Source organism: Barbus barbus (assembly GCF_936440315.1).
Source record: "Barbus barbus genome assembly, chromosome: 7".
NCBI lineage: Eukaryota > Metazoa > Chordata > Actinopteri > Cypriniformes > Cyprinidae > Barbus > Barbus barbus.
In genome coordinates, this window is record NC_136735.1 from 20,561,791 (window position 1) to 20,799,609 (window position 237,819).

General features: G+C 38.3%; 5 protein-coding genes across 7 annotated transcripts in view; 2 read left to right on the plus strand and 3 right to left on the minus strand.

The window, feature by feature from the left end:
* LOC306872830 (vang-like protein 1) overlaps positions 1-41,522 on the minus strand; it is an 88,954-nt gene extending 47,432 nt beyond the window's left edge. For both annotated transcript variants that reach the window (XM_079421696.1, XM_079421695.1), the window contains exons 1-2: positions 41,350-41,522; positions 7,172-7,425 (exon numbers count right to left, since the gene is read on the minus strand). In XM_079421696.1, the coding sequence (XP_079277822.1) occupies positions 7,172-7,242 (71 nt within the window). In that variant the 5' untranslated portion in view covers positions 7,243-7,425; positions 41,350-41,522. The remainder of the gene's footprint in view (positions 1-7,171; positions 7,426-41,349) is intronic.
* Positions 41,523-48,201: 6,679 nt separating this feature from the next.
* On the minus strand, positions 48,202-48,570 carry LOC306872855 (helix-loop-helix protein 2-like; the record flags this gene model as incomplete). The annotated part of the gene is made up of 1 exon (XM_079421732.1): positions 48,202-48,570. The coding sequence occupies one exon, from the start codon at positions 48,568-48,570 to the stop codon at positions 48,202-48,204; it is 369 nt and encodes a 122-aa protein (XP_079277858.1).
* Positions 48,571-94,579: 46,009 nt separating this feature from the next.
* On the plus strand, positions 94,580-102,277 carry hpxb (hemopexin b). Its single transcript, XM_079421701.1, has 10 exons — positions 94,580-94,705; positions 95,504-95,526; positions 95,762-95,887; positions 96,080-96,237; positions 96,468-96,621; positions 96,816-97,028; positions 97,131-97,223; positions 97,315-97,445; positions 97,829-97,976; positions 101,235-102,277. The coding sequence occupies exons 1-10, from the start codon at positions 94,641-94,643 to the stop codon at positions 101,459-101,461; spliced, it is 1,338 nt and encodes a 445-aa protein (XP_079277827.1). The 5' UTR covers positions 94,580-94,640; the 3' UTR covers positions 101,462-102,277.
* Positions 102,278-108,754: 6,477 nt separating this feature from the next.
* LOC306872827 (radixin-like) lies at positions 108,755-205,128 on the plus strand. 2 transcript variants are annotated; one of them, XM_079421688.1, is made up of 15 exons: positions 108,755-108,927; positions 119,788-119,875; positions 161,273-161,356; positions 163,343-163,438; positions 164,299-164,421; positions 180,485-180,636; positions 184,892-184,975; positions 185,127-185,273; positions 188,029-188,125; positions 191,161-191,324; positions 192,824-192,954; positions 194,640-194,800; positions 198,754-198,846; positions 201,487-201,708; positions 202,464-205,128. In XM_079421688.1, the coding sequence occupies exons 2-15, from the start codon at positions 119,864-119,866 to the stop codon at positions 202,626-202,628; spliced, it is 1,731 nt and encodes a 576-aa protein (XP_079277814.1). In that variant the 5' UTR covers positions 108,755-108,927; positions 119,788-119,863; the 3' UTR covers positions 202,629-205,128. The 2 variants fall into 2 exon arrangements, with proteins under 2 accessions (XP_079277814.1, XP_079277815.1); XM_079421689.1 differs by lacking the exon at positions 108,755-108,927 and adding an exon at positions 113,650-113,737.
* A 4,517-nt stretch (positions 205,129-209,645) lies between these two features.
* On the minus strand, positions 209,646-217,059 carry LOC306872823 (putative ribonuclease ZC3H12C; the record flags this gene model as incomplete). Its single annotated transcript, XM_079421683.1, has 5 exons — positions 209,646-211,003; positions 211,387-211,493; positions 211,640-211,874; positions 212,145-212,284; positions 216,353-217,059. 5 exons carry the CDS (start codon positions 217,057-217,059, stop codon positions 209,646-209,648), a joined length of 2,547 nt encoding a protein of 848 aa, XP_079277809.1.
* Positions 217,060-237,819: the final 20,760 nt, after the last annotated feature.

A 237,819-nucleotide genomic window follows, 5' to 3' on the forward strand; every position in this document is an offset into this window, starting at 1 on the left:
TGGATTCACCTCAGAATAAGTGCAAGAGTTCATACAGAAGATCGATCTGAGTAAGTAATGCTTCTTTTTTGCATTAGTTAGCGTGTTATTGTGACAAACTTGAACGCGTTTAGTTGGGTTTTTCCCAACCGACAACATGATGAATGCTACGCATCTAAGAATGTTTAGAAGAATATTTAATGTTCACAAATAGATTTAATAGCGTGCTAAACAATAACAATTAGTTTCTCAGATATAAAATATCCTTTTTTATGGTACAAAGTACATCCTTTTGTGGTTCACAGCATACGTGAGTCTATGGCTGCAGAATCATAACAGCTAACGTTACTATAAAACCATACATACTAGGCTGTATGACTACACAATCATAGTTGTTTTTTCCCAAACTGTAATTCCAGACTACAGTGTTTGAATATGATGGACAATTTATTGTATTTAAATTTCTTACGGCACGAGTATGTTTTCATGCTCTATATAAAACAATAAAAGTAATATGAGAGTACATTGTAACATGATGAATGCTACGAGTCTAAGTATGTTTACAACATGTTTATTATTAATAGTCTTCTCTGTTCAAAAATATATTATAATAGCGTGCTAAACAATAATAGTTTCTCCGATATAAAATATAATTTTTTATAGTACAAAGTACATCCTTTTGTAGTCCACAGCATACTTGAGTCTAGTGCTGCAGAATCATAACAGCTGCTATAAAATCATGCATACTAGGCTATATGACTACACAATTATAGTAGTTTTTTCCCCAAACTGTTGTTTTCATGCTCTGTATAAAACAATACAAGTAATATGAGAGTACATTGTAACATGATGAATACTACGAGTCTGTTTAGAACATGTTTATTATTAATAGCCTACTCTGTTCAAAAATAGATTTTAATAACGTACTAAACAATAATAATTAGTTTCTCAGATATAAAATTAATTTTTTTGTGTATGATAGTACAAAGCATGCATGAGTCTATGCTCACAAATGTTTTTTTTTTGGTTGTTTGTATTTTTTTGGACCAGGTACCTGAACCACAGATGAATCCTGATGACTTTCTTCAAGATGTTTTCCTCTGAGGGCGCTGTACCAACATCAGATGGTCAACTACACTGATATTCTATGGTAAAACAAGATCCTTGGCTACTGATTGTTTTTTTTTCTTCTTGAATCCATGGAAATAAGTAAATATCAGGTATTTGTTTCACTTGTTGAACAGAATCTGTTGCTGGAATAACTAAGTCTGTTCACATCTCTGTGGTTAGATCAGTGTGCACAATAATGTGTCTTTGACCTTCATTATGTATGTTTTGATTATACTGTGTTGTAAATAAAATACAAATCATTTAAAAAACCCATTTTTTCAGTCTCCTCACACTCTCTGTCTTACCTGCCTCAGTCACAGTCACACTGATGGCCCATTAGCAGCTTTAGGGGAGGGCCCTTTGTCTCTCAGGTGAGAATCACTTAATATTCAAGACCATTACCACTCCCTCGCATATTGGCTTTAGATCACAAAACATGTCTTTAAAAATTTAAATCAATATATTGTTTTCTGTGAATGACTAAGCTGAATGATTTTCACATAATTGTGAAGTAAATATTCTAGCTTAGAAGACTGATTACTCAAAAGTCTTATTCAGGACGATTTAGTGTGGCTTTTATGGCCTTATTTCAGCTACATTATTTTCCCCAAAACTTACTAACCACGCATAATATTTTTTTTCTAAGAAATGCAGACATGTACATCCATCTTGGTCACATATTATTGTAGCACAGTTTGTGCTGAATACAAAAAAAATTACATGTTGGTCAATAGTATGATTTAAGAAGCTGAAATAAGCACAAATATCAGGGCATGTCAACACATCTCAAGGGCCCCAAAATGACCTCAGACCCCAGAGGGTTAAGGGAGTTTGGAAAAGTCCCAGAAAGAAGTGAGGCGTTCACCACTTCTAAGAGATCAGCTTCTAAACAGTTAAGCACATTTTTGAAAAAGGATGTGGGAAGTGTGTCAAGATAGCAGGTTGAAGATTTAAGGTGCTGTACTATTTCTTCCAAAATTTTGTTGTCAATTTCTTTAAAAACACACATAGTCACTTCTTTTATAAATTGCGGTCGAATCTGTGTGACCTCTGCATAACTTGAGGATGTGCCAATCTCCTTTCTGATATTATTGATCTTCTCAGAAAAGAAGGAAGCAAACTCATTGCATTTGCTGTCGGAGAGCATTTCACTGGGAATCTGACTTGGGGGGTTTGTCAGTCTCTCAACAGTCGCAAAAAGAGTGCGAGTGTTGTTTAAGTTACTGTTTATAAGGTTTGAAAAGAAAGTCTGTCTAGCTGTGGCTAGTTCCACATTGAAAGCATGAAGGCTGTCTTTATAGATGCTATAGTGGATTTCGAGTTTCGTCTTCCGCCACATCCGCTCAGCTTTTCTGCATTGTCTTTTCATGCTCTGAACTGCTGTTGATTTTCTCCAAATTGATTTCTGTTTCCCCGTCTTCTTGCTGACCTTTATCGGGGCAATATCATCAATAACATTCTTAACTTTTGAGTTAAATGACTCAAGGAGAAGATCAACAGAGTCTGCAGAAATGCTTGGTGTTAATGATATTGCCTCCATAAATAGCGCACCAGTGTTCTCGGTAATGCATCTCTTTCTGATAGAGACAGATCTAGATTCAGTGGTGACTGAGATCAATATATCAAAGAAAATACAGAAGTGATCAGATAGTGCTACATCCTTGATTACAATGGATGAGATGTTTAGACCTCTGCTGATGAGTAAATCTAAGGTGTGTCCACGATTGTGTGTGGGTCCGTGCACATGCTGACTCAGGTCAAAAGTGTTTAAAACAGTTATAATTTCTTTTGTAGTTTTGATTTCTGCATTATCTATGTGAATATTAAAATCCCCTGCAATAGCAAAACAGTCAAACTCTGAGGAAATCATTGATAACAGTTCAGTGAAATCATCAACAAAGGCTGGAGAATATTTTGGAGGCCTGTAAATAATGATAAACAGGGTGCGTGGAGCACCTTTCAGCACAATACCTAGGTATTCAAAAGATGAATACTGACCAAATGACATTTGCTTGCACTGATAAACATCTTTAAACAGAGCAGCTACACCTCCACCTCTCCTAACAGTCCTGCAGACACTTATAAAATTAAAGTTAGGAGGGGCTGTTTCAGTGAGGACTGTTGAACTGCAGCTGTCTTCTAACCATGTTTCATTTAGAAACATAAAATCCAGGTGGTTTGTGGTTATTAAATCGTTGATCAGAAATGATTTATTTTTAAGTGAGCGAATGTTTAAAAATGCTAACTTGATGGATTTACATTTTGTCTCTACAGCAATCTTAGATTGATGCATTATAGGCCGCAGGTTAGATGGGTCAGCCGTACGGCTTGAGAAGGCCTTAGACTTTCTATCGCGTGATGAAACAGAAATAGGAGGCTACAGGCACACTGGGTTCCCGCTTGTTCTGTAAACATTTGTGAATGTTGTGGCTAATATAGCGGGGACCCGACACATATCACTGAGAGCTGTTATCAGTTGTTTTTGGTTCACCTACACCAGATGGAGAGGGGTTTGGGCCCTGGCGTTGTGGCAGCGGCCGGAGAGCTCTCGCAGGAGGAGGAGGGTGAGCTGGGCCTGCAGTCTTTGGTGGTTGTGGGGCCCGCCGTTTTTTAGTTGATATCTGGGGGCTTGCAGCGAAAGAGTGGGAGAGTTTGGTCCCAGCATACACCAGTTCCTCCATTTTCTGTGAGAAGCTTAGAAGTGGAGATTCTGGAGAGAGGGAAAGTGTGTCTGGTGAGCAGGGCTCTGGCTCTGGTGTTTCCGGTGGCTGTGAGATGCTGTTTTCCAGAAAGTCGTCCTTGGGTGCTGAGTCTTGGAGCTGTTGGAGCTGTTGTAGTACGTCACAGTCTGCATGTGATGAGCTCTGTGGGCAGGGCTCAGCCGGGATGTCCATGAGCAGTGCTTGTTGTGGCTGCGTGGTGTTATCAGTATCCTTGTGGGATGTGTCAACCACATGTTGACTCAGAAGCTGACATGAATTCCTGTGGTCACTCATATTCTGTCCAGGTGTGTGTGTGCCATTCAGGCCGAGTAGATTGGCACACACCGCTGAAGGATGACAGAGGGAGAAATAGATATTGTCCTTAAGCACTCTTGCACAGAGTCTGTTTAGGTGGAGGCCATCCGGTTTAAACAGTTGTCTGTGGCCCCAGAAAAGATTGAAGTTGTCGATGAAGTTGACTCCTTTTATACTGCAGGTCCTTTGTAGCCATGTATTCAGCCCAAGCAACCGTGAGAACATGTTAGTTCCCCTTGCTGGGAGTGGTCCACTGATGAACGACTGAACTTCAAGACTTTGAAGCGTTTCAAAGAGTTCACTGAAATCCTTCTTAAGGAGTTCTGACTGCTCCTTCCGAATATCATTCTTCCCCACATGGATGATGACTCGATTTGCAGTCTTGTGCTTCATCAGAATGTTCCGAAGTTCTTTGTTCACATCAGAGACATTTGCTTGAGGAAGGCAGTATGTAGTTGTAGTCCTGCTACTGATGTTTCTGATAATAGCATCACCCACTATCAGAGTCCTGGGCTCGGCTGTGCTCTGAGCTGAAAGCCGCTGTCTGCTCGACGTTGAGCGCCTGTTAGTAGCGGTGTTAGCTGCTGGCTGATTCGATCCGTGTTTAGTCACATTTGCGGATTTCTCTCCCACATTCATTAATGCTTCAAATCTGTTCTCAAGATGTATAGGGGGTGGTAGAATGCCAGTGTTTACAAGTCTTGTCATAGCCGTATCTGGGGTAGACGATGCTACAGCAGCAATACGAGATACTCGTGATAATCTGATGTCTCGATTGCCTTTAGGTCTCGCTCCCTGTTTGTGCCATCGATTTGTCTGTCGATCTGTTTCGGCTTTTTCCTCTACACTTTGTATAAACTTTTGAGATTCAGAGGACCCACCAGCTGTATGCTGAGGGGGTCCGTGATGACCGTCTGCTGTGTGTTCCGCCTGTTTTGGAAGTCCAGCAAGTAACTTTGTTTCAAGAACCGCAATCCTTTGTAGAAGTTTGTGGCAGTTCATGCAGCAGGTAGATTCCACGAGAGGCATTTTCTCTCGTCTGTTTGAATGTAGACAGCTGTGTTTTTCGGTCTCTGGAATGTAAACTGCTGGGAGAAAGTCTTAATTTTCCCCCCAAAAAATGTGTTGTCTGAGCACTTTGCTGATCTGCTGAAGTTAAAATCTTGGAGAGATATGAGAAAAATGCAAAAATAGGGAGCAAAGCGCAGAGCAATAAGCAAGAGCGTCCGAACAGTAGCAAAGCCGGAAGTGCCATTTTACCAGCCATTTTTCCTTAACAAAATATCTTAAATCTTTTAATAGAAAAAACTATTTCTTAGTTTCTGCATGTTCTAATGAGTGATATTGTTTCAAGTCATGAAACCGGTTTGTGTTGCCTGATTTTGACGTGTCTTCAGCAGTTTGCAGTGCCTACTGCAATATTAATAATATTACATTTTTGTCACTTAGAAAGGCACATTTGAGAGTAGCATGAGTTGACAGTAGTAGTAGCTTGAGTCTAAATATATTTGTCTAAATACATTTAGTATAAATGGCAATGCACAAACACTATAGCTGAATCACAAAAAAAAAGTAAATATATAACATTACTCTTTTAATACATTTCTATATTAATAATACAATACAATTCAATTCAAAATGAAAATTTTAATAAAATGTAGCCATTGCCAATAATACAAATACAGCAACATAAAGAGTTTTTCAGTATCTAATAATTGAGAACATATTTATATTATCCAACCAAGAGCAGTGAGTGTTTTATGTTTTTGATTGTTAATATTGTTTGATTATCATTACTAAATGACATAACAGACAATGGCAGGATTATTAGGCGACATTTACATGGCAAGGCCTGAAGCACAGGTACAGACCTGACTTGTCAAAAATTTTACTTGCATTTTTGTCCCATCTGTTTACATTCACCTAAGACATAACCAACTTTATTTTCATTAGGCTAATACATGGCAAGATGGGCATTTTGACCAAGTAGTTGATCTGTCAGACATATGCATTCATACACAGCCATATACTGCAAAATGCAGGTGTTCTTCATAGCATATCACCATTTGAAAGCAGTCGTCTGTCAGTTAAACAGTTCACAGGTACCACATTGAGTCATTACTTGGCAAAACTAGTACTGCAGAAAAGCTGTTATCATTAGAGCTTTCTCATTTTAGCATGGATTGACATTGTGTAAGTACTTCACTACTTTTATAAGTAAATCACTAGTGACTGGTCATTACTGACCAGGACTTTGGTTCCCTTTAACTTTGCAAATTACGCCTTTAAGATCATCTCGATTATTGTTGTATTGCTGTTTCCCAAACCAACATAAAGACCGCTGTCAGATTTAAAGGTGCTGAACTAAGGTTGAATCTTTCACCCAGTGTGAAAATGCTGCCAAACATGTAAATGCATGGTGTAAATATAAAAACTTGCTGGACATCTTATGTTAGAAACATTTCAACTTCATTTGTGTCAATATTTGTGGTCAACTAAACTTCAAAATGCACGCTTGCTGAACTTAGATCTACAGTATCTGTAAATCCATTATTATTTTTGCGTTAAATGCATTGTATTATTGTAACACAAACCAACTGTAAGGAAAAAAATGGCAGGATAGAATTGAATTTGATTAAACTCAAAGGATTCCTTCATTTTCTCCACGTTTATCTTTCAATGCGGTGACACCAATGAAAAATGAGAGTGAGACAGAAACAGAGACATGAGGGAGTGCAGCTGCTGGGACACATTGGGGTACATGTCATGTCTAAAAATTAAGTGTTTGGTATAGAAGACCCTGGGTGAACCTTTGAATAAGTAACCAGATGTTGGGCTGATAAACCATTTGATAAATAAGAAATTTAACCGAGAAAGGGAAAATGAAAGGGAGAGCAAAAAGAAAAGTGACAATGATCTCATAATAAATGACAGGCAGACAGAGGGGAGACAGTCTCCAGTGACCTGCTGCATATCACACTGCATTGTCTTTAAAACTTGCCACTCAACAACTGACAGGCAAAAAGGAAGGAGAAAGAGAAATAGACCCTCATGGAAACTCTTACCCGTGTCTGTGAGATCCCCTCGACCGGCCGGAGTAGTAGGAGTAGCCAGAGTAGGTGGACTCTGTATCCATGGCGACGCTGTTTTGCCCCAGCAAATGGCTGAGGGCTTTTTTGATGCTGACAGGATGAAGGGCAGGCAGAAGTTTTTAGAGAGTCTTATCTGAAGGAGCTTACTCAGCAGATGAACAATGAGAGTAATCTGTCAGCTCTCAATCCTAGATGTGTGCCTGGGGGCTCTACACCAGCAGTTCATTCTGAAAAGACAAAGTTTGATTTTTAGTTGTGGGACTAATAGCAGCAGAATACCGTTGACACTCCTGTTTCCTGTATTCCAGTCAAAAGATCTCTTTTTTTTCCCCCCAGATTCCTATCCGTTTCCCTGTCTCTGGTGTCTAAATGTATGTCTCTGTTCTGTAGGGCTGTAACGTCCCAGTCGATTAGTCGATTAATTGGTCGATACGGTCTGGTTCGACCAAAAATCTGATTGGTCGATTTTTTGCCGCGCTCATTTCATCAGTTTGGCCGCGCTCATTTCATCAGGTGGAAAGCACTAATTGCTAATGGGGGTATTTTCAGAGCACCCCTGTTTCACAGGTAACAGTCTGTTTTCAGAACACCCCCATTGTTTTCACTTTTTTTGGATTAGCCCAACCCACTGGAGAAGAGAGACAGATAAGTAGGCTTTAGAAGGTTTGATGCTGAATATTATTTATTTAATAATAAGCTAGTGTCAATAAAACAAGAAGCTGTCTCCTTCCAAAGAACCAGTGCTAATTTCGTTAACGAAGAGGACGATGAAAAATATTCGTTAACGAACCTTTTTTCTGTGACTAAGATGAGAAGTTGACGAGATAAAATTAATATCTGATGATAAAAACTATGACGAAATGTATGCGCGTCTTCGTTAACGAGACGAGACGGGACTAAAATGTTATTTGAGGACTACCGGACATTCAAAATACATAGGCTAAGTTGACTGTCTTGTCTTTTAAAATGTGCGTCCCTGTCACTGGATCGCAATCAGACGAGGGGCGTTTGTATATCTAGTCACAGTATGGCAGCCGCAGTGGGCGGATACGCTACCAAAACGCAAACTAGCGATCTGAAACAATGGCCTCAGCAACTGAATGGTTATAGGGATAGGGTGACCAGACATCCCGTTTTTCCCAGGAGTCACAATTCGTTGTTGATTAACTTAAAGTTAGTGAAGGCGCGATAGGCGGAATCACTCTGATAGAAGTGCTCCACTTTCTCAGTTCTCATACAGCGCGCGATCAGTTCTCAGTTCTCACAATATTGCGCAATTGCGCTGTGCCCACTGTTTGTGTTAGTTTTGAGCCTAAGATGCTTTATTTTTCAGTTATGCACTTTATTTGGTTTCTGCTCTTGTTTGTTTAATAAATATTATTTTTTTATTAAAGTGGACGCGCCTTTTGTGTTTATTAAGAGTAAAAGCTTTAAGTCTATTCGTGTCTCAGCCGCGAAGCTGAGCTCTTATGTTCAGCCTCGCTCTGTGCGAGCTGCGCAGAGCGGCTGAAATGATAGTGTCTGACAGTTATACTTATAACATATGACAAAAATAATTTTCTAAATTATGTTGCACATTCCTCAAAAGTTTTTGTGATATCACTAGTTGACAACATAGTACTGTTTTCAGAAATCACAGGCTATGATATTGCGCAGGTGCACGTGATGCACCGCTGTCAGAGACGACAGACTCGTGTGTCAGACTCATTTCAGTGCAAAATAATTAGGTCAAAAACGATTTAATATACTCCAAATAGCCTATTAGTTTTTTATGTTTATTTATAATTAATTTAGGCAGACAACAAGGCTACCAAGTACTGAGCACAGTGTGTATCTAATTAATGTAACGTACGTTTTTTTTTCTCCACAACGTCATTTTTAGTCGATTTTTAGTCGAAAGTTTCAGGACTTCAGTCGACCAAGATTTTCTTTGGTTGATTACAGCCCTACTGTTCTGTGTATCTCTGCTCACAATTGGAGCATCTTAAATAGAAGTGTAAACGGGCTCCAAATGGGCGTTTTGTGATCTGATATATCAAACCAAACTACACACAGCTACTCAGGCAGTATTTACAATTGGCAATAACATGTGCCCAGGTTTCGAACTCAGGACGCCCGTAGTACTAAGATGCTGTATGTTGGCACACTGCCCACAAGGCTATCGCCGTCGATCCACTCCTTTCTTTATACTCCTTAAAACTCATAAATAGTGCCTAAAAAGGAGTCATTTGCATTTTCACTACATTGTGACATTGAAACAGGCACTGGCCACAACTGGAGACAGACTCTGCCCTATCAGCATAATATCCTCCCCTGAGTGAGCTGAGGAAGATCCAGCTACACACCCAGAAGACATAAGCATCGCACTTTATATTTTGTCAATGTTTTCAAATCACCTACCTACATTTTTGTTAGCAAGTTTCACAGCTAATGCAGCTAAAGAAACCATTGTCTCTTTTTTATTTTTAACCTGAAAATGCTTACTGCTGGTATAATTCATAACCGCAATTTATTATGTACAGTTTGATTATTGTCTTTTTTCAAATGGTGTATGTTTTCCAAAAATATTAGAGACTTGTACCCCCCAAAATCTCATGTCTCGATATATTGCAGTATTTTTGTGTGTGCGAATGTTGTTCATCCATCATTGCAAAATGGCTGAAAAATTCATCCTGGTTCATCATCACAGTTGTTACTTCTGCCAGAGTTTCTCTGACTCTGTTTCATAGATATATGGCTTAAATATGGTATTTACTGCATCAAGTCATATCAGTTCTTCTGCAGTATCCAAAGCACAAGCTGTAAAGGCATGGCCCTCTTCTGGAAAAGGGGCTCAGAGCAGCAGCTTATTTGTACACACAAAACTGCATGCTTTTGTTTCCACACAAGAAAGCCATTTACAGTTATAGCCATTGACACATTCTGGGGACACCTGAGATTTATATTCATTCTTGCATAAAGGGGCATAATAGGCCCCCTTTAACAATCAATATAGCTACAGTGCACAACATTTACCTTGTTTGCATCCTGGACAACAACAGCCTGCCTACTCACCTCTCAATCAACTACTTTAGACTGCTTCAGAGGTTTTAAATAGACATGTAAGATACATCAGGAGCCAGTACATCATTGCAGATGAATGGAAAAGTTATTAGCAAAAGTGACATTAAAGGCCTGATAATTTGCTAAGAAAGATACAGTGTATATAATATTATTTTGCTGTTGCTTGTTAGGAAATAAAAACAAACTTAAGACCCAATAGGCAATTTTACCAATACAGTTATGTGGCCTAAAGTGACAAATATATATTTCCATAATCTATGCATGGCGTGTTCTCATTATGGCCATTAGTCTATTTTTCAAAGAAGATCTCTGAGGTGAAACGGAGAAGGAGAGGAACTCCATACATACTTATTTTGGAATCACATCATTGTGAGACTCTTCTTCAGACAGACGTTTTTTTTTCAATCTCTAAAGCTGGGTGGATGAAAAACTAAAGTGCACAATGACATGTTTTGGACTGAAAGTAACAAGCTGAGCCTTGTCTAAACACCTAGGTGTGTGAGCGAATTTGTGGGTTTGTTGGGTGTAGCTACATGAACTAAAAGAGAAGCGTTTGCTCCCTTGCAGTACTAAGAACCAGCATCTGGTTGTTTTATGTTATTTGCATGAAGTAGAGCTTTGTTTAACTATGTTGAATTGTCAATGATGCCTGTTGATCCTATTGTCCTGGATGAGCACCGGGGACATATCCCCAGTGAAGACCTCGACTTAAATACAATAAAAAGAAAAGAAAATAACTAAAAATAAAATATCTAACTACATAATACTATTATTGTTAGAAATTGCAACAATATAAAATAGAAATATAATTTCTACATTTAAAATTTTTATTAGAACAATAAATAAACAATAATATCCTGGCCAGAGGAGAACTGGCCCCCCGACTGAGCCTAGTTTCTCCCAAGGTTTTTTTTCTCCATTCTGTCACAGAGGGAGTTTTGGTTCCTTGCTGCTGTCGCCTCTGACTTGCTCAGTTGGGGACACTTAATTTCTAGTGATTATCGTCAATTTGATTTTACAGATACTATTTAAACTAAACTGAGCTAGACAATGACATCTCTGAATTCAATAACGAAATGCCTTTAGCTGAAAATTGAGTGTTTAATATTATTATAATTATTAATATAATATATTATTATACATTACTGACACTCTATCCTCCAATTTGATATGGTTAAGTGCTTTGACACAATCTGTATTGTTAAAAGCGCTATATGAATAAAGGTGATTTGACTATTGTAGGAAATCAGTAAGTCTTAATTAAAATTAATGTTATGAGGTCACTTCGTTTGTTGCTGTCTGGGTGAATGTCATCCCAACACTCGCCTTCTTGTAGCTCAAACAGTGTCATGGCACAAGCAATGCCAAGGTCATGGGTTTGATTCCCAGGGAAATCAAAAATAAGAAAAATGTGTACCTTGAATGCAATGTAGGTCACTTTGGATAAAAGTGTCTGCCAATTGCGTAAATGTAAATTGTCAGAACCATGCAGCAGCATGCAAACATGCTCTTTGAGAAGTTGCATATCAATTAATTATCAATTGTTATATTTCTCTTTTCGTAACACATTCAATTTTCACATTTTGTGTTTGTTAGGCAAGACAATATAAGGCAGGCTCCTCTGAGAACATACATGTTTTCATCAGGAGCAGAACACTGGGAAATGGTGCACATCCCAAATGCCTTGGTTGGGAAAATTTTACAATGCTTTCTTTAAAGCAGTGTTGCACTTGCAGGAAGCCTTGAAATCATGGATTCTGGTCAAAGAACTAATGGTACAGTAAGCATAACCTGTCATGCTAGCACTGAGAGTGGGGGATGGTTTGAATTGGAAGCAAAAAAATAGATCTGGGCTTCAAAATGAACAATCCCCAAATCCCCAAAACACTTACTAATGCCATACACAGACCTTCAGATCTACAGCTGACAGAATTAACTGAGCTTTTTCTCTGTATCTGATATAATCCATACCATGTGCTTACATGATCTCCTCCCATGCCTTACTACTCATACATTACAGTACATCTGTCACTGTTGTCACGTTCCCTCATTAGACCATCTCACAATGGCAGAATTTCACGTGGTTGTTTGTACTGTGTATAACCATATGGTGGTAAACATACTCAAACAAAAGTCTTGAGGGAAGACATTTACATTTGAAGAGCCAATTAATTGTTATTCAGAATAACAATTAAGATGCAACGTAATGCCATTTGTGGATTGAAGAAATGTTTTGTGAATTATTATTTACAGTCTCGTAGGAAAGACAAAATTATTAGTTTGATTTGTTCACTTATGTGGATTGATTTACAAAATAACGCAGTGAAAGACGCTTTCTACAACCTACTCAGAGGAATTTGCTAGCGTCCCTTGTCATGATGACCTACTGATCGGTGACTATAACTCCCAGCTCAATGGCAATCGCAACAAAATGACAATGCCGATCTGCTATGTTTGTTCTGTACTGCGAATAGTGTGCGTGTTGGAAATACGCACTTTCAACTTAAACAGTGACACAAGATGATTGCCTGGTGAACTTTATGAGAATGAAACTGACAATAGCCGTATCAGTAAATGCTGACTGTTATCCTTTCTCGATGTTAGAAGGTGAAGCAGTGCTGATGTGGGATCAGATCATCATTTGCTTTGTCGCTAAATTCCAGCTCTGCCTCTTGCTAAATTTAAGGATCGTCCACCGCTTTTTTAAAAATCTACCTCAAACTTCGGGACCAAATCAAAATGTTGGCAGGAACGGAAGATCATGAGACAATAGTTGAGGAAGTGTGGTTGCAGTAAGTACTGATCAGAGATAAAGAAGGTCATTCACTGCTGATGGCCAAATCATAACAGAGACGTTGGGTGGAACACTCAACCAGCCTGCAAAGGTGTCAGAGTTTGCGATGAGTTATTCTTGCCCGCAGTTGATCTACCTGTGGAAGACAGACCAATCTCAAACGTGGAGATGGAAGCAACAGTTATGGCCCTCCGAAGTGGCGACCCGACATTGATGAGATATCAGCAGAAATGCTCAAGTACGATGACCAAGCCCTTATTAACAAGATGACTGCCTTGATGAACCGATACTGGAATAAGTTAAATAAGTCAAAATTACACCAGACTTATTAGCTGACTAGCACATTCCCACTACAAAGTTTTACATCAAATCCATCATGATGCTTATGTTGAGCTATGCTAGTCAGACTTACACACTCATGCTTTCTCTGTATGCACTCCGTTCATGTCCCTCTCTTCATTCCATCACTTTAGGAAATTATGCAAATTCTGTTCCATTCATTAAAGGGGTCATCGGATGCCCATTTGATATAAGTTGATATGATTCTTTAGGGTCTAAATGAAAAGTCTATAACATACTTTATGGTTAAGCTGCAATTGATACAAAATGCAGCAGCCAGAGTATTAATGAAATTGAAGAAACGAGAACATATTACACCGGTTTTAATGGAATTACATTGGTTACCTGTGCATCAAAGGATTGACTATAAGATTCTTACATTAGCGTATAAAGCATTGCATAACTTGACACCTTCTTATATTTCTGATTGTTTGTCAAGATATATTCCTAATCGAACGTTACGATCCTCTAGTGCTGGACTTTTAGCATATTATACAGTAAATCTCAAGCGATCTGGCGGTACTTCTTTTAGTCACTATGCTCCAAAAATTTGGAACTGTCTTCCAAATGAAGTGAGAGAGTGCTTATGATCATAATAGTGTGTGAAGTGTGTGTATTATATTTGTATTATATTTACTTATACTTGTTTATATTTTGCTTTTGATGACGTTGTTTTTTTTATATTTGTTTTATGCTTGTGAAGCACTTCGAGTTGCATTTTATGTATGAAAAGTGCTATACAAATAAAATTACTTACTTAAGTTAAAATTTCTCAATGGTAGTGTAAAATACACCTTTTTTACCAATTCAAAATCAGCTCTGTTCTTTGCAAGCCATTCTAATCTGTTGCTTTAAATGCTAATGAGCTCTGCTGGCCCCGCCCCTCTCCTCTGTGGGGTGACAAGCACTACGGTTTACTTTAGCCAGGAAACTGGCTAACTAGCACGTTATTAGGAAAGGCGATTTGCAAAGATTCATTAAAAAAACCCTTATACTTACTTCTTTTGTAGATGAAGCTGGATCACGAATGATTTGCTCGAACATAGACGCATTTAGGCAGATCGGGATCGGCGCATTCCCTTCAAAATGAAAGTAACGCTAATCCTCTGCATCTTCAACGGCTCAGATGTCGGGAGTTAATGATGACTGCTATGTTCATTACTACATCCAACAACAAAAGACCTCAATCACTTAATCGGAGACATTCTTGTCTTCCCCTGCACCAGAGGTGACACAGTGGAGGACTGATGACAGCTCACTCCCTGGCGGGTCTAAGGTAAGACGGCCTTGTCAATCAACTATCGTGGGAGCAGCCTGTACAGAACTACATCATTCTGACAGGAATCTCAGAACAGCCTGATTTGAGAAAGGGGATTTTAAAATAGAGATTTAAAAAAATAAAAATAAATAACAGAGTGGATTTTTATCATAATAGGATGGATGTGTACACACACTTCCAACACACATTTATGTTCAAACACCTTGTCAAGTGAATTTTTCATTCGATGACATGAAGCTGACTTTAACACGAAGCTGGCCCAGAGAGATTAAAAAGTGCCTTCTATCATGAATCATCAAAATTCAATCCCAAAATTTAAACTCAGAGCCTCTGACTCAATCATGTTGTGATTTTTATGGGCATGGTAAAGGGATGTAGTAATGAGAGAGCAATCTCTGCCTGGCATCACAAATTTAGCACAGCTTTCTCTCTCATTGCAGCTATAATAATTACAGAAACCAGAGTCTCCTATCAGTTAACACTTGCGAGGGCTTTATGAATGAGAAGCAAGGCTGAGGACAGTGAAAACAACCTAAAAATGTCTCGGTTATGTATGTGACCCTCATTCCCTGAAGGAGGGAACGGAGACTAAGCTTTTGCTCCACTGCTTGCACACTAAATTGAAGAGGTGTGAGATAAACTGGGCTCCTCTATCAGAAACCAGATAGACCTGTGCACCCCATCAAGTGAAAATTTCATCTACTAGAATATGAGCTATTTGTGGTGACTTGGCAACTCGTAGAGTGTTGGCGCAGCTGACACAGAACAGCATACGCTATTTGCGTCCAGTGGATACTCTCCAAAATGGCGCTACGGTGATGTGGAGGAGACGAATTGTTGAATAAAGTTGTTATTTTTGTTTTCTTTGCATACAAAAAGTACACAAGCCTCTCGGTTTTCACTCAAAATATCTTAAATTGTGTTCCGAAGACGAACAAAGCTTTTACAGGTTTGGAATGACATGGAGTGTGATTATTGACAAAATTTTCATTTTGGGGTGGAGTAACCTTTTAAAATAAAGAATTCTCATGTTTTGGGCATCTTGGATCACGTAACTCTCCCGCAGAATCTTATTCCGTTTCCTCCACTATTCTTAGATGCATTTTGTCTATAGAAATGCGTTATTCAGCATTCATAGACATTCTGAACTCTATTGGGGTTAGACAACACGTTTCCGGACCTACTCATTGTCGAAATCATACTCTAGATTTAATACTGTCACATGGAATTGATGTTAGTGGTGTTGAAATTCTGCAGCAAAGCAATGATATCTCAGATCATTATCTAGTCTTTTGTAAACTCCATATAGCTAAAACTGTAAATTCTACTCCTTGTTACAAGTATGATAGAACCATCACCTCTACCACAAAAGACTGCTTTGTAAGTAATCTTCCTGATTTATCTCAATTCCTCAGCATATCCAACAGCGCAGAAAAACTTGATGATGTAACAGAAACTATGGACTCTCGCTTTTCTAGCACTTTAGATACAGTTGCTCCTTTACGCTTAAGGAAGATCAAAGAAAACAGTCCGACTCCGTGGTATAATGAGCACACTTGCACCTTAAAGAGAGCAGCCCGGAAAATGGAGCGCAGATGGAGGAAAACAAAACTAGAGGTATTTCGTATAGCTTGGCGGGAAAGTACCCTATCCTACAGAAAAGCATTAAAAACTGCTAGATCTGATTACTTTTCATCTCTTCTAGAAGAAAACAAACATAACCCCCGGTATTTATTCAATACAGTCACTAAATTAATGAAAAATAAAGCATCAACAGGTGTTGGCATTTCCCAAGAGCACAGCAGCAATGACTTTATGAACTACTTTACTTCCAAGATCGATTCTATCAGAGATAAAATTGTAACCATGCAGCCGTCAGCTACAGTATCGCATCAGATAGTGCACTATAGATCCCCTGAGGAACAATTCCACTCATTCTCTACTATAGGAGAGGAAGAATTGTATAAATTTGTTAAATCATCTAAACTAACAACATGTATGTTAGACCCTATTCCATCTAAACTACTAAAAGAGCTGCTTCCAGAAGTCATAGATCCTCTTTTGGCTATTATTAATTCATCACTGTGATTAGGATATGTCCCCAAAACCTTCAAATTGGCTGATATTAAGCCTCTCATTAAAAAAAAAAAAAAAAACACAACTTGACCCCAAAGATCTAGTTAATTACAGATCTCAAATCTCCCTTTTCTGTCAAAGATACTAGAAAAGGTAGTATCCTCGCAATTATATTCCTTCTTAGAAAAATAGTATTTGTGAGGAATTCCAGTCAGGATTTAGACCTGCTCTCATTAGAGTTACAAATGACCTGCTTCTATCACCTGATCGACACTATCGACCACAACATTCTTTTAAATAGACTAGAACACTTTGTTGGCATTAATGGAAGTGCATTAGCATGGTTCAAATCGTACTTATCTGAACGCCATCAGTTCGTAGCAGTGAATGAAGAGGTATCATATCGATCACAAGTGCAGTATGGAGTACCTCAAGGCTCAGTACTAGGGCCGTTACTTTTCATGCTTTAGATGTTACCCTTGGGAGATATTATCAGGAGACATGGTGTTAGCTTTCACTGTTATGCTGATGATACTCAGCTCTATATTTCTTCGCGGCCCAGTGAAACACACCAAATTGAGAAACTAACAGAATGCATAGTCGATATAAAAAACTGCATGACGAGTAACTTCTTACTGCTAAATTGAACAGAGGTGTTAATTATCAGACCTAAAAACCCCACATGTAATAACCTAGAACACTATCTAACACTTGACAGCTGCTCTGTAAATTCTTCTTCATCAGTTAGGAACCTAGGTGTGTTTTTTGATAGCAATTTTTCATTTGAAAGCCATGTTTCTAGCATCTATAAAACTGCATTTTTCCATCTCAAAAACATATCTAAATTGCTACCTATGCTCTCAACGTCAAATGCAGAAATACTAATTCATGCGTTTATGACCTCAAGGTTAGACTATTGTAATGCTTTATTGGGTGGTTGTTCGGCACGCTTGATCAACAAATTATAGTTGGTCCTAAATGCAGCAGCTAGAATCCTTACTAGAACCAGGAAGTACGACCATATTAGCCCGGTTCTGTCAACATTGCATTGGCTCCCTATCAAACATCATATAGATTTTAAAATCTTGTTAATTACTTATAAAGCCCTGAATGGCTTAGCTCCTCAGTACTTGAGCGAGCTCTTATCACATTATAGTCCTCCACGTCTGCTGCGTTCTCAAAACTCTGGCCATTTGATAATACCTAGAATATCAAAATCGACTGCGGGCGGCAGACCCTTTTCCTATTTAGCACCCAAACTCTGGAACAATCTACCTAATACTGTTCGGGAGGCAGACACACTCTGTCAGTTTAAATCTAGATTAAAGACACATTTCTTTAATCTGGTTTACACATAACACACTAATACACTTCTATTATTCAAATCTGTTAAAGGATTGTTAGGCTGCATTAATTAGATCAACCGGAACCGGGGACACTCGGGGACACACTTATGATGTAACGAGTACACATAACACATGATGTACTCGTTACATCATAAGAAGAATGGCATCTACGCTAATATTTGTCAGTTTCTATTCTGTTTCTCAGTCTGTGTCTGGATCAGATGGTGGATCGGCACCGGGAGGTGATATATGTGGCCCTGATCGTCGGCGGGGGCCGGACACCTGGATGAGCCCCGGGGACATATCCCCAGTGAAGACCTCGACTTACAATACAATAAAACTTAAAATAAAACAAATAACTAAAAAATAATAATAAAATACCGAACTACACAATACTATTATTGTTAGAAATTGCAACAATATAAAAATAGAAATATAATACATTTATAATTTTAATTAAAACAATTAGTAAACAATAAATAAATAATAATATCCTGGCCAGAGCCTGGTTTCTCCCAAGGTTTTTTTTTTTCTCCATTCTGTCACAGAGGGAGTTTTGGTTCCTTGCCGCTGTCGCCTCTGGCTTGCTCAGTTGAGGACACTTGATTTCTAGCGATTATCGTCAATTTGATTTCACAGATACTATTTAAACTAAACTGAGCTAGACAATGACATCTCTGAATTCAATAATGAAATGCCTTTAACTGAAAATTGAATGTTTAATCTTATTATACATTACTGACACTATATCCTCAAATTTGATACTGTTAAATGCTTTGACACAATCTGTATTGTTAAAAGCGCTATATAAATAAAGGTGACTTGACTTGACTTCAAGGTAATTCACCTCAAAATGTACCTAAATATATTTATCACTCCAAACTGCTTTGTGAATGTCATGTCGTTATAGTGCTTTGCATTTTAACCGTGTTTGTGCGCGTGTGTTATCAAAGTATTTTAATTGATCAGCGCCGTGCTTGTGAGATTGGTTTGCACCGCGCTGTTCATTCGGTAGCAAGCTCTGTAACATTGTTTCGTCCCACTCTCAGTGCATTTGGCTTCCCATATGTACGACTGAATACCAATTCTCTTGCTCTATCATGTTGCTTCTACCAGCTGTTTATTGCAGCAGATATGCAATGCAGAGAGATGTATACGCAACACCCTCGACAAGACGGGGCGGGAATATGCAGCTCATTTGCATTTAAAGTGATGCACTCCAAAACAGGTCTTTTCTAGACACACCCCAAAAATGTCATTTTCTAGTTGTTATATTAAATGATCCACAGGGTATTTTGAGCTGAAACTTCACAGACACATTCTGGGGACACCCAAGACCAATATTACATCTTGTAAAAAGGGGCATAAAGGTGCCCTTTAAGTCATCCTTGATTGATGATTTTCTGAAAATTGTGGGCCAAAACAATGATACCACATTGCCATATTAGCAGAGACCCACCGAGTGAGCCGCACATAATCTGCCATGTTTATCTTCACGCTAGACCATTTAAAAGCAGCATTCAAATAAAGACATGTCTTATTAAACAGGGCTTGACAATAAAGAGTGCTCCATGGCCCAGGCCAGCATGAAAGACACTCTTGATGGATTTGTCACTTGCCCGATCGGGCCACTGCTGCGTTGTCATGAAAGTTTATCATTTGCATGCGTTTTTAAGGCTTGTTAATCGAAAAATTCAAGCAATTAAAAAGCATTCGGGCGTGAAAGACAACTCTATTCAGTACTCGCACGCGATGTTCTTTTCTGTGTGTACAGCCGCATGTCTGACATTAGTCTGTAAAAATTAGTCTCATAATTAGTCTGTAAATGGCCATTGACAGAAACCAGAGACACTGAAGATGGACGCAAAGAGGAGAAAATACTGTAGCAGGCAGAACAAGATCACTGTTCACAATGTGTGAAATATAGGAAGAAAATACTAAATATGAAATGTATATGAATGTGTTTCTGAGGGGAACTGACTGTTTTCAGAAAAGTTCACATGGCTTTGTCTTTTAATCTTGCCTCTGTATAATCAATTTAAATTTAACACTGCTGTGTTTACAGTGGTTAACAAGGAAATGCTATATTATTGTTGTTCCATAAGTGCCACCTGATTAACTGCTCATGATTAACCGCTCGCATGTAAAGCACTCATATTGCTAGGCACCATTCACACAGAATGCACATTTGTGTTGACAAAGATGCGACACGGGCCGTGGAAAAGGAAAAACATGCAAGAAGATGGGAGTGAACTTCTTTTAACTTGAGCCCATTATAATGCCATTTCATGCACAAGATGCTGCAAGAGACGCGAGTGCAACAGTCAAACATGTCTATGTTTATACAGAAAAAACAAAGGACAAGCAGCGCAATCGGATAAAAAACCTGTAACTCCTACTGTATGTCTGATATTTCATGTTTTCATCATGGTGACAGGCTGAAATCTGCTGTTGTTTTTACAGAACATTTATAGTTCAGGGGGCGTATTACAGAAAGTTTCTTATCTTAGGTCTTAACTTAAGATATGATATGTTGAATTAGGATTTTTCGCAAATTCATATTACATAAGAAAATCTTAACTTGATTTGGGATTCTTATCCTATCTTACAAAATAGTATCTTATCTCTAGTTAGGAAATCTTAAATGGCATAATCAAGCTCGACAATCCACTCTCAGGTCTGTTACCAAGCAACCAACACTGCTAATGTGGTAAACAAAATAATAGGAGCTACTTCACTTTGAAAATCGCCTTTTGCAAAAAAACGTAAGGCATTAGTCACTTGCACTACAACCAGTAATGCTCCATGACACTTTTGTTGGTCTCTATAATGCTGGTTGCAGTTTCTGTGCTAACTGTAATATGTTGTGCGGCAGTCTGTAATTACTTATAAGTGTTTTGTCATCAAAATATAACACATCTTCAGGGTCCTCCAAGAGACTTTCTACCAATAAACATCTTCGTTCTTCATTTTCAACTATTAATAAATGTAATACCATTGTCGGACAGCACAGTTGTAAGCGTTTTTTTCTGTTAGCTTTCAAATAATTTTGAAGTTAGGACAGCTGAGGGGTTGTCCTAAAGTTAAGACAGTTTTTAGTTGTTTTTTTTTGTCAAGTTAGGAGGTTTCTGTAATACCCCTTTCCTATCTGTAGTTAAGATAAGATAACGCACTTAGGAAATGCTATTCTGTAATAGCTTTTGTCCTAAATGTGGTCCTAACTGAAATTACCATGGTTACCAAACATACGCCCCCAGGGCTCGCAAAATTTCAAAATCCCTGGTAGCCCTTCGGGCAGGTACTCTTCAGATTTTGGTAGGCCAAAAATTAATTTAACTAGCCCAAATAAAATAAGAAGACCATAAAATGTCAATCAAAAACATTTTCAATACACAAATATCAACGAATATCAAGGAAAGAGTTTTATTTTACTATTTACAAGGTATCTGCCGAATTCTTAAAAATCTATTTAAGGCAATTTTAAAAATTATTTCTTATACCATTTAACGTATTTAAAACTGGCTAAGGCCTTAAAAACTCTTCAATTTAGTTTTCTTGCGGAGCAAAACTTGTCTCTATTGGGCAGACATTTTGGTCACCTAAGCAAAAGTATTCTTTATACCAGACCTGTGCAGCGCGCACACAAAAAAAGTGTGTAACTTTTAACTTTAATGTGCTATTTATATTTGATTTGACCCTTGATGTAACTAAATGACGTACATTTTAGGTTACATGAGAAAACATTTTTACTGTACAATACACTGAAGTTCAAAAGTTTGGATCAATAGTTTTTTAAAGAAGTTTCTTATGCTCATCAAGGCTGTATCTATTTGATAAAAATACTGAATATTATTTCACAAAATAATATTGCGAAATATTATTGCAATTTAAAATAAATGTTTACTATTTTACTATACTTTAAAATGTAATTAATTCCTGTGAAGCAGTATTTTCAGTGTCACATGATCCTTTAGAAATCATTCTAATATGCTGATTTTGAATCAATGTTGGAAACAGTTGTACTGCTTTTTTTTTTCTTTTTTTTATTATATACTGTATTTTTTGGGACCTGCGATATTTTTTAAATATAAAAAAGTTCAAAAGAACAGTGTTTAGTCAAAATAGAGATTTTGTGTTACAATATAAACTATTCAAAATTTGGGGGTCAGAAATGTTTTTTATTTATTTTTTAAAGATACTTTAAAAAAGTTTAAAGAAAGTTAAATAAACTTTATTCAGCAAGGATGTGTTAAATGGATAAAATTGATAGTAAAGACTTCTATTGTTAGAAAATATTTCTATTTTGAATAAATGCTGTTCTTTTAAACTTTTTATTAATCAAAGAATCAAAGAAAAAAGGTTCCAAATAAATATGAAGCAGCACAACAGTTTCAACGCTGATAATAAATCAGCATATTAGAATGATTTCTGAAGGATCATGGGTAGAGATTGACCGATATATCGATTTACCGATATTTTCCCGATATTTAAGCATTTTTCCATAATCGGATATCGGTTTTGTAATATCGGATTCACCGATAAACACCGCCATCTTGTGGGTGTTTTGAGAATTGCTCGCAGGATCGCAATTGCACCGCATCTGAGGGGAGACGAGGCAGCAATGGCGTGCAGGTACTTGATTTGCTGTAGTTAGTAAACTATTTAATATTACAGGCATTAATGCACAAATTAGATGTATTACATAAATGCCTGATATGTAGTTTATGCAACTTGGCTCTAAGAAATATTATAAATAAGATACTCTGTCAAGCCCTGTACCTATAAAGATATAACTTTGCCTGAAATAACACAGCCATGAATCAGCGCATGTTGGAAATAAAAGCGCTGAATTTAATTCTCTCTGTTGTCTATATGCTCATCATTAGTCTTGTGAAGACGATTGCAGTTCACTCAGCGGTTGATGCTCAAGAAATGCTCAGCTCGGTCACCGCATGTAACTTTTAACAAGATTCACTTTTTTGAAGCACCCTAAATTGTATTAACACTTAATATATAACCATTATTTCATTTATAAACATCTAAATTAATACAACTCTATGGAAATTAATTATTTATGATCTCTGCAATCGATCGCAGTTTGAGTAGCCAATAGTTCTGTGTAAATGCATAGATAAACCGCGCTGTCAGCAGCATAATTTAGAGCATGCCAGTTGAGAAATGCAATAAAATACAATGCTTGTTATATTCCAATATTCCAGAGAATATTATTCAGTGAATTAACATTATGCAGTGAATTATTCTTCACTCTTTAGCCTATTAAACAGGCTTATAAACCTACTAAAACTGTAGTTAAGTTGATATGACACCTGTCCTTTATTTTCTCCATTTGAAAACATTAGACATTCTACGTTTATTTTGCTTACTGCTAATATTAGTGTTGCTGCTAAAGCTTTTTATAAATAAAATGTTTTTTATTGTTGTAATACGAAGATTAAATTTAACATGACAGGGCTCTAGACTGTGACCAAAATGGTAATTTTTTTGCGAGTTAAAATTTGACGTGGTCGCATTTGTACGAGTGCCTGGTCTGCGCTGCTCCAAAGCGTCTGCTTCATACAGCGCGCGCTGCCAGCCGCAGCACATTATAGCAGGAGTCAGATTTCACTGAGATCACGTGAAGAGAGGTGCTTTCAGCCGAGCGCTTAGTGGGTAGAGCCTGGTTTATACTCGCCGCGTCAGCACGAGCGCGAAGGTGCGTGTAGCGGACGGAGCGCAACGGAGGATTTTGTTTTCAAACTAAAGTAAAAGACCGCTTCTTAAACCAGAGAAGGTGAACATGCTGGTGTTCTTGTAGAAAAAACATGCAAGTCCTGTCAGCTACAGCCAGTTTAGTTATACTTTTCTTTTTGTTTTCGTTTTGAGAAGCTTGTTATCTTTGCTGTTTACCTCACGTTACGCTATGGAGGCTTTCTTTAATTTAAAAAAATATATATTAATATTTATTTGCTTCCTCAGAGTTTGCTAAACATTCTGTAATATACTCGGTATATAGTACAGCATGTGATGTGTCCTATGCCATGCCTCGTCTTATTCCTTTTTGTTGATAAATGTTATGTAAGAGTTTGTCATTGTCAACGTACTGTTTTATTGTTGTTGTGCTTTTTAATTAAGAATAACAACGAATCCATCTTTTGTTTTAGTCTTAAAAAATGAAAGGTTTATAGATAAGCAAAACAGACAATTATCTTTTCTTGTAAAATGTGACACCAAGATCGCAAATTTGAAAGTGAAAGCGCACGAAAAAAGGAATTCCTGTTCACAAAATTTAAATGCCAAATAATACCGATGAAAAAGAACGAGTTGAATGTTGAACACTTTCGTTACCATATAAACCAACTCATTTTTGTGTGCGCGAGGAACATTATTCCTTCTGCGCGGTCGCGCGCGCTCAGCTTAGTGGGAACATTGCGTGGGAGCCCTGTATTTAAGGTAGCCCGTCGGGCAGGGCAGTGATACATTTTGGTAGCCCGACTGGAAGACGCAATAGCCCCGGGACGTCGGGCTAGCAATTTTGCGAGCCCTGTAGTTATAATCTACTGGTGTCATACTTTCAGTCATTTTGAATTTGAAGTCCTACCTTGATTTTTGAGATTTTTTTTAAAAGCATTTTCCTCATATTATTTCTGAACATAATATGTATGAGACAAGATGTAGTTGTAGTTCATGCATCTTTTTTGCAAAGATATTTAACAAGTGATTGGTTTAACATTTACATCATGTTGACAACTTCATTTGTGGTGCACTTGGAGTAGAATTTTCTTTAACTACAGGGTTAATAAACAAAACGTTACTTGAATCAAGTTGACTAGTTAAAAATCATTAAAAAAAAATTGAGAATCAGTCACATTTTCTGAAAAAAGTGAGATTTTCATTTTTTGCCATATCACCCAGCCCTAGTTTAAGTGCAAAAAGATTTTTGCAACTTTGTTTAGAACTCACATGCCATGTGACAACCTGCTTACAGTGTGCATGCTTCAGACGTGTGCGCTCAGAAAACCGTTATCGTCTATAAGAAGTTTAAACTGATAGGCTTTAAAATGCATGATTCCTTTAACTTTAATGGAAAATGTACAGTATCTGTTTTTCTACAGAATTTTCTTTGAGCGTTTACTCTTCTTATAATCCTTTCATTATCATCAGGCACACCAACTGAAAAAAAAAAGTAAAAAAAAAAAAATCAGAAATAGAATATAGGCCTATTACAATATCCTATAATCACTAGTTTCACATTAAAGTAAACACCAGATCACACCCTTAACCTTAGAGACTGCTATTTATTCACTCTTACAGACATTTTGAGTGTCAACGCAGCCACTCAACAGGGCTCCAAACTGCGACTAAAAATATTAATTTGCGAGTGAAGTTTTTGCTGAGGTCGCCACTGGCGACTATATATATGAAGGCATGAAAGGACATTTTTGCGCTCACATCTTTTGTTATGTTCATGTATTAAACATAAGACGATGCGCATCAAAGTTTTACTGGAAAAGAGTTTCAAACAGTCCTCGTCTCTGCCGCACACAGTCTGCTGAACGCAGTGAGAGAGACCTGAAAGGGCCTGTTTACACCTGGTCACTTCATGCATTTTCTCTGATCGGATATCTATATGATTTGTTAAAACGTTTCCCCATTTACACTTGGCCACATAAATGTGTCTTCGCAAAACGGATATAAATCCGTTCTTCAATTCCCGCTTCATATGCAAATATAACGGAGTTCACGTCAATGATAGCAATGGATAATTTTATTAATTATCAGCTAATTTCAATATCAGAGACCGCGATAAGAGAGCGCGCGGCATCAGCACTGGAAAGATAGGCTAGTCTCGCTACTTTTAATGAAGAAGATTGTGTGTTGAGCGTCTGCGACTTACTTTCAGGTTCATTCAGTTTGCGCGTCGCTTGCTGAAGAAATACTCCGCTACTCATCCGCGGTGATGCTTGTTGCATTGCGCTGTCATATCTGACTATAACATGCCATATAGCCTATAAAACGCTCTCACACGTCTATTATTTTAATATTATGGGAGGAGTAAAATTACCATATGTGGTTTCAACAACCAGATGCATTTACACTTGTCTGGTCGATCTTCTTATCGAGATCTTAGTCTATATGCTGTGTTCTGTTAATGCATGGACTTCCTGTTATTTGAAGCGCACTTGCTATCCAGTAATCGCAAAAAGCTTTGTGCTGTCTTACTTTTTAATAAACAAAGTACCAGCTTTAAAATGCTACGAAATTCAAATGATGCGGTTTGGGTGCTCTTTAATGCGGACCACAAGCGCACACTGTCGGTAATATAAACACCAGTACCCCGCGTCCACACGGTCCGTGTATGCGTCCGGATCGCGCGAGCGGAGAGTATCGCACTTAATGCTCAGGCGCGATCTCTTTAGCACCTCAGTTAGCTCCAAGTGAACCCATTATATATTTCGATTTACTACTATAGTATGAAATGAACATGATCAAAAGGTAGGCAATAAGAAAGCCTATAGTACAACTTACTGACATGTTTTATGTAAAAGCTCATTCAGTGTTTCAAACTGAGGAAATGTATAAAGCTTGTAAACATTGCATTGTAATACATTTACCTCAGAATAACCACTCGGTGTCCATAAACTCATCAGTCAGCTAGAAAAAGAACTATAAAGAGGAGCGTTTTGCTATATTTATGCGCTGTTGCATATTAATATTTTTACTTATTCTGTTGTACATGATTCAACTTCTATAAAATTGCATTTTACTAATGAAGAAAAACAGACTGAATGTGTGAAAGACGTGACAACATTTATAGCATGCACTGCACTCAGTTGCCAAGTGATGCTTATGGTCCATGATATTGGTACAGATTCTGTGTAACGAACAATTCTTTGTGACTGTATATTTCAAGTTGTAAAAGACATTTAATTCACACTTTAAGTGAACCTTAGTCCCCCGGTCGACCTGATCATCTACAAGATGGATTAAAATGCTGATAAAGCCTAGAAAAGATAAGACATAAACGCATGACAAAATGATTGAAATGTTAAGATAGGGGGGAAAAATAAAATGATAATAATAAAATAAACCACTTTTATTCTGTGGCACCTAAAAAAATAATTTGGCGCCTAAGTTTTTCTTTTATAGGAGCCAATGGCTCCTTACTCGATTTTTTTGTCTGGAGCCCTGACTCAAGTTATTAGCTCTGAGATTTCAAAAATATGAACATGAGAGAAACAGGATTGAACAAGGGAAAACAAACAAACCTGCCCACAGTGGAAAAGCTAAAAATCATCAGAGCCACAATCATTAGCAATACCTCTTGAACTGCATATAGCTAAATCAGTGAAATTCGTCCAGAAAAACAACCATTCATCGTCCAATTCAGAGCAGAACTTCAACAACAGGATGACAAACAAAAACAAGCAAACAACACATGCTATAACTGACTTTTTCCACTATTAGTTAGTTGTGGTATCCATAATCTCGATTGTTCATTCATTCATCTGAGCTCTAAAAGAATACCATAGGCTAGGCTATAAGATTATTCTCTGTGGCTATCTATGAACAGTAACAGAAAAGCTTTTTTATTAACAGCGCTATAAGGTATGGTTCACAGGAAGAGACATTTTCAGTGATCAGGGCGTTGTGGTGCTGGATCGGTGGATGTGAGAAGTCAAGAGTGCAGAAAGAGAGAGAATAAAGCAGAGAGAAAACAACAGAGACAAATTATTAGCACACAAAAAAAAGCTGGCTCCCTACCAAACAGCATCCGCGACAGTAGCGGATGCTCCTGTATGCATGTTTCATATGGATTACATAATCTGAGAATATTGTTTTACATTTGAATTGGTTAATTTGAAAGTAGACATTTCACTCTCTATAGATATCTGTAAAGTAAGCATACACAGAGTTTCGGAGTTTCACGCCCAAGTTCAGAGAGACCGAGATAATAATGAACGCAAACAGGATGCGCTTTCTGCTTTCATTATTTCACAAAAGCACAATGTTTTGTTGTTAATATGAGTGCACACAAATAAACATAGAATTTACAGATTTAAAAGCTATATTACTCTTATCTGTATGACCAAAAATGATGGAATATTTAAAGAGCAAGTGAGCGCACCGGCGCCTATATCTGTCCTGCAGTGAGCACGCTACTGTTCAGTTTCCACACTCCACACAGACACTTCAATAGCGCACATTTCTCTGGGTTAATATTAGATTGAGTGGCCATGTAAAGTTGCTGCTAACATATTTCAGATGATAAGTGTACTGTTCTCTTTATACGTTTTGCTTTCCTAGCGTGTAATATAAATAAACAGCAAGCCAAACTCTGTTCAAGAGCCAGGATATGAGCACCTTGCTCCTTTATTAGTCCAATGTGTGATTTACACAATCAAACTCTGCGGCCATTGAACCGAGTAAAACTGTAAATGAAATGAAAGAAATAAAGTAAATTAATTATCAAAAGTGTAACAAACTTATCAGTTTAACAAGTAAAATGTATACAGATACATCGCTAACTCAGAAGCAAGTTATGAGCATTCTCAATGCAGGGCAATAGTGCAATTTGTAATCGGCAATCACAAACATCTTTGATTATATCACATCACCTTTAAACTGAACATACTCTTCTGCAATATAAACTGGACAGATTAATGATTTAAATGAACTTACAGCCAATGCTTTCGGCAGGGTTTAGAAGGAGGAGGATTAATTTAAATGTGTCACAAACATGTCAAGGCTTGCTGCGTCAGGAGTTTGCTGCTTTCTGTTAGCTAATGTGCGTGACTCGCGGAAACCCGTCAAAATAAGAGTCCTCACAAGAACTTACAAAATAACGGCAGGCAAAAATAAACTTATACAGAACATTAAAGTATCACGAAAATATAATATTGGTAAATGCAAATGTCTATCATAAATTGTACACAGCCTCTAACAGAGGCAGAACACTCCCCGCCTGGCATTATTAATGCCACTATAACAGTCTGTGTTCAGTCTTATTTATTCCTCTTTGGCTAGCAGTAAGACAACATCAGAAATGGGTCTTAAGAAGGTTTTCACGTTACCGCCTGAGGTTGTTCTAACCTCTACTTTGCGGACCTTTCCGTCATTGCTCGGGAAGACGGATGTGATTAAGCCCAAAGGCCAGTCGTTCCTTGGGGTCTGAACTTGCTTTAACAGCACAACATCTCCAGGGTGCAGATTTCGGTGAGTCTCATGCCACTTGCGTCGAGGTTGGAGTGTACTGATGTATTCTTTTCTCCATCGGCTCCAGAACTCATTAGCCAATGCCTGCACTCGCTTCCACTGACATTTCAAGAGGTCTTTTTCAGTGTAGTTCTCGAATGGAACAGGTAATCTGGGCTTTTGGGTTAAGAGCATCGCTGGAGTGAGTATGCATGGAGAATAGGGATCTGCTGAGACAGGAACCAGAGGTCTAGCATTTATGATTGCTGACACCTCTGCCATCAGAGTGCAAAGTACCTCATGGGTCAAGTGAGCATGTTTCTTCTGCAATAGCATACCGTCTAGAATCCTGCGGGTTACGCCGATCATGCGTTCCCATGCTCCACCCATGTGGGATGCATGTGGCGGATTGAATTCCCACGTACAGCCATTCTCATGGAGATATTTCAGAAGACTAGTCTGGTTTTCTTTTGCTGGTTGCATGCCTAGTTCTTGACTTGCTCCGATGAAGTTGGTTCCTCTGTCTGATCTGAGCTGTTTTGCTGGTCCTCTCACAGCAAAAAACCTTCGCAGAGCATTGATGCAACTGGCAGTGTTCATAGACTCTATGACTTCTATGTGTACTGCTCGCGTACTCATACATGTGAAGAGTATAGCCCACCTTTTGTTTTCAGCTACACCACCTCTGGTGCGTCGAGTGACCACTGTCCATGGACCAAAAACGTCTAACCCCACGTATGTAAATGGAGGAGATGTACTGAGGCGCTCAGGAGGAAGATCTGCCATCTTTTGAACTTCTTGCTTTCCTCTGAGTCTGCGGCATGTCACACAACAATGAAGGATAGAGCTTATCAGTCTTTTCCCCCCTACAATCCACCAGCCAGCCAGTCGGATTGCTCCTTCTGTGAACTGTCTCCCTTGATGATGCACTTTGGAATGGTAGTAACTAACCAACAATTTAGCAACATGACTTTGCTTTGGGAGGATGATTGGATTCTTTACCTCTGACTCGAATGAAGCATGTTTCAAACGTCCTCCAACCCTTAAGAGACCGTCGTCGATGTAGGGGTCGAGATTCCACAGTGCACTTGAATGTGAAACTTGTTCGTTTCTCTGCAAAGCAGCATACTCCTCTGGATATAGTTCTTTCTGGGCGTGTAGAAGTATTAGTCTCTTTGCTGCTGTCTGCTCTTCAGGTGTGTGTATTTTGCTGCACTGATGCCATCCTTTGCATGTATGGGATGTACTGATGGAACTTGACCCGTGAGAACGTGCTTGATGAATCAGAAAAGAAATCGCTCTTAGCAAACATTCCCAGGTAGAAAAGCGTTGAAACCGTTCAGAAAAGAGGCTTCTTTCAACTCGAGTATCGAAGCTGGTTACACAAGGTCTGACTTCTGCGTCTGTCTCAGGATTAACTAATTCGAAGGACTCACACTGTTGCTCTTGGGGCGGTTGGTAGAGGAAGCTGGGTCCTGTGAACCATATGGTGTCGTTCAGCTGTGACGTAACCACGGATCTTGTTGCCAGGTCAGCTGGATTCTGAACCGTGGGCACATAACTCCACTGGTCTGGAGAAGTCGACTGACGAATCCGCTGAACGCGGTTGTGCACATAAACAAAGAAGCGTCTGGACTGATTGTATATATATCCTAGGACCACTTTGCTGTCACAATAGAATTTCACTGCATTTGGCTTGTGGTCTAGCTCATCGAGAATGTGTTCAGCCATCTCTACAGCCAGCACTGCACCGCACAGCTCCAGACGAGGGATAGAAGGCTCAGGACGAGGTGACAGCTTTGCTTTGCCCAGCACAAATCCCACTTTGACTTCGCCTTCATCAGTCAGAGCTCTGAGGTAAGCCACAGCCCCTATGGCCCAGCTCGAGGCATCAGAAAAAACACACAACTCAGTGTATGAAGTGTTAGAAAGTGAATGGTGTAGGTATGTGCGTGTGATGTAAAGGTTACTTAGCTTTTTAAGTGAGGTTTTCCATTCCTCCCACGTGTTTTTCTTCTCTTCAGGAAGGACCGTGTCCCAATCATGTACCTCTTTGGTCAGCTCACGTACTAACGCTCTGCCCCGGATTGTCACTGGTGCCACAAAGCCCAAAGGGTCGAAGAGGCTATTCACGACAGAGAGCACTCCGCGGTGAGTGTAGGGCTGGTCGTTTGCTGCAACTTTGAAGGTGAAAGTATCTATTTTTATGTCCCAGTACAAACCCAGACTTCTTTGTGTAGGCCAACTCTCATTTCCAAAATTCAGATCTTGGAGACCAGAAGCAAGATCTTCCGGTGGGAAAGCTTGTATGACTTTGACACTGTTTGAGGCTATCTTGTGGAGCTTAATATTCGACTTGGAAAGCGATTCTTGAGTGCGCTTGAGCAGGTCGATCGCTTCAGCTTCTGTGGGAAAGGACATGAGGCCGTCGTCCACATAGAAGTGCCTGTTAACAAAGTGTGAAGTGTCAGTTCCGTACTCTTGTTCACCTCGCTGTGCAGCTAACCTTAGACCGTATATAGCCACTGACGGGGAAGGGCTGTTTCCAAAAACATGTACCCTCATACGGTAGTCTACCACCTCCTTGTTCAAGTTGCTGTCGCTGTACCAGAGGAATCTCAAATAGTTTCTGTGGTCCTCTTTCACCAGGAAACCATAGAACATCTGTTGGATGTCTGCCATAATTGCAATGCGATCTTTCCTGAACCGTAGGAGCACACCTAACAGCGAGTTGTTTATGTCAGGGCCTGAGAGGAGCACGTTGTTTAAAGAAATACCTTGGTGTTGCGCGCTGGAATCAAATACCACCCGTATTTGTCCCGGTTTTTGCGGATGATACACTCCGAAGATGGGTAAGTACCAACATTCTTCATCCTCGTGGATAGGTGGTGCTCTTTCTGCATGGTGGTTCTGAAAGAGTTTCTCCATGAAGGCAGAAAACTGTTCCTTCATCTCAGGGTTTCTACTCAGCGTGCGACGCAAAGAATTAAGGCGAGACAAAGCTTGTTCCCGATTATTTGGGAGTAATGGTCTGGGTGACCTGAATGGCAAAGGAGCGACCCAGTTTTTCTGTTCGTCTTGGTGGAACTCTGCTTGCATGATCTTCAAGAAGGTCTCATCCTCGAAGGACATGGCAGGTTTGTTATCATTTTTGGTTCTGTCAAATACCTTGAGCCCAAGTTCGTCTTCTGCTTGCACACCATGAGTAGCATGATTGAATGCATGGGGAAAAATGACAGACTTATGCTCCCCACCATGGCACAATTTCTCTTTCACTTTGATGTGGCTCTGGCATGGAGTGAGAAGTGATGGGCGGCCATTGTCCATGATGTTAGTTTTAAAGACACTCACCATCGGCTTATGGGCTCTGTCAATACAGACATCACCCACAATCACCCAGCCTAAATCTAACCTTTGCGCAAAAGGTGCATTGTGAGGCCCATTGATTTGTTGTCTCGCTTTGTGTACACGGATCATGTCTCTTCCCAGCAATATTAAGATCTGAGCATCAGGATCTAGCTTTGGGATAAACTGTGCCACAGATCTCAAGTGTGGATGAGCAAGAGCGACTTCTGGAGTGGGTATTTCAGATCTGTTGCTCATTATCTCGTTACACTCAATCAGTGGTGGGAGATCAAGACATGTCTTACCATCCAAGGTTTCTATTTGGAAACCAACCGCTTTCCTTCCTGACGTTTCCATGGAACCAGCACATGTTCTCAACAAATACGGAGAGGGGTTACTTTGGATCTCGAAGTGTCGAAAGAATTCTCCTTTGGCCAGTGAGCGGTTGCTTTGATCATCAATTATAGCATACATCCTGATAGCTCGTTCCCGTTGTTCTCGAGGAAAGACACGCACCAAGCACATTTTTGCACAGGATCGCATTGGAACACTTTCTCCACAAACTTCTGTACACTTTGAGGTTACCTCAGGGGTAATGACATCCTGTTGGCCTATGTCTGGTTCTTGCATCGGAGGTGTGGAGAGAGGTGGAGCTATGTCTGGATGCATGACTGTGCAATGTCTATCAGAATCACACTCAGCACATTTGAGGATTGCAAGACATTCTCTGGCTACATGATTCGGAGAGCAACACCTGAAACACCTCTTATGTTCTTTCAGGAGGTTCTTGCGTTCCACCAATGACTTTTTCCTGAAGGCTCTACATTTGAACAGGGGATGTGACTTGTCGTGAATAGGGCAATGCTTCGTCAAGTCTCTCTTAACGGTCTCTTTCAAGCTCACTGAATCAGACTCATAATTTTTTGAAACATCTGTCTTATGCACCAACACAGGAACTCTGCTAGTGCTATTTTTATAGAAGGTTCTTTCATTTCGGACGACTGTGTGGCTACTGTTTGAAAGCCTGAAACTAGGATCATTCCTTGCTTTAGCTTCACTGCAAACGAAATGAGTGAAGAACGAGAATGGAGGAAAACTGACCTTGTTTTCTTCCTTGAAGCGTGAGCCAGCGAACAGCCATTTCTCCTGCAGACTTACTGGTAACTTCTCCACTATAGGATTAATACCACGAGGGGTATCAAGGTAAGATAATCCAGGTAAGTATGCATCTCCTTTTGCTGCAAGTATCTCCATGAGCATGTCTGCAAGCTCTCTGAGTTTCACATTGTCCTTCGGAGCCAGACGTGGAAAGTTATCCAGGCGGTTAAATAAGGCACTTTCAATCACTTCCGGGGTGGCATAGCATTCCTGAAGTCTCGTCCTCGACATCTGGAGAGCAGCTTGCGGATTAGTAACATACACTGCTCGAATCCTCCTCACATGATCTGACGATTCCTTCCCCAACCATTTAACTAACAAATCTAGCTCTTCACTAGCTGAGAGCTGTAAATCTTGTGTGGCGTTAATAAATGAAGACTCCCAGGCTCTGAAGTTTTCTGGATTATCGTCAAATTTGGTAAGACCTGTAGTGACTAGCTCTCTACGTGCTATGAATTTAGCAAAGTCTAGCATAGGCGTGGCTTGACTTTGAGAGTAATGCTGTGTATTTGATTGGATAGTATACCTTTTTGAAGCAGGATCTTGATGTGGAGATGCTTTAAATGCAGTATTTGGGATGGAATGAGGCAGATTGTATGGGGAATCTGGAAATCTTGTGCTCTGTAGACGTTCACTATCGCATAATCTGCTCCGCTCCTGAACTATTTTTGTGTCGCCATCATATGCAGCATTCATGCTCTGAGACTTATCGATCAAACGCGGAGTCGATTCTTGTGCACAGGTTGATGAAGAGATATTCAGAGGTAGTGTAGAAAAGTCAGTGCTCACCTGAGTCTGCTGTTTTACATATTCCTCCGTTCTCATTGAAATCACGTGTGATGAAAGTGTGCTTATTTCACTGCGATTGTCATCACGTTCCATTGCTGCAGCCTCTAACACTTCCGCTTCTGCCAGAGCAGCTGCAGCTTCCTTTTCTAATTCCAATGCTTCCAGATTTGCTTCTACCGTAGCTCTTTCCTGTTCCAGCCTTGCTTTCTCCTTTTTCATTTCAAGCTGTCTTTTTGCAAACGCCATCTTGGCACGTGCAGCTTCTGCTGAGGCTCTAGCTTTTGCAGCAGCACTAGCAACTGAGGACTTGGAGGAAGATAACGAGCGTTTAGAACTGACCTCTGAAGGTGCCTTTTCTTTCCCTCTGCTCCCTTCAGTTTGCATGTTTGCTTCTGAGCTTTCCTCATGCACTTGCTGATCCATGGCTTTTTACTGTACTGTTCTCTTTATACGTTTTGCTTTCCTAGCGTGTAATATAAATAAACAGCAAGCCAAACTCTGTTCAAGAGCCAGGATATGAGCACCTTGCTCCTTTATTAGTCCAATGTGTGATTTACACAATCAAACTCTGCGGCCATTGAACCGAGTAAAACTGTAAATGAAATGAAAGAAATAAAGTAAATTAATTATCAAAAGTGTAACAAACTTATCAGTTTAACAAGTAAAATGTATACAGATACATCGCTAACTCAGAAGCAAGTTATGAGCATTCTCAATGCAGGGCAATAGTGCAATTTGTAATCGGCAATCACAAACATCTTTGATTATATCACATCACCTTTAAACTGAACATACTCTTCTGCAATATAAACTGGACAGATTAATGATTTAAATGAACTTACAGCCAATGCTTTCGGCAGGGTTTAGAAGGAGGAGGATTAATTTAAATGTGTCACAAACATGTCAAGGCTTGCTGCGTCAGGAGTTTGCTGCTTTCTGTTAGCTAATGTGCGTGACTCGCGGAAACCCGTCAAAATAAGAGTCCTCACAAGAACTTACAAAATAACGGCAGGCAAAAATAAACTTATACAGAACATTAAAGTATCACGAAAATATAATATTGGTAAATGCAAATGTCTATCATAAATTGTACACAGCCTCTAACAGAGGCAGAACAATAAGTCTTATTTCAGGTTGATGAATGATCAGTGTGTTCAGTGAAGCATTGTGGTTAACAATCTGTTCGTAACTGACTGTGTGACTTTTTGTGGATTTTTTTTCTGCGACTAAACAGCTAATAAAATTTTGGTAGACCAAGCCTCTTCTGGTCGACTAATGTTTAGTCGACTATTAGGGGGCAGCCCTAGAAATAATAAGAAAAAAAAAAGTTTTCACTTTAAATGAGCTAAATATATACTGATTCTTATTAAAACTACTAATGTTATTCAGTCAAAAGCTGAGAGTGATTTTTATTTACTTATGATTGATTTATATTAATGACAAAGACAGCAGCAAGTATTACTGTAGATTGCTGTCACTTTTAAGTCACTTTAAATAACTCGAAGCAAACAACACAAGAAGCCTCACAAATTTAAGTTAAAAATGATCAAATATGCATACATCCTTACTATATAGCAGGTGAAAAAACAGTATGTGTTAAAGAATTTTAGAATTATTCAAAAATGACCAAAATTCTGAAGTGTGCAACTGTCGAACACTTCACTATCCCATATGGCCAAGGGAGAAGATGTGAATGACAGTGAAGAGACGCAACTGATGCTGATCGGTCACATGACAATGACAACATTCTTACTGTGTGCTTCCCCATCAGTTGAAACACAACAACAAACATATCAGACTTGTCAACCACATCCCCACTTTGCTCTTCTGCAAACTACTGTGAATATTAGAGATTTTCTATTAATGCATTTATGCCTCAAGAATCAAACCCATGACCTTGGCGTTGCTAGCGCCATGCTGTACTGTTTGAGCTAACGGAAGGCTGAATTTTGGCAATACTGATAATTATGGTGAGTAGACAGAATTATTGAACAGTCTGGAAGACTTTAAAATGGGGAAAAAACTATAAATAGTCTGTTTCTGTATATGTTCACTTAGTACGCTAATGCTTTGTTTTCTCCTGTTAGAGGCCATTCACACAGAATACCTTTTTGCATTTAAAGATGAGAGAGGCGCTGCAGTGGAGTGAGAAAAATACAAGTAAAAAAATAGTGGAGTGAGAAAAATACAAGGTCTAGTAAAAAAATATTTTTAATGTCGAACTTAGAAAAACAGCTGAAAAGCAATGAAGTAAAATTGTGCATTATGTGTCAACAGTCCCCAGGCCTTTCCACACGGAGCGCGAAACGATTGTTCACCTTCTGCTAATTCACACCTGCACACTAGGTGACGCCGACCAACAATGCATTTTTCCTCAGGTATGTAGCCCCTGTGTGGATTTAACATCTAAATTAAGATAAAGTTCGGTTCTACACCAGAAACACAAACTATCTATAATGCTTACAAGAATAGACTACATCCTAAAATATAATTAGAAGTACAGTTAGCATCAAGCTACACTTGAAAATTTATTTAATTATTAATGTATTTGCTTACCCACTTTAAACCATCAGAGTGCTTGTAATAACTTCCGATTGTGATTTATAGTTGATTTTGATTCTATAATAAGCTGACACATGCACTCTTTGTATGTTTAATAAAGCTACACTGCCATTATGTCATAAACATCCTTTATTGCTATACAAAAAAAAGATACCATGAGCTTGCACACAAAACATATACAGAAAACATATCGTCATAATCATGAAAGCCTATTTGCTTTCATATTTCATGTGTAGAAAAATGTTTCACTCAAATTTTTTTAAAAAGGAAGAGAGAGTGAACGTGGTAAAGGCTAGAAGTGATGCGTATGGCGCTCCTGGGCATGCGCACATCGATACAGCATATTGTTTCCTCACACTGTACAACAATTACTATTTTTTCATTACTGTAAGGGGTAGGTTTAGGGTTGGGGTAGGTGTAGACGTTAATAAAACACACGCTCTGACTCGTAACACTCGTGCACGTGGAAAAAAACGGGCTCTACAGATCACATGATTCAGTGGAGAATTATTAAAAATGTTATTCTGTATGAAGAACATGTAAGAATAAATCAGTTCTCAAATACCAACGATAACAAGAACTCAGCATCCACTCTCTTATCTGGGATAATCTCTTCTTTGTTGTTTGTTAACACTTGTTTTCGAAACCGCGCCACCATTCTCACTATTTTGTGCAACAGCAGCTGCTCCGGTCACATGATCCTAGCTCAAATCTTATTGGACGGCCTGAGTTTTCGCTTTGCGTAGATGTATCCTTTGCTGCCTTTGATATCCCACAATCCTGTGCGTTCCATTCCATGACGGTTGAGCTAAAAAATAAAGATGGCATCTGAAAGTTGCGTTTGGTGGTTAGTTTGTGTGTAAATGTATATTTCTGATTAACTTTTTGCACTTTTGATGTTATTTCTAACGAGAAATTAGTATTATAGTAATTAAATATTTTAGTTATCACCAAAACTCATTCTATTTTGTTGTAGATCATTAAAGCATTACGCTGCCTCAGAAGCCTGTCCGAAATCAGTTTCGTGAGGTGCCTACCGTGCCTTCGTGCAAAAACGCTGCCTGCAAAGTCATTGCCTCATAAGGCAGGAATCTGCTGCCTAAGTTTTCAGATGCAGCCATTGTTTTATTCCAGCGTCCGAAATTTGTTTCGCTTTTCACGCTCAGTGTGGAAATGCCTTTATACTGTAACACACTCTAGCGCTGGCCACAGAGGAAAAGAAATTGTTGAAAGAAATATTGACATCTCTCAGCCTTGATATTTTTAGATAACCGACAATTTAAAAAAATACATTTATTGGTGTTGATTAAATGTTGGTTACAGTTTCTCAGTTGCTTTGGTGCATTTCTCAGAACAGAAATTAAATTGTCAAAACTTCTTGTTCAACCTCCACATCATCTAGCCACTTGTGCACATCATAAAAGCAGTTTCTCATTCTTTTGAATAAGTTGTGATTGCTTTGGTACATTCATGCAACTGATTATGTACATTTGTCTGCTGTTTCCTACATTATCAGTTGCCATTGTCATGTTGCTCAAAATGTATTATATAGTTCCCTCAAAACATCTAGTCATTAGTTCATCGTATAAGTCATTAAATGCAAAATGGTTGATCTAGTTGTCATAAATTGTCAAGCATAATTTATACACATCTCTATTAGACTTTTTGTAAATTTGCCATGAATTGTGCAAGTGAATCTGGACTTTCACTAATGAAGAGAATATAGATCAACCAATTATAAACCAATTCTCTGAAATAGCTCAAATGTGCATTTCATGACCCTTCAATTGGAAAGCATATTTAGACAGAGGACAACACAAAAGTTACAAATTCTGACGATGGATGAACATCCAACGATCAGGGTCAACAGCCGAGAGGAAGAAGAGGCGTAAGGATGCATGGAAATGTACAGAGGCAAAACAGAGGAAGAGGAAGAAGAGGCCAAGAACAGAGGTGTATATCAGATGAAATAATGTTGTCAATCGTGGCCTTACAATGGCTGAAGGGTGCAGCTAAAAACTGGGAGATCGACCATATCCTCAATAATTCAAACATTTTGAAACAGTCTCTTTCAATCAATATCCCACATACAGTAATGTGTAAATTTGTACTTTTGAAATGAAATATGGCATACATAAGAAGTGCAGCCTTCTGCATTTCAGTACAGTAACTGTCATCCAAACTGTTGCCATAGTTTACATGAGGTAATACTAACAGAGTGCACTGTTACACGTCACACTACTTTACATGTAATACATTCATACAAAAATAAATGTACTGTACAAATACAAATGTTCATATACTTTTTTCTATGTACTATTGACTCTTCTCAACAAATATATATTTTTTTATTTTTATAAAACCTTAATTTCCATGGTTGACTGTCACGGTGAAAAACCAACTAAACATTTTGACCAGTGTGGCTCACACGATGAGAAAAATACTTTACTTTTGGCCTTGGCCAAATTACTGACACGATAACTAAGTTTTGAAGCATGAATGAAATGTTTTGGGTGAGTAACTACATTTTGCAGGCATGCAATAAAGTTCTGAAGTTCCAGCAAACAGTTGTGACATTTGCACTCACAGTTTAGAGAATGTTAAGACTGTTTCGAAAAATGCGCCAAAGCAATTGAGAACAACTGTAAACAGTAAAACCATCATGTTGTTTTTTTGTTGTTTTTTTTTATTGAGGCTGAATAACATTGCACTGTGTGGCATTAACCACAACTTATATTCAACAACTATGAGAGAGAGGCCTTCCGTTTAAAGAGACATTTCATTGCTGTCTTTCAAAAAAGGGTGTAGCAATTATTAAATGGCTTTGAAATTGTAGCTGCATGACAGGTATATAGCAGGCACTTTCACGGTCCTGTGTAATCCTGTGTAAACTGCACAGATAACAATCATGAAATTTCCAGACATCAGAGGTTCAAACACAGATATAATCTATATAACTGACAATTTTGAATAATTCGTCGGATGGTGGGAATCTCCAAGTTGCTAAATGGTTTTCAGCATTTGTGCATGTTTTAAAACAAAAAAAGACATCACACCGCATATTTCTGTATGACAAGCAACAAAGAATTGAGCTTCAGGAAATGACTGCTGGAATGTTTTGTATAGTCAAAGCTGAGAAAGATGACAGATTATTCTGCAGATAAACAATATAAGTTTCAAGTCCATGGTGTTCAATGAAGCATAAATAACTGTTTTAAAAAAATTACAAAATACATATTAAAAATTGTAGTAGTTTGCTCAAATTAAAATTGCTTTAGATGGATTCCTATCATGAGAAAGCGTTATGATGTTGTTTATATCGAGGATTCACAACCATAAATTCACCACCTTTTCCCCCGAAACTGTCTGCTCAGTTTCAACATTGGCTTTTTACTGAAGTACTGTTTACACTGGTCAAGTGAAGCCTTTGTTTTATTCAACGGCGAAAACCCCATAACTGTTTGTTTGCCAACTCCCAATTGTGTTACCTGTAGCCTCCCGCAACTCAAATAAATGGCGGACGCTGTAGGAAAAACCCCGGTCTGTTCAAGGCCTGAAGGGTCTTGCCTTAATCCATCAACCATAAATTACATTAGTTACTGTTAGCCTATAGCTCACGACTAACCGACCCAGACAGGGGAAAGACCGATGCAAAACAATAAAACTCTCCCCGAGCAGGAGATAATTAAGTTTGGAAGAGAACAAGCGATAGTCAGCTTGTCACGTAAGAAGCGTGTCAGCGACACCTATGCCCCCTTCCATCCCCTTATTAATGTAACAACGCAGTTTTTTTCCCAATGTGCCCATGTATCCAGCCCGACATGTGTTTCCACACTGGTCCTAAACACTGAGCATGCTTCTCCAAAGCGGTTTCAAACACACTTTCCAAGGCGTTTTCCACTGTTACAGTGGGAACTCATTTCCAGTCTAGTAAAAATCACTGTACCTAATGTTACATGTATGGGCATCTAGTCGTGTTCTGCTGTCTAGAGCTGGTGGCCAACAGAATGAGACAATTGTCAAAATGAATTCCGTGTATACCCACAGGGTGAGATTAAATAAATAAAACGGTAGCCTACGGACGATATTTGATAGTCAGTCGAAGAGAAGAAATAACAATGCAAGGTTTTGAATTCACAAGTGTTACAGCAGGTCTATAGCAAGCGAAGCTCACAGCGGCAGAATGTTTCATCGCAAACAAACTCACCTTTACCGTTGAATTCTGATGGAAAGCACGGAAAAACGGATTTATGTTATATATAATCCATGGGTATGTCCGAGACTTAAAGTGACCGAATTTCCTGTGGTACAATCAGCTCGATAAATTGGGATTTGCTGAGGGGCAGTGCTTGTTTTAGAAGTGCAGTACGAACATGACGCACTAGGGGAACAACAGTCAGTGGCCGACCAGCCCATATTAATAACGCCTACCGTAGGTAGGCTAGGAATTCTTGAATAGAATAGAATAGAATAGAATAGAATAGAATAGAATAGAATAGAATAGAATTCATTATTGAACGAGCAAAAACAATGTACAATATACAACAGCACGATTCTATTCAAATAAACGTTTGTAAAAGTAAGGATATGTAAAATAAATTAAAGGCACGCAGTAGACGAAACTAATAAAAGCAAAATAAATGGGCCTAAATAAAAAATAAAGTTATTTTTGTAATATAGCTTATCGATATGACAGATTAAAACTACTGGATGGGAACTTGAACTGAATTAAACTGGATGATGCCACTCTTGTTTTTTGTAGAGCTTCTTTCTAGCTGAATCACACCTCGCAACATCAACACTAATATTGAACTGCATTAAATCAACACTGAATTCTGACTCGAACTGAACAACAGCATTGCTGCTCATTGTTGAACTGCCGATAGCTGATAGATTTACACTGTTACTGATGTAACATAAGATAATGACACTATTGTCTTTTAGAGTTGTTTACAGCAGAACTGTCTCCGTGGTATAGGCTAGAAGAGCTTTTATAATTGCTTCTGCGATTTCCTGTTTATTTCTGTGAAGCTGCTTTGACACAATCAGTATGGTACAAAGCAGGGTGACTTGACTTCATTTCACCGTGGGCATAAATCAACATATGATGACAAATGCAACAAATAATGGCTTTAATGACAACACTTAAAGCTTGTGGTCATATTTCTATCATAATGTTAGTCAGTGACGCTAGCATTCAGATGTCATTTTTTACTCATTTCATGCATAACACTAAAGATTGTGGATGTCCTAGGGTCATCTGAGTTCAATCTCTAACTTAGACCTTTTTCCGGCTACCGAGGGCTACACAAACATGGCGAGACTAGTTGCATTACAGCTATTACATTATTCATGCCAAGTCTCTGGCAATCTTCTTGAGGCTGCAGACATAATATAAATATAAATGGTAACTGAATTGAAGCAGAGTTACAGCAGTTTGAGCCATTCAGGTTCATTTGCAATTTTGTGATTCAGTTTTGTGTAAGGTAGAGTGGGGGGAAACGCCCCCTAGTGTTTTCCCCAAAATAACCACAAGATAAAGTCAAGATCAATTTTTGTTGTAACTATGGACTATGTTGACAAGAGTGATATAGAAGTTTTCACCATGAAGCTTACACTGGTGATGTACCGGAGAGAAAACAGATTTCACAGGAAATGATCTAATTTTCAGCTGTAAGAAAACGTGTTTTAAATATTGTTGTTTTGTAGAACATCACAGTTATATATGATATGAGAACAGTAGGGCCTGCAGATAGAAAGTACGTGTTATTGAATAAAATTTTTACTATATTTTCAGATTGACATAATTTTTTCTCAAACATAGTGTGTGGGGTAAAACGCCCCCAGAGGGCAATGGGCAATTACTGTAGTTATTCTGTTCTGAACTTCAAATCCTTTGTTTTTCAATCAAATGAATTCTAACTGGTTGGTTGAATAAAAGTATATTTATATTTATATTATATTTATAATTTAAAAATTACCTCAAGTTAACATCAGGTAGCTAGTTAGCTTGCCAGTTATCATCAGCTAACTTTTCTTTTTCAAATAGACTATAATAATTTTGTAATTCATAATTATATTCTTTTTTAAATTTCAAGCTAAAACTGCCCGTACTCTGATTTTGCTGTAAATGTTTAAAGCAAATTGCTTTGTTAGATTGGGAAGCATTTTACCCCACCCATGGGGGTGTTTTCCCCCATAAGTGGCACAAATTTAATTTTTGTTAAAAATCTAATAACATGAAAACTCTGGAAATATTTCATACTTGGTTTATAATTTATGTCATTGCCACTAAAACTATGATAACTTTTCTGAACACATTTAATTTTTGTTTCACTGAAAAAAATGGCACAATCCTTAAGGGGGGTGTTTTCCCCCACTCTACCCCATTCTTTTTTTGTGTTAGCATCAATGTATCTGTTAGTAAACATATAAGAAATATTGAAAATACACACGTATCACATATGTGAAGAAACGTCTCTCACTTTCATAAGCAAAGATCACTCTCTTGTGGACAAATGCATTTAGTGCACATCTATTTTCAGAGCATAGCGCTTGAATAAGCAACAACTAAAAGTGACCGAAAGAGGGCGATGCAATTTCAGAAAGATCTATTTTTTAATAATTTGTTCTTAGATCCTTGAAGTGACAAATATGGCAATATAGAGTAAGAACAACGTTTGAATAACCTTTCAATGTAAACAACACCTTTTTGGTTTTCTGAAAGGATTTGCAGGGGGTCTAAAACATATGTGCTTTAAGAAGTCATTGTGCAGATAGAGCCACTATTCAGCATGCTTGAGATCATTCAGTTTGGAGTCTGAGAGACGGATGGCCTGTGTTTACAAGTTTTTACACTGTTTAGCAAAAAATGTGTTAGAGGACTTAGAATCTCTTCATTCAATATTATGCTCTTGTTGAAAAATAAACTACATTAAACCTCTACAAAAAAAAAAAAAAAAAAAAAACAGTACTAACAGACATACACAGTAAGCATACTTTTAAAATTGTCACTTAATTTAGTGATATAGCACTAAAGGTACTTAAATATATGAAGTTGACTGCTGTGCATGTGTAAATGCATGTGTGTTGTGTGTACAGATGGCCTGAGCATGAGCTTGAATAAGACAGAGCCTATTCAACACTGACGTATTGTGAGCGTGTCGCTCTCAATATGTGAGGTAATGAGAACAGACTGACTTCTTTTTTCTGTATCCCCTTTCTTCTTTTCTCTTCTTCTACTCTCTCTACTCTAGTGTATTTCCATCTGTTTGGAGACAAAGGGCCATGAGCCAGCTCCAGCCTGGGTCCCTGCTGGTGAAGTGGGCAAGCATAATGTGGCCCATCCCAGGGGCCACATTTCAACACATGGATCTGCCTTTGTACCTCACTGCTAGTGCAACACTCACTCTACAACACACACCTTTGATGGATATCAAGGGAATGAGTGAAAGGGGTAGGTTGAAGGTGCAAAGGGAGATGGGCTCTAGGCATTGAAGATGAGCATAATTGTAATGGAAGGAGAGGAAAGATGCAAACACTCCCTTCTGGCTTTTAAATGCTGTGTAAGACCTGTCGACATATGGCTGCTTTTTCTTGTGTTTCTCTAGTTGGAAAAACAAGAAGCTCTATTTGGAACAAATGGGAATGTGTGCCTGCCTATATTGGCCCATTTTTGATTCTAGAAAAGTGTACCTGAATAATGATGGTGGGAGAACCCACAAACAGGACTATAGTGAATAGGATTCTGGGCCACCTGTATACACTTCCTGACATATGGTCACTTATAGGTCTTTGCCATTGCATAATCCATGGTGAACAGAGAGGCAATATGGCTTTTTCTCATACACAAACACACATGTGCTGGCTGCATTCACATTCTGTTACCCACTCAGAACAGGACTACATCTGACAGCTTTAAATTAGGGTTTGTTTTGGAGCTGCAGCAAGGACAAAAATAAAGTGAATGGATATATACCACCCTGTAGCATAAATACTCCTCAATACCATAAAAACTATTATCAGTTGGTGATGCATTTGTCCATGTGATCTATTTGGTTTAAATTTAGAGTGTTTGAATTTCATTCATTTTAATTTAATTTAAAACACAAGAACCCCACTGAATAATAATAAATGAATTAACAACAATTTTGACATAAATTGAATCATTATAGTGCCTGGTCTTTCTGCCATTGGAAAGTATGATGATTTTAATTGTTACTTCTGAAATCAACATAAGGGTACATGACAAATTAACAGGTAGGCTAATAAACAATGCCAGTGAAGTAAACTGTCAGAGGATAACAATTTTTAAACACATGAAATTCAATAACTAATCTAACAAATTATAGAAATTCCTGGTAAAGAGAAAACCATGCAGTAGAAAATATTATAATTCTTGTTTAAATTATTCATTTTTGAACTAAAATTCATACTCACATATTTGTTTTGGTGCTTCATGGCTATAAGGTCACTGCCTCCCTCCAGAGTCAAGAAACATGCTGCTCTTTACATGATTTTGAAGCTGAAAGTAGTGTTTTGTTGGCTATAGGACAGTATTTATGTTATAATGCACTTCGACTTGTACTGTCAAATCCTTTTAGGGACATCATCCTATAATAGACACAGTTAATTATCGTCTGGAAAACGCATGTTAAGTCATGGATTAAAAGAGAAGCTCTTTCAAATCCTTTCTGGTGGTCTCAGGACATTACAAAGTCGCATTATCTATTATCATTCAATCACTGAGCCAGTGTTTGAATTTGAGTGCTGTTGTGTAAGTGTAAAATGTTCTTTATAGCCAGCAAGTGAAGAGAAATTCAGATTAAGTAGATATTAAATAAAAACATTTGTTCAAGAAAAGTGGTTGTTCTAAAAACACCGACTGTGAACTTACAAGGGTAAAAACCCTGGTCTGAGACAACTGAAGTTTTGCACGAGACATAATCACCAGTGCATGCTTGAGAAGCTGCTTGGATGTGGGAATTTAGTTAGATTTATACATACAGTGGCAAGAAGAAGTTTGTGAACTCTTTGATCTTCATAGAACTCAGTATCAGTCTGGCTAAACTAATAACACACAAACAATTGTGCTTTTCAAAATTTGATTAAAGACGCTGAGTGATCATCGACGAGGGCAGACTGAACAAAGGAAGTTAACCCTTGCATGTTTTTACTTATAATATATATGGTATATTGAAGCGTCACGTATATGTAGCCTAAATTTATAATATTATTATATATGTATAAATGGTATGTAAGAATAAATCTCTCTCTTTCTCTCTCTGTTTCTCACTCACTCTCTCTCTCTCTGTGTGTTTCCCACGGGAGGTGCCAGACGGCCTGTAATTTGGTTGTCTTGGCTCGTCTGGAGTAACACCTGCCCCCTCTCTAGGGAAACGGCCTTTCAGCCAAGAGGGAGAACGAGGAGCAAACACACGGAGAGCAAAACCTACACGACAACGCTTACCGCGACTGACCACTCTCCATCATTTTCTCTGCGCTTCTGACTTAATTCACATCTCTTGGTAGACTAAGACAATTAATCGGAATATCCTAAAGCAAATTACGTCACAAACAATTACAAAAATATGTCACTGCTAATAAAGGATAAAATTTACATGACGTAAACTATCATTCAGAAACGCAAATGTAATCTGTAAAGCGACCTATTTAATCTTTACATAAGACAAAATTTTATTATTCGGCATCTGTGATTAAAGAGTCAAACATTTTTGATTGTTATTTTATTTAAAAAAAAGAAAAAACGAATCAACATCATAATATGATAAACAAAATACTTTGATTTTAAAAAGCTGTCACAGCAACTTTACTACAAAATATGTGCATAAAGCAATAAAGGGCACGACCCTGAAAAATACAAGATAGATCTTTGGATAGCAGATATGTTTTTCACTAAAAAATGAACTCACTATAACTTAATATAACTCATTGTATCACATGTTGTAGTGGGGTTATGAACATAAGCATCTCAGATGTCGGCACGTGAACACTCAGAAAAAGAAAATGTCAAATTTACGATGTCATTTTTGGTCATACAATAAATTGCCAGTCTATTGTCTCATAAATCATAGGTCTATAATTCAAATGACATTAATAGAACATTGATTTAAATATCTGTTATTTAAAAAGATTTCTTTGTAATGAATGTGTTGTTCTAATGCATGACAAACTGATGAGCAAAAACAGCCAATTTATCTAAGTAATTGCATCACAAAATATATAGATATATTAAATCAATTAACACTAAAGGTGCAAGTTGATGCTTAATATTTTCATCTCATCATTACTGAATGACAAGGTCTAACACACAAGGTAACTTTTCTTTAAGCTACATACAACCAACGTACATGAATCTAAACAACAATCTTTCAACAAATAAAAAATGACACGAATCATATCAAAATATATTCAACAAGTATATAATAAATAACAAATATTTAAATGCGAGTGGTTATGGTCACGATGTCATAATTCGAGTGGCACTTATACGTCATTTCCTCCTGATTAAACAACTACTAACTAGATCTACCGAGCAGCTATTAGAGGAGGAGAGGGTCTGGTTTATTCTTCACTGTTCTACAGAGTGATGCAACGGGTTTTCTCTGTACCTTGACCTGCTATAAAAACGCTACACTGGTGTGTCCATATCTACACAAATAACAACATAGGTTATTCGATTTGTTTTAAGTCCCTCTCGACCTTATTGCATCATTTATTCTGTGTATAGCTTAAAGCAGGGACCACAGTCTTTTAAATGGTTCACGACGAGCAATCACCATTTTTTGGTTGAAGAGGGTATTCTCTTCGCTCTAAGCTATAGCCTAATATCTCATTAAAATGTATTAATACCTGTCTAAAGTCTAATGAACACTTGGGTGGTAGCCATCTTTTGTGGTTTCAATCTCTTCCAATTGCACTTCCAATGTAGGTAGAGCAAAGAGCTGAAAACTGCAAAATTAGGATACCGTATTGTTTGCTGCAGACAGGCCCCCATGTGTCCTTGGAGTGCGTTACTCATTATAAAGAGGGACCTGTGCTAAACATCCAACACATGATTTAGATATGAAATGTAACAAATAGCTAGTCTCAGAATTTCAATCTTGGACAGTTTTTTGTCAGGGGGCAGCGTAGGCAACAGCTTCCTCAGTTCGGCAAAGGCAACGTTGAAGGCTTCGACCCGGATTCTCTCGCGGGTGGCGTGGGCTGAACGGTATTTCGCTGTGGCGCGCCTGCGCCTCCTCTTTTCCTCCCTGCTGAGGGTTTGCGGGGCCAGAGACTTCGTCTTGCCCTCTCCCTCCATGGGCTCGTCCGTGATGCAGCCAACCTTGATATCGTTCAGCATTGTTTCAGCGTCTGACTGGCTCCACGGTAGATCTGAATCAGTTTGTTCTGGACTCAGCATCATTTTCAGTTTCGACTTAGAAATGTCACAAGTCCTGAAACACAAATATTTCATAATTGGCTAGTTGACAAATAAAAATTGGACTGTGTCCAATGGTGTGACATAGCAAAAATGTAGAAAAAAATACTTATACAAATATCACGAGAAACGTTTATCTTCAATGTTAAGAGTTTTTTTTTGTCTGTTTGTTTGTTTTTAACATTTTTCCGTCACACCATAGGACACATTTACTAAAGAAAACAAACGAATTTTAGTTTTGTAGTGTTTTAAAGATTCTTTATCTGTTGTTTTTTATTTGTTTCCATGTTTATGCTCCCCAAAATATAAACATATTTGTATACTCTGCACACTATACGAAGATATTTGTATACCAATACTATATACTATATTTGTTACAATACAATACTAAATTCATTGACATTTGCAAAATATGCAGAGCAAACATCGTGGTAGGCTACATTTTTAAAGCATTTTATAGGCTATTCTATAGCTATTGGGGGAAATGTATATTTCTATTTTAAGCATCTGAAATTCGATTAAAAAAAGAGACGAAAATGTAATTGTTAAAAACAGTTTTAGCATTGCTACTAATAGCACACACACACAAAATCAGTTTAAAATGGACAAATAGAAAATGCACACCTTTTGTTGCCCTTCCTATAAACAATATTAAGTACAAATATGATAATTCTGGAGTCACGTTCTGCAATTAAAGCCATCCATCTGTCACACTATAACGCTTGGCGCGTGCTGCGTAACAGGACAAAACGGAACCAGAATAATAAATGGTTCAAAAGGTTAACATCTGTTGTGGGAACTCTGCTTTTAGATCAGCATAATTTCTCTCTCACAACTGGTAATGGACAGACACAATTATTATATACAACATGTATCCTAAATATTTGCAACATCTACATGTCTCATTTATTTAAATAGGCCTACATTATGTTAGATTTTTGTTAGTTTTGAAAAAATGACTTGAATGACTGGTAAATAGAAGAAAAGTGTAAAGCAACAGTTGAACAAAGCATTTGCGCGAACACTTTTCAAAATAATTGTAGCCTAAAACAAACTAAGTGTCTATCTAAGGATTTAATATACCAACAAGAATATTGAAACCTGATTAACATCTTTACAAACTATAATACATGTTACAGTGCTACCTTTGAAAACATGCACGCAGATACAAACACGTATAAAGCAGTTAAATATATTTTACACGAATAATTCAACAAACCGTGTTATGCAGTTGACAGCTCCAGAAAGAAGATTCTTGTCCTTTAAAGCTGCCCAACTCTTTACTCTATCCGCGTGTCTTTCTGTAATTTCTTTCATGGAGCATCTCACCGTGTTAAATATTTCTTCATTTAGTACTTTGAAATCCCCCGAAAACAAATTGAGTAAAATCTGTTTCTGTCAAAATTGTTATGCTGAGCAATTCTGCCTTTCGCTGTTATTCGTCTGTAAAAAATAATGGATGATGCCTTTTATCTTGAGATAAAAAATTTTGAGGTGATGCCTCGTGACCCCAGACTCTAGACAATAGAGATGGCAATGTCGATAAGATTGTAGAAAAAGTACTAAAATGTTATCAGTCCTCTTGGGCGAGACTGCGATTATTTGGAATGAACTGGAGATACAAAAACAGCCCTCGACTCGAAAAACATCTCCGGTAAATCCTGTCTTCTCTTTTATTTCGCTGGAGCTCCGTCGCCCGATCGGGCTATAACAGATCAGGTTATGAGAGAATAGTTCTTAGTAGAAGCTCTTCAGAATGACAGAGGGTTGGGATATATTTGTGAGATGGTATTGTCTAACACCGCCCCTTCGCATCATACCTTCCTCTTGCCCCTCTCCACACATCATCTAGGTCCAGGAGCAGAGATGTCAGACCGCTGGAAAACACACACACACACACACACACACACACACACACACACACACACACACACACACACACACACACACACACACATATAGTATATATACACACACTGTATATTGACTGAAGGAATAACATCGCACAGGGCTGAAAATACGTGATACCTTCATAATCTTAACACAGATATAATATGACACGTATACATTATTTATGTGTCATTATCTTGTTGATTGTGGAATATAAGGGACGACTCAAATTCACATTAAACATTTTTTAAACATATCAATTTGATTAATGTTAAAAGTTACATTTAAATCTTCAAACCAACATGAATTAAACCAGTCCAAACAATTGTGCACAAGAGGTTATCTGTGGACCTGAACTTTTCTTTCAAATTTCAGAATGGCCAATGGAGAGTCCACATAAGCTGTTAGACTGTTGGAATTGAAGCAAAATGTCAATCATAGCGTGAGTTGGGGACAAAGTGGGCAGTAGGGACTGGGGACCAGTCAGTGGGTCCAGATGATGCTGAGGAGACCCTGCTGGATTTGTTGCTATGGGGGAATCAAACAGGCAAGTTCAGATGGTATGTATGATTTGCACAATTCCCAAATGTACAATGAAGAATTCCCACAACAGCCAACTTTTGTTAAAACCCCATCTTGTCAAAGTAAATTGCAATTTTCCTAAAGCTTTTCAGCATCAATATTTTCCTCGCAATAGTGAGATTATGTGCACACTATTCCCAGATCACAAAGAAGGATCAAAGAAGTATTTGTGTTTGTTTCTCAGACATCTGTGTTGTGGTGACCGACCATGCCTAACAAGCTGATTAAAATGATGAGGGAGGCTCCACTGACTTGCTGTGGCCCTGAGCCACAGAAGGGAGGGTGGGGAGACAAGGGCTAGTTGCAACTTGCTTCATATTGCCATGATGTATGGAGACAAAGAGCTGGTTCTGGCAACAGAAGAATGGCGTGGGGGGTGGGTGGGGGTACTGTGATAGACAAGTGGCCTTAAGTTTTGTGTCCAAGTTGATACGACTTTTGTGTCTGTGTCTTTGTGCATGTGTGTATCAGAAGCATGTCGTATGACAACGGAATGGCTATACTGACAGGAAGCACACAAGGAGTCAGTCTAATTGCAGTGGGTCAGAGGGGCAGACAGAGACCTCTTATCCTGCAACTACAACTCACAGAGATCTGTGTCAGACAAGAGCAATTACAGAACACAAACAGCTTAAGAACAACTGAATCACTCTCAGTCAGCACTAGAGTCACCACTGGAGCACTGGCATTTGATCTAAGATCGTAAGTTCACTTGTTCTCGCTATGGTACCCCTTTTCATCTTCACCAATGTGTGTTTTCTTTTGGACATATTTTTCCATACGGAATTGTAATACATATATTGCCCTATATCAAGCGTGAAATTGACACATATGTTACCAATGAGGTGATATATAATTTTCATGCACTGGGTTTATATATCCAGAGTTAATTTAAATCTCACATAAACTAAACCAAGACAGTCCAAACAACTGTGCACAAAAAGTTATCTGAGGACCTTTGTAAACTTTTCTTTGAAATTACAGAGTGGCCAGTGGAGAGCCATTAACCTTGAAAATCACTTTGAAACATCACACATAACTTTTGTATCAAATGGATGAAGATGGAGTGCTACGAAAAGACAGAGTTACAGAGTTCAGAAATCAAGCTACAATGCAAATTTTATTGAACAGTGTCAATCTTTTATATTGTAAAATATCAACGAGTATTGATGGGTTTTTGGGATGGATATACATAAACATACATAATTGTATGGTCTAGATATATATGTTCATATATTAAATTGTTGCTAATAGGTTTAATATATGTTTTTACTTTTATGATAACGTGAAAATGCAGTATATTTACATGTATTGCATTTGCAAATGGGTTTACATTGAAGACATACTGTTCATCAAAAATTGTGCCATCATTTACTCACCCTCAAGTTCTTTCTTTCTTTTGCTGAACACAAATAAAGATATTTTGAAGAATGTGGATAACCAAACAGTTGCTGGTAGCCACTGACTTCCATTATCTGGAAAAAAATATTATGGAAGTCAATTTCCTGTTTGGTTTCCCACATTCATTAAAATGTTTGCCTTTACGTTCAGAAGAATGAAGAACTACTTGAGGGTGTATTGAGAAAATTATAACAGAATTTTCATTTTTGGTTGAACTATACCTTTAAGTTAACCATCTACAGATACATCATAGGATAAGGTATTTCAACTATAAATGGTTTCCACATTCATGTGCTTGAGTGTCACATGAGGTCAATGAGGTACAGTATATCCCAAATCCGATTCGGAAAAGTTTTGAATTCACTGTACTAAGAATGTGTTATCCTATTCAAATGATTAGTACACTGTAATGAATTTCAACCCACTAAACTTGAAAATGTAAGTTTAATAGCTGGTTTAAATTAAGTGAAACCAATCTATGCATAAAATCAGAAGCTGTTAGTGGCCCTATTTACAGTTTTTTTCAATTGTTTACACGCAATTTTGAAGACCGGGTTCATTTTTTCAAAATATAATCACAATTATCCAAACACCACACTCAATTTGCATAATTCCTAGATTGTTTGCAAAATGACACTTCAGTGAAAACATATACACATATTTGTGAAAATGCTATTAGTTTTAATTTAACCAACACAGTCCTCAATGATCAGACACTATTGCAGCCAGTTTCACACTGCTGTGATAAATAAAAAACACATTTGTAAAAAAAACTAATTTTAGGAAATAGCATGTGCTAGATTTTTGGCCAGACATTGTTATGTAAGGGATAATTTAGATGACAAAATAGTGACAAACCCACAACATTCTTCCTGATTAGTTTGAGATATAAGGAGAATGTACACAAATAGGCCTACTATAAACTTACCAAGCACTGCACAACACTGATGCTGCAGACTGAATATTTCAAGTATTTATTTCAATACTTACAGTATTTCTTACCATAATCAGTTACAGTAATCAACCAACAATGAAATCAATGAAACAAATAAAATCTGTAGACAAATAAAAATTACTGCATGAAGTACATACACTTTAACTCTGAAGAAAAACTACTGTAAAAGCAACAAGAATACTGTAACTATTCATCATATCTCCGTCTGGCTGGATCAGGCCATAAGATTTCATCCACATCACAGGCTATGTCTTCATTGGCAAGGCACCGTTGGAATCGCCTCGTGTGACGAATCCACCCATGCACAGAAGCTGCTTCGATATGATCACAGGCCTGCTCCATGGCCTGAATGAGGGGCAAACGGTTATAGGGCCGCAGGTCGTATACCTTCCACCGCCATGCTGAAAAAAACTCTTCCATTTGATTCAGGAAGGGGGAGTATGGGGGAAGGTATAAGACTTCAAATTCAGGGTGCTCATGGAACCAATTCTGGACCAGAGCAGCCCGATGGAATGAGACATTGTCCCAAACGACAATGTACCGCATCTGGTCCACTTGGTTTAATGCTGTGACAATCTCATGCAACCTGTCAAGAAATGCAAGTATTAGATTTGCATTATAGGGTCCCAGATTTGCATGGTGGTGGAGGACCCCATTTTGTGTAATAGCAGCGCAAAGGGTGATGTTACCCCCTCGCTGCCCTGGCACATTGGTGATTGCCCTGTGTCCAATTACATTTCTCCCTCTTTTTCTTGTTTTCGCAAGGTTAAATCCAGCCTCATCCACATATATAAATTCATGTTGAATTTCTGCAGCATCCATTTGCAAGACTCTCTGAAACACAGTAAAAGACAATAAGATGCTATTCAATATCTATTGCACAGTATTGTTTTGTGCCAGAACATTATGAGCAGTGCACCATACCACACCATAGTAAGATGAACAATACATACCTCCACATACTCATTGCGCAGATGTTTCACTCTCTCTGAATTTCTGTCAAATGGTACCCGATACAGTTGCTTCATGTATATTTGATTTTTCTTGAGGATTCGACCTAATGTTGACAGAGAGACTCGTTGGATGTTATTGAAAATATGGTCATCATTGATGATATTGGCTTGGATTTCTCGCAGCCTGATACAATTATTGGTCAAAACCATGTTCACAATGGCCTCTTGTGCAAGAGTGAACATAGGGCCCCTTCCACCTTGGTGTCCTCGACCCTCAATCCTATGTAAAAAAAATATATATATATAAAAAAATACACATGAAGCCTACTGTCAAATGTCACAGTAAACAATATTGATGATAAGTACAGAAAGCTTCAGTTTCAATGTACTGTATGGTTAGCTTACCTGTTTTCTCGATGAAATGTCAGAATTTCTGACGCAACAGTATTTCTGCTGAGATTTGGTTGAACTCTTTCTCCAGCTTCCATCAGTGCCAGTCCATGGTTGATAACATGGTCAATAAGTGTTGCACGGATTTCTTGAGTCAAATTTGGTCCTCGTCTTCTTTGTTCAGGTTCTATCAACTCTTCAAGTCCTTCTCTACCTCTTCCTCTACCTAGGCCTCTTCCTCTATCTCTTTCTCCTCTTCCTCTACCACCTTCTCTTCCTCTACCTCCTTCATCTCCTCTTTGAGCTCGCCCTCTCATTCTCACTCTTCTTCTTCTTCTTCTAGCTCCTTCCATTCTTGTTGAAGGTGTGGACAGGTGAACTCACCTGCTGCCTTTTATAGCACACCTGAGCACGTGTGCTTCCACACCTGGTGGATGTGATTATCCAATTCGTTCATTAGTGTGGTCATTGGCAATCCGGGGCTTTGTAATGGCAAGGAAGTAACCTCACAATCCTTATCTGTGTCTAAGGTGTGAAAATGTGTGTAGAGTTTTACAAATCACTGTGTGTAATGTTTTGCAAAAAGGGTGAAGCAGACATTGTGTGTAATATTGTGCAAATCTGTGGAGGTGTTTTGCTCATTGGAGTAGAATTTAGCAAATTGTGTGGAAATTTTTATTTTAGTGTGTAAACAATCGTAAAAAACTGTAAAACTGAGGTTTCTAATGCACTTCCACACTGCATCTGAACGGAAGCTCTTATATGGCAACTGTAGTTGCAATTCAAGCCACATAACCATGTGTTGTGCATGTGTGTTATAATAGATTGGCACATCCTTTGCTGTATTCACCGCTTCTGGCTTGGCGTTTACAGGGGCAGCAGGCTGTGGTAATGACAGCGGAGCTGGCCAGTAGCGAACAGGAGGTGTAGGTGTGAGAACAGGGGGCCTGTGGTCCCATGTGAGAATGTGACCATCACCGTGGCCCTAGCCAGCCCCTTCTACCATCTGTAGTCTCAGCAGGGACCCCCCCCCCCCCCCCCCCCCCACACACACACACACACACAAATGCACTCAAAGTGCAATGCACAAAGAGAGAGGCACTGTGAGGTATATTAACAGCCACAAGGGTCTCTAGCGCCTGTGTGCCACATCATCCTCATTTACTTAGTTGACAGCTTTTTACAAGACAAATGCTTATTTCTGGTTGCCAAACATTTGGATTAATTGTGACGTTTGAGTCAAGAGTATGACCAATTTACACATACAATAAAGCCAACAGAATCAGTGAGGAGAAATCTCAGATACAAAGCATGGGATATGTGTTGCAGTCTGGAGGCCCCATTAGTCAGCTAGTGATTCAGGTGGGTGCAGATGTCTAAGCATCTGGATGCTACAATCCATGATTTCTCATTTCTCCCTTCCTTCTACATTCTCTGGTATTTTAAACAGCCCCTCTTTAGTGTTACCCTTTAGTTTAGCTCACATTTCTCTAATTTATATCTTTGTATGCCCTGTTTTACCAAGTCTGTCTCCTTCCTATTCTTGACTCATTTCACTACATGTAGCTTCTCAAAGGATTAATTTTCCTTTTGTCATGCCCTTGCTCTCACTCTCCTGCCCTTGGCTTTCCTCCCCTCTTATCGTTCTGGCCCTTTGGCTTGAGATGCATGTAGCAGAATGGGCCACCCCTTTCTCTCTCTCTTCACTCCTCTTTAACCGACTCTTGTCCTTTTGCTCCAGCTGGCTGATGGGTTCATTAAACTCATCACCATGCCAAACCTCCGTGATGGTTCGGTTAAATCAAAGGGGCACGTGAGCAAGAGTGTATGTGTAGTTTCGGGAGGAGTGGCTTGCTGCTATTTTTCTATTGGGACAAGGGGGCAAGATGACCACATGGTAGTGTGCAAAGTGGGAAGGACATTTTGGATGGGTTTTTATTTGGGTCTCTTGCTCTAATGAACTTGTTTGTGAATTGGCTCTTTCATCAGCTCCTGATTTAGAATGATCTATCCAGACTCTTGGCACTGATTATAGGTTACTGAGTGTGAAGTTGGCTTTGTGGTTAATAAGTAAAGTAATTTATAATACCATGACATTTACTCTACCAAAATGGAACTACCTTACAAATGGTCACATAAAGTTTTAAAGAGTTTCCCTGTGTGTTGTGTTCTGTGTTTGTGCTTTGAAAATGAGTTCACTTGAAAGCATCTTTGCACATGAGGAAGCCAAAGGTGTTTTTCACACTGTTGGAATGCCAGGGAATCCAGCAAACTAATTTGACAGAATAGAGGTCTTTCACTCTGTCTGTGTAATAAGACCAGACTGCTTCTAATTATGCCTGCTGCTGTAATTACAGTGTTGTAATAGTGCTGCTTAAGTGTAGCCTAAAATAAACAGATCATCTTCTGATGACAAATGACAGCAACAATAATGTGGTTTAACTGAAATAAATTCCTATTGTGCAGCATTATGGAACATGTCTTCAGTTTCTTATGCTGTGAATGCACACAAATAAAGACAAATAAACATCTCCACATGAGCCCATCTGAAAGTAAGACTGAAATGTGTGTCCATTATGTTAGTGTGAACATGTGACTCAGGTACAGGAGGTCCATAATCAGCCAAGCAACACTAATGAACTTGCACAGCGAATATGATCATAAACATAACGACACTAATCAACATAATACTAAAACTAGCAACCAGAACCATACTGATGGTGACTGCAATTATAAATGTCTCCCTCTCCCATGAATACACTTGCTGTTTTCATTTTTCAAACCCACACACCTTGTCCATGTGATCTCCCTCTTACGCACACACACACAGACACACACAGACACACACACGCACACACACACACACACACACTTTTCCATGTCGGTCAGGGTCATGGCCCTCTGCAGTGGTCCTCAGGTGCAGCTCCAGCTGAGTGGAAAGAAAGGGAAGGAGAGAAAGAGAGTTATCTTATAACTAGCACTGCTTCAGGACCCAGAGTTTACAATGGACATCAAGTGGCAAAATGACTTACAATTGTGCTGATTTTCAGACAAAAAGCATGATTACGCATGTGATATTGCATTGCAACACTTTACAGTTTTTTACGATTGCTCACACACTAAAATGAAAAATAACACACAGTTAGTGAAACCTTGCACTCAAGGAACACTATCTCAGGCCAAATATGCACAACAATAAGCACATTCTCAGCCTAACACTTTTTACAAAACGTTACACACATTGTATTGCAAAACACTAAACACACTTCTCTACATTAGACACAGAAATCTAGCATAATGTCACTTCTTTGCCATTTCAAGGCACTGCTTTCAAAACAACCCGGTCTCATCCCAACTCGTCACATATTGACGCTTGGTTTTGGCGTCGCTTTTTGACGCTCAAGGTACCCCTTTAGCGTCACTTTTCGACGTGAAGGGAAGGTACCCCTTTAGCATCACTTTTCGGCATCGATATGCTAACGCGATATTGGGAATTTTATCGTCATAATAAGGTTGCCATTATTGCATATATGTAGGGGTGTGATTTTTCAATGTAAAGAGTCAAAATAGTTTTATTTATATGACTTACCCAACCCCTGCCCCTAAACCTACCATCTGTGAACAAAACGCAAGATATAGGAGACAGATGCAACTACTGTCATAATTTATTTAAAAATTATTAATATACGCTAAGTGTTTCCTATTTAAAAAATGGAGGACCCTTCACGTCGAAAAGTGACGCTAAAGGGGTACCTTGAGCGTCAAAAAGCGACGCCAAAACCAAGCGTCAATATGTGACGAGTTGGGATGAGACTATGTTATTCAAAAACACCACCCCTATAAACCATTTGATCAAACACGGCCATCAGGTGCTTAACTGTAAACTCAACAATCAGGTGTAAGCACTATAAAAAGGCAAGAGGTGAATTTTCAACAAATATGAAATGCAGTGTTGCAGTAAGAGGAAGAGGAATACTGTAAGAAGAAATATCTTTGGCCACAGAGCTGTTTTGAATGTCCCGAGTCAACATGGTGGTAACATCACATTATGTGCTGCAATCACGCAGAATGGGGTCCTCGTGCCAAAATAGCTCCTTACAATCCCGACCACATCACGTTTTTAGACAGACTAAGTATTGGACAAACTACTGTAGGTATCTGTTTCCATTATTCCAGTACCTCCCACAACACTCTCCCTTCCTTTCCTTTTTGCCCTTCTGCATGATAGTGGAAGGTTTATGACCTCTGACCCTATTGAAGCTATGGAGGAGGCCTGTGACCTACTGTAATAGATGCAGAGTCTGTGTAAGGATGGAGTCACCAATCAAGAAGATTCTTTGTCTGGACATTGCCTGTAATGTGGATGAAGTGACCATATCCAGCTATACGAAGAGATGATGAGAAGGTGTTTTTGTCTTGACAAAAGTTTATGTACTATATTGTAATTATTGATTTTCAGCCTAATTCCAATGATGTACTGAAGGATTTTACAATGTGGTGAGAAATAAATACTTTCATCAGTGTGCAACATTTGTCTCGTGTATTGTGTTTGGTCAATTCGTGTTCTTTAACAATATCTAAAAAAAAAATAAAAAATCAAACCCAGACTGTATCATTAGAAAGGTAGAAATGTTACAAGTGTTTAAGATTGAGCAACAGCAGTGTGTAAGTGGTTCAAACAGAATCCGACTGTATGAACCATGTGTGTATCATACGGTACTGAAACTGGGTTTTGTTAAATTATTGTAAAGTGTTTCATTTTGTAAAAGATCTGAGATGTTCTAGATGTGTGAACTGTGTGTAGTGCTTTGACAAAATGAGCCTTGTTTTTAAAATCGTGCCAAAGCAATCGTAAAAATACTGTAATAAACAAAAAGTTAATTTTTAATAACTTATACTTTTATTGCCAGTAATATTGTCTCTTCTGCTCAACAAAAACAGTTATAAACGAAGCCAAAGCAGAATTAACTTTGGCATATTTCTGAGCAACAATTAATCTGGGTTTTTGAACAAATCGGCTGACTGAATAATTCAATGACTCACTCATACCTACAGCATAATCCCACCTTACAGTATACGCACTGCACTTTAATCCCATACAGTTCAAACTGGACTACCAGTACACTACTGCACAAATACAACAATCTTTTTGCCAGCACCGGATACCATCCAATGCACATCCATGACATTTGCACATCCGGTTTATATATAATCTGCTGCATCTTCGCATATTACTGTGTGTATATAACGTAGAATGTGTACTACATACTGTGTATAATGTGTATCGGTAACTGTATGTCTGTCTAATAGTACACTGTGTGTACTGAGTATATGTATGTGTATATTACACATTGTCATCTGTATAAGTCTGTACATATGTATGGTAATGTCTATATGTAAATTGTTTTTGCAGTGTCTGGAGCACGCTCTCAAGAATTTCACTCACGAAGGCACACGTGCTGTGGTGATGTGACAATAAAAGTGATTTGATTTGATTTGATTTGATAAAAACATTCAAACTTCTGCATCTTTTTATTAATCCAAACTTCAGAAACAATTACTGAAAACAGACTGACAGTCTGTCTTTGAATGAGTGATAGAACATGTCAGAAATAACCATAAACTGCAAAGGCCAAACAATATAATTAAATGTTCCATTTTATGTTGCATTCATAAGTATAGAATGCACAGTTATACAGTTAGTTAAATATTTTTTTCTCTGCTAACCGTGACCCTATCAGAACCCTTGGTACCACTGATTCAGAAAGCTCAAAAACTCAGTATTCAAAAAGATTCAAGATGAGAAGGGTTTTAGAGGTCTGCCTGATGCCTTGAACCAGATACAGGACTAAAGCAAGCTCTATGAGAGCAAGAGAGAAGAACAGCATTGGACAGGGGCAATACTGCTTTTTGCCCCTCCCCTTCCCATCCTGTGAGTGTGTCTATGTGTGTGCGTGTTACCTCTGGGACTGCCCTGGCCTGGCTCGGCCTACACGCCATCTGCTGCATAATGTAACGGGATGGAACCCTAAATCCTTCATTTCCACTCACTGCCTGTCATCTGAGAGTGCTCTGTGTGTGCGATGTGTATACCTTGGTAGGACAGTAAGCATTCATTGGTGTTATCTTTCAACCTTTTTATGACATCATCATTCATGTAGTGTGAGCTCACTTTCTGGAATGTCTTTGTCTTAGACTAAGACATAATATATCCCCACATACACGTACACATGCACACACTTAATAAAAACCTCCCTGGCACTCATAACTGTAGGTGCAGTGAATTGTCCCCTGTATTCCCCAGGGCATGCTGAATTTGGCCATCTGTTTATTCTCTAATAACATTTTCTCCCCTTTTCCCTCTCATTCTAATTTTCCTTTCACTTCATTTAATTTTATTCACACCATTTTGTGTAATCACACCTCTTTAGCACTCCAGCGTGTTTGTGACGGCAATTCTTATATGTCTATTGTTTGTTTGTTTATTTATTTTCTATTCTGATGCTGTTGGCCTCCCTTATTTGTCTTGTCAAAGTACCCTATGACTTCTAATGTGCTTTACACAAAACCTTACAGTGTCCTCTACTTTATGTCTATAAAACTATAAAACGTGGTAACCTGAAATTGGTACTGCATACTTGATCATTTATTGTCATAACTCTTAGTATTGACATAAACATAGAGAAAAGAAAATTCAGTTTTTTTCCAGCATATTGCATGTGCTACTTGTTTTATTGTATACATATGGATGCCCTTAACAGTTCACTGAGGAAACAAAACATACAAAAAGAAAAAAAAATCCATGGTAATATGCTTTGTTGAAAACAGTTATTAGCATATTTGGTATTGTACTTAAAAAATGGTAACATCCAAATGAACTGGTTTTATTTAAGGCAAAATATGATTTAATATCGTTCAATCGACCTAATTGCCAAAGTTACTTTATAAGGGGAAATCATGTAGAAATATTTCCTTAAAGTAACAACTGCAGGTTATGTTTTTTTTTTTTTTTTTTTTTTTTTGAGTGCGGATTGGTCAGCACTTCTGGTCATGTCTTCTTAAATACCTAGAAATCAGACATTCTGCATATAAAATCTGTATCTCTTAATACACAGTGCTTATAAAAGTAGCAACCGTTTTTGTTCTATAAATACATGCTCAGATGTGTTGCTCTGCACAGGCTTGTTGACTAAGACAGCTGGGAACATCTCTGACTGGCTCTCAGTCTGTGTTCAAATAAATTTGATGAAGAAACAACATGTGACATGTCCCTCTCATCAGAGACTACAGTCCTGCAGGCAAACAGCCACTGAGCCTCTGTGACCTGGCCCACATCCACCATCCTTAACCAATCAGCCAACCAACCTGACTCAGTGGCTGCCGAAGAGGGTTTTTAGTTCACCCTTTGACATTTTTAAAGTCATATTAAGATTTCTTTGATCTGGTTTTGTGTAGACTCACACACAAGCACACCTACAGTAGGCTAGTAGTGCATTTGTCGTCATAAAGCAATACAACTTCTACATCTTTTTCTGCTGTACAAGAGTGCTGTCCATGGTGCTGAAATTCGGAGAAAAAAAAAAAGTTACAGTTTTTCTCGATTGCTTACACACAAATTCTGGTACTTGAGACACAATGACCACAACATGTAACTCATTCACCAACCCCCTGAACCAATTCTGCTAAACTACAAGCACAGTTCCTGCTTTACACTCAAATTGCAGTTCTAAAACACACTTTTTTCAAAACACTACACACAATTCTCTGCTTTTGGCACAATTTTCATGCAGAAAATATATTGTTTTCACAAGGAACACACTGCCATTCAAATATGCACACTGACTCATCACAAGGGCAAACACCCGTCACACAGTTTTACAATGAGCAATCAGAGCTTTAGCATAAAAGGGCAACAGGTGAGCTCTTCTGTTTTGGAGCAATGGATGCCAACATTGGAAACAGAGACAGAGCCAGAGGAGTGAGAGTAAGAGGAGGAGGACGGGGACGAGGACGAGGACGAGGACGAGGACGAGGACGAGGACCAGGAAGGCCAAGGACCGTAATCTCTGATGAGATCCGAGCCAATTTGGTTGATCATGTGGTCACCCATGGTCTAACAATGAGGGAGGCTGGGCAAAGAGTACAGCCAAATTTGAGCAGGTACACTGTAGCATCCATCATCCGGACCTTCCGAAATGAGAATAGGTAAGAAATCTACTCTCACTAGAAAATTGCAGTACTGCATATCAATACAGCACTCAATGAGTACAGTAGTACAGTATTGCCTGTGGACTGTTCTGTAGGACTATAAAAATACTGTAAAGTATGTTTCAAGTATTTAGGAAATGTATACCTACTTTGTATTTACAGTACTTTACTATTTGTTTGCCAGAACTGAAAGATTACCAACACAAGGTGGTCGGGAACACGTTCTGTCTCCTGAACAGGAAACTGAAATCATGAACATGGTCCTAGAAAACAACGCCATAACATTACGGCAAATACAAAGAAAAATAATAGAAAACAATGACATGTTTCAAAATATTGATAGGGTAAGCTTATCAACACTGGACCGTGTCTTGCACAGAAATCATCTCAGGATGAAGCAGGTCTACAGGGTGCCATTTGAACGCAATTCAGAAAGAGTCAAAGAATTGCGATATAACTATGTGCAAGTGAGTCCCACAATTGATGCATACTCTCAACACTGTATACAGTAAATTATACATATTTCAATATTGTAATCATAATGATTGTGCTTCACAATAGTGACCACTCCATGTCTATTTCTGATATTGTCATGTGTGTTTCAGAGAGTCCTTGAGCTAGAGGTGGCTGCAGTGGAGCACCAGTTCATCTTCATTGATGAGGTTGGGTTCAACCTCACAAAAAGACGAAAGATGGGAAGGAATATCATCGGCCAGCGTGCCATTGTTGAAGTCCCTGGCCTGCGCGGAGGGAACATCACAATGTGTGCAGCGATTACCCACCACGGCGTCATCCATCACCATGCTACCCTTGGCCCCTACAACACCGCCCATCTGATCACATTCCTGGACACCCTACACAACACACTCATTACACCAGATCAGGTAGATGGCCCAGAGCAGCTCAGGTACGTTGTCATTTGGGACAACGTAAGTTTCCACAGGGCTGCTCTGGTTCATAACTGGTTCACTGCCCACCCACGCTTTTTAGTTGTTTATCTCCCTCCATATTCTCCATTCCTCAATCCTATTGAGGAATGTTTTTCTGCCTGGAGATGGAAAGTGTATGACCGAAATCCACAAACGCGTATACCTCTTCTCCAAGCTATGGAGGACGCATGTGGAGATATAGCAGCTGATGCTTTTCATGGCTGGAATCGCCATGCTAGACGATATTTCCCCCGCTGCTTGGCCAGGGAAAACATTGCTTGTGATGTGGATGAGGTGCTGTGGCCAGACCGCAACAGAAGAGAGGATGCAGCATAGTTTTTTTTTTTTGTTTTTTTTTTACTGTAACTGTATACAGTAAATTCTTCTGTTGTTTTGTATGTAGTGTATGTGCAACTTTGTGTTGGTTGGGAATGGGATGTACACTGTGTACATTGTTTTTGCGGGAAAAAGAAAATAAAATTGTACAGTGTATTTGTGTGTTCTGAGTATAAAAACAATATTCTCAAATATTTTACAACACACTTATGTATGTACTGTCTGTAGTAAGTGTAACACTGAACCAAAAAAAGGCCTAAGTCATTATGATGAATGGAGAAGAAGTGTTTTCCATTCATCATAGTGTTTTCCATTGAGCACGTCAGTGTTCAGCTGGTTCTTATAAATGTCTATTCATATGATGGTTTGTGTGTGTCATTTGAAAACAAAATACCATTTTGAGAAGAAATAACATTGTTTTGAATGTAAAGTTTCATTTTGCAGGAGAATTGAGGGGTTTTGCCCATTGTGTGTGTTTTTTTGGATTTGTGTGTAGAGTTCTGAGAATATGCTTTCAGAAAATGTGTGTAAACAATCGAGAAAAACTGTAAACTCATTTAGGGAAAACATATAATCTAGATTTTTTTTAAAGGTATATTTTTAAGTCTCGTATCTGGTATATTTGACACGGACTTTTATAAAGCATTGTTCTCTTTTATTGTCTTACCAAATATGAAATACCAGGACAGTTAAACAAAGCAAAACAAAAAAACTGCAACTTGGTGTAATGAGACATCGCGCGAATTATGTCATCATATCCAAATCAGATATTGAGGCTGGAAGAAACTATTACATCATGATTATGGTTGCTACAGATGGGGACAAGGCTGTTTGCATCTCATTCCGCTAAGATGAAGTGGATCGATATATCCAACGAGCATATCAGATGCGTTTAAACTAGCCTGCATATGTCAGCGCGCGCCCGTCTCACCTTAGCGCGAGCATTCAAACGGCAAACCGGGCAGACAGACATCATTTGACATGAGCAAATTGCCTACTTTGTATATGTCCCGTCGGACTCGGTGGTGGAAATAACAGGGTGATGTTTCACTTATTTTAAACACCCATTCGTTTCTTTTTTTTTCTGCTCAGTATAACTGCTTCAGGAAACGTTACTTCTCTTTACAAGCTTCGCACCTCTGAGCTTCTCATTCTGTTTTATCAGCGGGTTTCAAAATATAGGCCTACTCGTTGGATATATCCCATTTAGATCTGCCAGACTGAATGCATTTTCTCCTTCTTTTGATTTTTCAGTCGATGAAAAGGATCCTGTTTGCTTGTAGACAAAATTAGTCTGATGAATGTTGCCTTTATTTCTCCAAGCATTCCTCCCTTTCATATTCCACCAACAGTAGGTTATGGGTGACAGTGTAATGTTCTTGCCTCACAGACAGATATTAATATTGATTTTCATGGAAATTACTTTTTGTCATTGTGCTGTCCAATTTACAGAAAATCCAGTGTGTGGCTGAAATATTCTCTTTTCTGAGTCATTGAATTTTCCATCAAATAAATTGACACCAAGAGGGGCTTCATAGTGGATACATTTCTAAACAAACTATGTGAAACATATTTCAAAACTAGAATCATAAGCAAGACATAGACCATGTAGGCACACGCAACTGCATCACTGGTTCATCCCTGCATGTTGAGAAGAGCCGAGTTACATCAGGTTCATTTAATGTCTCATTCCCCTTGTTAATTCAACTCTGCATTTCCATCTTCAACTGTCTTGAAATTAGGGGCTGTCACACAGCTCACACTAGACAGTAGAGAAAGATTTATACTTCATCCATGGTGTTTGAACACATACACAACTCATGCATGGACTCGGCCCCTAAAGGAAGCCCTCACTGCCAGCTGCCACCCATAATTAGCCAACCTCGTGTGGCTGAGCTGTGATTGTGTTTGACCTGACCAATAAAGTGTGTGTGAGTTGTTTTTGTGTAGCACAAGCCACACTGGTGTTTACTTGATTAAACTGTACAAGTCACTACACAAACACATACCAATTTGACCCTAATGGAAAGATAACACACACACACACACACACATATAAGTACTCTATATATTACATATAATTTTCAATTTCGTTGATCTTTTTGATCTTTCATTCAAAAAAATTCCCAAGAATTCTAACCTTTTATTGAAGTAAAAATTGAAAGTGGGGAGAAAATCTCATGATGAAATATATGTTTTTCTCCAATGCATGTTGGCCACAATTATTGGCACCCCTAGAAATTCCTATGAGTAAAATATCTCTGAAGTATATTCCCATTCATATTAAAAAATTTTTTAGCTGATCAAGGTGACTAGGAGCATGAAATTCTCCAGCCATGACTTCCTGTTACAATGGATTACAAATATGAGGAACACAAAGGCCAAATTCCCTTAATCATCCATCACAAGGAGGAAAACCTAAGAACATAGTTCTGATGTGCAGAACAAGAGTGTTGAGTGTAGACATTTGCTGTAAGAAAAGAGCCATAAAGCATTGAAAATCCCCTTTTCTACCATCAGGGCAATAATTAAGAGGTTCAAATCAACTAAAGATGTTACAAATCTGCCTGAAAGAGGACATGTGTCTATATCGTCCTAATGTACGGTGAGGAGGAGAGTTTGAGTGGTCAAACACTCTTCATGGATCACAGCTGGAGAATTGCAGAGATTAGTTGAGTCTTAGGGTCAGAAAGACTCCAAGAAAAAAAGTTTGACAAAAATAAAAAACAATTCAATAGCATGTGCAAACTTTTTCAATCGTCCTGTGAAGTTAAAAGATGGCATTAAACTTGACTAACAACCAGCCATGCTGAAATAACGCTCTTTTCAAACGGGGTGAATTCCAACTGCGTTACTGGTCTCGTGAATGGCACTTCGGAAGAGGAGTTCGTCGTTCCAAACGAAAATGACTGAAAACTAAATAAATTCTTTCACAAGGCCATTATCAAAGCCTCACAATCAGCCAGGTAGGTAAAGAATCAATATGCTGTGCACATGAGTACGTGCACTGGGAAAGACCCAGTAAACCTTGGATTTGGGACAATTGATCAATCAATTTGTAAAATACCATTGTTATTTATCAACAAGGCAGGACCGTTATATTTTTATATTATTTTTATGCTGTTTAATGTAGACCTGTGTTCTGTTCAATCCTTGCAACAAATGAACACACTCAACATCAAAAATAGTTACTAAATAATAATTAGTTGAAACAGCTTGAAATTTTTTACAGTGCAGCAAAGGATAGACATAACTGATTAAAACCATTTTTTAGCTGGTGAAAATACTAGTGCTCTAATAATTTTGGCCACCACTGTATACATATAATGGAAACCTCTTTGATCTGCAGAGAATTAGATGGAAAATGGAAAAACTAATTGTATAGAGAAGCAGTTTTTAGTTTTTCAATCACAAGCCCCTTAGTTGTTTCAGTTTGTATCAGTTTGTTTAGGACACACTGAGGAATCTATGTAAACTGAAAACTGTTTATGTAAACTGAAGTAATTACATGCTTTTCACATAACTGAATACACAGTTTAATTCATAGTGAGTAAATAAATATGTGGCAGTGCCAAAGTACATTTAATTGCCTCTGTGAACACAGCATCCAGTGTGATGGACAGCACGTATGATTGGCAGTGACCTCCACCTCTCTATCTCTCTCTCTATCCACAGGAGGGAGTGAGATGAATTCACTGCAGTAGGAAAACTGGTGTTTTGCCTGAGGAGCCTTGGACACAGACCCTGTCATTGTTCCACAGCTGCCACCCCTTCCTCTTGCTATCCTTCATTCCCTCCCACTGTACCTGCGAGCTACACTTCTCTCCTCCCTCTAATAAAGAGTGACAGTCACCCGGCAGACAGTGAAGCTTTGAATGGAGTCCCAATATTCTTCCTCTGCTTTTCTTATTCTGTTTCCTTATTCATTTTCTTGCTATTCCTTTCCATATTTTAATGTCTTTCTTTACATCCAAGAGAAAGAATGAAATGCACCAATTGCCATGTCTCTACTTTAAATGGCTCAAGGTAGTTCCAGATACATGAATTATGAGCCTTATTGATTGTTTTACTGAGTGAGATAGCTATGACAAAAGATATGAGCCTGTGCTGTAGTGTAAGGCTTTTAACCACTGTAGCCTTGTACCGACCATAGCACATACATAGTGCCTTGTAAAAGTATTCATACCTCTTCATTTTTTTACATCTTGTTTTGTGGCAGCCTTATATTAAACTGCTTTAAAAAAGCTTTCCCACTTCAATTTCCACTTCATACACTATAATGACAAATAAAAAAAATTATCTATGATAACTTATTAAAAAGGAGAAACTGAAATAAGTACAGGTATTTATGCCCTTAACACAGTACTTATTTGAAGCACCTTTAGCAGTGAATACAGGCTTTTTGGGTATGATGCGACAAACTTTACATATATGCATTTAAGGATTTTCTACAATTTTTCCCTGCAGATCCTCTCAAGTTCATTTTCAGGTTTCTCCAGAAAAGATTGATTGGGTCCGAGCTCTGGCTGGGCCACTCAAGGGCATTTACAGAGTTGTTTATAAGCCACTCTCACATTCTCTTAACCGTTTGCTTACGGTCATTGTTCTGTTGGAAGGTGAATCTTCTGCCTAGTTTGAGGTTCTGAGCACTCTGAGCAGAGGCTGGCTAATCTGCCATAAAGCCTAGATTGGTTGAATGTTGCAGTGATTTTTGTCCTTCTGTAAGTGCCTCCCATCTGATGGTCATGGAGCTCCCATCATCATGGAGCTCAACCATCAGAGTGACCATCAGCTTCTAGATCACCACTTTAACCAAGGCTTCTCCTCCAATTGCTCAATTTGGCCAGGAAGCCAGCTCTTATAAGAGGTGGTTCCAAACTTCTTCCATTAAGGATTATGAAGGCGGCATGCTCCTGTAAACCTTTAATGCCACATACATTTTTGTAGTCTTCCCCTGATCTGTTTCTCAACATAATTCTGCCTCTCAGCTCTGCAGGCCATTTCTTTGACCTCATGGCTTGGTTTTTGCTCAGATATGCATTTTCAGCTGTTAGGCCTTGTATAACAGGTGTGTGCCATTCCATAATGTTCAATCAATTGAATTTGCCACAGGTGAACTCCAATCAAAGTGCAGAAACATCTCAAAGATGATCCACCGAAACTGGAATGCTCCTGGGCTAAATATCATAGAAAAGGCTATGAATACTTATGCAATGTAATTATTTCAGGTTTTTCTTTTTTCTTTATTTTTTTAATTTTAAATAAATTAGCAAAATTATCACAAAGCAGTTTTTTTTCTTTGTCATTATGGTGTAGATCAATATCAGCACAGCTGTGATTATACATATGGCTGATGAGTGCATGGTTACAAGTATGATATTGCTTACGTTGAATGTTAGATAATAGATCTCAAATAAGAATTTACCAATTCTTCACTTTTTTGTCCCTATATTTTATATGGATGTAATCAATATATGGATGATTTAGCATTTTAGCCCAGAGCCCTGGTTAATTTCTGACACTGATGTGTACACATCACTGGAAATACTTTAGGAAATCAGTTGATATAAAATATATTCAAGAGAAAAAGGCTATGCCAAGTTCAAATAGCTTTGTACCCTGAAAAAAAAACCCTAAGAATGGTAACATCTGAATAAACTGGTTCAAAGTCCAAATTTGTATTAATTGATAAAATATGGGCTTAATTTATACCATCAAAATTATTTTTATGTTTTAAACCATTTTTATGTGTCATATCAGGCAGAAATAAACAATTGCAGGTTGTTTTTTACAGTGTACATAAATCTGCAGCCAATTTTCAAACCCTATCGAGTTTGTCTAATATTTTAAGACATGGCACTTTCTGTGCACAATGATGTCAAAGCAGTTTGTCATTATGAATCTCTCTCCAGCTCATCTGACACACTGTCCCTTATTCCCCATGTAATTCAGCCAATGAAAAATAATTAAAACTCAAGTGGAAAAAAAGCCTAACGACTTAGGTAAGCATGAATAGGAAAACAAATGTAAAGCAATGAGTTCTGATACCCATTAAGTGCCATGCCCCTAAAAGCCATCAGACCTATTTGTCAGCTGTTATCGCTGCATACTTTATTAAAAACCCCATCCGCTTCAATTAACTGCGACTACCAAACACTTCAACTTCCTTAATCTCGTTAAGATATTTAAACAAACAGACCTCGACGATCAGGACTTTTAACCGACTAGTTGATATTATCCATGCTGTATTGGCTTTCGAGATGTTTACAGATTTTATTCTTTGGAACTTAAGATCTAGAGATCACATCTGAGTGTGTGTGTGTGTGTGTGTGTGTGCATGTTTGTGTGTGCGCGCTGTTGTTTGTGACATATTGTAGACCGCTTTGTCTCAGTTGGTTCGTGGGGACTTGGCAGTTGACATGGTGCTGTCGCCAAAGGGAACGCATTGGCACTGACAGGAGAGGCAAAGGTGCAAATTGGGTGAGGCTGGACGCAACACCGTGAGTGTTAGTTCAGTGAATTTTCTACATCAGCAAGTTGTCGAACACACAAGGGAGAAACAACGTGCGCATGTGTTTGTGAGAGAATCTTGAGGGAGCTCAAGACGCTTGCGGTCTTGTTCATTACCCCCCCAAAAAAATAAAAATAAATAAAAACTTTATAAACACTTTTGACAAATGTATTACACTTAAATGCCATGAAATGCTATGAAAACTCCAATCTTATCAGTAGCCTAAAAAAGCTGTTCTGTTTCAGGTAGCCTATACACTGTAAGAAAAAAAAAAATCTTTGTAGAAACATGCATATGGACACTGGTAAATTTCTGCCATCCGTCAGGTTTAGGAACATTCTCTTTAATCCTAAAACATGCAGTGCATAACTCAAAACAACAACAGAAACAAACATGACCGGATACTACCTGAGGCATGAAGAAACTGTCTCTACCCTCTAAAAGAAAAAAATAGGCTGCAACTTACTGTGTGTGTGTGTGTGTGTGTGTGTGTGTGTGTATATATATATATATATATATTAACTTTATTGCAGGTTTTTTTTACCTTAATTTTAAGTTCAATCTATTAAAATGAATATGTTGTATTTATTAAGGTGCAACCGACCCTTCACAAGTTGATATGAGAACAGCCAGGAAAGTGAGGAGAAAGGAAACAAGGGGTATGTTTGCTGACTTTAGACAACTCCGACCATAAATAAATAAGGTGTCCCATCCATAATTTGGTATTAATTAATTTGCGGGGTGAAATATGCAAGCTTCACCAACAGAAGTGTGATTTAACGGAGAGCAGGTGTGCATTGCCCTTCATCATCACAGTTCCCCATCCCCTAATTATGCTCGCTATAAAGCGCTGCCATCAGGAGGCCAGTTGCAGTTGATGTATTTTTAATCAGAGCTGTTAGCATCAGTGATGGATGCCCATTGACTAAAACTGGCCGTGGAGAGAAGGGGGGTTCTGTTATCATGGTTGCCAAAACACTTTATACAGATGTTCCTGTGTTTGACCGAACACATGATACACAGGTAACATTGTAGACCCTCACCTGTGGGCTCTGCATCCTGCCTTGTGGGGTGTAAAGAAGAACATTGTCTTTGACAATGTGAGTGCCAAAAAAAGTCATGAAAAAGTAATCTAGTCTGAATCAGGTGAGAAATATGCACAGATCAAGCACCATCTAAACTGAAATTGATGTGAGAGGACAACTGCACTTTTTCAGTGGAGGAAGCATTATGGATTATGGACTATTTTGGTCAGAAGCTGCAGTTTAAAGTTAAGAACATCTTGATGGATTTGTTTTTTTTATAAACATGCAGCTTTTTGTTCACAAGATGTTAATTGATGGACTGGAGTCATATGAATTATTGTGATGTTTTTATCAGCTGTTTGGACCCTGATTCTGACGGCACCCATTCACTGCAGAGGATCCATGTGAATGTAATGGACAAGTGATGTAATGAAACAAACTCATCTAAAACTTGGATGAAATTCCCTTTTCTTGTTCAGGTTAAAGTTGTTCTTTTTTCTTGTTCAGGAGTTCAGGTTGTTCTTTCTCTTCTTAATACGTTTTGAAGGAATAAGTTATAGATGAAATTCTTGTGGAAGCATTGTTTGTCATGTGACTTTTGTGGTCCTGTGTAAGGTTTAACAGTCAGGCCCCAGGGCACAACACAATACCCATTTTCTCTGCTTCATAAGCCTTTATCTGTTATTACTGTTGGCTCCTCAACTCTTATGAGAGTCTCTTTGTGTGTATAGTATATATATAAAAAATGTTTGTCAAAATGTAATAGTAAAATAGACATAGTTCTTTCTGTGTCGCAGGTGCTCGTAGAAATACTTGTCACAGTCATTTTAAGATTCTGACTTTCTGATCTATCCTTTATCTAAACATACACATACAAGAAGAAAATAAGTAGTAAGAAGTCAAAGTGCAGGTCATCAATTCTTTATTCCCCTGGGGTAGGTGAGACTTCTGTTTTTTCCCCATAGACACAGAAGCGAAGAACCAAACTTTAGACTTACATGTTGCCAGCAGTGAGCATCAAACTGGCCTCTATGTAGACAGAATTCACTTTCATTGCCATATTGCTGTCCATTAGCCCCTGAAGAGCCTGCTGTTATCTTCGCCTCCCACTGCTGATGCTTAGTATTCATATACTGTAACTTCACTTCCAACTCGCTATGATGAGAAATACACAATACAATTCTTATGAGACTGTATTATGTTGTCAATAATGTAGCGGAAATGTAGGTCTAGCTGCATGTTAAAGCTTTCATAGTGTGTTTAAGCATAAAAAGGAGTGTTTTTTTTCAACTGTGTGTGGCCTCACCTCAACCGTGAGCTAAACTCACACAGCTGTGTGGCTCCCCTGAGGGACAGAGAATAAGCAACAGAGGCACTGACTGAGTGCAAAGCTGTTGAAATAAGATGGTTTGATGTGTGGTTAAATACCAACGATAAACAAGAGATGTAAAATATTATTAGGCATCGATAAATAAGAGAATCCATCCTAAAGTATTGAGACTTCCTAAACTATTTATTTATTTGCTTTTGTTTGTTTGTACAGGGACATATAACATATAAAATGTAACCGTCTTAGCTTAAAGTAAAATTTCATCTGTAGTCCTGGGTGGCAATTACAACAGTGGCAAATAGAGCAGTGTTCATTCAGATTTATATATACAAACTATTATACAAATAAATAAATAACAATGATAGTTCTCACATGACTGATTTTCCTTTAGCTAACTTTTTTTATGTACCACTAATTTAAAGAGTGTATAAAATCTCTAATTGCTTTAGAAATATTAGCCTTAATGTGAACAATTTTGAATATCATTAAGATTCAGTTATTTTTGGTTTCTAAAGGGAATGGCTAAATTAAACAGCTGCTTTTCATAATATGATGGTAATCGCATTAGTCACTCCGAATTGAAAATACTGTCATCAGCTCACCCTCATGTCCAAACCTGTATGACTTTTTTTTTTTTTTATGTCCTGTTTTCATGACAAAGGAACTCCACTGGGTTCACAGTTGTTTTATTTAGAATATTCACAGAAGACTGAAAGTCTTCCAGGTTTGGAACAACATGAGGGAGATTAAATGATGACATAATGTTCATTTATGTGATGACGTAATGTTCATTTTGGATGGTCTCAACCATCCATTTAAATCTTGACATCTGTGCATCTTTGTTTAATATGTCTTATTTATTTGGATTGAAAGGAGGATAGACATTTGTGAAAGGTCAGACTTTTTAAAATATGAATGTTTAATTTCTTCAATATGTCATTAAAGCTTCTAGAGGGATGACGTAGGCCTACACATGACGTCTCAATGTCCTATGTTGTCAATATAAGGGTTATTGTTGCATTTGGTGGGAAAAGAGTAGAGAAACTGATGAGCATTTTGCAATTTTCATCTGTATTTTAATGCTAGTGAGGAACAGCAAAAGATGAGGCATATCTCACAAGCGTGCTTGCTGTGTTAATACAATTGTGAAGGAGTGATGCAGGCATACTCAGAACTGCCCTGTCAATCAAAGAACTGTTTCCTCTGAGTGCGTTTTCCATCTGTCAAGGGTCAGAGAGTGAAGATGCCCCCGTCTCTCCATCTCCTCATAGGTGAATCACTACCTTGTGCTTTTTATCTGGGCATGACCTGTTGCTAGGTAACCCTGGGTCACAGCTGTACGAGGAAAGTGGAGCTTCTTTTTTTATTTATTAGCGAGTTATAGAGGAGGCAGGATGTAATTTATTAGTTTGATATTGCCAGGCAGCTCAAGTTTGAGATTATAAAGGGGTAGTGGTTGGAACAAAGCATATTCAGGATGTGGGTTGTATTTTAGGAGCACTTATGATGTTCAGATGTGATATACAATCGAAAGAGACTGATAAAAATGAAATCTTGGGCTTTGTTTGATGCATCATATGGCATAGAGCTAAGGGATCAGAGCTCAGTATGTTGATTCTGGTCAATTTTGAAGAAAGAAATACTCACTGGTGCATTATTGCTTATAGTTTATTAACAGATATCTTAATATATGATACTGGATCATTTATTTTGTATATGTATGCATGTGTGATTTTTTATTAGATTTTTTGCTTTCACAATTTTCAAAAAATAAAATAAATGTTACAGGCCTTTATTATCAATTCTTGTTTCTACTGTGCTTTTTAATATACTTTAAAGTACAATTTGTTTTGTTGTTGCACATTACTCCGAGTAGATTTAAAGGATGAGTTCTTCAAACGTGAAATTGCAACGGCACAAGAGAAAATGTGCCATGGTTTTTTACCCAATTGATGTGCTCCTGATTTATCTCTGCACGATGATGCGGCTTTAATTTGTGCCGCATCTGTTGCAGTTTCACACGCCTGTCATGAGCGAGTGTTCCCATGTTTACCTCGTTGGCCCCTAATGAAAATGCCCTGCCTTATCACGGTCTTGCCGAGACGAAGCAATCGTGCTTTGTTAAATTCTGCACTAATGTGTGTGATGCATTTTTTTCAGATCGCTCCTTTAGGCCATCTCCGATCAAAACAAATGCACCTGCACTTTTTGCATCTGCCACTCCCTCGAGACCTGTAAAAATTGACTCCCTGGCTTCCTCTACGAGGCAATTATGGGCCATCTGTTCCCATCTTTGTAGCTCCAGCTCGTTTTGTTTCTACGATTGTTCCTATAATATTATGCATGCCGAATGAAAGAATTAGTGAGTATGTAAAATTTTACATGAAGATGATGCGTTTAATCTGGATATTACAACTTTTCTGTTGGTGTGGAGATGAAGAAAAGACAGTAAGAGAAAAGACTAACAAACTTGCAGATTTAGGTTGTTAGTAAAGTAGTGAATATTTTTGGAAACATCCTTTGATCAGTACTATATTTCACGACAATTCATCCCATGTAAACCCCCTTGGCCTTTTTTGCAATATTAGTTCTCCCTCTCACCTCATTGTTCATTGTCAAACAGACACAGGGCAATAAAACATGTTTATTAAATTGTTTGCAGTGCATGTGCTTGGAAAAGATTATTTGAAACAGGACAGATTATAGCAACAGGACAGCACTATAGAAAACAATACTTGAAATTACAATACTTGAAATTGGCATGCAAATAATAACAACAATTACTCATGTGAAAGAATTAACAGGTAACATCTACTAATAGCGCTAAGGTAGAACTTCTGTTACAACTGTGTTCGTATTTCAGCAGAAAATGAACAAGCTCATTTTGAGAAAAGCCCCTGATGTCCCATAGACAGAATGGATGAGCAGAGAGGAGAAGATGGAAGGAGGGAGAAGCATGATGGACAGATTTAGAGGAGGAGAGGGTAGGGGCTGAGGACTACAAAAAGGGGTAAGTGTCTGCTCTGATAGGTTGGCTGGATATATAGCGTGGTTTTATGCAGAGTGAATTGACTGTCAGGTCTGTTCATCTTATATAGCCCTGTTTGAGGCAGAGGTTTTTTATCACACTGCATCTACACAAGGAGACTGAATTTTTCAATTTCGAATCACTATTAATGTAATTTAGTGCAGGACATGGCTTTTTCTGTGTCCGAAAATCCACTTTTCAGCTTCATAAACCTGACGTCTCCTGCAGAATCTGGATAATGACATTCAATATTAATAAAATAATTATTTCCTTTGAAATGAGGTTAGTCACTATCAGTGAAGGTTTTCCAGTGTCATATGCTACTTATAATTTTAAATGTAAAACTAAGTAATAACGTTTAAATTGATAATTACTGATATTAATATAAACCATGCAGGTAATATAAATGTAACTAGTGTTTGTTTGAAGTATTGGTTACTTCTAAAATGCAGTGTTCTGATTTAAATGACAGGCTGTGACAGCCACTAACAGCAGAGATGACACAGTTTCTCTGAAAACGCTGCTTCCCGTAGGATGATATTGAAACATATTTCTGAATAGGTAATTTAAGTTGAAGAGTGTCGTATTTACTTTAAATGGTTCCATAAGAGCAGGAAGCGGTTGATTTGATTTGAAAATTAAAATGAGAACATTTACTGTTTTCGACTGTGTGCTAATGTGTCAATATATGTCGGCTACATACAGTCATCTAAAATATATGTATTTATATGGTCAAATAAAATCTCTGCACCAGGATCCTGTTTTTAAATTTTTTTTCCCCCTATTTTTTTATTTGGTTAGTGTTTTTTACCATGAATGGCAATGTTGGTACTGGAGATTTATTAATTTAATTTAGTTTACTTTACTTCTATTTGATTTCATTTTACTGTCTTTTGTAAAAACAGCACCTGAAACTAACAGTGTCATGTAGCCTAACCTCATAGGCCTATAAATAAAATAAAAATAAAATATATGCTCAATGTGTTAGCAGAATTTATTTGTTATGTCAAAAAAGGTAATGTCCTGTTGAAATTATTTCAATTAGCTACGTAGCTAAATGGGTCATTCTACAGAAACGTCCACTTTTGGTATGGAAAGATGTCTTAAAATGTATTTATTTTTCTAACATTTAAACTTAGACCACATTATTAGATTTCCTTTTGAATTTATGAATACATAAATGACAGCTTATTTTTTATTTATTTATTTTTTGCGCAATTATTTCAAGACCACATGTAACCTTCTTTAGCAATATTAAAAGTTTTTATGAAATATTATTTCTCTATTTTTTTCAGCACATGTAGTCAGAGTTACAGAAAAATATTAAGGAGATTATGTTTTATTTATTTAATGTGACAGAATAAAACAGTACAGTAGCATAGTAACACAGCACAGTAACATTAGTGACACAAAGAATCACCTGTGACATAAGACCTGATATACTGATCTTCACTGTTGTTATCCATAAAGAAGGTAACACCAGTGACAGTAACACCAGTGACCATTTTCACAAAAAATGTATTTTACAAAATGTCTGCTGCAAGGTATCAAACCACATGTTGTCAGTCATGGTATACTCACTAAATTAAGTAGTTTAATCCATTTATATTATAGGTTTTTGTTTTTTTACAATTCCCTAAATTCCTTTAGGGGAAGTCGTGGCCTAATGGTTAGAGAGTCGGACTTGTAATCCAAAGGTTGCGGGTTCGAGTCTCGGGCCGGCAGGAATTGTAGGTGGGGGGAGTGAATGTCCAGCGCTCTCTCCACCCTCAATACCACGACTGAGGTGCCCTTGAGCAAGGCACCGAACCCCCAACTGCTCCCCGGGCGCCACAGCATAAATGGCTGCCCACTGCTCCGGGTGTGTGTTCACGGCGTGTGTGTGTTCACTGCTGTGTGTGTGCACGTTGGATGGGTTAAATGCAGAGCACAAATTCCGAGTATGGGTCACCATACTTGGCTGAATGTCACTTCATACTAACATTAAACAGGTCATACCAGTGACGTCAACTAAAAGCTTCAAATGAAATCATGAGATAAATGAAAAAAAATTCTCATGACTGAAAAGAAACAGTGGACATAACATGGGGCTTTCTTCATAGATGTTTAGAAAATAGGAAGTCAAGTGATGTCATCAGTGTGATTTTTATTTCAAAATAACAGATTTTTGTTAAGCGGTAACACCAGTGACACAACTCCATGGGACCACTGTTTTCATTATAGATTTTATAATGTTTATTCAGCATTTTGTTTTATTATGGCTTTTATATCATATATTTGATAGTTATGAATACATTATTGTATTTTAAATGGTAGAAAAACCTGTTTTTGCCCTCATAATAAAGCACTTTCCTGCTGTACATGGCTGTGGGGACAAGCAGTTTTGTGGTGCTTGGAATTCTTTATAATTAATTAAAAAACAAATATCGCCACATCTATGGCTCAATGTAATTGATGTACTCAATGTACTCTATGGTAATTGTTCAAATAACATATTGTTTCATTTAAAAATATAAAGAAATTGTAACCCTGTAAAGTGTTTTTCAAGTGTAATATTTCTGTAAAGGCTAGGGACAGAAAAATTGACATTTCCATAGAATGACCCAAATAATGTATTCGAAATTGTCTTAATATCAAAACATCACTTAGACTCTGTATTTATTAAACCGTAAAAGATCATATCTGAATAAAAATTAAAAAAGAAAGAAAGAAAGAAAGAAAGAGCGAACATAAAGCTGGTTTCTTATAAAGCATCTTGTCATGTGCACATAATCCGCAATAAGCATTGACGCTGAAAAAAAGAACAAAACCATAATCAGTTTTCACTCATTGATAGCCTAAATTCACACACAATTACAAAGAAACACACTGTAACACAATTACACGGGACATTTTGTAGTAGCCAATTGTCTCTTCTTGTAATCCACTAATCTTTGTTTCAACTTTGAAAAATAATTTTTGCTGGATGGATGTGACAGAGAGCAGCAGTTTTTTTCATGATCAGACGTTAATCCATTTAGCCAAGAGTAATCAAATGTTTTTGTTTTTTTTATTCGAACTGATTAAACGTATTGTATAGAGCTACTTTTCAGAATGCAGACACGTGTTTAAAAGTTTCATCTCCTTTCCCTACAATTACAGAATTACTCATTCTCGGAAATGTTCTTGAATAATAGTATAGATTAGCTGAACAAATTATAATATGGTTTGTCCTTTGATGACATCTAGTGGCGAATATTTAAAATCGCAAATATATATTTGCCATCCACTGCAGAAGTGTTTCAGTGGCGTACAGTTTCGAAATTTGTTGGTGTTCTATTTTTTTTATTTATTGTTTTTTATTTAAACTCATGTTCCCGTTACACGTTACCTTAACATATTTTTCAGGTTAAATAAATCAACTTTCGAGTACAATGGGGGAAGATGTCCCCAGTAAACAATGTAGATTTACTTTTAAATTGTAAAATATTTAGATGTAAGACCAGCCAATGTGTTAGTTACTATAGAAAAACGAATAACAGACAAAATAGAATCATCTGAAAGGTAAAAATATATACATGTTTAATTACTCATATTTTAATTGAAGATTAAAATATGGACTGACTAAAATGTCACAAATATTGACGATGAAATGTCAAAGTTAAAAATCAGGTAAGCATTCATCAAAAGTGCTTGAGATGAGATTTTGTGGATAAGAGAAAAAATGAAGGTGGGGGAGGGTGGATCATCCTGACATGGGGCATCTTACTCTTCTAACAATATCAAGAAACATAACAACAACCAATATCCAAACTGAAATGTTCCACTTCCAACCCCAGTCTGTTCCAGTCAGTCACATCACGGTAACATATTGACCACACACCATGATACATCGAGAGGATATATATATATTTATTTCATGATATATGAAATTATTCATATATCATTGAGTTTTTGGGATGGGGGTTAAATGAGCGAGATATGTGGTGATGTCACAATCGTGTTTCATTGTTGTATATGGAGCTGGGAGATTATGAGTGTGTGTCTAAACGCGGAATGGAGCGCTTTGGGATTTGGTCTGATTTGTGAAGGCCACATCATTGTGACTAACTACAGTGAGAGATTTGAGAACAGCCGGCTGGCTGATTCTGCGTAGCTTTTCCAGAGCAGCTGCATGATCTGTTTCATGATTGGCAGAATTTACTGCTGACAACAAGCGTGTGTTTTGCCTTTAAATGTAACAAATGAATTTTGACCTCTAGATTTACCCACATACTGTATTAATTGATTTTTTAGTAAATTATTGCTTTATCTACTGTGCTATAGTAAATTAATTAGTGTTACAATGTAAATTAAGACTTTTCTATCTGAGAAAGAACATTGAGAAAAACAACTAAAAAGGACAAAACAAATCATGACATAAGACTGACATCACACACAACATACTAATGTATTATCCCTCATGAACAAATAGGCCTATAACATCTGATGTTTGCATATGTGCACATGTAAACATGACATCTGATATGCAAATATCGTCTCAAATACAGCAATTTCATTGGCTGCTGTGCATGTTGTCACATTAACATGGATGAACAATGTCTGTCTGCCTTCCATATTCGTGTTTACTCACAAAAACAAACAAATAATTTCATGTAATCTTAATATTATATTGTCATATCAAAATAAAACTATATATACAGTATATACTGTATAGACCACACTTTCTTGGTATTTTAATAGTACTGGCCTATGTTAAACTTTGTACTTTGTTCTTTAATATACAGGGTCTGTATTAAGAAGTAAATTACTGAACAGAAAGTGTTTCTGTTGCTGTATACAGAAATGTACAGACTGATACACAAACCATTGATTCAACTATTAATTCAAAAACATTACAAGTCTGCTTTGCTTTTTTATTATCAATGCTCCAGTACTCCAATGCTTTATTGTCAATACTCCAAACTGGTGCAGTAGTCCTTCCTGAAGAGAATAAATGAAATTTGCTTTGGATCCTAACACTGTAAAAAAAGAAAAGTTGACCTAACTCAAAAAAATAAGGCAACCTATCGCGGTCAACTTGTTAAGTTAACTCAACTGACAACTTAAAAACTTTAGTTCATTTAATGAATAAACATCAGTCTGCTGAGTGATAAAATCTTTATAACAAGATTTTCCTTTAGATTTTTGTTTATTTTTAAAGCCTTCTATATAATATGAGTAGTATTTGCCTCTTAAAACTGCATTTGTTCCTGATAAATGCATTTAACAAGATGTATTGAGATGCACATATACAGTACCTCAGCACACATTCTTAACCATGGTGAGGATCAACAAATCTTAAATCAGTACAAATATGAACTCTGATCCACATGAGAGCTAACTGACAGTGACAACAGCAGCAGCAGCATAAATTAAGCCAGTAAAATTTAAAACAATGATAATATTTGAATAATAATTAACATAAAATGTTTTCAAGCTGCAATGCATGCTGGGAACTTGTGCAATTTTGTTCAATGTAAAATTATTTGTTCAGATGACTCAATTTGAAAAGTTGGGAGAACATTTGCATATGATGTGAACAAATCCTTGAGTATCTAAGTAAGGTAAACAAAAATAATATAATTATATTATGATATTATTAATGATAATAATATCCACCCAAAATCTTACAAATATTGCATCTAATCCACTTTATCTGATATCTAAGTAAGCAAGCACGGCACACACTATGGGACCGTTGTATAACTCCTCCTTCAACTGCAACTGGCAAACCTCACTGATCAGTTAAATCTAGCTGAAGTTGAACACATTATGGCCTTTCATTTGACTTTCCCCTATTCATTCTCAATTACCCTGCAAAACCCACCCCACAGTTTAGGGGGTCTGTCTTAAAACTCAATGGTTTCGGGGCGGCAAGAGTTACTCTGGTGTTGCTGTTGGACAGTGTCAAATGTAGAAAATTATTTATACACTTGTCAAATTTCATAATATGTGTGTTATTTTTGTACAGTGTATTATTTATTTATTTATTTTAAGAAGGCATTGCCTCCCTTGCCCCCTCTGAGGAAACAGCCTGCTTCAGGGGTAAGCTACATACAGAGAAGTCTTCACAGGAATGTAGGAGGAGAGTGCATGAGCCAATGGAAAAAGGGAGATTGGAAAAAATGAAGGAGGGGCTCTCTGTGTAAACACAGAACATGAGACACCTGTACTCAGGTAGGATGTTGATCTTTCCTTCTTACTGCATTTAAAAAAAAAAAAAAAAAAAAAAAAAAACACGATACTTTTCTAGTATCAAAACAACATACTTTTGATAAAAACAATTGTATATATTGTTATATTATTGCCTGTTTATGAATGAATTGATGTATTGAAAAATTAATCTATTTATCTTTTTGGATTAAGAATTTTAAAGCATACATGGTGTATATGTACAATGATGTAAAGCCTTTTTCAATACAACTTAAAAAAAAATAATTGTATAATGCACAGCAGTTAGCATCTTTGTTTTCTCCAAACATTTATTCATTTTATATCCAGTATACTCTTTTCAAAATCAGATTTGTATTTTTTTTTTATTATACAAATAAATGTTTATTTCACATTTCTGGTCACTAATGCTATGCAACAGCTTTAATAGGTTAGCAACCTGAGCCCTCATTCATCTTTAATGTGAATGAACATGATAGGGCCCAAGTGACCACACACACACACACAAAGGATTTGGATTTTTAGGTCTCTTTTGTCCTTTATTGCACTGGTCAATAATCAAGCAATTTTGTTGCTATGTGTTTTTGTTGTTGTTGTTAATTGTTGTGACTTGAGTGTCACCTTGATCGTTTCATTTGTTTATGTTATGCATCTAATCTGTTCTAGATTACACATACATAAAACATAAAATAATATTTAGTTCAGTGTATGAACTGGGGGATAGTCCTTCATTCAGTTACTGGGGTCAGAAATTTCCAAGAAGAGTTTTTTTTTTTTTTGGTAAAATGCCAAAGTAAATTCGATACTTTTCACTTTTCAATGCTGAAATACTCCTGTTTTTGCCAGACAGGGTAAATGCACCAGGCTGATAATGTGTGAGATTCCATGACCATTAACATAAATTATATCTGGAAGTCCTGCATTCAAATTTCATAGACACTGTAGAGACCATAAACACACAAAATGTTACCATGTCAGTCAATGCCTGTGGTATCAGTTGTCAAACTCAGGAGGCTAAAGTCTTTTGTGAGACTGTCCTAGTTCTCAGTTGCCCACAGTGGTTATCAGTAAAATGTGACTCAACAGAAGACTAGTGTTCTGCTTAAAAAGACACTACGAAGGATTGTATTACAAAGTGATGACCTCTCCAGCAAGGAACGAAGCAACAAAGGCATACAATAACTTATCTGTATCGCTATGAGAGGATTACAAAAGTGCAAAATGTGCCTATAGAAACATTTCACTGCAGTTTCCAGTTGAAATAAACACTAGCGGCAGTAAAACACCAAGTACCTTTATTTCTGTTTCCACAAATTGTGATTATAGGGCACATTATCAAAAAATAAAGTCATATTTTGCACGGTTTCTGGCACAGTACTATGTTACGGCTCAAAACACTCTTTACCATATAGTGCATGGTTTGTAAGCACATTTTGATTTCTGCATCACATAACACATTCCATATGCATAGCTTTTCTGATGTAGTAAATTTGCACCTGAAACATTACAAGCAATGCAGAATCATTTTGCAACCATTTTGTACTAACATAACACTTAATGATGCTGTGCTGCATAATAAACCCACATCTGCAAAGGAGAATAAATGATATACCTTTGTGGTCAAAATTTTACATACACTTTGCAGCATTTGCTAAATGTTAATTATTTGACCAAAATAAGAGAGATCCTACAAAATGCATGTTATTGTTTTATTTAGTACTGACCTGAATAAGATATTTCACATAAAATATATTTACAAATAGTCCACAAGAGAAAATAACAGTTGAATTTTTAAAAATGTTAACCTTAATTTAACCTTGTTAAAAAGTTTATATACACTTCATTTTTAATACTGTGTTGTTACCTGGATCATCCACAGCTGTTTTTGTTGTTGTTGTTGTTGTTTTGTGATAGTTGTTCATGAATCCTTTGTTTGTCCTGAACAGTTAAACTTTCCTTTATTATTCAGAAAAATACTTCCACAAAAATAGGTCCCACGGATTCTTTGGTTTTCCAGCATCTTTTGCGTATTTGAAGCCTTTTCAACAATGACTGTATGATTTTGAGATCCCTCTTTTCAGGACAACTGAAAGACTCATACGCAACTATTACAAAATGTTCAAATGGTCACTGATGCGCGCTGCTACTCCAAAATGGCGGCGCGCACAATCGCAGCGGCTTCTCTCTCTCCCGACAGAACGGTGTTTTCGTGTTTTTTGTCTTGTAAGTCGCAATGTTTTTGCACATCTTCGTCTCGTCTACCTGTCTGTAAGAGCGCATACAGTCGTGAGTTTCTGCTCGATGTCGGCAGAATCACATTTTTTGAGTTAAACTCAGCACACGCCGAAGAGCTGCGGGACCTCGGTCTGTTCCGAAAGCCTGCTCCATCACCGACCCCCACTACTGCATCTCGCCCACAGCGGAGGCGCTACAAGCGGCGTGAGAGGAAGCAGAAGAGGGGTAAGCGCGGAGGTATCCGAGCTAGGCTAGCGGCCAACCCACACAAGCCAGCTAACCCCACCATTGTACTGGCGAACGTACGCTCTTTGGACAATAAACTGGACTACATCCGACTACTCCGCTCCACTCAGAGGACTGTAAGAGACTGTTGTGTTTTTGTGTTTACGGAAACATGGCTTAACAACAGCGTACCGGACTGCGCCATACAGCTCGACCAGCTAACATGCTATCGAGCTGACAGAGCTCTCGTCGAGGGAGGTAAGATCCGCGGCGGCGGGCTTTGTGCTTACATCAATGATGCATGGTGTCGCGACGCTGTTGTGGTCTGCAAACACTGCTCACCCCTAGTGGAGTTTATGATTATTAAGTGCCGGCCGTTCTATCTACCGAGGGAATATTCAGCCATACTGCTAGTTGCTGTATACATCCCTCCCAGCTCCAACAACAACATCAGGAGTGAGGCACTAAATGAACTGTACCAGCACACCAGTGAGCAGCAGACAGCCCACCCAGATGCTTTTCTCATCTTGGCCGGGGATTTCAACCACGCAGACTTAAAGAGTGTGTTCCCAAAAATACATCAACACATAGACTTTCCAACAAGGGGGAAAAATACCCTGGACTTTGTTTACACCACCCAGAGAGGAGCTTACAAGGCCCTCCCCCTCCCCCACCTCGGAGCCTCAGACCACATCACTGTCATGCTAATGCCTGCATACAGACCGCTCGTCAAAGTCATCAAACCAATACACAAACATATTCAAGTGTGGCCGGAAGGGTCGTCAGAGGCATTTCAGGACTGTTTTGACACCACTGACTGGAACATGTTTAAACAGGCTGCCACATACAACAACACTACAGACCTCCAAGAGTACTCGGAGACTGTCACTGCCTACATCTCCAAGTGCATTGATGATGTAACAGTCACAAAGTCCATCACTGTCCGGGCCAACCAGAAGCCGTGGATGACAGGGGAAGTCTACAGACTGCTGAAGGCTCGGAACGCTGCCTTTAGAGCTGGAGATGAGGAGGGCCTGAAGACAGCTAGGGCCAACCTATCCCGCGGCATCAGAGAGGCCAAGAGACAGTACTCCAGGAGGATAGCCCATCGTTTCAGTGACAGCAGAGACACGCGGAGCCTGTGGCAGGGGATACAGACCATTACGGATTACAAGCCCCCACCACAGACCTGTGACAGCACCATCCCCCTGCTGAACGAGCTGAATGCCTTCTTTGCTCGCTTTGAGGCACAAAACAGCACCACTGCACAGAAGACTCCACCTCCTCCCGGCGATCAGGTGATGACGCTGTCCCCGGACAGTGTGAGGAGGTCCCTCAGCAGGATCAATGCACGCAAAGCTCCGGGTCCTGACAACATTCCTGGGCGTGTACTGAGAGACTGTGCAGTGGAACTCACTGATGTCTTCACAGACATCTTCAACATCTCGCTAAATCAGGCCGTTGTCCCCACATGCTTCAAAGCTACCACCATCATTCCAGTCCCGAAGAAGTCATCTCCATCCTGTTTCAATGACTACCGTCCAATAGCACTCACTCCTATTCTCATGAAGTGCTTTGAACGGCTAGTCATGCACCACATCAAGTCTGTCCTCCCCCCCTCACTTGACCCCTTCCAGTTTGCATATAGGTCCAACCGCTCGACCGATGATGCCATCGCACTGGCCAAGAAAGCACAGCAGCGTCTCTACTTCCTCCGCAAACTCAGAAGAGCCAGAGCCCCGACCCCCATCATGTGCACCTTCTACAGAGGCACCATCGAGAGCATCCTAACCAGCTGCATCACTGTGTGGTATGGCGCTTGCAACGCATCCTGCCGCAAGTCACTTCAGCGAATAGTGAGAGCAGCTGAGAAGATCATTGGTGTCTCTCTCCCCTCCCTCCAGGACATCTACAGCACCCGTCTCACCCGCAAAGCCCTCCGCATTGCAGGTGATCCCACCCACCCGACACACAGCTTCTTCAGTCTGCTGCCATCAGGGAGGAGACTGCGGAGTCTCCAGGCGAGGACCAGCAGACTGAAGGACAGCTTCATACATCAGGCTGTTGTATTTGTTGGAAGCTGAACTCCCTCCCGTCCCTGCCCCCCCCCCCTCTTTTTACCCCATACAACACTGAACTCTGACACTATGAGATACCCCCCCCCCCCCCCCCCACGGCTCCCCACACCTCCAGGACCAGCCACCCCCACCTACTTACAAACTGTGACCAGCACCTCTCACTTGTGCAGCATTGGACTGATCACTACCTCATCCAGCATTGACTGCAAACTACCTCCTCGGATAGTCTCATAAAAAGACTGTTCTCCTGTCAATTTAACAGACTGACAAGCTCTTTTTGCACTACACACATATCTGCACAGTTTTTGTTTTATTTAACTGGTTTGCACTCAATCTATTCTGCCATGTGCCTTATGTCACTTTATCTATCTTTTTTATTTTTCTACAATGTCCTCAGACTGACAAGCTCTTTTTGCACTACACATATATCTGCACAGTTTTGGTTTATTTAACTGGTTTGCACTCCATCTATTCTGCCATGCGCCTTATGCCACTTTATCTATTTCTTTATTTTTTTTTCTACAATGTCCTTACTTGTATAGCCATAGAGTTGTATGTACATATGTTTAAACCGTATTATCTGTATTTGAACGTGTTTAATGTTAACTGTTTACACCAAGGGTCTGAGGGTAACGCAATTTCAATTATCTGTATGTATGTGCTGTACATGTGGAAGAATTGACAATAAAGCAGACTTGACTTGACTTGAAGTTTTTTTTTTTTATTATTATTTAGAAGTGCCCTTCAGATGCTACAGAAGATAGTTACATGTTTCCCAGGAGACAAAATAAGTTCAATTTACCCTGATCTTCAAATTCAAAAAGAATTACCTGGAAATTCAAAAAGGAAATTCCACCTTCAGGCTCTTAACGCATCGTGTTTCCTTCTGGAGCATCAGTGAACTTTTTGTAATAGTTGCATGTAAGTCCCACGGTTGTCCTCAGTGTGAAAAGATGGATCTCAAAACTATACAGTCATTGCTGGAAAGTGTTCAAACACAGGTTCAAAAGATGCTGGAATACCAAAGAATGTGTTGGACCTGAAGGATTTTTCTGAAGAACAGTGGCCAGTTTAACGGTTCAGTACAAACAAGGGACTCATGAACAGCTATCACAAAACAAAGCCAAAAAACAAATATCATCCAGGTAACAACACAGTAGTAACAACAAACTTTTGGTAAAATAATTAACATTTTGCAGAAATGCTTTTTGACCACGACTGTAGCTTATAGTGCCTCTTGTGGACATATCATGAAAAGTGCAGTGAAATGTACCCAGAACAACATAATTCAGGTTTTGCAGACATACAGTGGTGTGAAAAAGTTTTTGCCCCTTCCTGTTTTTTTTGATTGTTTGTTTTTTGCATATTTGTCACACTTGAATGATTCAGATCATCAAACAAATTTTAATATTACACAAAGATTACCAGAGTAAATACACCACACAGTTTTGAAATAATGATTTCATTTATTAAGGGAAAAAAACTTGCCTGGCCCTACATAAAAAGAGTAATTGCCCCCTAAATCTAATAACTGGTAGTGCCACCCTTTGCAGCAACAACTGCAATCAAGCGTTTGTGATAACTGGCAATGAGTCTTTCACATCGCCCACTCTTCTTTGCAGAATTGTTTTAATTCAGCCACATTGGAGGGTTTTCAAGCATGAAAGGACTGTTTAAGGTCATGCCCATTGATTGTGAAAAAATGGACATCACCAGTAGCTTTTTGAAGAGCATTTTTGAAGCTCAAAATGCGCTGAGCCGGCCGTCACCATCTTGGAAGCACATCACTGACGGATAATCGAAAATGGGCAAAAAGGCAGGATGTGGGTGGAGCTGGTTGCTGAAACCACACCCGCTCAATGAGATGGTGTTGAAAGCAGCAGAAATCCACCTGTCACTCAAGTGGCCACGCCCTTAATTATGCAGAACTTTAAGGCTTAATATAATTTAGACGGATGAGTTGTAAAAAAAAAAAAACTGCCCCCTCACAATTGTCATGAAGGGCAAAATTAGCTATATAGACCAAAATAATTTTTTGAACCAGGCTGTAAACATGTTTTTTTCTGCTGTAAAGTTGTCATTTTAACATTGGGAGTCTATAGGAATATATGTCTATATAACATTGGATCGACTCCCTTTTGCAGCCAGCCTCTAGCGGCCAGTTGACAAATTACAGTTTAGGTCACTTCTGTGTTGGCATCTCAATCGGATTTAAGTCCAACTTTGACTTGGCCACTCCAAAACCTTATTTTTGTTTTTCTTGAGCCATTCAGAGGTGGATTTGGTGGTGTGTTTGGGATCATTGTCCTGCTGCATAACCCAAGTGCGCTTGAGATTGAGGCCACAAAATGATGGCCGGACATTCTCCTTCAGGATTTTCTGATAGAGTGCAGAATTCATGGTTCCATCAATTATGGCAAGTCATCCAGGTCCTGAAGCTGCAAAGCAGCCCCAGACCATCACACTACCACCACCACGTTTTTACTGTTGGTATTATGTTCTTTTTATGAAATTCTGTGTTGGTTTTACACTAGATGTAACGGGACACGCAACTTCCAAAAAGTTCAACTTTTGTCTCATCAGTCCACAGAATATTTGCCCAAACGTCTTAGGAAAATCAAGATATTTTTTGGCATATGTGAGATGAGCTTTTGTGTTCTTTTTGGTCAGCAGTGACATTTGCCTTGGAACTCTCCCATGGATGCCGTTTTTGCCCAGTCTCTTTCTTGTTGTTGAATCATGAGCACTGACCTTCATTGAGGCAAGTGAGGCCTGCAGTTCTTTAGACGTTGTTCTGGGTTCTTTTATGACCTCCTGGATGAGTCGTCATTGAGCTCTTGGAGTAATTTTGGTAGGTCAGCCACTACTGGGAAGGTTCACCACTGTTCCAAGTTGTCTCCATTTGTGGATAATCGCTCTGACCATGGTTCGCTGGAGTCCCAAAGCCTTAGAAATGGCTTTATAAACCTTTCCAAACTGATACATGTCAACTGTTTTGTTTCTTATCTGTTCTTCAATTTCTTTAGATCACGGCATGATGTGTTGCTCTTTAAGCATGCTTTACTTTGTCAGACAGGTTCTATTTAAGTGATTTCTTGATTCAACTGGCAGTAATCAGGCTTGGGTTTGGCTTGTGAAATTTAACTCAGCTTTCTTAAATAATGTGGTTAATCATAATTCTAGGGCCAGGTAGGTTTGGGCAGCTTTTTTCCCTTAATAAATTAAATAATCATTTAAAATCTGCATTTTGTATTTAGTTGCATTATATTTGTGTAATATTAAAATGTGTTTGATGATCTGAATCTTTTACGTGTGACAAATATGCAAAAACTCAATAAATCTTGTTTGTTTGTATGTATTAATTGTACACATGTGTGTGGTATTTTGTAACAAGAATTGTACAATTTTCCCATCAGGTATCATCAGTGAAACTGAAGTTCAGAAAGCTCCTTGATTTAGAATGATGCTGTTTGGGTCACACTTCAACAGGAGACCCTTTCCGGCAACTGTATCTCAACCAGTGTCCAGCACCCCTGTGCGTCTTTCCAGTTCAGTCTTCGAGAAACATGAGGTCTCCTCTCAGTCTCTCAGCTCCTTTCCTACCTGGATAACACAAGCACTATGTGACCTATCACAGAGTGAGCAGGAACTCCAGAAGCTAAGGGAATGGCAAACTGCAGAAGTGGACAAAGTACACCAGGGTTTGGATTCTGCTATTCTTGGAGCTCAGAAAGAGGAATGCTACCTGCTGGAGAGAGTGGAACAAATACATAGGGATACCCAGCAACAGATGCAACAGATAAAAAGAGAGAATGCAGCTGCAGTTCGGGTAGGACAGTCTCTGGTAGACAGGCAGCTGAGAAAGGTGGGTCAACTGAGAGAACAGATCCACATGTGGGGTAGATATCCCAGTGGGCCCAATAAAAGTCAATTACTGAGAAGTGTTCGGGAGCTGATACAACCGTGGGAAATCTCTCTTTCTCTAAAAAACGTATATTTCCAGCCTTGCCAACAGCCAAGTCTCATACCTTTTGGGGAGGTTGTTGTGCAAGAGAACAACCTGAGTTTTCCAGTTGGTGTGTGCGGACCACAGGGCCACAAGTGTGCTATCCATTCTGGAGATTTGCCACATGAGAACCATGAGGCTGTATCTGAACAACTGCATACTCCATGTAAGGGAGCTGTAGGTGGAATGGACAAAGAATCATCCAGGACAAATACCGGAACCTCTCGTGTCGTCAGGAAGATTCGTATATCAACAACTGACGAAAATGCATTGGGAGAGGATGCAAAACTGCCAAGCCCAAAACCACAAAAATTTTTTGATTGCAAACGGGACAATTCTGAATCATCCCAGGATGAAGAGCTGGAATCGCCCAGTTCTGACATCCGTGGAGATGACCTGTTTTTGGCTATCCATCCAGTGTCAAGCCAAGGAGAGTCAGAAGAGTGGCCAGTAACTGGACAAAATGGAGTCAGAAAACAGTCCAAAGACTACGGAAATCAAAGGAACCTGCTCCCAGTCTCTAGCAAAGAACCTTCCTGTCCCCCTGAGGATAATGGGGTCAAACACTTTAAAGGAAGACAAGGATTCACAGGAGGAATGTTACATTATGTTAATGATATTATGCCACCTACTAAGTCTGATTACAGGGGTGCTAAATCAAGCTATCACAGCTATTTAGATCTTTCATCTAAGGAAGAAACACAGTTAAGTCAGTGCTCTGGTGAACTGAGACGACCATCCTCTCCAGAAGATAGCATTGATTCAAACTACACATTCATTGTCAGGTCAGGAAACAGTTGTAGTGAGTCTATGAAAGGAGAAAAAAAACTGTCTATCTCTACAGCCGACCTCTCTGCCAGGGGCCATCCTTTGATTAACAGAAAAGAAGAGAATGTAAAGAGAAAGATTAACCGCTGCCTGTCAGAGAGTCCTCCCTGTACTAATTCTAAACAAGGCCCTAAATTTTCTGAAAACTGGGAATCAAAATATCATTCAACAGCAGGCTCCTCTGAGGTTTCCAGTAGAATTTGCAGATCTTTGTCTTTGTCTGCTATAGAGGGAAAAGCTATGCAGCAAACCAGATGTGAGCAGAAGAAAGATAAAAGTGGAGAGAGACCAAACATGGAGCTATTTATGGTTGAGGAGGAGAAGAGTACTTTAAAAGTTGGACATCTCATCAAAAAAATTGGCAAGCAAGGATCAGGACGCACTGATTTCACCTTACCCAGTGGAGTTCATGCCACTCCTCAAGGGCAGCTGTTTGTGGTGGACTGTGGAAATGTCCGTGTGCAGATAACTGATCTACAAAGAAATGTTGTGCAACAAATTTCTCCTCCAGCATGTGATGGCACTTCCAGACATTGCCGTAACTTCTTTGATGTCGCTGGTAATAGTAAGGGCTTAATAGCCCTTACTTGTGCTGCTGAACGTGTACTCCTGGTGTTTAGCCGCCATGGCCGCCTTCTGCAGACCTTTGGAGGATCAGGGTCAGCAGGTGCTCAGCAAGATCTGGAAGCTCCAAGAGGAGTCACTGTGACACGGCAAGATGAGTTTTTGGTGGCAGATATCCGTCGTGGAACTTTAACAGCCTTGAAGCTGGATCCTAAGACAGGGGCTAAGATGGAGCGCACAGTTGTTACAGGCTTCCATAGGCCTTACCTGGTGGCAACTTGCTTGACATCTGGTTTGATAGCTGTCTCTGAGAGAGGCAATGAAACTGGACGGGCACCTTGTATAAAGGTGCTAGAACCTGGTTGGAACACCATTCGTATCTTGGGTATCTGCTCTGGCATGGGTCCTGTCCTTTTGAATCCTTGGGGCATTTGTATTGATGCAGATGGAGATGTGCTGGTTGCAGACTGGGGAAAGCAGCACTGTATTGTGCTTTATCCTTCTGTAGGTGTTGGTCGGTCTATTGTGAGTCAAGGTCTAAGCAGCCCTAGAGGCCTTGCTGTGCTGCCTGATGGCCACCTTGTAGTATCAGACAGCATGAACCACTGCATTAAGATTTATCGTTACAAGTGATGCTTATATGCTGTCAGTAACCTTCAAATATAATATTTTTACAAAAATGGGTGGATTGGGTTTGCTTGACCTCTTCTTGATTAATCTATTCTATTAAATACCTTATATGACCTAAGTAGTAGTATTAAGAATGTTAAATCCTAGCTAGAAATTCAATCATTCATGCGGAGATGTCAAAATAATATATTATAATATATCATTTATTTTGGAAAAAGGTATGCCTTTCTAGATTTCTAGATCTATTTGTTTGACTTTTAGATTTAGAAAAAGCATATTTTATATATTTTTAAAAACTATATGTTTGATCATTTTAAAGATGTAATGACATAAAGTGTACAATAAATGAATGTGCTATCTATGGGATAACTACAGATAAAAAGTCCCATTTTGCGTAGTTATGAACTATTCTATGCCGGGGGTTAAGTATAAATAGTGTGATTAGTGTGTTCATTATTCCGAAGGTTGTGCATTACCTTTAAGATCTCTATTTAGTCATGTGTTTGAAGATTTTGTTTTTGTCTTTATCTTGATTTGTCTGTGCTTAGCAGTAAAAATCTTTTAGCTTAAAATAAACTAAACACCATGTTCAAAACCATTGTCTTCATATTATGTAAGACACTGAGTCAAGCCTCTTCCTCATGCAGAACAACAAACTGAACAACAATATAGTGTTTCTCAATCCTTATCTTTAGTAGTTGAAAGTGACATGATAGCGGAATGAAGGATGAAAGATTCGATTCCAAACTGTTGCAATCAAAATTGTTCAACCCCCTTGACATTTTGCTGACAAGAACACAATTTTATAAAAAGAATTCAGCAACATCAGTAAACTATCATAAAACGTTTACATGCTCAAGTGCTTCTGAGAACATGAAGTTGATGAAAAACAATTTGGTTCTAAACATCAATGTATTTAACACCCAAAAGTCCAATTTTGTGCAGAATCTTTAGAACCTCCAAATGTATGTATGTGTAAGAGCTCAAGTTAATTCAGTTTTGTTATAGAGTTCCCAAAGGCTTAATTATGTTCTAACAAATAAATGACTTAATAACAGCTGTGTTGAATAGGGGTTGATTGACAGCTATATTAAACATTATATATTGACATTATCACTTTTAATTTGCCACTAAACTGTTGTAGATGCAATTAAAAACGCCTCTGGATCTTACAAAAAAGCTTGCATTTGTAAATTAATTTTTGAGTAATTTCGATTGTAATTGTAAGTGTGTGAGAGAGAGTTCTAAAGAAATACCATTAGTGACAGAAGCATTCAAAGGATTTTTATTGGCAGACAAGGGGTCAAGTTTCTTATTCAGAAGCTTTATTTATTTTAGGATTACATTGCATAAGAATTTGGGCTGCTAGTGCAAAGAGTAAAGGTTTAGTTTTAGGGTTGTAGCAATGGTTGAATCAAACAAAAACAGAAAGTTCCTTGGAAAATATTACTATTAATGGAATAAGATTCTTGCTACTGGGTCGCATGGATGTTTGTATTTATTTATTTATTTTATTACTTAATACGGTTAATGATTAATTATCTAAAGTGAGGATTTTGTAATAATGGAATCTTCTCCCCTTTTCTGGACAGCTCTGTCAGCAAATTGTGTCATGTTTACCGAAAGATTGCTGCACAAACTCAAATATTCATTGCAAATATTCCACCCACCTAGAGCACCAGTATAAAGGGCCACTGCAGTCCCTGCTTCAGTGCCTTTGGCTTAGTTCAGCTAACCTGGATCAAGTGAACAGCTCATTATGACTGCGGTGTTACTTTCCCTGTATGCATGCTTAGCTCTAGCTCTGAGCAATGCGGCTCCAGTGTGAGTATTTGATACAATGTCACTTTCCATCTAGAAAGAACTGCAAAGAGTTCCAAAACAGCTTTTCTTCATAGCTTTTTCAAGATCCTTAAATGCAATGATGCAAATATAGCAAGCAGTATTTTAATCACAACTCTATTGTACTTTAGACTAAGGGGTTTATGTTTTTATGCATGATTTACTTGTAGCATTTGCATATACTTTGCTTTCTGTGGAATAAATGAGACTATGAAAAATACTTAAATTCATATTTGACCAGTGTGTTTGCATAATCCTCTGTTGACGTGTATGTTTAAATTTGGTCTATCATTGTTTGTGATTTTGCAGAACACTACAGAGAAAAATCAATAACATAGATACTGACTGGTTAAAGTCCACATCAGCATTTTTTTTATTCATGTTGGTGCCTTCAGTTCACAGGCCTTGCACAATAACTTCATGTTTGATCAGTAGCCAGCTAAAGCTAAAGCATTTGCCAAAGCATGTAATTAAGCTACATGTTGTTTGGGTTTGTTTTTGCAGTCATTTAACCCCAAAAAATTCTCAAAGTTTAAAGCAGGGGTCACCAGACTCTGTCCTGGAGGTCCGGTGTCCTGCAGAATTTAGCTCCAAGTGTAATCAAACACATCTTAACAAGCTAATCAAGGTCTTACTAGGTATACTTGAAACTTCCAGGCAGGTGTGTTGAGGCAAGTCGTAGCTAAATTCTGCAGGACACTAGCCCTCAAGGACCAAGTTTGGTGACCCCAGGTCACCAAAGCATTGAAATTTACATTGAAATTATTTTCTTTATTTCAGTCACCATGATGTCATGATAAAAGGTAGGTTTGAAAAATCTATTGCTGCAAATTTTCAGAGATTCTAAAATTCGTGGTGTGTTAAAAAAATAGCCAAATTCTTCTTGCCACAATTCTAAAGGCTTTTACTAATACCATGTTGTTATGTTGATGGTATTTTAAGGGTTAAATTTGTTACGTTTGACTATTAACTGGATGTTAAGTGGCACTATATTCACTATATTCAGAATGACAAATTCATGTAATGATATCATCACAGATGCCCCTGATGGCCATTCACAACCTAAAGGAGAGGACCACCATGATGCCAAACCTGATCGGTGTAAAGGCATCGAGTTTGATGCTATCACTCCAGATGAAAAAGGAAACACTTTCTTTTTCAAAGGTCTACTATAATAATTCTTTCTTTTATTATTTCTCACACACACACACACACACACACACACACATATATATATATATATATATATATATATTATTTTTTTTTTTTTTTTTTATGGCAATGCAAGGTCAAGTGGAGATTCAACGTTAAGCTATAGCCATTTCTGCATTCTTTCTTTCTTTTATTTTTTTTCAGGTGACCATTTATGGAAAGGTTTCTCTGGACCAGCTGAGCTCTCAAAAAGCATATTCAAAGAACTGGGTGACCATCATCAGCTGGGCCATGTTGATGCAGCCTTCCGCATGCACCATCAAGATGATCTCAAAGTTCATGACCACATCTACTTTTTTCTGGTGCTTTTTTACAAATTACATCTAGTCTGCTTCTATACAGAGAGTATCAAAATAATTTAAATCTACTTTTTTTTTTAAATCAACAAATCAACAATTTTTCATTGCAAAAGAACCAAGAGCCTATCAAATATTTGTTTACATTGTGCAAACCCAAGCCTACAGTCTATAATATTACAACCACAGACATGCAACTCAGTGCTGATGAGTATTTTTGATTTTTTTTTATTAAGGATGATAAAGTCTTTAGCTATTACAATTACACCCTTGAGCAAGGCTACCCTGTGGAAATCCAGAAGGAGTTTCCTGGCGTCCCCAGCCATCTAGACGCTGCTATTGAGTGTCCCAAAGGAGAATGCATCACTGATTCAGTGCTGTTCTTCAAAGGTTATTGAATCATATTTACTCTACATTCACATCACCAATGACAATTAAAATCTTTAGAGATTGGGTGTCTTTATACAGCTATTATACACCTATCATGGGTATTCCTTGGCATTGTGTGCTCGGAATTTTTTACTTTGCCTGTATAGTTTGTAGTGTGATTTGCATATTAATATATCACAATAAACCTTTTTTAGGAAATGAAATTTATAGCTTTGACATCAAGACAAAGTTGATTAAGAAGAAGGTGTGGGCACACTTGTCAAACTGCACATCTGCCTTTCGCTGGCAAGAGCATTATTACTGTTTCCATGGCTACAACTTCACTAGATTCCATCCTGTTTCTGGGGATGTGACAGGAACATACCCAAAAGATGCTCGAAACTACTTTATGAGGTGTGAAGGATTTGGTGAGTCATTTAACGTTACTCACAAAGTATACCTCTATTATATCTCCTGCTTTTCAAAAATTACATTTTATCTTGAATTTATTTTTTACCTAATGTCCTAAGGTCATGGAGGTGGTGCAAGAAGACAACGCTGCAGTGAGGTCAAGCTGAATGCTATCACCACAGATGATAAAGGGAGATCATATGCATTCCAGGGTAATATAACGTTTATTAATTAATTGTTATTAGTATGCAAAACTTAACTGACAAAACTTGCATTACAACTTCGATTTTACTATACTTACAGGTGCAATGTACATACGTTTGGACTCTCACCGTGATGGCAGCCACCATTTCAATATTTCGAGGTTATGGAAGGAAATTTCTGGTCCGGTGGATGCTGTTTATAGTTATGAAGATAATATGTACATTATCCAGGTAAAATCAATCAATCGATAGATAGATAGATAGATAGATAGATAGATAGATAGATAGATAGATAGATAGATAGATAGATAGATAGATAGATAGATAGATAGATAGATAGATAGATAGATAGATAGATAGATAGATAGATAGATAGATAGATACAGGGTTGAGATAGATAGATAGATAGATAGATAGATAGATAGATAGATAGATAGATAGATAGATAGATAGATAGATAGATAGATAGATAGATAGATAGATAGATAGATAGATAGATAGATAGATAGATAGATAGATAGATACAGGGTTGAGGTCTGTAATTTCTAAAGAATCTCTTCTCTCATTTCTAAAATTTTTTGTATTTATTTGTTTATCTATTTTTGCATGAGTAGGGTGATCAAGTCTATATCTACAAGTCAGCAGTACATTATACGCTCATAAAGGGCTACCCTAAACCTCTGAAGGAAGAGCTTGGCATCGATGGTCCTGTGGATGCAGCATTTTTGTGTCCAAATCAGCACATAGTAAACGTTATTCAAGGTAGGAACAATATGTGATTTTTATCATATATGTGTGTGTGTGTGTTTCTTTGATGACATTCCAGGGCATTCCAAATGAGCGATTATTGTCAGCGAAGTCCACTTCAACAGTTATCCCGTGCTTAGGGAGTAGGGAGCAGCGAACACTGCGTAAGGACCCTGTCAGTTAGAACGCACCTTAAGTAAAAGGAAACATCAAATCAAAGAAACAAAAATTGTCAAAAGAAAAAGCATGTGGCATGCATAATATTTTATCACATGTAGGGTACAACGGGGCTAAAGAAATAATGTGCTATTCACTGCGCCTAAAATGTATATTTGCAGAAAAAAATATATACGTTGTATTGAACATAAATGGAGCAACAGATTTTGTGTGAAAATAAATCATTCAAGTTTTTTATTTTGTTTAAAAATCTTACAAATGTATGAGGTGGCAACGGGGGCCTTTTACCCCACACACGGTATTGATACAAATTCTTCAACTAAAATAATGTTTTTTTTAAATAATGTCTAAGTTAATACTTGTTCAATACAATCACTTTAGCAAAGTTTGTACTATTTTCTGCTTATTTTGAAAAATAAAATAATTTTTATTATTTTTATTTTTCGTTATTTAAAAACTGTTGCTTTAATTATCTTAAACAAAACTGAAAATCATAAAGATTTTTGTCTCAAAATATATGCATTAATTTTATTGATTCTCGTGTGATACTTAAATCTACAACATTTTAAAAACATAAAATATTAGATCAAGTAAGCACAGAATCAATGTGACGCGATTGCGTCAAAGATCAGATAAATATACAGGTGCATCTTGAAAAGTGAATGTTTTGGAAAGTGCTACGCCATGTTTTTGTGCCATCTAGTGGTTTAGATGAAAATAATATCAAAGGCACCTTTTACCCCCGGGAGCCTTTAGCTGGGGGTCCTTCAGGAATGTGGTTGAGAACCACTGCTCTAGAGCAGTGCTTCCCAAATCTGTCCTGGAGGCCCCCCTGCCCTGCATCTTTTGTATGTCTTCCTTATCTAACACACCTGATTCACCTCATCAACTCGTTAGTAGAGACTGCAAGAACTAAATTGGGTGTGTCTGATTAGGGAGACATACAAAATGTGCAGGCCAGGGGGTCCTCCTGGACAGCACTGCTTTAGAGCATAGGTCTTCAACCCTGTTCCTGGGGACCCACTGTCCTGCAGAGTTTAGCTACAACCCTAATAAAACACACCTGAAGCACCTAATCAAGCTCCTCAAGATTGCTTGAAAATACAAAGGCAGGTGTGCTGAAACAGGTTGGAAATAAACTTTGCAGAACAGTGGGTCTCCAGGATCATGGTTGAAGACCTCTGCTCTAGAGGTAGAAAGGCGTAACAGTTGGCCAACAGTTTTTATTTTTCTTCTTCTCACCAACATCGAGGAATTAAAATGGAATAAAATGCCAATAATAAAAAATCACTAGCTGAGTTAGCTGATTCCCTTAAAAAAAGTACAAGGATATTGCCATCAGTTCGTATTGCTGTTAATACTTTCTCTGACAAGCGGATGCATTTAAACCTATTTCTGTCATGACCACTATCGTCAAAGATGATTGACAATTAGTATACAGTTTGGATTGGCGGTATGGTTCTGTTCTGGGCAAGAACTCCCTGCACATCCATGCAGCCTAGCATGGATGAGAGCAGGGAGAGCAGCGATAACTCCCCAGGATAAACAGAACAGAACCAACAAAAGTATTGCAGACATTGTTAAAGTACTGTAATTGTATGTAGGCCTACACATTTTAGAATTAGTCTGATTCAAAAGGCAATCAGAAGGCTGGATACTGACTGATAGAGGAGGAGTTGGGGATGGAGGAGGGTAATTAGCTATTGAGCAAAGTGAAAACTGCTGATAGTACTGAAGGACCTTGGCCGTTTCCCAAACTGAAGGCTGCATCCTTCGGAGGTCGCATTTGTAGGCTGCATATGTCATAAAGAAGCTCTTATTTTAAAATATTAACAGTTATAAATTTGACCAGTATTCTTAGTTAAGCATAAATTGTTGTAATATGCTTATGACTCGCGAATATAATGCTCAGTTAACTGAAATAAACTAGGATTGATGACGTATGCAGCCTGCAAATGCAACCTCCGGAGGATGCAGCCTTCCGTTTGAGAAATGGCCCTTATATATGGATGCTTAGATAGGTGTCGTATTCCTATAGGTAGATGGGGATCAGCTGAGAGTCAGCTGATGCAAGCTTGACTAATATGAGCTGCCAGAACTAACGCTACGCTTAATTTTGTGGTTTTCTCATATTCTGACAAATATATGTGTGACATGCTAAATTTGTCAAGCATGGGTAAAACAAATGGAACAATAAAAACCCTCATGTATTTTCACTTAGTTTGCTCAAACCATGTTGCCAAATAATGTGTATGTAAGAAAAAATGTAAGTTTTTTTTTTAAAGTAGGCTTTTAAAATGTTCTCTTTGAGAGAACACAAATATACAGTTGCGATTTTTTTTCCATTTGATTTAATCAAGTTAGATTTGCGTTAAATACAACATCACATTTATTTGTCCTAGTGCATGAAGTCATCCACATGCCAACAAACCAACAATAATGACAAGTCATAGCAATAGAGCACAGGCACCAAAGTTGCTGTGAATCCGCTCTCCCAAATCCCTCCATAGGCACAGATGTGCAGAAAATTACAATTACAGGCAATTTGTAGTAATGTTAATATTTGATCGGCCCACAAACTCATTCTCTCAAATGTCTTGGGTGTGCAGAGTATTTGCAGCTTATATGGACTGAATGCCGCTGCTGTGAGTAAATATACAGCCCTTGTGTTTCCCATCTTACTGGTCAAGTCTTGTCCGTTTGTCTTGTCTTTTTTGTGAGCTCAGTTCTGTCTACCCTGTTTACTTGCACCTGGCATTTTTGTAATTAAAAAATGAAAAGTTTACTTGCAAAAACAGATAACTCCATTTTTTTAAATTTTCAAAAATCATGTTTTTTTTTTGTTTTTTTTTGTTATGTTATCATATTTTTATTGTGTTTTATTGTGTTAGCTGTATTTTTTGTTAACCTAATCAAAATAACCCAACTGCAGTTTGATTGAGATTAATTAAAATGCACAATGAAAAAACATGATTTTTGAAAATTGTTAAAAATGTAGTTATCTGTTTTTTCAAATGAACTTTTCATATATTAAAATTGCTGCTCTCCTGTATCTCTCAGTTCCTGACATGACGATTGCCTCATTCTCCTCCTCAGGTCAAAAGATGTACGACATTGATCTTAAGGCCACCCCTCGAGCTGTTAAAATGGAGAGACCTATTCCCTTCCACAAAATTGATGCTGGCTTCTGTGATGCTGATGGTATAAAGGTGTTTATTGGTCCAGAATACTATTCATATCAAAGCCCAATGATTCTAGCTATGGGCAAGATCAAACCTGCACCTCAAAAGATCTGTCCAGAAAAATTTGGCTGTGAAGAATAAAAGCAAGGCAAGGAAAGAGCTTCAATTCAGTTCAGTTCAGTTCAATTAAATCAAATTCAATTCAATTAAATTAAATTCAATTCAATTCGATTCAATTCAATTCAATTCAAGTCAAGTCAAGTCAAGTCAAGTCAAGTCAACTGTTTATTTATCCCTTAGGGGAAATTCACAGGGTCACATGGAGTAACATAAGCAACATATATGAAAATAAATAAATAAATATTTGTATTTTGTATGTTGTATACAACAATGTGCAAATAAAGTTAAGGGTCTTGTATGATCCTGCCAGCTAACCTCAGCATTTGCTGTTCACTCAGTAGAAAGAGTCCTGACAGGAAGAGTAAACTTTAACTGTACGATCCAAACAATTTCTGTTTTGAAAACTGATAGAATGGAACCAGCAGACATGGAGAATGTAGTGACACTTTCCAAGATTAGTAGAACATAGTGAGAGTCTTCTTACCGACACCAAAAGAGTTGAGCTTCCACAAAAGGTACTGTCGTTGCTGGCATTTCCTCAATATCTCCTCAATTTCAACAGATTGTCAAAAATTGTACTGGGGTACTTGTACTTCTCAACAATCTCAATAGGCTTTGGCTGCCAAAACCTTCTGCCTCTGCTTATTAGAAAAGGTTACTGCCATCTCTTTAGACTTGCTTTAAACTTAATTAAATGGCAATTGGGTTGAGTGGACCTACAATCATCGGTATGCAAAATAGAAAGCAGAGGGGTTTCTGATTATCAGTCATTGTCACAAGCTGCTTAATGATTTTGATGCATTCCTTGTACTAATAAAATTACACTTTTCTGGCATATATTTATTGTCCTAGGTATTTGTACAGTAACAACATTTATGGGCATTATGGCATACTATATTGTTTTTGCATGATTGTTTTCAAAGATAACAAATTTTTCATTTCAGTTTTTTTTATTTTTTTTATTTAACCTTTATTTAACCAGGGTAGCCTCTCTGGGATTAAAAATCTCTTTCACAGGAGTGGCTTGGCCAAAATGGACAGCAATACAATCAGTTTCATCACAGATTTACAGAACAAAAACAGACTAAAAACATTTAAAACAATTACACACTATTGAATCATCTTCCAATTGCCAAATAATAGTTTACAAATATTCCAAAGACTCCAAATTTTGTAATATCAATTTAAATTGAAGAATCAAGAAATAAGACAACAAAGACCATTAAATGCCTACTCAGTACAGTAACTCTGTTTGTCAGATTACATCCATGTATGTTCCATATTTACACCACATCTCTATCCAAAATATATTACATGAAAGAAGTGAATAATATCGGCTGTCATGGGTCTCATTTACCAGAAGACCATTAACTACAAAGGCAGTTGACCCCTCAAAGCCTGAAGATCTTTTATCTGAAGAAGCAGCTCCTTAACCATACAGCTCATCATAGTTGAAATAGATAGGATAAATATTTGAATCATACTTAAAGCAACTCTCTGAACTGAGAAAGTTCAGAGAGGAAAGTGTTTGTGGAAATGAAAAAAATATATATAATAAAAACATCCAACATCTATAATACATCTGCTTCAGTATGTCCTTTCTTTTGATTTTTCTGAGTAGCTGCACACGAACTAACAAGAAGACACTAATATTAGTAATCGTTGATTCACAAACCAGGCAATGAAACAATCACAAATTTATTTATCTGTAGACCACTAAAGAAAAGTTTTAAAAGTATGTAAACTTTATAACTTTAATACAATTAATAACCGCATGCTTTCCCACAAGTAACATATATTAGCTATGTTTACTTAAGAGTCTGTCAGTGCTGTTTTGGTTTAGTACAGCCTGTTGAGATAATGTATAATGTCTGCCTCTATCACAGTTTAAACAATATTGTCTAAACTAGATAAAGCTGAAAAGCTGAAAATGGCATATATTGTCTGATTATTATAATACTGTCTAATTGTTTTGTGTGATATTAGTGAGAGCACGTGCAATCCATATAGTATTACATTACATTACTTTTAAATAGGCAAGGAATTTTTTATTTTTATTTTACCACAGGTTTATATTAGAATTTTGAACCAAACTTTGTTTAATTAAAAACAGGACATTTGCAGGGTCAAGCAGATGCCAGATGTTACATTATCAAACATACAGTAAAGAAGATCTTAGTAAGAGACACATCTAAAAGAAATGGATTTAGAGCAAATAAATAACAATAAAACTAATAAATAAACAAACAAATAAATACACACACACACACACAAAAAAAACAGCATATGCACCAACAAAATAATCTTTAACCCAGAGCTGAAGTGAAGAACCCAATTTATTTGTAATATAAACAACCTAGTCTCATGGCATTTACGTACTTAGTGCACTTTTTAGCGAGACACGAAATACGTACCAATAAAATACATATTACTGCAGTTTCAGTTTCCTAAAGAAACAAACACTAGAGGCAGTAAAACTCCGACACCTTTTACTCCTTTTCACACAAATTTACAGTTTTGATTAATAAAGCGTATTTTTGCACAATTAGGCTACTTTAAGAATATCATGTTACGACTTCAAAACAATATTAATATGCTGGGGGATTTGAAAACTGATGCTTTTGAATGTTAGCATCGCACATATCCAGCCTCGTATCTATGGGTTTTCATAAACAGAAGGCTTGTTCGGTAGCTCACGGAGTACGGAGACGTACTTAGGAGGCAAGCAGCTCCAGTTTGAATCCCATGTGATTAACTATTTTAGCGCCACTCTGTGGGCATTTCTCTTTGAAACTGCGGCGAAACCTGCAGTAAGGTACTGTGACGAGTTGGCTGCCTCCCCCTTATTATCATCACCACCCCGTCCCTTATTCGCCGCCCTTCACCAGGCTCCCGACAGGAGTGGGTGTGTGAGAGGAGGGGCGCTGAAAACAGCCAGGGCTGGCGGCGTGTAATGAGGCGCACCTGATCCGAATAGAGCCTCATCACTGCCGCTGTTTAAATGCCGAGCACGCCTCTCCTCGAGAGACCGGTCTCTTCTTCGTGCATGCACGCTGGTGTCCTCGGGGGTCCAGGAAGGGAGCGTTGAGGGATGGAGTACCGCAGCCGCAAAACGGCTGACGGGCAAGGATGCCGGGCAAGTATAACCCCCGGAAGCGCCGCGGGCCAAAGGAGGACGAAGCCGCTAAATGAAGCCGTCGCCCCTCACGCCCCGGACCCGAGAGGGGAGCGCGTGCAGCCTCCGGACTCTGCCCCTTACCTGGACCCTTCCTTTCAGAACACTGCCCTCCTTCACAAACTTATTGTTTAATAAAAGCCTCTCTGAGGCCTGACACCACACCCACTGTGTCGTTTGCTCTTCCCGCCACAGTGCGTAAAATGGTGTCGCAAAGAAAGTGCACAGACTCAGAGGTACGTATTTTTATGAGACCAGGTTGAATATACAATGTAAACATGATGACTTGACTAATTTAACTTGGACTTGACTAGAAAATAAACAAACATGAACACAGAAGATTCATCAACAGTGGTGCAGGAACACAATACACAACAAGGAACCATTGCAAACATGAGGGCTTAAATACACAGAGAATAAATGCTGGAGAATCACAAGACGAACCAGGAACTAAGACTGTGAACATCATAGGTGGAAAGTAACAATTACATTTACTCGCGTTACTGTAATTGAGTAGCTTTTTTGTGTACTTCTACTTTTTACAGTAATTAAAAAAATCTGTAATTTTACTTTTAAGTACATTTTGTTTGAAGTATTGTACTTCGCTACATTTTAAAACACATTAATTACTGAATAAATAAATCAAAAATCGCTCCCTGGAAACTACAGTAAATAATGGGCAGGAGAACAAACTGGCGCTAAAATCACAAGAAAGATGCAGACTGACAAGACCGGCCTTAACGATGCAGACCCAGCTGAAACCAAACCCCGTCACATTCGGCTGAAGTTGAACTCGAAGGAAAGGAAGTGAACCCCTGGCTATATTTATGCTCTATTATTCAGTCTAAACTGTGTTTGCCTAGGGAGACCAAACTAGCAGCTTATAAAATCTCGATATCACCCTTTGGCAAGCATGTAGAGGTAAGCTAAATACTTGCATCATTGCATTGGTGGTTAAAATGAAGCTTTGACAGTTTAGCAAAAGGTTTTACACAAATTAGCCAAAAAGACAGTGGTGCAGGGTGTGCGATTATATATCGTCTTAGATAATATCGTAATTGTTTTAACGATGTGCGATTTGCCATTATCAGTATTTAGCCAAACACCAAACAAAACACTCCTACCGTGTGTGAAGTCTAGTAGATTAGACTAGTGAGCTCGTGCATTTAGAGTGTGTTCTTTCACTGCGTGATTCAGTCTGTTAAAATGCATTTAAAATTATCACAAAATTGAAGATATAGGGGCAGAAAATCTATATTTATATAATTTCATATAGTAAATCAATATCACACGAAGAGTACAGTTTTTCTCCATAAAACGGCATTCTTACATATAGATTTTTTTTATTTAGTCAATAGTTAATTAAGAGACTTGTCTTGTAGACACCAATTTGCCTGTTTGTGCTCTACTTCGACAACAAAAATAATCCCAAACACAGCCACTGCACTGTTTTGAGTCTCTGAGCAACATCATGGTATTTCATTCCTGAATGAATCAACTGTTTAAATGATTCGGTTCAGTCGCAATGACTCACTTATTAACAGTGACTTGGTGACACCTACTGGCGTTTTAATTTCACATTTAAAGTATATTTAGATTTTTTTAAATATAATTTTAAATGAGTTTTCAACGTTTTATGTCTTATATACAGTGTTGGGAAGGTTACTTTGGAAATGTAATTGGTTACAGATTACAAGTTACCCTATTTAAAATGTAATAAGTAGCTTTTCAATTACTTTATCAAAGTAATGTAACTGATTACATTTGATTACTTTTTTATTACTTTTCTAAATTTCTAATGTTTTCAACTGTTACTAATTTTCAACACGTTAACCAGGCAGTAGTACTCAACACTGATTTCAGATGTCAGACTTTCTCAATCCTGCACTTGAATTAGGATTATATTTAAATTTTAAAGTAGACATTGGATGCAAAAATCACTTTTACATGGTGTTTGCATATAATGTATCTCAGCAGTGTGTGGACACAACCACCCTACAATGACAAAAATCCATTCACTCCTTTTTTTTTTATCCCTCAAAATCCCAAATAGTCTCAATTATCAATCCGTTTTGATTTTCAGAGCAGTATGATGCCATATTGTTCAGGCCCCGCCCACAACCGCTGAAGTACTGTCCAATATTAGCATATTTTCTCCCTCAGCCAGTTGTACGAAGTCCATCATTTTCTCCAAGCTCCAGCAGTTGTAGCGACAATGTCTTGTAAGCAATGCAGGTGTTTTGTTGTTTTGTGATGTAGAAGAACATAAGAATCTTAATTTTTTTCCCGACATCAGAGCCACTGAGGACGCAGTGCATTAGTTTTGTTTTTAATGGTAATGTTCCACCGAATTCGTTTATGTCTGCACAAATAATTTTACTCCAGACTGCTTTCTGAACGAGGGACAATTCAAGGTAGGTTTTGTTAAAAAGTTAAAACTCAAGCATAGATTAGTACCCATTGTTTGTGATCCAGCTTGCACCTCTAGAAGAAAATCTGTAGTAAATCTGACACTTTATATTTTTTATGATTATTTTCAAATCACCTTTGCTCTTCCACAGAAGAAAGGGGTGGGTGAGTGACGATTCACTTAACTTATTTTTTAAAAGTATTATTTACTTGATAATTTTAAGGCAAGGGGTTTCATAATTTTTTTTTAAGTTAAGTCAACTTATCACTTTTTGAAGTGTTCCTGCTTTACTGTTGTATATTCATAGATCTTGTGAATAGATAATCAGTTGAGAATTGTCCAATTGCCTTTGAAATGGGCAAAAAACGTAAAGGTGTTCAGCAATAAAAGCTTCCTCAATTTGGAACGAGTGAATATAACATTTCTTTGTGTTACAGAAGATAAACAATGAAGATTTCTCTCAGCTGTCCATCCTTAAAATTCTATATAATACATACACAAGTGTAGAATGGGCCGTCAGTGGTTTGGTGGCATTGCAGAAGTTAAATCCGGCCCACAACAAACTGACAAATATTTTTAGGAGGAATCTTTCATCTTTAAGAACCTGGTAAACCTCATTGAGGTGCAATGTCTAAATAAAAATTGCCCCAGAGGTTTTTCACAGATCTCCTTAAACTTTTAACTCATCTTATTCCAGTCTAAGAATACATTATATGGGAAACAGAAAAGGGAAAGCTCTGATTAAGAATGTCTGTCTATGAAAATTCATGGCTTGTAGTGGAACAATATTACATCCATACTAAAAAACAGGATGCAGTTCTGCACATTTCAATTGTTCAAGTTCAAGTGAGCTTTATTGTCATTCCACTATGTAGCCTTACAAAGGAACAAATTGGCATGCCATACAGGACAACGGTGCAACATATTAAAACATATATAAACAAACATATGAAACATAAAACTATAAACATATAGACATAAAACCTACACATATAGCTAACCTATTGAAAGAATAGACTGAATAAAATTTGCTTCAATGTACATTTTTAGTGATAGGTATGTGCATACTTAAGGATAGCATTCCAGTTGAGGGACATCATACTTCATTCAGTAAAAATGAATAAAGATGCATAAAAAAATTTAATTTACCAAGAGCAAATAACAGGGAATAAACGACCCCTCAGCTGACTACTTAGTGCACAATAATTATTTTTCACTAGATGGCACCACATAGGAACTTTTGTAATAGTGATGTTAATTGAAAAAAAAAAAAAAAATTTTAATTATTTATCCTTGTCAGCAAGAGTCCATGGGAGCTACAGCGCCCCAAAACAAACCAACAAAACTCAGAAAAATACGTAAAATATATTAAGCATGCTTCTTGTGAACTGTGACTTGCACATGGGCTTAGAGTGTTGTTTCCTAGGCACTCAAACTGGAGCTTGACATTTACAGCAATCAACTCTGCGTGCATTTACCCCTATACGTTGAAAATTTTAAAACGATAAGTAATTTTTTGTAATGCGTAAATTTGACTAGGACCTTAGGAGTTGGGGGGTAATGTGTGTAAATGAGTTATACAGAGCGTTATATGTGTCGCAAATGTTGGTGGGTTTCTGCTGGTGACCCCTCTAAATTCAAAATAACACTAACCAAACATGGAGGGGCGCACGTCTCCCCTTCTCCTCTATCAGCGAGCCACGCCTCACGCTGCCTTGTAAAGCCGGCCATATTGACTATTCTAGCTAATCTCCTTGCGGTAGGTTGTAGAGCTTCTCTAATCATCACCGTTATAACAGCGTGCCATTGGATATACGGAAATAACAGTTCGCAGTTATCTGGAGTGTGACTACTTCTTGGGGGGCGTTTTCATTATTTTAGAAAACGCAGTGCATTCCTGAGGTGAGTCTTTTTGGGTGTCTTGTTTTGAGCACGTTCTGCGTACGCTTTCTTTTAAGGTGTCTCCTGCCTTTAAGCCGCCTCATTGTCACCATCTCCGCAGAAAGCAAAACAGCGTTTGCTGGTTTGAATGGACGGTCCACTAAACCATTTAAAAAAAAAAAGCACAGCGTGTGTGCACAAGTCCAATAGATAGCCTACCAATATAACATTTCAAAGCATAATGTAATTCAAGCTTTTAATACGAATGGACTAATCTGCGCTTGACAGGTTTGGAGTGGAAAGAAAACCAGTTATTATGAAATTGTCGGTGACCTCTATTCAAATTTGATTGCGGCAGGTGTCGTGGACACATTGTCGCAACGTAATTGTAATGTATTAAAAACATTATTGGACACAGGTAACGTTAGGCCGCCTAGAAGATAACTGGCCACTGTAAAGGCAGATTGTTGGGTATCAGGCTACTTGTCTCAACTGAATTTCCCCCCTCACAGCCGTGTCTCTGATAAAGGTTACATCTCAAGCTGAATAGATGCTTTTTATGTGCTATTTTAGAGGCTTCAGAACGTTAAGAACAGCGCTGGCATTCGATCGAAGAAAGCGAAATACTACCAGCTAATTTACATAGAGCCTAATCTCGTAATAGTGTTACTAGATTGCCTGTGGAAATGTTAATAATTAAGGTTAAGTAAAAGGGCTGAGACAATACTTCTGACTTGTTTTACTTGACTTACAATGCCTTAATTCTAATAGGGACACAGGATAGCCCACAATTTATGAGACCTTCTAAAACGCCTTATTGAAACCTGTCGTTGTTTCTTATGGTATATATTTAGCAAGGAAGAGCGTTTATGTATCAGACGTCGTCGCTACGCAAATTCCTCAGCGTATGTAGTTAAAGAAAGCGTGGGGTTAGTGACATTGCGTAAATTTGTTCATGCATGCAGATTTCAGACAGAGGACTGCAGACTTACCCTAGTTCATCCAACAAAGTGAGAAGGGGAGTGTGTGCAGCATTGGGCAGGGGTGGTTAATACCGATGGTTAAATTCTGGTAGATCTTAAAACCTCCTCTACTTAATCTCATGTCTATGTGAACTAATCATTCTAGGCTAGAGTTTATGCTAGATTATCCTTGTTTCAAAGGCTGAATAATATTTGTTAATATGCATTCATTCAAAATGGGTTTAACAATTGAATGCATTTCACAGGGACTGTAAAGTTTTGAAAAGATCAGAAGATGTAGTATTTAGAAGATTTCAAGTGTGATTCCACTGTAGGTCACAACATATGTGATTGAAGTGTTACTGTACAAATACATGCTATTTGTTTGAGACTAGCTGACTTTACATTGTCATTCTCTTATAATTTTTAGGAAATTAATGCTTTTGTACTCCTGCCATACCCTAACCCTAAATTAAATGCCGTTTTTTTTTTTTTTTTTTTAAGAAAAATGCGTAATAACTAAAATAGGCCAACATTCTCAGTCTGTGCTTTAATGTAAAGAAGGCCTACATCTGTCAGATGGAATCTGTGGGTCATTCTAATATTCCATTTACATGTTTTTGTTTTACACTTTGATGAGCATTTGATACTATAATATTAGTTCCGGGATATGTGAGAGACCACTGAACTCATATTCAGTTGCCTGCAGTATAGCTGTAGCCCTGCTGCTGAAGACAACGGTGTCAAATGACTACTTGCCACCATTTGTTAATGACACAATTAAACACCCATGCTCAATGTGACGATAGCCCTGGGGTTGCCCAGTCAAACTTTTTTCTCTTCAGGTTTATTCGTCTAAAAGTATTTTAATCATGGGTCGGAAAAAGATTCAGAGTCAACATAATAGAAACTATATTCACTCTCCAGGCAATATTTTACACATTTACAGTATTCTTGTTTTCATTATATCCACCCTATTTAGCAACATGGAAGTAAGCTATTTTCTGTGAATGTGTGAGACTTCCTATTCATCAGCCACTATAGGTAAAAAAAACTAGGAATAAAAAAGTGCAGTAAATGGTAAAACTATTGCAATATCAAGCAGCATAACACTGTTTTTGTACAGATAAAATAACTGGAGGCGAACAACACTGAAAGTCTTGCACATTCTGTGCTGCTCTTAAAATGTTCTTTATAGTCTATTTTATATGTTATACTTGAAAATATAGTCTTCACTATGTAAATTACAGCTAAATATAATTTAATTCTTATTAATGATAAGAAAGTGATCCATTCAAGAGCAGTGACAGATTTTATCTTTTTCTTTTGTTGTTTTATCAATATTGACAGACAGCAGCAGGTAAATTAGGCTGCTGTCAGTTTAAAGGTGCTGTAATTTTTCGACTCTTCTAAAGCCAAAAAGCAGCATATGTTTGTAGATATTAAGGAAACATGTTACGTTTACATAGCTGTGTGTCTGAAAAATAATGCTATAGCCAGTAATTCTACTCTGAAATGTGCGTTCCGGGGCGGAATGCCTGGGTTTTTGCAGTACAAGTATTACATACTGCACAATGCTCTATGAGCAGAGGAACATTAAAACGCAGTAAATCAACTCGTCAGCTTACAGTGCAAGGTTTGTAGTGTGTCCTTTGGCAAAACCCACGTGAGTGTTGAGTCTGAGTAGGAGTGGGAGAAATGGCTCTCTTCAATATTTTGAAATTGGAATGCTGTACCCATTTCAACTAGGAGTGCACCGCTCCAATACCACCATTTTCTGCCGGATTGGGGTGTCAGTCAGATGAGACCGATCCACATCCGATATTGTGCGTATACTATTGTGTTATTGTTTAGCCCCACAAATGCCACAAACGCATTATAAAACACCAAAGTTTCCGTGCACTATATTTTAAGTGTTCTGAAGCTGTTCCGCGGTTTAATGTGATTTACAGATGAATATTTAAGTCAAGTTCACAAACTCTTCTCTCCGCTGCAGCTGTCTGTTATCCTCCATTCAGCATTCATACTGCGTGTCGCGTTCGGTTACGAATCAAGACAGTGAAACTCTCTGCAAGGTTATTAAATGTTCTTAATTATACTTGATCTGTAAATTAAAGATAAATGGTTTTGCATAAAAGGACTTCATCTGGCAGGACTTTATCTTTGTGCTCTTTTCAATCGTGCCTATTAGATCACAAACACTGGACTAGAGAACACTATGTTCTTAACGGGCCCTGCAACTGAAATTTAAAACTGTTAAAAGAAAAGGCTCAATAAACTATCACACAGATTTAATACACTACGCATTAATATCTCTTCACTTTGTTCTTTGAACCTTTCTATGCGGACTTGCGGAGCGCTGTGACTCTGACTCCGTGTTGCTTCAAACGCATCATTCTGCGCACGGGATACGCATACGCGCTTTGTGGTGCTCTGTATTTGAAGCCTTTCGTATTATAATACTTTTGCACAATAGCCTTTCTTGTTCTGCCTCATTACTGTGCTATACATTTAAAAGAAATGTCTCGGTGATAATTTTACAGTATAAAATATATAATATATTATTTGTTTTTCATGAATGTATTTTACAACAATACGAAGAGCAAAGTATATCATTTTACATTATCGTTTTAGATTTAGTCCTACGCTTATTCACTTTTATTTGTTCCCCACTAAATGTTTTTTTTCCCACTAATTTTAGATTTTATAAAACTGTACAATCATGATTTTGAGTAACTTTTGCTACTGAATTATCCACTAACCTAGTTTATAATAGTATTTTTCTGATAGATTACATTTATATATGCATTCATTTGTTGTTTTTCTTTACAATAAAGTTGTCTATTTAGTAGATTGTGTGTGTAGCACAAAAAAAAGTCATGATCAGGTCAATTGACATTGAGGTATAAAAATTCAACACTTATTAAAAAAAAAACTGACCAGGTATCAGGTCGATATCAGTATCGGCAGATACTCAGAATTTTTGGTGTCAGACCGGGATCGATTCTGAAAAAGTGTTATTGAGCCACCCCTAATTTTAACCGCTAGCTGTCAATATTACATACTGCACCTTTAAAGTAATGGGTAATGAAAGGTTCATATTTTGGTTTTGGGAGTCCCCAACAACAGGTTGACATGCATGCAAGGTCTAAAAACACTTTCATTTTCTTATAATATGCATTTATTTTTACCTTACTTTAGGGGTGTCCCCGATTTAAGGATTTACATAGTCGAATCTGATTTTTTTCGAATCTTGCCGATAGTCAACTGATAGTCGAATCATATGTTTGGGGGCAGGGGCAAAATACATTACCAAGAGTCTAGTCAGACATTCCAAATCTGTAGCCTCTCTACAACTCTGAGACATTCGACAGTCATAATTACTAACGTTAACACGCAGGGAAAATGTGTAACGGACGCCTCGCAGATATAAAAATTATGTTTTGTTTTGATTAAGAGATGGTTAATATTAAACGTCAGCGAAACGCATAAAAAAAACATGGATGTATTGTAAGTGACATCACTCGTACGTTTCTGAAGAGCTTTTTTGAATCCTAAAGTGGGCGCAGCCGACCGCCGCCACCTTGGCAGTGCGTCACTCCCGGATAATCAAAAATGGGCAAAAAGGCGGGACGTGGGTGAAGCTGAGCTGAAACCACACCCGTCTATAGTGACAGAAGTGCTGCCCTGCAAAGACAAAACACCATAACTTCGTTTTTGGTCAAAAATGAGTTATTGATAATTTTGGGACATTAATGACCTCCTTTATCATTTGTTTAAGTGTCATGGAGAAAAGCCCCGGAGAACCCAAGGCAGAACACCGTTTAACATCAGTTACAGCTCTTTGACTTTGTTTTGGAACGCTCAAAGTAAGTTACGGTCCTTTGCATTTGTTTGCATTCATTCGTCAGCCTGGAGTTATATGGTATTCTGCTTTTGTATTACTGTCCATTAAAGTCTACCGTATTTAAATTATGGTGTGACTTGTGTACTTTTATACATCTGTCAGCACTTCATTAGACAAGCAAATTAGATTGCAATCTATCAAACTGCTTCATATAATAAAGCACTGTAAGCAAGCAACGACTAGATAACTTGGCAACAATAATTAATCGTAAATAACCTTAAAAGTTTTTATTTCTTCTTTTTATAATACAGATTATTCACTCAGTGCCAGCTGTCAGTCTGGGGCTACACACTTCTGTACGTGAGGACTCAAATGCCGTGACTGTGTATCACACACACAACCAATAACTATTCGCAATTAAATCCTTTTCCTTCCTTTTCTTGTAAGTCAATAAAATAAATTGCAATGAACGCCATCGAAGATCTTTAATTCACAATCATTCGGAGCATTATCCCTGCTGGCATTCACATCAATCTACAAGTCGTTCTTAAAGGTTAAGCTATTTTAATTCCGTTCGATGTAAAAATCAATAGGCAACGTATGTCTTGCATCTTTTAATGTTAGCGAACATTGCAAATAAATTTAGTTGCAAAACTGTATCCAGTCGCGTTTAACTTTTTGTCTGGTTGTTACGGTCAGAAAAAAAATATTGAATCACATTACTAGATGTTATAGCCTAGCCAATGATAACTAGATTTTATACAGATGTTACTATAATGATTCTGTAAATGGTGATCAGCACCCTATATAATGTGGAAGTTACTGCCTTTTGCCTTGGCGTGACATCTCACTTTTTGCAGACAGTGCAAAAGCAGAGTACAATATCAATATAGCGGTAAAAATCAAGTTTGAGATCAATTTTATTAAAACATCTAATTCCCTGATTTCCAGTGTCCTACCTATAATTTTTTTTCTGTACAAATAAAAATCTTTAAAGCCAGTTTTCTGAGTTTCTCACACTGGAGCAGAGCGGCAATCCACCTGTCACTCAAGTGGCCACGCCCTTAATTATGCTGAATTTTAAGGCTTAATGTAATTTAAATGGATGAGTTATAAAACAAGTTCGCCCCCCTCTCAGTTGTCATGAAGGGCAAAATTATTTGTATAGACCAAAACCACTTTTTGTACCAGGCTGCAAACATATTTTTTTTTCTGCTGTAAAGTCGGCCATTTTTACATGGGAGGTCTATGGGACTGACTCCCTTTTGGAGCCAGCCTCTAGCGGCCAGTCAATGAATTGCAGTTTTAGTCACTTCCGTGTTGGATTCAAGAGAGGGAGCGTGAGGTTGCCGCTTGGCGTAACCCTAAGAATTCACAACATTTTTTACAATAGTGCTCTCATTATAACTTTGTGACAGAAATGAAGAACATTATTAACTACTGTTTTGACCTGTGCGCGCTGAAGATGACCAGTAGAGTGAAGCATTTGATAGCAGGTTTTTTTATTCAATGGGATTTAACTCATCATTTAGGCTATCTCGTAACGTTAATATTATGACTTATAGGCACAAAATGTCCCGAATGCACACGAATGAACTCCTTTTGTGGACGCATTCTTCACGCAACAGCGTGCAGAGACACGGCAACTAAACTCAAAGAATTGACTGTTTTATTATGATATGTATATGGCAGCCCCAGTCATAGTTATTAATATTCTGCATTGTTGTTTGTCCTGCTCGTGCTGTGCGCTGACAGGATAATCAGTGAAATACTACAATGAAGCACTTTACTGCAGCGCAACTCAACCAAATGCATCTTATACAAGATAAATAATATATACACGATATATATAAACCGGCTGAAATATTTTGAAATCACTTGTACCCTACCTGATTGAAAAAAATCCAGTCTTTCACTCTGTCTTGTTAAAGATGCTCCTCTGTCAGTCACGGATTATGGAAAGTGAAACTTAAATCTATAGGGGTGATTGGACTTATTCACGCACGTTAAAAATATTTAATAAAAGCTTCTTTTCAGATTCATATTTACAACATTATCTTAATATTTTAATCATTAACTATATTAATATATAGTGAGGAAATATATAAGTATATTAATTTATTGAGAGAAAGCCGATAGTTCTATGTGAAATCAGACATTTTAGCAACCCCATATAGCCGAAATGGCATGATCATAACATCTCAGCAAATATTCGACTGTGAGATCGGGAGTCGAATCAGGCTCCTCCTATCAAAGCGTCGAACCTAGACTATTTGGGGTCACCCCTACCTTACTTGCTCAACAACTCCCAAATGATTCGCACAATGATTAATTTTTCCAAAGCCCTCCTTTGCGTGACGCTAATCTGCGGTGATTGGTCCCATTTCCATTTCATCATGCCTGCAATGCCTGATAAAGCAGCGTTTGTGAGCGCAGTGCTGCTTTGTGTATGGCATTACCGGGGAATCAGCTATTCTTACTGCTCTAAAAGTGGCAGCTACTGGCAAAGAATGAATTTGCATTTTCATTCAGACCAACCTACAAGTGGGCGGCTAATGTTTCATGTTGACATCAACATGAAATTGCTTGGGATTCATTTTAAAAATGACTCGTTTCAATGATTCGGAGTCGACTCTTTCTTTTCAGAGACAGTAACTTTATACACGGTGCACTTTCAGCTTTATAACTTTGCAAGATGTTTTCATTCACTTAGAGCTGTTACACACTGCATGAAAGGTAATTTCATTATAAGTATCGCTTTTTATTTTTATTTTATTTTTTTCCCTTTTTATGTTTACTATTGAAATGTTGTTGTATGCATTTGTCAATTTTATTTAATTTCTGTATTTTCTTAAATGGGTGTGTATAGAGTATTTACAGAGTGTTAACTTTTAGTTTTAGCTACTTTTTCTTATTTGTAAGTTGCTTTGGATAAAAGCGTCTGCTAAATGACTAAAGTTAAGTAAGTAAAAGTAATTTTCAAAAATCCATAATAGGGGCACTGTAAGGCTGAATGCAGGGATTTACTGGCACAATTTTAGTGTCACCCAACTGTTATCATTCACTTAAGACATAACCGGTTCTGTTTATGTGAATACTTCACACAACAGGCATTTTGACACACATTTGTGTGCATCTGACCATTCATGCAAAACGAGACATGAAAGATAATTTGTGACCACATGCTGTCCGATGCCCATTCTCATTCATTTGCAGCTTGCATGTAGTCTGTTTTTTTTTCTTTGCCCATGTTAGCAGATTAAGCACTGCACACAGATCCATGTAGACCTGACTGCAGCCTGCAGAATGGGGCAGGGCTGCACATACAGCGTCCCATATTTACTCTGAGGTGTGCTTACCAAAAGCGTTGTTACATAACTGTATTGGTAAGTTACATTGAACTCTACTGGTAACGACGGAACTTGTGACCATAGTTTCTTTGGGAAACACACCCCTGATTGGCTCGATTGTCTTTCATAGGGATACATGCTAGCAAATGTGTTCATATGGACAGAGTAGTGTAGGACAGAGTATATGTTGTTCAAATCTGTGTGAACTGAAAAAAGCTGTGCATTTTTACAAAGCCTTTATTATAATGGATGGAAGAAAAAAAAATGTCCCTGAATTTTATTTATTTTTTGCTAAATTAAGATGGTCTTTAGGCTGACGCACAAACAACCCTACAACATTTAGACTAAACAAAAATGTGTGTGTTGATCATACCACAGCAGGAGGGTCAGCAGGTAGAGGAATTGTGAATTAAATTATTCATGCTTTATCATCATAGTATGAAAAAAGGAAATGAATAATATCTGTATCATTTTAACTTAAATAGCATGGCAAGGCACACTTAGGTCTATAGTAACAGAAGTTATTATTGGTTACTGGTACAGACGTTGTTTAAGCCATGTCGGGGGCAGTTGTAGTATAACTAAATTACACAGCAATAGGCTGTGTCTGCTGTGTTGATTTAGGTTTTATGAAACTTTTTTTTCACTACATTGCAAAGTATAATATCTTTTTGCCTCAGCTTCATTATGGGAAAACATGCTGTTTTCTCGTTATTTTAAAGGAAATCAAGGTCTTCTCTGAGAATCGATAGTGGTATCCTTGAACGAACCTTTTAACCGATAAGGGATGGAACGATTACCGGTTTGATAAATCATGATAAAATTCCCTAGTTATTACGGTTTCATATTTTAATTAAAACTGTATCCAATTGCTGCAATTTAAACAACTCCCAATAAATACATACTGTCCAGCATAAAGTAAAGTTTTAAATAACAGTCTCATTTGCGCACAGCATGGAGAGTAGTCTTGTGAACATGGTGGAAAGCTGGGAGGATTTAAAAGAGTATTATACAAAGGAATTAAAAAGTATTGTACAGAAGTATTATACAAGGGGATTATACAAATGAATTATATGAATGTACCTTTTGAAGATTTGATGGTGTTTTGTTTTCATCGTCACTCCATGTAATTCCTAATAAAGTAATGCTGCTTTGTCCACGGAGGTTACGGGGAACAGCTGTAAATCTGCTGTTTGAAAAGTGGCACTCAGTGTCATAGAGTGGATTTACAGACTTGCTTTTACATTCAGCCTGTGTGCAGTTTTTGTTTGGCCAAAAAACAGACCGAATTTGCATGCCCTGTTGTATATTTTGACCTGTTGATGAAAAACAATTTATGTGAATTCTACACATTCAAACAATTTGTATAACGCATAACAATGAATGGTTCAATTTTGAATTTGGCTTCTACAAAACGTTAAACTTGCTGCAGTTAAGAAGCGAGTCAAGTGAACAGTGAACACCCGAATTGTTCTTGACCCGCACAAATTAGCCAAGATTCAGGAGTAATATGATATTCTCCAATCAAGTGTGCTCCTAATTTTTCATAAAAATGTCAGACTGAGCTCTAAACTATTTGTCACATTAGAAACGTATCTTTTATTGGAGTAATATTTATTCACGTTTCTTTACCACCACAAACATTTAATAATATATCTTGCCATTGCAGGATGTAGGCTAATGTTGTATTTTCTGTTCATTACAGTGAAGACAACTCCAAACACATTTCGTATCATGTTTGCTTGTAAAAGACGACCGAGCCAATCAGAGTAAGGGCAGGGCTACGTTTCACTTTGCCTCATTCTTCAGGCTGCAGCCATGAGTCCATCTCATTTTTGCTGTGCTGTATGCTTTGAATTAAATTGACAGCACATTTTTTACAGTAAAAATTAACTTGGATTGCCACGAAAATGTAGTAATTTCACATTAAATCAATACAATTAAAGTCTACTGTGGTTTCCTTCCTAACTTTTTCCACTTGCAATCACACAAATTGTGCGTTTACATTCCATCTCCATTATCACGAAACCCACGACACCACTAAAACAGCTCTGATCACCGCGTCCTCCATTCACTAGTTGTTGACGTTTGTTAATGCCACACAAAAAGACATTGCTGTCGGCTGCTTCAGAGTTCCTGTTGCTGGTGTGAACGCAATCAAGAAAGCGGCCTGAGGGAGAAATTGGTTCTCTAGGAACTACCCTACTGGCTATGTAATGACAAAAGTAAAGTAAGTAAGTAGAACTATGCGGTGCGAAAGCCCCTAATGCTGAAAAAAGCATTTTCAGTAACTGTTGTGTTTGTTGTACATTGCTGTAAACATGAAAGCACAATGAGCCTGTCCTGCTGCACCACATACAAACCACTCACAGATTGCATACACACCGCAAGCGGATTATGTTGTCAGTCAGTGCAAGCACAACACTGAGTCCTTTTTTTGACTGCATATTGTGCTTGTTGTGCACGCATGGCATGTCCTACTCTTTATTTTCTCATTCATGCATGTTTCTTTATCAGTCTAAAGTTTCATTAACATAGTACTGTGTTATGCAGATATATTTACATGAATACTGCTCTCTACTGAGACAAATATCTGTTCATATATTTTGATACTTGTCCTCCTAGTTGTGAATGAAGCTTAATCAAGATGTCAACTTTTGTCTGGTGGAAATATAGAAGAATGTAGGAATGTTCTTATTCAGTTTATCCCCTCCTTTTTTAGGGGCCTACAATCCTGTGATAGAGGACAAGATTTTCTTCTTTTCTTGATTACGTGGGAAGGGAGGCGAGGAGACAAGATGCCGAAACCAGTAAGTATATACAATTTATTTATTAAATACATAATAGTCTGTTAGCTTACATTCATAGGTGCCAATTTTTGTTTCTGCTGGTGGGTGCCCACCCACCAAAACAAGTGTCAAGTCGGACATTTGACAGTCAGAAATATTGACATTAACACAGAGAAAAAATATGTAATGGATGCAAAAAGGTAAATAAGGTGGTTTTCCTATATGCAGCGATTGTTCACTTTATTATCATTATTTATTACTTGTTTTATGTGTGCAGTCTTTTTATTTAATGTTGAAAATGTCACAGGAGCATGAAATGAATGAAGGTCAGTATAATAAATAATGACAAGTCTAGGGAGATTAAGAAAATAGTCACTATCTCTTGACTTCAACAGCATTGTTGTGACGCATAAAGGAATTTTGGCAGAGCTCTTCAGTAAGCATTTAAAAAAAAAAACAAGCCTTATATTTGACAATCAGTTTTTACCAATTCATCCACGACATAAAAGGGTGTTTTACACTGACAGCAATTTGCAGCAGCCGTACAACCAGAAGTCAGTCTTTTCCAGTAAGAGTCGCCAATTTCAGCGATTATGAGGGACAGCAACTCTTGATAATGCAACAAAATTGAGCTTCAGCTTTTCACTGTGCAGTGAGCAGTGATGCAATGCTATAGCTAAGAGTGGGAGTGCAGATAGTAATTTGCTGCCTTACATCACTGGATAGGATGGCCCAGTGGGAATGCTTTGACCAACAGCTCAGAGACTCCAGAAACTCCACAGTCCTATGAAAGAAACTGTTCTATAATTAAAGATTTTAGCTAGAGGTCGACCGATATGGGTTTTTCTCTGGCCGATGCTGAATTGGTTTTTTTTTTTTTTTTTAAATCAGGGAAGCCCCCCCCCACCATTTCCCCCTTCATCTAATAAAAGAGTAAATGCTTATCGCAGGGTACAAATAGTAATAGTAGTAGCCTAATTCATAGTAATAATACATGGCTCAGAACTTAAGCACCTTCTCAAAACACTTCTGAAACTATTTGTTTGTTGACACACCGCAGTGCAGTGTTAATTTCGTTGACTAAGACGACGACGAAAAATATTCGTCGACGAACCTTTTTTCTGTGACTAAGACGAGACGTTGACGAGCTAAAACTAATATCTGATGATAAAAACTATGACGAAATGTATGCGCGTCTTCGTTAACAAGACGAGACGGGACTAAAATGTTATTTGAGGACTACCGGACATTCAAAATACATCCTATAGGCTAAGTTAACTGTCTCGTCTTTCAAAATGTGCGTCTCTGTCATTGGATAAGGGGCGTTTGCATATCTAGTCTCTCAGTATGGCAGCCGCGGTGGACGGATAGGCTACCAAAACGCGAACTAGCAATCTGAAACACTGGCCTCAGCACCCGAAGGGTTAGGGAGTGGGTGACCAGACGTCCCGTTTTTCCTGGGAGTCACAATTCATTGTCGATTACCTTAAAGTCAGTGAAGGTGCGATAGGCGGAAACGCGCTGATAGAAGTGCTCTCTCTCGCGCGCGCTCCACTTCTTCAGTTCTCATACAGCGCGCGATCAGTTCTCAGTGCTCAAATACACACACAGCAGTCCACATGTCTCTCATGTAGAGCATCTCACGGAAATACAGTCCGTTATGGTTTAAGTGAGCTTAAACTGGTGGGTGAAAACTGAATGTATGTCAGTAGGCTATTACATACTGTGGCGGGAGGAGCCAACGACAGACACAGTGGGCGTGGCGTCAAGCCTCGGAGAGGTTTTTATTAAACAATATATCAAAATAAAGTGTCCAAAGGGGGAAAAGTGTCCAAAATAAACGGGGATCTGGTGTCCTCGTCGTGCTGCGGGGCTGTGCAGGAGGGCAGTGTTCAGGAGGGAAGGGTCCAGGGAAGGGGCGGAGTCCGGTGGCCGCACGCGCTCCCCTCTCGGGGCCGGGAGCGAGTGGCGGCGGCGTCTCTTGCGCGGCTTCGTCCATCTTCGGGCATCCCGGCGCTTCTGGGGGATTCGGCGGCCCGGCATCCTGGCCCATCAGCCGCCTAACGGGTGCGGCAGTCCTCCTCGACGCTCCCTTCCTGGACCCACGAGGACACCAGCGTGCATGCACGGGAAGAGACCGGTCTCACGAGGAGAGGCGCGTTCGGCATTTAACGGCGGCGGTGATGAGGCTCTATTCACGTCAGGTGCGCCTCATCACACGCCGCCAGCTCTGGCTGTTTCAGCGCCCCTCCTCTCTCACACACCCACTCCTGTCGGGAGCCTGGTGAAGGGCGGCGAATATGGGACGGGGTGGTGATGATGGACAGGGGGGAGGCAGCCGACTTGTCACATTCCCCCCCCCAAGCGACATCCCCGTCCTAGGGTCGCCGCCCACGCAGGAGTGCTACCTTCCTCAACCAGGCTCCAGCGGTCGGAGTGGGCGGGGCAGGGATTCCTCTCCGGGCAACGCTCCCTCTCGCATCGCGCCGGAACCGGGACAGAGAAACCGGGTATTAGTTGTCAGCCTCAACCAGCCACAGGGTAAATGACCAATAGAAAGAACGTCACTTACCCCTTTGGTGGCTGGGAGGCTGTCCCCGTCGTTCCTCTGTCCCCGTGCGGGTTCCACGGCTTTTTGCGAGCGAGAGGGGATGACGTCATCAGATGTTGCCCAACTGCGCTGTCTAGGCTCCGCCTGCCCGCATTCTCCACCACTGTGGCGGGAGGAGCCAACGACAGACACAGTGGGCGTGGCGTCAAGCCTCGGAGAGGTTTTTATTAAACAATATATCAAAATAAAGTGTCCAAAGGGGGAAAAGTGTCCAAAATAAACGGGGATCTGGTGTCCTCGTCGTGCTGCGGGGCTGTGCAGGAGGGCAGTGTTCAGGAGGGAAGGGTCCAGGGAAGGGGCGGAGTCCGGTGGCCGCACGCGCTCCCCTCTCGGGGCCGGGAGCGAGTGGCGGCGGCGTCTCTTGCGCGGCTTCGTCCATCTTCGGGCATCCCGGCGCTTCTGGGGGATTCGGCGGCCCGGCATCCTGGCCCGTCAGCCGCCTAACGGGTGCGGCAGTCCTCCTCGACGCTCCCTTCCTGGACCCACGAGGACACCAGCGTGCATGCACGGGAAGAGACCGGTCTCACGAGGAGAGGCGCGTTCAGCATTTAACGGCGGCGGTGATGAGGCTCTATTCACGTCAGGTGCGCCTCATCACACGCCGCCAGCCCTGGCTGTTTCAGCGCCCCTCCTCTCTCACACACCCACTCCTGTCGGGAGCCTGGTGAAGGGCGGCGAATATGGGACGGGGTGGTGATGATGGACAGGGGGGAGGCAGCCGACTCGTCACAATACATACCTTCCGTCTTAAATGGACAGCATTCCTAATTATCTGTCATAAATGTTAACCAACAAAAGATGTTAAATGTATACTTGTTAAGTAAACCTACTGTCTCTGAAAAATGAGTTTAATTTATATCTCTACCAAAAAATGAAAATTTATTCCAGTTTTTCCAAATTCAATCCTTGATTCAGATTTCTCATAAGCTTAATTGATTTGGTCTAAAGAGAGAAGAATTAATGACTGTTTTTGTTTAAATACTACATATAAAATAGCTACCAAAATAAATGTTGGTAACTGCAGTTTGACTAAAAGACTTTTCGTCGACTAAAACTATGAAAGACTCAAATGACTAAAACTAGACTAAAACTATGAAAGACTCAAATGACTAAAATGTGACTAAGACTATTAAGCATTTTCGTCTCAAGATAAAGACTAAGACTAAATCAAAAATGCCTGCCAAAATTAACACTGCCGCAGTGCTTCCCACAGACTTGCAAATGCAAATTCATTCGCTGCCAGCAGGAGGCGCTTTGGGACCGGGATACAGCAGTTTCCCCGGTAACGGCTGTAATCAAAAGCTATCGGGCATTACAGGAAAGATGAACTGAAAACGACATTGAAAAGAACTGACTGTATTCAGAAAAGCTTCAAATATGCATTCATTTTGATTTTGAAACGTCCAGTGCTTGGTTTATTCAACAAAGTAGCCTATAAGCCTTTTGCAAAATATTTTGTTGCGGTAAGTTTTGATATTGTGATGGGCACAAATAACTCAATGTATGGGAAACACTGGACACTGCTGTAAGTCTAATGGACATAATCTAAGTGATAACAAAAATAAGAGTTCATTTTACACAGCCTGCTGCTCATAAAAGCTTTAGGCTCTGGTCACGAGCAATGACATAGTGGAGGCTGTCGGACACACAGACACATTTAAAAGTTAACGTGCACGTTATAGTCAGGCCCATAAGTTTCATCTGAATTACACGTAGGTGCGCCTGTCTATAAATCGATTAATGCGATTAATTAAAAAATGACGAAAATCGTCCCGATTAATCAGCCGGCCGGTCAATCGGTCGATTTTTATCCACTTTTTCCACGTTTCTTCCTGCAAAGGGAAAGCGAGCTTCGTAAACTTGAATCCAGGTGAATCGTGTTCCTGACCCATTATTGACTTGAATGTTTCTAAACCTATTGTTGCAACCCCCAAAATTGAATGTTAAAATGTTGTTTTTTTCAGCTGAAATACCCATAGCCTAGAAAAGAGCTGTTGTTTTTCATGTTCAAAAATGGATTTAAAGCGGACCTTAAATTCCTTGAGTTGCCATGTTTTTCTAGAGAAATTTCTTGACAATCAATTAGGAATACACTGAGAATTCAGCTGCTGACTTTATAAAATAACGTGAAATTATCTGTTTTAATCAAATTTAAAGTCACCGTTTGCTTGGATTGTTGTTAAAGGACAAATGGAGTGAAAAAACTTGGGTAGTTGGCAAATAGGCAGTGTAAAATGCTTTTTTTTTTTTTTTAGTAAAAACTTTTTTGAAAACAATACATTTATGTAGTGTGAAGTCTGATCTTTGAGAAAATATAAAGGGGCACTAGCTTCGTTGAATCTTTCACTGCTTTTTTTTTTTAATTTATTTTATTTTTTTTTATTAATTTTTACTGAACTATACCATAAATTTGTCCTATGGTGTGACAGCAAAAATCAAGAAAAAAAAAACCTCTTAAAGGGAGAGTTCACCCAAAAATGAAAATTGTCATTTACTTACCCTCAAGTAGTTACAAACCTGTATGAATGTCTTTATTCTGCTGAACACAAAGGCAGATATTCTGAAGAATGTGGGAAACAGAACAGTTCTGGGGCACCATTGACTTCCATAGTATTTTCTTTTTCTTACTATGGAAGTCAGTGGTGCCCCAAAACAGCCTGGTTACAAACTTTCTTCAAAACATCTTCCTTTGTGTTCGGCAGAACAAAGAAATTCACACAGGTTTGGAACTACTTGAGGGCGAGTAAATGATGACAGAATTTTCATTTTTGGGTGAACTATCCCTTTAATAATACATAAATAGCAAGAAAGAGATTTATCTTCATTGTTAGACACTTTTTTTCATATGGTGCTATTTATTTAATATGAAATTATAATTAACATCATTTTTTCCCCATGACTTGTTGGACAATTTCAAGACAAACTTTACTGTCCTTCGTTCAGATCTGCTGAATAATATACCATTTTAAGTTGAGTGATATTTGTATCTCCCCTATTGCAATACTTTTTTTATTTTTTTATTATTTTTTTAAAGATGTTTTGAGATAAAAACAAATCTGTGGTTTTTGTGTCACACCATAGGAAATTACGTCACACTAAAGGACAGAAATGGTAGTTATTAAATGATTTCTATTTAATTTTGAACATGTCAAAAGAGAGAGTTTCATTTTGATACAAACAATATCAACAAATATTTTTTCCAAAACAAAAAATAACTTCTCAACAAAATTCAGTCTCTTAGTCAATCAGTGTGTTACTGAAACTCTTCTAGCCCCCCACAGCTAAATATGATTGGTATTCAAACTACATTCATTAAGATGTGAATTAATTTTTTTAAACTATATGGCTACTCTTTTTAAGGCATCATTTTATTGTGTTTACTTTCTGCATTGTTCTCTTAGGATCTCCTCCCTTCTGCGTGGATCCCTGTTAAGTACAGGCAGGGGCGTCATGCACCTATTTTTTTTTTTTTGAGGGGGCACAGTGTGCACAACAAACAGAAACGTGTTCACAAATACAGACGTTAAAAGCAATATTCTATTTATTATATATTTATGCATCAAACTAATTGAAGCTCCTTTCCTTTGATTAAATGTTTTGGATAAATTTCTAGTTCTGTCTGAATGGGACCTCTCTTAATGTAATTCTCCCTGGCCAGTCGATCTTTTAGGATAATGAAGTCTGAATCTTCTTCTAAAGAGGCAAAGCAAGTAATGCAACATGTATTAGTCAAACAACAATAAACTTGCTCATCTGCAACCTCCTGCCCTCCTCCTATCTGCCTGCTGACATCTACAGTAATGTGGTAAGAAGATGAGAGCATTATTTAAAAAAAAAACATCATGGTAATACTTTACAAAAGTACTTTAACAAATAAATGCTTTAAAAATGGTAAACTAATGACATATTTTAGTTGGCTACAGCATTTATAGTTACAGCATCTACTACTCTTGCTTAAAGTTAATTAAGTAAATTTATGATTGTTTATTGCTAGTTTATAATGCCGTAATTGTCAACACATACTGTTTTAATGTTAAAATGTAACAATTACTTAAATGATCATCAATCAGGATTCATAAATAAATACAATCATATTGCACAGTGTTACAGACATTACAGTGCTCATATTTCCAGGAAAACCACAATGACCTGTCAATATGTACTATGTGTATATTTTATGGGCTGATATATGTGCATGCATACTACCTTCAATACTACTGTAGGTCCCAGTGCTTGATCCTGCCTGTGCCTGATCACTATACCTATCTCTGCTTGTAGTTGGGGATAATTCATCTGAATAAATAAATAAGAATACAGGAAGGCAGGCAGATAGAGGCAATAGATGCAAAATATTACTGCAACACAGATTATGGCTTAACATACACTTTTTCTGTTCGGAACCTCTTGAACTCTCTAACTGTGGTTGTTGTTGGCTTCCAGTTTTCTTGAAGAATGAGTTTATTTTTCTTTGTACCATGATTCTAGAAATATACGTTGAGAGACTAATTGATTTTGAAGTTTTGTGATATCAGAAGGATCCCAGAGTAAGAAACAAGTGGATTGTTTATTTTTAATGGCACACCGGATCATATCTGAGGACTGATCGGAGCATTTTGCTTTGTAAACGAGGCAGTGTCATGGAGAGTTCACAAAGAAACATTTGTTGAACGACGAAGAGGTACTAGATCTGACTGCAGCTGCATCACATTGTAAATAAATTATTTCATAATGTTTTGTCTGGAAATGACCGTTTTATTTGGATTATGTTGTCAAAACATGCAATAGCGAGGGGGCGTTGATGCTGTTTCCGATGCAATGACGTTAGCCATTCTTAACAGTGGCTGATCCTGAGAGAAGCCTTAAAGGACCCGTCCCTTAAAAACAGCCTGTTTCTGAGATAAGTTCATAATGAGGGTTGAAAATCTTTTTTTCCACATTTGTTTTTGTTTTTTTTAATGCAAAAAACTTTAACAAAAGTAAACCTCAAAGAACATATAAAAAAAAAATCCATGTCATGACCCCTTTAATAATTGTTAATTATGAAAATGGAGTGGTGTCACATCGGAGTATGTGTGCCCATTCTTAGATGCATATGGCTGGATGCAGTTTGTTTACTTTAGGAATAGACAATATTTGCCTATGCTTAAAGTTCAAAATAATAAAACACTAAAGATTTGAAATGTAAACTTTCTTTTTATTAATTTAGACCCAAAAGACACAAGTAATTTGTAATTGTGCCTACATCTGTTTACTGAAGCTTATATAACGCTATCATTAATTGGATACTCTGTTACAACATTAACTGGTCTGTGTCGACAGCTTGATGCAAACTCCTTTTTTTTTTTTTGGGGCTTTACTCAGAAGCTCACAGGAAACAGCAGGGGAAATTCATTCATTATAATTTTTTGTAAATGCTATTACACCAAATACCTTTTTTTTTTTTTTTTTTTTTTTTTAACCTTTTTTTGTTTGTTTGTTTTTGCAAATACCATTTACACTTCCGTCCACTGAGGCACCAGAACTGGCCAGAACAAGCACAAAGATTCTTTTCTTCGGGCCATCTACTTAATGAACAGTTAAATGTCCCCATTGTGCAATAATCATGTGCAATAGACAACAGTATTTATACTTATTTATTTGTATATATATATATATATATATATAGTCTGAATAATTTTTTGTAAATGCTATTACACCAAATACCTTTTTTTTTTTTTTTTTTTTTTTTTTTTTTAACCTTTTTTTGTTTGTTTGTTTTTGCAAATACCATTTACACTTCCGTCCACTGAGGCACCAGAACTGGCCAGAACAAGCACAAAGATTCTTTTCTTCGGGCCATCTACTTAATGAACAGTTAAATGTCCCCATTGTGCAATAATCATGTGCAATAGACAACAGTATTTATACTTATTTATTTGTGTATATATATATATAGTCTGAAATGATCCACACTGACTGAATCAATCATGTCTTTTTGAACCGTGCCTTATACACAGAGACACAGTCAACACTGCAAAAACAGAGCGCAAACACAAATACACATTTGATTCTGACCTGAGGCGGCTGCTGGTTACTTTCATTTTGTTGTTTATGTTGTGTAGTTGCTGCTTTCCTCAGTTTTGAACTGGTTACATAATCATCCTGGCGACCAATTTTTTAAGTCTCGTTCACGACCCAGGGTTTGAAAACCACTGCTTTAAGGCATAATGCATGGATCCAATATGATACCCACCTGATTTCTTGTTCACTGTAGACATAACAGACTGTTTTTGAGGATTCTCGTCAAGATGGTATTTTGACATAATTTTGTATGCATTTGTTTGTTCAAGCGCAAGAATACGCAATTCTGGGCTTGCATGCTATCTGAGAAGCGGCTTTGTGTTCTCACTGCATGCACAGAAAATGGTGCACAAGTACTGAATTGAATTCTTTCTCGTCGTCTTGCACTGGAATGGTTTAAAATCACTTTAAATGTTCAAACTGGCATATAGCTTAAAAACACATGCAGATGAAAACTTTGACAATGCAGCAGTGGCCTGATCAGGGATGAGTTTCCCAAAAGCAACCATGTTCGCAAATTCTGTTGTTACCAATAGAGTTCAATGGAACTAACTACCATAGTTAGCTAACAATGTTTTTGGGAAACGTACCCCTGTCCGGTGACGAATCCATGAACTTTCCAAGGATCTTTCATGGTTACACTGGCTCATTGGGCAGTCCTTATTGTCAAACCCTTATGTTTCAGAATCGGAATATCATATTTCACTATATAGTTAAGAAATTAGTTATATAAATATGAGTGTGTGTGTGTAATAGGGCTGTGACGGTCGCCATACTGCCACCAGCAATAGTGCACATGATGTCACGCACTCTATAACAAGCATAATACAAAGTTTTGTATACAGGTGTAATAAATACCAACAAGGGAAGTCGTGGCCTAATGGTTAGAGATTCGGACTCGTAATCGAAAGGTTGCGAGTTCGAGTCCCCGGCCGGCAGGAATTGTAGGTGGGGGAAGTGAATGTCCAGCGCTCTCTCCACCCTCAATACCACGACTGAGGTGCCCTTGAGCAAGGCACCGAACCCCCAACTGCTCCCCGGGCGCCGCAACATGGCTGCCCACTGCTCCGGGTGTGTGTTCACGGTGTGTGTGTGTGTGTGTGTGTGTGCATTTGTTCACTACTCACTGCTGTGTGTGTGCACTTGGATGGGTTAAACGCAGAGCACCAATTTCGAGTATGGGTCACCATACTTGACAATACGTCACGACTTTACTTTAACAGTAACATAAAACAAAAAAAAAGTCTAAATAAAACAATTTGCAACTAATTCTGTGGTAATTCACAAATGACCTCAAACGCCATACAAAGCGTTTCCTTTAGATTTGGCAGGTTTGAGCGCAGGAAAATACCGTTTATTCTGCATTCAGCAAATAAATTGTGTTTGCCGATGGAAACCAAATACTACATTGCCGATCTTCGAGCCATCTCCATTCATGTCACCCATCCACATTTGTAAAAGTGTCTTCAAGTTCTCGTGATTGAAAACACTTGGCTGGTCAGGTTTGGGGAGGCTTTCTCCAAACTGGCCAAATACAAACGAGACAGCGATAAATGGAAGATGTTAACAAGAAATGTCGCAACGATTCCTATTTGAAAGTGAGCGCGTGCAGATGAGGAGTTAATGTGCCCGCTTGCTTGGCGGTGGAATAGTGAACCATATCTACACCGACACCACAATGTCCCAACAGGTTGAGTCTGTCTACATAGGACATTTGAACTTTGTGTCCTACCTCATGACGAGGCAGTTTACTGTCGGGGATTTGTCATGTCACACCGCATCCAGTGTAGAATATATATTTATAAAATTAGGCCTATATATAACAACACTGCGCCACCGGCAGTAGTTGGTCCATTACCACCGCGGTGGTAAAAATCTTCCACCATCACAGCCCTTGTGTGTAAAGACAATCATTTTCAACCCTCATTCTGATCCTCTGTCTGAAATGATCCATTTTTTAATGGTGGGTCCTTTAAGGCTTGTCAGTAAATGGCCATTGTTATGACTGGCTACAGTGCATAGGAAACCGTATCAACACTCCCTCACCACTGCGCACGTGTACGTGTTTTGAAAACATTATTTACAGACAAAGCATTATGAAATCATTTAATTGAGGTGTGTGCTGCAGCTGCTGTCAGATCCAATACACCTGGCTTTTTTTCGTGGTGAACTCTCCATTACTCTGCACCTTATTTACACAGCCAAATGCTCACAACAAACATAAAATCACGAAATAAACCATCTACTTGTTCCTTCTTCTGAAGTCTATACAGAGATGCAAAAGAGCAGTTTAAACTGGATGCATCAAAGCAAATGTTTTTTACTCTTCCATTTGTCTTTTGTCCAAGAAAATATGAATAATAAATTTGCGGGTGCTCTGAATGATAATATGGATCGCTATCGGCTAATAATCTCTTTGGGAAGTTTGATCAGCATTCTCTATAAAGCAGGGCTCCAAACTGCGACTAAAATGGTCGCATTTGCGACCAAAAATATTAATTTGCGAGTGAAGTTTTTGCTGAGGTCGCCACTGGCGACTACAGTTGTGGTCAGAATTATTGGAACCCTTGGTAAATATGATCAAAGAAGACTGTGAAAATTAACCTGCTTTGTTAATCCTTTTGATCTTTTATTTAAAAAATTCACAAAAAGCTAACCTTTCATTGGATAATAAGAATTTAAAATGGGGGGAAATATCATTATGAAATAAATGTTTTTCTCAAACACACGTTGGACACAATTATTGGCACCCCTAGAAATTCTTAAGAGTAAAATATCTCTGAAGTATACTCCCATTCATATTCACAATTTTGAGCACTCTAGGGTGATTATGAACATGAAATTATCCAGCCATGGCTTCCTGTTTCACAGAAATATAAATAGGAGGGAAAACAAAGCCCAAATTCCCTTAATCATCCATCACAATGAGAAAAAACAAAGAATATATTTCTGATGTGCAGCAAAAGATAATTGAGCTTCACAAATTAGTGAAGTGGCTTTAAGAAAAGAGCTAGAGCAGTGAAAATCCCCATTTCCACCATCAGGGCAATAATTAAGAATTTCCAATCAACAGAAAATGTAATGAAACTGCCTGGAAGAGGACGTGTGTCTATATCGTCCTAATGCACGGTGAGAAGTAGAGTTTGAGTGGCCAAAGACTATCCAAGGACCACAGCTGGAAAATTGCAGAAAATAGTTGAGTCTCGGGGTCAGAAAACCTTAAAAAAAAATTGTCAAACAGCCCCTACATCACCACATGTTGTTTGGGAGGATTTCAAGAAAAATTCTCCTAGCTCATCCAAAAACAAACTCCAGCATATTCAGTTATCAGACAGGACTGGCACTTCAAATGGGACTGGCTTCTATGGTCAGATGAAACTAAAAAATGAGCTTTTTAGCAGCAAACACTCAAGATGGGTTTGGTGAACACAGGGATAAAAAGTACCCCATGTGTACAATGAAATATACTGCTGTATTTGTGATGTTGTGGGCCTATATTTCTGCTGGAGGTCCTGGACATCTTGTTCAGACACATGGCATCATGGATTCTGTCAAATACCAACAGATAAAAAATCAATAAGTGACTGATTCTATTAGAAATCTTATAATGGGCCATGTTTGGATCTTCCAACCGTACAATAATCCAAACACAAACCTCAAAAACAACACAAAAATAGGTCACTGAGCACAAAACCAAGCTTCTGCTGGCCATTCCAGTCCTCTGACCTGAACCCTGTAGAAAATGAGTGAGGTGAACTGAAGAGAAGAAGCACCGTCATGGAGCTGTGAATCTAAAGGATCTGGAGTGATTCTGGATGAAGGAATGGTCTCTGATCTCTTGTCAGGTGTTCTCATCAGGCATTATAGGAGAAGATTTAGAGCTGTTAAACTGACAAATGGAGGTTTCAAAAAGTATTGAATAAAAAGGTGCCAATAATTGTGTCCAACGTGTTTGAGAAAAACATTTATTTCATAATGATATTTCCCCCCATTTTAAATTCTTATTATCCAATGAAAGGTTAGCTTTTTGTGTTTTTTTTTTTTTTTTTTTTTTTTTTTTTTTTTTTTTTTTTTAAATAAAAGATCAAAAGGATTAACAAAGCAGGTTAATTTTCACAGTCTTCTTTGATCATATTTACCAAGGGTTCCAATAATTCTGACCACAACTGTATATATAATTTGCATGAAAGGACTTTTTTCCCGATTGTTTTGCGCTCACATCTTTTATGTTCACGTATTAAACTTGCATAAGACGATGCGCATCAAAGTTTTACTGGAAAATATTTTCAAACAGTCCTCGTCTCTGCCGCACACAGTCTGCTGAACGCAGTGAGAGAGACCTGAAAGGGCCTGTTTACACCTGGTCACTTCATGCATTTTCTCTGATCGGATATCTATATGATTTGTTAAAACGTTTCCCCATTTACACTTGGCCACATAAATGTGTCTTCGCAAAACGGATATAAATCCGTTCTTCAATTCCCGCTTCATATGCAAATATAATGGAGTTCACGTCAATGAAAGCAATGGATAATTTTATTAATTATCAGCTAATTTCAATATCAGAGACCGCAACAAGAGAGCGCGCGGCATCAGCACTGGAAAGATAGGCTAGTCTCGCTACTTTTAATGAAGAAGATTGTGTGTTGAGCGTCTGCGACTTACTTTCAGGTTCATTCAGTTTGCGCGTCGCTTGCTGAAGAAATACTCCGCTACTCATCCGCGGTGATGCGTGTTGCATTGCGCTGTCATATCTGACTATAACATGCCATATAGCCTATAAAACGCTCTCACACGTCTATTATTTTAATATTATGGGAGGAGTAAAATTACCATATGTGGTTTCAACAACCAGATGCATTTACACCTCCTGAAGTGGTTCGAGCGATTGGATTTATATCCGTCTCGAATGCGTTTCGGACGGCATTTACACCTGGTCTTTTCAGGATCAGATAGCTATCCGATCAGGAAAAAATGCATGAAGTGACCAGGTGTAAACAGCCCCAAAGTGCAAGTGCAGAAAAGCCGTGTCTATTTCGTGCACAACTTGAACAAACTTCAACAGGTAAAGCTGTCAGCTCTGTGGATACTGGCAATATCGTCAACAATTCTCATTTATAATCATTACTAATATGGCTTCTTCTTATCGAGATCTTAGTCTATATGCTGTGTTCTGTTAATGCATGGACTTCCTGTTATTTGAAGCGCACTTGCCATCCAGTAATCGCAAAAAGCTTTGTGCTGTCTTACTTTTTAATAAACAAAGTATCAGCTTTAAAATGCTACGAAATTCAAATGAAGCTGTTTGGGTGCTCTTTAATGCGGACCACAAGCGCACACTTTCGGTAATATAAACACCAGTACCCCGCGTCCACACGGTCCGTGTATGCGTCCGGATCGCGCGAGCGGAGAGTATCGCACTTAATGCTCAGGCGCGATCTCTTTAGCACCTCAGTTAAAGCAGCAAGTGAACCCATTATATATTTCGATTTACTACTATAGTATGAAATGAACATGATCAAAAGGTAGGCAATAAGAAAGCCTATAGTACAACTTACTGAAATGTTTTATGGAAAATCTCATTCATTGTTTCAAACTGAGGAAATGTATAAAGCTTGTAAACATTGCATTGTAATACATTTACCTCAGAATAACCACTCGGTGTCCATAAACTCATCAGTCAGCTAGAAAAATAACTATAAAGAGGAGCGTTTTGCTATATTTATGCGCTGTTGCATATTAATATTTTTACTTATTCTCAGATGACGGCTCTTATCAGTATTTTTGTGCAGATTAACATCTTGGAAGGGAGAGCTGGTTATTTAGTCTTAATGGGTCACATTTCAATCATTATTTCATATTCATTCTGTTGTCTGACAACAGAAACAGTAAAATATACCAATGAAAACAGTTTTATTGAGAATTTAGCTGAATCAAATTTAGAATTTAGCACAGAGAGGCAAACAAATCTAATAATAAATAATAAATGTACATTTTGCATTTTCAGAGAAGTGAGCTTCCCGTCATGCAAAAATGTAAACAGGTTTGTAAGTAAATTGCTCAGTGCAAAGAAAGAGAAGTAATGGGAACCTGGTATTTCTTTTTCATGTCTAATAGACATCAAGTTCTTTGAAAAACATCTATGGCCTATGAAACGTGTCTAGTCTTCATGCTATGTTGATTATGGTTTCAATAATAATAAACATACATTTGCATAGAGCACAAGAGTCCTCTAAGAGGAGAATTCCTCCCATTTTCAAAAATTAAATTCAGGCCCTGGATGAAAGTGTAAAAATCCTGATTGGAGTATCACTATAAATAATTTTACATATTAAAAGGCTTCAAAAAGATCTGTATCAGTGATCTTATCAGCAGATACTAGTTCCTGTGATCGACAATCTGTGATCGGCTCCAAAAATCCTGATCGGAGCACCCTTAATACATTCTAAAACAACAGTTTCCTTAAACTCACAATGGGGACTCAGATAAAATATTGTGAACTTGCGTGTGAAAGGATTAAAAGGTGTGTTTGAGTACACTGGTCTTTCTTGAGGACCAGATGGTAAAGCTTTATGATTCCTTGATCTGTTTTTGTCCTTAAGAGCGCAGACTTGCCCATAGACACTTAATCTCCCATGCTTGTCACAGGTTAAAAACTACATTGCCTTTACTGTCTCAGTTGTAAAGCCAGTCACTAAATGCAGCTTTGACATAATCAAAGCCTTGACATAATCGTGCAGCTCTTCTTCAGGGCTCAAGGCGTCAGGACTTTTTTTTCCCACAGTGCTGTTTTCTGTCTATAGTTTTGTTTGTCTTGTTCTGGCATCATTTTCATAGGTCCTGAGAATTTCTTTGTTCTTTTATAAATGTGTGTTAGGGCTATTTTTAGGAGTACTGTGTATACTGCGATTTTAATGTTAAGTTTAGCTTATTGAAGAAGACAATATGCTGGAGTTTTCATTCAATGAACTTTACTGACTGTTCTACATGCTTGTATATTTTATTATAACTGTGTACTTTTTGTATTCTATCTGTTCTATTTATTTGTTTTCTTTTTATTTATTATACAATTAACAAAGTAAAAAAAGGTCTCTAACACTAGCTTGCTCTATCTGTTTCCTTTGTATTATATAATTAAAAGATAAAACCTTGCCATGTGTACTGCGTTAGGCTAACTGAGATCTATCATAGCACTTGCATATCATTGCTCTTTTGTTGATTCTGATTGCTTCCATTGTCCTCATTTGGAAGTTGCTTTGGATAAAAGTGTCTGCTAAATGACTAAATGTAAATCTAACCATCAGTATGTAACGTGATGTAAATAAGATATTTAATATGCAGTGTAGACAACTTAAAGGCAGTGTTCACACTTATTAAAATGAACCGCATTAGCAGAGCAGTTGCTTTCCCTTTCTGCTTGCAGACTGTGTTTGTGAATTGAATTGAAACATTGTCCTGCCCTGCTCTTAGCTCACAGTGACATTGTTGCCTTCAGGTGCAGCAGGGGGATTTGGAGTTCAGAACAGGGGGAGGGAGTATGTCGGCAGTTGAAGCTTCCTTCAGCAAAGCCTCTATAAACTGCTTACTATCCAACAGCTGCACATTCAATTAAGAGGGAACATTTTAGAAAGGGGATAAACGCACATACTCTCTTAGTTTGGACTATGTGGAGATACACACACCTGTTTAAACTTGTGAATGTGTCTTTCCTACTGTCTACAACTGCTGCTTTCCACCATAATTGTAAATGAATATCATTAATTCCCTATTAACTGTATACTACAGATGTAAAACAAATGCATACTTACTAGGTAATTCCAGGAAATAGATGGGAATTTACCAAAATGATTATAAGGAACGAACGTATAAGATTTTCAATTTTGAACAAGTGGATAACTTGTTTTACAAAAATTGGCATGTATTGACATCAATTAAAAAAATGCCATGATGTCTCCGAATAAGCGATTGATGGATGTAGTAATGAATAAAGCGGTCGTCATTTATTCCCAACATCTGAGCTGCTGAAGACGCAGAGGATTAACGTTACTTGTGCTTTGAAATGAATGCGCTGATCCCCAATCTGCCTAAATGCGTCTGTTCACCCGAATCATTCGTGATCCAGCTTCATCTACAGAAGAAGAGAGTGTAACGTCATTGGATGCCCATTTTCCAAAGATCGTAAACTATAAATGATTAGACAAATATTGAAGTAAATGTAAAATGAATTAGGGATGCACGATATTATTGGACCAACATTGTAATTGGACGATAATGGCTTTAAATGTAAATATCGGCATCAGCCCAATATTAAAAATGATGCCGATATATCTTGCCGATAAGAGGAATACATTAACTCACATGTGCCCAGGGTGTGCTAGCGATTAGATCATGTCAGCATTGTGGCTCATTCTTGAAGCAAAGTTTTGCCTGAATGGTAATTGGATTCACTGTTTTGGATCTCTGCATTTAAACTGAGAATGCACGTACAGAATGACGGTTCAGTGTATGATAAGGTAAACTGTAATAGCACATGCAGCGGCAGCCTCCCCCAGGTCCTAATGCCCGCTCAGTATGGAGTATTAATTCCGTAGGGGGCGCTGCCTTATTTTACTTCTAATAAAATGAAAGCAAAATACACAATATTTAGACACTTTCTGATTAGATAAAGCAGTAATTGATGCCATACAATCATGAGTATCTTTTGATTTAAGGGTCAGAAGCTATAGCTTAAATGCAAAAGAATAAAAAACATGACACTTAAATTTAAAAAAAATTATATATACTGATATATTCATTGTGTAATGTTATATTTTTAAACAAATTATGAGCTCTAAAAGATTTTTCAGAATTCAACTCTTGCTTTAGACCATTTACGAAATGTTAAATCATAAAATAAAATGTTAATATTACCACTGCATTTTTCTGGAAAAAAATAAACAAAATGCAATGATTACTGTATTGACCCAAATATAATACGATGTGTTTTTTTCTTGGAACTACATCTGAAAAAACGCATTCGTCTTATATTCAGGGTCTAGACTCTGACATGTCAATAATAATTTCCGAGTGAAAAGAAAAAGAAAAGCTTACAGTGGCATGAGTCGTGACTGTCATTGTTAGCCTGATGGGAACATCATTAAGTAATTTTTAAATGTAAGACAGTAGCCTACCCAGATTTGACTGCTACAATAAGATTTCACTTCTGCTGATAAGGAAATTTTGCTAGGCTACTATGAGATGGATAGCCTAATTGTTATATAATTCAGATGGGCTCCACCTGTTATTTTTATGGTATATCAAAAAGTGTATATTTTAAATTTGATTGTTGGTACTTTTTACCAGTATTTTATCCAACTGGAATCGCACATTCACAGCAGCTGTTTGACGTTTTTAAATGGTGTGCTTTCTGGCGAGATCAGCGGCGATGTCTGGATAGATCCTCAAAGCTGAGCCCCTTGTATTTTGCCTCATTTTGTCTGGCCCATCTTAGCGCTTCTTCCTTCTCCTGGAATCTGTGAAAACATATAACCAGTGGTCTGGCAGGTCGACCTTCCTGTGGTTTGGGACCCAGCGATCGGTGTGCTCATTCTAGCTCAGTAGGCTTTTCAAAAACTTCCTGACCCATGACGAACTTGACAGTTGACTGGCCTTTCTCGCTATTCTCTGGAACGTTCGTTCAAAATCCTGAGATTTGCTCTCCGTAACCAGTTTTTCAAGTCAACAACTCCATAAGCGTTGCGTTTTGCTCTTTCAGAGTTTTTTTCGGCTGCAGACAACAGCAAGAAATTATTGCTCGCAAGTGTCTCTGTGGCGCACAGGTGGGACTGAAATCTTGCCAACGTCTCTGTTAAAGCATTCACCGATGTCTGATTCTGACACCATAGATTCTTGAATCAGAGCAGAGATGTCTTTTATTGTGCCCCTCTCACCAACAATAAATCTAAATACGCTGATTTATTATCAGTGTTGAAACGGTTTTGCTGCTTAATATTTTTTGGGACCTGAAAAATTATCACAGGTCCCAAAAAATATTAAGCAGCAAAACCAAAATACAAAGTTAAAAAGAACAGCATTTATTCAAAATAAAAAACTTTTCTAGTAGTGCATATTGAAACACACAATTTAAATTTTGAATAAACACTGTTCTTTTTAACTTTGTATTCATCAAAGAATCAAAGAAAAGAGTATCACAGGTTCCTAAAACAATTAAACAGCACAACAGTTTTAACACTGATAATAAATCAGCATATTAGAAAGGTTTCTGAAATATCATGCGACACTGAAGACTGGAGTAATGATGCCGACAATTCAGCTTTGATCACAGAAATAAATTATATTTTAAAGTATATTAAAACAGGAAACCAATATTAGAAATTGCAGTAATATGTAACAATAGTACTGTTCTTTTTTTCTGTATTTTGATCGAATGAATACAGCCTTGATTAGCATAAGAGAGTCCATTTAAAAAAAACAAGGTCAATTATTTATTAGGTTTATTATCGATGACGTCAAATGGTTGCACTCGGTGAGCTACTGGCGCGTATTTCTATGGTCTTTTGGCTTTTTACCACAACACAACTCAGAATACATGTGTGGCTTTTGGTTGTCATTTTCAGTCAAAGAGGAGTTCCTCAGCGCTGATTTCCCTCAATATCCGGGGTGTTTAGACTCCTTGTGGGGAAAAATCGATGGTACAGCATTTGGTTTAAACCTATACTTATATCCATCGCCACCTGCAAGCTCTTTCAGTAGCTGTGGTCATCATATCAGTATTTTATTTTCCGAGTTGTGTTGTGGTAAAAAAATGGCATCAGTTAGCGCTAGTAGCTTACCGAGTGCAACCATTTTACGTCATCAGAATAATGGCACCCCCCATAGTTCAAAATATGTAGAAAACGATGTGATTTTTTTTTTTTTTTTTTTTTTTTTTTTTTTTTTTTAAATAACATAAATCTTTGAGTTGCCTGCTACATATTTCAGTAAGAGACATAATTTACGTTATATTAAGCCATACAAGTCTTAATACCCAGGGATCCCTTTAAGCAAAACTGAAAATCATAGACCTTTCTCTCAAAATATATGCATTAATTTTAGCGATTTTTCATATGCTACTTAAATCTACAACATTTTAAAAAACATAAAATATTAGATCAAGTAAGCACAGATACAACTTTGCACTGCTGCACGCAATCACGTCAAAGATCAGACAAATAAACATGTGCATGTTGAAAAGCGAATGTTTTGCAAAGTGCTATGCCATGTTTTTGTGTCATCTAGTGGTTTAGATGAAAGTAATATCAAAGGCTCCTTTAGCCCAGTTGTATCCTACTGCTCATCACCCCATGGAAGAGAGGGTCAACATAGCTCATTAGCATTTAAAGCAACATGGACTAAAAAACGGCTTGCTGAAAACAGAGCTGATTGTGACAGGGTAAAAAAAGGTGTTTTTTACACTACCATTGAGATTTTAACCAAAGCATGTTATAGACTAAAGAATCATATCAACTTGTGCAAAATGGGCATCCGATGACCCCTTTAATAACCAATCACATTACAGCCTTGATGTCAATGAATTTCAGTTGTGCGACACTCACTAGCCGTTTACGGATATCATAGGAATGAATGGGAAATGCCAGAAGCTGAATCTCACCTGTCGCAAAAAAATCTGTGACCTCTCTTATAAAGCAGCATTTTTTTTCTTGGTAAACTCTAAAAATAGCTCAATCCAAAGGTATTGTTTAGTGTGAAACATGTTGAAGATTAGCAGAGACAGGCTGTCCATTCATTAAATAAGCCGTTTACTCTAAAAAGCTGTTTATTCAGCATAGTGAAGCTTCTCCTCCATTGACCTCCATTAAAAAACAAAAAAAAAAGTCTGGTCTCCTTTCCCATGTATTGCCAGACCGGAAGCGTTAGCATTAGCCGTTGCGCTTTTTCGGCTAACAGTTGCAGGCTTGCCTTCTAGTGGCTTTGTGTGTGCCCGCTCTCTGGAGAGTGTAGACGAAAGTTCCTGATGGTCGATGCTGAATTAGTAATTTGGTAGGATTTTTTTTTTTTTGTATTTCTCTCAGTAATGGTTTGCTCTGTCTTCTAAAAGTGCTAACAACTTGTACAAAATATTCACGTTCTTAGAATTAGAAAGTGTAATCAAATTATTGTACCCGATCATATCTAATATAAATAACACCAACTTTGCTGCTGTTGGCACATATTGTAGACAAAAAAAGAAACAATGCCAGAAAAGACAGGGAGAGAAAGAGCGAAGGGAGACTGCTAAAGGCAGTTCAACATTGAAAACATGGATTCAAAGCTCCAGCAGGTAAATCATCATATAGAACTGGGGTTCTTAAAGTTCACATTCAAAGGTCCAAATCTGAATTTTCATCAGTGTCAAAGGTCCGGACCGGAACAATTGGTTATTACAAAACTTTTTAATAGACATATAAATGCATAACAAATAAACTTTAAAAACTTTTTTTTTTTTTTAATAAAGTGCCCTTTCCATTCAAAATACATTAAGAAGTGCAAAAGTGGCAAAACAATTAATTTAAGTGTCGGCAATAGAGGTCGACCGATAAGGGGTTTAATCTGGCCGTTGCCGATATGTAGAAATCAGGGCAGCCGATATCACGTTCAAATTCATGAGTTCGCCTACCAATGGTATGAGAGGAACACCGCTTTCGATCTCAACCAAACTAACATTACTAGCCATCAGAAGTTTTTGCTCTTATAAACACATTATAGCAGAAGAATGGAAAAGAAGCAGCTGCGTCTCGAGCGTGCAACACATTTGAAAAGCTGCGAGGCGTAATGGTCAAAGATGTCTATCTAGTGCCATATTTACATAGAAAAGCTATTTAAAAAAGCCGCAAAGCTTTGTAAACAGCTCAAAATAATCACATCATCTCCATAAGAACTATATGATTGCCAGAACAAATTTACCGGTAGTTTTGAAAAGGATATTAATTTACCAGTAAAGACTGAGTGAAAGGGACTAAACTCTTCCTCTGCATATACTTTTTTACTTTACTTACTTTTGTCATTTAGCAGACGCTTTTGTCCAAAGCGACTTACAAATAAGAAAAAGTAACTAAAACGAAGTTACAACTCTATTAATACTATATACCCACATATGTAAGAAAATAAAGAGATTAAATAAAACTGACACATGCATATAACAACATTTCAATAATAAACATATAAATGAAAACTAAAATAAAAAGCGATACTTCTATCCCTTGTATCTGGTGGAGTCGCACGGTAGAGTCGATGGTCTTTACACTCTTCGGTCTTCACACTAAGAGGGCTTCACACGACGACTGCCGCGACCGCTGCCGCGGTATAATAACCTTTTTTATACCAATCCAACAAATGACCATTTCAATTCAGCTGGACCCACTTTCCTGTTTATCAACTAAAAATGGCCAAGCAAGTGCACACACTGACAAGATACGCGATACAGTATGAGACCAAACGTGATTTCAGCAACTCTCAACACAGATGAGGTGAGATTACGGTACGAGATAATCTGGGAAAACTGTGCATTATCTCACTAGATTTGTAACGTAAAACGTTAATAAACCTGTGCCAGAAATCATTTATAAACCTTAAATATTTCTACTTATGCCATTGATTGTACATCACAATTTCAAAATAAAAGTTTCTGACTTTGCATGTGACCAAACATTAAAATTAAATCAATTTAAACGTCGTTGAATCACATGAAACATCACCAGGCCGTTGGTGCCCTCTGCAGGTATTTTTTATAATATAGGCATATTACATGTATTTTAACAGTGAAACCATGTAATTAACAATAAAACTATGTAATTACTTGGTTTTGATACTTTATTTGAGCCAATTATTATTGCCTCAAGTTAGTTTATATATAAATAGTTTATATTAAAGCCTGTTTTTCAGCTCATAATTTTCCAAGTGTATAATACAGCTTGCTTTCTTCAGGTCAATTATATATTCATGAAAAAAAAAATCAATTTGAATAAGGAAAGCAGTAACTTTGCCATAGTATCCTTTCAAATGTTAAAGTTGCCACAGTCATTGCGTTCGTGGCGTGTGCAGCACTTTATTTGTACCATTTTGTTTTATTAGTTTATTTATCAAGTAGTTTCAAGGAAAATCATTTTCAAATGTTTTTATTTTTGTTGTTGTTGCTTGTTCACCAAATAACCCTGTGTATGTGTCCTCCCCCGCAACCCCCCAACCCTCGGAAACATATTTCCTTTAAAATGAAATTTATCCACAGTGTCCTCGGCTCAGATGGGGGGAGATAATGGCAACTCCTTTGTTCATTAGTGCATCCCAAAACACAACACTTGTAAAGCCTCATTGGTTCTGACATTGTATATATCTTCAGTAATTGCGGACCGCAGCTTCTCACTCAGGGATGTGTTTATGTTAATAGGGCAGAGAGCATCACAAATGGGCAGGACTTCTTCCCCTCGGTGACGTGAACAGAGGGAGAATCTGAAACAGCTTGTTTGGAGAGACTGTTCATGATTTATTGGTTTTATAAAAATATGAGTTAGTAGATTTTTAACATTATAGGCTAGTTTTCACACACTTATAAAAGTGATTTTTGCACAATAGGTCCCCTTTAAAATGACATCAAAGCTTTTCTGAAGACGGTCGGTTATTTTCAAAGATACATTCATACAAAAACACCCGCGTTGCATTTTAATTTTGAAACATGCAGTGCTCAGTTTATTCAACGAAGTAACCTATAAGCCTTTTGGAAAATCTATTTGTGATGGTCAGTTTTGATATTGTGACGGGCCGCCACAAATTACTCAATGTATGGGAAACACTAGACACTGCTATAAGTCAAATGGCCATAATCTAAGTTATAACAAAAAAAAATATTCATTAGCAGTAGGGATGCAACGATACCATTTTTTTCAGAACCGATCCGATCCTGAAAATTCTGAGTATCTGCCGATACCGATCCAATCCGATACCAGCGCAGTTTTTTTTTAAATCAATGTAGAATTTCTATACTTCTGTGAGTCTGTGTGTGTTACTCTTTTGTGTTAAACACAATCTACTACATATAGATAACTTAATTTTAATGAAAAATAACAAATAAAAAAATATAGAATCATAATCTATGACAAAAATACTATTATAAACTTGGTTTATAATACAGCAAAAGATACTCTAGAAAAATCATGGGTGCACAATTTTATAAAACCTAGTGAAACATTTTTATTTACAAATAAAAGTGAATGTGTAGGACTAAATCTGGTGAAAATATACACATTGCTCTTTGAATTGTTGTAAAATACATTCATGAAAAAACAAGCAAACACATTTATATATAAATATATAGGCTACTATAAAATTAAAAGACATTTCTTTTAAATCTATAGCACAGTAATGAAGGCAGCAACATATGATAGATAGGACAGAACAAGAAAGACTGTTAATAATCTTTCATTGCGCAAAAGTATTATAATAAGTAAGGCTCCAATATAGAGCAGCAGACAGCGCTTATGCGCATCCCGTGCGCAGAATGATGCGCTTGAAGCGACATAGAAATGTTCAAAGTACAAACCCGATCCGCAGAAAATGACCGTATCGGAGTCGATACCGATCCTGAGTATCGGATCGATGCATCCCTAATTAGCAGTGAAGTGTCGCCCGATTATGTCAAACGTCATACGCTCCCTGGATGTCATGACGACAAATATCATGAAGGAAAAGTTTTAATATCTTGCCTTCGCTTTCATTCCGGACCATCAAAAAGGCATAAAAAAAACTAAACAAATTATTTACAAGTTTAACCTGCGTTTATATTAGTAGGAAATATAATTATAATTGAAGTACTGACTTTCAGAAGCACCGATATAGAATATTTAGCAGTTTGTCACACTTTAATTCATGTAATTAAGTATATTTCCCATTGCAATTACTTGTCTTAGTTGATACTAGTAAACTATAACACATCATAGACTATTTATAATATTTTATTAAAACTATATTAATAGTAAAAAAAAGTAATGTAAATATTCTAAATGAGTTATTTTTTTAGTATATATTATATACCATGGGTAGACAACGTCGGTCCTGGAGTGCTGCTGTCCTGTAGAGCTTAGCTCCAACCCTGAAAAAAACCTCACCTGCCTGAAGCCCTAGTAATTCTGAAGACCTTTATTAGCTTGTTCAGGTGTGTTTGATTAGGGTTGGAGCTAAACTCTACAGGACCGCGGCACTCCAGGACCAACGTTGCCTACCCCTGATATATAATATAGATTTATGGTGTATAATATTAAATTAAATTTCTAATAGTTATACTCCCATTGAAGATGAGGCAGAAGCAGGCTCAGAGAGTGAGGGAGAGCCACTCTATCAAAACATCTACAATACAGTCTGAAATTATTACAGTGTGTGGTGTTTTCTCTTTTAATTGTATATTTGTAACAACTGGATAATTTGTATTAACAAGCTCCTACCCCCTTAGTGCCCCTCTTTTTGGTTTGGGCCACTGCCCCTCAAAATGTCTGCGCACGGCCCTGCTAAATATAAATGTGTAACAAGACCCCAGACACCATCTATCACGTTCTTCTCTTGCCCAAAAATACCATGTCCGCTTATTGCTATTTCTGTCACTCCAAGCCTCGCTGCCTGTTTGTAAAAGGTTATTGCTTTTTTTGTTCTTTTGTGGTTAAAAAATTCCTCAATCACACAGCTGTATAATTAAAGATGCCGGAAAAATGATGTGCAATCTTCATAGGTTTGTTTAAAAAAATCTTTAAAACTTGGGAACCATTTATAAATCATATGTGACCCGTGCTGGCAAAATTAGTCAGAATGTGCACGGTCTAATTTTGAGCTACAGGCAAAAGAAGTGAAAAATGTAAATTTTGGTTGAATTGAGGTTTTTACAAAAATGGCTTTTATTAAACCGCCTTCTAGTGATTCCAATTCTCCAAATAGTAATCAAACATCTAAAATGATCTTTATTTGTACATTTTCTGAGAGAAGTACCTTTTTCTCTAATCACTGCTGGACCACTGCTGCTACTTTTCACCACAAGTTGTAGGTCTATTGTTGCAAAGCGCAACATTTTAGCTTAGTAAATATTCATATCGAATTCTCGTTGACATGAGTCCAAACCAGTGAAATATGATTTTCATAGCCATGCTGATGAAAATAAAACCATTCCATTGACCGACATTTGTGCACGTGCATAAGACGTGCCCCTCTCTAGATTTCCATAGGAGTTTAGAGAAATTTGTTTCATAGACATACTTTGCAAAATTAATCCTGTCCGAATCTGCCAAGTTTGTTTTCTCACACTGCTTCTGTAAACATTCCAGAGCAAATCAGCTTTTCTTTCAGCAAAATCAGTGGTCCCGCATGCCACACCTTTTTAATATTGATTGCGTCCAGAAAAATGTTATATAATAAAATAAACAAGTTGCAGAAACTACTTAGACCATTTCAAAATCAGTGTCAGATAAAACATGTCTACATTTACATTTAGTCATTTGGCAGACGCTTTTATCCAAAGCGACTTACAATTGGGGAATACAAAGAGCGATTAATCTTGAAGAGGCAATCAGACAGAGGAAGTGCTCGTAACACCAAGTCTCAGTCATTGTTCAAATAAGTACAAGCTAGTAAGCGGAGAGAAGATAGAGGGAAAGGTTTTTTTTTTTTGAGTTTAGGATGAAGTCAAGTACTGCCGAAAGAGATGAGTTTTCAGTTGTTGCTTGAAGATTGCCAGGGATCCGGCATTCCGGATAGGGGTGGGAAGATTATTCCACCAGCCAGGAATGGTGAACGAGAATGTTCTGGAGAGTGATTTTGAGCCTCTGTGATGGTACCACAAGGCGTCGCTCACTAGCAGATCTCAGACTTCTGGAGGGGATGTAGGTTCGTAATAGTGAGTAGAAGTAGGAGGGTGCTGAGCCTGTGGTAGTCCTGTACACAAGCATCAGTGTCTTGAACCTGATGCGAGCTGCCAATGGTAGCCAGTGCAAGGAGATGAAGAGAGGTGTAACGTGCTCTTTTGGGCTCGTTGAAGATCAGTCGTGCCGCCGCATTCTGAATCATTTGTAGAGGTTTGATTGTGTTTGATGGCAGACCAGCCAGAAGAGCATTGCAGTAGTCCAGTCTAGAAACAACAAGGGCATGGACAAGAAGTTGCGCAGCATGCTCTGCCAGAAAGGCCCTGATCTTTCTGATGTTGTGTAGTGCAAACCTGCAGGATCAAGCAGTCTTTGCAATTTGCTCTTTGACGGTCAGCTGTTTATCAAAGATTACACCAAGATTTCTGACTGAAGTTGATGGGGTAATCATTGATGAGCCTAACTGAATCATGAAGTCATGCTGTAGAGTCGGAGTGGCAGGGAAGACCAGAAGTTCCGTCTTTGCCAGGTTGAGCTGTAGGTGATGTTCTTTCATCCATGCCGAGATGTCCCCCAGGCAGCCTGAGATCCGTGCAGCTACCATTGGGTCATCTGGTTGAAAAGAGAGATAGAGCTGCGTGTCATCGGCGTAGCAGTGATAGGAGAAGCCATGTGCATGTATGATGGGACCCAGCGATGTAGTGTATGTGGAGAAGAGGAGGGGTCCAAGAACCGATCCCTGAGGAACTCCAGTGACCAGTTGACGTGGTTTGGATGCCTCCCCTCCCCAGGCCACCCTGAAGGATCTACCGGTGAGATAGGATTCAAACCAGCGAAGTGGAATCCCAGTGATGCCCAGTGATGAGAGGGTAGACAGGAGAATCTGATAATTGACCATGTCAAAAGTAGCAGAAAGATCCAGCAGAATGAGGACTGACGATTTGGAATCAGCCTTTGCAGTTCGCAGGGCTTCAGTGACTGAGAGTAGCGCAGTCTCTGTTGAATGGCCACTCCTGAAACCTGACTGTTTAGCATCCAGTTTGTTGTACTGTGAAAGAAACCGTGAGAGCTGGTTGAGATGCCTGTGAGGAGAGATGTGTTGATAATGTGTGTGTGCCGGTAAGAGTGTGGGAGAGATTGTTTGGAGAAGGTGTGAGGGGATTGGGTCGTCTAGATTTCTCTGCTCAGTTATGTGAGTTTATTACAAGCATCCACATTTATAAACTTAAGTTTAAATTAGATTTTTATAATAAAAATTCTATAAAAAATAATCAATAAAAGGACATGTTGATAATGATTGTAACACAAGCATTGTTCAGCGAACTAGTCCTGTCCAGATAAGGCTATACATTTCTAACACACATCTCTGATATCTCAGAATTGTGCTGAACTGAGAGACTACAAATGTTCTCTGTAGTTAATATTAATTCATAAATATATTTTTCAGCTTGGAGCGCTACAAATTTCCGACTGTGGCTTTCTATCAGTGGCCACAGGACAACCATTTTAAATGATTATAATCTGGCAGTCTCAGTCATGGCATTGCATGTGTGGTGTAAAACACACTATATGAGAAACATGCCTACAGCTGCTGTCACAATTCTTGTTTTATACTTATATAAGGCATTTGGTCAGGAGGAATGGAGAAAGCGATTGACAATCATGCAAATTGCTTTTTACGTGAGTTTAGATGGGTACTATGGGTCATTCCTTGAGTCAGCGTTTCTCAGCTCCACAGTATTGCACATTTTGTAATTTGTGTCTCTCTTAGTTCACACATTCTCTCAGCAGAGAGAGCTGTATGAACGCAACATGCTCTGTCAGATATAGGGGACCACTGTCCGCGTTAACCGGAAATTGCTGCTGAGTTTATTTCAGTGTGGTGACATATTTCCAGCTGAAACGGAATATTGAATAGAGGGCGGGGTTGTATTTTTGTGCTCCTCTTCTTATCTCTCACTCACAGCTAACTAACTGTTGGAGGGGTGTGTTTATGGATGTTCAGCCCAAGCTGTCAAACTGACGTCATCAGAGAAGGAATGCCATTCCAAGAGCGAAAGCGATAGAGAAGATTTTGAATAAAGATTTCCCAGGGTTTCTGCGGGGCCTTAAGTCTTAATGTCTTAAAGTCTAAGTCTTAAATTGTACAAGAAAGTCTTAATTATGATCAAGAGGTCTTAAATTTGGAGACGGATAGTCCAGCATTGCGATAAGGCTGAATGTGATGATTAAACTCCAAAAGGCTATGACTTCATTAAATAAACATGAGCGCTGCACATTCAAAGTCCGGTGCTGCGCTGCTTTGTGTTCTGTCGGAAAACCATTATATTTCAGCCAAACGCAACACTTGCTGGCAGAGAATGAATCTGACATAGAATGATCACATAATTTAAGATATGGGGGCAGAAAATGTATAGCCTATATTTATATCATTTCATATAGTTAATATCACACGAAGAGTGCCATTCTTTTATCCAAAAGTCAGCATGATTAAAAATGTGATTTTGATTTTATGCAACAGTTCAATAAACAAGAAGTTAATAATTAAGAGACTTACGGTTGAGACACTATATTTCCTGCTTTTGCTCTATTTCTCCAACAAAAATCATTCCAAACATAGCCACAGCACTGTTTTGTGTCTCTGAGCAACTTGACAGTGATTCGTTCCTGAATGAATCAACCTTTTAAATGATTCGGTTCAATCGCAATGACTCACTTATTAACAGTGACTCGCTGCCACCTGCTGGCGGTTTTAATTTCACATTTAAAGTATCTTCATTTTTTTTTTTTTATAATTTCAAACATCAGTTTTCAATGTTTTAGGTTTCAGATATCAAAACATTATTTATGCATTTGTAACTACAGGTTAGCATTCTATGTCCCTCTGAGCTGCATTAAATTGTGTGTAAATACGTCTAAATGCCACTTCAGATGCATTGCAAAGATTAATTTTGTTGATACTGATTTCATTTGTTTAGTAATAGCCCAAATGCAAGAATTTGACTCAAAAGATGATGCACACTTTTAGAAAAAAATGGCTTAAAGGTAAAAATGCCCATAAAATGTATTGGAAAAGATTAAGTTCTATCACTGATGTGAACTGACCACATAGAATATGAAGAATATCAAAAAACATTCAGGAGTCAGCTGTCCATGTTAATCTTTTAAGATACCAGCACAAAAGCACACTCAGCAAAATATCGTCTAATTATCGATTAAAATCCCAGAAAATTTCAAGATATCATTCTAAAAGTTCAGTGTTGCTGCAGATGAAATATAATGTGGATAACATTTAAATAAATATTTTTTCATCAGGTTCGACATCGATTATTTATCACTCAAATCCCTTTCTCTGCCTGTCCGTCGGTCACGCATATATGCCATGTTTGTTGTTTATTATGCTTTTGATGCGTGTTTGTAGTTTGTAGTAATCGAATCCTCATCCACAGCGCAATGTGTTGTGGACAATATTAGCCGTTAGAGATCTGCACTTCGAATTCTAACTGGAAGTAGTAGACCATCCGGGAATCTTTGGCATTCTTTTTTAAACATACTATGATTTGGGACATACTAATTCTGTTTTCGAATACTATTTTGGACGGATAGTATGCGAATTGGGATGCAGCACTCGACTTCATTTTGCTCACATCGACTAATGGCAAAATACCAGAAGTGGCACATTTCACGGACGAGAATCCATAAAACACATTAGACCGTTTTCCAAGGCTGCATGATATATTAAACCCATTTAAAAATCATAATTAAGCATAATTATGAATTCACAAACGCTGCGATTTTAATTATTTACATGGTTAAGTATGTGTTAAGTATGTGTGTCTCTCAGCGGCTCCGTTCACAGTAGTTCCAAAAGAACTGTTATCATTTACATGTGTGGAGCGTCTCAAACTCCATCTCTGCATGTTGTTGTGAGTTTGGGTTTATTATAACGTTCATCTGGGAACACATGCACCATTTCATTTGTTAGGTAAATCATTTATAAATCTATGGAAACGCATGAGAATACATCTGTTTCAAAATAAAAGCTCAAACCCTCACTCGGAGTTTACACGTTTTGATGTCTACCGGGTGTGTCTCACTCATACTGGAAAGTGAAGCTGCGGGCTCTTTGATCGCCCCCTGGTGGCTGGCTGCAGTACAGGTCATAAACCCCGCCCTCTCCATGTAAACGAATGGGACTTGAGTCATAACAAAAAAATTAATTACACTTCCAGTACAATTTTCCAAAATATGATTTTGGTCATTTAAGGTAGTTATCACGCTGATATATCACGCTGATGATAATTGTTCGTTTTTTGTGGTAAGTTTGATTTTAGCTAGTAATTTAATGTTATAAAAACGGGGCGTGTCGTTATGGTCGATTGGGTCCGCAGGAGTTTGATTCCGCTGCTCCACCTCACGACTCGGGTTCCAAATTACGTCATGTACTCACGATGGCAACGGCCATACTGAGATGTTTTGGCTTCACTTTTCAATAGTGGAAGAAAGCGGAGATGCGTCGTCCATCTGTTTTTACAGTCTATGATGTTCACATATTCATTTAACTACCGTGGCTGTAGCATTTCTGTAGTAAAGAAATGGCCAAATATTAAAGATTAAGTGGATATTTGAATTAAATGAGAGAAACAATTGAATGAAAATGGATGTGTAACAGTAGGCTATATTGGTTCACAGGAGTTAAATTTTCCTGGTTTCTGTCATGAATGTTAATCAAATAACAAAACTGTTATTTTAGGTTAGCCAAATGGTTATTTTGAATAGTCTATCTTGTAAGACAGTACATTTTCCATTTTTAAACCTGAGTATCTCATATATAGACTCCCTATTCGACCACTCCAGGCACGTAGATTTGGCCATCTTGGAACGGTATTTTTGACGTCATTCACCATACTGTAGGTTCGTTGAGCCGTTCTGTGCATGATTGTGGCATCTTTCGAATATTCAGTGATTACTATGGTGAATGACGTCAAGTTCACTGCTGCAATATGGCAGATGGCTTACGTATAGCGGCCCATAGAAACAGTCGCTAATGAAGCATCTAGTATATCTATGCTGCAGCTGCCGTTAGAAATTCTGGTTGCTATAGAAACAGTCAGCGTTCTGAGACGTTCTTAGGCCGCGTGTCCACCAAAGCATTTTTTCCCCGAGGCTGGCGTATTTTTTCAATTGTTCTAAATGGGAGCGCCGCGTTTTTTAAAACACCAGGAGCGTGCAGAGCGCTGAGCATCTTTTTCGCGCCGAATGTTTTTTATTTATTTATTTTTTATTTATTTTTTTTCTCGGCGCCGAGAGTTGAAGAATGTTCAACTTTGGATAAAACACTGCGCTCATCACTGTCACTTTCTAGTCAGCCAACCAATCAGAGTGGTGGAGGGGCGCCTATCGACTGTACTACGGCCAAAGTTAATATTGCTTGTCTCAAAGTATTTATTTTCTTTACTAGATTGAATTGCCGGACTACCATAATATTATGAAAAATAATGCTTGGAGAAACATTTAATTCGCTACGTGTCTGCCAGGTTTCAAATCATAGCAACCACGGCATCTCAACAGGAAAAAAAACCCGCTGTGCTCACAGAGCGTTTTCAGCTGGCAAAAATACACTTTGGTGGACACGAGGCCTTAGGACAGCATATGCGCACTGACTGATCTAGCCTGAGAAATAAGCTTTTTTTTTACGTTATTTGAGCAAAATATACAATTATGACAGTTGATGTCAGATTTCCTTGGTGATTTTCAAATATGAAATTTAATCGTAAGCTTAGTGAACAGTTTTAGGAGTTGCACTTCAAAGATGGCCGCTGAGTGACATGACTTGCCTTAAAGGGACTTTGGTGTTACTTGACTTAAAATCTGAATTCAACAGCCTCTGAAGCATCAGATACAAGTAATTCTTATGGTCTGTAATAGGACATGATGTGTGGAAAACAGGACCACTGTTTATTTTACTTTAGCGGTTACGTGACTGTCAACCAGAGAGTGAAATAGATGGTGTAAATAGTGTGAGTGGGAGATCAGCTCTTGTTCCTGCTGTGAATTATTCAGCTCCATTCAGCTAAACATGCAATTCACCTCCTAAACTCTCACAGCCTGCTAAATGCTTCCATGTGCTCAGGCCAGTGTGAGACTGCTTTTGTAACTCCATTTTGATTTGATTTTTTATTTAAGGAGATTTAAAAGATAATTTCTGCAGTTTACATGCTTATATAAATTTAAATATACATATTTGCTTTTTGTGATAGTTGAACCTTTGACATGCAACCTTTCAATAGATGTATAGAAACAATGTATAGTGTAATAATGTTACATGAAGAATGCAATGAAGTTTTCAACGAGTTCTGGTAACTAGTTAATGTAGGGGTGCTTCTCTTTGGGGAAGAGAATGTTTGGGGTGGTGGTTTTCCTTTTCCTTGTTAGGGTGGCGCTTGATGTGGACGAAACAGAGGGTGATGACTGTGGAGCTTCAAATATGAGATTTTTGTCTGTCGTCTTTCATGATTAACATAGCAGAGGATTGCTGTTGGAAACTACAAGGTTCCACCTCAGTTTAATTCAAATTTGGATGTGTATTACTGAACTGGAAATAAAGAAACAAGCTTTCACCACTGCTGTCACTTTATCGCTAACAGGAGAGCAAAAGATGATGCTCTAGAAATATCCACAAGTAATTTGAACAAGGATGACGGTGTGAAAACAATTCTGGACAAGTTCAATACCTGTGTTTTTAAAAGAAGAAAAAGATCACCAATACGATACACGAGTTTGGAGGAAAGTTTGGAGGAAAGATGGCACCGTTGAGTTCTGACAACCCAAGTGAACTCTGATAATATTCGTTCAATTATCCTCTTTAGTGGATTTTTCAAAAGGGCTGATTTTCTTTTTTGAAAATGAGTCAAGAAAATTATTTTGCAAAACCAATATGTTCCAGGAAAATGAGGGAAAAAAAGGACCAGTTGAGGCTGAACAATCTTCCGTGGATGCCTGCACCATCACCGACCATCTGCCCTCGTGCACATATCAGATTTTCTTACTTATTGTATTTTAAACCCTGACATGGATTGATTTCCCCCCAAAATATCCCAGACCTCCCCACAAGCAAATCCTTTATATGCAATTTGCAAAGACCTGGGTTTTGTGGCTGTCTAGAGGTGTTTATTTTTTTTTTTACCCCCTGAGCATGGAGTTTACTTTCTTTTCAGCGCACTATAGGTATTACTTCAGAAATGAAGTCCTGCAACACTAAACAAAGCATCTGACAAGTCTTTGAACTCTTCAATCATTGAAATAATATTTGATGATTATTAAACTTGTGACTAAAAATACTACAGTGATATTAAAATGACACGTACATCTACATGTTTCAATAGTGTTAATGTCTAGTCTATAAAGATTTAATTCTGAATTATTCATATGCTACTTTTTTTATTTTTAGTAATCAGCCTCCTAGGTAGGGAGACAGAGAATTTCTTTTTTTTTTTTTTTTTTTTTTTTTTCAGTGTCTGACTCTTTGAATATTTTTACACTAAAAAGTGATTGCCCCTTATCCAATAACTGGCTACAACACCATTATTAGAAATAACTGCAACTGCGCTCCCTGTACTTATTTATATATGTTTCACATTAATGTGGAAGAAAGCACTGCCTAAGCTCTGGCGTTTGTAGGCTTCAGATCATTGTCTCTCTGCTGACCCAGCTGTGCTTCAGTGCATGGATAGATGGCTTCTTCTGATTTTTTTTTTGTCATCATAGTCCCTTTGCTTCAATAATGGCATGGCGTCCAAGTCCATGATGCCGCAATACATCCTTAAATTGTCACACTACCATTATTTCTTATTAAACATAGCATTGGCTTTGGATTCATCTGTCCATAGGAGGATCATACACTATGTTCTTGACTCAGCTTGGTAATCCCATTGTCTCTGGCAGGCACGGTTAAATAAAGATACGTATGCCAATGTTATTTTGTTTCAAACTATGTGTAATGGTGCCTATTGTAAGAAAGCTGTAGAGATTCAGGCATTTTCTTTATGGTATAGCTGGCAGTAGGCATGACGTACTAAATAAATCCTAACCCATATGTGATTAAAGCCAGTTTTGTGCATGAAATGCATAGCAAGGCAGTTAAGGAACGATGTCTGTATTCATGTTATAGCATGTGATGCATCCTAGAGCTTTCATTAGAAATTAATGACAGTGGGTATGAGAGGGCAGAAAGGAAGGCCAACCTGTGGTATATGGCAGACAGAGCCACTGAAAACTCTGCTGTAACTCAATCCCAGTAGGACTGCTCATTGGATCACCTTTCTCTTATGTGCATGTTTGTATGAGGTGGAGAGGATGATAGATACTAACATTTATTGTCAGCACAATCAGAAAAAAATACATTTTAAAAAAAAAAATACTGTTGCTACTATATAGGGGTGTCGAAATTAATCGTAGCATCGATGCATCGCAATGCAGAAGTGGGCGATTCTGCATCAATGCAGTAATAGACCATAATCGATTATAGCCTAAGGTCATTCACATACGCTCTTGTCACACGAGTATTAAAAATGCACTCTCTATTTTTAAATTTGAGATCTGGGCACTTGGAAAAACCAAGCTTAGTGCGGAAAAAAACGATTTTGAGCTGGGCTTTTTCCCCGCTATGGCACGTGTGTGCGCTAGAGACAATCGCGGCGGGCTTCATTGCACAGAATATGCGCTGTGAGATGCCTGCGCATTGCTTGACTCTGTGTGCTTCCACCCGCCGTTATTTCAGTGTTTTACTTTAGATACGCTTTCATTTATGCCGTTTGGAATAGTTTGTGTTTGTCCTGAAGCTCGCGCTTGCGGTTAAATGCACTTCCATTTCTGAATAATTTTATGATACAAAATTTATGTAAACGCAGTCAGTTAGCCTATGTTTTCAGAACAGGACAAAACATCTGATATGTCGAAATAGATGTGTTCATTAGTGTGAATGCAGCCTGTTAAAGCTGTCACTGTCTATGATCTCATCAGTAATCAAACGGCAATAATGCTGAGGAAAAAAGAAAAACCCATAACTATGATCGTCTGTAAAGTTTGGGATACTTAAAGCACTCTCAGATACTGAAAGTACGTTTTGTTTATCACTTGTAATTGTCTTTTCCCCTCTTTATTAGGCCTACTTTGTTTTCTTGTATGTTTTGAAGCTATATTTATTTTGTTTAATTCTTAACAATTGTTTGCTTTATTATTAATTTGTCATTTATTTTAAAAAGTAGTCTGCTTATATATTTTAATAAAAATGCACAAAATAAATTTGATTTTAATCTTGATACATTGTGATATCGAATTGAATCATAAACATTATAATCGTAATCGAATAAATATTTATTCCATGGTCTGTCTGAATACTGGATTCTGATTGGCTGGCAGGTGTTGATTAAATTCGTTTAACTGCACAGGTAGTTCCAGGTCAGTTTAATCACCTTTCCATATTAATGCGCTGCTTTAATTGATGCACACTAACCAACACACATCACTGGCATGCACACACAGAGAGAGAGAGAGAGAGAGAGAGAAAGTAAATTTTATTTAAATAGCACATTCAAACATAGCAAAGCTATCCAAAGTGCTTAACAATGTAACATAAATTTAAATGAGAAAAGAAAACAGAAAAGAAGCAAACAAGAGAACCAATAAAACATCAATAAAATTGAAATTAAAATGCTAAGGAAAAAATGTTTTCAATCTTGATTTAAAACTGGTAATGGAAGGTGCAAGGCGGCAATTGGTTCCATAGACGAGGGGCATTGACTGAAAAGGCTCTGTCACCCTTGGTTTTCAAACGGGAGCGAGGGACCGATAAAAGAGCCCTGTCAGTGGATCTTAAATGTCTAGTAGTTGACAAAGGGATAAGAAGAGCTCTAAGTTAAGACAGAGCTTGATTGTTAAGAGCTTTGAAGACAAACAGCAGAATCTTAAAATGGACGGGAAGCCAGTGTAGTGAGGCTAAAATTGGAGTGACGTGATCATATTTCTTTGCCCCAGTAAGCAGCCTTGCAGCTGCATTTTGTACCAACTGGAGACGTGAAAGCGATGACTGAGGAAGACCTGAGAACAGAGAATAAACGTGAGGTAATAAAAGCATGAAGAACTTTCTCCAAATCTTGAAAAGACAAAGTTTTAAGTTTGGAAATGACCAGCAATTGATAAAAACTGTTCCTAACAACTAGGAACCTATCCAATGTTGGATAAACATAATTCTGAGTCTATAATAACACCCAGGTTTCTAACCTGTGAGGAAATGGAGGGGAAATGGTTGCCCAAATTTGACTCACTTTATCAACAAAAAATTTCAAATTTCTCACAGAGCCCTGCTGACAGCTCCCTAGAATACTGGGAATTCGGATTAATAACTGCATTTATTGTGGAGAATAAAATCTTAGGTCTATGACAGTTTGCAGAAATCAGATCTGAAAAATATTTTGATCTGGCTGACTTAGCAGCGCTCTGAAACTTAACCAGACACTCTTTAAAAATCTCAAGAGACGCAGTCAGCCGATCATGCTTCCATCTCCTCTCTGTTTTACGGCACACCTGTCTAAGAGAGCGAGCATTGTCATCCAACCAGTAATACGATTTTATCTTAGGTTGTTTCAATTTAAAAGGAGCAATCGAATCTAAAATATTAGTATAATCTGTGTAAAAGAGAGAAATCAAATCGTTAGGCCCATAGGATGTCTTTGCAGAATGCAAGATAGATTCTTCAACAGCATTAGCTAGATAATGTTCACTGAACTGAGAAACAGTCAGTGAGTTTATAAAACGAGAATAAGAACCAACAGGCTTATTCACAGTAGCAGAGCTCACAACAGGAACCTTAAAAACAATGGGTTTATGATCGGAGAAGGAAGCATCATCAATGAAAACATCAACTACAGAGGAACCATATGACATAATAAGGTCAAGAGTGTGACCAAGGACATGAGTTGCTTGATTTATATGTTGAGAAAAACCAAACAAGTTCAATATATTATTAAACTCAGCAACCAAAGGACGCCCCGGGCAGCAAAGATGTATGTTAAAATCACCCAGTAGCAACATACGATCAATTGGGCATCGTTTAAATGCCACGGCCTACCTGAGCATTGTTTCTGACCATGTCCATCTCTTTATGACCACCATGTACCCATCCTCTGATGGCTACTTCCAGCAGGATAATGCACCATGTCACAAAGCTTGAATCATTTCAAATTGGTTTCTTGAACATGACAATGAGTTCACTGTACTAAAATGGCCCCCACGGTCACCAGATCTCAACCCAATAGAGCATCTTTGGGATGTGGTGGAACGGGAGCTTCGTGCCCTGGATGTGCATCCCACAAATCTCCATCAACTGCAAGATGCTATCCTATCAATATGGGCCAACATTTCTAAAGAATGCTTTCAGCACCTTGTTGAATCAATGCCACGTAGAATTAAAGCAGTTCTGAAGGCGAAAGGGGGTCAAACACAGTATTAGTATGATGTTCCTAATAATCCTTTAGGTGAGTGTATATGTATATGTGTATATATTGTGGTGGGAGGAGCAAACGACAGACACAGTGGGTGTGGCGTCAAGCCTCGGAGAGGTTTTTATTAAACAAATAAAGGGGAAAAATAAAGTGTCCAGGGAAAATAAAGTGTCCAAAGGAATAGGGAACCTGGTGTCCTCGCTGTGCCACGGGGCTAGTGAAGGAGGTTAGTGTTCGTCAGGGAAGGGTCCAGGGAAGGGGCGGAGTCCGGTGGCCGCACCCGCTCCCCTCTCGGGGCCGGGAGCGAGTGGCGGCGGCGTCTCTTGCGCGGCTTCGTCCATCTCCTGGGTTACCGGCGCTTCTGGGGGACTCGACGGCCCGGCATCCTGGCCCGTCAGCCGCCTAACGGGTGCGGCAGTCCTTCTCGACGCACCCTTCCTGGACCCACGAGGACACCAGCGTGCATGCACTGGGAAGAGACCGGTCTCCCGAGGAGAGGCGCGCTCGGCGTTTAAACAGCGGCGGTGATGAGGCTCTATTCACATCAGGTGCGCCTCATCACACGCCGCCAGCCCTAGGTGTTCAGCGCCCCTCCTCTCTCACACACCCACTCCCGTCGGGAGCCTGGTGAAGGGCGGCGAATACGGGACGGGGTGGTGATGATGGACAGGGGGGAGGCAGCCGACTCGTCACAATATATATATGTATATATGTGTGTGTGTGTGTGTATGTATGTGTGTGTATGTATGTGTATACCGCCGGGTCCCGCGTGACCCAACGCAAATCTCACGGGAGCGGGCGGTTTGAACTTTTCTGCGGGCGGGAATGAGCGGCTAAAAAAAAACACTGCGGGATCCGGAGGTAGCCTAGCGACATGGTCATTGTCAACAAAATCAAAGTACTTGAAGTCTAAAGAAACGCGCGGTAGCCTAAGCGTTTTAGATGTCCCCGATAGCCCAGGCTATATTCATCTTCCCTACCAGTGCGTCAGAATACATGCAGGTCAGGGAAAGAACCAAACATGAATCTCTTTAATAATAGCAATACAATACATTTTTTTTTTTCCTGCGGGACGGGAGAAGACACAAAATCAATGCATCTCTATTATCGTGCGGGAATAAATTCTCAGAGTTTTCACATACACAATTATACAGAGTATAACCAGCAGTGAAATGTAGGTCAGGTCCGCTCCAAGGACAGTGCAATTATATAGAATACAAATATTAAGAAAAAGAATAAAATAAAATAAAAGATAAAAAAAAAAAATATATATATATATATATATATATATATATATATATATATATATATATATATATATATATATATATATATATATATATAAATGTGCAGGTCAGTATGTTGTTGACTTAAATAGTAATAAAGAGGAATGTGCAAAAAAATGTGTAAAAAAGTTGTACAGGGTATTTAAATGGCAGCAATATGAGGTAGAGAAAAATTATTAATAGCTTATTGATATGGTGATATTTACATTGAGTCAAGTGATGTTATGACACAGAGTTAGAGTTTCGGAGCCTGATGGCCTGGGGGAAGAAGCTCCTCCTAAGTCTCTCAGTTTTTGCCATCAGGCTACGGAAGCGCTTACCAGATTGAAGCAAAGTGAATAGACGGTTACCAGGGTGATTTGAGTCCTTGATGATTTTGACAGCTCTATTTTTGCAGCGTTTGAGGTAGATGTATTGCAGAGAGGGGAGAGCAGACCCTGAGATGCGCTCAGCTAAGAGCACAACTCTCTGTAGCTTTGCAGTCCTGATTGGAGCGGTTTCCATACCCCACTGAGATGCACAATGAGTCAATACACTTTCTATGGTCCCTGAATAGAAAGTTTTCAGGATTGCTGGTGAGACCCTGAATTTCCTCAGCTGTCGCAGATGGTACAGTCTTTGCCTGGCTTTCTTAACCTGTTTGGATGTGTGTAGTCCAAGTCAGGTTCTCGGAGATGTTTACACCGAGGTACTTGAAGCTACTCACCCTCTCCACAGGGGTCCCACTCATCATAAGAGGAGTGTAGGGCTGCTGCTGTCTCTTCCTAAAGTCCATGATCAGCTCTTTAGTTTCGCTCACATTCAGAGAGAGACAGTTGTCCTGGCACCATGATGTGAGTCTCTCTACCTCATCCAAGTATGCGGTCTCATCATTGTTGGAGATGAGGCCCAGAACCACAGTATCATCAGCGAATTTGATGATAGATGTGGAGCTGTGAGAGGACACGCAGTCATGCGTGTAGAGAGAGTTGAGCAGGGGACTCAGGACACAGCCCTGTGGGGCTCCTACGTTCAGAGTGATGGAGTTTGAGGTGAACTGGCCAACTTTCACCACTTGAGATCTGCCGGTAATTTTATTTTCTCTATAACGCCAGATCACAACAGAAGTCATTTAAAGTTACCTTTCCTATAGAACAGGTCAATACCTTGTTCTTTTATTAAACTAAATAGCCTTATGTTGTTTATCCTATTTACATGACGGCATGTAATTTCAGTCTCTACATTACATGAATGAATGATGCATTTATATAGCGGTTTGTGTATTGCTGTACACCCAAAGCGCTTTACAATCATGTGGGGGGGGTCTCTTCTCAACCACCACCAGTGTGCTGCATCCACATAGTCGCGCGCTCTGTATCGCGCACTGATGCACACACACAAACATACAAACGTACGCATGTATGTATGTATATGTATATGTGTGTGTGTGTGAGAGAGAGATATATATTTTTATGGGATAAACATTCAATGTTTTTTATTGTAGTATTAAATCCCCATTATTTTCCCCCCTAAATTTTTTTTTAATTTTCATTAATTAAAAGATAAATTAAATGAATGTTTTATGCCTTAAAAATTGCAATACACAACACAGAATTTCTGAGGGGAAAAAAACATAGGGCTATTGTAAGAATAAATTAAACTTGTTTTATGCTTTCAGATAATTAGACATGCAAAACACAGAATTTTGTAACAATAAACAAAGTTTGGAAAAAAATTTCATAGGGCCCTAAACATGTAATTTTTGTTAAACTTTTAATAAATTGATTATAATTGTTCAAGTTTCATGATTTTAATTAGCTAGACATACTTTTTGATTAATAAAATGTAATTTAACCATTAAAAAGGAATCCAGAAAAATTAAAACGGAAAAAAACGGAATTCACCCCCACCCCCCAAAGCCGAAAACCTAGGGGTAACCTAGATATATATATATATCCTGGAATCTGATTGGCCTAGAGTCTTCCAGGAGTGCGATATTTCACGTATACTGTATAAGTATACTAATCAGTCTTAATTGGTCAGTAATCAGTGTAAAATAAAAATGAACAATCAGGATAATTTATAATATATATTTTTATTCTTGTCTACAGATTAATGTGCGTGTGACTACTATGGATGCGGAGCTGGAATTTGCCATCCAACCCAACACCACTGGCAAACAGCTCTTTGATCAGGTAAGTGTCTACATTTAAATTCCACTGTTTTGAGTTTAAGTACTTCAAATAAGTATTTGACCCCTTCGCAAAACATTACTTAGTACTTGGTGGCAAAACCCTTGTTGGCAATCACAGAGGTCGGATGTTTCTTGTAGTTGGCCAACAGGTTTGCTCACATCTCAGGAGGGATTTTGTCCCACTCCTCTTTGCAGATCCTCTCCAAGTCATTAAGGTTTCGAGGCTGATGTTTGGCAACTCGAACCTTAAGCTCCCTCCACAGATTTTTTTTATGAGAATTAAGGTCTGGAGACTCCAGGACCTTAATGTGCTGCTTGAACCACTCCTTTTTTTTCTTTGCCTTGGCCGTGTGTTTTGGGTATTTGTCATGCTGGAATACCTATCCACGACCCATTTTCAATGCCCTGGCCCTGACGGTACATGGCCCCGCCCATCGTGCCTTTGATATGGTGCAGTTGTCCTGTCCCCTTAGCAGAAAAACACCCGCCAAAGTATAATGTTTCCACCTCCATGTTTGACGTTGGGAATGGTGTTCTTGGGGTCATAGGCAGCATTCCTCCTCCAAACACGGCGAGTTGATGCCAAAGAGCTCGATTTTGGTCTCATCTGACCACAACACTTTCACCCAGTTCTCCTCTGAATCATTGGTGAAGCAATCAGAGGAGCAACTGAATCGTGAAGCAGCCGTGGCAATTTCTTGGCCACCATTGTTTCATGATGCCAATCTTTTGTCTGGGACAGCCGAAAACATGCAGTGTGTTTAAGGCTTAAGAGAGTGCTCCTAATCTCAGCTCGTTACCTGTATAAAAGACACCTGGGAGCCAAAAATCTAGCTGAATGATAGGGGATCAAATATTTATTTGACTCATTAAAATGCAAATCAAATTATAACTTTTTTTAAATGTTTTTTCTGGATTTTTTTGCTGTTGTTCTGTCTCTCACTGTTCAAATAAACCTACCATTAAAATTATAGACTGATAATTTCTTTGTCAGTGGGCAAACGTACAAAATCAGCAGGGGATCAAATTATTTGTTTTCCCCGACTGTGTGTATATGTATGTATGTGTATATATGTGTATGTATGTGTGTGTGTGTGTGTGTGTATATATATATATATATATATATAATGTGTGTGAGAGAGAGAAATAAATAAAATAAATAAATAAATAATATCCTTAAAGGGATAGTTCACCCAGAAAAACCTGTATGACCTCCGTTCATCTTCAGAACACAAATTAAGATATTTTTGATGCATTCTGAGAGTTCTCTGACCCTCCTATAGACAGCAATGTCATTAACACGATCAAGGTCCAGAAACGTAGCTAGGAGATCGGTAAAATATTCCATGTGACATCAGGGGTTCAACCGTAATTTTACGATGCTACAAGATTACTTTTTGTACGCAAAGAAAACATAAGTAACGACTTTATTCAACCATTCGTCTCCTCCGTGTCACCCTAGCACCATTTTGGAGAGTATCCACTGAAAGTAAACGGCTGCGCCACGCGGATACGTTGTTTTCATTCAAATCAAAGTGTAAACGACCGTTTACGTTCAGTGGATACTCTCCAAAAAGGCGCTAGGGTGACGCAGAGGAGATGAATTGTTGGCTGAAGTCATTATTTCTGTTTTTGTCGCCTACAAAAAGTAATCTTGTAGCTTTGTAAAATTACGGTTGAACCCCTGATGTCACATGGATTATTTTACTGATCTCCTTGCTACGTTTCTGGACCTTGATCGTGGTAATTACATTGCTGTCTATAGGAGGGTCAGAGAACTCTCAGAATGCATCAAAAATATCTTAATTTGTGTTCTGAAGATGAACAAAGGTCTTACGGGTTTGGAACGACATGAGGTTGGATGAACTATTCCTTTAATATTGTGTAGTTGAATTCATTAAGAAATGGGAACTTCGATGTTAAAAAAAAAAAGTCTATTTCATGTTGATTTTTGAATAAAATTAATTTGTTCATGGTCATCCTGCAGGTGGTGAAGACTGTAGGTCTGCGAGAGGTCTGGTTTTTCGGTCTGCAGTATGTGGACAGTAAAGGCTACACAACGTGGCTGAAGTTGAATAAAAAGGTAAGGCTTTCCCTCCCACTTTTCTATGTCTCTTGCTAGTACTGCTGTTCTTATTAAACCACAATTCCACTACACCTCAGATGTGCAGTTTTAACTGGCTTCCTGTTCAACTGAAGCAAAAAAAAAAACAGTGGGGGGAAAATTAGCCTGTGGTTACAGATGTCCTGCTGTAAAAGCCTGAACTTTTCTATAAACAGCTCTATGGAAACTTGCAAAACCAGCCTTAAAGGGTTAGTTCACCCAAAAATGAAAATTCTATTAATTATTACCCTTGTCATCCCAAACCTATTTGACCTTCATTCATCGTCGGAACACAAATTAAAAAAAATTGTGATGAAATCCATGACCTTTCTGACCTTCCATAGACAGCAGTGCAAATACCATATTCAAGACGCAGAGAGGTAGTAAGGACATTGTTAAAATAGTCCATGTGACATCATTGGTTCAACCTTGATTTTATGAAGCTACAGGAATACTTTGTGTGTGCAAAGAAAACAAAAATAACGACTTTATTCAACAATTTCTTCTCTTCCGTGTCAGTCTTTGACGCGCATTCACCAACGCCGGCTCCTGGGTCAGCAGCACTACACGCATGCGTTGTGGTACTCTCGTGAACACGCGTCGAAGTGGTAGCTTGGATACTTGATTTAGGTTTTATATGGCATTCCAGTAGCTCAAACAGAATGTGGTGCTAGCAGTGCCAAGGACATGGGTTCAAATCTCATTTCTCAGCAAATGCACAACCTGAAATGTATACCTTGCATGCATTGTACGTCGTTTTGGATAAAAGTATTTGCCAAATTTCTTAACTTTATTTGCCCTGTTGATTTATTTAATGTGTTTCTGTGAAAACTCGGCAGGTGACTCAACAGGATGTTAGAAAGGAAAACCCTCTGCAGTTCAAGTTCCGGGCAAAGTTTTTTCCAGAAGATGTTTCTGAAGAGCTGATCCAAGAGATAACACAACGTCTCTTCTTCTTACAGGTATTGGGAAACCTAGTCTCCATACACTTGCCATCAAATTGTGTGCATTTAGTTTAGAAAATGACTGTAATATATTGTGTTAGGATGGATATGGAGTAATTTCAGTGGTGCTGAACCAAAAACAATGTGTCGTGATCATGGGTGTATCCACCATATACTATACATTGGCTCAGTATTATAGCTAGGTAGCTAGCATGATACCCTGAAAATAGGCTGAATAATGGACTGCTGGAATCACAGACCAAGGAGTTCCAGCACTTCGCACTCCATTGATAAGCCTCTATTCATTCGTTGATGGCCTGGCCTGTTTGTTTTTACGATCTGATCCGTGACTGAACGGATATAAGTTGACACATTGATTTGAATGGAAACCTATCTGATCCGGTGCCGTGGATTCAAAAACTTAATTCTGGTAGGGGAAAAACTTTTAAAAGGGGTCCATTTACTCTGTCATCAGTGTGTGTAGTTCTTTTTTCCGTCTCCCCCCGTGTGTTGTGTGTGTGTGTGTGAGAGAGAGAGATATTGACTGATGTTTTTAAAATTCACTTGGCACTTAACAGGCTTGGTAAAGTCAAAGCAAATAACACTCGCACCAATAAAAACAGAATTTTCAATGCATCAAATTTAAATGATCATTAGGGTCAGTCATTGTTTTTCAAGAACAACTATAGCTGCGAGCAGCGATGACGGGCCCAAGCCGGCAGCATACGCCACCCCGGTGGCATCGATAAAACGGTGCCCAGCGAGCACACACATTACAGTAACCCTCTGGCAGTTTGGTTTTAAGCAAATCGAGTAAAAATAAGATGCTGAATTCAAAGCATTTTGAAAACGACACACTTCCTGCAGCCAGTTGGTGGCGCTATAACTTTCAGTCATTATAGTCACATCTATCTGATCGGCATCATACAATGAACAAATCACTGAAGTTTGATCAACATCATACAATGTATATGGACGTTATTAGGCATTTCCTGGGTCTCATTTTTCGCCATAACTTCATCGCCTCGCCACGGGCAAACCGTTCGACATATCAAAAATATCTTCGCAATTTAGCGTCCCCAATGTCTTGATCATGTTCACCGGGTTTGGTGGCAATCGTATGGAAATCCTCAGAGGAGTATATCAAATTCCAGAGCATGCGCTTTTTAAACAGCCCTGAATAGCCGACTTCCTGTTGGGCGGAGCCTAAGACATGCAGCGTGAAAGTTGTTCAGCTCAATGAGTTCTATATGTGTACCGAGTTTCATATGAATACGTGCAATTATGTGTGAGCTATACATCAAGCATTCTGACAATTTTCCAGGGGGCGCCGTAGAGCCCCTGTGCCACGCCCGGGTCCCAGCCTCAGCGGCGTCCTAATGGCCGCAGGTTCCAATGTGCGTGCCAATTTTCAAGAGTTTTCGGGCACGTTAAGGCCCCCAAAAGTGCCCGGATAGTCGAAAAAAAAAAAAATTAAAAAAAATAAATAAATATAGCTGCAAGCAGCGATGACGGGCCCAAGCCGTCAGCATACGCCGCCCCGGTGGCATCGATAAAACGGTGCCCAGCGAGCACGCACATCACAGTAACCCTCTGGCAGTTTGGTTTTAAGGGATACGGCAATTAAAGGGTTAATCCAAACCATCAACTCTGTGAAACACACACAGAACAACATATAAATCTTTAAATTCTGTGAAAATATATCTTTCATTGGTAGTTCATGTTAGTTAATGCATTTACTAATGCTAACAAATGAGAAATTATTATAGTTACCAAAGCTTTTAATGATTTATAAGCATTTATTTTTCCATTAACTAACATGAATAATTTACTAACACAAATGAATAAAGTAAAAAATATATTGTTAATATTTAATGTTATTTGTGAATTAACCAATGTTAAAAAACAACATTATTTAACTGTTGTTAGTTAACATCAAGAATAATTATATACCATTTAATGTTGATCAATATTAATTCCAAAATGTGTTAATATATTATTAAATTTGACAGTTTTATCTTTTGAGCATGACTATTTTTCTAATATTAAAAATATTTTGTTCATTGTTAGCTCATTGTAAGTTCATACTATCAATGAAGAATTAACATGCTGTAAAAAATATTAATGCATTCCCTACTGTTAACAAATGAGACTTAATTATAAAGTGTTATCAAAACCTTTAATGCTTTATAAGCATTTTTTAAGGATTTTATTGAGAAGTTTAAACAGACCCTCTCTCTCTTTCTCTCTCTCTCCCCCATCCCCTCCCCCTCCACACTCACTGAACTCACAGTCAGTCACCCACCCAGTCACCCACCGCACACATTAGAAGCACAGTGACAGGAGATCTCTGATCGTTTTAAAATTTTCCTCTCGCCATAGTGTGTTGTAAATTCATGAATTAATCACATATCCTCAGACTGTCTTGTTCTGTGTATGTAATTTTTTATAAAAGTGTTTGGAAGCTGCTCTTAAAAGATAAAAAAAAAAAAAAAGTGTTTTTTTTACTGTAACTTTAATAAATTGCCATTAAATCACCGTTCAAGATATCCTAAATCGGTCCGCAATGTAGCATCTTCAGTATTTTGGAATCATGTGAAAAAATGTTTGGTGTGAATTTTTGGTTTCTGCTTGGAGGAGTATGAATTTCTTTACAGCCCTTTTAAAAAAAAAAACACAAAAAAAAAAATAGCCGATTTCCTGTTGGTCGTAGCTAATGACTGTAAATTAGAAAGTTGTCCGGATTAATAAGAACAATTTATGTACCGAGTTTGGTGTCTGTAGCTATTGTGACGAGTCGGCTGCCTCCCCCCTGTCTATCATCACCACCCCGTCCCGTATTCGCCGCCCTTCACCAGGCTCCCGACAGGAGTGGGTGTGTGAGAGAGGAGGGGCGCTGAAACAGCCAGGGCTGGCGGCGTGTGATGAGGCGCACCTGACGTGAATAGAGCCTCATCACCGCCGCCGTTAAATGCCGAACGCGCCTCTCCTCGGGAGACCGGTCTCTCCCCCGTGCATGCACGCTGGTGTCCTCGTGGGTCCAGGAAGGGAGCGTCGAGGAGGACTGCCGCACCCGTTAGGCGGCTGACGGGCCAGGATGCCGGGCCGCCGAATCCCCCAGAAGCGCCGGGATGCCCGAAGATGGACGAAGCCGCGCAAGAGACGCCGCCGCCACTCGCTCCCGGCCCCGAGAGGGGAGCGCGTGCGGCCACCGGACTCCGCCCCTTCCCTGGACCCTTCCCTCCTGAACACTGCCCTCCTACACAGCCCCGCAGCACGACGAGGACACCAGATCCCCGTTTATTTTGGACACTTTTCCCCCTTTGGACACTTTATTTTAATATATTGTTTAATAAAAACCTCTCCGAGGCTTGACGCCACGCCCACTGTGTCTGTCGTTGGCTCCTCCCGCCACACTATCATTATATATATAATCATTAATAATTATATACCATTTAATGTTGATCAATATTAATTCCAAAATGTGTTAATATATTATTAAATTTTAAAGTTTATCTTTTGAACATGATTATTTTTCTAACATTAAAAAGTTTAATAAATGCTTTAAAAAAATTGTTCTTTGTTAGTTCATACTATCATGGAAGAATTAACATGCTGTAAAAATATATTTTTCATTGTTAGTTCACGTTAATTAATGCATTTCCTAATGTTAAGAATTGAGACCTTATTATAAAGTGTTATCAAAATCTTTAATGATTTATAAGCATTTTTTAAAGATTTAAAAAAACAGACCCTCTCTCTCTCTTTCTCTCTCTCACCCAGCTCCTCAATCCACACAGTCACTCACACCCCACCCCACCCCCACCCCTCACTCAGATGCAGGCTGACAGGGATCTCACTCAGAAGCAGTATAACAACTGTCTGATAGTTTTTAAATTTTCTCCTAAGCATAGTGTATTGTAAATTCATGAAATTAATCACATATCCTCAGACTGTATTGTTCTGTGTATGTAATTTTTTATGAAGTGTTTGGACGCTGCTCTTAAAAGGTTAAAAAAAAAAAAAAATTCTCTTTTTTACTGTAACTTTAATAAATTGCCATTAAATCATCGTTCAAGATATCCTAAATCCGTCCGCAATTTAGCATCTTCAGTATTTTGGCATCATGATAAAAAATGTTTGGTGTGATTTCCGTGTTTCTGCTTGGAGGAGTATTAATTTGTTTACAGCCCGTTTTTAAAAAAAACCCACATTAAAATAAATATAGCCGACTTCCTGTTGGTCGTAGCTAATGACTGTAAATTAGAAAATTGTCCGGATTAATAAGAACAATTTATGTACCGAGTCTGGTGTCTGTAGCTAAAACTAACCCCCCCATTTTTGACAAAAGGTGGCGCTATAGAGTGCCTCTTCCACGCCCGTTTATGAGCTTTTTCCAGTGTCTAACTATCATTAAAATGGATATGTGTGTTGAGTTTCATGACATTCTAAACATGTTATCTGCCTCAAAATCCCCAGAAACGAATTTTCAACTTTGACACGTTGCCATGGCAACATAATTTTAGATATCAATATTCCCTTCACAGTTTTACATCGGCCATGTTTTGACATTATTCTGGTGAAGTTTGAAGCAAATAGAGTAAAAAGAAGATGCTGAATTCAAAGCATTTTGAAAACGACACACTTCCTGCAGCCAGTTGGTGGCGCTATAACTTTCAGTCATAATAGTCACATCTATCCGATCGGTATCCTACAACGAACAAATCACTGAAGTTTGATCTACATCATACAATGTATGTGGACGTTATTAGGCATTTCCTGGGTCTCATTTTTCGCCATAACTTCATCGCCTCGCCACGGGCAAACCGTTCGACATATCAAAAATATCTTCGCAATTTAGCGTCCCCAATGTCTTGAGATCATGTTCATCGAGTTTGGTGGCAATTGTATGGAAATCCTCAGAGGAGTATATCAAATTCCAGAGCATGTGCTTTTTAAACAGCCCTGAATAGCCGACTTCCTGTTGGGCGGAGCCTATGAAATGCTGCGCGGAAGTTGTTCGGCTCAATGAGTTCTATATGTGTACCGAGTTTCATATGAATACGTGCAAGTATGTGTGAGCTATACATCAAGCATTCTGACAATTTTCCAGGGGGCGCCGTAGAGCCCCTGTGCCCCGCCCGGGTCCCAGCCTCAGCGGCGTCCTAATGGCCGCAGGTTCCAACGTGCGTGCCACTTTTCAAGAGTTTTCGGCCACGTTAAGGCCCCCAAAAGTACCCGGATAGTCGAAATAAAAAATAATAAAAAAAAAATATAGCTGCGAGCAGCGATGACGGGCCCAAGCCGTCAGCATACGCCACCCCGGTGGCATCGATAAAACGGTGCCCAGCGAGCACAAGCATCACAGTAACCCTCTGGCAGTTTGGTTTTAAGGGATACGGCAATTAAAGGGTTAATCCAAACCATCAACTCTGTGAAACACACACAGAACAACATATAAATCTTTAAATTCTGTGAAAATATATTTTTCATTGGTAGTTCATGTTAGTTAATGCATTTACTAATGCTAGCAAATGAGAAATTATTATAGTTACCAAAGGTTTTAATGATTTATAAGCATTTTTTAATGATTTATTTTTCCATTAACTAACATGAATAATTTTTTCTAACACAAATGAATAAAGTAAAAAATATATTGTTAATATTTAATGTTATTTGTGAATTAACCAATGTTAAAAACAACATTATTTAACTGTTGTTAATTTACATCATTAATAATTATATACCATTTAATGTTTATCAAAATCAATTCCAAAATGTGTTAATATATTATTAAATTTTAAAGTTTTATCTTTTGAGCATGACTATTTTTCTAATATTAAAAATATTTTGTTCATTGTTAGTTCATTGTAAGTTCATACTATCAATGAAGAATTAACATGCTGTAAAAAATATATTTTTCATTGTTAGTACATGTTAATTAATGCATTCCCTACTGTTAACAATTGAGACTTAATTATAAAGTGTTATCAAAACCTTTAATGCTTTATAAGCATTTTTTAAGGATTTTATTGAGAAGTTTAAACAGACCCTCTCTCTCTCTCTCTCCCCCTCCACACTCACTGAACTCACACAGTCAGTCACCCACCCAGTCACCTACCGCACACGTTAGAAGCACAGTGACAGGAGATCTCTAAGTTTTAAATTTTTCTCCTCTCCATAGTGTATTGTAAATTCATGAAATTAATCACATATTCTCAAACTGTATTGTTCTGTGTATGTAATTTTTTATGAAGTGTTTGGAAGCTGCTCTTAAAAGATAAAAAAAAAAAAGTTTTCTCTTTTTTCTGTAACTTTAATAAATTGCCATTAAAACACCGTTAAAGATATCCTAAATCCGTCCGCAATGAAGCATCTTCAGTATGTTGGCGTCATGACAAAAAATGTTTGGTGTGATTTCCGTGTTTCTGTTTGAAGGAGTATTAATTTGTTTACAGCCCGTTTAAAAAAACAAAAAACCCACATTAAAATAAATATAGCAGACTTCCTGTTGGTCGTAGCTAATGACTGTAAATTAGAAAGTTGTCCGGATTAATAAGAACAATTTATTGTTTAGGGTTTATCCATTTAGAGTTTGGTGTCTGTAGCTATCATTATATATATATATAATCATTAATAATTATATACCATTTAATGTTGATCAATATTAATTCCAAAATGTGTTTATATATTATTACATTTTAAAGTTTATCTTTTGAACATGACTATTTTTCTAACATTAAAAAGATTAATAAATGCTTTAAAAAAAATGTTCTTTGTTAGTTCATACTATCATGGAAGAATTAACATGCTGTAAAAATATATTTTTCATTGTTAGTTCACGTTAATTAATGCATTTCCTAATGTTAAGAAATGAGACCTTATTATAAAGTGTTATCAAAATCTTTAATGATTTATAAGCATTTTTTAAAGATTTTTAAAAAAACAGACCCTCTCTCTCTCTTTCTCTCTCTCACCCAGCTCCTCAACTCACACAGTCACTGACAGCCCACCCCACCCCCACCCCTCACTCAGTAGCAGTGACAGGGAGATCTCACTCAGAGGCAGTCTAACAGCTCTCTGATAGTTTTTAAATTTTCTTCTCACCATAGTCTATTGTAAATTCATGAAATTAATCACATATCCTCAGACTGTATTGTTCTGTGTATGTAATTTTTTATGAAGTGTTTGGAAGCTGCTCTTAAAAGATAAAAAAAAAAAAAGTTTTCTCTTTTTTACTGTAACTTTAATAAATTGCCATTAAATCATCGTTCAAGATATCCTAAATCCGTCCGCAATTTAGCATCTTCAGTATTTTGGCGTCATGAGAAAAAATGTTTGGTGTGATTTACGTGTTTCTGTTTGGAGGAGTATGAATTTGTTTACAGCCCGTTTTTTTTAAAAACCCACATTAAAATAAATATAGCCGACGTCCTGTTGGTCGTAGCTAATGATTGTAAATTAGAAAGTTGTCCGGATTAATAAGAACAATTTATGTACCGAGTTTGGTATCTGTAGCTAAAACTAACCCCCCCATTTTTGACAAAAGGTGGCGCTATAGAGTGCCTCTTCCACGCCCGTTTATGAGCTTTTTCCAGTGTCTAACTATCATTAATACTCATATGTGTGTTGAGTTTCATGACATTCTAAACATGTTATCTGCCTCAAAATCACCAGAAACGAATTTTCAACTTTGACACGTTGCCATGGTAACATAATTTTAGATATCAATATTCCCTTCACAGTTTTACATCGGCCGTGTTTTGACATTATTCTGGTGAAGTTTGAAGCAAATCGAGTAAAAAGAAGATGCTGAATTCAAAGCATTTTGAAAACGACACACTTCCTGCAGCCAGTTGGTGGCGCTATAACTTTCAGTCATAATAGTCACATCTATCCGATCGGCATCATACAACGAACAAATCACTGAAGTTTGATCTGCATCATACAATGTATGTGGACGTTATTACGCATTTCCTGGGTCTCATTTTTCGCCATAACTTCATCGCCTCGCCACGGGCAAACCGTTCGACATATCAAAAATATCTTCGCAATTTAGCGTCCCCAATGTCTTGAGATCATGTTCACCGAGTTTGGTGGCAATCGTATGGAAATCCTCAGAGGAGTATATCAAATTCCAGAGCATGCGCTTTTTAAACAGCCCTGAATAGCCGACTTCCTGTTGGGCGGAGCCTAAAACATGCAGCGTGAAAGTTGTTCAGCTCAATGAGTTCTATATGTGTACCGAGTTTCATATGAATACGTGCAAGTATGTGTGAGCTATACATCAAGCTTTCTGACAATTTTGCAGGGGGCGCCGTAGAGCCCCTGTGCCACGCCCGGGTCCCAGCCTCAGCGGCGTCCTAATGGCCGCAGGTTCCAATGTGTGTGCCAATTTTCAAGAGTTTTCGGGCACGTTAAGGCCCCCCAAAAGTACCCGGATAGTCGAAAAAAAAAAAAAAAAAAAAAAATAATAATCCTTAGGGGAACAATAGGGCCCTGCGCCTTACTGGCTTGGGCCCTAATAAAATAATAATCCTTAGAAGAACAATAGGCCCCTGCGCCTTAGTGGCTTGGGCCCTAATAAAAAAATAATAATCCTTAGAAGAACAAGAGGCCCCTGCGCCTTAGTGGCTTGGGCCCTAATAATAATCCTTAGGAAAACAATAGGGCCCTGCGCCTTACTGGCTTGGGCCCTAATAATGTTACATTGATGTTAACTATTGATACAAGGATACAAGGATGTTTATTTGTCACATACATAGAGCTACTTGTGTAAACATGTAGGTAGAGGTGCAGATTGGAAGATGCGAGGGGGGGGGGGGGGGTGTTGGCTGTGGCTTAGTCCTGTGTATGTGTGTGGGGGGGTAGGCATAGTGTAGTTGTAAGTTTGATTTCATGATTGATATGATTTAATTCACATGAAACGCACAATATTCAAAATGCTTTAGGTATGTAAGTTTTCCTCACTGGAAGCCATCCTATTTGCTGCTATGTCAGAGAATTTGCAAACTGTTCTTTCAATGCGAATTCAAATGGTCAATGTATTCCTCAAAACTATGTTCTAGATGAGCAAATCTTTATCAATATATGAAAATTGTGAATTGTGGGAAATGCACTTATGCTAAATGCAAAAAATATCTGGGGAAGGGCTCACATTTGGACCCCCCCAATATCTATACTATGGTTACGCCCTTGGTCGTGATTGTAATTTTGCCAAATGATTGTTATTACCACAATTTCAGTGATCATGTATATATGGAAGTAAAATAATGATATATGCAATGTTCCCGCTAAGCTGCACGCACGCAGAAGAAATAATGTGCCGCTATAGAGCCGGTGTCGCTATAGAGTTAGAACCAGTGAATGTGGTTTACAGGTTTCATAGAAAAAGAATGATGTGCCGTGCACCAAATGAGTTGCTGTAGGAAGAAGAAAATTTGCACACACCTTGGAATAATCAGCCATTAGGGCCAGGCTGAAGCTAATACATGGGCGTGGTTCTACAGTGCCTCCTAGAATGTGGTGGTACATATATCATACAAACTTGTAGGGCTGCCCTCTTAATAGTTATCTAACCATTAGTCAGTGAGAAGAGGACGATCAAAGTTTTATAAGTTGTTTAAGGCCTTTCAGCATCCATTCACTGTGACCAGTCAGCATGATCAAAAACTCCTGTTTGCATTTTTCCTTCAAATAACAAGTCAAGACAACTCGCACAACTCATGGTTCGGACCGTATTACAGATTTTGAGTAACAGATTCTTTTTTTTTTTTTTTTTTGGGAGGACCTTTATTATTTAAAGAACACTTTAAATACTACTTCGATACCACAGCAAAAAAACTAGTAGCATAACTAATAAAGGTTTAACATTTTTAAAGACGTGAACTGTCAATAATAAAATAAGAACAAATAAACACATTTCTAGCATAGACAAAAACTGACAAATAAAATAAGGTCTAACATTAAAAAAACGAATCACTCCAAGGCACTTGAAATTATAGTGAAAAAATGTAAAAGCCTTTATTCACATGGCTTTACATTAAAAACATCACAAGTGCAGTTGTGTTAATCTGTTTGTAACATTTGTTTATACTTTTTTTTGTATTGCTTTATTGTATTTAAGTGTTCAGTTCTTTGTGTTATAAGAAAAGAGTTATTAAACCTGCTACATTGTATTATTACAACACTTTTTTTTTTACCATGATAAAAGCTTTAGCAATTATCGCAATATGAAAATTTGATACCATCACATGCCTACATGCAAATATTCAACATCAAGGATCAAGAAAAGGGGCACAAATATAGTCAAAGTCTGTGGGTTTTTGCAGAATACAGTATTTTCTCGGGTACTATAAATTACAAGCTCATTAGTCTAATGTGTTCGCTCTGGGGCGTTCTCAGATTTCCAGTTAAGTATGAAATTTTTTTTTTTTTTTTTTTTTTTTTTTAGCTGCACTATTATGCAAGCAAAATAAAGTAACCTTCATAAGTCATGTGAAGTGAACTGATATCACCTATTATCTACATTTTAGGATCAGTATGATTCTTACATTTACACTGCTGTATAATACTCTGTATAATTGTGTGTGAGACAAATAAAATCTTGAATCTTCTTTGATATTTCAGAAATTGTTGCAATAAATATACATTGCATATAAATATACATGAGCTTTCAGAATGTCTCCAAGGCTGGACAACTCCAGAGCATATCAAGAAGAGTCCCAGTAGATGTTTTACATCTTTGACACATGGCAGAGATCTCACCACTATGTTTGTTTAGTCCATAGGGGGTGCAAATATATGTTCAGTGTAAGATGTTAAATTATATTTTTATAATATAATATTAAATTATATTTTTTGTAATATAAATTATAGTTTTGGTGGGTACCAATACACTTTGTGACTTTTGACTTCTCATCTGGCTATAGAAGCACCCCCATCTTCTAGTTTTCACTTAAAGGGGTCCTGTTATGCTTTTTCACTTTTTGAATTTTAGTCTGTGTGTAGTGTGTATGTTTGGGCTTAAAAAGATCTACAAAGTTACAAATCTCAAAGTCCACTCCAAAGGGAGATATTTCGTTTTTAAAAAATCCCTTTTCAAGAACTATAACGAATGTCTCGTCTGGACTACAGTGTTGTTTTCCGGGTGTTGTGACATCACAAAGCGGCCCATTAGAATATCATTAAAATAAATCCTGCCTACGGAAATTCAAATGGTGAGGGGCGAGGTCGAGTGCATCAGACAAGACGACGACGATGACGAAGTATTGCTGCTGTAGCTTCAAGTTTAGTGCAAGTTATTACACATACATATTTACATAATTATTCAGGTGCATGTTACAATTATGAAAACGTTTTTATAAATTGCTGACAGTACAATTCTGGACAATGATGTAATCTGCAGAATTTACACTTCAACTATGAGACTACAGTGTTTCCCATACATTTGTGGCGCCCGCCACAATATCAAAACTGTCCGCCGAAAATAGATTTTCCAAAAGGCTTTGATTTGATGTTGAATAAACATGAGCACTGCACATTTCAAAATCGAAACCCGGTGCGGATGTTTTTATCTCACTGTATTTTTGAAGGAAATTTTCATTTCATCTTGCATGTAATGTCTGATAAAGCAGCGTTTGTGAGCTGAGAGCAGCTTTGTGTACACCGTTACCGGGGAAACCTCAATCTCTACCACTCCAACAGTGTAATGAATTTGCATACATATGCCGCCACAAAGAGAGTGTCTCTGGGAAACACTGGACTATGGTATAAATAAATCCAACTGAATAACAGTTTCACTGCAATTCATGATATAATGTTAGAATTAAAGAACAATAAACATAATGCATATTACCTGTGTAATATTATAGTAATAGTACCATATTACCTAGTACTTATCTGTACATAGTAAATGCAGTAATTTTTAAGGGGTTCTTGACGTCCTATCTAAATTGTGATTTATCAAAAAAAAAATGTCAGTAATGTATAATAAGGTTAAACACTCAATTTTCAGTTAAAGACATTTCATTATTGAATTCAGAGATGTCATTGTCTAGCTGTTACGGGAGTGACGAGACGTGAGACGTGCGGATCCATTTGCGAAGCTTTATTAAAAGACGTGGTCATACAGGCAGGGTCGAGAGACGGCAAACAGGTATGGCAGAGGCAAGACAGAGCAATCCGTGGAGCAAGCGTGGGTCGACGATCGGCGTACCAAATCCAGACAGGGCAAGGCAGAGAGAATAATCCAAAAACACGGGCAGGGTCAGACACGGCAAGATAAACAAGACAAGACTACTAAGGAAACGCTTTGTAAAGCAGACTGGCTAACAATACTCGGCAGCGAGCAAGAGCAAGTCCCAGGCTTAAATAGTGTGTGTTTGGGTGATGGTGATTGCGAGATGGTTCTCAGGTGTGGGCGTGATCAGTGTGAACAGCTGTGAGTGATTAGTGAGTGCAATGGATGGTGGGAAATGGAGTCCAATGTGCTGTGTAGTGTGAAAGTCCATGTGGTGCGCGGGTGACCTCTGGTGGTGAGTAAACTGAAGTGCATGGCCAGGATTCGTAACACTAGCTCAGTTTAGTTTAAATAGTATCTGTGAAATCAAATTGACGATAATCGCTAGAAATTAAGTATCCCCAACTGAGCGAGCCAGCAGTGGCAAGGAACCAAAACTCCCACTGTGACAGAAAGGAGAAAAAAACCTTGGGAGAAACCAGGCTCAGTCTGGGGGCCAGTTCTTCTCTGGCCAGGATATTATTGTTTACTTATTGTTTTAATTAAAATTTTAAATGTATAAATGTATTATATTTCTATTTTTATATTGTTAAATTTTCTCTAGCTGACTCTAGCTGCTGCATTTTGGACCAACTGTAATTTGTTAATCAAGCGTGCAGAACAACCACCCAATAAAGCATTAACAATAGTCTAACCTTGAGGTCATAAACGCATGAATTAGTATTTCTGCATTTGACGTTGAGAGTAATGGGCCGCAATTTAGATACTGTATGTTTTTGAGATGGAAAAACGCAGTTTTACAGATGCTAGAAACATGGCTTTCAAATGAAAAATTGCTATCAAACAACACACCTAGGTTCCTAACTGATGAAAAATAATTGACAGAGCAGCCATCAAGCATTAGATAGTGTTCTAGGTTATTACATGTGGGGTTTTTAGGTCTGATAATTAACACCTCTGTTTTTTCAGAATTTAGCAGTAAAAAGTTACTCGTCATCCAGTTTTTTTATATCGACTATGCATTCCGTTAGTTTCTCAATTTGGTGTGTTTCACTGGGCCGCGAAGAAATATAGAGCTGAGTATCATCAGCATAACAGTGAAAGCTAACACCATGTCTCCTGATAATATCTCCCAAGGGTAACATGTAAAGCGTGAAAAGTATCGGCCCTAGTACTGAGCCTTGAGGTACTCTATACTCCATACTTGTGATCGATATGATACCTCTTCATTCACTACTATGAACTGATGGCTGTCAGATAAGTACGATTTGAACCATGCTAATGCACTTCCACTAATGCCAACAAAGTGTTCTAGTCTATTTAAAAGAATGTTGTGGTCGATAGTGTCGAACGCAGCGCTAAGATCCAGTAGAACTAATAAAGAGATACAACCACGATCAGATGATAGAAGCGGGTCATTTGTAACTCTAATGAGAGCAGTCGCAGTACTATGATACGGTCTAAATCCTGACTGGAATTCCTCACAAATACTATTTTTCTCTAAGAAGGAATATAATTGCGAGGATGCTACCTTTTCTAGTATCTTTGACAGAAAAGGGAGATTTGAGATCGGTCTGTAATTAACTAGATCTTTGGGGTCAAGTTGTGGCTTTTTAATGAGAGGCTTAATAACAGCCAATTTGAAGGTTTTGGGGACATATCCTAATGACAGTGATGAATTAATAATAGCTAAACTATACATGTGACATGAAGTGCAAACAACAATAGCAGGAGAAGCCATTACTCACTGTGATTGATGAATGATACCAACTTAACTTACCACTTACCACTCTTGTTTGATGAACTCGTGAAAAACGGAGCGAGAGAGAAATGAAAACGGAGCGAGAGAGAAATGAAAACGGAGCGAGAAAAAAGAAAACCATAATAGCCGCTTATAGAAATGCGAATGGCTGTGAAATTGTGAAAAATAATGCGTTTTTCGAACCACCAAGCATGTGAGGATGTTCTACTACACCCCCAAAACAAAATCAAGACTTTGTAAAAGAGCATAATAGAACCCCTTTAAAAGGGTTACTCCACCCCAAAAGGAAAATTTTGTCAATCACTTACCCCCATGTCGTTCCAAACCCGTAAAAGCTTTGTTCGATTTCGGATCACAATTTGATATATTTTGGATGAAAACCGGGTGGCTTGTTCCATTGACTGCTAAGTAAATAACACTGTCAAGGCCCAGAAAAGTATGACAGACATCATCAAAATAGTCCATCTACCATCAGTGGTTCAATCTGAACTTTATGAAGCTATGAGAATACTTTTTGTACGCAAAGAAAACACTGATGGCAGATGGACTATTTTGACGGATGGTCTTTCATATGTATGAGCGTATATATCCTTCCAAGCCTACTTGCCTATCAGTCATTCTTGAGAAGTGGGAAAAAACAAGGTGCAAAATTGAAAAAATAAAACCTTGTACTGAGACAAATGAAACTACATTTATGTATCTTATATGTACTAAGCTACTGAGCTATGCTTTGATACAACCTCCCAACTTTTCTCTGTTTTAACAAAATGTGCTTTTTTACCTTGGACTGTGTAATATAATTTAAACTTTATCTTTAACAACATTCAAGATGTTTTTAACATTTCTCATTCTCATGTTAGCAGACAGATTACACTTTCACACGTGACCAACAATTCCACAACAAATATAAAATATCAGAATGAAATATTATCAAAATATTCCTCTGACGGAGGTGACAGAACTGACGGAGTTGATGCATCTAATGGTGGTGACGAAAACCTGAATTTGTAGTCATTTTAACTATCAAATACATTGAATCATTCAATTAGTGTCTTAAAGCAAGCACAACAATGTTATTGCTTATAAAGCTTTCATTCAAGAGTCACATTTAAGTATTTTGATATGAAACCTGCTTCAGGAGAATAAAATTATCTAAATATTTCAAATAATTTCCTCAGAAATTGGAAGATGGTGTTGTCACCAGGAAATATTAACATTAGGATTTAAAATATTCTAAAACTATAAAACTGGCCAGTACTGATGTACTCTGCAGAGGAGGATTGTGGCAAGGAGGTTGTTTAGAGTCACAGACTGTTATTCCCTGATTTTATTACATATTAATGAATGTCTGATGGTGTTGACAAAAAGTGGGGACACAACTTTGAAACCTTATGAAACATGCATGTCACCTGAAAACAACCTTAAGTTAAGTGTTACTTTTCATAAAACAACTTTTCATCATTAAAAAAACTTTTTAATCCATTTTATAGCATATGAATGATTGAACCCTTCTCTGTGGACACTGTTTTAGATGTAATGAGACGACAACAAGTGTCATAGATTTCACATATTGATAAAATTAAATTGAAGGGGGTAGTTGTTAACTACATTCTATTATTAATCCCCATAACATTTACAATTGAAAATATTTATATTTTTTAAACCTGATAGATGTTACATTTGCTGGACATATTTTGTCCCATGTCTCAAGAATGACTGCTATATTTATATCATGTAATTTAATATAGATTAAAGTGATTATGCTGAAAATCCTTTACAGTTGAATTGAAAGAGTGAGCACAATTCTTAACATGGCATACAAGCAGTAAGTATGGAGCAATGGCAGGACTCAGACTTTTGTTTACAGCCCCACTGCTGATCTAATCCTGTTTACTTTAAATACTCCTGAGTAGGTTTGAGGTTATTGAACTGTTGCTATGACAACAATTCCAAGATGAGTTTTGAGGAATGGAACAATCCAGGATCGTGTTGAATTATCATTTCTAGATAACAAATTCTCAAAAGAGGAAACCGGCCCAGATCAAACATGGCATAATGAAACCGTTTGTGCTGTCTAGGTGAAGGAAGCCATTTTGAATGATGAGATTTACTGCCCTCCGGAGACAGCAGTCCTACTGGCATCTTACTCTGTTCAGGCCAAGTATGCCGACTACAACAGAGACATTCACAAGCCCGGTTACCTCACCAATGACAGGCTGCTACCACAGAGGTAAGCCTGTCTTCTCAACACAGAAATACACAAGTTGGATGTCCCCCCTGTCAGTAGCTCGATGATTGTTGCAAATGTAATGTGGTGATATAATGATATTCTCTCTCTTTTTCTGCTATAATTTATTACAGATTTGTAGTTCAAAATGGTACACAAATATAAGCTACTTTCAGATTCAGAAAATGAGGATTTCAGGGTGGATTTGTATACTTTTTTATTTTTTTGTACTTCTGATACTCTCACGCTTCAGTACACAGGTTAAAACAGAACCCAATGCGTCATTGCAGGCTATAATTAAATGTTCCTGTGCCTTGGCAAGCCCTTAATGGCCTCTTGTTGAATCACCTTGCAAAGCACCGTGACATATAGACAGTTGAAACGTGAAATATGATAAGGATGTGGATATGATAGGATTGGTCAAGATACTTGGCTAGTTCGTTATTGAGGTTGACTAGTTTCTGCAGCTTTTTTCTAATTTGTTTTTAGAAAAATTGCTTATAAAGAGGCTTTTCGGAGATCCTTTGCATGCTCTTAGGCCATGTGCCAACCAAAGCGTTTTAGCCAGCTGAAAATGCAACAAAAATTCAGGCAATATCAATCATTACAATATTAAAGGCTCTAATACAGAAGTCACTGTATTAGAAGTCACAAGTCACTCGTACACATCCCGTGCGCAGAATGATGCATTTAAAGCAACATTGAGTCACAGCATGCAGTTCTTCACAGTGAAAGGTTCAAAGCATAAATGAAAGCGATATTGATGCATTGTGTATTATATGTACGCTACAGTTTATTGAGCCTTTTAACAGTTTTAAATTTCAGTTAGTCTGCATGTGAAGAACAATTCATAGACAATTCACGAAAACTTTATGGTGCTTTATATTGTTTTAAGCATTTTGTGGGGCTTGGGCTTAACAATAACACAGAGTAGCATGCACAATATGGATCAAATTTGGATCAGGGATTAAGGGATGCACTGATCGTATACTCAGTATCGGCCTTTATTGGCGCCAGAACAGATACTGAGTATAGGATCGGCGCACCCCTAATGATAGGCGCAGTAGCGGACCTAGTTGAAATTCTTAATATCCACTGTAAGTGTGAGAGTACAGAGATAGAAGTGGTGAGGCATGGCGCTCAGGGCTCCAGACTGCGACTAAAATGGCAGCATTTGCGACCAAAAATATTAATTTGCAAGTGAGGTTTTTGCTGAGGTCGCCACTAGCGACTATCTATATTTACATGTTATGACTTAGTGTTCCTAATTGTTTTACAATCACATATTTTATGTTCACGTATTAAACTGAGATGATGCGCATCAAAGTTTTAATGAAAAAAAAAAAAAAGTTTCAAACAGTCCTCTGGAAATCAGCTGTGTGGATATTGGCAATATCGTTAACAATTCTTGTTTATAATTATTACTAACATATGGCTTCTTATCAAGATCAGTCTATATGCTGTGTTCTGTTAATGCGTGAACTTTATTAGCCTGTTTGCAGCACACTTGCCATCCAGTAATCACAATAAGCTATGTGCTTTGTTACTTTTTAATAAACAAAGTATCGGCCTTAACATTCTGCCAAATTCATAACAAAATTCATAAACTAAACTGTTTTGGCGCTCTTTAATGCGGCAGCTGCAGGCGCAATCGCTTTAGCGCCTCATTTCAAGCGGCAAGTGAACCCATTATCTTTCTCTACTATAGTACGAAATGAACGTGAATTAACATCAAAAGGTTGGCTATTTTATAAGAGAGCCTATAGTAAATAAGTTAACTTATTGAAATGTCATGTAATCACTCATTCTGTGTCAAACTGCGGAAAACGTGTAAAGCTTGTAAACAATGCCACGTAACAATACATTTACTGTAAGCTATCTCAGAATACATTTACATTTAGTCATTTGGCAGACGCTTTTATCCAAAGCGACTTACAATTGGGGAATACAAAAAGCGATTCATCTTGAAGAGGCAATCAGACAGAGGAAGTGCTCGTAACACCAAGTCTCAGTCATTGTTCAAATACGTACAAGGGATGAAGTCAAGTACTGCCGAAAGAGATGAGTTTTCAGTTGTTGCTTGAAGATTGACAGGGATCCAGCATTTCGGATAGGGGTGGGAAGATTATTCCACCAGCCAGGAATGGTGAACGAGAATGTTCTGGAGAGTGATTTTGAGCCTCACTAGCAGATCTCAGACTTCTGGAGGGGATGTAGGTTCGTAATAGTGAGTGGAAGTAGGAGGGTGCTGAGCCTGTGGTCGTTCTGTATGCAAGCATCAGTGTCTTGAACTTGATGCGAGCTGCCACTGGTAGCCAGTGCAAGGAGATGAAGAGAGGTGTAACATGCACTCTCTTGGGCTCGTTGAAGATCAGTTGTGCCGCTGCATTCTGAATCATTTGTAGAGAATAACCATTGGGCATCCATAAACTAGAAAAAATAACTATAAAGAGGAGCATTTTGCTATATTTTTTTGCTATTGTAGGGCTGGGTATCGAGTTTGATTACTTTTTAGGCACCGACCGAATTGCCTCACCATCGAGTATCGAAAAATGTCTTGTTGTTCGGTACTAAACTTCGATAGCTAAGGGGTTAATTTCGTCAGTGTCAGTGAGTCAATAAGCCTGCAGAAGGGCACCGCGCAGATTGAGAGCGATTTTGAAAGCATGCGGAGCAGTCTGCTCTCTATATCTAGCGCAGCGCATCCATCCGTATGACACGACCGAAAGTGCGCGTTATGTGACCATTCATGCACATTATATGTAGCATCTTGCTACATAAGACAATAAATAATATTTATATTCTGCTTTTACTCAAAACAGCGATTGCGGAAGAGAGAAGGCATATAATGTTATGCATACCGGCAGACAGCGCTGGAAGGTTCTATTGCTTCAGTAAATTAGTGGAAAAAACAGAAGTGATGATTCTGTCTAAGCTATGCATTTTAAAACGAACATGCACTAGTGTAAACACAGCCTAACAGATGTGTAAACTGAAAACTATTTGAGCTTTATTAAAATGATTTGCACTGATTTATTGTGTTGGATATGTTTTGTTCCTTTGTGCAGTGGCTCAGGAGTCCTTGAGTCTGTATAAATGTCAAGAAGCTGAAATTATAAAAAAAAAATTCTGAGATAATGTAGTCTTTTTTAAATTGATTTAATGAAATTGGGATCGAAAAAAGTATCGTTCAGGAACCGGCATCGAAGTCAAGGTATCGATATCAGTATTGATTATCGAAAATTTTGGAACGATATCCAGCCCTACGCTATTGCATGTTAATATTTTTACTTAACCTGTTGTCTACATGATAAAAAATGCAAGAATGCAAGCTAAAGATAGAATTCAACACGTCCTAAAAAATTACATGTTACTAATGAAGAAAAACCAACTGGATGTGTGAGAGATTTGACATTTCTATAGGATGCATTGAGGAGGAGCCCAAACTAACACTGTAAAAAGCGATCAGTTGACTTTTCTTAAAAAAAAAAAAAAAACTGAGGAAACCCGTTGCCTTAAAATTAAGTAAATAAACTTAACGCATAATTAAAGAAATACATTAAGTGAACTTGACAGTTTGAAAATGTATTGTTCACTTTTTATTTTAAGTTGGACTAACTTAAATTTATTAAATTGCAATTACTTAAGTGTACACTCAATGGCCAAGTTCCCAGGTCATCTACAATATGGATTAAAATGCCGATAAATTCAAGAAAAGATTAGACACAAACACATGACAGTATGATTGAAATGTCAAAATGTAAAAAAAAATAAAATGCGTTTATTCTGTGGCACCTAAAAAAATAATTTGGCGCCTATGTGTTTTTCTTACAGGAGCCAATAGCTCCTTACTCAATTTTTTTTTGTCTGGAGCCCTGCCACCTGACACACACACATACATCCAAATTAAATACAAAGATGCATTGTTCAGTATTGCAAGGTTTTTATGTGCATTATCCACTCGCAATGTTTCATTTTTGTAAATCTCTTGATATTAATTTGTGGATCGGAATCCATTTATCTGGAAGTATGAACCAAATCTAACCCCATACAATGAAACCAATGCAAACAGCACTTTTGTAAGACTTCCCCTGCCTTCAGGAATTTCAGGTCATAATTTGTAGGTCTCCAGTTTTTGTTCCATGTTCCAGGAGAGTTTGTGTAATATATTTTTATACAACAATGATTATTTAGTCAATTTTCTGACCCCCTACAGTGATACCAGACTGATTCATCATGTGTTGTGAATATTATGTAGAGTTTTGGAGCAACATAAACTGACTAAAGAACAGTGGGAGGACAGAATACAGACATGGCATGAGGAACACAGGGGTATGCTGAGGTAAGGCTTGACACACATGCACAGAGTACACAGATTATAATACACGAGCACACTTGGGGCAATGGTGTTGTCAGTCCCCAACTACACACACTGTGAACTTCACAATGCTTAATAGCAGTATTTAATTCCCAGCATGACTGTATGTTTACAGAGAGGATTCTATGATGGAGTATCTGAAGATCGCTCAGGATCTGGAGATGTATGGAGTGAATTACTTTGAGATCAAAAATAAGAAGGGAACAGAGCTCTGGCTGGGAGTGGATGCTCTTGGTCTCAACATTTATGAACATGAAGACAAGTAAGTCTTACACTGAAATGTGTCTCACTTGCTTTATGTATAAACTGAATATAGTTTAAAATGTGATTTTATTGCTGTGATGCAAAGCTGAATTTTCAGCTGATTTGCTGACAGATGTGTAAAACAGATGTGTAAACCGTGGTGCATTTTGTTCAGGGTTGCTTTGATTAATTTAAAAGAATAGCATTTAATTGTAGTAGAATTTTTTAAAAATGGTTTAATAGATGAAACATGAGTTTTATTTATTGTTTGTTTGTTTGCTTGTTTGTTTTGAACTGTAGTTTAAATAATAATTTCTATTGCCATTTTATGGTTTAGGATGTTAGCATAGACATTGGAGTTTCAGAAACATATGCAGTGTTTCCCCTACCATTATTTTAGGGGGGCGACCCGCCCCCCAACGGCACCCCCTGCTCCCCTTGAAGGTCAAGTTAATTTTATTTTCTCTGTAGTGCCAGATCACAACAGAAGTCATTTAAAGTTACCTTTCCTATAGAACAGGTCAATACCTTGTTCTTTTATTAAACAAACTAAATAGCCTTATGCTGTTTATCTTATTTACACGACGGCATGTCATTTCGGTCTCTACATTACATAGTCGCGCTCTCTGTATCGCGCACTGATGCACACACACAAACATACGCGCACACACACAAGTGAGCACACTCCCACTCGTATTTGTAAATATTAAGCCGCAAAAAGACTATTTAAATATGAATTGTGTGTGTCTCTGTGTTATGAATGGCACAGACACGCGTTTTTGTTTACTACTCGCACTGAAGTTATTGACCCATCAAAATTGTGATCATTTATAGTGATTTATGGATATGGTATGGTAGTGTAATTTTGTTTCGATATTCATAGTTGTTTTTTTCTGCTGCTGCTCATATTTTCTTCTTGTTCTTAATTTGGTGTTTTAATATTTTTTGTTTATTTTCTTCCTGTCCTTAACATCAACCTGCCAAAAGGGACTAAGGATGAAAATAAGCCAGTGTTGGCTAAATCTGGTGCATTTTACATTATTGTATGTATTATTAATGTGCATTGTCCCTGATTAAAGAAATGAAATGAAAATGAAGCGCGCGACACTTGCGGTGATATTAACATCTGCCATCTCACTAATGAGGAAATAAATACATGAACATCTCCAGAACTGCTCTGAGAGTCACTTCATGAGCATTTGACCGTTTCATTTGAGTAAAACGATCCTCATCATATCATATACACACAGAAATATAAAGGTATTCATGGCAACCCGTCAAAATAAAAGTTCGGTTTCCCTTGAATTCATGGCAGAAATAGCCAACATTGTTATCGTTCAGTAGAATGTTTGTTATAGGCTACTACTTAAATTATTAAAACCTTATTTTTATGGGATAAACACAATATTTCTTCAATGTTTTTAATTGTAGTATTAAACCCCATTATTTTCCAAAAAATAAAATTTGTTTAATTTTCATTAATTAAAATATCAATTAAATGAATGTTTTATGCCTTAAAAATGGCAATACACAACACAGAATTTCTGAGGGGGAAAAAACATAGGGCTATTTTAAGAATAAATTAAACTTGTTTTATGCTTTCAAATAATTAGACATGCAAAACACAGAATTTGGTATATATAAAAAAAGTTGGAAAAATAAAACCTTTCATAGGGCCCCAATCATGTAATTTTTGTTAAACTTTTAATGAAATGATTATAATAGCTAGACATGCTTTTTGATTAATAAAATGTAATTTAACCATTAAAAAGGAATCCAGAAAAATTTAAACGGAATTGTAAAAAATTTAAAAAGCCGAAAACCTTGGGGAAACACTGATATGATATGACTGCTAATTCCAGTACATTCTTTGGAAGACTTTATTAAAGGGGTAGTTCATTTAAAAATTTAAATCGTCATAATTTTCTCACCCTCATTTGGTTTCAAAACCATAAGATACTAATTAATAGATTTTTAATGAAACATGAGAGGTTTCTCCCTTCACTGAATGTTCAGGCAACCAAAACTTAAAAGAACAAAGGCTTGTAAATTTAGGCCTTTATTTACATCTAAGCATTAATTGACACACTTACTTTACTTACTTACTTTTGTCATTTAGCAGCAGACGCTTTTGTCCAAAGCGACTTACAAATAAGAAAAAGTAACTAAAACTAAAAGTTACAACTCTATAAATACTATATACCCACATATTTAAGAAAATAAAGAAATTAAATAAAATTGACACATGCATATAACAACATTTCAATAATAAATATATAAATGAATAAACTAAAATAAAAAGCGATACTTCTATCCCTGTTCAGTGTCCCACACACAACGCATGATGGTAAATACGTTATCTTGTGAGTATTATTTGTATTATTAGAGTTAACCTCTACCTCCTGCTTCAGCACCCATCCATTCCCTGCCTTATAGGGCAGACATTATAGAGTCACAGCATGTGTTGTTTTGGCCTTTTGCCCCTGGGTGAAGGGAAATATAGCCTTGATTCCTGTTTACAGTGTGGGACCATTTCATAATCGGGATATTATGTATCCGTGTGATCATAGTGTCCATGCCCAGGTCAATGCATGTCAGTCAACTCCACAAAAGTTACATTCATATTAAATTCTAAGAGGTCAGCTGATTTGATTCTCTCTGCGTTTTCCTCTGCTGCCCACTGCTGGCTGTTTTTGACATGATTTTCTGAATAATGTTAATAAAATGTACATGCATCTTCAAACTTGTTCACCTCTCTCTTGTTTTTCTTTAAGGCTCTCACCAAAGATTGGGTTCCCATGGAGTGAGATCCGAAACATTTCTTTCAGCGATAAGAAGTTTGTCATCAAGCCCATTGATAAAAAAGCACCGGTAAGTATTTTGATGATTATTTATGATTATTCTGTCAGTTTGAACTACAAACGTAAAGCACAATTTGGACCGTCTTTACATTCACTTCATTTTGTGGAAAGGTCCATATTCTGGTTAAGCCTTATTTGCACAAAGATGTTTATGCGATGTTTGCGGACTAAAATCTGTAATGTTGTAACCATACAGTTGTAAATGAATCATTTTTGTTGGATGTCCTGACATAAGTGACTAGTGACTAAGAATGTCAAATCTGTATAACAAACTTTTATAATTATTGACATTCGTTCATTATGTGAAAACGAGTACAAAGTTTTGTGTAGGGGTCATTCCATGAAATCGGTGCTTTTGCGTCCCTATGAAATAATCAAACATAGATTTAATATAACAAATAAATTTGCAATTTAAAGACATAACAATACTACGTATTCTTTCATCAATATAAAGTCAATTAAATATTATTTTAAATAATTTAAATGGCATTTATGCTGGTTTCTGGCCTGTCCCTCACTATGATTTTACTTTTTCAGCAGGACTTTTAATTTGCAAAATTATATAAAAAATAATCTTATTGTTAACCAGTTTTTTTGGCATAAGCATGAAATTATTCAATAAAATATCAATCATTTTATTGGTGTCCTCTGATTTCATGTCAGCCCTGTTATTCTCATCAAAAAACCCTTGTAAAATATTGTACATTCAAGTGACATCACTTCTAGGAGGTTACATCATCTCTCAACCAGGAGTCCTACACTTCTCTCGCTCCTCTTTAATGTTCTGCAATGTCAATACTGTTACCATTTTTAAAATGTAAATTTAAACAATTACTACATTTAATATAATCAGCATCTACAAGTAAAATCCTTTCAAAGTGTACAACGTGCTTTTGTGAACTTGACTATTATCTAGCAATTAGCAAATTAGTTTGAAATCGTCAAACCTGTTACTGTCATTCCTATTACTTTTAAGGGTAGCAGGTTTTTAAAGATTGCCTGTGTACAATTCAAACATTTTAAAGGTCACCCTCAGTATATTATTGAGATAATGCCTATATCACTCAGTAGAATATTAGCATCGGTTAAATTTTTAGTTAGTATTGTTGGTATTGTTACTATTACTATTGTTGTTAATGACCGGGATAGGATGATCAGTCCCAATAAAACCTTTTTTTCTCTTTTTCTTTCCATAACTCATTGTCAATAATGCATCCATGTAAATTCAGTTACAAACAAGAGCAGCAAGGTGACTACAGACTCTCACCCTAGACTTGCAGTGTTCAAAAAAGTGAAACCAAATTTCAGCATCTTGGTCTAGTTTCAGATGATCACAGAAGGACCGAGATCTGATCATCTTCCTTGCCTAATAATTGAACGAGATCAGTATATTTTAAGTTCTGTGAAGGGACACAGACTGTTCTGTGAGGTGACACAGACAAACAGGTGGAACGCATCTAATAACAGTACTCCTAAAGGGGTCATATTATGCTTTTTCACTTTTTGAATTTTAGTCCGTGTGTAGTGTGTATGTTTGGGCATATAAAGAGCTACAAAGTTACAAATATCAAAGTCCACTCCGAAGGGAGATATTTAATTTTTTTAAAATCCCTTTTCCAGAACTGCAACAAATGGCTCGTTTGGACTGCAGTGTTGTTTTCCTGTGTTTGTGATATCACAAATATATATATGTGTGTGTGTATATATATATACACCTTCATATCTCCAAAAAGTCTTTAATTTGATCATGTTTATAAAAGTAAGATACAGCTTTACGATTCTTTCTGAAAACAGCTGAGCTCCTGGAGGCACGCTGTGGGCGGAGCTAAAGAGTGACGTGCACTTGAGCGCTGATTGCCAAAAAAACACAGACTTTTGATGCCATTTCACTTACCTTCTGCTGTTCTGAATCATGACTGGGATCTTCGTCAACAGACACGCTTGCAAAACTCCGTTGCTGCCCCGGTAAAACAAAATGCATCCACTGTTTACGTAACGCTGAGTTCTTCGGGAAGCTGAGCCAGGGTTATCTTTCCCTTACAGTCAAAAACACACTTCTTTAGAGGCATTCTTCCCGAGCGAGTCCCGTGCAGTGCTGCCTAACGAAGCGTGTTGATGGGTGCGCTCTTGCTCTCACGCTGGTCTGTGTGCACGGGTGCGCGCTTCTGGGAGAAATACCCATATAAGGATTTCCACCCTTCATTACATCATGAAGAACCATAATCGAAAAAAACTTTCCGAAACTTGTAAGAAACCCGGAAGCTGTATTTGGCACAGAAATACTCTGTTACGTCCAAATAGTTTTTTGAAACTTTGGCCATGTTTAGCATGAGAATCCAAGTCTTTAACAGTGTAAATAACTCAACATGCTTGAAACAGCATTGGACCCCCCCCCCCCCCCCCCCCCCTTTAAACTATAGTATCTAGTAACACTTGTCAGTAACAGGGTTGACACAAATACTAAAACACGAGGCAGAAAAATAGTCATAAAATAATAAATTACATAGCCTGAGATGGCACACTACAATTTCTTGTCATTTGAAGGTGTCTTCGTTTCATGAATATTTAAAAAAATGTTGATTTAACTTATTTTAATTTTTCCAAGTGGAAAAGGCACCAGTTTCGTGAAATGACGTGAAGTTGGGTGGCACTATAATAAGCAACTTCGCTAATAACTCCACAACTCCACAATGATTGTATCAAACTTCTTGTTTTTACTGAACACTTTAAATGCTTTAAGCCCTAACACATGTACAGTATATTTCATTATTTGTTATCTGCCATTCTAATATTCAGGAAAAAAGGGGGAAAAAAGTTATCAAAATAATTTCTATTAAATTTAGCAGATACAATCTGACAAATTTATTGGAGTTGCCCATTTTGACTAAAATGCCTATATCATTTGTGGACACAAAGTGCAAACTTCTCAACACTTTATCATTTGGAGAACAAGTATCAGTCATATCAGTGAGATCAGTCATCAATCATAGCATGCAGAGATCAAATATGAACATGTTCATTTAATCTTTTCAATTGTGATGGCAGGACTTTGTGTTCTATGCACCACGACTGCGAATCAACAAGCGCATCCTGGCTTTGTGTATGGGCAACCATGAGCTGTACATGAGGAGGAGGAAGCCTGACACCATTGAGGTGCAGCAGATGAAGGCTCAGGCCAGAGAAGAAAAACACCAGAAACAGATAGAGAGGTGACAATGAACACTTTACATGACATCATTTACATAAACCTTTTCTTTACATTTTTATCTTTTATGTTATTTATGCTTAGTTTACTTAGTGTAATTAATTATTCTCAAAATTCAATCATTTCTAAAGCTGTTGTCACCAAAAAGAAGCTTCTAGGTCTCCTTGTGGTTTTCTGCCCAAAAAAGCTGTATGGTTTTGAGACAGTCATGAATATTAGTATTGTATTTTTACTGTTTAAAAGTATAATTATTAAATTGTTACTATTATTAAATATGCTTAAAACGTTACTCCACCCCAAAATGAAAGTTTTGTCATTAAGTACTTACCCCCATGCCGTTCCAAACCCGTAAAAGCTTTGTACGTCTTCAGAACACAATTTAAGATATTTTGGATGAAAACTGGGAGGTTTGCGACAGTCCCATTGACTTCCAAGTAATTACCACTGTCAATGCCTAGAAAAGTATGAAAAGCATCGTCAGGATAGTCCATCTGCCATCAGTGCCATTCAATCTGAATTTTATGAAGCGACGAGAATACTTTTTGTGCGCAAAGAAAATAAAAATCACAAAAATGGCGCTACGGTGACGCAGAGAGACACGGAGGAGACGAATCGTTGAAAAAAAGTTGTTGTTTTTATTTTCTTTGCATACAAAAAGTATTCTCGTTGCATCATAAAATTCAGATTGAACCACTGATGGCAGATGGACTATTTTGACAATGCTCTTATACTTTTCTGGGACTCGATAGTGTTATTTACTTGGCAGTCAATGGGATGGGCACAAACCTCCCAGTTTTCATTTATAATATCTTAAATTGTGTTCCGAATACCAACAAAGCTTTTACGGGTTTGGAACGACATGGGGGTAAGTGATTTAATGACAACATTTTCATTTTGGGGTGGAGTAACCCTTTAATTGTTTAATCACTGTTTATATAAGTTATAGACTATGAATTTTTACCTACTGGAGCTTGCTGATTTAACTAAATCAAATGTTTCAAATGTCATCCTTGATGACAGATGAAGATGCACTTAAAATCATTATTACAAAAAGTTGGATGAACTTAAATTTCTGAAAGTTGCAATGGTTACTATGCCTCTGTATATTGATATTAAAGGGATAGTTCACCTAAAAATTTCAATTGCCATCATTTACTCAGTCTCATGTTGTTCCAGAAAGACTTTGGTTTAACTTAGGAAAACAAATAAACTAATTTTCAGTATTCTCTCAACCTTTTTTTTCTAGCCATTGAAAGTCCATGCAGCCAAAGTTTTCAAGCTTCAAGAAGTTCATAAGGACATCGTAAAAATAATCTATATGAATTGAGCTTTATAATCTTAATCTACTTGAGTTTTTTGAAGTTTGATCATTTTAGTTGTGGACTTTCAGTTGCTTTTTTTTTTTATTTCTGTTTTCTCGAAACTCATGACACTAGGCTTTAGACAAAGTCATTTTGAAGTTTTGCTGCATAAATCAAATTTACTGTATCCTCCTGTCTCCAGAGCTCAGCTTGAGAACGAGAAGAAGAAACGAGAGCATGCAGAAAAGGAGAAGGAGAGAATAGAGCGAGAAAAGGATGAGTTAATCGAAAGACTGAGACAGATTGAGGAACAGACGATAAAAGCACAGAAAGGTACAAACATATTTGGACTTCACTGTGCGAGTTGATCTCTCCCTCTAATGCCAGGAAGTTCTCAAATGGTTTTGCTTCAGGACTAAAATTTTGCCCAATACCAAAATTGTTATTGCACAATAATAAACCACGTCTTTCTTAAAAGAACACTCCACTATTTTTGGAAATAGGCTAATTTTACAACTCCCCTAGAGATAAACAGTTGAGTTTTGCTGTTTTTTTTTTTAATCCATTCAGCCAATCTCCAGGTCTGGCGGTAGCACTTTTAGCTTAGCTTAGCATAGATCATTGAATCTGATTAGACCATTAGCATTTGGTCATCAAAAATGACTAAAGAGTTTCAATAATTTTCCTATTTAAAACTTGACTCTTCTGTAGTTACATCGTGCAGTGAGACCGATGGAAAATGAAAAGAAAAACGAAAAGGCAGCAAATGTCCTTGATTATTACGTCGGAATGAGAGTATAGTTCCGAGCCATATCAGCCTAGAAAATCGCAACTTTTCATTTTCCATCTGTCTTAGAGCACGATGTAACTACAGAAGAGTCAAGTTTTAAATAGGAAAATTATTGAAACTCTTTAGTCATTTTTGATGACCAAATGCTAATGGTCTAATCAGATTCAATGATCTATGCTAAGCTAAGCTAAAAGTGCTACCCCCAGACCCAGAGATCAGCTGAATGGATTAAAAAACAATAAAACTCAACTGTTTATCTCTAGGGGAGTTGTAAAATTAGCCTATTTCCCAAAGAAGTGGAGTGTTCCTTTAATAACATTAAACTGCATGGACTTGACAAAATGAGAAAATTAAAAAAATTAAAAAAACAGAGAACATTTATAAATACATATTGAGCATTTACAGGAAAAATGTGATTTGCAAGCCTAAAAAGTAGGACAAACACATTTTACTAGCCATATTGCCAAGTTGAATTTGTACCAAAATAGTTAATTTGACAACCTTGAAGTCAATCATAATTTTATTTTTTTTTCCTTTTTTTCAATTTTAAAAGTTTTTATCCTATTTATTTTCCTATCCATTATTTTGTTATGTTGTTGGTTGGTAGTTATTATTTGTGTCTTGTAGAGGTTCAGAAATTAGGATTTTGGTAGAAACGTATTATATTCCAAGCTGAGAGCAGCTATAAAAAAATAAGTGATGTCAGAGGCTAAATGACTTTCTCCACATTAGTGGAGCGTCATACTAACTAAACCTAAATCTCTCGCCTCTCGTAGGGCTGTCTTCTGAGGAAGGTAATTTTCTTAAATCAGAAAAAAACACTTTGAAGTCCCTTAAAAAAAAAATAAAAAAATCATTTGTTTCCTTTCACATCCTCCTCCTGAGTTCCCATGTTTCCCATTAGCTAGATTTGTTGCGGTTTTTGGGTTGGTTGCTGATTTGTCTGTGTTTGGCATAGGAAAGATCTGAGGGATCTAAAAAAAAATCTCCAGCCACAGGCATTTTGTAGTATCATGCCAGTGTTTATGATGTCTCATGTTGCCTGTTGAAGTTGTCCTCATAGAATTTGCCTTCCTGATCAGTGTAATGATGTAGATGTTAGAGAATTAATAGCACCTCCCTTAATTCTCCAACATCTACATCAGGAAGTTAAATAATGCTACTTTCTATTACATTCCGATTAATATAACCCATACGTGTTATACTCTGTGTGTCTGTGTTTGTATAGAGCTGGAGGAGCAAACACGCAAAGCTCTAGAGCTTGAACAAGAACGAAAAAGAGCAAAGGAGGAGGCAGAGAGGCTGGAGAAAGAGAAACAGGCAGCCGAGGAGGCCAAGGCAGCACTGGCCAAACAAGCAGCTGACCAGATGAAGAACCAGGAACAGTTGGTAAATCTCCTTGGCCTTTTTTGTATGAACAATCAAGAACTAACTGAACTAATCAGTAAAATGGCTAATAAAAAGTTGACAATTATATGGAAATAAATGTATAAATAAAGAGATTAAAAACTGGCAATACCCCTGGAACAGATGGATACATTGCGGAGTTGTAGAAAACCTTTTGAGAACGTCCCTGTTAGGTATGTAACCTTGGTTGAATAAGGAAGGAATATGGTGCGTTAGTAGCTGATGCTATTGAAACGATTGTCTGAAGCCAATATAGAAACACGACAATTTATTGACTACTGCTGCACTAGAACTAGTGAGGTTTGATCTACACATAACGTCTTGCAGCTTCCATGTTTGATTCACTCGTTGTTTCTGCTTTTATATCTGAATAAATTTGTCTACAAAATGGTTAGGGTTAGGGCACACGGCAGCCACAGTGCTTCGCTCTCCAGTTGTTTGTGTTTTTGTTAGTTTTTTCTGTTTTTTGTTTTTCAAACACGATCAGTTTCACCAAGGGTGAACTGCTGAACATTCGGCAGAACACATCACAAAATCTCCTACCGGTTTTCGTTTATTCAGACGTTTTGCTGAACATAGTTGTCGGAGCAGCAGCAGCAAAGGCTTCAGGACGCGCAGACGGGGGAAGCGAGCCGGCGTGCTCGTGGAGCTCAGACAGCACGGATTTCGAACGCCATTGCCTCGAATCCGTCAACAAAACGGACAAACTACTTCTGCTCTCCCGGACAAATAAGGATTTCTCACACTCTGCTGCTCTGTGTTTCATGGAAACCTGGCTGAATGACGCCATACCGGACAGCGCATTAAATCTGCCGAGTTTCCAGCTGTTCAGAGCGGACTGAGACGCAGAATCAACAGGGAAATCATGCGCCGGCGGGACATGCTTTTACATGAATGAAATGTGGTGTACAGATGTAACAGTGTTAAAGAAGTTGTGCTGTCCCGATCTAGAAGCACTCTTCATTAACTGTAAGCTGTTCTGTTCGCCATGGGATATTCATTCGTTCATTCTCGCGAGTGTTTACATTCCTCCGCAAGCGCACGTGAGCTCAGCTTTACAGAAACTCGCTGATCAGATCACCAGACTGTTTTAATAATTTTTGGGGACTTTTATAAAAACCAATCCCTCTGGGGAACTGCCAAAATACAAACAGAATGTAACGTCCCACCAGAGACAGCAATATAATGGATCACTGTTACACAGCAATAAAGGATGCATACCACTCTGTCCCACAGGCAGCTTTGGGGCTCTCTGACCACTGCCTGGTTCATCTTATACCAACCTATAGTCAAAAACTTAAATCTGCTAAAGCTGTAGTAAAGGCTGTAAAGACATGGACCAACGAAACAGAGTGGGTTTTACAAGCCTGTTTCGACTGCACTGATTGGAGTGTTTTTGAAGCTGATACCTATGGTGGCTGAGAGAGCTCAACGCACTGCAAATAGAAAAAACACCTGCAAATTAAGAAATCATCTTCCTCAATTTGACAACACACACGCTGCAAATGCTCACAACACAACCAAAGAAAGAAACGCACTGCAAATAAAATTTATCTGGACAAATCATGGACTTGTGTGAGGATCCTGTTTGTTGACTTCTAGTTTGGCCTTCAACACCATCATTCCAACACTCCTCCAGACCAAACTAACCCAGCTCTCTGTCCCTAGCTCTATCTGTCAGTGGATCACCAGCTTTCTGACAGATAGGCATCAGCTAGTGGTTCGGACTGCTGAAAGGATAATTGGTGCTCCCCTGCCCACCCTCCAAGAACTGTATACATCCAGAGTGAGGAAAAGGGCTCAGAAAATCACTTTGGATCCCTCACATTCAAGTTATCCCCTTTTTGAACTTTTGCCATCTGGCCGGCGCTACAGAGCCCCAAATACCAGGACAGCCAGGCACAACAGTTTCTTCCCCCAGGCAGTCCACCTTATGAACAGTTAAATGTCCCCCACATTATGCAATAAAAATGTGCAATAACCTTATTTATTTGATACACCTCCATCCTAGCACATCCCTGCATCTCATTCTATTCTATTCCATTCTATCATCTATAGCATGACTGTACATACAATTTATTTATTTTTCAATTTATTTTTCATTTCTGTCTATTTATATTTGCGCATGTGTTTTTTTTTTTTTCTCATCATATTTTTTATTGTGTGTTGTTGTGTCTGTGTACTGGAAACGTATGTCACTAAAGCAAATTCCTTCTTCGGGCGAGGCCATGTTGCGCTGCTTTAAGCTGTCCACACACTAGAGGATTTTAAGCCCGATTTGCACCCCCGAACGATTGGGGGGTGTGGCCCGATTCGCAGCCTATCAAACATGTTTGATTTTTACGACTCCTGATCGGGATGCCTCTGACGTGATACCCACGATAGCCAATGAGAGCAAGCAAGCGTCACATTTGTTTTCTTCTCTAGTCACGTTTGATCTCACGAGTGTCCATGAGATCTCATCACTGTGAAATCGTCCCTACAGTCGACAAGTGTGTGGTCACGCAGTCTGGTCTAATCGTCTAGTGTGTGCGTTCAGAGGATTATAAGGCTAATATTGGTTGAAACTGTCTTCATGTCTGTGGTCTCCCATGGTTTTAAAATCGTTCCATTTTCCATCAGTTAACTGTGTTCCAATTATACACTTTATGTGAATAGACAGATATTTTTCTAAAGCTACAAGAAACTTTAAACATGGACGTGCATACGGTTGCCGTGGTAGCGAGCAATAGTTGCTGTTAAACACTACTTACTGTTACAAAATGTACAATTACTTTAAAAATATTCTACAGCATAATCATGTATTCTGCTGTATTAAAGCTTTAATCAGGATAAAACCGTATATTAAAAGCTAACATAAGCAGTAGCATTTAGAAATAACAGCGTACCTAATAGTATGGGACAACAAACAAAAAAAATACCAAGCCTCTTCTCTAATATTCTCTGGGTCTCAATCGGGCTCAAACTTATAAGCAATATTGACGGAGCCATTGTTTATAATATAACCGGAGCACATTCTCAGGTGAAGGGCGTGACGTTTCTGGACTTGCACTTGGCAGTTTAGCGAATCACAACACACTGGGCCAGCTAACCAATCTGAGCCCATTGCGTATTTGTGAGGGAGGGGCTTCATAAAACCAGAAAATCATCAGAGCATTCTTAAGAGAAGGGACAGAGAATAAAGAATAAAGGTAAACTATGTGAAGAAAAAAAAAAATTCTTTCTTTAAACGAAGCATTATCACATGTTAGACTGCATCCCATAAACACAATCAAGCCTAGAAAAAACAAGTCAACCACCCCTTTAAATTAAAACTAATCGTCATATTAAGCAGATTGTATCTCTTTCCAAGACGTGGCCTAAACCATTCGAATTCATCACCCTAACTCCTTTATAGTGTTTTTAGAAACCTAAATCTAACCTTTTTTTTTTAAATAAAATTTGAAAATAAATTTGATATGTACTTCATAGTTATTCTTCTGAGAATGTAAACAAAAAATGGGTACAGCCTGAAACGCCACAAATTAGTAGCTGTTTTGGACTAACTTATGAACTTCTATGAACTGGAGAAACTAATGCTTAATCTTTTTTATATTAACTAAAAATAAAAATGACTATGCTTTACGGAGTAATAACTGCACAACTGCAATATATTAAATCACAAAAAAAATATTATTGTTACAGCAACCATTATTATCTCATTATTGACATCTTTATTACACATTATCATTATTGATCAAATATGACATTTCTTACAGTATGTCAATATGTTTAGATGTTGTTTTATTTAATGTCTGAGATTGTATTTACCACACATAGAGGCAGACACATGTGGTTAATATTGGTGGTGCATGGGTCTTGTACTGAAATGGTCAGCAATTGTGGGTGTACTGTACGTGTGGGTGCTGTAACGGTGCTCTGCTTGGTTTTTGCAGGCAGCTGAGTTGGGAGAATTTACTGCCAAAATCGCCCTGCTGGAGGATGCCAAGAGGAAAAAGGAAGAGGAGGCAACAGAATGGCAGCATAAAGTAAGATACGTATACTTTTTATACATATTTCATATACATGATGCAAATTGTCCATGTTGTGAAATAATTTTTCATTAACTGCTGCTGTCAAACTATTGCAAAGGTCACCAAATGAGGGGATTTACAATCCAGATCTGACCACCAAATTGGTTCTGGGGGCCCAAGATTTAATGTTTAATATTTTTCATAAATTAGTTCTCAGTTTGGGAAATTCCTGTTCTACAGTATTTTAGAGTAAACAGTATTGTGTCGTAAAAGCATGTTATAATGTTCTTTTTTGTTGGACAACAGGTTTAGGAATGCTCTCCCTTTTCTGTTGCTTGTTTTGAATAGACAGAGCATAGTTCAGACTGACAAATCGTACCAGCATATTTTGTGGTCAAAATGCGTACCCGCTACGCAGAATGCGTACGGGTTGGCAAGTCTGCGTGTACTTTCTATATGATTAGGGTTTGACTTTGGCTTAGGGTTACTTGCATGTAATTATGCATAATCTATTGTTATTATAATAGTAAGTACATGTAACCTCTTAAAATAAAGTGTTACCGAAATTTCTTTAACCTTTTTAATATTTTCTTTAATCTAAACATGTGAGAGGTACAATTAAAACATCATGCCAGGTTCATAGCTTAAAAAACACAAACAAACAATACTTGTAATACTTGCACTGTATATGACTGCCTCAGTCTGGAGAAAGACATGTATACGTTTTTACTTTAAACTTTTATTTTACTTTTCATCTTTCATTTTACTTGCCCAATATTAAAAACCTGTCAATGGGGTTTTATGTGATACCCACAACCAGTTAGGTGTAACTGTTGCCTGATAACATTATTTAGCCCTACATCACTTTCTCACCAATGGATCCTCTGCAGTGAATGGGTCCAAACAGCTGATAAAAACATAGCAATAATCTACAAGTAATCCACGTGATTCCAGTCCATCAATTAATGTCTTGTGAAAAGATGCATGTTTGCAAGACAGAAATTCATCATTAAGGCATCATTTCATCATTTCTGACAGCACCCATTCACTGCAGAAGATCCATTAGTTAGAAAGTTATGTAATGCAAAAATTTTCCAAATCTTTTCCAATGAAGAAAACAAATTCATCTAAAACTTGGATGGCCTGAGGGTGAACTCTTCTTTTAGTATTGTATTTTGTCTGGTAAAAACTGTCAATAAGTCTCTGTCTGCAGGGACGGACTGGGATTTTCTCACCAATAGGCCCACCACAACTACAGTACAAACAGTTGCTATATCTCACAATATTGCAGCAATCTGGTCACATTTATGGCAAATAACATCACAAAACCCATGGTGACCCTGCTGACAAAAACAATAGAAACCATCACAGAAATTCAAATGATTTCCACTACAAACATTACAAACTATCAACTTTTAACCATTAAAACAATTAAATAATGGTTTCCTGTAGTGTGTTTTGGGACATTATATTAGGATTTAGTGGTGGGGTTTGTTTGTTTGTTTGTTTTTTAAACGACCAATTACCAGTAGAGACCAACAGGCACCATTACAGTTTCCTTAAAAAAACAATTTGTAATGGTTTTACTGATTTATGAGAATTGTATTGGTTTTAGTTTGTTTTTTTCAGCATGGGATTGAAATAAATATATATTATTGTATGAACTAAAATACTTGAAAACTACATAAAAAGAGCAGAACGCAAAATGTATAATATGACAATGCTAAACATAAATCTAGAAACCTGAAACAACAGAATTCTTCAATTTGAGTATATGTCTCTGTGTTAATCAGACTAATCACCTTATAGGCGACTTCATTTACTGTATTTTCTAACTCCGTATCTCTCAAATGTAACCCATTTTAGAATCACTAGCAGCAAAGTGAAAATAACTTTTTCTTAGCAATAGTTATTTACACTGTGTTAAAATAGCAGGATTTTCTGCTATTTATACTACTTATTGCAAATAGTGGCAATTATCTGCACCTCAGTATTGCAATGCATTATAAAACGGTATGCAATAATAACTTGAGTGTAAATTTTTATTAAAATTATTAAATGGATGCCACCTTATTGGGACAATAAATCTCTCCCTAAACCTACCCTAACCCGATACTTTATTTTCAACTTTTTGATTGTTTCCTTCATTTTTCTTAAAAAAAAAAAAAAAATGCTTTTCTGATGTAATTTGAAAAGGGAGAAAAAAAGTTAGCCAAAAGGCAGATTCGAACCCCGGTCGATCGCGTCAAAAGGAATTTGACACACGCGTTACCATCTGCGCCACTGAAACTGAGGACTATTTGCCGTCCTTTACAAAGGACTAGCCCAAGGACTAGACTTGACTAGCCCAAGCACACGGTGGAGTTAGTGTAAATAGACACTCGGCGTCACTTAATCTGACACACTTTCTTTGATGAACCAGCCAGGCCGACGGACGGCCGGCCGTTCTGGACCTCTCCAGAACATCCAGATGGCCAGTCCGCCTCTGTAAAAAGCCAGTTTTCCTAACATGTCAAAAGGCTGTAACGTAGGCTGTCTCCATTTCTTATTCTCTGATTCTCTGTCAAGTTTACCACTTGCTTACCACCATGTCTGGCCAGTTGAAGCTGTATGTTTGCTTATTGATGGATTTTTCATCACTTATCCTTGTTGTAGGCATTGTCTGCTCAGGAAGATCTGGAAAAAACTAAAGAGGAGCTGAAGTCTGTGATGTCAGCTACAGCAGGTGGTGCGTCAGAGAACGAACATGATGAGCATGATGAGAGCAGTGCAGAAGCCAGTGCTGAGCTCTCTAATGATGGAGTTGCTCACCAGCGAAGTGAGGAAGAACGGCTCACAGAGACCCAGAAGAACGAACGTGTCAAAAAACAGCTACAGGTTAGACCATCTGCTGACACAGAGGTCTCCAACCTCCAGGTCACGACCCAATACTGGGCCGTGGAAGAGTTGCTATCGGGTCGCAAGAACATTCTGGGAGAAATGTGTACAGATATAACAGTTATTTATTGCGCGTTGTATCAAAAAACATTCTCATTCTCTGTATATAAATTATAAATATATGTATCTGTAAATATATAAATTTATAGATTATAAATATATAAATCTCTCATTTTTATTTAGTTTTTTGCTTATCCGAAAAATTATACGATCCTTGACTCAAAAACAACAAAATGACCTGTTGAACCATTTTGTGTGTGTGTGTGTGTGTGTGTGTGTGTGTGTGTGTGTGTGTGTGTATATATATATATTATATGAAGAGTTCAGATGCAAAAGCCTCTTAAGTGCCGTTTGAAATTTTCTTCTAAAATGAGCATTTTTATCAGGCTCCTATGTGTAGGTTCAGTAATTTCACTTTAATGGCAATGAATAGGTTCTTTTCATTGCCATTTAAGTGAAATATCGGAACATAAATATAGGAGCCTGAGAAAAAGTATATAGATAGATATATATATATATATATATAGAGAGAGAGAGAGAATATTTTCTAAATGTAACCGGTCCATGGTGTAAAAAAAGGTTGGAGAACCCTGTGCTAACAGACATGTTTTTGGACAATTATGCTGTTGTGATGTGAATAAATACCAATAAAAATATTATATACCTGCATAGCTTACACATCGTCTTCATTGCAGGCCTTGAGCTCAGAACTGGCCCAGGCCCGTGACGATTCCAAGAAGACCCAAAATGATGTTTTGCATGCGGAGAATGTGAAGGCCGGTCGGGATAAATACAAGACCCTACGCCAGATCCGCCAGGGCAACACCAAGCAGCGTATTGATGAATTTGAGTCCATGTGATGGTTGTACATCCTCTTTGATCGCCCCACTTTCCACCCTGTAGCCCTAATGCCTTCATGGCTGGCTTACAAGCACAGCTTTTTACCTGCCCATACTTCTCCTATAGACCAATGATCCTTGACCTTTGACCCCCTTCAGAGAGGCTTGAGGGACATGGCTGCCCCTCCCTCAAACTTTGCCAAAGCTCTCTCCGCCTGTGACCAGCCCATCAGGCTGTTTCCACGTATTGAGCTCCTCATAGCCCTACTCCAGAATCATACAGTTAGGAGCAAGTGGTGCATCGCACTGAACTCTTGAATGATGATGATTTTGATGTACTAAATGCTTGGAAATATGTATTTTAGAAGAGCCTGAGATGAGTTTAAGCAAAATTAGTTTTTATGAAACGGCCATTTGTTTGTTTTTTGGTTACAGCTATATGCTCACAATGTGGAAAACAGCATTTTTCTTCTTTTATCCATTTTGTTTACTCTGTTGTAGTTAAGTGGGTTAGCAAGTCAAGGTTTGGAAGAAAAGGCTTTTTCAGGGTCATGTGAAAGATGTGTGCAACTTAAAAATCACAGTTCCACATCCACATACCCTGAAGAGCACAAATAGCACCTCTCAACACCAAAACCCTGACATTAAATCAAATTCAGAGCCACCGAAGTCAAGTGAAGAATGTAGAAACAGCGGCACCTATCTTTTGAATGAATGTGAACCATAACCAAAACTATGGATAACCAAAGGGAGGCTATCACTCTTGCTAGCCACGTGCATACATCCATAATTACTGTGGATTTAGACTGGACAAGACCTTCGTTACTAGTCTTATTTCTTCAGTGCAAGATGTTATTTGATTCAGGTTCAAAAGATGTAGCTCGGAGCAGACAGAATGTGATAGAGGCCCTGTGACTGAGCGCTTGTGTCGAGTCCGTTGATCTTGACAGTAGAATTCTCCCTAACACTGTGTTTCTTGTCCAGTCTCCATATCGATGGTTTACCCTGCCTGCCTGCCAGCTCACAAAGGCCAGGGCTGACAGATGGACAGACAGACAAACTGCTTGTTTTTTGTTTAATTTGTTTTGATTTAATTGCGATATTATGGGGAAACTGCTTGAGGAAACAAATTTGTGGAATTGATAGAAAGTTGTGTGCATGTGTGCGCTTTGTCTCTCTGTTCATCTCAGTTTTTTTCCCCTTCATTTTTGTGTGAATGTATTAGTACATCTGCATGCACGTGATTGTTTTGCAATACCTGTGGTCTTTCTGGCTGGGGAGCATATGAAAACATCAGTCCTGTTCTCAGGACGAATCGCTACCTCATTACTGTCAAACATGGTGACTGGTTAGTGTATGACAGAGAGAGGCAAATGTTGTTATTTTCTTCTTTTTAAGTTCATGTCACCCAGATCATAATACTGCCGTTTGTGCTTGTTGTTTTTCAGCATCTCTTGAGAAGTGTACTGTAGGTAGATGTACTCTTACAATGATGCTTTGGCTGGTTAGGGTCGTATGAAATTGTTTTATTTAGCAGCATTAAGATAAGTGGCTGATAATTTATCCTCAAGAAAATCTGCAATTTAATACCAAAGCTATCTTGACAGTATTTTATTCTTATTCAGCATGTGGAGTTATGACAACAGTTATGACAAATTGTGTGGTAACTGGTCCTACTGCAGTGTGTTGACTGTTCCATAATGAAGTCTTTTAAGAATGTCCTGCGTTTCTTCCCCCCATGCTTGTTCTTGATGAGCCTTCTCTCAAGATTTTACCCACCCAGAACCTTTTCAAAATGTTAACAGGTCTTGGACCTTTGGACTCCTCCAGGCTTTTTCACCATGCAATATTTTCTCTGCTCAGCTGGTATGTGTGCTGTATTGCAGTAGAAACCCAGTAATCCTTAGTATTCATGGCCTGTATATCTTATTTCAGAGTTTGCATGGTAAAATATCTTCAGCATACACCGATATGTAGGCCAATAAAATAGTTTCCGTTTTTATTTAGATTAATACCTGGACTTTTATTTTGCACTAATGTGCAAAGATGTCACTGTTTATTTAGTGTTTTTATGCTAACAAAGACAGCTGGGGAAATGTTGAAACTTACCTTCATACCAGAATGTTCAGGAAAGTTCAAAAGTCCTTTTTTTTTTTTTTTTTTTTTCTCAAGGCAGGTGTCCATGAGCAGATGTATTTGCCATAGCAAGATAAATGTTGTGCTTCCAATTTTTTTTTTTTTCTTCTAAAGATTTCTGAAACAAAAACCACCAGCATTTGCATCTACTAAAAGGGAGAGAAAAACACTCAAGGTCACAATGTGTATTTGTTTGCTTTTTCATTTTAATATTTGGTTTTTGTTCTATGTTGTCTTTTTTTGGGGGGGGGGGGGGGGTTACAGTTGACTTTTTCCCCTCTTTTTTCCCCTTTTGTTCATATAGCTTTCTGTTACATAGAAATAACATGTTGCCTGTGACAAATATTTGGTTGAAAATAAAGATTGAATATTTATTTTCTGCTTATTTTTGTGCCATTCATTTGTTTTTCCTGTTAGTTCAAATAGTACAATGTCTATGACCCAAATATTCACTGTGGTTTTGATGGATACTTTGCATAATGCATCTGAGATTTTAGTAACCGATGAAAGGTTGACCTGTATAGATCAAATGTTTCTTGCTTTAAACAAAAATATGCATCAAAAGGACAATATGGTTTATAAGAAAAGGGCAAATGAAGTTTTTCTTTGTAGTTTTAATTTTGCTAAAAAGATACATATTTGGAGATGACAGCAAATACAAAATCCATAACATATTGAACAAGTCACAAATTTACCACATATTTATTACTCTTTGTAATACAATGCTTTGAACAACTAAAGCATCATTGGCAGTGGCCATTAAAATTGTTACCAAACTCACTGCTTCCTTTGGTCCTTAAACATAAATTCCACTGACACATTAAATATTACTGAGAGCATCTCAGTCAGCAGGAAATGCTACTTTCCATTATTTTGTGCGCATCACAAGCTCACAGACTGCAATGATTTCTACAGAGTGACCTTGGCAGTCTTAGGCGATTGAAGGCTGATTAATTGTTGATATAAAGGTTGCAGCATTACAATATTGCAGAAAACAATTATCATTGATGAATGCACATTAACCAACTTGTCATGAACACTTGTCCAGCTTTATAAAGCATCCCTATCAAATGTGTTATTCAATGATAAAGACCAAAAATACAATCAGTCTGTTGCACTACATGCTGTTATAGAACATTATTCACACTTAAACATATTAGTCAAAGGTAACAACGTACTCAGAAGCATTTGTGATACCAAGTACATTGATAATAAACAAAAAACAAAAACTGTTAATATCTCATCTAATTGAAAACGGTTGGCTGAACATGGTTCAGATTATTCAGATGTGTCTTAAGCACAATGCCATGTAGAGGCAAATACTCTATGCCCACACCACCGCCAAGAATGGCACACAGTGCCACAAGGCCAAAGGTAAGGCTCTTCTTGTTTCAAAATAAAAGGTGTTCCATAAACATTTCAGGCAGTATTTTTTACCACCACAGCTTAACAGCTCGTTCCTTGCCCTTAAACTACGCCCTCTTAAATGCATCAGAAATGACATCTGTCATCTTAGTTTTAGGAAAAAGTCTATTTGAATTTAGATTTCAGATGTAAAAATGTTTAACAGAACAAGGCCAGAATTAATAGTATGTAAATGATCAGAACCTCCTGTTGTGTTCAAGAACTAGGTACAACTTCTGTGTTGGGGGTCAAAATTTACCCACTTATTTTTATGTCCAAAATTACCTGTAAAAATATGCATGTATGTTTTGGTCATGGCTAACTGAAGTGTAGACCATGTGTATAGTGAGGTGCAAATAACAAGTATAAATAGTGTCTAACATTATTTGTACCTAGTATTTATTGCAATTTTTCCTCCACTGCTTTTTTGTTGTATTTTTTTTCTCAATCCCTTGTAAGGGTAAAATGGGTTTGTTCTGCTTCTATTCAGTGCTGCAACAGTCTAGTAATCGAGGTCAGAAACATCCTTTGACAGATTTTTGGACTGTGAAGCTATGAAGAAACAATGAATTTTCTTTAGATTAATCAGAAGGTGTCTCAATTTCAAATAAACATTTGAATCTTGAGTCTTAAACTGAGTCTGATTTTTGGTTAAGGTTTGCATGAAAACCAGTGGGGGTCAGTTTGCCAATCAGGGTCACAAAAGTTTTTTTTTTTTTTTTTGTACAGCCTTTCCAAAATATCTGTCTCAACTTTGCATGCACATTGATGACCCTAAATAATCCCAAAATTTCAAGATGTAAATAGTTTAACCAGTATTTCAAGTTGTGGGTTAAATTGACCCCAACGCAAGAGAAGGGTTAATAAAGATCACCGTTTAAGTTGCTCAAATCATGTCCCCATTTACTCCAATAACCCTACTTTTTTTTATTTAAGAAATAAGCTCGTAAACACTTTTGCTTTCAAATAAAATAAATTAACTCATTAATTACTGTCCCTCCTTCATTTTAGAAGCATTTAATGCTCTTCATCTCCCTCAAACACTTGAACCAATTATCTTCATAAAATGTTGCCCAAAATATTTCTTAATTTACACATGTACTACTATTGTACACAATTTTGTGAGTGAATATACTTTTCATAGATCATATGTATATAAACATCTCTGAATTTAAGTTAAAAAGATACAATTTGTATCAACAAGGACAGGTATTCTCTGGCTACCCTAAGTCACATGTTATGAAAACAATTCTGGAATAATTCATGCCTGATTAAAAAGTTTGCAAAACATTAAAGAAATCTGCACCTAATCAGGTCCCAAACTTAGTTGCTTTCAACAAGAGCAGGATGCAGTATCATGCACCCATAAGCTTAGCCAGAGATGTCCCTTACTAAAACTAAGGTACACAGACAGAGCTTTCACTACACTACACCTGTGGCTACATTCAGACCATTTATCCTATGATACACTGACAGAACTACAGAATACCAAAGCCCATTCCCAAATTACAAGCAAGCACACCCTGACACATTTATCTCTATATGTAAAAGAATAAAACATCACAAAATCATAATTAAAATGGCAATAAAATAAGCAGTCAGTGATAGGCAAGTTACTCCACTTTTCATATAAAGAACCAAATTTAAATGTAACTAGATTATGGAGAATGTGATTAAGTAGAAACATGCAAAAAAAAGTAATAATAATTCAAGTGAGAGTTGGCATTACATCACAAAGAGGAGGAAAAGCCAAAGACCTGCAGGATTATTGCTATATAAAAATATAAAGCTATTTTCATGATAGCACTTCTGAATTTGAAAGCGATTATATTTAAAAAATTAACAAACGTGTATAAAAATATTCCTCAATTATTTTTTTTCAGCCAAAAAAAATTTGTCATATTCTAGCAGAGTGAAGAGGGTCCTGCCCTTTACACTCATTTCATATAAGTGAGGCTTGATCTGTTGACAAAGATGAATGCAATTATTTTCTCAAGTCAAATATATTTGTATAGCGCTTTGTTTCAAAGCAGCTTTACAGATATAATGGCCAAGCTGTCATAATAGATTCCATTGTAGACCATCTACACCTACAAATACTCTGGCTTCTATCTCCTCTTGCTGATTGCCATAAGTTACCAAACTGCACTGAATTTGATAAACAGCAGTAGAAAGTGCCTTGTGATTCATTACATGCTCACCTGAACATAATCATGAACATAAAGTAAAATATTTCAGAAAATAAATAGCAAAACAAATTAATAAATATCACATGCACATCACAACATTCACACTTCTAGTCTATAAAATGTCTTTTATAGCTATATTCTCCTCGTAGGTCAGCCAACAAGAAATCAAAAATGCTTAATATTATGATGTCCATGATTACAAGGTCATAACTTTCTAAGAATTAAATCTGAGAATTTAAATCTGATACTTTTAATGGAATGTTTTACATAAACGGACTGAGTCATCCTCGCCAGATGGCTCAGTTTCATTAGGGTGCAAGAAGCTGCCAGAGAGAGTCAAAGTTTACAGACAGCGGGTCACTGTTAAAGGGATACTCCAATTAAAAAAAAAAAAAAAGAGTCTCTCATTATTTACTCACCACCATGCCATACCACAATGTATATAACTTTCTTTATTCAGATGAACACAAGATTTGTGAGATTTATGTTCTTAAGTGACAAGCCTCTGTGCTTCACAAACTTCACAATGCTTATTCATTTCTCTTACGATCATATCTCGAATATGCGTACGTTTGATTCATAGAATGGACGTATGAACAGAAAATGCGCGTACGCATCTCTTTCAGATGTGAAATCTATGAATCGCAAATGATCTTGAACTCACACGCAATTGAATGGTTTCAGCTCTCTGCTTGTAAACAACTCCTAATTAATGTCATTAACATAAAATATCACCAATCATCATCATTTAGAACAGCGAGCTGCAAGAACAGCTTACATTTGTAAAAACCTGCAATACTCCGACAATAAAAAGGGTCTACGTCTGCTCAGACCCTGACGTGACGCTAAGCACTTTTCCACGTAAAAGACCGTCTTTATAAATATGAACGCTGGTGTGGATTTAAGCGTACACACACTCTAAGATCAAATCTGAGCGTATGCACACTTTATAAATGAGGCCCGAGATTTCACAACATGCTGACGTTTACGTCAAGTGAACACACCTTTGACAGTTGGCTAGAAGATGTATATTTTAAAAAGTTAATATAATAGTATTTTTCTCACACACACTTATCGTTTCACCTCAGAAAACACTGATTCATCAACTGGAATAATATGGATTCCCATTGTGTTTTGTGTGCCTTTTATAGCATCATCTTTGTGGGTCCCATATATTTATGGTCTCCCCAGAGATTATTATTGTTTGGTTTTTTTTATTCTCTGCATTCATCTGAAGAAAGAAACTCACACATTTGTGAAAATGTGAGGGTGAGTAAATGATGACAGTATTTTTATTTTACCTCAGCGCTTAGTATCCAGCATGGTTCTTTTCTGCTAAGATGGCTGCTGCCAGCTCTTGGGCATCAGTCACATGAGGGTACCGCCCCATGACCAACTGCACTAACTCTGTGGGAAAAATGTTGCATAGGTTGGTAAACACTTTCTCTCGTACTTCCTGGTAACAACTCAAGGCAAGTGGCTCCTGGTGCTGATGTAATAAATGATGGGGCAGATGGGGGGGAGGAGGAGCAGAAGGACAGCCCCAGGGCAACCGCCACATCTGTTCACGGTTCTTTGAAAGATCCTGGAAACTGAAGGGCTCATAGCATTCTTGTGGGTGCTGTCTGTAATATGGATCCCAGCTGGTCTTTCGCGCTTGGGATATGTAGGGTTTTCTAGGCAGCAATGGAGAGTGTTCATAAACCCTGGAGTCTGACACGCTGTCCACACGTGTTGAGGCAAGGCCACGACCCAGTGGAGAGTTCTGGGAGTGAGTGTTGCTCTGGCAGAGGGAAGGATAGTCTCCAGGATAGCTTGAGCGGGAACCTACAACTTGATGCTGGCGTTGTGGAGACATGTAGGAGACAGAGTGCTGGAAATGGGGGTCTTGTTGGTCTTCTGGAGCAAAACTATGAACACGAGGTACGCTGTGGTGGAATCCTGGGTGATTAGATGTAGCAGGAGAGAGAATGAACCCTGGAGGAATAACAGAGGGTAACTGATAATTTCTACGATGATGATGGTGATGACACTTGATTCCTTCATCCAACAACAAATCAGGAGAACTCATGCAAGAATGCTCATTGTGGGTTGCCATGCCATAAGAATCAGAGCTCATGCTACCATCGCTGCTGCAATCTGATGCCACCGAGCTGGTCCGTGGATCAGCATCAGACAGGAAGTGATGCTCTGGACTGCTCTGAGAGGGAAGGCTTAGGCCAGAATATGCCCTAACCATGGAGTAATAAAGATTGGGAGATTCACAGTTTGTGTGTGGTTCTGCTCGAGTCTGCTTGTGATCTTTCAGGTCCTGGCTATACCCATGAAAGGAAGGAGGACCTCCTGGAGCTGGAGGAAGAGCTAGGTTGCTCTTATACAGGTCTGCTTTAGTTTTGGAACACAGCTTATCCTCCACATCACTGTAAGAGAGGGCACGGATACTGGGGTCCAATTGCCTCTTTGGCAGAGATCGTTTACCGTCACCAGCTTTATCATTACGGGAGCCTCCAGGCTCACTGTGGCTTTTCACAAGACCCGTCTCTCCCACACTTTTAACTGTGGAGTTCTTGGCACTGGCACGGAGCTCATCTGCTACTGCTCGCTGTGGCTGTGTACCACGCTCTGGATGGTAAAACTTACACTTGTGTCCGTAGGTGCATTTCTTTCCTAATGGAAATAAGGGAGGGAAAGTGCTTAATTTGTAAATTGGAAGGTGCAGGAATGCAAAGGTGGCTGCAGGTCCCGGAATGCATACATAATACGTGCTTAAAATAACACATGCCATTTACTCAGAGCTTACAGGCCTCAATTTCAAATAGTTTGTGTGATATAAATATTGTGGCAGTAGAAAATAATAGTAAGCTACTCGCGTTCAAGTAAATAATATATTTTCAATTAAAAATCTTGAAATTTGACTACAAAAGTCAGTGTTCCTGCCAGTCTCGTAACATTCATATCATAGTCAGAAAATAATTTAATAAACATTTAATCATGAAATGTTTAGCTGCTTGCACCTTAGGCAACTGTACAACAGCATTAAAAACACTTACCATATGGACAGGGCTGTTTCTTATGCTCTGGAATGATGGGTCTTTTTCTAAGAAAATTCTCCAGACTTGGCCCGTGTCGACCCAATGGATCATCAGGAGGCATAAACCTAAGAGATTTTTTTCCCAGATTATTATTATTATAATTATTTTCATCAAGAGGAAAAAGAGCAAATTGAAGTATACTGAAAACACTGAAATTAAGATTTCTGTTCAACATTCATATACCTCATAATACCAGATTCAATAGACTTACTTATCATTTACAAAGGAGTACATCAGAAGGCGTTCATCAATAAATTTTTTCCATTCCGGTTTCTCAACAGCCAAGTCTCTGTAGTTGTCATTGGAGACAATAATGCCATCTGATTCATAAGCTAGCTTAACAATAAACCTGTCATCATAGCAGACTACTCTGCGGCCCTGGACACGACGTGACGGTGTAAATACAAGAATCTTATCCTTTTCCAGACGTCTCAAAATCTCCTGATCTGTAAAGGGGAAAAAAATAGTTTGATTGGTAGATATAGTTAGTCACAGGCTGTGATACCTTTTTTTCTATTAACTGTGAGAAAGAATACTATAAAGTAAAAAAAGATACCATCAAAAGTATTTTACCTAATATAATCTAATAAAGAAAAGATTCACAGACAAGTTTAAATAACCCCAGACAGCAACATGGTTTTGGCCGGATCTGGGCCGACACTGCTTGCTGTCTGGGACATTTGTTCAGTTGATGGCCTGATGGCAAATCTTTTCACCTGTGATAAGAGCGTCAGGACGGGACTGTTCTTTCCTCCAGGCTGGGACAAAAACTGTAATGTCTCGATGGCCACGTTCAAGAAACCAGTCAACTGCGAGCTGAATGCCTTGACAGGAGAACATCTCCTTATTGCCATGGCTGTAAAAATGAGAAAGTTATAATTTATAATAAACAACTTATACATGTTTATTATAAACAATTTATATTAAAAAAAATTATAATTTATAAAAATACATAACCTTTAAATAAAGTGGATTCACTGTGTTGTTGTTTTTTGTATTCGAAATTTAGCCAAGCAAATAGTCAGTTTGTACACATTTACACACACACAATTTTCACATACTGTAGGGTCGAGTGGGGGGAAACGCCCCCATGGGGTAAAATGCCCCCCCCCCTACTGTTTTTCCCAAAATAACCACAAAATAAAGTCAAGATAAATTTCTGTTGTAACTACGTTGACAAGAGTGATGTAGAGGTTTTCACCATGACGCTTACACTGGTGATGTACCAGAGAGAAAACAGATTTCACAGGATATTATTCAAATTTTCAGCAGTAATAAAAAAAGGTGTTTTAAAGCTTGTTGTTTTGTAGAACATCGCAGTTATATATGATGTGAGAACAGTAGGGCCTGTAGATAGATTGTTCATGTTATTTAATAAAAATATAATTATATTTTCAGAATGACAATTTTTTTCTCAAACATAGTCAGTGGGGTAAAACGCCCCCAGGGGGCAATTTGCAAAAACTGTATTTATTCTGTTCTGAACATCAAATGACCAACTGAACACCTATCAAGTTAGCATCAGGTAGCTAGTTAGTTTCAAATAGGCTATTATAATTTTGTAATTCAAAATTATAGATTATATTTTTTTTAATTTTAAGCAAAAACTGTCTGTACTCTGATTTTACTGTAAATGTTTAAAGCAAATTGCGTTGTCAGACTGGGGGGCATTTTACCCCACCCATGGGGGTGTTTTGCCCCACTCTACCCTATGTGTGTATGTACATAATTGTAAAGATATTAATACACAGAATAAATGAGTACACCCTCTTTGAAGCTTTTTTCACAATTGAGCAATTTCTTATTACATTAGGGCTATTTGAAGATATTTTAGCAAGTCTGGTTAATCAGTTACCAAAAAGCATGCCAATATTAATGAGCAAAATATATGAAAATATACATTTTGTTTACAGTAAATTAGGTTTATTCTGCTTCCTCTGAACAAGTTAGGTGGTCCACCTGCAACTTTCCTTTCGGTCGAGGTTCTCTTTGGTGTTCCATGCTCCAGCTTCATCAGCCTGAATTAGGCGGCACCCCCCCCCCCCCCCCCCCCCCACTTTCCTTAGTAGTCGAGCCTCTTTTCAAGTTCTTTAATAAGGAGAAGGCTTTATAAATGATAGTACCTGTTCAAGAACGGTATCCTTTTTTAAGCTGTCTCTAACACTGTGTCTACACAGGACGCAAGTGGCGCAGCGTGACACAATGCGACAAAATACAAAAGAACCTATTATATTCAGTGATGCTATCTACACTGGATGCGGTGTGGCGCGAAAAATCCCCGACAGTATAACCTACTGATGCCTCGTTCTATTTATGATGAACTGACACAAAGTTCAAATAATTTTTAACGGTCACTTTGTCACGTCCAGTGTAGACAGACTTCAGCTGCTGCGGCATGACACAACAACTGTCGCATCCAGTGTAGACACGGTGTTAGATTTGAACAAGATGTCCCTCCCCGATAGTATCAGGAATTAAAGCAGGGTTCTTTGCTCCCATCTCATAGGAAGCAGGGCATGAGCTTTCCCCTTATTTGTTAGGGTGAGTAGTCAGAGATGTAGCTCCTCTGTTAGGCTTGGGGAGATTATAGTATGCAAGAATTAGCTGCAAACTAATTACATTTGCCTTTCTTGATCTACAGCCTTTCATTCAGAAATCAAGGTTGTATCTCACCAGTAGTGGTGGATATGCCCAGGTAAGGAATACAATGTTTCTCCCACCGCGTTCTGAGCTGTTTCAAGTAGAAAAGAAAGAAACACCTTTTTTTGGGCTCCACCTGTAAGGCTACATTAGCACATGAGGGAGGGAGGTTCTAGAGGCCAGGAAAAAGTCATAAGGTCTGACAACAGGAAATCAGCTATTTTGGACTGAATGTGGACTTATTTATTTTTTTAACACTGTCTTTAGGCCCTGGATTTTTAACCATTCCTCCAAAGGTATTCATGCAATTTACACCAAATTTGGTCCACATGATGCCAAGACACTGAAGATGCTAAATAGCAAACAAAATTTTGAACACACCTTCAATGGCGTTTCCATGGTGAGGGATTAATGTACTATCAATAAATGGAAACAGGAAGAGTCTCATATCTTCTCGGTGCATAGTATGGTTAAAATCAAACAAATTGTGTTGTATTCATAGGGGCTGATCACATAGGTGTGTCATGGTCATAGTGCCACCAGCTGACATTTAACTTATACATTTACCCATTTAAATGGATGTGCCCTTGACAAAAATAAATAAATAATTAAAATAATAATAATAATATAAAATACAAAAAATAAAATCAAAGAATCTTCTCAAAGAATATATCAAAGAATTTTGATCTATTGATTTTTTTTTAGCAGATACGATCTGACATATTTGTTGGTTGTGGCCCATTATGACTAATATGCCTATGTGCACACAAGAAGTCAAAATTTCTCAAAACATTGCACATATGGAGAACAAATCATCCTGAGAAAACATAGTTTACTTGGTCTTAATTAGTTTCATGAATTTCTGATGCTCAGATGGCTAACAACAAAACCATCAGCCATTTCATCTAAAAAAAATTTAACTCAATGGGCCTCATTCATGAAACATTCGTAAATATAGGAGTAAATTCTGAGTAATTTGTGCGTAAAAAAAGGACCTTCTCGAAAACTCTCCTCCAGATCCCTATTTAGTTAAACATGCATATGTTAATGATTTCCAATCATTCATAAATAGGGCACGTGTGCACGATCGTTCACAATTAGCATAATCCCTGCCTATGAATTACAGCTATGCAAATTGCGTGTTCAGGAACACAGTGGAATATTCTGGTCTACTTTCTCAGATTTGGCTCCAGAATATTACATAAATGCAAAAAGGATTAATAGGCCATATGCCTAACAATAAATATTCCATTAACGTGTCCATCAAAGCATTTTTAGCCAGCTGAAAAATGGCAGGTGAAAACGATCAGCTGGTGGTGCTTGAGAATGCTTAGGTGGCACAGCCTTTTTCCAGCTGAGACGCTTTGGTTGCTTTGATGAGGAATATCCACGTATTAACAGAAGGTATTTACAGTAACGTATTACTAGTATCTCATTTTGAAGAATATTACTGAATATAAAAATGCATTAACCAGCAATATTAACTTGTTGTAAAAGTAGGATGATTGGTCGGTGGTCAGTGTAGTATTTGTCAAATACTAAAAATGGGCAAATTTGGCCAGGATGCCAGGGTAACACCCCTACTCTTTTTCGAAGGACATCCTGGGATTTTTAATGACCACAGAGAGTCAGGACCTCGGTTTAACGCCTCATCCGAAGGACAATGCTTTTTACAGTATAGTGTCCCCGTCACTATACTGGGGCTTTAGGACCCACACAGGGTGAGCACCCCCTACTGGCCTCACTAACACCTCTTCCAGCAGCAACCGAGTTTGGGTCATGCAGACTAGACTAAAAAGTTTTTGTTTACCACAACAACAAAGTTGATGCCAAACTGGATCTGATGGTATATTTTTGCAATGGTTTTGCAAACTTGCACCAAATCTGTGTTATTATTACCCCACACTGATTACACCACATAATTTGTTGACAGCACCACCTATTAATCAAAAGTTATTAAGAATTAAATCATATTACAATTGATTGTATAGATGGGTTTTCAAAAATGTTGTCTAAAATCATCAACAAATGTTATCTAATTACTCCATTTTGTAGTTGGCATGATGCTCTCTGCCATGCTTGCTAGGCTCCTCATTTTGCTTCTGTCATGCCTGGCCCCTTAATTGCCACTTGCAGCAATATTTGTGATCATTACAATTACCACAGGCATAACCCCTGCTACTTCAGGTCATGTCATATAAATGGATTGTTTAATGATTTATCAAGGATAAACATTATATTAAACCACACAATTGAATGTGCTATTTAGTTTTTGTATCCTCACCTCATGGCCACATTGCTGCCATCAATTACAATTGGGCGGAGGTTATCCTTATCTTCCACAGAAGGGGACTCTGACCGGCGAGAGTCAAGTGAGTCAGAGAAACTGCAGAAAGATGATGTGCCAGAGGATGATGATGATGATGTGGAAGTGGATTGGGAGAGAGTCTGTGTCCCACCCTCATTCTCTGGCTTACTGCCCAGTTTTACCAGCTCCCCAAGAACATCATTGATCAGTGCGTCTGACCCGAGCTTGTTCAGAACCAGCCGAACTAAGTCTTCTGCATAGCCGAGTTTAAGGGCAAACTCCATCTTTGTCTGGTATTCCCTGAGTGTATCCACAGGACCTGGCTCTTGGTGTACCATATCCAGAACCAGTGAATCCATATCCAGACTTGGAGACCAACAGTGTGGTGGGTGGACTGCATGGATGGACCCATCACCAAGCGTATCGACAAGAGGATGACTGTTGCTTTGTGCAGGCTCACTGTCTGACCCTGCACTTTCCTCCGAGTCATCTTGTGGAGAAGAACCGCAGCTCCTAGTGCAGGGGGCCACAACGTCACCTGTGTCGGATGAACCACTGTCCATGATAAGTCCGGCGTCAGCGCCAGTCTGCTGGTCTGTAGCCTTCACATGAAGGTAGTCTAGATCCAGCCCTAGTTCGAGGATGTGGCCTGTTCCATCATCCAGATGGTCTTTCAGGCCCATGAATCTGCAACAAACATCCAATGCTGTTCTGACTGAGAGTCTTGCTGACCCTTGCCCTCAGATTGCCTTTCGGAGGTAAACCTGGAGGAGAGAGGGATATTTTAAGATACTCCATAGTAATCCAGGGAAAAATGAGATGTGTCTAAGTTGCTGAACTGTTAAAGCATGCTTGAAGCAGTTGGGGTTAAAAGCTCCACTAAAGGACATAACATCAGTAGTGAGAGAAATGAGAGAGACAGAACATTCTATTGTCAAAAATATTTATCAAAAATATATAATTTTATGTTTCACAGGAGAAACAAAATCATACAGGTTTGGAACAACATGATGGTGAGTAAACAATTACAATTTTTAAAGGACAGATGAACTATCACTTTAATATATTTAATATGCAGGCAATATGGAATTCGATGTGAGAAGAAAACTCAATCTTACAGCCCTGAATGTCAGCGGAGACCATGTCAACTAGATGAACCCAATAGACAGATCCCCTCCGAAGACCTTCTCACCTAGACAGCCAACGGGACAAGGCCAAGGGAACCAGATGAGTCCTCTGCACTATCTCTGACTTCGTTGCAGCCTAGAACTGAACTGCTGGTTTCGTCTGGCCAGGGGAAAACGGCACACTATTTTGACACACTTTCCCTGTTTAATACTTTAAAGCTGCTTTGACTCAGTCTGCATTGTAAAAAGTCCTATATAAATAATGTTGAAAAAAAGAAACATAGGAACACTGATAATGGTTAAAATATAAGATAAAACAAGATAAATATGCCAGAATAAAGCATTTTGCACACAATATAATCTTAGCACTAAAGAATTTTCAGATGGTATAGATAGAACAATGTTCATTCTGAAGTTCCATTTTTACTCTATCTTGCATATTAATCTAGCTACTAGGCTTGCCATTGTACACTATATTGTTGACTCTCTTGACAAATTGCTCAAAATGTTCTTTTGGATAAAAGAATCTGCTAAATGACTAAGTCTAAATACGCACTTCTTAAATTATAGATGATTTTGCAATTGTTAAAAGGGATCCATAGCATTTCAACAAGACTTCAGTATGACTTGTTTTAGGATGTTGAAATGCAAGCAGGCTAGGTGATAACTAGCCCCAACAGACACTGCATTCTTAGAAACTCCACAATTTTTGGCAAAGCACCCATCATTCACAAAGTTCTACAGTTTGCCTTAGCTTGTTTGTTCATTGAATGTTTTGGCATATGCATTGTGATTTTAGCTACTGATAGTGTCTAGAACTCTAACCCTAAAATTAAAAATAAATAAATTCTGTCATCGTTTACTTCCTTAAGTAGAGTCTGATGAGATCAAAAGTTGTATCATGCCACCTAGGGCCATAAACTCCCCAACCGTATAGGGAAAAACCAAGTAACATCAAAGGAATGGACCAAACTAAAATTCCTGGAGGCCCTGACAGATTCAGACCATTTTCTTAGTCAGCAAGTATAGCCCCGCAACATTGTGGCCTCATCCGTCATCCAGAGTCAGAAGACTAATTTCAAAGCTCACCTTTCTTTGTTTTACTTCGGAAAAATCCAATTTAACTTGCACCTTTTTGGAGCTTCAAAGTTCTGGACCATGTTGACTTTCACTGTATGGTCAGATGAAACATTCTTTAAAATATATTTTGTGCTCCACAGATGAAAAGCTATTGAAACTGTCAAGTATCCAATTGTTGCTAGGCTGCAGCTGCTCTACAAAGGTGCCCCATGTGTCTGATTTGTCTACCAAAAAAAAAAAAAAAAAAGTTCACCAGACCAATCTGTGCATCACTCGCTCTCAGAGAGTGGGAATGGGGGAGGGATGGGGAGAAAAAGATAAAACATTATTCCCTCATGACAATGAGCATCTGATGGATTAAAGTTTTTGAAAATCAAAACTGACCAATGCCTGCCTACATGAGTTTGCCAGTAGCATCACTTTTGATTTGTTGGCATTTTTCAAATCTTGCCAGTGAGCAAGCCAGGCCTGGACCATTTGTCATTAATAAGTAATGACTATGTTACACATGCTGTTTGATTTAACAGAATGTGTATGCATGTGTGTGAGAGAGTGTGTATGATGTTTAAGAGAATGAGTAGGGCTCCTAAAAGAGTGTGTGTGTGTGTGTTGGAGGGCCTTGGACATTATTGAGTTTGTGAGGAACGTCATCTAAGCCGTCTACTCAGCCCTGTGCAGACAAAAGCGAGGGCTGTCGCCAAGTGAGGACTGGGGGGGGGGGGGGGGGGGCCTGCCAGCAGGGCAACAGATGGCTGAGGCCTCTACTAAGGCCACTGGGGAACAAAAACTGGTATTCTCCTTTTCGAGCACCCAAAAGAGTCAGCACTGCATTTTCTTAACTGTCTGGGGTCACGTGACACAAATGGAAAGCTTGTCGTAATTCTGAATTGCAAACACCGTCCTTCTGGGATTCTTGATGACCACTTCAAATTCACGCATAAAAAACACTTTCTGAAATGGCTTCCACTATCCTTCAGCCCCACATATCCTGAAGCACATCATACATCAACCAATCCAGTTATTAAAAAAGGGACGGTAAAGGGAGAGGGCCTCCAGTTCCTTTGCAAAACTCTAAAGAGTGGCAAAGCAAGCCAAAATTCCATTCTATAAAAGATCTCTGCATGTCCTTATAATTTTCCTTTACAAATAAAGTGGAAATCAGCACGAATATGCAGCAGAATCTCTATGACAGCTGTCCTTCAGATATTCTGACACCTGTTTTTACAAGAGCCTCCATATCCCACAAACGGCTAGTGACTTTAAGTAACAGTTACAACTAGTGAGCAAAAAACATGAAATTAAATATTCATTCAACATGGAGGAAATATGTGCATTCAATAAATGTTACATAAGAAAAATAAAAGATCTGTTACATATACACTTAATGCACTAAAAATTATTATTTTATTTTTTTTTAAAGGAAAAAAAAAAAAAACAGACTTACTATAAGTCCAGGAATATCCAATCCAAAAGTTCTTGCGGTTAATTAAAATACCTCTTCTCAGTTCAGCTCTGGATAACTGCCATACACAAAATATATATTTCCTTGTTGCACTCCAACTCAAAACCAAGAAGCAGAAACCAAGCAGGGATGCACAAATCCAGTCAAGCAGATGAAGGGCCCCAAAACCCAAAAAGTTTGAAGAAGTGACACTCTGTACCGTAGATTGTGTTCCGTCAGAAGACAATGAGAGCTTGAGCAGATGGAGCTACAATGTCTACCATTCCCCGATAGGCCAGTCACTGTGCGTGGACCAATGAGAGAGCAAAGTGCTCACAATTGAGTGTAAATACTGACACACACTCTCACTCGCTTTCTCTGATGCACACACACACAGTTGATATTCTAAGGGAGTGTGGGGATAAGCTAGTGGCTGTCCAAAAGGTCTTCCCCCACGCGGTTCATGAATAAACGAGGGGTGTGCGGTCAACAATGGAGCCACACAAAAGAGGCCTTAGCAAGCAGCTGCAGCACGAGGCCTTAGTCATTAGGGAGCAGGCTGGCAGTGGAAAACACCTGGCTCGCTTAGGGACTACAGCAGCTCTCGCTTCTTTGTTTATTTGACTGGGGGGATAGTGGTCTGGTTCGGATACAAACAATGGGCTGAATAATGTTAAAAGCATTGCGTGTGTCTTTAAAAAAAAGGGCTGGGTGAAAGGGAGGATGAGGTTGCTAGTGTGTAAGAGAGAGAGGGCAAAGGGTTAGATGGGTAGTTGTGTGTCAGAGGGGGGCCAGATCCAGAAATCTACACACAATAAGTTTGTAGGAAAAAAAGACGTCTTCATTGTTGTGCCACACTTCCACAAAATGGCTTTTTAGAGAGGACAGATAAAACAAGAGGCCAAGCCTTAAGATCTATGTTGTTGTCATTTTAGGTTATGAAAGTCTTGAAAAAAGGAGGCAAGGAAAGCATGTGATTCCATAAAATCAGTGCACAGCAACAATACCAAGTAACTTTGTCTGACTCCAAACCTGAAGGACCTAACCTTTATCAATGTATGCTTAACCAAACAAACTCAACCTTAAAGCAAGAGAAGTCAAACTGGCTTTTAGGCCAAATTAACAGCTCTTCAAATATAGATCCTAGGATCAATGTTTTAGCATAAGCCTAACCATTCACAAGCATAAAAACAGCTAAGACAGTCTAAAAACTCAGTTACTATTTAAAACAATGGACATGCTTGTGGGGTAAAACGCCACGTGGACATTCTCTTATATGCACTGGAGGTTTCTTGTTGTTACTGTTACTAGGCTACACTAATAAAGAAAATAGTTTTTTATGCAAGCTTAGATTACGTGTAGATAATGAAAACTAAAGTAAAAACTAAAAGTACACTTTTGTGACTGGGGCTCAAATTAAGATTCTGAAATCAGCAAATACATGTACATTTTCTATTTAGTAAATTAATTTTAAAGTCACATGAAAATTTCATTAGCAGAATGACAACCAAAAAGAAGAGAGAATAAAATAGCAAAAGAAGAGAGAACAAAATAAATTTGATTAAATTAATAATTGTTTATTGACAAACTGTACACAATACAAAAATAAATAAATAAATAAATAATGTTTGAACTTATTAACTTAATTTACAATTCACATTAAACTTAATGTTACCTCTATCTGTGGGTTTCGTCTGGCCAGAGGAGAACTGGCCCCCCGACTGAGCCTGGTTTCTCCCAAGGTTTTTTTCTCCATTCTGTCACAGAGGAAGTTTTGGTTCCTTGCCGCTGTCGCCTCTGGCTTGCTCAGTTGGGGACACTTAATTTCTAGCGATTATCGTCAATTTGATTGCACAGATACTATTTAAACTAAACTGAGCTAGACAATGACATCTCTGAATCAGACAGTTCACTTACCTGAGCAAAAACATCCTTTATACAGTACAAGACCTGTACAGTGTACACACAAACATGGTTATCATGCAGTTGCAGCTTGTTTTTAGGTTTTTTGTCATTTTAAGGTGCTGTGTCCAATTTATTAAACCTTTGACGTAACTTAGTACATGATATATACCGTAAATAATAAAATATATAATAAGAAACAAATTGATGAAATTAAGCTGAGATGGTTTGTTACGACTTTAACGCATGTAATCCCAAAGTTTCCCCAGACATGAAAATATCAGAATGATGTGTCATTAGTAACCCTTTGAAATAATAATCATTTAAAAAAAAAGAATTTTTTTTGGAAGTCTGTGAAAAATTGTGTTTTATTGTGGGATAACGCGTGTACTGAATTAACACATTTCTGCAGTCATAAAAATTATTATATATCTTAGCCCAGCTATTTTAAACTGTTTGATAACATTCTAGGGTTACTATTATTCATAAAAAACCCATATACAACATCGATAGGCATACTGAGATAAAAGACAAAAAATACACCCATCAACATTTCAAAATTTTTATTTTTTTGTAACATATATCAATTTTTTTATATATATTAGTGCTACCAGTATCACATCATCAATTTGGTAACTTATTTCTTACATTTGAATTTTTTATTTAGTGCAATATTTTGTCATTGCAACATTTTAGTGCAATTTTCACTAACAACTGCAACTGGATTTATATTGCATACCTTAGTTTACTGTTATCCCACTGGTTACTGTGACCATCAAGATGTTTACTCATTCTATGACCACGTTCAACAAAACGGAATATATGTGAATTCATATATTAGGCTAATACTAGACACCCTAAATATATTGTGTACCAGAAATCTTTGTCATATTTTTATGTTAACATAATTAACTAGACTTTAATTTTGGAGCTTTGATGCCACCATCTTCTTCTCAAGGTGCAAACAGGTAAACTATAAACAAATAAACTGCTCTGGTCGTGTGACAATTTGCACTAACCATGTGAAAACTGCACATATTTAATTGACACCCTTTATTTTTTTCCATATTTGCAGGAAGTGCACTAAAACATCAGTCAGTAACTTTTTAGAGCTTTACAAATTAAAAACTTTTTTACGGTCACTATTGAGACCAGTGGGATTATAATTTATATGGGATAATGTGTGTGTGTGTGTGCGCATTTTTGTGACATAAATTTGTATAATGACACAGGTATAACATATGTCACCTTCACCTTGTAATACCTATGAGGACATTGCCCCATGTCCCCACTTTTCAAAACGCTTATAAATCATACAGAGTGAGTTTTTTTGAGTCTCCTGTGAGGGCTAAATTTATTATAAAAGTTAATTGTGTAGGGCAATAGCACATACATTTTGTACAGTATAAAAACCATTACGCCTATGGGATGTCCCCACTTTTCACAAAAACAAACGTGTGTGTGTGTGTGTTTGGCCGGGGTTTGCACGGACATTTTTAACCTTTCCCTCTCTCTGTCTGTGGTTCCCACATGCTTCAAAAAATCCACCATTGTGCCCATACCAAAGAAAAATAAAATCACATGCTTGAATGACTGGAGGCCCATTGCTCTGACACCCATCTTCAGCAAGTGCTTTGAGAAACTCATCAGAGACTACATCTGCTCTGTGCTGCCTGACTCACTGGATCCCCTACAATTTGCATATCGCAGAAACCGTTCTACAGACGATGCTATTGCCTTCACCCTGCACACTGCTCTCTCCCACCTGGAAAATAAGAACACCTATGTGAGAATGCTGTTTGTGGACTACAGCTCAGCATTCAATACCATAGTGCCTGCCACACTGGTTGAGAAGCTCCAGACTCTGGGACTAAACGGATCTCTGTGCAGCTGGATCCTGGACTTCCTGACAGGCAGATGTCAGGTGGTCAGAATGGGCAACAACACTTCATCCCCGCTGACCCTCAACACTGGTGCTCCTCAGGGCTGCGTCCTCAGCCCACTCCTGTACTCCCTGTACACACATGACTGTACAGCAACACACAGCTCCAACGTCATCGTCAAATTTGCAGACGACACAACGGTGATAGGCCTGATCACTGACAACGATGAGACGGCCTACAGAGAGGAGGTGAGAACCCTGACTAAATGGTGTCAAGAGAACCACCTCTCACTCAACATCGATAAGACCAAGGAGCTGGTGGTGGATTTCAGGAGACAGAGCAGAGAACACACACCCATCACCATCGACATGACACCTGTGGAGCGAGTAAACAGCTTCAAATTCCTCGGTGTTCACATCACTGAGGATCTCACATGGTCCGCTCACACAGATGCAGTGCTGAAGAAGACACACCAACGCCTCTTCTTCCTGAGACGGCTGAGGAAGTTTGGAATGAGCCCCAGCATCCTCAGATCATTCTACACCTGCACTGTGGAGAGCATCCTGACAGGCTGCATCACCGCCTGGTTTGGAAACAGCACTGCTGGCAACCGCAAAGCTCTGCAAAGGGTCGTGCGAACTGCCCGTCACATTGTTGGAGGTGAGCTTCCCTCCATCCAGGACATCTACACCAGGCGGTGTATAAAGAAAGCCCGGAGGATCATCAGTGACTCCAGCCACCCGTCCCACAGACTGCTCTCTGCTGCCCTCAGGAAGACGTCTCCGCAGCATCCGATCCCGCACTAGCCGACTGAGGGATAGCTTTTTTCCTCAGGCTATCAGGCTAATGAACAATCAAAACTAATACACCCTACAGCACACTCCCACTTTACAATATACCACGCACTGCACTTTAATTCCACACAGTTCAAACTGGACTACCAGTACACTACTGCACAAATACAACAATCTTTTTGCCAGCACTGGATACCATCCAATGCACATCCATGACATTTGCACACCCGGTTTATATATAATCTGCTGCATCTTCGCATATTACTGTGTGCATATAACGTAGAATGTGTACTACATACTGTGTATAATGTGTATTGATAACTGTATGTCTGTCAAATAGTACACTGTGTGTATGTATGTGTATATTACACATTGTCATCTGTATAAGTCTGTACGTATGTATGGTAATGTCTATATGTAAATTGTTTCTGCACTGTCTGGAGCACGCTCTCAAGAATTTCACTCACGAAGGCACATGTGCTGTGGTGATGTGACAATAAAAGTGATTTGATTTGATTTGATTTGTGTGTGTACGTGTATGCGTTTTAATAGGATCAATGGACTACTTGCACAACTACTTCCACGTTCTACTTATTACGGCTAGGGAGTTTCCGGTTAGTGTTCAGCGCACCTACATACTGACAGTTTCTCATGAGAACGCAGATTATTACTACATTTTAGGGCTGTCATTTCATTAAAAAAAACCAACAACAACAAAACAACAATGAATCATATTCTCTGCGTTAACATGAATTATCTTCAACCTGCTGAAATATTCAAGTCAAGTCCTTTATTTATATAGCGCTTTTAACAATACAGATTGTGTCAAAACACTTAACTATCAAAATGGAGGATAGCGTGTCAGTAATATATAATAATAAGATTAAATACTTAATTTTCAGTTAAAGGCATTTCATTATTGAATTCAGAGATGTCATTGTCTAGCTCAGTTTAGTTTAAATAGTATCTGTAAAATCAAATTGACGATAATCACTAGAAATTAAGTGTCCCCAACTGAGCAAGCCAGAGGCGACAGTGGCAAGGAACCAAAACTCCCTCTGTGACAGAAAGGAGAAAAAAAACCTTGGGAGAAACCAGGCTCAGTCAGGGGGCCAGTTCTTCTCTGGCCAGGATATTATTGTTTATTTATTGTTTACTTATTATTTTAATTAAAATTTTAAATGTATAAATGTATTAGATTTCTATTTTTATATTGTTGCAATTTCTAACAATAATAGTATTATGTAGTTAGGTATTTTATTATATTTTTAGTTCTTTTATTTTTTAGTTTTATTGTATTTTTAGTTGAGGTCTTCACTGGGGATATGTCCCCGGGGCTCATCCAGGTGTCCGGCCTCCACCGACGATCAGGGCCACAGACATCATCTCCCGGCGCCGATCCACCATCTGATCCGGACACGGACTGAGAAACAGAATAGAAACAGACAAATATTAGCATAGATGCCATTCTTCTTACGATGTAAAGAGTACATCGTGTGTTATGAGGAGTGTTCCCGGTTCCGGTTGATCTAATTAATGCAGCCTAACAATCCTTTAACAGATTTGAATAATAGAAGTGTATTAGTGTGTTATGTGTAAGCCAGGTTAAAGAAATGTGTCTTTAATCTAGATTTAAACTGACAGAGTGTGTCTGCCTCCTGAACAGTGTTAGGTAGATTGTTCCAGAGTTTGGGTGCTAAATAGGAAAAGGATCTGCCATCCACAGTCGATTTTGATATTCTACGTATTATCAAACGGCTGTCACGACTGGAAGGAGGAAGCAGAGATGCAGGTGAAACAAGAAGTTTATTACTCAGATGACATGAATACAGTACAGTCTCTCGGATGGGATGGTGACGCAGGGACAAGATGGACAGCGTGCTGATGATGAGTGGTGACGGTGAATCCAGTGACGGTGAATATCCAGATGACGAAAACCACGAAGACTCCAGACAGACGAGGACCAGGAACAATGAAGCAGACGACACACGAAGCACGATACGGAGGACATCAAACAACGATCTGACAAAGACAGGAGAGTGCGGTGAGACTTTATAGGTGAGTGGATTGGCAGCAGCTGGTGCGGGTAATGAGATCAGCTGGCGCGCTGATGAGCACTGAGCGGCGACGCCCACTCACACACACACACACACAGAGAACAACAATGCACGAGACATGAAGAAACCAGTGAATTCATGAACCGTGACAGTACCCTCCCTCCTAGGAACGCCTCCTGGCGTTCCCAGACTCCCTTACCTGTCGATTGTAATCATCAATAAGGGAGTGATCCAGAATGTCTCTAGCAGGTACCCAACTTCTCTCCTCCGGACCGTAACCTTCCCAGTCCACCAAGTACTGGAATCCGCGTCCCCTCCGCCTAGAGTCCAGAATACGATTGACCGAATAAGCGGGTTCCCCTTCTACGAGTCGCGGCGGTGGGGGAACCGGGGCTGGCGGATTTATGCGTGCATAAAACACGGGTTTAATTTTGGACGCATGGAAAACGGGATGAATCCTCCTGTACACTGGAGGGAGTTTGAGGCGGACTGTCACCGGACTAATGATCTTGGTGACAGCGAACGGGCCAATGAATTTAGGAGCAAGTTTATTAGACACGGAGCGGAGAGGAATGTTCTTAGTAGAAAGCCACACTTTGGAACCGACGACGTATACGGGAGGTCTAGACCGGTGGCGATCGGCCTTGGCCTTGGTGCGCGCTCCCACCTGGAGTAGAGTCTCGCGGGCTCTAGTCCAAGTGCGATGACACCTCTGGACAAAGGCGTGGGCGGAGGGAACCGCGACTTCGGATTCCAGACTAGGAAAAATTGGTGGCTGGTAACCTATACTGCATTCAAACGGAGACAGGCCCGTAGATGACACTGGTAACGAATTGTGGGCGTACTCCACCATTGACAGTTGTTGGCTCCATGAGGAAGGATTCTTGGAGACCAGACATCGCAACGTTCTCTCCAAATCCTGGTTGGCTCTCTCAGTTTGACCATTGCTCTGGGGATGAAACCCTGAGGACAGACTAACAGTAGCACCCAGCAACTTACAAAACTCTCGCCAAAATTTGGACACAAATTGGGGACCTCTGTCGGAAACCACGTCCGTCGGGAGGCCATGTAACCGAAAGACGTGGTCAACGACTGTTACCGCTGTCTCCTTGGCTGAGGGTAATTTGGGCAAGGGAATAAAGTGGGCCGCCTTCGAGAATCGGTCCACCACGGTTAAAACTACCGTGTTACCCTGAGAGGGTGGGAGGGCGGTGACAAAATCTAGAGCGATATGGGACCAGGGTCTCGAAGGGACCGGCAGCGGTTGAAGGAGCCCATCTGGGGGTCTATTGGAAGTCTTACCAGTGGCACAAACTGAGCAAGCCAAAACAAAACTGTGAACATCACGAGCCATAAGTGGCCACCAAAATCGTTGCTTGACTAAAGATGTAGTGTGACTGACTCCTGGATGACAAGCCACATTGGAACAATGACCCCACTGAATAACGTTGGACCGTAATCCCTCCGGCACAAATAACCGGTTCGGTGGGCAGCCGACCGGAGGCGTTACCCCTTGTAAGGCTGTTTTGACCTTCGATTCGACCTCCCATGTGAGTGTGGAGACAATTAGTGTCTCTGGAAAAATGCACTCGGGAGTAGACGGGCGATCGGAACGGTCAAAAATACGTGATAAGGAATCGGGTTTGATGTTCTTGGAACCCGGGCGGTACGAGAGAGTGAAATCAAAACGTCCGAAAAAAAGTGCCCACCGAGCCTGCCTGGAGTTCAATCTTTTGGCAGTTCTAATGTATTCCAAGTTCTTATGATCGGTCCATACGATAAAAGGTACCCCCGACCCTTCTAACCAGTGACGCCATTCCTCCAATGCTAACTTGACTGCCAACAACTCTCGGTTACCAATGTCATAATTACTCTCGGCAGGGGACAAACGATGGGACAAAAACGCGCATGGATGCATTCTGTCGTCCGCCGGAGAGCGCTGGGATAGCACTGCACCTACCCCCACCTCTGACGCATCGACCTCCACCACGAACTGACGTGATGGATCAGGGGTGACTAAGATGGGGGCTGAAACAAAGCGGCCCTTCAGTTTGGCAAACGCAGCCTCAGCTGCGTCTGACCACCTGAACGTAGTCCTGGGGGAGGTCAAGGCGGTCAGAGGCGCGGCTAGTTGGCTGAAATTGCGAATAAAACGCCGGTAGAAGTTGGCGAAGCCCAGAAACCTCTGTAGGGCCTTACGGGAATCTGGACTTGGCCACTCCACCACAGCCTTAACCTTGTCAGGATCCATGCGCACTCCCTCGGACGACACAATGTACCCTAGAAAAGGAACAGACTGTGCATGAAAAGCGCATTTCTCCGCCTTGACAAAAAGCCCATTCTCTAGCAGCCTCTGAAGCACTCGCCGGACGTGCTGCACATGTTCCTGGAGAGATGAAGAAAAAATCAGTATGTCATCCAGGTAAACATATATGAACTGATCTACCATATCTCGCAGCACGTCATTGACGAGTGCCTGGAAGACCGCTGGGGAGTTGGACAGCCCGAAGGGCATGACCAAGTATTCAAAGTGCCCCCTAGGGGTGTTAAAAGCAGTCTTCCACTCATCCCCCTTCCTAATGCGGACCAAATGATAAGCATTACGTAAATCCAATTTTGTGAAAATAGACGCTCGCTGCAATCTCTCGAAGGCTGAAGACATTAACGGCAAAGGATAAGTATTCTTTACCGTGATGTTGTTCAGTCTCCGGTAATCAATACAAGGTCGCAGGGACCCGTCCTTCTTCCCCACAAAAAAGAACCCCGCCCCCGCTGGAGAAGAGGAGGGACGGATGAACCCTGCTGCTAGAGAATCAGAAATATATTTCTCCATAGCCTCTCTCTCTGGAACAGAAAGTGAATATAACTTGCCCTTAGGCGGAGACGTACCTGGCAGTAACTCTATAGCACAGTCATAGGGACGATGTGGAGGGAGAGAAGCAGCCCGAGACTTACTGAACACCTCCTTCAGGTCGTGATACTCCGTGGGCACGTTTGACCAATCCACTGCCTCCTCCTGAAACGTAGAAACATAAACAGACGGACAAGCAGACATAAGACAAGACTCATAACATTTACTGCTCCACTCCGATACTGTTCTCTGCTGCCAATCGATTCTGGGGTTGTGCTTGATGAGCCAGGGGTGACCTAAAACAATGGGTGCGAGGGGGGAGTCCAGAATGTAAAAGGAGATGGTTTCAGAGTGGTTGCCAGATACAATGAGTGTGACGGGTCCGGTGGTGAAGGAAATGATGGGAAGGGCTTGGCCATTGAGGGCGTGAACTGCGATGGTCTGTGTGAGGGGTCGAAGGGGAACTTGAGTCCTATGTGCAAAAGCAGAGTCCATGAAATTACCCTCAGCCCCAGAATCCAGCAGTGCGTGACAGTCCTGAGTGTGGGCTGACCATCGTAGTCTTACCGGGAGGAGTGTAGATGTCGATGAGGTCTTCTCAGCGGAGATCCCACCCGACAGTAGCCTCAGACCTACTGTCGGGCTTGCCCCCTTAGCTGGACAGTTGTGGGCGAAATGTCCTGCCGTGCCACAGTACAGGCACAAGCCCTGGGATCTCCGCCTCTCCTTCTCCTCCCGGGAAAGCCGAGCTCGCCCGACCTGCATGGGCTCGTGATCGTAGACGGGACTGACCGCGTCCCTGCCGCTGGCTCGTGGTGTAGACGTCTCCCCGGGAAGCCGAGCGGGTAACCTCCGCCGCTCGACTCGAGAGAGCCGGGAGTCTACACGCAACGCCAGATCGACAAGCCCATTGAGTGTGGGGGGTAGGTCCAGGGCATAGATCTCCTTCTGGACGCGATCAGCCAGCCCATGCAGGAACATATCCCACTGCGCCTCCTCGTTCCACTGACACTCTGGTCCTGAACTCAATGGAGTAGTCAGAGACGGATCTCTCCCCCTGTTTGAGATCCGCCAGACTCCACGCGGCCTCTCTCCCAGCGACCGCGCGGTCAAACACTCTCTTCATCTCGGCGGAGAGTGTCTTAAACGAGGCGCAGCATGGATCCTGGTTCTCCCACACCGCTGTTCCCCATAATGCTGCTCTCCCAGTCAGCAGCGTGAGCACGAACGCCACCTTGGTCTGCTCGCTGGCAAAGGTCTTGGGCTGCAGGGAGAAATGCATAGCACAGCGAGTCAGAAAGGCACGGCAAAAGTTCGGCTCACCGCTGTATAGTTCCGGAGTAGGTAGGCGGGGCTCTGACTGGGAGACGCTCTCCGGTGGTACGAAGGGAGCTGGCGGTGTGGGTGGCGCAGCGGGATTTTGCAGATGTTGCACTTGCTGGGTGAGCTCAGACACCTGCGCCACAAGAGCACAAATCGCCTGTCCCGACTCCTTCATGCTCCTTTCCTGGGCATCCATCCGAGAGACGCTGGATCTTAGAAAATCCTCTCGTGAAGACGTGGTTCCACCTGCTGCTTCCATGTGGGTCAGATCGTTCTGTCACGACTGGAAGGAGGAAGCAGAGATGCAGGTGAAACAAGAAGTTTATTACTCAGATGACATGAATACAGTACAGTCTCTCGGATGGGATGGTGACGCAGGGACAAGATGGACAGCGTGCTGATGATGAGTGGTGACGGTGAATCCAGTGACGGTGAATATCCAGATGACGAAAACCACGAAGACTCCAGACAGACGAGGACCAGGAACAATGAAGCAGACGACACACGAAGCACGATACGGAGGACATCAAACAACGATCTGACAAAGACAGGAGAGTGCGGTGAGACTTTATAGGTGAGTGGATTGGCAGCAGCTGGTGCGGGTAATGAGATCAGCTGGCGCGCTGATGAGCACTGAGCGGCGACGCCCACTCACACACACACACACAGAGAACAACAATGCACGAGACATGAAGAAACCAGTGAATTCATGAACCGTGACAACGGCGAGAGTTTTGAGAACGCAGCAGACGTGGAAGACTATAATGTCATAAGAGCTTGCTCAAGTACTGAGGAGCTAAGCCATTCAGGGCTTTATAAGTAATTAACAAGATTTTAAAATCTATACGATGTTTGATAGGGAGCCAATGCACTGTTGACAGAACCAGATTAATATGGTCATACTTCCTGGTTCTAGTAAGGACTCTAGCTGCTGCATTTAGGACCAACTGTAATTTGTTAATCAATCAAGCGTGCAGAACAACCATCCAGTAAAGCATTACAATAGTCTAAGCATTTCTGCATTTGATGTTGAGGGTATAGGTCGCAATTTAGATATGCTTTTGAGATGGAAAAACTATAAACATGGATTTCAAATGAAAGATTGCTATCAAACAGCACACCTAGGTTCCTAACTGATGAATAAGAATTGACAGAGCAGCCATCAAGTGTTAGATAGTGTTCTAGGTTATTACATGTGGGGTTTTTAGGTCTGATAATTAACACCTCTGTTTTTTCAGAATTTAGCAGTAAGAAATTACTCGTCATCCAGTTTTTTATATCGACTATGCATTCCGTTAGTTTCTCAATTTGGTGTGTTTCACTGGGCCGCGAAGAAATATAGAGCTGAGTATCATCAGCATAACAGTAAAAGCTAACACCATGTCTTCTGATAATATCTCCCAAGGGTAACATGTAAAGTGTGAAAAGCCCTAGTACTGAACCTTGAGGTACTCCATACTGCACTTGTGATCGATATGATACCTCTTCATTCACTGCTACGAACTGATGGATGTCAGATAAGTACGATTTTAACCATGGTAAGGCACTTCCACTAATGCCAACAAAGTGTTCTAGTCTATTTAAAAGAATGTTGTGGTCGATAGTGTCGAACGCAGCGCTAAGATCCAGTAGAACTAATAAAGAGATACAACCACGATCAGATGATAGAAGCGGGTCATTTGTAACTCTAATGAGAGCAGTCTCAGTACTATGACATGGCCTAAATCCTGGAATTCCTCACAGATACCATTTTTCTCTAAGAAGGAATATAATTGTGAGGATACTACCTTTTCTAGTATCTTTGACAGAAAAGGGAGATTTGAGATCGGTCTGTAATTAACTAGATCTTTGGGGTCAAGTAGTGTTTTTTTTTAATGAGAGGCTTAAAAATCCTTTTTGGGGACATATCCTAATGAAAATGATGAATCAATAATAGCCAAAAGAGGATCTATGACTTCTGGAAGCAGCTCTTTTAGTAGTTTAGATGGAATAGGGTCTAACATACATGTTGTTGGTTTAGATGATTTAACAAGTTTATACAATTCTTCCTCTCCTATAGTAGAGAATGAGTATCTGATGGGATACTGTAGCTGACGGCTGCATGGTTACAATTTTATCTCTGATATTATCGATCTTGGAAGTAAAGTAGTTCATAAAGTCATTAATGCTGTGCTCTTGGGTAATGTCAACACCTGTTGATGCTTTATTTTTCGTTAATTTAGTGACTGTATTGAATAAATACCGGGGGTTATGTTTGTTTTCTTCTAGAAGAGACGAAAAGTAATCAGATCTAGCAGTTTTTAATGCTTTTCTGTAGGATAGGGTACTTTCCCGCCAAGCTATACGAAATACCTCTAGTTTTGTTTTCCTCCAGCTGTGCTCCATTTTCCGGGCTGCTCTCTTTAGGGTGCAAGTGTACTCATTATACCACGGAGTCGGACTGTTTTCTTTGATCTTCCTTAAGCGTAAAAGGAGCAACTGTATCTAAAGTGCTAGAAAAGAGAGAGTCCATAGTTTCTGTTACATCATCAAGTTTTTCTGCGCTGTTGGACATGCTGAGGAATTGAGATAAATCAGGAAGATTACTTACAAAGCAGTCTTTTGTGGTAGAGGTGATGGTTCTACCATACTTGTAACAAGGAGTAGAATTTACAGTTTTAGCTATATGGAGTTTACACAAGACTAGATAATGATCTGAGATATCATCACTTTGCAGCAGAATTTCAACACCACTAACATTAATTCCATGTGACCGCATTAAATCTAGAGTATGATTTCAGCAGAGTAGGTCCGGAAATGTGTTGTCTAACCCCAGTAGAGTTGAGAATGCCTATGAATGCTGATCCTAATGCATCTTTTTCATTATCGACATGGATATTAAAATCGCCAACAATTAAGATTTTATCTGCAGCCAGTACTAACTCAGATAGAAAATCAGCAAATAAATAAAGTATTTTCTTTAATAAAGTCTGTGTGGTGCCCTGGTGGCCTGTATACAGTAGCCAGTACAAACATCACAGGGGATTTATCACTAACACCTGTTTCTCTAGATAATGTTATACACAGCACCATAATTTCAAACGAGTTATTCTTAAAGCCTGCCCTCTGGGAAATACTGAGAATATTGCTATAAATTGTAGCAACACCTCCCCCTTTGCCTTTTGGACGTGGCTCATTTTTATAGCAGTAATCTTGGGGGGTGGACTCATTTAAAGTAATGTATTCATCTGGTTTTAGCCATGTTTCTGTCAAACAGCAAATCTAGATTATTATCATTGATCAAATCATTTACAAAAAGTGCTTTTGTAGAAAGGGACCTGATATTCAGTAAGCCAAGTTTTATCAATTGTTTCTCTGAATTGTAAACATTTATTTGTTGAACATCAATTAAATTGTAAAATATTCCTATAAATATATTTCCCTTCCAAATGTGCATTCCGAATAATAAATAAATATATTTCCCCACTAACCTGCCGCATCAGTGCTTGTCTTCTCATGAACAGTACTTTTTTTTTTACTGATCATATTTCATACCTGTTGAATGTACAGCTAGAATTTGACTGATACCCCTACGAAAATTAACCATGGTTTTACTATAATAAAAGTGCCATGTTTTTTTTCCCCCCGTTTTTACCATTTGTATGACAATACTTTTACTACAAATAGCCTACCATAGTTAAATATGGTCAGTGTAGTAAAACTCGAGTTAATTTGTGGTTATATGTTTTAAATTCAATTGCAATTTTTGGTTTTATTTGTAGTAAATAATTTTTATTTGTATTGTTTGTGTGCGTTGGTGCTCTTATTCCGAGCCCCTACTGCTTATTCCAGTTTAAAATGGCTGAATGAATGTGCGGTAACTGCCTTATTTAAAGATGTTAAACATTTGATTGATTTTTAACAGTAATGTTGACAGAGCGCTACTTTGAATATTCATATTTTGCACCGCAGCGTCGCGTTATACACTGCACTGACACCCTGTGGTGAATAATCAAGTATGATTATCAGCCACTGCTTTCTCAGATCGGTTTATGTTGGATTAAACTTCACCTTCCGTTGAGTTTGGAAAATTCACAGTAATCATCAGAATATGTCTTCTCCTGTCTCTGAAAATATATATATTTTGAAATCATCCTGCGAACTCTCATTTTATTAGGCGTTTAAGTCAAGTAGATGATTACAGCACACTGAAAATATACATAACAAGAAATTACTAATATTTCAAAACGGAAGTGCGTCATGAGGCTCTGTGAAAGTAGTCCATTGTTGCTACAGCCAAAAAAAAACATAAAACAAAACAAAAAATAAAATTGTTTCTACAGCCAGCATAAACCCGTCAAAATTAAATGTTAATCTACTGCACATTCATTTGCAAGATTTCTGTATCAAGGGTGTATAAAATAAAATGCAAATTCAAGCATTTAACTCAAATTCGATTAAATAATTCCAAGAAAGATGTCTTTTAAACATCCCTGAAAGACACACATACACATATTTTAACGGAGGTTTGCACGCTAAAGGTGTTATGCGTTAGGCTACTGTAAATTAGTTTTTTGTTACAGTGCTGCGCAAGTCGTCCGTTATTTCCGACACTCTTCTTTAAAACATGACGTCCTTCTCATGTCTTTGTGATTTTTCACAGTAGGGCTGAGCGACGATAGCCCTATAGCGGCTGACCCGCTAATTGCAGTTATTATGGAGCGATTTTTGTGCCAATATTTATCAAACAAATCCAGTGTTTTGCAAATAAACACAATCTGCTTTGCAAAGAAAAACTCGACTTTCAAACAAACGCAAAGTGATTTTCAAATACAAAACTCTTTGAGAAAAATGCAGAGGTATGGACAAATATATATATATTGTGTGTTACAACTGTGAGACTCATTTGCCTTTTTATGAGGAAACTTGGCTTGATTTTCTCACAAATGCGACAGGCTGATTTTCTCACACGCTTGCAGGCAGATTTTCTCACATGTGCAATTGAGCAATTTTCTTTTCCAAAACAGCAGATGGCGCTGTTGGTCAATTTACGCTAGTCTCCCGAGACCTGATACACCTCTTTACCTTTTCAGACCAATATGAGAACAGGTGAGTTTCTGTCTGACTGTCTCTATAATTAACCATTTAGATGTTTTCACAAAGCAACCCTACTACAGTGTCAGTGAAATTCACAACAAGTGCTGTAATGTTGTTAACATGATTGATTAGTTCAAAAATCAGAGGTGACATGGCTAAACACTTAATTAAGCTGTCTTTCCCTATAAAAACTGATCCATTCTCCGTACCTCTTATCCTCTGTTGGATCGTGGGTTATAGAATATACATATATATTGATACAATTGTTCAACATTCAAAACGATGCAGGGGTATAACAATATATCGTGTCACAATATACTGTAATACTAAAATGCAAATGTATAGTGGATAGTGACAAAGCAATATAGTATAGGTGACAACCATCTGCCTTGTGGACAAAAGTAAACAGGTGTTTGCATGAGACCAACTACTATAGTTTACATTTCTAAAGCAGCTCTTTGATGTAATTTTACTCTTGAATGCTAACAAAAAAAGTGCACTTAATTTTAGTTTAATAATGTATTTTGAAAAGTTGCGTAGCACTTTGAGATATTATGTTTATCTGAGAACCAAAGTATTTTACATACAACAAAAATACTCAACATGCTTTAAAGACAAATTCACACTGCCCTGACCTTTTAAAGTGGGCATTTGGATGCAGTTGAATGTAGAGGGCTGTACTGATTAAACAATGATTCGGTGTTTGTAAGGGCAGTGTAGATTAACCTTAAAATCCACTGAACTTGGGCTGTAGAGAGGAGAGCAGGGCACACATGTCATACATTCTAGAATAACAAATCTTAGTGCATTTACTAGTTGCCATATTAACACTATTGAGAGGAAAGAATGGTGCCAAATTTAAAATGTCTTAATTTTTAATTAGTTTTCTGTGTTTATTTAAAACAAGACAAACAATATTGATATTCGTTTTGTTCTGCTGTTCCCGTTTCGTTTCTATGCATTTTCTCTTTTGTTTCTATAGTAACTGATTATGTTCACCTGTGTCTGGTTTAAGTCTTCATTTAGTCTGTCTGTGTATATATACAGAATAGCCCTCAGTTTCAATGTTATTTGTCCATTCTTGTCTTTGTTAGGTTGGTACTCCTAGATTGTTCTATCAATATACACCACTTGTGAATTGATCCTGTCTATTTTTGCCTGTAAACAACCTGTGACAGTCTGAATGGGTTTTATCTATTTGTCCATATGTCCATAAGCCATACACAAACACAGTCAGCAAATATAGCATCACGCCTACAAAGATGCATGGTAATTTGCTAATAAATTGTAATACAAGTAGTGCAATACCTTAGTTTAACAAATAAACCAATATGGTACAGAACAGAACGACACAATAAAATGTGATGGCTTTTTTTTTGTCACTATTGCATAAATAGCCAAAATGTGCTTTTTACTGGTTTGTCCTGCTTTTCAAAAAAAAAAATTACAAAACAACAATTTAAAAATATTTACACTGAACATTTTTTAACATTCTATCAGACATTATACCAACAATGCACAATTTAACTTAAAATTAATAAGCTACTGAATTAATATTTGTTGGCCATTTTTGGGACCCCCTGCTTGAATCAGGCATGTATTTTTTACTGTACAAATAAATGCAGCCTTGCTGAGCAGAAGAGACTTTTTAAAACATTAGAATATATTAGAGATCCCAATTTGAACACTGTGTGTGAATGTTATAATAAATGTATAGAGCTGGTGTATGGTAATTATTATTATTGTCCTATTTTATTTTACAGAACAACAGTAAAATAATACTAACATTTATGAATGTTGATGGAGTTGTTGCTTTTTCTTAGATTTTATTTTGGCAGAAACCCACAGGAAGATCTTAGTGCTTCTTTTTGTTGACAACAGCATGCAGATATTTAAATGATTCTCATTA

Bases quoted from the DNA above. Each gene is read 5' to 3' on its own strand.
- LOC306872827 (XM_079421688.1), top strand. The intron at 184,976-185,126 runs GTAAGGCTTGAC...GTATGTTTACAG, and splicing joins GAACACAGGGGTATGCTGAG to AGAGGATTCTATGATGGAGT. The intron at 185,274-188,028 runs GTAAGTCTTACA...TTTTTCTTTAAG, and splicing joins ATTTATGAACATGAAGACAA to GCTCTCACCAAAGATTGGGT.
- hpxb (XM_079421701.1), top strand. From the start codon at position 94,641: ATGACTGCGGTGTTACTTTCCCTGTATGCATGCTTAGCTCTAGCTCTG. The intron at 94,706-95,503 runs GTGAGTATTTGA...TCTTTATTTCAG, and splicing joins CTGAGCAATGCGGCTCCAGT to TCACCATGATGTCATGATAA. The intron at 96,238-96,467 runs GTGCTTTTTTAC...TTTTTTATTAAG, and splicing joins ACCACATCTACTTTTTTCTG to GATGATAAAGTCTTTAGCTA.